This window comes from Phascolarctos cinereus, unplaced genomic scaffold, assembly GCF_003287225.1.
Source record: "Phascolarctos cinereus isolate Bilbo 61053 unplaced genomic scaffold, phaCin_HiC Scaffold_9;HRSCAF=440, whole genome shotgun sequence".
Taxonomy (NCBI): domain Eukaryota; kingdom Metazoa; phylum Chordata; class Mammalia; order Diprotodontia; family Phascolarctidae; genus Phascolarctos; species Phascolarctos cinereus.
Window position 1 is genome coordinate 196,613,199 of NW_027556402.1, and position 215,498 is coordinate 196,828,696.

Here is a 215,498-nt window from a genome sequence, read left to right on the forward strand (position 1 = left end):
TACAGAAAAACAATCATCTGGGACTTAATAACCAAATTGAATAAGGACTTGAATTATTAAACTGCTTCAGCTTTCCTCAAGGTATTTGTCAGAGTGTACTAAGCAGAAAGCATATGTAGGTTAAAGCATTTTCAATCACGTTAAATGTTTTTATATAGCACATTACATGGAACACTGAGATGTGTGTTGAGAGACATGTTTTCTGTAAAAGAAATTAGGAGCCTATGTCTACAACTCAAAAGTAAAAAAAAAATGTTTTTTCCCCCTAGTTTATTTTGTTTACCACCTTGTAAGGCACACACATTTAAGCTTTTTTTTTTTAAGTTATTGGAGACAATTTTGAGCTGCAATGGGGTAATTTTAGGATTTTGGTCTGAGTATTTCTATTAAATACTGTATTAAACAGAGTCCTTTATTTAGATCTTTCATAGTAATGGGATTTCCTTTTAGGTGTATTGCACTAAGTGACTTGTTAAATGAGTCTTCCATTAAAAAAACACACACATTATGAAGACATTCAAATGAGTAAGTGCATTTCATTTGTGAAGTATCCCATTCTGAAATAGTCTGGTGTCTATTTCCTGCTGCTTTCCTATGATGTTGCTCTTACTGTTACTTTGAGAATAGCTTTCAAATTTTATCAGGGGATCTGTTCAACCAGAGGAAGCCAGCTCTTGTCTCCTGGAGTCAAATCCACCTTTATTTCCCTGAATTATTTTGCTAGTTGCCTAAACGACCATTAAGAACTGGAATGGGGAGATTCTACTAAAGTAATTAGCTTTATCTATTTCTGCGCCAAACACACTATGTCATTTTAGTCATCGCTTAACTCAGTGATAATTCAATCATATGTCCCACAGGTGTAGCATTAGATAGATGTGCAGTTTTACTCAGTGCAAGGAAAATTGTAGATAGGAACACTGAGGCAGTGTTTTGTTTTATTTTTAATATGGAAAAAATCAAATTTTAAGTGGCTCCCCACTCCCTTTCGCTTTAAGCAATATATGCTACATACTAGGGAATTTTAAACAATTCACAATTAAGGTGAAGGGATAGATGAAAGATATCTTGCAGGTCAACTCAACTGGACTTGGCAATTAACTGAATGCTTATGAAAGGTAAGAGAGAAGAGTTAAGGAGTGAAAGTAAGTTAACCGCACAGGGTAGTTAGTGGGTTTCATGAGAAGTAATGTAGAAATCAGGAGGACTGGTTTTCAAGTATAGGGGGTGTGCCTTGGAGGAATTCCTGGACTCAGCTGGAGTCCACAAGCAGAAGTCGACAAGTATTTATTAAGTGTCCCAAATGTGCTGGGCAAAGAAAGGCAAAAAGCAGCTCACCATCTAAGGAGGAAGACAACATGGACCTCACAAGGAACAGTTGGGGAAAGAGCCATAATATGCAGAAGCAAGCCCAGAACTAGCAGAGATGAAAGAGGTACCAATTAAGACTGCGCTTTAGGTCTGGAGGACTATACCAGAGACTGTTAGTGAGAAAACTCCAAAGACTGAATCTAGCTGATATGAGCCCAGAGCTGCAGCTCTTGGCCACAGGTTTATGGGAGCAAAGGTGGTTTTGGGGACATAGTAGTTTTTACCTGGCACATAATAACCAATGTGTATTGACTTTTAGGACAAAGTCAATTTGCTTGGAAAGGTAACAGCTTAGAAAAGAGAGGACAAAAAGGTTTGGTTAAATTGCTTTTTAGACTCTTAAAATGCTGTTGATAGTTGCCTTACCATTTAGACAGTGCTTTGTTTTGCACTTCTTTAATGCATGTTATGTAATCTTAGACCAAACTTACCCTCCCAGGTGTAGGACAGAGCTCAGAACATAAAAGTATTTAATAAACGCTAGTAGAGCTGGGATAACGGAGGCTGAGATGTCAGGGATAATGCCTGGGCATGTGGGGCTGGCCAGAGGAAGGACTGGCAGTAGTAACTATAGCAGGGCATGGGGGGTAAGGGAGAAAAGGACTTGGTGGACTGTTCTATGAGCACAGCCTCAAGGACACTGAGTTCAAGAGCCTTCAAGGTCTGGTGCCCTTCAAGGATCCCAGGGATACAATTTATGGAAAGAATGGTTAGGAGTACGACCAGTGTCAGCTTCCTCCTGAGTTATCAAGAGGGAAGACTGGGACACCTTCAAGAACATCTGAATTTTAAGAACTCACCTCAGGCTTTCCTCCCTCAGGCAAGCTGATTTGAAGTATCACGTGGGAGAAATCAATCAATCAATAAACATTTATTAAATCCCTACTAGGTATCAGGCCCTGTACTAATACAAAGTAGGCTATATACAGTAATAATTAACAGAAGAAAGGCACTAGAATTAAGAAGGGCCCTAGGGAAGGCTTCCTGTAGAAGATAGGATTTTAGTTGGGACTTTAAGGATGTCAGAGCAGGAGGATTTGATTATGGTTTCAAAACGAGAAAGGCAGGAGAACAGCCTGAAACAGGATAGCTTATAGTGATCCATAAGAATCGCTCAGGGCATTACAGGCCCTAGGGTAGGAATTGCAGAGTCGAAAGGGCATAATCTTTGGTCCAGAGGGTGTCCCCTCAGAGCTCTATGAGAAAAGACAGACTGAGCTTATTTAGAGTGAAGCAAGGCTGCAGCCATCCTAGATACAGCTAGATTAGGAACTCTCCAATCGAGGGAGCTTGGGCCCTGGAGTTCCATAGCTGAAGGAGTTATTCAGCGAGCATTTTCTGCGTTTTTCCATTAGTTTAAGAGGGTTTAGACCTAGAACAGACATTAGGCAGTACTTCCTTCAGTCAGTATGATATTTAAAAAAATAATATACAGAGGCAAATATAATCTTAATCAAACAAATACCATGTCCAATTGGGCCCACTGCTAGACCTGCTCCGACCTTGGTTTAGGAAACATATGTGAAGTAACTTGCCCCAGGTCATGATAAATAAAGCCAAGTTTTGACTGCAGGTTTGATGACTCCAAATCCAGGGTTCTAATTTTTCACATTACAAATCACCAAAAAAAACCCAAATGTTGGGGATAACTCTGGCATCTGTACCCCAAGTTGCTTACCTTGGTCTAAAATTAAGCTTTTGGAAGATTTTGATAGAGTAATCAAATCTGAGATATCTCATTCCTTGTTCCTTTTAAAGTACATTCTTCCCAAACCTGGGCCTGGCCTCTAAGTCTTGAGAATCCAGTGAACATTTGTGGAGAATCTATTTCCGCTAAAGCAATGACGCACATTTTATTTCTAGAAGCACAGTTCAAAATCAACTTGATTTTAAAATAGAGCAACAAGAGCTGCTTGTTTAGTGAATTACTCATCCCTAAGAAGCCCAGAACGTGGAGAGTTTTAAAAACAAAGGGCTCTTGTAAATTATCCCAAGTCTATCAGGCCTTATTCATTTCTCTCCATTAAAAACAATCAACTATGGGCCATACATCACAAAGTTCTTCTGCTTTTTTCTGATATAACACATATGCAATCAGGACAGCTGAAAGATACAATACTCATTCTGACCATAAAAATTGGATTAATAAACACTCCTGTAGCCTTGCAAAATCTACCTATTCTTGACTGACGGGTCCAGAGTTGAAAGTGCCTGGTAGCTGTGCCTCCTAAAATTTCAATCTGACTTCATTTTTGGTCCCAAAAAATTAATTCTGGATATTTGGGAGTAGAATGGAGGGGCTCTCTTCTCTGATACCTTATCGTGATGTAAGGGTTGACCCTGGGCTCTTGAAAGTTATATCAGCACAGTATAAACTCTGGCCATTCCCTATGCCATGCTGAGAAAGGTTCTAGAAGGGTCTATGGCTGCATTGTTAAAGGTCAGTGGAGAATGAGAAGTGGAAAGGGCCATCCTCAGAAGCTTTGTTATCAAATGATGAATTCTTTGGGCCACCGCTGCTCATGTACCAACGAAAAAGGGGAGGGGTGAGGAAGAGACAGGGAGAATGCAGTCCTTATCAATGGAGAGAAATATCCCATTGAGAGATTAATGAACACTTTGAAAAATATGAGATAGATTAGACTACAGCCTAAAACCTTCCTGTCACATGGCAAATAGTAGAACAGCTTCTAGTATATTCAAGGGAGGACAGATTTAGGGAGAAAACAGTACTTCTTATTAATCAAGCACTTAACATTTGTTGAAATGAATTAAATAAAAACGAGTGAACTTGCTTGGATGGAGCTGGGCTAGGTAGAATCTATCCATTTGAATAGATCTTAGGCTGGGAAAAGTTTCAGTCAGATTTATGTAAAAATATTAGTAGCCAGAATGAAAAGAATTTGATTGGAAAACCAAAAACTAATTTACTATTCTTTGGGTTCCAACGGAGTTTTGGAAGCATTCAACTTGTTTTCTTTAACTACAGAAAAAAGAACTAGGATCAACGGCTGAAATTAAAGAAAGATATCACTTCAACGTAAGAAAAAAACTTCACGATCAGAGCTTTGCAAAGGAGGATAAGTTGCCTTCAGAAGCAGAGTCACCTATTGCTGGCATTCTTCAAGTAGAAATGGGCTGGCTACTCGTTGGGATTGTTGTAGCAGGGATTCAAGCTTTGGAAAGTGTAAACGAGAACATTTTTGAGTCCTTTTCAGAAAACTCTTAAGATCCTATGAGAGGAGGCAGAACCAAGATGGTAGAGAAAAGGCTGGGACTTATCTCCCAAATCCCCCTCCAAAAAACTTTAAATTAACAACTTAAAATTAATTCTGGAGCAGCAGAACCCATGAAAGGACAGGGTGAAATAATGTTTCAGCACGAGACAACTTAGATCAGCAAGAAAGGTCTGTTACATGGGAGTTCAGCACATGCAACCCCCCCAGCAAGTCAGCAGCAGGCCTTGGGGTCAACTGAATCTGCAGGAGTGGCTAATGGAGCTCTCAGCGTCCAGACTGTAAGAGGGTTTGGTACTGGTTAGAAGGGAATTACAGGGCTTTTTTTTGTTGTTGGCACTGTTGTAGAATTCTGTTGCGTTGCCCATATGTGGATCTGGGCTGCAGTCCTGGGGTGAAGAGGAGCACCGGCATACTAGAGTTGTAGGGAAGTGGGGCCCTGGTGACAGTTCCAGGGTGGAAAACAGTGCTTGTAGTTACTTACAGACCAGAGTGAAGGCTACAAGGGTAATAAACACACCTCTCCTTAGACCATACCACCTTAGAAAAACGGAAAACTTACAGACCCACATAACTAGCTCTGAAAACATTTGAACAAAAAACCTGAGTCTTGGAACAGTGCCCCCAGCACCCTGGGAGATGAGCCCACCTTTAACATAAAGTTAAAAGTCTAGGCTGGAAAAATGAGCAAACAACAAAAAAAGAACATGACCACAGAAAGATACTATGGTGACAAGGAAGACTAAAACACAAACTCAAAGACAATAGAATCCAAACTTCTACATCCAAAACCTCAAAGAAAATGTGAATTGGTCTCAGGCCCAAAAGAAGAGCACAAAAAGGATTTTTAAACATCAAATTAGAGAAGTAGAGGAAAAATTAAGAAAAGAAGTTAGATTGAAGCAAGAAAATCATGCAAAAAGAATCAACAGCTTGGTAAAGGAGGCACAGAAAAAAAAACCCCCAAACCATTGAACAATATAACACCTTAAAAAACACAATAGGTGAAATGGCAAAAGATGCACAAAAATCCACTGAAGAGAAGAACTCCTTAAAAAGCAGAATTGGCCAAATGGAAAAGGAAGTGCAAAAGCTTGCTGAAGAAAATAATTCCTTAAAAATTAGAATTGGGCAAGGGGAAGCTAATGACCCTACAAGACATACAACAAAACAGAATCAAAAGAATGAAAAAATAGAAGAAAATATGAACTATCTCATTGGAAAAACTGACCTGGAAACATACTGAGGTGAGATCATTTGAGAATTACTGGACTACCCGAAAGCCATAATCAAAAAAAGAGCCAAGACATCATATTTCTTTTCTTTCTTTCTTTCTTTTTTTTAAGGCAATTGGGGTTAAATGACTTGCCCAGGGTCACACAGCTAGGAAGTGCGAAGTGTTTTGGTTTGAGGCCGGATTTGAACTCAGGTCCTCCTTACTTCAGGGCCAGTGCTCTATCCACTGCATCACCTAGCTGCCCCTAAGACACCATATTTTCAAGAATTAGCAAGGAAAACTGCCCCAATATCTTAGATTCAGAGAATAAAAGAGAAATCAAAAGCATCCACCAAGCACTTCCTGAGATCCCAAAATGAAAACTCCCAGGCATATTATAGCCAAATTTCAGAGCTTAAGCTCCCAATAAGGAAATATTGCAAGCAGCTAGAAAGAAACAATTCAGATAATTGTGGAGCCACAGTGAGGATAACATAAGATTTAGTAGCTTCTACATTAAAGGATCAGAGGTCTTGGAAAATGATGTTAAGCTAGGATTACAACCAAGAAGCACCTACTCAGCATAACTGGGTAGTCAGTTTTCAGTGGGGAAAATGCCCATTTAATGACATAGGACTTTTAAGCATTCCCGATGGAAAGATCAAAGCTGAATAGAAAATTTGACTTTCAAATACAAGTCTCAAGAGAAGTATAAAAAGGTAAAAAGGAAAGAGAAATCATAAGGGATTCAGTAAGGTTAAACTGTTTACATTCCTACATGGGAAGACGATATTTGTAACTCCTCTAAGAACTTTCTCATTATTAGGGCAGTTAGAAGGAATATGCATAGACAGAGGGTACAGGTATGAGTTGAATATAATAGGAGATCAGGGGGAGGACTTGAACATTCCTCTCATTGGAATTCAACCAAAGAGGGAATACCATACACACTCAGTTGGATATAGAAATCTACCTTACCCTACAGGAAAGTAGTAGTGGAAAGGGATAAAAGAAGGGGTGAGGAGCTGATAGAAGAGAAGGAGGATTGGGGGAGGCAGCAGTAGGAAGCAAAACATTTTTGAGAATGGACAGGGTGAAAAGAGTAGGATAAACATGGGGGAAAATAAGATGGAGGAAAATACACAAGTAATTATAACTGAAAAAAATTTATATCAAGCTTCTCTGATAAAGGCCTTATTTCTCAAATATATTCTCAAAAATCTGAGTCAGATTTATAAGAATACAAGTCATTCCAATGGACAAATGGCCACAGGATATGAATAGGCAGTTTTCTTATGAAGTAATAAAAGCTATCCATAGTCATTTCAAAAGGAAAATGACCAACGTTGGAGGTAACTTGAAAAAATTGAAACACAATGTACTATTGGTCAAGGTGTAAACTGATTCAGACACTCAGGCCAGTAATTTGGAACTATGCCCAAGGGGCTATAAAACTGTGCAAACCCTTTGACCCAGCAATGCTACTGCTAGGTTTGTATTGCAAAGAGATAAAACCAAAAAGGGAAGGGATCTATTTGTACGAAAATATTTACAGCAGCTCTTTGTATGGTGGCAAAGAATTGGAAATTGATGGGATGCTCATCAATTGGGGAATGGCTGAACAAGTTGTTGTATATGATTATGATGGAATACTATTATGCTATAAGAAATAACAAGCAGAATGCTCTCAGAAAAATAAGGAAAGACTTACATGAACTGATACAAAGTGAAGTGAGCAGGACTAGGAGAACAGTGTACACAGTAACAGCAATATTATATGATGATCAACTGTGAATGACTTGGCTATTCTCAGCAATACAATGATCTAAGACAGCTCCAAAGGACTTATGATGAAAAATGCTATCCAAGTCCAAAGAAAGAACTGATGGAGTCTGAATGCAGGTTGAATCATACTTTTTAAAACTTTCTTTAATTTTTGATCTGTGTTTTCTTTCACAACTTAACTAATACAGAAAAATGTTTTGCATTACTGCACATCTATCACCTATATTATATTATACTTTTTGCCCTCTCAGTGAGGGAACAGGGGAAGGAGAAAAGGAGAGCATTTGAAAAAAGAATGCTAAAATTGTTTTTATGTGGAATTGTGAAAAAATAAAATATTAAAAAAAATTCTATGAGAAATCTTCCTGGCACAATAGTCTTTCAAGTTTTATCCCAATTATATCATTAATTTGGGTATCACATATCTTGCTGCAGTATTAATTTATGAAAAGCTGAGTTTCTTATTAGTAAAGTGAGTGTTGTAGCAAGCTGGAGCACCTTTACGTGACGTTTATTTTACGTTTACAGTGGTAGCCTTGGTTGCTATACAGGCTGCTATAACATACTTTTCAGAACTACTGTTTTGGGATTCTCTCCCCTGTCACTTGCCTCTTTTTTCCCCCTCCTTATGAAACATAAAAGCAAGTCTTTATTTACACTGTTAAGAACTTTATATCCAGCTGCAAACAGAGGAACCAAAATACCCAAAATGCTACTTTAATAAAACACATTTTTGAATAGTTCAGCACTTGGTTAGCACCCTCTTAATGGCTGCCAAGGATGCGACTCCAGAGTCACAGGAAACCACACAATCTTTCAATAAGTAGATAAATATAGTCTAGCAGAAAGCCATAACCAGCCACACAAATATCAACAGTATGAAGGTAAAATATATTCGTATAAGAAAGGCAATAGAGATACCAGATCTATCTGGGCAGATGTATATGTGAATTCACAACAGCACAGCTGAAGAAGGAATAAAAATAAACCTCTGAAAGAACTGTGCTACATTAATAAAAAAAAAAAGATACTGTACAACATTCATGGCTCCCCCTATAACTATAAAGTGATTTTATTTTTGTACTTTTGAATGCACCCTGAGAAGAGGAATAGTAAATCTTTTCCCCATGTCCTAGAAATCAGTACAAATCCAGGAAGTTAATGCCATTTCCTGCTATTGCATATAAGTTCAATAAAGATTCTGAGCAATCATAAATAATAACTTGTGATTTAAGTTGATCCTCCCACCAAATGCATATTTATACTCATTTCCCAACTCATTTCAGTCAACATACACATACCTCACATGTACTCAGACATGGCTATCTCTATATACGTCTTGGAATACATAACAATAAATGTATTACACCAAAATGGTATTTTATGGCTTTTTCTTCAATACAACTTTAGTGAAAATATACATCTGAACATAATTTAGGTACAAATGTACAAAATCTGTAAGCTCATACAGAATGTTTTAAAATTTATAATAAAATTTTTATTACAGTTCATAGATACAGTAAAATATTCAGAATTTACTCATTCTTTGCATTTGGCTTTTTGGCTGCTATACAGTGGTTTAAAGTCTTGTTGGCTCTTCTTCATCATCGCTGTAACCAGATTTAAAACAGACCTGCAAAAAAAAAGCAGATTGGCTGTTTTAATTAATGTTTCAATGCCAACTAACTAGAACTTAAATTCTAAGGCATATTGAGCAATTTTCCAATATGGCTTCAGGTTGAGACAATTTTCATCTTTACAATTTTAAGATGAAAAAGCTCATTTTCTCCTAGTTTACTTGAACTCGTCCATTATTCTCCTCACAATGAGCAGGTACATAAAATAAGCCATTCACAACAGAAAAGGCTCAGCTTCATTACATGTTTTTTTTAATTCCATTTACTTTTATAGGTTAGCCAAACTTACACATTTGATTGGTTAAAATAATATACAACAATTACATTTTGGTGTAGATTTTTTTTAACAATAGTAACATTTTTTTAAACATTCAGCTCTTTATGTATGAGATATGGAAATGCTATACTTATTAAAGTAGTCTAATTTAAACTTTGAAAAATATTTCATGTTAGGAGCACACCAGACCAAACAGCGGATTGTGAATGAGAATTTCTCCCGGTAAATATAATTTGGTATCCATGCATGTAGCAATTTTAATCATGGAAAAATACAGTTCCCAAAAATTCCTAGGACCAAGGACTTTGTTTTTATCCTTATAGTGACTGTAGTATTAATAATGACCTTTGGTTTCTTTCTACAATGAAGTTTGCGAGTCAAATTTAAATATAACAGATTATAAAAACAGCTTATCAGTTCTACAGTGGTATCCATAATATGTAATGAGGACCAGGCCTCTAACGCTTAGGATGGATTTTCAGGCTTACAGAAGGGCATGCTTAAAAATCACATTGTGAATAAAGTCTACACTGATGAAATGATGAATCCAAAGTTATTAAAAAAAATATTTTACATTGGTCCAAAGAGAAAAACCTTCACTTGGGAATTACAATTTCTAAATTCAATACAATAGAAATTCTCTTACACGTGACAATCAGTAATTTCTCGTTTTCAAAAAAATCTTTCTCGCAGAAGTGACTTAAAGGGTCCAATAATACAGCCATTCAGCAATTTTAAATGTTAGATAATTTACAAGCATTACAAAAATTGGTAATTAAAAAAACAATTTATTTTAAAAAATAATTGTATATTTAATGATTTCTGCTTTAGTTCTTCTTCTATAGGGTAAGAACATTTTAGGTAGGACGTCAGTAACCCTTAACTATTATGCAATGTCTAATTATAGTACAGTGTCAGTCTACAGTCTTTATGCAAATCATAACTGCAGACTTCAACTGGGCATAGCACTGATTATTTATTAAAACGATGTTTGAACTTTGATTTTCTTATAAAGGGTACATTTTTTTAAAAGTTCAAAGAAAAATAACTACTATTTCCAAATGCTTAGTAAGACACATTTTTGGTTTTAATACTTAAAGAAAACTATCCCAGGAGAAGATTTTTACCCCTCTTCTGAAGAGTCTATGGAAGAAGCCTCTCTTTGGTCTCGGAGTAAGCTTGTTAAGATCTAGATCTGATGTCAATTTGTCATTTTCATATACATTGATGTCTTTGAAACATTCTGTTTCAATCATCTGCATCCAAAAGAGAGGTAACAGAAAAAAAATGATCATGATAAACCGCAAAGCAAAAATGAGTTTTGTAGACATAAATCCCCAAGCCACTGAGTAAGATTCTGGCACTCTTAACTAAATATTGGGCGGGCCCACTCCTGTGAGACTCTTGTTACTCTCCACCTGAACAATCGCAATTGCTTCTTAACTGGTCTCTCTATCCCAATCCATCCTTTGTCTCATTACTTAATTAATTTTTATTAGGCCAGATGTAATCAGGTCACTCTGATCAACACTCTTCAATAATTTCTTAATGCATAATGAATAACATTCAAACTTCTTAGTTTAGCATTTAAGGTCCACTACCACCTGCCCTGATCAAACCTTTCCAGCTATTTCTATTAATACTCCCTTCCACTGGTTATACTCAACCAAAGGGTATGTAACCTATGGTTCTGTTATCCTAAATTATCAAATAAATCTGAATCTCTGTGCTGATCAATCTAGTTAATCTTCAAATGTCTTAAGAACTGAGTTGAAAAATAAACTAAGGCTTATTCTCAAGCCCTGCTCTCTCTCCACATACAACTAAGTGGAATAATCCAATTTATAACTTAGCATTAGTTTAAAATAAAGCACAGAACACTCCCATTCCCCACCCTCAAATTACAGTGCCTACTTCAGCCTCCTGTCTGTAGTGGTTGTCTCTATTCAGTAATTCCCATGATATTCTCTGGCTATGATTCCCTCCTTTCATTCTTGTCCCATCCTTATTCTCTTAGGCTGAAGTGTAAAACAAGTAGGCAACTCTGCAGTACAGCTGAACCAGATTAAAATGCAAATTGGGAAATCAAAATAAATACAAATACAATAAAAAGCAGATAACATTATACTTTAAAACTAACTCAATATGCTGCTTTGAGGGATCTTTATGTGTGGATTAGTGATCCTGGTTTCTATTTGAGTTTGACACGACTGCTCTTAGGGACAAGCTCTACCTTCTTTAATTGTAATTAATTGATGAGAAACATCATAATGATGTGTTAATGAAAGAAGGCTATAGCAGCTCTTAAGGGTTCTCTCACCACTTGTTCTTTCTAACACGGACCTTTCCAGAAACAAATCATTATGTCTTTCTAGACCTTTTTTTTTGGACCAAACCTATAACTTCATTGGTATTGGATACTCCTGGTGAGGAACCACTTTCTACCAATATAGATCTTCAACTGCTTTGCCGCTCATTCATAGTCCCAGAGAGAAGCTGGACCACCAAGACATTACATGACCTGCCACAGACTTCTTAAGTGTACTAATAGTACAATAACAATAGTACGTGTCAGAGGCAAGAATTAAACCCAAGTCTTCCAGACTTTGAGGCAGGTTCTCTATTCACTATGCATGCATGCCTCCTCTATTGTATTAATGTATTTACTGAAAAAAAAAAGTGTACCAGAAGTCTTAGTACAATTTAAAGCTATTAAAGCTCAGAACTTGTTCTCCCTTAAAAAAGACTGCTGATGCTTGCTCTAGTCAAAACAGATTTTTCACTGTCCCTTATATACATTCAACAATGTCACACTTTGGGGTCTCTGTTCAGAGTAGTCTCTATTCCTGAAATCCTCTTCCTTCATCTTGACAGCTAGCTGAACTCTTACCCCATCCTCAAAGACTACAACAAACGCTACCTCTTCCTGATTCTCCCAAATGGAAACAATCTTCACTAAAGAGTATCTCTCTTGTGGATTTATATTCCATTCTATTTTGTATTACAATTACTAGTGTATATGTAAGCATTCCCCTCTACTTGACTGAAAGCTCTGTAAGAATCACATAATCAAAGGCAGCTAGGTGGTACAGTGGACAGAGCCTTGGAGTCAGGAGGACCTGAGTTCAAATCTGACCTCAGACACTTGACACTTACTAGCTGTGTGACCTTGGGCAAGTCACTTAACCCTGGCTGCCTCACCAAAAAGCAAAAAAAGAATCATATGATCATATATTTCATCAAAGAAATGACAGGTCATCTAGTTTATACTCATTTTATACATATGGAAACTAAGGTCAGGGAACTTAAGTGATTTATCCAAAAGCACACAGCTACTAAGTATCAGAGCCAGATTTAAACCCTTGCTGCCTCCCAAAGCATAGCTGCTGTCTTATTTAATGATTGTATTTCCCATTAATGTTTCTCATTAATTAATTACAATTAAGAAAGGTATAGAGAGCTTGTCCCAAAGAACTTGGCATAGTTCTTTGCATATCCTTCATAAATATTTGTGGAATTGAAGTCCTTTAAATTTCTTCCTCTGTTATTTCCTATTTTCTATGGTTTCACAAAGAGCATTTCCTTAACTGTATAAATAAAATAAAAATGTATATACCAATATAGATAAGGTTGGTGTAAAATCTCTCTGGAATCATTTGAAAAACATTAATAAAAGATTATACTGTTTCCTCACAATTACACTAAATTATTTACCTAGATACAAATCGCTCTCTCTTTCTGTCTCATCAATAATGGTGCACTTTTGAACAGGGAACACATATACCCACGAGGAAGACAACGATATCACATGGACTCCTGGTCTTCACTGTAGAAATAAGCCTTAGAGAGCCTACAGGTTCTGTGGGCAATTCTCCATCATCCTGAGCTAAGCAAACAGATGGCCACCATCTGCTCCAATTTATACAAACTACAGTAAATGAAGCTTTCATGTTTCTAGTCAATTGCTAACTGTGGCACTCTCATGGTTACAGATTTGGTATACCTCCTGCCCCTACCCCTCTGGTGATATAAGTTGGATAAAAGAAATTTTAAGATAAATTAACATTTTCCCTTCATTTATAGTTATTAAAGTGACCTAAATTAAGGGTACAGTACCTCATTTTGCCAGGGGATGGAGACACAGCCTGTAACAAATTTGGAATAGAAATCATCATCTGTAGTATCCAGGTTCACTCCTTTTACTGTCGAGAACTGCTCAATATCCAAAACATCCTTACAATATACTGCACGTGGCTGTGTATAGAAAGAGAAGAAAGTCTTTAATATTTGCATAATTGCTTTGCTTATCTTGAACTAACATATTTTGAATATAAAATATATATGTATTTTTAAAAATAATTCACTTTCAAGCTGCAGCAAAATTTCACACAATTTACCTAATGCTCTTCTACGGTGATCTAAATGGTACAAAGAAATCAATTCTCTAATTAGAAACGCTGGTTTTTCTGCACATACCCTTTGTTCCAGCAATACTACTACTAGGTCTATATCCCAAAGAGATCATAAAAAATGGAAAAGGATCCACATTTACAAAAATATTTATAGTAGCTCTTTTTGGGGTGGCAAAGAATTAGAATTTGAGGGGATATCCATTAATTGGGGAATGGATAAACAAACTGTGGTATATGAATGTAATGGAATACTATTGCTATAAGAAATGATGAGCAGGCAGATTTCAGAAAAACCTGGAAAGACTTACACGAACTGATGCAGAGTGAAGTGAGAAGAACCAGGAGAACACTGTATATAGTAAAAGCAACACTGTGAGATGATCAAATTTGATAGACTTAGCTCTTCTCAGCAATACAATTATCTAAGACAATTACAAAAGGCTCATGACAGAAAATGCTCTCCACATCCAGAGAAAGAACTGTGGAGCCCGAATGCAGATTGATGCATACTGATTTTTTTCTTTCTCATAGTTTTCCCCTTTTGTTCTGGTTCTTCTTTCACAACATGACCAATATGGAAATATGTTTAATATGACTGTACATGTATAGCCTGTATCAGATTGCTTGCTGTCTTGAAGAGGGGGGAGGGGAGGGAGGAAAAAATTTGGAACTCAAAATCTTATAAAAGTGAATGTTGAAAACTATCTTTATATGTAATCAGAAAAAATAAAGTACTATTAAGTGGGGGGAAAAATGCCATTTTTTCCCCTCATTTCTAATTTTTAGTCTCTCTGAGACCTAGGATATTATCTCCCACTCACTTGCCACCGCATTTAAACCTCTTGTAGAGCATGGCCTCTGACTCTTGACTTTTTTTCCCTATAGATGGAAGAGAAGTAGGAAGGGTGGGTAAGGTTTAGAATCATTAAGTAAAACTTCAGAAGTCCACTTGTAGTATTAATTCCCTCTACAACATACCTATTTGATAATTATTTAGCTCTACTCTTAAGAATTCATCATCTGCCTATGTAGACCTTTGCATTTTTGGACAGCTCTCATAGTTAGCAGGACTATAGGCGGCAAAAGGTGTGATGTCCAATGTGGGGGAGAAGGGATCTCCATCATGCTCACTCCTGCTTTCTTTCTTGATATGCTATGGCTCACTCTTTATACAAACTGTGACCAGTGCTCTCAAGCTGTGTTTAATCTATGGCAAACAGTCTCCATTTTGACTGTTTCTCCTCGAACTAGCAGAGAACCCAGTGGCCCCACCAACACATTCTCCTCTGGCATGAAGCAGCACCTATGGAGCAAGAGCAGTCTGTAGACCACATCTTGAGGGTCCTGGTACTAATGTTTAAGAAAGTTAACTTGATGTTGTTTTGTTAAGAAACTGGCATATTTGTTAAGAAACTTCAGTATATTTCAGCACTAGTAAATAAGTGCATCTGGGGTAAAACTGAAGTCCCCCCTCTGGTAGTTTCTACCCATTAAGCAGAGGAGCTTTAGAATCATCCTCAGCAGCAAGCTGAGTCCTCTGATCTTCAGTAGGGAACTGATGAGTAGGCCTGTTCTTCAGACTGATATGCAACCTCAAGCTGAGTAGGAGGAAATTCTGGAGCTGGAAGGGTGAGGGAAGTCCATAATGTGCCACTAGCATGGCTCCCCACAGTAAGGAATTTGAGGACAAGTCATCTAGGGCTCTGAATACCATGAACTCTTCTCTTCAAAACTGCAAAGGAAACTGAGTAAACCCTGTATCGAGAAACCTAAGCTATTCATGAAGATGAATGACTGTTTAAAAAATATGTTTATATAGCTATAAATATACATAAGCATTACTTTCCATATTCAGATATATTGTTGCCATGTGTTTTTTTAGGTGGTCTAATCACCATCAACAAGACACTTATATGCTATTTATTTTTAAAATTTTATTGATGTCTTTTCATTTTTGCACCATAGTCCTTTCCCACAGTATTCCCCATATACTCATTAAATCCACCCTCGTAACAAAATAAAACAGCACAGCAAATCAAAATTATAAAGTGACCATGGATGAGAACAATGCCACATTATGCCCCTCTACTGAAAGGGACCAAAACTGGACGTTGAATTAATTGAATTTGACTTCTTTTTTTTGTGGTTTTAGTTTAAATCTTTCTATATGTTTATAAATTCCTCATATTCATCATTTCTTATAGCACGATAATATTTTATTATATTACTATAACACAATTTGTTTAGTCATTACCTAAATGTGGGCATCTGTGTTCCTTTTTTTTTTTTTTTGGATAAAGAGTACCTTTCCCTTTTCCCTCTTCTGGCTGAATGTTAAACACCCCCTTGCCCACCCAATGCCATTTCCACTGGGGTTGGAAGAGGTCTACTCTACTCGGATACTTGGGCCCATTTCCCAGTGGTCATAGGCAAGGCAGATATGGCATTTATATAATTTCAAGAGCAGGAAATCTATTACCAACACCATGAATACCTAGGCATTATGCTACTATGCTCTCTGAATTACCTAGTTTTACTATATGCTCTACCACTGAATACTCTGGGACTTGCCACGTGCCACACCTTAGGTGCTACTGTGTCTTCCATTAGCCTTTCATTAGCTGAACCTTCCTGGGTGGCATCCTTGTCCTCTCCCCTCTTGCCTCCCCAATTACTGTATGACCTTCTTAAGAGGACAGACTGTCTTGTTTCTCTAGCTGTATTCCTAGTGCTTAGCACAGCGTGGTGCTAGCACAGAGTAAGTGATTAGTAAAGGCTCTCCTCCCCATTCATTCATATGAGATTTCCCTTTCTATCAATGGTGCTATATGATCAAGGGATATAAAAAGTTGAGGGACTTCTCATTTAATTCCAAATTGCTTTCCAGAAAAGCTGAATGGATTCACAGATCCACCAAAAGAGTATCATTAATGCTCCTGACTTCCCACAGGCCTTTCAGCATTTATTCCTTCAGTCCTTAATGTCTTTACCGATTTGGTGGGTGTGAAGTAAAACTCAGAGTTGTTTAAATTTGTTTACATTTGTCTTATTACTATTAGTCTGAAACATTTTTATATGGGTATCAAACATTTGAATTTCTTCTTCCGAGAAGTTTGTTCAGACTCTTTTGCATGTATGCAAGAGGACTCCTCCTTTATATGAGGCCCTCAAGGACTCCTTGTTGCTTCGGTTACTGAAATAAATAGCTTTCTAAATCATTTCTGGACTTGTCTTCTCTCCTTTCCAATCCATCCTTCACAGAGTGACCCTAGTAATCTTTGTGCCACTCTGATACGTCATTCTTCCTCACAAAAACATTCAGTGAGTCCCTATAGCCTACTGAACAAAGTATAAATGGTTCTTCAAAGCTTCTACAACTAGTCCCTATCTACTCTTCCTTTCACCTAACAGATGTACTTGTCAAACGAGACTTTCATTCATCCAATAATCTTATTCTCTCCTTTCCTGCACCTTTTTACAGTGTCTAAAATGAGCTCCAACCTCCTCTAGCTCTCTGTTGTCCTCTCAGGGCTCAGCTCAGATTCTAACGACTCCAGGAAGCATGCCCAGCCTCCCCCATTTGAAAGTGATCTTTTTCTTCAAATTTCCCCCAAAACTTTATCTAGATCTTTCTTCTGCACTTATTTCACTCTCCTTTACAACAGCTATTTGTGTCCATTTCTTTGTCATATTAGGATAAAAGTGCCATGAGAGCTTTTGTGTTATATCTATTATTATATCCCCAGCAACTGGTAGAGTGCCTTTCATGTGTAGGGAAAGGAAGGAAAGGGAAGGAAACTAGCAAAGTTCCTACTCTATGTACCAGGCATCATGGTAAGCACTTTTATTTGATGCACACAACAACTGTGAAGTAGGTGCTATTATTGTCCCTATTTTACAGCAAAGGAAACTGAGATGAACAGAGGTCAAGTCACTTGCCCAGGGTCACAAAGCTACTGTCAGAGCCTGGATTTGAACTCAGGTCTTCCTGAGTCCAGGCCCAGTGCTCCATCCACTGCATCACCCTATGTTTATTGAATTGAATGAAACTGAAAGACTCTTTAAGAGATCTGACCTAATGCTCTCATTTTACATATAAAGAAACTGAGGCTCAGATTGGAGGAAAAGACATTGCCTTACTTTGTCTATGTTTCTGGGATTAGGTGGCATGGAAAATGAACCCGGAAATCAGAGTTGAGAACTATCCAGAGCCACTGAAACAGATGGCCTCCATGGCAGAAATACATCTCTTCCACCCACAAAAGAGCATGAATTCAGATGCAAGTTTAACAAATATTTGGAAGTTTTGGCTACATACTGTATTTTTAAAAAGAAAACTGTTAATAACGAAATGATGTTTTGAAGGAAAATTCCACTGATGCTCATGATCCATGAGAGGAGGCTGCGATTCTTTCAGCACAAGTAAAGCACGCTTTGGATGGAGAGATAAAAGTAAAGTTGCCCCTGCCCTGAAGGCTCCTTATAAGACAAATATAACACAAGACGGGGAGGAGGTGTTTGTGCAACTCAAAGATGGGTGTGGATGTCCGGCCTCAACGTTTGCACATCTGAAATTCATCGTTTACTACAGAGGACTCAGAACTTAGCCTAAACAACTTCTCTTGTTCCTAACTTCACTATTTCTGTGGAGGGCACCAGATCCTTCCACAAAACCAGAGTTTGTTAGCTCAAAGAGACCTCGGCATCATCCAGTCAGATCTAAACCCCATTACAACACCCTCCACCCCCAACCCCTGCCCAAGCCTCTGGAACCCAGCACACTTGAGGCAGCCCATTTCACTTCTGGGCAGCTCTGACTGTTCTGATCTCTAACTTATATTGGCCTCTTTGCAACTTCCACCTATTATTTTTGTTTTTGTTTAGGGGGCCAAACAGAACAAGTCAAACCCCTCCCTCTATAACCTTTGCCCCCTAAAATATGTGAACACAGCTACCAAGTTCCCTGAGACTGCTCTTCTTGAGGCTAAATACATCTAGTTACTTCACTTCGGAGCCTTCATGCCACCCTTAGCTCTTTCTCTTCCTCCACCAATCTGCCTCTACAACTCTAGCCTCTGGCCCCCATCAATAGGTCCCATGGCCACAACCCTAGTCCTGGCGTTCATCACTTCTCCCCTAGAACGCTGCAGGAGCCTCCTAACAGATCTGCGGACCTCAGTCTCTCCCCCTTCTAAACAATCCTCCTCACAGCTGCCAGCTGACATTCCTAAAACAAGGTCTGACCATGCCCCTCCCTGACACAGGAAGCTGCCTCTGACCTCTAGGACAAAACATAAACTCTTCTGTTTGGAATTTAAAGCTGCTCTCAGTCTGGCTCCAACTTCTCTTCCCAGGCTTACTGCACGCTATTCTTGCACACACTTCACTTTCCAGCCAAACTGATGTGTCATTTCTTCTCCCCCAGCTGTGCCTTAGGGCAGGCTGCTCTCTTTGTCTGAAATACCCTTTCTTCTCACCTCCACCTCACAGAGTCCACAACTTCCTTCCAAGCTCTGCTCAAGGGCCCCCTTCTACATAAGACACATCTCGATGTACCCTCTTCTCCTCAGTCCAGTTTCCGGGGCTGATATGCAAATATGTCATTCCCCCTCCCCCTCAATAAAAGCCCCTTGAAGGCAGGGATTTTTCGTGTTTTTCAAGGGAAGATGTACAAGTGGCAGTGGAGAGAAAGGAATATGCTTGTTTCTTCCTACTGGCTCAAGGGGGTAGGGGAAGACAAGGTACAGGAGGTGTGTATCCTTTGCACTGAAGGACAATCAGGGATGTTGGGGGAGCAAGATTTCTGGGATTGCAACAAATGGAAGGAGTGTGTGAGGAAGAGGGCTTATAAAGGAATCCTGAAAGACAAGATGAGTAGGTAGTGTATTGCAAGCACAGGGGGATGGCTTGTGAAAATGCACTTAAAGCAGAGAGATCAATTAGGAGGTTATTATAATTGTCAAAACAAGAGGTAAGGAAGGTCTCACTAGGATAGCAGATGTATACTTGGACAGAGAGGGGTAGACGTAAAGGATAGTGTGAAGGTAGATTAAGACTTGGCAACTGACGACATATGGTGGGTAGGGGCAACGGAAGGATCAAAGCTGACCCTAAGGTTATGAACACAGATGTCTAATGAGATGGGGGAACTGCCTCCACCCCCCAATAGAAATAGGGAAGCGTAGCGAGAGGATAGCTTGCGGAGGCAGGAAATGTCCAAAGGACATTTGACATACAGGACACATATATAGGTGGAAATGTTCCTCTTTTGATAATGAAGGGCTAGAATTCAAGAAACTAGGAAACTAGGAGAGTCATCAATATAGAGATAACTGATGTCATCAAGAGAAAGGCTGTGAACTTCAACCATAACAAGTTTTTATTAAGCATATATATGTGCCAGATATTGTACTAGGTGCTGGGAATACAAAAATAAAACGGAAACAGATGCTGTCCATGAGGAAATTGTACGCTACTGGGGGAAAACAGCACGTACACAAATAAGTAAATGCAAAACAAATACAACGTAAACAGTAATTCTTGGTGGGGTGTAGGAAGTACTTATAGACTTGGCAGGTATACTGCCTTGTATGTGGCATTGGCACGCACTGAGCTGTCAGGAGGGGAGCAATTCTAAAGGGGTGAAAGGAGGCAGAACATGGCAGGTACTGGGGAGGGCCTGTGCAGTGACTCAGGGAGAGAAGATGGAACCTTCACGCAGGGAAAGCAAACAAGATCCATGGTTGGAGTGCATGGCCTCCAAGGGGCAGCAACAGGGAATAAATCAGTGCTAGCCTGCGAAGGGCTTTTTCAATGTCCAGCAGAAGAGCTTGTATTTTATCCTAGAGGCAAGATGGAGGCACTGGTGTTTCTTACAAAAGGAATGATGCTGACAGACTTATCAGCCACCTAAGAAAGAAGCATCTGGGTTAGAAAGTGGTGCTTTTGTTCCATAGATTTGAACCCACGGACGCTAATGAAATCACTGACAGTGAGAACAGAACTCTGCAATACAAACAGACAAGGGACAGTACCTGGGTGATGATCCAGCAAAGGAAGACTGGGAAGGAACAGAACACTGAGCGAGGCAGGAGGCAAACCAGGAAAAAACACTATCAAGAACTGCAGGCAGGTGAGAGTGCCCATGAAGAGGGAATTGTCAGTAGTGTCAAAGGCCGTAAAGAGGTCAAGAAGGATGAGGGCTGAGAAGAGGCTGCTGGATTTAGCGACTAATAAATGATTAGTAACCCTGGAGAAAAGAGTTTCAGTTGAGAGGTGGAGATCTAAGGCAAAGGATGAGAAGCAAGGAGCAGTTGAGAAAGGGGTGGGGGGGGAGGGAGGGAGGGTAGCATTCAGGAGGAGGAATGCTGGTGGTTAGGGATCAGTGTAGCTTCTGATCCTTGGCAGCTGCTGCAGGTTGGGGATATCCAGAATTTGGGGGTGAGGAGGCTCAATACTGGCCCTCCCCTGCTTCCTGCTTTGTTAGGGGAGGAAGGGACAGAGGCGAGCATTATACTACAAGTATAGTAGGTGAGACCACCAATCCAGGGGGTCTGGGTCTTCCTGCTTTTATGTGCTGCTTAAGAATGAAAGGGAGAGGGGCAGGTAGGTGGCGCAGTGGATAGAGCACCGGCCCTGAAGTCAGGAGGACCTGAGTTCAAATCTAGCCTCAGACCAAACACCTGACATTTACTAGCTGTGTGACCCTGGGCAAGTCACTTAACCCCAATTGCCTCACCAAAAAAAAAAAAAGAATGAAAGGGAGATTACTGCCCTTGTTAGGGAGACTGACAACTGCTGCTGCCTTACCAAGCCACACATCAATTGCCCTGCCTTCTTCATCATGGCAATAAGAATGCTGTCCTCTTCAAATAAGTCACTTTGAAAGGTGACACATTTATTCATACGATTGTAGATTTGGAGTTGGAAGGGATTTTAGAGATCATTTAGTCCAATCTCCTCGTTTCACAAATGAGAAAATTAAGGGCCAGAAACTCACCTAAGGTCATATAATAAAGTAGCCCAGATGGTAAGTGAACTTCAGGCCTCAGACTTAACCTCTGTGCTCTCTCTCCTCCACTTTGCTAGCCAATGACATTACCTTTGTTGACATCAGTTTTAGAACTCTCTTTTGGGATTTAATACGAAAACAAATTTTTCTCTTCAAGGGAAATCACATCCTACAGTCAGCATTTAACCATTTAAGAAGCCTTCATTTTATCAAATAAAATAAGAGAAAAAAACTTAATCATTATAAAAGGACCAGAATTTAGCAATACCTAAAAGGACCAACCTGTGTCATTGATGCAACATGCTTTATTTCTTTTGCTATATGAGAAGTCTTTAGAATGCTAAGGGGAACACTGATAACAAAGATAAGAAAAAGTCATGAAGTATGAAGTAGAAATAGCTAAGCTTTATCTAGTTTAAAATGTCTAAAGATTGTTTTCACTTCAACTGATGCATGTGATCCCACTATTGCTTTTTTTCCCCCTACTACTGTTAAAAAGGATTAAATTCTATTATAGTAATAATGAATGTAAATACTTTCTACATTTTAAAGTACTATATGAATACTAGTTATTACTATTAATAGGGATAGGGCTTAGTCCAGTAGAGGGAAATTCCAGTTGAGGAAACCTCTCCCCCACAAATCAGGTCATCACTTTCTCTGCAACTTACAGTCTTAGGGAATTGCCCAGGGTCACACAGGTAAGGACATGAACCCATGTGTTTCTGGCTCAGGAGGAAAATAATGACAAAAGTAAGAAAGACAAGAAGCATGATAAGGATGAAGCAAATCTATCTGAATTGAAAAAAAAATTAAGCTTTCAAAGTAAATATATATGCATAGTTATTTTTTAATACGTCAATTTTGGGTATTTTTCAATGTATGCTTTTTTCTCCTTGGAAAGAACTCATTTTAGGGGAGCAGTCTACATAAGGGGAGAGGTCTATTTTCAATGCAGTGCTGTATTTGTGTTCATGGATGAATGATGGTTCTAAGCAAGGTTTTCAAGGTTTTATACTTACATCAGGGGAGAAAGGGGGTTCTAACATGTTTGCTTCCAGTCTCTTGAAGTTAATGTCCCTGAAAATAGGATGCAGTTTCACGCCAGCAGCTCCCTCTCCTTTGCAGCCCAATCGTTTTCTTGGATCTTTCTCAAGTAACTGCATAAAAGAGAAGTGAGGGGATCAATTTAATTCTTTAGGTTAAAATGAAAAGTATTTTGTCTTACAAAACTCCTCTAGAATAAATATAATAGAATTGAATGACGTTTACAAAAAGAAGAGGAAAATTTCTAAGTGTATCCAACATTAATTCAGACTTTACTGATTTGGAATTTGTGATATTGCAGATAATAGATGTTGAAGCATTACTTATAAAGTAAGGGTTTGCTAATTAAGTAACGGTGCTAAAATATGTGGGGGAATGTTAATATGACTAAAGAGAAATAACTAAGCACTTCTGAGATACCATTGTAAACAAATTATAAACAAATATGCTCGCTTATAGACCTATTCAAACAGATCCTCTAAATATAAAATACGGTTAAGTTTTAAAATTTAGACTTGTGAACAACTGAAAGGCCTCCTTGCCTTTACTATGAATTGGTTATGTTAGACTATATTTGAAGATAACATTTTAAAGAACTAGAATGCCAAAATGCAGCCTGAATTATGAGGCTAGACTAAAAAAAAAAGAAAAAAAGAACACAAACTATCACCCAAAAAGCTTCCTTCTTATTCTGTACCTAAAAGTGCTTCATATGTCAAGGACTGAGTCTGGATTAGAAGAATTTAGGTAAACTAAATTCACGAGTTTAACTCCTTGAATCCTAGGCAGCAACTTGGAGAGTACAGCCACAGAGACATCAGACTTCTGGAAACGGCCAAATAGATACTATCTCTGAGTTTATCAGTTTGGTGACAGGTTTTGAACTTGGTTTTGGGACTTGTGTCATTCTTGTACACATGCAGACTTAGGAGGGTGGTGGTCAGGGGTGAGTGTATCTTCTGATCTTTAGATGCTAGCAACCTCAGGTACAGGTTGCTACTCTGATAGACTCTGGTTATAGGAAGGTGGTAATCAGAACCTGTAGCATGTCTTTCTTGGCCCCAACCTGGTTTCCTTCTTGGTTAAAGGAAGAGATATAGGGTAAAATCAATCTCTCTCTCTCTCTAGTTAAAAGTAGCCAGTGTTTACTCATATTATTAATATCCTGAGTGTATCCCCTTGAATTCTATGTTGGCCCATGTATCTGATTAATACAAAAAAAAAAAAAGATGGGGAAACTGCCTACATCTTTGTATGACAATAATATCAAGGACAGAGATTTTGGGGCAGGTTTTTTTTTTACCTTTTTTACAGGGAAGGAAATATTAGCCCCTTTTCAAGTGTGATCTGAGAAATGGACCCAGAGTTTCTTTGGATTTCCCACTAGAGAGATGTATTAGAATCTAGAATCATACCCCTTGGGCAAATTGAAGTTTCCTATGAGGAGGTGAACATATAAGCATATGTAATAATTTATACATTGCTATACCCATGATAAATAAGTCCTTGAAGCCAACTGGAACCTGGGCAGAATTAATCTTGTGAGAGGAGCTGTCTGAGCCAGCCTCCTCTTGATAAGCTTCAGTTTGGGTGGGCATTAGTGAATCTTGGTACTCTCTACTGGGAGTTTTCTTCCTCCTATACCTCTATTACAAAAATTGCCCCTTACTTATTACATTGTCACTGCCACTCTTCCTAATATGACTCCTTCCTCATTTCTTTCCCACTTTGCTATGCCTAGAAATGATCTTGAATTTTTGCCTTGATTTTGAATATTCTTTGATTTCTTCATCTCAAACTGTTTCTCTCCCATTTGAGCTTCATTTTGTTTGATGAAACTTTGATTTCATATTTGGATCATGCCTTGGGACCATCATATTCACATGTCTACTTCTAGTCTGGAAAATGATGCCTTGAATTTGGACTGGTCTCTTTTGCCCTTTTAGAATGACGGTCCTCAAAAACACTGAGTTATAGAGACAATGCCCGGCCTACTTTGTGTTATAGGACAGGACAAAGAGCAAGTAATAAATATTACTCATTTCATTTATTACTCCTTGGGTATGCTCGTTGGGAGACAGAGAAAAATCATAGTATTGCCAGTCTCTGTTATATGTTTCACATTTAATTTCATGTGAATTATATTTTTTCTACAGGCAGTAACCAAAATTGTTACAAATTTACTAAGAGAGAATGGCCAAACAAATTATGGTATATGAATGTAATGGAATGTTATTACACGATAAGAGATGGGAAATGGATAGCTTTAGAAGAAATTGGGAAGATCTCTAGGAAATAATGTAGAATGAAGCAAGCAGAACAAGAAGAACAATTTATACAAATAAACAACTTTGAAAGACTTTAGGACACTGATCAATTCAATGATAAATCATGAGCTCTTAGGACTGAAGATGAAATATTCTACCCACCTCTTATCAGAGAAGTGATGGACTTAAGAATGAAAAAATGATACATATCTATTTGGACATGACTAATGTGAGAATCTGTTTTGCTGGACTGTGTATATTTGTTGAGGGTTTGCTCTTTTTTTTTTAATTGTTCAATAGAGAAGACATAGTAGTAAGTAGAGATAATAAATGCTTATAAAAATAAATTTATTTCCTTTAAAAAATAAAGTTTGCTTAGAGGATTATACTTCTATTGCTTCTTTTGTTAATATGTTGTATTAGGAAGAACCTTGGCAAATAATGTCATGAAAGTCTGGCTTCACGTTCCAGCTCTGTCAATTACTACACATGTGACCTGGAGCCAATATCTTACTTATGTTACCCTTAGTTTTCTCATCTATGTAAGACTCATTCCAGCTCTAACATTGTTATGACTGTGATGAAATCAGTTTTTGCTTATTCTTTAAAATGTTACAGAAAAGCAACGGAAAAAGTAAGATCTGGGTTTGAATTCTTGGGAAAGTCAAAGAATCTTAGAACATTACAACAGGAAGGAACATTAGAAATCATTGAGTCAAACCTCTTCATTTGATACTTTTTACTGTTTGAACTTCAGCTTACTTGGTTTTGACACTTGGCCTTTCTTCTAAAAGGTCAACTGTCTCAAGCATATTTTCCTTCCTCAATTGTGGAGCCCCACACAGAGCGAATATCTGAATGATTAGTTATTTATATTTAAGTATTTACCCTGAAAATATATGTTAATGAAAACTTCTATATAAATTATAAGTATTAGCTATTTAAAATCAAGGGCCAGCATTATCTGTAGTAGGGACAAGCTAGAAGCCTTTCCAGTAGAATAAGGAGTAAAGCAATAAAGTCCATTATTATTCCCACTATTCAATATTGAATTAGAAATGCTTATAGCAATAAGACAAGAACAAGAAACAAAAGGAAAAAGCATAGGCAGAGAGGAAGAAAAACCATCACTTTCTGCAGGTGACATAATAATTTACTTAGAGTATGCAAGACAGTCAAATAAAAAAATAATCACAACAATTGGGCACTTCAGCAAAGTTGCAAGATATAAAATAAACCCATACAAATCATCTACACTTCTGTATATTATGAAGAAAACACAGTAGGAAGAGACAGAAAGAGAAATTCCATTTAAAATAACTACAGATAGTATAAAATACATGGGTGTCTACCTGCCAAGACAAACACAGGAATTTTATGAATACAATTACAAAACAATATTTATACAAATAAAGACAGACTTAAGTAACTGGAGAAATATAATTGTTCACGGGTAGGCTAAGCCAATACACACACACACACACACACACACACACACACATCTATATCTATATCTATCCATCTATCTATCTATATATGGCAAAACTAAATTAATTTACTTATTCAGTGCCATATAAAACAAAGGACTACTTTACAGAGCTAGAAAACACAATCAAATTCATCTGGAGGAACCAAAAGTAAAAAAAATCAAGGGAATCAATGAAAAAAATGTGTAGGAAGGAGGTCTACTAGCACCTGATCTCAAACTACACTATAAAATTATAATTGTGAAAACAATTTGATACTGAGTACTGAGTAAGAAAGAGAGAAGTTTATCATTATAAGAGATTAGGTATTAGGTACACAGTATTTGGAGAAGCAAACGAGCATAGTAACCTAGTGTCTGATAAACCCAAAGAACCCAGCTGCTGGAGCAAGAACTCATTATTTGACAAAACCTGTTTCGGAAACAAGCATACAGTTAGGTAGAAACTAGGTGTACAGCAGTATCTCACACTGTATACCAGGATTAAGTTCCAAACGGATACATGATTTAGACATAAAGGATGACATAACAAGCAAATTAAAGGAAAATGAAAGAAATTACTTGTTGGCTCTATGGATAAGAGAAGAGTTTATGACCAAACAAAAAGACAGAAAGGCTCATAGGAGGTAAAACAGGTGATTTTAACTACAAAAAATTTTTAAAAGTTTCTGCACAAACAAAACCAATGCAGCAAAAATTAGAAGGGAAAAAGAAACTGAGGGGAAAAGTCTTTGTAGCAAGTTTCTCTGATAAAGGTTTCCTTTTTAAGATACAAAAATATGTTTGAGTCAAAATTATATGAAGAGCCATTCTCTGATAGATGGTAAAGAATAAGAACAGTCAGTTTTAAGAAAAAAATCCAAGCTATCAATAGTCAAATTAAAAAAGATGCTCTAAATCAGTAGTAATTAGAGAAATGCAAACTAAAACAACTCTGAGGTACCAACTCACACTCTTGAGATTGGCTAAGTTGATAAAAAAAGGGAAATGATGAATGCTAGAGGAGCTGTGGGAAAACAGATTCTAATGCATTGTTACTGGAGTTATGAACTGGTCCAACCATTCAGGAGGGCAATTTGGAACTACGGCCAAAAAATTATTAAACTGTACATACTCTCTGGCCCAGCAATATCATCACTGGATTGATACCCCAAAAGATCAAAGAAAGAGGAAAAGGACTCATTTGTACAAAAATATGTATACCAGCGGTTTTTGTGGTGGCAAAGAATTGGAAACTGAGGGAATGTTCCTCAAATGGAGAATGGCTGCACAAATTATAGTACATGACTGTGATGGAAAACTATTGTGTTATAAGAATGAAGGGGATGGTTTCAGAAAGACCTGGGAAGACTTGTATGAACTGATGCAGAATGAAGTAAGGAGAAGCAGGAAAGCACTTAGTACAATAATAACAATACTGTAAGGACAATTAATTCTAAAAGACTTTGAAACTCTGATGTACACAATGACCAACCACAGTTCCAAAGGACTCAGGATAAAACATACTACCCATACTCATAGAGAGAGGAACAGATCAGAGCACATTTTCTTTTCCTTCTTTCCATTTTTTTTTTGACATGGCTAATGCGGGAATTATTGTGCATGCCTATATATAATTGCAATGGGTTTTGTTTTTCTTGCCTTCTCAATGAGTGGAGAAGGCGGAGGGGGAGAGAATTTGGAACTGAAAAAATACAACTGAATTTTAAAAAAGAAAACTACTATAATTACAATGCTTTAAAATGTATTAGAAATTTATTTTCCAAACCTCTATATATCTTCACCCACCATCCTGCAGATAGACTGCGCCTCCTCTGAAAACTTCTCGGAGTACACTTCTTGGTCTTCCTTCACTCTGCGGTCTACCTCCTCACGTTTGACTTTCTCTTTGCGTTTTCTGAATGGTGATTGTCCCTGAATCATTTCATAAATTAGGCAGCCGAGTCCCCACCAATCAGGACTAAATGTATAGTTTTCATTATTGATAACTTCTGGAGCTGCATAAAAGAAACAGAAAAAAAGTTTTAATTAAAATAACACATAAGATTATCTTATAACTAATTCAAAATATTTCAATATTTAAAAGGATTTGTGTTTTCTTCTATGTGGATATTCCCTTCACCAAAGCAGGGGCAATCCCTTTACAATTTTGTGGACAGTTTTGGAAAGTTCCAGTGAATCTCAAATTCATTACTGTGCAGCTAACTTGGATAATGACCCTTTCTGGACTTAATTAAACTTGTCTTTAAATGACATCCATACAGTCTATTACTAGAACTGTTCTTGAAAACTTTCCAGATTGGTAGGATAAACATGCTAAAAGCTTACCCCCAAGCACCAAAGGTTATACCTCCAAGCCACAGTGAGGCATTATAGAATGTTATTCAAGGAATTCCAAATAAAAAAACCAGAACTTTATATTTTTAATATTCAAAGAACATGAAACCAACCTGGAATGACTAAACATCTGATACTAGGATGTTCCAGGCAAAATGTAGGATTGTGCATGTGTATCTCCTTCTCCGGTTCTGACTCTCAATAACGTCCCATTTTTTTTTACACTTAGCACAATGCTGGACACCCGAGTGTTTTATAAATGCTTGTTAAATGACTATCAGCTTGCTCACCATCATCTAGCCCAGTCAAAACTACTGATAGATAGCCAGAAGAAGCAGCAAAATGAGAAGTGTACTCTCCTGATGAGAATGGGACTTCTGGCCCTCGTTCACAGGGCTTTGTGACATTCAAATTTTCATGCACTGAAAACTCCTATTAATTAACTCTAGTCATCTAACATGTACTTAATACAGATATAAGGTAATTTTTACTTTCTGTTGGACTTAAAAGATTATCACTTCCAAATTCATGAAACTTTAAAGTGGTTAGAAGGCTGTATATAGTGAGGGGCTCTGGAGGACTTAAAAGTAATCTTTATTCTACTCTAACTGTAAATATCTCCATTTCCTTGTGTGAGGAATCAAAACTGTGGATCCTATATATCAAGGGAATGACAGGGATATAGTTCACCTAAATTTTAGAAAAGCTTCTGGAAAAAAAAAACCCAACAACCCCATCTCATTTGATTCTTCTGGAGAAGATGGAGAGATAGGGATTAGATGAGAACATAGTGAGATGGGTTCAGAACTAGTTGGACTCAAAGATGGGCTGCAAAACAGTTCAGTGTTGATGGGGCTAGGGGTCCCTAGTGGAACACCCGGGGGGAAACTGTTTTGACATTTTTTTTTTTTGGTGAGGCAATTGGGGTTAAGTGACTTGCCCAGGGTCACACAGCTAGTAAGTGTCAAGTGTCTGAGATTGGATTTGAACTCAGGTCCTCCTGACTCCAAGGCTGGAGCTCTATCTACTGCACCACCTAGTTGCCCCTGTTTTAACATTTTTATCAACTACTTGGAAAGAAGCACAGATAGCATGATCATCAAATCAGCAAATGACATCAAGTTGTGGGAGATGGCTAACACACTGGATAACACATTGAGGATCTAAAAGGACTAAATTTCATAAGATAACATTAAAAAGAGATACACGTAAACACAAAAAAATCAACTTCACAAACAGCAGAGACATGGCTAGATATAGTTGTAGTGAACTGTAAACTAAATCTTAGTCAGCTATGTGAGGGGCTAACTAAAAAAGCTAATGGGATCTTGGATTGCATTAAGAGAAAGTGTAATTTCCAGGAATAGTGAAGTGATAGTTGCACTATGTTGAATGCTGGCCCCATCAGACCACATCTGTGTTATTATGTTTAGTCTGGGAACCACAGTTTAAAAAGTCAACAAGTCAACAAGCGTTCATTAAGCACTTGCTACGTGCTAAGCACTGGGCACACAAATATCATCATAAAGAAAAACAGCCCTTACTCTCAAGGAGCTTATATTTAAAAGGGAGAAGGAACACAAAAGAAAGTTGAAGGCAGAGGGAGAATAAGCCATTTGGGGGGGACAGGAAAAGAAGTCCAGAGAGTCATGAGCAAGGCCTGGAAAAGAATGAAGTCATGGCTGGCTAGGACATCTTCCTAGCCAGAACGGAGGTTCTGGAAGGAATCAGACAACCAAAGGAAGAAGATGCAAGGTGGAAGACACTTCCAGTGTAAGAGATCTAGAGGGGCAGTGAACTTCCAGGAGAAAAGGATTCTCTGGCTGGACAGTATTCAAAGGACAATCAGGATGCAGAAACACATTGAGTCCATGTCATATAATAATCCATTGAATGAACTGGGCACATTTAGCCTGGAGAAGAGAAGACTTATGGCAGTGAGGAACATGACAGCTGACTTCATGTATTTGAAGGCCTGTCGCATAGAAGGATCAGAACTGTTCTCTGGGGTCCCAGAGGCAGAACCAAGAGCAATGGGCAGCAGCTCAAAGTGCCTCATTTAGGACAGAGGTCAGGAACAACGTCCTAACAATAAGAAGTGTACAAAAGTGAACTGGACTGCCTTGACTGGCGGTCGCTGCTTTCTCCTTTGAGGTCTTCAGGCAGGGTTTGGATGACCACTTGTTAGTATGCTAAAATGAAGATTCCTATCACATAGGGACCAGATGGCTGCTAAGGTCCCTTCCAATAGTCAAATCTGATAATTCTGCCTTTTGAAACTCTTCTGAAGCCATCAATGAATGAATGAATGAAAAAAGCATTTAACAGATACTCACTCTGTGCAAAACAATGTGCTAAACAGTGTGGATATAACAGAACATTAGGGTTAGCCCCTCCTTTCAGGGAGGTCACATTCACACATAGGAGGAGACTATACCTACAGGAAGCTTTGGCTGTATGTAAAATGGAAAGGTACCTTGGTGTTTAGTGTATGGTGTCAAAGCAGATAATAATTCATCTTCTTTAACATTATTTACATTGACAAAACTACATCCATTTCTGATGGTGAAATATTTGACAGGGCCAAGGCTTCTGGTCCGTCTAGAACTTTCCCTTCTGGGTCTTAAACCCCCGGGCGTGCTGAGGAGGTGGTCCCTGCCTGTTGGTGGCCGTTGTTCAGCAGGTGATTTTGGTGGGGGGGAGGACAGCAGGGCCCCTTCTTCAGAGGGCTTGCACCCCTCAGTGATGGCTGTGAGGCCTGGAAGCAGGGTTGCTGGTCTAGGCAATGCTATTCCTGGGGCTCTTAGACTCAAGGCCCTGTGGCTATCTACATCATAGTCTGAGAAGAAGTGATGGTCAAGGTGGTATCAGTGGTTTGAGTAGACTTGCACATGCTATTTACTGCCTCTCCGCCTACCCTGCCAATCAATCAATTAACAAGCATTTACTATGTGCTACGCACTGTGCTAATCTTTAGGGACACAAAGAAACAGTCTTTGTTCACAGAGAATGTTATGTGAAAGCAATTTAAAGAATTACAAACATATCACATACCCATATAGCCAACTGTTCCAACTCTTCCTCGGATTGTTTCTCCTTCTGGGATCTGCATAGCTAGCCCAAGATCTGAGATGCGGATATGTCCTATTCATGTTAAAAAAAAATGTAAAAGCAAATGAAACTAAAACATCAACACTGAAAATAAGAATCATGAATCAAAGCTTTGTCTTAAAACCATTGAAACTGATTCACATTCTGAAACATTTACTTTAAATGATCACATTACCATCTTGACATTTACCAAAAATATCATCAATTCATTTTCATCACCAACAAGAAATGAAATTATGGCTGGCCATTTATCCATCACGACCCAGGCATACAAACACTTCAAGAAACCAAAACACAGTATTTATTTTCTCACTGACAGAAGACGAGTAGGTTACAGGGGCGTAAAAAAGTGTTCAGCTTATTGGTAATATGGTTGATAAATTAACCCCTTTGGTAAATAAGTGCAAATGGATTACACACAATACAGAAATATGAAAGTAATTATGACAGAGGATTATCTTTTGAAGGATGAGTGAAAAGGGAATCTGGAATGGCATTTTATTTATTTATATTAAATATGACTAAGACTATACCAGTGGCTAATGTATGAAGCTGGAGTAAGAGATTTCTATGGTATAACTCTTTCTTATTATTGTCAGTTTCTAATTGGTAATAGGCTGCTGCATTTTGAAACTCTGTCAAATTTTCTTAAGTCCTTCTGTAGATATCCTAATTGATAGTTTAATATATTAGAGAGAATGTATTCTTGACTCTTAAGTAAACCTTTCTATATCACCAGCATGGTTCCTATGAAAGGAAATAAATTCTAGAATTTATTGGCATCTGCACATATAAAGTAAGAAGATTAACTCTTAAGCAAAGAAAATGAAGTGATCTGCCCAATGTTCCCTGTGTAGTTCAGCAGAGGTGGGATCTGAAATAACCAAAGGAAGAGATGGAATGCTTATCAATTGTGCAGATGATACACAGCCAGGAAGGAGAACTAAAGAACATAATGGAGGCTACAACACTGGGCAGAATCTAATAAGATGCCTTTACAGTCTTAGAAGTCTTACACGTGAGCTAAAATCACTTTCACAAGTACAAGGTAGGGGAGACACGGCCTGACAGAAATTAGCCTTAGAATGATCTGGGGTTTTTGGTGGATAGCAAGCTCAGTGAGACAAGAGTCTGCTATGGCAGCCAAGAAAGCGGAAGAGGAACTCACATTGCACTGAGAGAGGAATTAGCAGGTGACAATCCCATTATATTTTGTCCTGATCGGATACCTGCAATAGGAGCCCTGTATCACAGGAACACATCAGTCTAGAGCTGGAAGGGATCTCAGAGGCAGGCTATCTGTCTCGTCCAGCCTCCCTGTTTCACAGATGAGGAAGCTGGGGGCCAGAGAGCTCGAGTGCCTTGTCCAAAGACACAAAGATAGAAAGCACCAGAGTGCGGATTTTAAGATAGGTCCTCTGGCTCTGGAGTCAGTGCTTTTGTTCAGTTCTATGTGTCATGTTTTAGGAAGGACACTCCCTCAGGCCTCCACTGCACTCTGGCTGCATGGGTGACTATGAAGGACCCTCCACTCAAGTTGGGCTTATCCACCCAACATACAGGAGGGCCCACATTCTATTGAGGGTACACCCCCTAAGAGCTATCTGTACTGGTTGATGAACCATGCCCTATAGGCAAGGGCCCAGGCCAACATGGCAGTAGAAACATCGGGAAAGAGCCTTAACAACCCCACCTGTACAGCTCAGGCAAGCACAGATACTGGTCAGTGTTAGAAGGGTGGGGGACAAGGGAGGAGACAGGATATAACAAAGCAAGAGGCTTCAGAGCTACAAGATTGTGCAGCAACAGTTAATATTTCTCCTCTTCTCCAGTTGTGATCCTTAATTACTTCCCTTTTCTGTCCTTTTCATAGCGGGATGGGGAGGGGGTGTGTGATTAATTTTCGAATCACTGAAAGGATTTTGGCAAATGTTCTAATGTTCTAATTAGAAGTTACATCTAATCTTTGCCTTTCCCCCAACTTTCATACACAAAGATTTTCATATACAAAGAACAATAGAAAAAGAAATCGGTATATGAAACAAGGTTTCCTCTCAAAAAGTATATATTAAATTTAAGATGGTAATACTAACTGCCCTATTTGTATGTGTCTCTTTCTGATCTCTTTTGGGTTTCAGTTCATTTTTTTCCTTTTTCATCTGTATCACTAATCCCCATTCCCCCCATAACACTACATCTAAAAAATAAAAGTTCTTTCTTGCCACAGTTGGTGGTGTCTGAAAATGTATGTCTCATTCTACACCTCTAGTCCCCCATCTCTCTAAAGCATGCTTCATCACTACAGAGCTGGAGCAGTGACTGGACTACACTCACCACATCTATTACGTTTTAATAGTCTAAAAAGATGCAAATCAGGATCCTGTTAATGAATGTAATTGTTTATAGGTTGAAGGCATGCCATCACTTACCACGATCATCCAGGAGAATGTTTTCTGGCTTCAAATCCCTATAAATTAAATAACATAAACAAAAGCAAAATTGTAACCTCTAGTTGCAAAACAGTAATTATCATATTTGCTTCAAAGGCTCTAAGACAAGAAAAAAAGTATAAGTAAAAAGAAACTAACCAACTCACAACTACGTAATGTTGTTAGAGTATTCTAATTTTCACAATCTAAACTGAATAAAACAAGGATGACAATCTGAAGACTGGATGACACTGTAAAAGGAAAAAAAGTTAATTTATTTTAGCCCAAGGAAAGATATGTTACTCAAAAGGATTTCATCTAGTTTGAAATGTTAAATGTTTGACTTCAAATTTAGTAGATAAATCAGGCTAATATTCTCCTATCAGACATAATTAAATAGTTCTCAATGACATTTCTAAACCATAAATGAAAATTTATTTGAAGTGAGGGCCACTGAATTAATCAATCAACAAGTATTTATTAAGTGCCTACTATAGTCCAGATATTGTGCTAGGGACAGAAAAACAGAAACGAAAAGTCCCTCCTTCAAAAGCGTTTATATGACATGAAGTGAAAACAGGGTCGAAGTCACACCTCTGACATGATCTAACTACATGACTGTGCAAATCATTTGACCTCTCTGATCCTCATTTCATCATCTGTAAGAGAGGGTAATAATGCAAGCACTAATCTCACAGGGTTGTTGTGAGGTTCAAATGAGAAGATGCTGATAAAGCTCTCTGCCTTAAATGCTGGGTAATTATTGTTGTTGTTACAGAGACATGTATATAAGAGTATATACAAAACATACAAATACAGAGTAATTTTTATGGGGAGACTGATCAGGAGTGGAATTTAAATTGAGTTCTGCAGAAAACAGAGAATTCTCAGAGGAGAAGGTGAAATGGGAAGGCATCTCAGACATGGGAGTCAGCTTGTGTCAAGGCCCTAAAGTGCTGTAAGGACCAAGAAGGCCAGCTGGGCAGAACCAAAGCATGAATGAAGAAGAGAGTCCATATGGCACCAGCCTGCAAAGGTAGGCTGGTCCCAGATTGTGAAGGCCTTTCAATGCCAAACAAACGAGCTTGTATATCTGCTTCTAAAGGCAAAAGAGTATCACACTGCAATTTATTGAGCAGGAGAGTGACATCTCAGATCCGTGCTTGAAGAAAGTCATTTTGGCAAGTGTGTAGAAGATGGATTGTGACAGTCAGTCAATAAGCATTCACTAGGAGTCTACTTTGTTCCAGGCACTATGCTTAAGTGCTGGGAATGCAAAAAGAAGTCAAAGAGAGTTCCTACCCTCAAGGAACTTACAATCTAACAGGGAAGACAACTTGCAAATAAATATATACAGATCAAGTTATATAATTAAAAAAATAATCAAAAGAGGGAAGAATTAAGAGGGTTTGGGAAAGGTTTCCTGCAGAAGACAGGATTTAGTTGGGACTTAAAGAACACAGTAGGTAGAGATAAGGTGGGAGAGTGTATCAGGCATGGGGGACAGCCAGAACAATGTGGAGATCCACAAGATGGAGTGTCCTTTTTGCATAAGAGCAAGGAGGCCATTGTCACTGGATCAAAAACCATGTCACCACGGTGGTAAGGTTGAAGGAGGTTGGAAAAATGGGAGGGGCTCAGTTTTTAAAAGGCTTTGAATGCCAAACAGAAGGGTTTTATATTTGACTCTGGAGGCAATAAGAAGATGCTGGAGTTTATTGAGGAGTGGGAGGGGTGTGTGTGTGTGTGTGTGTGTGTGTGTGTGTGTGTGTGTGTGTGTGTGTGTATGTGTGTGTGTGTGTGTGTGTGTGTGTGTGTGACATAATGAGACCTGAACTTTAGGAAAATCACTTTACTGGATGAATGGAGAATGGACTGGAGTAGGGAGAGACTTGAGTCAGGCAGACCCCCCAGCCGGCTAGAGCTACTGCAGTGTCAGAAGTGAGAAGGGGGTATACTCAGAGATATTACAGAGATAAAAGGCCTTGGAAACAGACTGGATGTGGGAGTGGTGAGAGATACTACAGAATCTAGGACGACATTTAGATTGTGAACCTGAGGGACTGATGGATGGTGTTGGCCTCAACTGTAATAGGGAAGTTAGGATGCGGGGAAGGTTTAGGGGAAAAGATAATGAGTTCTGTTTGGGATATACTGAGTTTAATATGTCTACTGGACATATACTTCAAGATGTCTGAAAGGACCTGAGCTCAAATCCAGCCTCAGACACATAACACTTACTAGCTGTGTGACTCTGGGCAAGTCACTTAACCCCAACTGCCTCACCAAAAAAGAAAAAAAAAAGATGTCTAAAAGACAGCTGCAGATGTAAAGTTCAGATAAGAAAAACAACTTGTCTAAGACCACATGGCTAGTGGAAGGGGCAAAAATGAGATTTAAACTCAGGTCTCCCAACTCCAAATCCAGCTATTTCCACTATACTGCAGATGTCTCTGCTGCTCAACAAGCCACTGCTTCTTCTACAGTGAGAAAGATGTCACCTGTTTTTCATTCTACAATCCAACTCACCCAATAGATATAAGAGACCCAATGAATATTAATTTCTGGGTTAGATGGCAAAAATTAATATAAAATATTTCTCTTCAATCATCCCAAATGAAATCTGTCAGGCCTTTTCACGACAAACTACATTTCACCACACACAAGTATTAGGGTCTTTTTGAAAGACAAAAATACCACACTGCCACCAAGAGTTTATCATTTAGATTTATCATATCAATTTGACCAATTCTTAACAACAGTTTTAGTTACTTATCATAACAAGTAGCTTTCCTATGAACAGAACGACAAATGGAAACAGAGCTGTGCCACAAGTTTACATTTGTTAATTTTTATGAAATCAAACCCTAGCAAGAATCATCCAAAATCCACATGAGGTTCTTGAATCTAGCTGTTTAGTTTTAGGTTGCTGACATTGACAAATATTTGTATAAACACATGTTGGCAGATGCAATTTTCTCAGCATCAGAGAAAAAAGCTGAGGCTGGGTTTATCTGGCTCATGGTGAATTAATGACCATAGCAGCTATATGTTACAATTGCATTACTTGAACATGCAACTGAACATTCTCTTTTTGCCTCTTTATGCCATTATTTCCATTTTTTGTGGGGTTAAAGAATAAATAAAGGCAAGCAGATTTGAATTTAATAGTAGAGATTTTTATCCATTAGTCAACCTATTCTTTGGCTCAAAAAACTCAATGCAAACTACCATTTTTTTTAGGCAAAAAGTTGCTTGTCTCTCCTTTCCTCCCTACCCCTGATCCTTTCCTGCTTTCCTGATCCTTCAAAAGTCTCCTACTGTCTCATTCTTCCTTTCTTCATAATGTAAACACTATCAACAAATGTCCAAATAAATTATTAGTGATGGAAGATATATTTTGATGTATTTAGTTTCAAAAGTGATCAAGTTCATCACAGAAATATTCAAATGTCTTTCATATTTAATAAATCCATATAAGATCAACATGAATTTCTCAATTACTTCTAATCTTGAAATATTTGTGGAGGATCATGCAAATAAAGTGGGCTCTACATAGTTACGGGCCTCTTAAAGTTCTAGATAAAAACAAACTTTTTCAAGTAAAGCAGAAAAAAAGTGCTTGATTTAACGGATGTTAACTGGTTAGGATCAAAGAGATTTTAGAGGCAACCTGGTCTAATACCATTAGAAACTGATAATTGTAGAATTATAGGTTTTACTTTATTTTATTTTTTTCCTTAATAGTATTTAATTTTTTCCAATTACATGTAAAGATAGTTTTCAACATTCATTTTTGTAAAATTTTGAGTTCCAAATTTTTTCCCCTCCCTCTTTACCCCTTTCCCAAAGACAGCAATTTGATATAGGTTATACATGTACAATCATGTTAAACATATTAGTCATGTTGCAAAAGAAGAGTAAGAACAAAAGAGAAAAATCACGAGAAAGAAAAAACAAAAAAAGTGAAAACAGTATGCTTCAATCTGCATTCAGACTCCATAGTTCTTTTTTTGGATGTGGTTAGCATTTTCCATCACAAGCCTTTGGAATTGTCTCAGATCACTGTATTGCTGAGAAGAGCTAAGTCTATCACAGTTAATCTAGTTAAGCTGTTGCTGTTCACCTGGTTCTGCTCACTTCACTCAGCATCAGTTCATGTAAGTCTTTCCAGGTTTTTCTGAAATCTGCCTGCTCATCATTTCTTATAGCACAATAGTATTCCATTACATTGATACACCACAACTTGTTCAGCCATTTCCCAGCTGATGGGCATTCCCTCAATTTCCAATTCTTTGCCACCACAAAAAGAGCTGATATAAATATATTTTGTACATGTAGGTCCTTTCCCCTTTTTCATGATTTCTTTGGGAAATCTAGTAGTGGTATTGCTAGATCAAAGGGTATGCAGTTTGATAGTCCTTTGGACAGAGTTCCAAATTGCTCTCCAGAATGGTTTGATCAGCTCACAACTCCACCAACAATGCACTAGTGTTTCAATTTTCCCACATCTTCTCCAACATTTATTATTTTCCTGCTTTGTCATGTTAGCCAATCTGAAAGATGTGATGTCTTATCTCAGAGTGGTTTTAATTTGCATTTCTCTAATCAATACTGGTTTAGAGCATTTTTATCATATGACTATAGACAGCTTTAATTTCTTTATCAGAAAACTCCCTGTTCATATCCTTTGACCATTTATCAATTGAGGAATGACTTGTATTCTTATAAATTTGATTCAGTTCTCTATATATTTTAGAAATGAGGCCTTTATCAGAGACACTGGTTGTAAAAATTGTTTCTCAGCTTTTGGCTTTCCTTCTAATCTTGGTTGCATTGGTTCTGTGTGTGCAAAACCTTTTTAATTTAAAGTAATCAAAATTATCCATTTTACATTTCATAATGTTCTCTTATCTCTAACAGGTAAAATATTCCTTAGTCTCCTAATTTGTTTATGGTATCATCCCTTACGTCTAAATCATGTACCCATTTCAACCTTATCTTGGTATAGGATGTGAGATGTTGGTCTACGCCTAGGTTCTGCCATATTATTTTCCAATTTTCCCAGCAGTTTCTGTCAAATAGTGAGTTCTGATCCTAGAAGTCGGAATTTTTGGGTTTATCAAACAGTAGATTACTATAGTCATTTACTACTGTGATTTGTGTACCTAACCTATTCAACTGATCCACCACTCTATTTCTAAGCCAGTACCAAATTGTTTTGATGACTGCGGCTTTATAACACAGTTTTAGATCTGGTATGACTAGGCCACCTTCCTTTGCATTTTTTTCTCCCGTTAATTCCCTTGATATTCTTGACCTTTTTTTCTTCCAGATGAATTTTATTATTTTTTCTAGCTCTATAAAATAATTTTTGGTAGTTGGATTGGTGTGGCACTGAATAAGTAAATTGATTTAGGTAGAATTGTCATTTTTATTATATTAGGTAGGCCTACCCATGAGCAATTGATATTTTTCCAATTGTTTGGATCTGACTTTATTTGTGTGAAGAGTTTTGTAATTGTGTTCATATAGTTCCTAGATTTGTCTTGGCAGGTAGATTCCCAGATATTTTATATTGTCTACAGTTATTTTAAGTGCAATATCTCTTTCCATCTTTTGTGGCTGGGCTTTGTTGGTAATATATAGAAATGCTGATGATTTATGTGGATTTATTTATATATTGCAACTCTGCTAAAGTTAATTGTTTCAATTAGGTTTTTATTTATTTTTTTTTGGGGGGGGTGAGGCAATTGGGGTTAAATGACTTGCCCAGAGTCACACAGCTAGTATTATGTGTCTGAGGCCAGATTTGAACTCGGGTCCTCCTGACTCCAGGGCCAGTACCCTATCCACTGGGCCACCTAGTTGCCCCCAAGTAGTTTTTCAGTTGATTCTCTAGGATTCTTTAGGTATACCATCATATCATCTGCAAAGAATAGTACTTTTATTTCCTCTTTGCCTATTCTAATTCCTTCATTTTTTTTTCTTCTCTTATTGCTAAGGCTGACATTTCTAGTACAATACTGAATAAGAGTGGTGATAATGGGCATCCTTGTTTTACCCCTGATCTTTTTGGGAATGCTTCTAGCTTATTCCCATTACATATAATGCTTGCTGATGGTTTTAAATAGACACTGCTTATCATTTTAAGGAGAGTTCCATTTATTCCCATGCTCTCCAGTGCTTTTTAACAGGAATGAGTGCTATTTTTTTTTTTTTGCTTTTAGGCAATTGGGGTTAAGTGACTTGCCCAGGGTCACATAGCTAGTAAGTGTTAAGTGTTTGGCCTGAGGTCAGATTTGAACTCAGGTCCTCCTGACTCCAGGGCTGGTGCTCTATCCACTGTGCCACCTAGCTGCCCCCTGTGCTATATTTTTTTAAATTTTTTTTTCTGCATCTACTGTTAGTTTTGTTATTGATATGGTCAATTATGCAGACAGTTTTCCTAACACTGAACTAGTTCCTGCACTCCTGGTATAAATCCCACCTGGTCATAGAGTATTATCCTCATGATAAACTACTCTAATCTCTTTGCTAATATTTTATTAAGAAATTGTGCATCAATATTCATTAGGGAAATTGGTCTGTAATTTTCTTTGTTTTGGCTCTTCCTGCTTTAGGTATCAGTACCACGTTTGTGTCATAAAAAGAATTTGGTAGGACTCCTTCTTCACCTACTTTTCCAAATAGTTTATATAGCATTGGAATTAGTTGTTCTCTAAATGTCTGGTAGAATTCACTTGTAAATCCATCTAGCCCTAGAGATTTTTTCTTAGGAAGTTCACTGACGGCTTGTTCAATTTCTTTTTCTAAAATGGGATTAAGTATTTTATTTCCTCTTCTGTTAATCTGCTTAATTTATATTTTTTGTAAATATTCATCCATTTCACTTAGATTGTCAGATTTATTGGCATACAGTTACACAAAATTGCTCCACATTTTTGATTTAATTTCTTTTTTAAAAAAATTAACCAAAGGTTTATCTATTTTATTTTTTTCATAAAACCAGCTCTTAGTTTTATTTATTAGTTCAATGGTTTCTTACTTTCAATTTTATTAATCTTTTTTGATTTTCAGAATTTCTAATTTGGTATTTAATTGGGGATTTTTAATTTGTTCTTTTTCTAGCTTTTTTAGTTGCATGCCCAATTCATTGATCTCCTCTTTCTGTTTTATTCAGGTAAGCATTTAGAGATAGAAAATTTCCTCTAAGAACTGCTTTGGCTGCATCCCATAAGTTTTGGTATGTTGTCTCATTATTGTTATTCTCTTTGATGAAATTATTTATTGTTTCTATGATTTATTGTTTGATCCACCTGTTCTTTAGGATTAGATTATTTAGTTTCCAATTAGTTTTTAGTCTATCTTTCCTTGGCCCTTTATTACACGTAATTTTTATTGCATCATGATGTGAAAATGATGCATTTAATATTTCTGCCTTTCATTGTGAGGTTTTTATGAGGATTATAGATTTTAAGCTGAAAGGGCCTTCAGAAGGCACTTAATTCAGTCCTCTCATTTTATAGATGAGGTGACTGAAGTCCAGAAAAGTTACAGGACTTGCCCAAGTCACAAAGGATGTACAGGCAGAGGAGGGATTTGAACCCAAGTTGTCCAATTCAGAATCTGGAGGTATTCTCACTGTTGCACAGGTAGATTCTGCAAATTTTGCTACGGATCGTGATCTTATTGTGAAGAGAAGTTGTATAAAGTAGTAAAAAGCAGATGTAGCAGAGGTTAAACCAAAGTAGACCAATGGATTTATTTCTACTAATTGTATGAAATTAGCAGCTGATAGGAACTGTTTAAGGATAAGACAACAACAATCACCCTTACTCCTACTATTGATAATTTGGGACAATCCAATGATTCAATCATGGGTCCAATGGGCAGTTTACAGGTGGGCAAAGCTATATTCTATGATGTTCTACCCAGTTTGGTCTACTTATGCATATACATTTGGTTACATAAAATGGGACCTTCATTCATCCTTCTTACATGTTTCATGTCTATAAATTTTGATGATTAATACCTTTTACAAAGAAATACTACAGTAAAAAAATTTGCATGCTTGGAAACATCTGACATAAGGTAGGCCACAGGAACCTTAAAGTAACTGACATTAGTTGGTAAAGTTGATTTTAGTATGACTGGCAGATGATTATAACCATCCAATTTTTATCCTCTTTGAAGTATCAAAAGACTTCTTTCAATTATATCTAAGAATGTAAGAGAAACAAACAATTCAAAGTATACTCAGCAAATATATTCATTTTAGTCAGACTTTTAATATTATGCTTTAAATTTTTTTTCTTTTAAGTCAGCATGAATTTGGAGCTAAAGTTTAATTCATATGAGCCAGGGTATGCATAAAAAATTCACAAAATGAAACATCTTCTTCCTCTTTACTGGAGGGCAGAAACCAAATACATGTTTTTTGTTTGCCTATTAAAATCTGAAAATTCAGGGTGCTATTGGAAACATGTAAAGCTTTTGAATTCTGAGATATTAAATATGGCTTTTCTCTTTATATTTATAAATTTCTCCTAAGAAGTAGAATTGTTTATTATTTTGTGCTCCTTATGTGACTACATAAACTTTAAGGCTGTTTATAACCAAAATTATTTTTCCTTGGAATTACCCTTTGAATGCACTAAGAAATGTCAGTGCAGAACAGTGAGATCCAACTATTGATAGATACAACCCACATGGAGGACATTAGACTCTGTTACGGAATCTCTGGTTCCCAAATGCAATTAAAAGAGCTGACTTAAGTTACTGAAAGCATGATTTAGGAAATGATTGTCTTTTCCTATAAACACTTAAAGCTTCATCAGCTAATGGTTACAAAATCCACATTTCTGCGAACTGAAAACAGGAGATGGTCTGTTAATTGTTCTCATCCTTTTGACCTGCTTACACACTCTGGTATAGCATGGGCCAAGAAACAAAACCTGTTTCTTTAGATTTGAAAGTGGGGATAGGAATATATTTGATATATTTTTAATTCCTGTGTATACATACACACAGTGAGTTTCTGTGCTAAAATGTTAAAGCTAAAAATAGTTGTAATTTCTGTAATTCTTTACATTTATATAGTGCTTTAAGAGTTACACAGCACTTTATGTACAACTACTCAGTGATTATCTCCATTTGATCTTCTCACCCGGCTCTACTTCTGAGCTTTTCTATCACTGTCCTAACTGCTTTCCCACCCCAGGGACTTTTCTGCTCCTGTTGCTGGCTCTTTCCTCTCATCAGGGAGTTCTAGCCCAGAACTTCCATTTGAGGAAGAGCCTGGGGCCAACCACTGCTCACTTTCTGGAGTCAGCTCCTGAATCTCTAGAGATGGGCTCTTCTACCTTGCCTGGAGAGGATACCTTCTCTATCTCCCTTTCACCCTTGCACTTTTTAGTACCCTTTTATGTGTTGCCTCCCCAATTAGAATGTAAGCCCCTCAGGTTTGAAACCTAGGTATCATCCTTAACTACTGTCTCACCTATGCCTGCTGACTTCATCTTTGCAACATATCTAATATGTCTCCTTCTCTCCTCTGATATTGCCACCACTCTAGAGCAGGCCTGGACTACAGCAATGTTCTGCTAGTCAGTCTACAAGACCCAAGTTTCTCCTACTCTAGTCAATCCTCCAGTCAATCCCCAGTGATTTTCCTAAAGTGCAGGTCCTACCATATCAAGACCCTACCCAATAAACTCCTATGACTCCCTATCATCTCCAGGATCAAATACAAAATCCTCCAGCAATCAAAACTCTTTAAAACTTAACGCCCTCTTACTTATCCAGTTTTCTTACATCTTACACGGCCCCATTCCCAAACCCCTCGACAACCAAGTTCTCTTCAATCCAGCAACTTAGGCTTTCTGGCTGTTCCTTGAACAAGACACTCCATCTCTTGGCGCCAGGCACTATCACTGGCCCTCTCCCTTGCCTGGAATGCTACCTCTCCTCATCTCTGTCTCCTGGCTTCCTTCCTTCAAGTTCCCCTTCTAGTTTTAATTTGCTCTGCTGATTATTCCTCATTTATCGTGTCACACAGATTGTTTGTACACAGCTGTTTGCATGTTGTCTCTCCCTTTAGATTGTGAGCGCCTTGAGGACAGGACCTGTCTTTACAGGTCCTTGTATCTCCAGTGCTTAGTACAGTGCTTGGCATATAGAAGGTGCTTAATAAATGCTTGCTGACCATGGAATGACCATTCTTATCAATTCTCCTCCATCCCTATTTAGTTTTTCTTGGTTTCCTTCCCTTGTTCTTCTAATCCCCAAGTTTGAGGGTTACCACTCTGCTTCCTCTCCTCTGGGTATTTTTTCCTTCCTAGGTGACATTTTATCATTTGTAAATCTTCAAAGACTGTCTCTCATTAGATTTTTGAGCTCTGTGAAAATAGTCACTATTTTTGCCCTTTTTTTTTTTTGGTATTTCTAGTGCTTAGCAGAATGGCTGGCATATAGTAGGTGCTTAATAGTTTCTTGCTGATTGACCTCTACGCAGATAACTCCCAAATCTTCATCACCAGCCCCAACCTCTCTCTCTGAACATTAAGTATTTCTCATTGCCTATTTAAAATCTCCAAATAAATGTTCCTAGTACTCCAAAAACAACACCCTAAGTTGAATCCATCATTTCCCATTCAAAATTCAACTTACTGCCTAACTTACTTATTTCTCTTGATAGCATCACCATGCTTTCCTAGTGATACACTCTTGAAACTTGATGATTATTTTTGACCTTACCTTTTCTTAGTCAGCTGTCAAATGTGGTACTATCACAGCTATCATTTTTCTCCCCTTCCATTGTAAACATCCTACTTCAGATTCTTATCACCTCAGTTTTTGATTATTGTTAACAGCTTCCTAACTGGTTTCATGTCCTACATACTCAATGTCAATCCATCCTTTATACTGCAGTTAAACTAATATTCTTAATATACAGATGTGATTAAGTCATTCTCTTGCTTTGATGAATGGTTTCCTCATTGGTACATCAAGTAAAACACACACTTGACAGCCAAACATTCAAGGCCCCACACGGCCTGGTTCTAGCCTACCCTTCTAGACCTATTTCACATTACTTCCTTCATGTATTCTATGCTCCAAATCTGATGATTCACAATTCTCTGACCTCTTCATGCTCTCTTTTATCTCAATACAATCATCTGTACACACTCCACATATCCTAACCCTAGCTTCAAAGCCCAGTTCAAGTAATACCTCTCCTCCATTAAGCTTCCCCAACTAGAAGCAGTTCCTTCTTCTAAGAATCTCATAAAAGTATTTTGGGTTCAGGGTGTGTCCGGGGGAGACTAGTATCTCTGGTGCAAGGGCTGCTTTCTACCTTTGGTGTCCACCTGATCCACTTAACTCTCACCTGTGGCTCCAAGAAGCTGTAGCATGCACAGGGGGCCATATCTCAGCAAACCATTTAGGCAGATGGGCTAAACTGGTTGAGGTTAATCAATATGCCTCAAATCCATCAGTGAGTTGGGGGGGGTGTCTACCCCAAGCAAGTGAAGTCTTGCCCTGGTGGAATAGGCTGACAAGAACAATTTGTTCCAATGGCTATGAAGACAGCTGAAGTAGGCACTATGTTTGAAGCCTGGTTAAACAACAAAGACGCCAAGGTCATCCACTGCATCTTGGGCCATCACCAGTAGTCTTGACTCTGTCCTGCCAATGAACTGTGATGACTCTGGACAACAGTGAGGCCAACAATTCTGTGCAACTCTGCCTCTCTTAAATCCAATTTATGTACAAATCAAAAGACATCATCCACACTATTTTGCCATCTTTATCTATCTCAAAAGTCCTGTGATTACAGGCAAGTGACGAAGCAGCAGGTGCAGATACCCTGGGAGCCGTAGTCACAATCCTCAACACAGGTGGCCCAGACTACAGGGTCATCTTCCCCCTGGAAGCAGCAGTGGGATTTGGCAGCCCCTTGGGTGTCTGAACAGCCTGAATCGGGGGGGGGGGAGCGGTCCACTGCTCATACAAAAGCTGACTGAAATTTTCTAGGTTACCTGGCAAGAGGAGGTTATCCCCCAAGAGTTCAAGGACACCTCCACTGTCCACCTTTATAAAGGTAAAAGAAATAGATTGTGCCTTAACAATCACAAGGGAATCTCACTGTTAGTCACTGCTGGCAAAATTCTTTCCAGTCCTCCTTAATAGGCTGATCCTTCACCTGAAAGATGGTCATCTATCTGGGAGCCAGTGTGGCTTCAGAAAGGGCTGAGGAACAATCGATATGGTGTTTGCTGCCCAACAACTCCAGAAGAAATGCCAATAGCAGAACAGAGGTCCGTACAGAATGTTTGTCGATCTGACCAAGGCCTTTGATGCTATCAGTTGCGAGGGCTTATGAAAAATTATGTCAAAATTTGGTTGCCCAGAGAAGTTAATCAGTATGTACATCAGTCTCATGATAGCATACTTGCCATGGTTCTGGTTAATGGACGATGCTCTCATGCTTTCCTAGTCACCAATGGAGCGAAACAAGATATACTTGTTCCCATGCTTTTTAGCATGATGTTTTTAGCCATGTTATTAAATGCCTTCAATGAGGACAAACAGGAGATCAAAGTCAGCTACTGCACTGAAGGTAAGTTCTTCAACTTGAAAAGGCTACAAGCCAAGACCAAGGTGGAAGGAGTGTTGGTGCATGATTTTTTTGTTTGCAAATGATTGTACACTCAATGCAGCCTCTGAAGCTGAGATATAACAAAGGATGGATCAATTCTCTGTTGCTTGTGCTAATTTTGGCCTAACAATTAATACCAAGAAAACACAGGTGGCTCCATCAGTCAGCACCATACCATCCATATGTGGAACCATTGGTTACAGCAAATGGAGAAGTTTTGAATGCTGTGGATAAGTTCACTTACCTCGGTAGTATACTTTCCAGGGACGTACACATTGATAATGAGGTTGACGCATGCATTGCCAGAGCTAACTCAGTGTTTGGGAGCCTCCGAAGGAAAGTGCGGGAGAGAAGAGGTATTAGACTGACTACCAAACTGAAGGTCTACAGAGCTGCTGTGCTGACCTCGTTTTGTATGCTTGTGAAACCTGGATTACAGTATGCCAACACCATGCCAGGAAACAGGAATCGCTTCCACTTGAATTATCTTAGGAAGATTCTGAAGGTCACCTAGCAGGATAAGATACCAGACCCTGGGGTCCCTTCTTGAACTAAACTGCCAAGCATTCAAAGTCTGCTGCAGAGAGTAACTACAATGGATTGGCTATGTTGTTCGAATGTCAAATGGAGAAGTCACACAGGGCAAGAGCTCACGTGGTAGTCAGAAGAAGCGATACAAAGACACTTTCAAGGTCTCTCCTAGGAATTTTGGAACTGGAATTGAGACATTGGCACAGGACCTCCCAGAATGGTGTGTCCTCATCAGAAAGGTGCTGTGCTCTAAGAACAAAGCAGAACTGAAGTAGCTCAAAAGAAATCTGAGATGCACAAATTTAGGGAATCTACCTCAAATGTTCACACAGACTATTTGTGTCCGACCTGTGGTAGAGCATTCTGAGCTCGTATCGGTCTAATCAGCCACAGCTGGATGCGCTATAGCTTGACTCTAAGATAGTGATGTTATTTTTGGTCCTCTTCGAGAATGAAGCACAACAACCAACCGTGCATTTAATTATGTTCCAAATTGTAATACAGTAGCTGGTCACCATATGAGCTATAGGCTAATGAATATTTTGTCCATAGCAATTCTCAGAGATCAATTTTTAAATGACAGCATAGTTATAATATTCATCAGTACTGAGAGTATCTACTGATAAAATGACTGTTCCTTGAAATATCAAATATTAAAGTTCACAAAAACACAAAGGATTGTAGGATCACAGATTTGAAGTTGGAAGGAACCTCTGACACCATTTTGTTCAACACTCGTATTTTATAGATGAGGAAGCTGAAGCCCAGAAAGGTAGTAAGTGACAGAGCTGGGATATGAACACAGGTCCTCTGATTTCAAACCCAGTGCTCTTTCTCACAGCAAGTTATCTGTATGCCTGTCTTCTCCCTCCAAACAGCCATGACCCAAGGCTGTCAAGCTCCCAGAAGGTAAAGACTGCATTTCATGAGTGCACAAAGTAGGCCCTTATTGTTTTGGTTTTCTACCCAAAAAAAGTGCCCCCAAAAAGTGGGAGGAGGTAAAGGAAATCAATTTTGTTCCTTGGCAGTTGCATTGGGAAAACATTTGATAGGAAAGGAGGCTGGGATTATAGAAAACTGACTAATTTAAATTAAATTGGGGAAAGAAAATTTAAATTGGTAAAAGGCTTTAATTAGAATGTTTTGTATATATGGTAAACTATTAACAGTATACAAAAGTCTTAAGAATACTTATTTCCTAGCTGTGTGACCCTGGGCAAGTCACTTTACCCCAACTGCCTCACCAAATAAATAAACAGATAAATAAATAAATAAATGAATGGGCAAATAACTAAATAAATGTGCTTGTCTCACTAAAGAATTTGTTATTAGTTACTTAAGTGTTTTTTAATTTTAAAAAGTGTTTCTAAAATGCTTAACAGTGAGTTAAAATAGCATATTTCTTTTAATAATTTTATTATTTTACTAGCAATTATACTTTATGAACATTTTAATTAATTTAAATACTTGAAGCTAATATTACTAAATAAAGTTCATTTCTAATCTTTTAAAAATTATGTTCAGGTGAAAAAAAACACATCATATCACAAACTGTTGCTTTTTAGATTTTCCTTGGGTATTTTTTCTGTTGAGTCCATGCTAATTTATATAACAGAATTAAATGAATTATCTATAAGATTAGAAAGATGTTCTCTTTTCATATGTGTTCAAACACAAATTAATGTCAATTTCTAACCTAAAAACTTTAAGTTCACTTTTACTACTACATTCAGTAGAGATCATACAGACAGGTATATTATACAAATGAACCTCAATGAAAACTAAAAAGAAATGTGTTTATTTTTATAAACTAGATTTTAATAGCATAAGAGATCTCCCTAATATGACAAAGCTTTTCTAAAAGCATAGGATGGGCCTCCTGAACAGCTGGTTTCCTCCATCTAGAGCTCCCATGCTGAATGAGAAGGGACCTTTGTAGAGGACATGGCTGCCATTAACTCTTACCTGTAAACAATTCTTTCCCTTTGTAAATCTTCCAAGCCACAGCACAGCTCTGCAGCATAGAAAATAGCCCTCTCTTCATCCAAGCCAGGGTTTCCCATATTGTATATGTGGAACTTCAAATCTCCTCCATTCATGATCGTCAGCACCAAGCATAGGGCATCTTTTGTTTCATACGTATAGGATAAACTAACCTAAAAACAAAAAAGTCCTGTTGATACAGTTACCATTCATTCCCCCATTTTCTCTAATTCTGTCTAAAAACAAAACAAAATGGTAAGAGAGGATGAAATGCAAAGACTACAATTAAGCAAATACAATCAGGAAGATTTTATCAGGCAAGGAAGAACAAATGTAATACACGGACACATAAAATTAACATGACAACAATCTAAGAATCATCCAAGTTATAATTGTTTCGAGTTTTAACAGGTCCAACTTGATGTAGAAATAAAAATAGAGCCCTATGACTACTAAGACAAACAAGATCACACTCAGACCAAAATAATATCCTCCATCTCTGTGAAATTAGGGAAAATTCAATGGATACTTATTGCTTGAATTGTTTTACAGTACCTGAATTAAATATATTTTTCTTAAGTCCCCTGAAATTTATTACATATTTCATATATAATGATGGATGATTTATTGTTGTACTACTGGAAACATTTGATTTATGCTTAGTTATAAACAGCATTCAAATACTGTATTATAAAGGGGTGCTAAAAACAAACATTGGATCCTTTACCAGTTATTGGAGTGTTGTTTTTACTATTTTATGACTATTCCATGAAGAGACACAAGTATCTATATGATATTTTTGGAAAGAAAAATTAGGAGATACTCAATAGCTAAGATGTAATTAAGGCTTTTAATGAAGATGGAAGCCATAAGAGCAATAAGAAGAGGAAAGACATGTTGTAGAGGTAGAAGTGAGAAGACCTGGAAATTGGGGTGAAGGGAGAGGGAAAGAGAAAAGTCAAAGATGACTTCAAACTTGCAAACATGATGACTGGAAGACTGATAGTGCTCCTGAAAAAAACAGGCAAGTTGGAAGAATCGTGGGTTTTAGGGGAAAAGATTGTAAGTTCCATTTTCGATAGGATGAATTTGAGTTGCCTATGGGACATGCAAGTAGAGATGTCCAGACAAGCAGTAGGTAGTCTAAAACGAGTCAGGAGAGAGATGAGAGCTGGGCATAAAGATCTGCAGAGAGTCATCCAGGACAGAGTCCTAGGGTATACCTCTACAGAGGGGAAGGATCACGAATGATGCTCCTGGTGAGGGATACAGACAAGGAGAAGAACCACCAAGAGAGGAGTGTTATGAAGAGGGAAATAAATAGTCATAGATTTAGACTGAACTCCTTGAGAGCAGGGACGGGTTTGTTTGTTCTGCTAAGCACAGTGTCTAGCACATAGCAGGAATTTAATCAATATTAGTTAATTAACTGTCAGTGTTCTTTGAAAGACTCTGGAGAATGACAGAGGTACAGAAGCATTGAGAAAGTACAAATATCACCATTTCTAAAAAAGGAAAGGGAACAGAGACCACAAAACATAGACCAAAAATCTTCACTTTAATTCCTGGCAAAATTAGAAAACATATTAGCCATTAACCTATATTTTAGCACCACATTCAGCAAGATCTCTTTAGTTCACCTCATTCTCCACTCACTCAAAAAAGGGATCTCAAAGGCTATCTTGTCCAACTGCTTATTTGAAAAGGAATCTGCCATCTGACAAGTGGTCATCACCCTTTGTTCGAAGACCACAAACGAGGGGAAACAAGACTGAAGGGTTTCAGCATGAAACAGATGTGGTTTAAACTTTCCTAGCATCAGCCCTGAACCCCAGACACTTAAAAGGGACAAGCCAAAAAGTGTGGTAAATGACCACCCGCCTTTGAAGAGCATAACTATAACGACATCATATAGTGGTAGAAGTAGAAGAGACCTCAGATATCAAACCTCAGTATATATCAATAATATAATCAAACCCCCGCATTTACAGATAAGGAAACTGAGGCGCAAAGAGGGAAAGTGACTTGGATAGTCACAAAACAAGTTAGTTGTACACCTGACTTTGGAATATCTAGTCCTACTGACTCCTAATCTTCTCACTATTTCAGTTACATGGATTAGGGCACTGAAGTGGGAACTTAGGTAATGGATTTTGATTCTGACCTTGTTTGGGTGATCCTGGGAAAATTTTTCAACTTTTCTCTGTGTGTCTCAATTTTCTCATCTGTAAAACGTGAATAATTATACTGAACTATCTTAGGAGTTTTGTTATCAGGAAAAATCAAGTATAAACAAAAGGTTATTTAAGTATAAAATACTATACAGATATTAAATATATGGAATAACTGGAAAGAAAAAAATAGAATGAAACACAATGAAAAAGGACAATTGGAAATACAGCATTTCCTTTTGTGTAAATAAGCAAACCTGCAGATAATATTTCAATGTAATTATTTTCATAATTTAATTTCATCTGTGTGGGAACTCCTAATGCAGGTTGCAACCACTGCTCTCAGCCTTAGTGAACACTTTCATAAATTTCTATGGCCAAAAATACTTGTTATTTGGTTGCCAACCTTCTAGTTAAAAGTCTTTCTGAACTCAGCTGACATAGCCAATGGAAAAGAGACACACAGTCCACTGCCTGCCTTGTATCTGATACTTTCTAGTTAAAAATATCTACAATCTTGTGCCCTGGTGGCAGAGCCTTCAAGAATCAAACATCAGCTACACAACCCCAGATCAGAGAAGGGCTTTAAACAGAAAAATTTACTCCAAATCAGTTTTTCAAAAATTAAGAAATCCAGACATCTATGTATATCTAAGATACCAGAGATATAAATGCCCTACTGTTTTATTAAGTGACTGAATAAAAATAGTTATTAATAAAAATTTAAAATAGCCACACACAGCTAGGAAAGAGCAGCAACTTTTTTTTTTACTTGAGATTTCAAAAGTGATAAAAGAGTAAGATTCCTCTAACAACCAAAACCAATGAGATTTTTTCATGAATGACAAGCCATACATACATACATTTATCTACCTTTGCTAGAGAGGAGTAAGGGAAATATTCTAGTCAAAAGAAAAGTTAGATTAAAAATCAATAGTTTTTAAAATTCAGAAAGTTTTTTTTTGTTTCATTTTTGCTGAATCTTAATGTGAATAGCCAAGGACAGTTTAAGAATAAAAGAGATTACTTCCTAGTATTGTACACAACTAAATCTACTATCAGTTCCTTATCTTTAAGATTCAAAGGAATTAAACTTCAACTTTTTTAACTTAAAGTCAACTACAATTTATGTATTTTTAGGCTTTATTATCTAAAACGACATGGTGCCCAGAGAGACTCCTAGAGAGTGCTATTAGAATTCATATTTCCTTTCGATTCAATCTTTGTGGTTTACTAAGGTAATTCTTATTAGTTGCCTTTAACCTATAACCTCATCAGGGATATAATTCAATAACCAGGAAACTGGAACCTCCTTACAAAATAACTTTCAAGGATAATCTTAAAGACGAATATATTTTTGGTGCTCTTGAAATTCATTATTCAACATTTATCCATGCAATTGAGCCTAAAAAGCTAAAAGACAGAGCCAAAAAGATTAAGATGAACTGTCAAGGAAGCTACTCAATTAAAAAAGAAGACAATTCTAACTTTTCAAGAAGCATTACACGGAAGCATTTGAAGAAGAAAAAATGTACTTAGCATCCATAAGTCCTTTTAAGTACTCTTATCAATCGTTAACATGTACAGAGCACTGTGCAAAATAATTACCCAGACCTGCACCCTGTTCGAGTAATGACTGTATTTAAGTCTCAGGAACATGAAAATAGATGAGAAATAAAGACTTCAGAATGAAACCAATACATGAATAAATAGTAAGGTATTTACCAAACACACAGGTGAAAGGCATGTTTATTTCTAAGGCAAAAGACAAAAATAAATTTGGATGGATGTGACAGAGAATTAAAAGCTGTAGAAGTTTAACATCTGCAGCACAGACTCCAGCAGGTATCTAAAGAGGGTGAAGTTTCATGGAGTATCTGAGTGGAGGGCATGAAGAAGCCGGAGAAGAAAAAACAAAAGAGCATCCCAGGTATTGCTTCAGAGAAGATTCAGGCAGGAACACAATGAACATATGGAGGTGGCATTGGGCACTCACACACGAGATGTCAAATAGACTAGATAAATTGAGAGAGGAAAATAATTTGGGCACTTTGACGTGCACGCAGCACACAGCTGGCATTTATTTAGTACGTGACAATGATGCACGAGAACCTCTAATTTGAATGTGCAGGATAACAGGAAGTCACCATAACACAGAGGAAGGGGGCAACATGAAAAGCCAACATTGGTAGCAGTATAAGAAGAGATGCTACGGGGTAGTTCGGGAAGGAGAAAAATAAGGTGAGATGGCTCTAAGATAGCAGGGGAGAGAGGACCACAGCTCAAATCAAGGAAGAGATACATATAGATGATGCATGAAGGGACAGCAGGATTTGTCATCTGTTCCAAAGTCTGAAGGAAAGTTTAAAATAACCCTGAGGTTCCTGGCATTGGATACCTAGATGGGTAGTGCTAATGTCTACTATCAAAGAGGATTATGGAGTAAATATGATAACTTATCAGTTACAACTTATCAATTAATGGTTTCATATCTATTATATCCCATTTAATCCATGTAACAATTCACCTACATCTCAGTATGCTGGACATCTGGGAAGATATCTTGTTTAAAATGTCTCATAGGAAAGAATGCTGATATATAAGACTAAGCTAATTGATAAGATAAAAGAGACTTATCCACAGAGTTAATTAAATCCATGAAAGTTCTGTAAAATAAGAAGTCTAAGGGATCAAAGACCGTGCTCTGAGGGACTCTTACTATGAAAGTGAAGATGTTTGCGACAGAGCTGCTGAAAAGACATTGCACACAGAAACAATGAAAGGTAGGGCTCTATTACAGAAGCCCAGGCCAGGGGTGATGAACAGTGTTTACCTGAAAGTATCAAATACTTTAGAGAAATAAAATAAGTTAAGTCACTAAGTATCTATTGTATTTGTCAGGTAGGAGGTAGTTTTTAAGTGTAGATCTCTGCTTCGTTACTGAGTAAGCAACCAAATGTTAAAGGACTTAGGAGCTCAGACGAAGGAGAGAAATGGAAAAATAGAGAACAAAAAAAGGGTTTCAGTGTTGATTTCTTAAGGATGGACAGTATCTATAGGTTGAAAAGAAGACAATATAGATCACAAATGCTAAAAGGTGACTGAAAAGATAAATGAAGATGCATCCACTGATCAGTGCAATGGGGATATTCCTTTTAATGCTGTAAATAGATATTCATGCCTTCTCATCTAGTGTGATTCTTATCCATGTCCTGTAAATTATCCATTAATATCTTTTGGATCTTCTCCTAGGGCTTTCGGTATTACTTAACACAAACTGATGAAATGGGCTGTCTATTGGTAATTGCTTACTTTCACTATGTTGCAGACTTACCTTCATTTTCAGAAAGAGAGTCCCAGAAGTCCTAGTCCTGTTAAAGTTATTTAATCCATTAAAGCTTAAAACTATACTAAGGTTTTTGAGACCTCCGTACATCTCTTCGATCACATATTTCAGGCACCTTTTGACGTGCAATTCTTTGCCTATTCACAGTGACCACGCACGCACACCTCTGCTGACTTTTTGTTGTTGCTCAGCTGTTTTCAGTTATGTGACCCCATGTGGAGTTTTCTTGGCAAAGATACTAGAGCAGTTTGCCATTTCCTTCTCTAGCTCATTTTACAGATGAAGAAACTGAGGCAGATAGGGTTAAGTGACTTGCCCAGGGCCACACAGCTGAGGCCAGATTCGAACTCAGGAAGATGAGTCTTAGCTTAGTCTTTAAAGAAGCTAAATTCCTCCAACTGGTTCTAATTCTTACTTACAACATCACTTATGTGAAAATATGTTTAACAGGAATGTATATGTATAGCCTATTTTGTGCGCTGTCTTGGGGAAGGTGGTGGGGAGGCAGGGGGAAAAGATTTTAAACTCAAAAGCATATGGAAGTGACTGTTGAAAAATCAAAATAAATTAATTTTTAACAAAATAAAGAAGCTAAGAAAACTAACGAGTAGGCTGAGAATTCCAGGCTTGGGGCCAATAAGGGAAAAGGCATGGGGGTGGGAGATGGGGTATGGGAGAAATAGCAAATAGGCCAGCGTGGTACATGGCAGAGTGCATCGAGGGGAGTAAAGTGTATAAGAAGACTGGAAAAGCAGGAGGCTCTACAATGTTCTAAAGCAATACATTATCAGCATGTGGAAGATCTATCACCAAAAGGGAATTGTTCAAATACCTATTTTATGGACTGAATGATGTTAATAATCAGCTGTCGAACAAAGTTACATAGGTTGTTGCATCTTTCAGGGAACCTTCTATGATTTTAACATCTGCATGCAAGGGGAGCTTTTACAGCAGCATTTTGTTTTGATCTAAATACTTTCCATAGCCAACAAACAATAAGCATAGTGGGAGCTAGCGTTCTCCACACCTTCTAGGCAATAGCGTAACAATAAACCTGTGGTTTGCTATAGAATACCATTTGCAAAGAACTTTTCCTCTCAGTTCTTTATTAAGTATGCACTTAATATACATGTAATTCCTTCTCACAGATTTACAGAGATGAGAAACTAGGGATATGAGTCAGTAGTTAAAAACATTTTCATTGTTACTTTTCCTAATAATAATGTCCATAATTTTTTCTAAGCATCTGCTACCCTCCCTCTTTCAGATATGTCATATTTATATTCCTGTTTGACGTTTAAATCCCTTTAAAACCAGGCATCAACCTATCTTTCCAACCTTAATATCCATACTCCCCTACAAGGACTCCTTGGTCCAGCCAAACCAGTCTTCTTACAGTTCCCATAAGATTCCCATCTTGAGACAGCTAGGTGGCACAGTGGATAGAGCACCAGTTCTGGAGTCAGGAGGACCTGAGTTCAAATCTGACCTCAGGCCAAACACTTAACACTTACTAGCTGTGTGACCCTGGGCAAGTCACTTAACCCCAATTGCCTCACCAAAAAAAAACAAAACAAAAAAATAAGCCAAAGACTCTCATCTCTGTGAGTTTGTTCAGGCTGTCCCCAGTGCTTGGAATATGATCCCTTCTCACCTAGGTCTCTTACAATCCTTAATTTCCTTCAAAGCTCAGTTCATATATCAAGGATATGAGGCCTTTCTGAATTCCCTCAGCTGCTGGTACTTCTCCCCAACCAAGTCACATTGTACTTTTTCTGTACTTCCATGTCTCCTCCAATAAAAATTTAAGTTTCTTGAGGGCAGCCCCTGTTTCATTTTTATCTTCGTATTCAAAGACCTAGTCTAGTAACTAGCATATACAAGGTACCTAATAACTCCTTGACGGTTGTTATGTTGAGAACTGATTTCTCACCACCCTCAAAACTGTTTTGCTTCCAGGACGGATCTCCACTGAGTAGACATGGTCTGGTCTACTGCACCACCTGGTCTTGTTTCCTTTGGAATCATTTCTATTTCCCTGCAATGTATAACCAGGACTATGACGACGGGGATAAGTTTCTCACAAGGCAGATCTTTTACATTTCCCTCCCATTTGTTGGTTTTTTTCCTAGTTCCATCTTATAGAACATAATATTCTTTAGGAGAAAAACTATTGTACTTTGTGAATGTATCTTCAACATTTATCACAATGTCTTGCACAGTGTAGGCATTTAATAAATACTTAATAAACTGAGTCCTTAAAGACTCTAGGGATGGTCTGGCTTAAGCAATTTAATTAAGATTCCTATAAACCTGCTTTTCCCAACACTGCTTCTAACAATTTCATGAAGTGATACTGCTCACAGTCTTCCTCTGTCTTCCACAGTACAATTTCATAAACACAATCTAAGCCATTGTTGCCGTTGCTACGGAATTTCTTTGCGTGGCAAGTACATCCAATATTTTACAGCTGACGTGTTTCTAGGCTTCTTTGGCCTCCCTGTTATAGCCAATGACTAACTACAACTCCACTTCCTAAAGAAATGGCGATATTCTGCAGGAGTGCTCTTTGGTCATTTCTTATTTTTTGTGGTCAATATATATTTCTAACATTTAGGCTGGGATTGTTTTTAATTGCAAGTTATCTCGTTTCCACTTTTATTCTTTCTTATAATTTGGTAATGATTTTGATTTTGGCTTTAAACAAGCTGATGGCCTGAATGCATACAGTTAAATGATTCTGAAATTATTCCTAGATTGGTAACCAGTCTGTTTCTGGAAAGATAAAGTCTATATTTCATTTTACTTAGGATAGTTGGTACTCACCAAGTTCAGCACTTCAGGACTCTTCTTGAAGAAAGTATTAACACTATATAGGAATGATATTTTTGTGTAATCTAAGGCATATATTGCCTTAGGTCTCTTTATTAATCTAGAATCAAACCGCCCACCATTGCATTCTAATGACTGAAAATTAAATTACATGTCAACTTAATGTGGAGGGTCTTATAAAATTCTTCACAGACTTTCTCTACTTCTTTGTACATTTAAACAACTGTTGGGAATGTAATCTACAATATTTTCATGGTGGCTTTCTTGTAAACATTTATTAAGGTCCCTGCAACATGAAATGACCACGTGTCCCATGAAGTGATGTCTCTTGCTGCCTTCAGATACATAGGAAAACCAACTTCAATTCCAAGGAGAGCCTGCAAGGTAGCCTTTCCTTTAGTTACAACTTACTTTTATCTTCTGGTTTTATATGTGGTGAGAAATCAATACTGACACGGGTTAGTTCCTCTAGAAGTACACTGATTCAATAAATCTCACATTTTGAGAATACCAATAGCTACTAGTCAGTCAACAATATTCCCTAATGTACCTATTGCGTGCCAGGCACTGTGCAAGCCAGGGATACAAAGAAAGGCAGAAAACGGTCCCTGTCCTCCAGCAGCTCACATCTGATGGGGGAGACAACATGCAAACCTCGACATATAAACAAGCTATATACAGGAATAACTGGGGATAATTCACAGAAGGGAGGCACTGGGATGAAGGAAATACTTACTCCTTTAATTCTCAGTCCATCTTTTTGGGTCAACCTGCCACCCAAACTGCAGAAACTGAAGAGAACCTATGTAAGACTGATAGACATTTTATACTTTTTGAATTTTTTTGAAAGACAGAAGGAAAAAAAGGCGGAGAAAGCATACTAGTTTCTTATCAAAAGGAATTGGTTTTGTTGCAGAAACAAGAAGGAAAAGACAGGGAAGAATTACAAATAGTAATAGTCCTCACTTACTTTAATTTACGAACACTTTAAAGTTTGCAAAGCACTTTCTCTATATTATCCCATTTGAAGCTCAAAACAATTCTCTGAGGTAGGCAGCTATAATTATCCCCATTTAATAAGTGGGATCTTGTCCAGGGTCACATAGATACTAGGTGTCTGAGGCAGGATTTGAACTCACATGGTTTTGACTGCAAGTATAGCACTCTATCTACGGTGGTCTATAGACTTTTATAAGAATCCTTCCAATGTGGATGCTAATAATTTGTACCAAAAATCTTATCTAGCTTTGCCAGAAAGAAACCAGCCAACAACTCTCCTAAACTGGGTGACTGGGATTTCCAGCATAATTTACAAATAAGCTCTACAGTTTTTGCTATGCTGAATACTGAATGATAAATACCACTATTCTTATTAATACTGACAAGCATGATGAATTCAGTAGAAAGGAGAAATTTCCAGGCTCTATGGTAGTGGCAAGTACAAAGGAAATTAAGTCATCCGGCTTTAAGTAGAGAAAATAAATTTAATCAAACAAAATTACTTGTGCGTTGTAAAAAAAAAAATTCAACTTAGATTACAGACTCTTAGTTATTTAACAAGCTATATTTTCGATCAGCTAATTTCCATTAAAGCAATGGCTGCAGAAAAAGCAAATTAAGATATGTGAATGTTCAGAAAAATTTCTAAGAGAATATCTTATCACTAATAGCATAGTTACACAGCATTATAAGCTTGATAAGGCATTTTACATACAGTTAATCATCTCTATCACTCTATGTGGCAAAGTAATTCAGGTATAATATGAGTGTCCTCATTTTACAAACCTCTGATGCTCAGAGAGGTTAAGCAAATTTTTGCCTAAGGTCACAGGGCCATGTTTTGACCTAGGTCTTCTGACTTCAAGTATAGCATTTATAGCACCATGTTGACTCCAACAACTTAATTAAAAATAAGATAACTGCATAAGATTAGAATATTAAATCTTAAATGACATTTTAGGTCATTTATGTTTAGGTGATGTCTGAAAGAAAGAAAATCATATATATCCTGTGTTTCTGGATTCTCTCCAACCAACACTCCTCAACAAAATCTATGTTAAAATGAAAATGAGGTATATGGTTTTATTTTTAGGGAGCATTTTTAAGGTTCTAGAATCCATGTCATCTAGCTTTTACAGTGCCAAACCATTTCTTAATGGCAAGATTAGGCACAGTATTGAAAATATCTCAATGTGATTTTTTTTTTTGGCTAGGCAATGGGGTTAAGTGACTTGCCCAGTGTCACACAGTAAGTGTTATGTGTCCGAGGCCGGATTTGGACTCTGGACCTCCTCAATCCAGGGCCGGTGCTCTAACCACCGCGCTACCTAGCTGCCCCACAATGTGATATTTTTAACCACACATACAAATTCATAAATTACAAAAGCAACATCAATATAGTAATAGGGCATCAAGTAAAAAAACCTAGAGTAAAGGCTGTCCCTAAAAACCAAAATAATGATATTTAAAAAAACTGAAACATTCAACCCTATTATTCTAATGAAAAAGAACTATGATGACTATCTAACTTTACCCATATAAACATGTAGTAGATTCTAAATAAAAATTTCTAAATAGAATCTTTCACCTTGAAAAAAATGTATAATTATTAATGAATGATATTCCTAATTAGCATTAAAAATGATACATAAAGACCAAAAGATCAGTGCAGTTTTGTTTGTTAAAAGGAAATCTAAAGAAGTTTGAGCAAGTATAAAATGGATAAACTGTTTATAAAAATAAAAAATTAAACATAAAAGTATACCACTGTTATTGACATGTTGATAATACAAGATGCTAAAAATGAACATGAGCTCACAAAAATACTGTGATTTCCAAAAACGGGGCTATGACCGAAGAAACTGAACTAGTCAGTTCAGTAGTAGGTTTTTGATAGAAATAATGTAGAGTCATATATGTCAAAAATGCCGTATGCAGCCTGCAAGTGAGGCCCAAACCAGATAAAAATTTATCTAGGAGATAATTAACAAAGTAAATAAAAATACAATAAAATATGGGGCAAGTAGGTAGCACAGTGGATAGAGTGCCAGGCCTGGAGCCTGGAAGATACATCTTCCTGAGTTCAAATCTGGCCTCAGCCACTCACTACCTGTGTAACCCTGAGCAAGTCACTTAACCCTATTCTGCTTCAATTTCTTCATCTATAAAACAAGCTGGAGAAGGAAATGGCAAACTACTCCAGTATCTTTGTCAAGAAAAACCCAAATGGGGTCATGAAGAGTCAGGCACAACTGAAACAAATGAACAAAAACAATAAAACATAGATAACATTACATTTTAAAGCAAGGTAATTTGTGGCTTCTGGGGTTGTTTTCATATGGCTTAGTGGTTCCTGTTTTCTATTGGAATTTGACATCACTGCTGTAGATGAACCAAACAATTAACATTATTTATACTTTATAAGATCGAAAAAAGAGATACTTACTACAAACCTACTATGCACTTTTTCTAAAATTCTCTTTTCATTTAATGCCATAGATTCTCCTTTCCTCTTCTTAATTCTCTTTTTTTCCAGCTTTTTACAAGCATACATTTTTCCTGTTGCCCGTACTTGGCAGGCACATACCTAAGAGCGAAAAAAAAAAAGAGCTTCATATGCTTCTGATGTTTTCTAGTCTAAAATGATCTTTTATTCTGTTAATTTTATTTTTAAAATTTTATTTAAAAATTTCTTCTCTCTTCTGAATCCATCTAAAGCAATGAAGAACAGAAAAATCCAATCAAGATCATCAGAAATCTGCAAGCAGGCTACAAAGACATACTAAATTTTAAAATGGTATATTTTTTGAACTCATTATACTTTCCAAGACTCTAAGCTGGTGACTAGGTCTGAAGTCAGAAGACTAGCATTTGAGCCCCATCTCTGATACTGCTTAGAATATACCTGTAAGTAAATCACAACCTCCTTCAACCACAATTTTCTCACTAATAAAATGGGGATAAAATGTGAATTGTCTCCCTCAAAGGGTAACTGAAGGAATATGCTATATAAATGTGAATTATTATTTTAAATTTAAATTACATTAAGTGAAAAAGCAAAAATTGCCAAGATAAAAAAGTCAATACATTTTTACTTTAGTAATTGTCTACTGCCTCTAGGATTAAATACAAATTACTCATCGAAAGTCTTTCAGTCTGGCTAGCTCCTCTCCTGTTCCGGACATTTCACAGGATACTTCCTTCCCTCCATCCTGCCCATCATGCACTCTGTGCTTCAGTCAAATTGGTCTTTTTCTTTCACACTCCACCTCCATCCATATTGTCTTGGCACAGGCTGGCTTGAATACCAGGAATTCACTCTGTTTAACTCTGTGCCTTCAACGGCCAGTCAGTCCACCATCATACATAGCTCAGGTGCACTGAACAGAGAAAGCCTTTCCTGAGCCCCTAGTTATTTGTGCTTTCATCAAATTCTGTTTCTTTCTGTGCAAATGTGCCTGACTCTCTAACTCACAGAATGTAACCCTTTAGAACAAAGGTTGTGTTTTCTAGCCTTTATCCCTGGAGCCTTGCAGTGTAGTAGCTCCTAAATAAATGTTTATTGAATTTAATATTAAGGCAAAGAAAGAACTTCAATAATATTGGAAGAATTACTTGGAAATCTATTTTTCAGGAATTGATTCCATTTAAGTCTTATGACCTTTTAAAACCAGATAATTTAGATCTGTCTTTTGGAAGATAACAAGAATGAAGTAGAATCTATGAGGACAATAACATACTGGAAGGTTTCCAAGTTTGAAAACAGATTGTTAGGCATTATATATAGACAATCAATGCATATATTATAGCCTATATTCAGGACTCTGACCAGTTACGAGAAAAGTACTCATCTTTTGATGCTCAAATATAGACATTGATTTGGGGCCATTTAAATGCAAATATAAAATCATTCTGTTAGCCAATAACATAAAGTGCTTACTATGTGCTAGGCACTGTGCTAAGTGTGAAGGATACAAATAAGAAAAAAAGAGTTCCTGCCCTCCAGAAGCTTACAATCCAAAGGGCAAAGATAACAAACATAGAAAGCTAAAAGGGGAGAAGGGGGAAAAGGAAGGCACCCAGTGGAGGGGCATGGTTGTAGATGAGCCAAATTAGTCCAAAATGAGTACTGCTGAGTGGGAAATGAAGCGACGTCTAACTTATCCTTATTTCTTAAACAGAGTTTATGACTCTGTTCTCCAATTAGAGGGGTAGAAGGGGCAGATGAGGTTTAAGTAGCAAGGTTGATTGGCTCTTGTAAGATTATAAGACTTCCTAGTAACAAGTTTTTAAAGGGCATGGTGGACAAGTCAAATTTGTCAAAGATCTTTGAGAAGTAATCAATGAACTTATTTAATGGTATGTATGAGGCCTTGATAACTTTTCAGAGATAAGCTTGAAAGAAAAAAAAGGAAATTGATTCTCATTTGGGCAGGAGCTTATTTGTTCTGCTTAGCTCTAGTCAAATTTGACACCACTTTTATTAGCTCTCTTTCTAGTGTGAAGCATACTTGGGTCTTCAATGTCCTAAATATTTCTTTGCACTGGATGGGTTCCACATAATTTTTACAGGAATTCCTTGTTTCAAATAGATAAATTTCTATAACCATACTGATAACACAGCAAAAAAAGCAACGAGTTGAAAAATCACACTAAGCTAGAAGAGACTTCAGAAGTCACTTTTAATCTAATCTAACACCTATCTAATCATAATAGTTTATTTGTTTCAAGTAAAAACTGAATGTGTTCAATTTAATCTACAATTTAAGTCTTGACCCTGGTGTCTTTAAAAAGTGTCTCTTTTCCTCATAACAATTACAACTTGCTAAAATATTCATGTCAACCTCCAATACATTTAGTTTGGGAGAGGCAGGAAAAAGGAGTTTTGTTCCTAGAACATTTTTATTGGGATTCATAAAACTTACATTAAGTCCTAGAATCAGAGCTGTAATGAATCCCATAGAGATAATTTATTTAACACCTACCCTCATTTTATGAATAAAGAAACTGAAGTCCAGGGAGGCAAATAGGGGGAAAATGTGATTTCTTAAGCAAGAAACATAATAATTAATACTGCCTGGCATCCCAATTGCGGAGAATGGTTGTGTAAGAGAAAGCAGATACATACATACATACATATATATATATATATATATATATATATATGTATATATATATGTGTGTATGTATATAGTATATATGTATATAGTATATATGTATATATGTACGTGTGTATGTATGTGTATATGTACGTGTGTATGTATGTGTATATGTATGTGTGTATATGTGTATGTATGTATGTTTGTGTATATGTGTGTGTGTATGTATGTATGTATGTATGTATGTCAGGAGAAACCAGATTAGAGGTATGGTGGTAGGGCATAATATCTAACATCTGCCCTGAAAAGTCCTTTGCTCCATCTCTTTCTCTTTTGCCTTCAAACCGGTCCAGCAGCAGCCCCCAGCATCAGTGATGGATTTGTGATGCTACTGATGGTTGATCTGAGGGGAGAGTACCCACACCTATACATAGTTGCTCCCAATCTCGTGTTTCTGGCTGGTCAGATGGGAGTCTCCTTGAGGGCAGGGGTCTTCTTCTTCTGGGAACTCCAGCCACTACAGCCTCTCTAGCACAAGACCACTGAGAGTCAAAGAAATCTACCAGTTTCAAAAGTGTGCCAACCTCCTCAAACCAAAAATCCCCTTCAAAGCTCTCTTTCTAGTGAGAACAAGTGTGTCACACGTCTACCAGAGAACTGAACCATCTGTGGCAAGGTTATGGATGGAGACAACAGATATCTTTATGATCCATACATCAGACAATCCCTAGCTCCTCTTCCATAGCTATCCAAAAGAAGTGCATTAACTTCCTCATGTTAGAAAGTCCCCTTCACAAATTCCTGGCTTCCTTTCTCATCCTGAAACATATCTCAAGTATATCAAAGGAGGAGACTAGTAGAGTCAAAGGCAAAGATTTTACCTCCACTTTTGAGAGAAATGTACTTCAGGGATACCAAAGAACTAGATTGCTAATCGCAAGATCAGGACTGGAATGAATTGCTAAACAAAGGAGAAACACTTATATTTGAAAAAATTTCCCCCCCTCCTCCAACAATGCTAAAAAGGAAGCATTTCAAACTCTTCATCTGGAAAAGTGCCCTACGCAGCCCTCCCTTCCTGGAAAAAAAAAAAACCTCAAGGATGCCAGAGCAAGGGACTAATGGAAGCATAGTCAGGCCCTTTTTAAAAAGCTCCACCTTCCCTAGGGAGAAACGTGCCTCAGGTATAACAGATAGCTAGACCATCAATGGTACACATTAATACAAACTGTATGTAATCTGTCCATTAGAATATAGCTTCCTTGCGAGTAGGGACTGTTTTCATTTTCATCTTTATTTCCTTAATACCTAAGCTCAGTGTCTAGCACGTTCTTATCAAATTGAATAAGAGTCTTTTACCCATGAATAAGAAATCAGCGTTACCACAAGAAACGTGAGGTGAGGTTTCTGGACAAGATGGACGCCTAAACAGGAGGCCCACAAACAGAAAAATTCATCGAACCAAATAATGATCAAGAAATCCAAACGAATCATAAAACCAGCCAGAAGGCCACGGGCAACAGGAAACAGGCTAGTCGGCAAAGTTATTGCCAGCCTCGGCACGTAGATCTGGCGTCCCCACACTATTGGACCAGAGATACGTATAACCTGCAGCACTCTGTGTCTAGAGACAGAAAGTGCAGAAGGCTCCTCTTAGAAAATCCCACAGTGGTCAGAAAGCCCTGAAGATCTACCACTCTGAACCTCAAAGATTCAGGGGGTCCTAACCACAGAAGAGGTTAAGCAAGCATTCAGGGGACCCCGGATGAAAGCAATCAGGGCCAACAACCCCACCTAAAAGTGGCAGAGTCTGGCCCTGAGAGAAAGTGGGAGTTCTAACTCAGGAACTAAAGCTGGAGAGATGAGTAAATTAAAGAAAACATCAACCAGTATAAAAAAATTAGTCTCTGCAACAACTGCAAGCAAAGCCTCAAAGAAAACAATACATCTTCCACAAGGATGACATGAATACATAGAAGAAATGAAGTAAGAAATAAATGAGATAAAAGCTTGGGAGCAAAGAACCAAAAGGACAATAAATAGCTTAGAAGGGAAAGAGCCAAACGTTACCCAACAAATGGATAAAATCTGAATAGAATAGAAATCAATTGACTCCATGAGAGAGCAAGAAATACTAGAACAAAATTTAAAAATAGAAGAAAATGTAAGATATTTCACATAAATAAAGAAATGACCTGAAAAAAAGTCAGGGAGAGATAATTTAAGACTCAATGGATTCCCTGAAAACTACAACTAAAAAAACCAAAAAGCCTAGACATTATATTTTAAAAAATCACAAATGAAAACACTCAGACCTATTAGAATCAGAAAACAAAGATAGAAAGAATCTGTCGATCACCTCTTGAAATAAATCCCCAAAGGAAAAGTCCCAGTAATGTGTTATCCAAAATCCAGAGCTATCCCACCAAAGGAAATATGCTACAAGATTTCAAAAAGTTGTTCAAGTACCAAGGAACTACAGTCAGGATTCACACAGGACCATTTTACATAAAATAAAATCTTGGGGGAAAAAATTCCAAAAAGCAAAAGATACACAGGCTTAATGAAGATTAACTTACCCTGTAAAGATCAGTATTAGCCGAAAGGGAAAAAAACAGATCTTTAATGGGATGAAGGATGGTCAATTATTTCTGATGAAAAGACCAGAGGAAATTTAGAAACTCTGAAATGCAAAAACAAGAGTCCAAAGAAATTTTAAAACATAAATTTGAGTAACTAGAAGAAGCTATAGGATGAGACAGTATAAACATTCCAATGAGGAAGAGAAATGAGTGTCCCTTCAGAACCTTAATGTCTTCAAAGAGTATTGAGGGAGTTAAATAAGAAACACAGAGGTCCTAGATGATAGATTGGTTCTGTTTAGGGGTTTAAAAAGGGGAAAGAGAAGACAGGGAGGAATACATTAGTGTACAAAGGAGGAGAAAGAAGGAAGGTGTGTGTGGGATGAACTTGCTATTTCTCATAACCGGCTCTATGAGAAGACTACAAACATGGAGAAGTGACTAGAAAAGTGGGCAGAACTCCACTCATTTGGGATGGACAAAAAGAGGAGGGCTCAACACATTCTGTAGAAATACATCAAACCCAGGGCAGCTAGGTGGCGCAGTGGAGAGAACACCAGCCCTTAAGTCAGGAGTGCCTGAGTTCAAATCCGGCCTCAGACTAAACACTTGACGCTTAGCTGTGTGACCCTAGGCAAGTCACTTAACCCCAACTGCCTTTAAAAAACCCTAAAATACATTAAACCCAACAAAGAAACAAGTTGGGATGTGGGAGAGGTTTTAAAATGAAGGATCAAGCTGGGGAGGAAACCCACAAGCAAAACAAACTTCTTGAATCTGAAGGGGAAATTTAAAAAAGAAAAGGAAAAAGCAAAGAAATGCTTCTTAGGACAACTGGCTGAACAAACCACGACGCATGAATGAAACAGAATGTTACTGAACCATAAGAAATGACGAAAGAGTTTACAGAATCCTGGATTGCATAACTGACACTGAACCAGGACAACACTGTAAAGAAAAGCAACTTTGACTCTACGAAAACTCTGATGAAAGCAATGGCCAATCGTATTTTTTCTACAAGATGTATCATGAAGCATTTTACCCACCCCTGAGAAAAACTATGTTTATTTATTATAAGGATTTCCCCACCAATTCTTTTCTTTTCTTTTTTTGGCGAGGCAATGGGGTTAAGTGACTTGCCCAGGCTCACACAGCTAGTTAGTGTTATGTGTCTGAGGCCAAATTTGAACTCAGGTCCTCCTGAATCCAGGGCTGGTGCTCTATCCAGTGTGCCACCTAGCTGCCCCTCCCCCAATTCTTTCTCAAGGATAATTGGGGAGAGGGTGCTGGAGACAGTGGAATTAGTAATCATGATGACAATGAATGCACTAACAAGAAAAGAAGGACATTCAGAAAGAAACACAAATAAGCAGGACAGTTTGGGAAAAAGCAAGTAGTATGAAATTCATATGTAATCCTCTTAATGTTCTGCTTTGTCTATGGAAAGGATCTTCTGTTGTTTAACTTCAAAACAAAAAGTTTTAATAAAAAAAGAGCTAACTTTGGAAATACCACAGGAATAACAGGAAAATACTGCAAAGAAGACTACAGAAAAATAAGAGTCCTCTATGAGGGTGGAAATCTAGATGCTATACCTTATACTGATTAGGCTGCTTACACTTCTGTATTTAATGAGATGGTGTATACATTTAAGTATATGACTTCATAAAGTTTATCCATTTGAAAGATATCAAAGACAAATTTTTTGAAGACCAAAGAAATCAAGTCTAAGGAGATCTGCTGATGTACAGACACAGAACCACACAAATTAGCTTTGTACAGGTCCACGTATTTTTGAGACAGTAAGTCAAGACCACAAGAAATAAAGAGAGCAAGAATTTTAATAAAAAATGAATGGAATATACAAGCCACCGTACTGATTCAAGAAAATTTCAGGTTACAAGGCCTCATTTCACTAAGATAACAGTATCATCATTATACTACAGAAAGCAACAATGACAATTCAGTCAACTGGTGAAAACTTCTATACAGAATCTTTTTTCCCCCCCGCTTAGTCAGATGAGGTTAAGTGACTTGCCCAGGGTCACACAGCTAGTAAGCGTCAAGTGTTTGGTCTGAGGCTGGATTTGAACTCGGGTCTTCCTGACTTCAGGGTCAGTGCTCTATCCACTGTGCCACTTAGCTGCCCCTATAGAGAATCTTATTTCATATGCACTGTCTACATATTTAAAACTCTTGTGAAATATTCCCCATGAATCAATCCCACTAGCTTATATATCTCTTTTTCCTCCCAGAATTTGCTTTAATTTTTCTTAAAACGAGGTGAGGTCAGAATTTACATAGACTATTACATCATTTTTGAAAAGGAATATATAAGAAAAATTATTATTGCTATCTTACTTTTTTTTCTAACATGAGGGGGGACTAACCCATAAGGGCCCAGCCTCAGAAGTACACACAGGAGAGCGTGCCTGCCACCAACCCATACGGAGGTTTGGGGGAGCCTGCTTCTGGAAATCCCTGATGGCATGTAATGAATGAATGGCCTTTTTTTTGGGTTAAGAGTACATGCAGGTGTTATGTGACTGCTTCCTGTCACAGAAGTTTTCTTGTTTGTAGTCCAGTCATTTATATACAACTGTATTTTTCTATTCTTCTTTAGTATCACCACCATGAGTGGTACAAAGGGGCTGCTAGATCCTGGAAAGACATCCTTAAAACACCATTTCTTTGGGATAGTTTCTGGGGTCTTCCAATACAGATCTTCCTAGATCCTTCTGTGAATGGTAAAAAATTGGTGATCTAGATTCTGTGTATTGTGCCTTGAGCACATCTCACATATTCAGTAAGAACATACTTGTGCTCCTGTTACTCTTTCCTGGTTCTCCACCTACTTCTCAGAACACTCTCTCCATTTTCCTTTGCTGTCTCATTATCCATAACACACTTCCTGTTTCTACAAGGTTCTGTCCTAGGCCCTCTTCTCTTCTCCATTAATATTCTCTCAGTAATTTTATCAGTTCCCATGGGTTTAATTACCATCTCTATGCAGATAATTCCATCTCAACCAATCTTTCCATTCTTCTGGTAATGAGGAGTCATGCAAGTCAAATACTTCAGGATTCTGTGCAGAGATAAAAAAGTCAGTGCTCCACGAATATTCACTGACTCAGTCCTGCTTTATTTGTAGTACTGTGCTAAAATTTTGAGATGGCTGGAAATCTGTATCAATAAATGCTGACCTTACATAGTGACTCCATGTTTAAAGAATACAACTGTTTTTCTCTACTGCCCTCCCTTCCCCCTTCCCCATCCTCATCCTTCCTTACATCCTTTCTCTTTCTTCCCTTCCCTGGCCTAGACAATGCTGTGGTAGAGACCACAGAGCCTGCCAAGGCAGACGTCATGGAGCTGTGTCAGGATATGTTCTCCAAAATGGCCACGTACCTAACAGGCGAGCTGATAGCCACCAGTGAAGACTATAAACTGGAAAATATGAACAAACTGACTAGCTTGAAGTATCTAGAAATGAAAGATGTTGCAGTAAACCTAAGTGGAAACCTAAAGGACTTAAACCAGAGATATGCGGCCCTTCAGCCTTGTCTGGATCAGATCACTTTAAGTGAGGAGCAAGTAGCAGCTCTGGAGCAGCAGCTTACGCGTTGGATGGGTGTTCAAAGAAACTAGAAGCAGAGTACGAGAGGTTAGGGAGGCGATGAAAGGATTCTTGAGCACAAAGACTTTAACTACAAGAATGTTTCATAAGAGCTGAAATAAGTGGGATGGAACTCATCACTATGCTCCAGTTCCTACAAGGAAGTGGTGCTGCTGATCCAAGGAGAATCCCAGCCCCCACCCCCGGTTGGATGTGTAACTCTGGCCACCCCTCGATGTCTTCCTAAACCTGTAGTCCCTGGAACTCCAACCTATCCTGTGTTTCATTGTGTGCCCTGGACCAAGGCTCAGAAATCAGGATCAACCCTGTCTGGAGCAGACACAGAGGACAGGCCCTCCTCTCCTTGTCTCCTTCCTTCTTCCCTCTCCCTTAGGGCTCCACCTTGGACTTTGTTATGAATGTGCCCCCCACCCCCTTCATAATCTGTTCTTCAACTTAATAAATGCCAACTTATGACCCTCAAAAAAAAAAAAGAATAAACTATACTGTCCCATTTCTTAGCACGTCAAAACACATTCCTGACAAATTCAGCAAAGAATCATGAAATTATAGTGCCAGACAAGACCTTAAGCTGCTCATTTTATAAATGAGGAAACTGAGGCCTGAAGGGGTAAAGTTTCTTAGTCAAGGTGGAGCCACTATTGTCATCTGAGGTTCTCATGGAATGAGTGTTTTTCACTTGGATTACGGAGAGTATATCTGTGAAGTCCTCTGGGTCATATGAGAAACAAGATGGAAGACTAGATATTTCCTCTGATTCCCTTGACTTCTCAAATCTCTCCAAGACAGAAAGTATGTACCAAATATAAAGCAATTTCAGCTGTCCTCATGGTTTATGACACAAAGAATCCAAAAGAAGGTTAAATAAAAATAACATAAAAATTCATGAACTGACCCTCACTGACCATGAACTCATTCAGCACCCCTCCCCTACTTCCCACAGTACAGGCAGCCAAGGTTGCACTAGAAGAACCAAGAATCCAACAAAGGCTTACCAAACTAAATAAATAAATAAATAAAAAGATTAAAAAAAACTCAACCAAACAAAAAACAAAACAAAACAACCCAAACTGTAGTCTCCCTCCCTCTTTCTAATGCCATGGCAAAACTAGAAGAAATAAAAATAATAATCACAGCACATTATGTGCAGTTACAAGTTAACAAAAGAAATATGGGAATATTTTCAAAAATATAAACTATTAGAAGACCAGATAGAGATCTGAAATAATCTAATCTCAGAAAAGTTAATAGAGCTGGCCATAAAGGAACTTAGGCAGCAAAGTGGTACAGGGGATAGAGTGCCAGGGAAAGACTCATCTTCCTGAGTTCAAATCTGGCCTCAAACATTTACTTAGCTGTGTGACTGACGGCAAGTCACTTAATCCTGTTTGCCAAAGTTTCCTTATCTGTAAAAAGAGCTAGAGAAGGAAATGGCAAACCATTCCAGTATCTTTGTCAAGAAAACCCCAAATGGGGTCATGAAGTTAGATACAACGAAATGACTGAACAAGAACAACATAAAAGAACTACCAAAGTAAAAAACTCCTTGTCCTGATGGATTAAAACTTTTAAAGAACAATTAGTACCAATAATTTATGAATTATTCTCAAAAATCGAAAAAGAAATCATACTACCAGAATCCTGTTATGAGACAGATATATTCCTAATACCCTAAAACAGAGAAAGATAAACTCACAAAGAAAACTATAGGCCAATATATTAACATTGACTTTAAAATTTTAAACAAAATCCTCTCAGACGACAATGATTTATCAAAGAAATCATTCATTATGACCATGTGGGATTTATAACTGGGATGCAAGGATAAATCAACATTAGTAAAACAATTAATATAATTAACCATATTTAAAACCAAAACATCCCAAACCACATGAACATCTCAACAGATGCAGAAAAAGTCTTTGACAAACTACAACACTCTTTTATGCTAAAAAAAACCAAACCAAAACAAACCCTACAAAGCACAGGTAGGCATAGAAGGACTTTTTTTAATAGCATAAAAGAACATCTATCTAAATCCAAAAGTAAGCATGATATGTACTGAGGATAAACTAGAACCTTCTCCAACAAACAGGGGAGTGAAGTAAGGACGTTCACTCTCTCCACTAGTCTTTGATAGCTCTGGAAATGCAGGCAATAGCAACGAGATAAGAGAAAGGAATTGACAGAATAAAGACAGCAAAGAGGACATAAAACTGTCTTTATCTGCTTAGGATGTGATGTTTTACTTGGAAAATCCTAGGGAATCGGTAAAGATACTAACTGAGAAAATAGTGTCAACAAAGCTGCAGGCTACAAAATAAATTCTCAAAAATCACTAGCACTTCTATGCAACAATAACAAAACACAAGAAGTAATAATACCTAGTGATAGTTATTATTAATTACATGTATTATATTATTAATATCAACATCTACATTTTTAATAGCATTTACTACATGGCAGGTACTCTGTAGGTGCTTTTATGATTATCTCATTTGAATCTTACAACAATCCTTAAAGGTAGGTGCTATTATCATTATCCTCATTTTGATGAGGAAACTGAGACAAACAAAGGTTAAGAGACTGGCTCAGGTTCCAAAAGCTAGTAATTGTCTGAGGCTGATTTGAACTCAACTCTTCCTGACTCCAGGTCTTGTGCTCTATCTACTACCTAGCTGCCCCAACAGAAAGGGAAATCACGTTCTAAATAATTATAAAATGCATAAAACATCTGCGGATTGACCTACAAAAGCATACAAAATACCTGTACATATTCAATTAAAAAAGTGTTCCTTAAAGAAACAAGGGACAATTTAAAGAGCTTAGCAGAATAGTGGGTAGACCATGCTGATATAATAAAAATTACAATACTACCAAAACTAGTGTATGCTTTTAATGCATGTCAATCAAATTACCAAGGAGACACTATACAGAGCTTGACAAAATAATAACAAAATTCATTAGAAAAACAACAGAAAAAAATCAAGGTAAATAATGAAAAGAAGTAAGGATGAAAAGGAGAATATCACTTCCAGATCTCAAACTTGTATTATAAAGCAGAAGTCATCAAAACCATCTGGTATTGATTAAAAAATACAAAAGGTCAATGGAACATAATAGACAAGGTAGAATCAAAAACAACAGAACTCAATAACTCAGTATTTGATAAAGCAGAAACATATATTACCTAGGGAAAAACTCCTTATTTGATAAAACAACACCAGAGAACTGCTAAGAAAACTGGAAAGCAGTCTGGCAGAAATCTGGCTTAGACCAACATCTTAAGCCATATTCTACAACACATTCAAAATAGATATGTGACCTTAATATTTATCATCATACTGTGAAAAAAAAAATCAGAAAGATCATATACCTCTCACAGCTATAGGTAGGAGATATATTCTTAATTAAACAGGAGACAGAGGCAATTACAAAAGATAAAATCAATAAATTAGACTACATGAAACTGAAAACCTTCTGCACAGTCAATATTAATGCATCTAAGACAAGATGGGAAGTAGTCACATGTGAAAAAAAATCTTTGTACCACATTTCTCTGATAAGGGTTTGGTATCCAAGATATATCAACTATATGTGTGTGTATGACACACCTCTCTCTCTGCGTGTGTGTGTGTGTGTGTGTGTGTGTGTGTGTGTGTGTGTGTGTGTAAAACTAATAGCTTTTCCCCCAATAGATAAGTGGTCAAAGGATAGGAATAAACAATTCTCAAAAGAAGAATTGCAAAATATTCACAACTACATGAAAATATGCTCCAAATCATTAATAAAAATACAAATGCAAATAAATACAACATTGAGGATTTACCTCACAACCTGTAAATTGGCAAAAATGATAAAATGGCAATAGTCAATGTTAGAAGGGTTATGGAAAGACAGGCACACTAATACATTGTTGGTAGAGTGGTAAAATGGCACAACCATTTTAGAAAACAATTTGGAATTATGCAAATCCATATCTTTTGACCCAGAAGACTACATTATAGATTTAAATCCCAAGGAAGCTATCAATAAAAAAAAGTAAACCCCTATATGCCAAAGTACTTATAGCAGTACTTTTTGTAATAACTAAGAGTCAGAAATAAAGTAGCTGCCCATCAATTGGGGAACAGTTAAACAAACTGTGGTATATGAATGTAATGGAATATTACTGTGCTATAAGAAATGATGCATGTGATGAAAACCAATGACAGAAAGATCTATCTGAACTGATGCAGAAAAAAGTAAGCAGAGTCAAGAAAATAATATACATAGTAATACAACAATGTAAATGGAAAGAATTACAATACCAAAAAAATCAAAAGTAAATATAACAAAATTATAAAGACCAAGCAGGATTCTAATGAAGAGAGATGAAGGAACACTCTCAATCTACTCTTTTGTGGAGGTGGAAGGTCCACATGTATCATACACCATAATTGTTTTTGGATGCAATTAGGTATTATTTGTATTATAATTTGTCATCCAGCACAGTGTAATGAACATAACCCTGGTCTTGGAGTCAGAGGACGTAAGACTCAAGTCTCTGCTCTGATAACTTAATATGTATCAAATTCTGGGCCTCAGTTTTCTCAAATGTAAAATGACAACTGACCTACCAATGTTACAAAGTTGTTGTGAGAAAGCACTTTCCAAATCATAACATACACTGCTGTCAAGGTATATATTTCTAAATAGATCATAATTATTTGTTGTATATATGTTATTCTCCCTTGCTAGACTGTAATGTACTAGACTGTAAATTCTATGAGGGACGGGACCTTAAATTTTTTATTTCACCCAGCCACCTAGTATATTGGTCTTCTACAGATAGAAGGCATTTAACAATCAACAAATAAACGTATTTTAAATATGGTCACAAATATTTTGTAAAACAACTGGGAGATTACAGTGGCATTTCTTTCTCAATCAACTATGCTTAACAACCACAGTGACTACTATCTAAAAGATCTGAATATTTGTACTTGGTAAAGAGACTATATTTCGCAGATTTGGGGTAGGTCTCTTAAAAAGATTTTGCTATATTCACAATCTTTATAGTAATTACTGATTGCGGTGACAAATATGTATGTTCAAACTAATCTAGAATTACAATTGTAAGCAAAGCTGAATGACCGACTGTATATATGTTAAGTTTTTATTATACAACTATATTTTGTAGAAATGGAACAATCTTGAATCACGATGGATTAAACAGAGAATGAATGGGGGGGAGGGAATAACTCTTTTGAGACATGTGAGGAGAAATCACTCTGATATAAGGGAATGAGTCCTTTGCATGATGAAACCTATTTTTATATACTTATCAAATGCTTTTTTATTAATATCCAATGATGATTTTCACAAATGTCTTGGGATGCTCATCAAAAAATTAGCAGCAAAGAATATTTATTAGTTAAATCAATACTGGCATAATACTTTAATTCTAACTGATGCTTTGAGGTTCAATTTTCATTTTGTTCCAATCTCTCAAGAATTGTTGCTGACAATAGCTCCCCCATTACTCACCTCTCCAAATCCTCCTTTTCCTAGAACTCTGTAATGTCTAAATGTATTTTTTGTTACAGGTTGCCTAGTCCACAAAAACAAAAACAGAACATAGGTTAGATTCTCACATTACAAGTCTGCTTTAAAGTAAACAAACCAAATTGTTGCTTGATTCTAGTTGATTAAAGGATCAGTATCTTTCCTTTGGCTAAGTGATTATGTGGAAGAGGACATACAACTGACCAGATGAATGCTAATGAGCACAATGGGTACTCATGGTCAGGACCTAGAGAGCCCTATAGAGGAATAATCTAGAAGAAATAAAAATTGTTTCTAGTGGAATGGATCCATTTAATAAGCAATGACCCTTTCAAGCTTTCCAAGAGATTTTCAATAAGATACAGAGTTACCCATCAGTCCTTACTAATTCTGGGTACTAATGGCACCAAATGATACAGGGGAAAAGGGTCCTCACTTGCACAAGATGACCTTTCTACTCCCTGATTCTCCCACTCAGCAGAGATGCTGTAGGAAAGGTCTGCCATCTTTTCAGGGGAGGATCACACTTCATGCTACTCTACTTCATCAAAGAAGAGTGTGAGCTTCTGCTCTGCACTCCCTCTTTTCCCATTCATGGCAAGGAATGATTTTGCTTTTTCTCTTGGTATACTGAGCTCTTGGCACAATAACTGGCATATAGTGAAATGCTTCATAAAAGTCTGCTGATGGACTGGTATTACCATATTGAAGAAGGCCTTAAAACAAGCAATTGTTGTTTTGATTGGGAGTTATCTCAAATTCAAAAAGTCCAATATAGCACTCATCGTTCCCCTAGGTACTCTCCTTTTCTCAACTAACTCTGCTGAGAGTATTGCTGTCCTTCCAAGGAACCCAGGCTCCTAGCTTTAGCATATACCCTTTGACTCCTGGGGAGCATTTACAGAACAAACCATTCTCAAGCCTTACTTCCCCCTTGGCCACAGCTCTTTTCTGTCTTCCTTCTGACCATTCACATGCTGACCCCCGGTATAAGTTTGTGCCTCCTCACATGTCTAGACTATTTTCATCACCTTCTGGCCAGGCTTAAGTGGGCTTTACATCTCCCTCACTGCAAGCCATCATCTACATAATAGCCCAAGTGATCCTTCCCAAAGCACAGCTCTGACCTTATAACCTCCCTACCTAACAACACCTCTGGGTCCCATCACCTCCAGGATAAAAAAAAAACCCCAAACCAAAATGGCTTTGCAAGGCCTTTGCTTCTAGGCCCCATCCTGCCTCTCTTGTCTTCTCTGACGTGGCTCCCCTCCATTTATTCTACAGCTCCAGGCCTTTTCACTGGTTGTTCCCCATGACTGAAATGCTCTCCTTCTACCTCCAGGACTCATCACAGACTTGGCTCAAATCTGGCCTTCTGCAAAAGGCCTTTCCTGACCTTCTCCACTTCTTTGTATATGGTTGTTTGCAGTTTTCTCCCACATTAGAATGTGAGATCCTGGAGGGTAGGGGCTGTGTTTTTGCTTTTCTTTATCTCCCTAGGCTGTGCCTGGAACATAGTATGCACATCACAAAGACATGGTGACTGAGAGTCCATTAAAAAAGTGGGGAGACTAGAACTAAAGCTGTGGTATATACATGTATATTACTGTGTAATTAATAAGAAATGATGAGCACTCAGATTTCAGAAGAACCTGGAAAGACTCATATAACTGATACACAGTGAAATGAACAGACCCAGGAGAACATTGTACATAGTAACAGCAACACTGTGTGATGATCAACTATAAATGACTTAGCTCTTCTCAGCAATACAATGATTCAAAACAATTACAAGGGACTAATGATGGATAATGCTATCCACATCCAGAGAAAGAACTGATGAATTCTGAATGCAGATTGAAGTATGCTATTTTTATTTATTTATTTTTGGCATTTGGGGTTAAGTGACTTGCCCATGGTCACACACTAGTAAGTGTCAAGTGTTTGGTCTGAGGCTGGATTTGAACTCAGGTCCTCCTGACTTCAGGGCCACTGCTCTATCCACCGGACCACCTAGCTGCCCCTACTATTTTCACTTTAAAAATTTTTTTTCATGGTTCTTTCCTTTTGTTCTCTTTCTTCCACAACTATGACTAACATGGAAATATGTTTTACATGATTGCACATATATAACCTATATCACACTGCTCGCTATTTTAGGAAGAGAGGAGAGAAGGGAAAAAAATTTGGAACTAAAAGTTTTGTAGAAGTGAATGTTTAAAATTGTCTTTACATATAATTGGAAGAAATACTATTTTAAAAAAAGAGGAAAAAAAAGCAAATCTAAACAATACCTAAAAAATATGACTTCATATACAATGTTCCATATCCATAGACCCTGACTACTGCAAAAGAGTCATATCTTCTTATATCTCTTATTTGGGGCCAAGATATTTTTTTTAAATCCAGGATGTATGTGGTAGCTTTATTATAATTTTCACTAAATTTTATTAAACACAAAAAACAGAGGGGAAGAGGATACATGAAAAGGGGGGAAAAAAGCATTCAAAAGAATATTCCTGTCATTTTAGTCATGTTCTATAAGCAAAAACGTAATTGAAATGAATGATTTTCCAAAGGTCTTATAAATTCTAATCACTAAATGTCTTACCTAGAAGGCTAACATGAATAAAAAAATAAAATAAAATAACATATAGAGCTGAACCAAGAGAAATTTTATCACTTATTTCAATGATTTCAGCAACAAAGTCTTCTTACTAAATTTCAGGGATAAACATTGTAAATAATAATGAGTTTCCATGATAGAATTCTATAAAATTACAATGAAATTTACATAAAATATCAAAGGTTGCTATTTACATCATTAACATGAAAAAAAAAGATACAAACACACCATACCTTTCCAACCATTTCCACTGTAAAAATCGAGAGAAAAACATGCTTTCTTGGTACTCCTCAAATGGTCTTCCACTTAAATAATCATGGACAACCCTAGAAAAATATTTTAAATAATTATATCTTACTGTATTATAATATGACTTCATATTGATGGACCAACTGAGTGAAATGAGTTAATCTACCATAAAAGAACTGATTACATGAAATTTTGCATAATTCGGGGAACAAATTCCATATATAATGGGTTAAATTTGGACATTTGGAATCCTGACTCCCTAGTACTTGTGCTGCCACTGGCGTTATTACACTGCTACAGCAATACTCTACTGGAGATTGAGAACATATTTTTAATTAAACAGGAAAATGGCTATGGAACATAGAGTTTCACATGCAGATAATTATTGGGGAATATTTATTCCATGTATCCAGGTGTCTGAGAACATGCTAATAATAACAAGTGCCCATTAAAAATGCATTTCCTTAGATAGTTGAGGATGATAATGGATAACAGCATTATTATCTACAGTTGTATTTGTAGAGTCTGTTCCTTTTTACACTTTAGACTACTGTTCAATATACTTTGGTTCATGTTTCTTCTGTTTTTTTTTTAATATTCAGGTCTGTCACATAGTTGTTTTTAAAAATTAATTATAAATAATACAAAATATTACAATGGAATTATTTTGTATTTACATTTAAATCAATGAAAGTCAATTTGTAATTTCAAATTATGAAATTCAATTTATAAAATAAACTTTTCAATCACTCTCGTTAATTCTCAGTCAAGATTCTTTGACAAATCATTCTTTTCTTCTGATATAATCGCAGCAAGTTCTCCCTTCTTCTGGTTTTACTTCTTTTGCATTACTTTATAATGGTTTTCATTTTTTATATTCCTCATACTTGTCAATCTTAACTGAATTATAGTATTCTTTTATATTAACCTACTATTTATTTAATCATTGCCTCACTTTTTAATGCTGAGGCTACAATACAGATCAAGAAAATATAAAAAAGAAAAATAAACCCTAGTGACGATATTAACAGTAGCTATCATACATTTTGGAATTAAGTAGGAATGCACATAACCTGTACAAATACCTTCAGAAAAGCACAATGACTGAAGAGTGAAATAATATTCAAGGACATATCAAACTGACGGGGAAAAATGATAATAGTCCCAAAATTAATGTATGCAATTCCAATCAAAATGCCAACGGTGCTTCTTCATAGAATGCAATAAAAAGCTACAATGAAATTTATGTGGAAAAACAAGCAGGTAAAACCATAAAGAAGGATGCTGGGAGGAAAAAGAGCTAAAGAATGTGCTCTTATATTCCATGACTTTAAAACATACTACAAAGCTGTTAATTTCAAATCTATTTTGTATTGGGCAAAAAATAAAAATAATTTTTAAAAATGGATCATTGAATCACAGATTTGTAGATGCAAAGAACCTTAAAAGCAATGAACTACAGCACCTTCATTTTACAGATGAGGAGCAGATGCCCAAAGAAGAGAAGTGATGGGATTTAAAAGCAAGCCCCTCTTTGAGGATCAGTCTAGGGCTCTCCTGTGCTATGGAACAGACATCACAAAAAGCACACAAAAACTGGAGAACATACAAACTAGTGAAAGAATTAGTTATTTAACAAATGTACCCAAGAAAATGTGGATTTGTCTATCAATGTAAGATAGCATTAAACCTACATCTCCCACAATGTACCTCAGTGAACTACAATCTGATGAAAGGCTTAAATGTAAAAAAAAATCCCCCAAAATGAATATCCACAAACTATACAAAAAGGCAGAAGAAACTAATACAAAGTATTTAACTGTGATAGGGAGATGACTTAGTCTTTTTGTTGTTGTTGTTAGGCAATGGGGTGAAGTGACTTGCCCAGGGTCACACAGCTAGTAAGTGTTCCGTGTCTGAGGCTGGATTTGAACTTAGGTCCTCCTGAATCCAGGGCCAGTGCTCTATCCACTGCGCCACCTAGCTGTCCCGATGGCTTTGCTTTTCAATAAACAGGAATTATAAAGGGAGAAACAGTTGTTCTTGATTATATTAAAAAAACCTAAGCAACAAAAACAATATAATGAAAAGGAAGAAAAAATTTTGGTAAATGTAACAAAAATCCAAAATATTAAAAAAAGACCACAATGGTCAAATTCAATTCAACTCAACAAACAATGGAAAAAGGCTCCAACTCATTAATAATCATATGCCAATTAAAATAATATTGAAGTAACATCTTCTATTTGAAACTCAGTGTTGGTTGGGTTATGTAGAAAGAGGTACTCTCCTACAGTCCCCCAACCCTGTTTTTGCATAAATCATTTCCCTGGTTCTGCTCATTTCACTCTACACTGGTTCATATAAATCTCTCCAGACTTCTTTCCATCCATCCTTTCCATCATTTCTTATGGAATAATAATATTCCATTAAATTCCTACGCTATAATTTGCTAAGACATTTTCAAATTGATGGGCACCCACTTTTGTTTCTAGTTCTTATTTTCTTTTTCTAGTTCTTAACTATAACAAAATGGGCCACTATAAATATATTTGTACATATTAGTTTTCTCCCTCTCTCTGTGGGACTAGTCATTATATTGCTGGGTCAAAGAGTATAAACAATTTAGTGACTTTTGAGGTATAGTTATTAATTTTTTCTTCATTCTTCACATTAGTTTTAATCATCTTTCTTACTTACACACCTGATCTTGCAGGCCGTAATTTTTTTCCACATACCTAACATAACTGTGTTTTGTACTACACCTCTTCAGCTTCAATGTCCTCCTGTTTTAAGATGAGAGATTTGTCTCTGTTTAAGACCCTATACCTATCCCACTTAATCCTTAAATAATCTAGGCTGATGGGAAAAAGTGACTTAAATACTTCTAACCATAAAGGGCAATAGCAGTTGCTATAGTATCACGATGCCTGGTCTATTGAAGAACTGATATTTCAAACTTATTTCCCCACAAACACAATTGTCCAAAATCCTAGATACATAGAATGATCTATGATCTGATTGCCAAAGGAACTCAGTCTGTGGACACAGGTCACAACTCCTCAACATTTTCTCATTCTCTTATTCATATATGTGCCTTATTATAAAGCACCCACAGAAGACCAATACAATGCAAAGACCTCTAATTTCAGTTAGAGGTTAATAATAAAAAAAAAAAAAGATGCAATTTATTTTGTCATCCAAATTCATAGATCTTCTGAAATCTATTCATAAACTCTGCTGGGGTAGATCCCAGGTTATGAATATCATGACTAGGGGAACTTCTAGTGACCATTACTTATAGGTTCTAGTAATGGCTCATCACCAAATAGCTGTATGATTCTGCTCTAATATCCATCAGAGACATGAGGCTAATGTTATCCTTCCAATAACCACAGAAAGCTATTATGAAGATACTGAAGTATAGATGAGAAAGCATTTTACATTTTTAATGTAAAAGGATTACAGAAATATAACATGATAATGAACCAGAAGCATTAAAGGACTGTAAAACCTAGGAATACTTGAACTGCGACTAATACAAAACCTTATCCGTGGACAGGATCAGCAAGAGACCAGGCTACTGAAATCTGCATATTCCCTAACGCTTTTGTCTCCTAAGACAAATCAACAAATCCCTGAGCGATTTGAGCTTTGGCTACCTTAGTAGTCAGTCATCGTTTTTGCCATACATTCAAGGTTCCAGAAGAAGGATGTTTTCAGGGAAGTTTATGTTTAATTAGTAGCTTATTTTCAAGCCTAAGAATGAAATGCTGGGAGAAAGAGCAGGCAGAATCTTGAGGCAGCAGATAAATCACAGAGAATTTTAGTTCAATTCCTGATTCTTCAGTTCACTATTAACTTGCTCTTACTTTTGAACCTATTTGCTTTCACTTAAGAGTAAGCTGATTAGGAATTTTATCTTAATTTTGAAAATACTTTGATAATATTTGTAGAGTTTTCTTTTTTAATTGACAGCAGGAAAAAGTTACCTTAAACATCCGGTCTTGGCAATATAATATTTTACAATTTTTCTTAATAATTACAGTGCTGTGCATTCATTACTTACCTAGTGCAGTCTTTAAAAAGCTCTTTGCAAGGGCTCTGCTCCAGCCTCTCTTTACATTCTTTCACTATATCCTGAGGTATTTCCGGTAAATGGGCAGCAGACTTCACATAATACAAACCAAATATATAAGCACAATTAATAATCTTAAAATAAATCCTTTATTAGCAAAGCTTTTCAAGGAAGGAAGAGGAAAAGGTTAATCAAATTAATTGACTGATTATAGAGACTTTAGTTTAATTTTGGCAAAATTTGAATTTGTACGTAACTGAAACTAGAAACATAAAAAGAGTTCCAATTAAATATTTTATAATATCTTCTGATTTCTTAAGATTGTGAAATTAAGCTGACAAACAGTTGGGTTTTTATACCTGGAGGCAGAATTTTTAAACTGCAAAGTCAAAAACAGGTTAAAAAAATAGCATAACTAATGAGAAGAAAAAATTCATAACACTCAATAAATGTGAACAGTGAACACTCAATAAATGTGAAACAGTTCAATATATGTTAACTATTATTGTGTTCTGGGGATTGACTGTTTACATAATTCTAAAAATTATTCACTAATGTATATGTGTATATATATGTGTGTATGTACATATTTATAGAACTTTTAGAATTTCTCTTGATATACTTCACTAGTTCTACTCATTAGTGCTATTCTCTTAAAAGCTGTATGTTTTTTGAAAGTACAAGTTGCATGCTACTTAAGTCTGACCAAAAAACACTCAACTGCAAAAGATAATCTAATGTTAACATTGAAAAAAAAAACCTTACAGAAATTTATTCATGGAGAAAATGACAACAAGGGTTAAAAACTTCCACAAATATACATTTGCTTCAGAAACAAAAAAGAGAGATATTGCTAGCTCCCAGATAAATAAGAAGAGGGGTCAAAATAAAGATGCATAGATTTGTTTTTAAATAATACCCTGAAGTACAAGGGATGCTAAGAGATGGAGGTGAGGGGTAAGTATACTCTAGGTATGAGGGAGAGCCAGTAGTATAAAGGTAAGGAAATGGGAGGTAGAGTGATGAATATCACTAAAGCCAATCTGGATGGACCACAGAGCATCAGAAGCCTAGTAAAAGGTTAATAAGGCTGAAAAGGCAGTTTGGGCTGCAAGATTGTGAAGGACTTTACATGTTCAACAGAATTTGTGGTCTGTCCTAGAAGGATATCAAAGACCTGCAGGTGACTGGACATGTACCAAATCGTCTTATCGCTGGAGAAAGAGGCAGTTGAACAACAACAGCCAAAACAAGTTGGCCCCTGGATGGTCCCTTGACAGTACAGGCTAAGGCTTCACAGGCTATTACTGGTGTGGCACCAGTGGCTCATGACTAAAGCAATCATTTTCTTGAACCTTTAGCACACGGTCCATTTTCTACTTTTATCATCTCAGCAACCTAATTTTAAAATGAACTTTTTGACCACTTAATACCTAAGAATCTTTTCACAATGGCCCTACACTAATGTCTTCATTGAGTCATGGAGGGCCACTGCTGTGAGTCTTTGAAGTTTATGTCTACACAATAAAAGCTCAGGTAGGTCCTCTAAAGCAGGGAAAGCTTTAAGAATAGGCTTGACGATGGATTGTGTCTGCGGTCAGACAACCAGCTTACCTAAATATAGACTGGCTCATTACCAGAAGGTCGGTCTTCATTCAGCTAATGAATTTCACTGGCTAAAGCAATTAATGAAGACTGGTGTAAAGAGGTTGTAATCTGTAACGGTGTGAATGGAAGCTTTACATTGACAAAAATACAGACCTTTTTAAGTATTGAAGTATCCATAAGAAAAAAATATCCAAAGTAATATAATGAAATCTGACTACAGAATAGAATTTAGGATAAAGTCAGTCAGCAACAAATGTTGCAAGATAAGTAACAAATTGCCAGACTGGTGGCACTTTCGAAACTAGTTAATCCAACCCATATCCAAAGAAGAAGGCCCACCACAAATTAACACAGTAAGTGGTCATCTAGACTTTCGGGACATTTCCAATGGGACATGACCCGAGATAGCCTGAAGCAACCTATTCTACTTTTGGATGGCTCTCATGATTGGGGACTTCTTACAGAAAAGCTAATCTTGTCTTTTTTAGTTCTAACATTGCTTCTGGTTCTGCTTTATGGGGATGAACAGTACAAGAACAGCCTCTTTTCCACCCTAAAATCCTTCCCATACATGAAGATAGTTCTCACGTTCCCTCTGAATCTTCTCTTCTCCAAGCTAAATACAGCTCCAGTCCTTTCAACTAATTATCACATGGCATGGACTCAAGATACTTTCTTATCCTGGCTGCTCTCTTCTCAAAACCCTTGCTAAACTGTGACATTCAGAAGTGAACTCCAGATATGGCTCACCATGGCAGAATAATTTGGGACTCTCACCTCCTGATTTCTAGGGGCTATGCTACTCAGTGCAGTGCTTGGTAGTATTAGCTTATTTGGCTGATATCATACCACTGACATGTTGATTTGATAATGCACTAAAATAGCCAGATCTTTTTAAGACTAAGAATTAGGGGTGGTTTTTTTGCTTTTTAGTGAGGCAATCAGGGTTAAGTGACTTGCCCAGGGTTACACAGCTAGTAAGTGTCAAGTGTCTACAGCCAGATTTAAACTCAGGTCCTCCTGACTCCAAGGCCAGAGCTCTATCCACTGCACCACCTAGCTCCCCTTATTCTTGTATTTCTGACTCCAATACCAATACCTCCACTTGTGAAGACGATTTTTTTTTAACTGAAGTGTTGGATTTTACATTTACCTCTATTACATTTATCTTATTGTAGTTCTGGCTTGTCAAAATCTTTTTCGTTTTTAACTATTATGCAAGATATTAGCTATCTTTTTTGGCTTTGTCTTCTGCAAACTTTATATATGTCATATATATCTTTTTCTAAGTTATTAATATAAATGGCACAGGCCCATACCTCTAACCCTGTGGCTTTCTAAGGGATCCCTCCTTTCAAGGTGACATCAAGCTATTAACAGCTATTCTCTGAGTCCAGCTGTTCAAACTGCTCTGGATTCATCTAAACTTGTATTATTAGGTGGCCCAAATCTCTCCATTATTTCCACAAGAACAGCACAATATGCTTCCTCAAATGGTTTGCTAAAATCTAGGTAAACTATATACATCACTCCCAGGTTAGCAGCCCTGTCAGAAAGGGAAAGATAGTTACTCTGCCATGATCTGTTCTTATATCTCAATGGGGTTTCATTTCTGAAATACCAAAAGAATTTAATCATCATATGGCTATTTTACCTGTAAGTAGGTTCTGTGACAAGACCCCTAATGACAGCATTGTAATAAGGTTTCAGTTTTTTCTCTATGAATAGCAAAATTATTTCAAATACTATTTTAAGATAAATTGGAAGAGTCAAATAACGAGGAAGATAAGATATATTACATTGTTTTATCTTCAATATAGTTAAAAAACAGTCTTCAGATTAATTTCAAATAAGAGAAGTATAAAGTGAAACAAGGAAAAAGGGTAAACTTCTATTCCTTCATCATTCCTATTATACCCTGACACGGAGATAAGTAACTTCTCTGAATATATGCATGATTTTAAAAATAATATTTAAATAGTTAATATTTAAAATTTTAATCAGCTTGTGTTAATTATAATTCATCAATGCAACATAGATGCTCTTCTACTTCCTTGCTATTTCTCAAATTTATCTTTTCCTCTTCAATTTCATTGCTCTCATTATCTCTTGTGACTATTTTAACAGCTTCTTGATTGGATGAATTAGGTTTGTTGCATCACCATCTATCCTGTTAACCAATTTTATAATTCGGATCATGCTCATCTCATTTTCCCTCACCACAGATATACAATTAGTGGCCAAATCTTGTCATTTTTACTTCTGTGTCATCCTCTGCATCTGTCCCCTTCTTTCTACACCCTCAGCCAACAATCTCCCTCATCCTTTCTTGCCTAGACCATCACAATGGCTACCTAAAAGTGTCCCTGCTTCACAACTCTCCGAACTTGAATCTTTCACCCAGCTCCTAAAGCAAAAGCACAGACTTACTCACATCACTTTCTACCCAATAAAATCCAATGGTTTCCTACTGACTCTAGAATCTAATCTTATTTCACCTTTATTTCACTCTTTTCTCATCTCAATTTTTGTAAGTTTTATAATGTATATGATTATTAGGAGAGAAGCATGCATATATTGTTTACAAATAAGTACATATATTAGTGAACTCAAAATTTTTATTAGTTGAAGTAAGCAATCAAAAAGGTTTGAAGACTACTGCCCTAAACCATAAATAGCCCTCCCAACTGGTCTCTGTCTCTGGTGTTTCCCCTCTCCCCCCAATCTATTCCACACATAAAATGAGATTAATCTTTCTACAAGACTTAATTGTTCACATTACCAAACTGCTTAAAAACCTAAACTTCTTAGCCTGGCATTCAAGTACCTTCACAATCAGGACCCAACCTGCCCTGTGAACCTGATCACTAGGCACCTTCCAGAGGTGAATCTCGCCATCTTCTCTGTTCCTGTGCTTTTGCTCTCGTACCTTCTCCCTTCCTAAGGTCCCCCTCCCCACTTTTCTCCAGCTCCGCACTTCTCACTTCCCAACTCAAGCGCTGCCACCTCTAAGAAGCCTTCCCAAAGCACAACACTCTACCCTGCTATTAACTCCTAAAGCCCTTGTCCCCACTTACTTAGTCGTTAATCACGCACCCCCTTGTGACAATGGTCACTCACTGTGTAGCAGGAAAGAACAATGAATGGAGAGTCAGAAGACACACAAGAGTTTCCAGTCCTCCCACTGTTTGACCTTGGACAAGTCACTGAATCTCTCTAAGACTTGATTTTCTCACTTTTAGGATAACAACCATAACTCCATAGGAAGGCAACACAATCTGGCCAAGCTATAGGACTTGGGGTAAGAAGCCCTTGGTTTGAGCCTTGGCTCCAACACTTACTATAGTATGACTTTGCCTCTGAGCTTCAGCTTCCTCATTTGTGAAATGGGTATAAGAATACGTATACTACCTCCTTCAAAGGATCATTCCAATAAAAGTACTTTGGAAACCCCAAAGCATTATGGGAACTACTATTTTGATTTACCTAATTATAAGCTCCTTGAGGGCAAGGCACTGACACTATTTCTTTCAATTATCGGCAGGAACTATTATTAGATGCTAAACTTATATACTTGGTAGCTATGGTACAGTGGAGAGACAGCCAGGCCTGGAGTCAAAAAGACTCATTTTCGTGAGTTCAAATCTGGCCTCAAATACTTACTAGCTGTGTGACCCTGGGCAAATCACTTAACCCTATTTGCCAAAGTTTCCTCATCTGTAAAATGAGCTGGAAATGGCAAACCACTCCAGTATCTTTGCCAAGAAAACACCAAATGGGTTCACAAAAAGTTGGACATGACTGAAATAAATTTACATATATAACTAAACAAATAATTGTGGTTTTTATATTAGGTAGTACTTTTTTAGCTTAAGAAAGTCACACTAAGGGAACTATGCCATAGACATAGGAAAAGAAAAGCTAGATAGAACACGATAAAGCAATGCATAAAACATAAAACCATCCACCAATAATGACTCAGTAAAAGCTATTTTTAGCCTTAGCTAATTTCTAGTCAAACTAAATTAGAACAGGAGAACATCTTAAAAATTAACAATCTGTTCAGTTTTGGGGAAAACTTTCTTCTGACATTTTCCTTTAATTGAAGGAAAACGCAAATTAATAATATTGACATAATATTAACTTAAAACATCTTGCATTTTAATATGTTTCCTTGGAATCTAAGGAGTTGTAAGTTTGAATTTGAAGAATAACAAGTTACAAACAATTATCAGCTAGAGAATAAAACATACCCCATTGTTGAAGTATGTGTTTAAAACCGTCAGAGCAGTCTCTCTTCGATTTTCATCTGAAGCCACCTCATATTCTGCCTAGGAAAGAAAAGTGGGGGGGAAAGTCCATGCTTTATACCTTAAAAAATAAAACAAAACAAAACCAAATATAAACCCACATATAGAATAAATCATTCAAACCTAAATTGTGTGCTTATTGGGTTTAGGGAAGCCTTCTTTGATCCCTTTACTTGATGACTTCTCTTAACCATCTCTTCTTTTCAAAATTTCCTAATTCAGTCTGGTTCTTTCCTTTAGCCCTATCTCACAAACTTATCATCCCCCTATCAGACAGTTAACTCCTGAACTAGAGATGCTTTTTTCATCCTTGCAGTTCCCAGTCCCTACCATAGTGAATTGCCCACTTGTTTGATAAAATAATTCAGAAAACCTCCACTTTTTTCACTAATGGAATCTACTTAATAAGCTTATACTCATGTAACTTGAGATTTGGGAGGGATCTTAAGAGATCAACTAGTCCAACCTCATTTTACAGTGAAGGAAGCTGACTTAAGGACATACTGTCATTTACTAAGGGGGTTAGGAAACTAAGAAGTTAGCTGCCCCATTGTTTTCCTAAATTCTCTCTATGCTATACTTTGATTTGGGAGCACTAAACAAAACAAAACAAAAATGAATAGCTTGGGCATACAAGCTGTTATAATGAATTAGGTTTTAGATATCACATAAAAAGATTTTGATTTTATCTTTGTTCAGTTTTCAAGACATATATGAATAAATATTTTTCAAGAGTTAAGACTAAATCTCTATTTCTCAACCAACAATCTGTAGATTACCATCAGTCTTTGGGAAAGGAGGTGTCATTTTATGTAAATAAAGGTGACTAAAGGGAAGAAGTTTTTTTCTGTTTTTGTTTTTAGGCAATTGGGGTTCAGTGACTTGCCCAGGGTCACATAGCTAGAGAGTGTCAAGTGTTTGGCCTGAGGTCGGATTTCAACTCAGGTCCTCCGGACTTCAGGGCTGGTGCTCTATTCACTGCGGCCACCTAGCTGCCCCGCAAAGGGAAGAAGTCTTGCCTGATTCTTTTCCCTGTAATTATTCCTACTGTGGAAGCAAAGCAACCTTTGGCTGCCTCCTGCCCCAGGGCCTATGCCCCTGGATTACGGGCTACTTAACGCTGTACCAAATTTTAGTTTACCAGGTTTGGATACACTAGCCTATAGCTTGTCTCTTCATTTCCACTCTGTAATTTTCCCTTATAAGGGCAATTTGATCAGTCTTCTAATTAGAAGATCCAAAGAACCAAGGATCCAAGTGAAGGATCCGAGTCTGTTTGGCAAGAAAATTAAAGACGTGCAGTGGAGGTGGGCAACGCGGGGGGAGGAGAAACAACGGTTTTCTTAAACTTTTTGGAAAGCTATAATTTGGGACAGGGATTAGGACTACTCTATTTAGATCCAGAAAGTACAATGGAATAAGAGGCATATGTTACAAAAAGTCAGATTTTACCTCAATAAAAGGAAAACCTTCCTAATAATTAGAGCTGTCCAAAAACATAATAGGCAAAGGGATTGAGTTTCTTCTATGAATAGAAGTATTCAAGGAGGGATGTGATGATGCCTTGTCGGGGATCTGGTAGACAGGATTCACGCATTAGACTAGATGACTGCTGATGCCCCCTTTTTAATTCTAGCATTCAATAATTATATTTAGATTTACTACCTTAAATCATTAAGCATTATTTTAGTCATAAAGTAGGACAGAAAGGTTAAAAGATCTATAGATTTATATCTATGCATCAAAACAAATTTCGTCACCTTTGGCAAATTACGTTCTTTTTTTTACTTGAGTGCTAGATATGTTTGGTTTCCTAATATGTACAAGTTATGACATGAATGGATACTGTCAAATTTTGAATGTTTAAAATTTAATTTCTGGAGTACAATCAGTAATAGTGCTAAACTGGATCTGGTCTGAAAGTTATTCAACTCTTCAAAAAAGTGATAAGGAAAGAAAATGAATTATCTATTCAAAATAGAAACTTTTTACTCATAAACTTTTCCACATTATAAGGCTCAGGAACGGAATAGGGATTAAGGGGAATGAGCAATAATGCAACTCTAAGGTCACCCCTTCCATATGTTACCAGAGTAGTACCTTTTCCTTTTTCTTACATTCCTTAAAACTATTTTAAGAGAACATGCATTCCCTAAATTAGCATCCACATAAATACACTGAGAGACATTTAGCAAGAGAAGAAAAAGTACGGTAGCTGGATGTAGTAAGAATGAAAGCTACTCCAAGGCATGAGAGGAATCAAGAAAAGAGGAGAACACATCTTTTAAAAAAAATTCTCACCCATATTCTTTGTCACTCAAAAGATGATTTTTAAGCTATCATTTAAACTTTCTGCTGAGATGGTAAATGATAATCCATTATAGTCTACCCTAGATAACAATTTTAGAGACCTCAGGTTACAGGCAAATAATTTCTATTTCTCCTAAAATAATTATCTTTGCCACATTATCATTATCAGGGCAACTGAATTACCTATGTTCATATTAAAAATGTGACGTTCACTAGCTTTGTCACACTGGGTACTTCACTTAATTTCTCCAAGCCTCCCAAGGCTCTTCAGTCCCCGGCCCTCACCATAATTGCCATCCCAAGGGCTAAATAATCTTTATTCAAGACCGAATAAAAATGTGCCTAAAACAAACCACCTTACCTTAAAGTTTTTAAAATACAAAATTTAAGACAGAAATAAAGATCTAAACTCTGAGAAGTTGCTGAAACAATAAAGGATCAGAACTTTCTATCTTGCAGTTGGATATAGAAACTAAGTAATAATATTTACTTAAAATAAAAAGAGAACTATTTGAGGGCTCAACAAGCCTCAATAATTAGGATATTTCTGAAGTATACAACTTTGCCTCTGATATAATGTGCCTACGTGTGTGTGTGTGTGTGTATAAGTATGTACATGAACACAAACACACAAACACACACACACACACAAAATGGTTGGGCTACATTTTGCTTCCTTACTGACTGGCGGGTGTGTGCATGCGTATGTGCACTCACGTAGACACACACACACCCCAAAGCATAATTTAGCTCAACCACCATTTTGGCAGAATCCTCTGATACAACCTAGTCCAATGTGCTAGGTAAATGAATCAAAATGCTCTCTGCCTTAATCCAGTAACTCTAAGAGCTGACAATCATTTTAGGTGTAAGCTCTTCAGAATGAGGATACTGCTTCAGAAAGAATTCTGCAAAGTCCACAAAATGGATTTTTGTCATTATCTTAGATATGATAGACTCTAGGATGCATCTTAATGGAAGTGACTTAACATCTGACTTTGCTAAGATTATAGATCAAGAGCTGGAAGGGACCTCAAAATCCACCTAGCACAGCCCCCTCATGTCACAGATGAGGAAACTGAACCATAGGGAGGTTAAGGGACTTACCCAAGGTCAGAGAGGTTATAAGCATCAAAGGTAGGATTTGAACCCAGATGCTCTGATTCAAGAGCTTTCTATTTCTACTATACCATATCGCCTCTCTCAAGGGCTACTCATTATTACCATATGACTTCATAAAAGTCAGCTCAAATCACTAGAGCCTGAAGTCCACTCATCCTTGGAGCAGAAGTCACTGCCACAAAAATGCCTTCTAGGTTTCTTACATAAATTTGTAGTCCTAGGGTGGTTCAAAAAAAAGCTTCTGTAAGTTTTCTTTGCATCACATTTATCTGAAGTCTGCTTCGGTGGTGGCTTACTTTCCCCAAAGAGACTTTTTTAAACTGAATCACGTCACAGGTTATCAACCTAAGCAACCAGCTCGATTTCCTGCACACTACAGACATTCAACAAATGCTACTTGTACCTCTGGTCAAAGGCTTCAATTACTACTAAAGTGACTTTGAGGCAGGGGACCACAAGTTTGAACGAGATCTAGATCAAACAAGGATCCACTCTTAATCTGACTCGACTAACCAATTAGGGGTTTAAAATGGAGAACTAGAGCTATTCAAATTAGAAGGGAGCCACTGAAATCATAAGTAATTTATCCCTGTGTTGTTCAAAAAAAACTTTGACAAACACATCCCTCCCCTAGGTGGGGAAAGCATCCACAACCATCTCCCTGTGTTGCAACTCAACTTACGTAATAGATATATTCCTTTACAAAGTTTGTAGCAAATTGAAGTTTTATTGAACAAATCATCTTCCCACAGGCTTGCATTTCAGAAATGTCTTCCCAAACAAAAATATTTAATCACAGATTACAATTAAATCTGTAGAAAATGCTTTTAAAGGACATAAAAGAACAACATCAAAAAAACCGATAGCAATACTTAAAAATGGATTTAATTGTGAATGCAACCCCTGCTATAAAAGTAAGGAGGTAACAATTTGAAAAAACTCAAGGAAAAATACTTGGCTAAGTAGGAGTAAAAGGGTATTTTTCAAGGAAAACCTGAGAGTTATGACTACACAACAGCCCATGGTTTCCAAAGGTTAATAGTCACTTCTCTGCCCAGCAGACTACACCAGAAGACTTTGCCCTTAAACATGACAGGTGTACAACACTAAATGTATTTAATCAGTCCTATCTGAGCTGTTGTTATGTTCCTATCTGAGTGGTAACCCTTTGGTGGAGTTTTTTTTTTTTAGTTAGTTGATGAAAATCCCCATAAAAAAAGGAACTATGCCTTATTTACCTTTATACCCCACCCCTTAGGACACAAGGCCTCTCATAAGGTACTCAATGAATGAAGGAATACACAAATTAGATCTAAAATGTAATTGTAGGGATCAAATTACCTACTGCAAAACTTTTAATGATTTGCAAACAAACCATTAAAGTTGTCCTAATGGTCTTTAAACAAAGCCTATAGCTCATCTGTCCACCTATTGAGCAAAGAGTAAATTAAAGGACCACCTAGCCCCATCCTTTAGAATCACTCCCTAAGTTAATCAGCTTCTCTGTATATGGTAGTCTTAAAGAGCACAGTGGCTGCCAGGTCAACAGTGTGTCCCTAATGCTCCAAGAAAGAAGTAAAATGTGAACTATTACCTCACTGATCATTAGTAATACATCCTGATTGCTACTGAATTATTTGCTATTCAAAGACTCCAAATCCTAGAGTTGGAAAGGACCTTAACAAGAATAAAAACTATGAAGAATAAAAACCTCCCCCCTCCCACTCCAAGGTGGAAGAAATTCCATCTACCACTGCAGATCAGCAACTCCAAAACTTAGAGTCTTTGAGAGTAGCCTAGAGCACCGGAGGCCAAGTGACTTGCTCAAGGTCATACAAATCAAGCATTATCAGAGGTGGAACTTGAAGCCAGGTCTTCCTGGCCTATGGATAGCTCCTTATCCATTCCTTCAGGCATGATGATTCAAAACCTTTTGAAATAGGGAGTTTCCTGTCACAAGAGTTGTGAAAGCAAAGGATGAAAGATCACTTTTGTAGGGATTTATGGGTATAATTCATGCTTTTTGAGAGGCAGGGGGGCAGGGGAAGGAATTGAACCAAATAAACATGAGGTACCTTCCAACTGTAGTTTTCTATGATTCTATGTTAGGTTAATCTCTCTACTCAAGTAGATCAGTTCCATAACTCTGAAGGGACAGCAGGTGGTGTAAGGGAAAGAATATTCTCTCTGGCATCAAAGGACCTACCACTGCTATTCACTATCTGTGTGACCTCAGGACAAGTCACTCCTTCACTTTTCTAGGCCTCAGTTTCCTTCACCATAAAAGGAGAGGGCTGACCTAGGTCATCTGCAGCTCTAAATCTATGATCCCGTAAACAAAGAAATAAATAGATAGACAGGCAAAAAAATAGGTTAGTCCCTTGCCTGAGGGAGCCCATCTACAACATCCCCAATAAACTATCCCCCAGCCTCTACGTGAACACTTTTGGTGCCCTAAGAACTCACCACTCTCCAAGGCAGCTCATTCTACTTTCACACAGCTTTGATTTTTAGGAAATTCCTTCTTAAATTAAACTGAAATCTGCTCCCCTGTAATTTTTGGAAACAGTGTGGTATGGTAGAAAGAGTTCTAGACTTAGAGTTAAGAAGACCTGAGTTGGAATCCTAGCTCTTACTCTTCCTAGCTATAGCTGTGGGCTATAGCAAGGAATTTACATTGAGCCTTAGTTCGCTCACCTGTAAAATGGAGACAGTAATACCTTCAGCACTTACCTCACAGGGCTGATACCAGTACCAAGTGAGATAATGTATGTCAAGTACTTTATAGGCCCTGAAGCACAGATAAAGCCTATGAGTATCATTTCCCTCACTGACCAATTTTTCCTCTCTGGAGCCAAGCAGAAAAAGTCTAATCCCTCTTCCAATATTTGAGTGATTTATAATTGCTATTATATCTTACCTAACTCTCCTCCAGGACAAACACTCATTTTCTTCAACTAATCCTTACATGTCTATTTTGAGGTTTCCTCATCATCCTACTGGACCTTCCCTAGATATAATAAAGTTACATTGTTCCTCCGAATTCAACACAATCTATATGTAGTCTGACCAATACTATGAGACAATCATCGTCCTTGATGTGGACACTTTATGTTTGTTGATATTATCTAAGATCTAATTAGCTTTTGGGAGGCCGCCACGAAAAATGTTTATTCATTTTGAGTTTTCAGTCAACTTAAAATAGGTTCTTTTTATATCTAGTCGCCTCTCTTTTACTGTGTTCAGTTTCATATTTGTTAGTCCTCTCTAGATTGTGACCTTCAAGGCACTAATTAAGTCTTATATTTCTTCTTATCCTCCACAAGACCTACCAAGGAGCTAGGCAGTCCTATCTTAATCTTCTTGAAGTTAACTGGACAAGTTCTATTTTGATCACAGTATCTAGTGCTTTTCCCCTACTACTTGGTTTGAAATTTCTGACAAAACTTGACAGGCTCTCTGGTAGACACCCGATGGGATGAAAAGTGCTCTAATGAGAAAATATGGCTGAGTGAGAGCACCCAGTTACAGTCAAAAGAAAAACACTAGCACAGTAGTTTACTGTTACTCCAAAGGCGTAATAATTTTAAATCAATGTAAAGCTAAGCTAAAGAATCTAGCTCTAAGGAAGACCACCACATTTCAATGCATACAGTAGGACTTCAATAAACATTTGTTAACTGATTGGTACAGTCTGCAAAAGAAGCTAAATAATAGGTCACACAAAGAAAACTTTGCATCCACTGCACAAACTGAAGAAAGTACTCTAGGCAACTGCTCCTAGAGGAGCGACCACAAACCCCCTGTTCTTAGTCCCATCTAAGTAAGTTTCATGGTTCTGAAATCTTATGCTTCTACTTAAACAAGAGCAGAAAATAGAATTTCTTTAGATATATAAGGCACACTACCTACTACTAAAACAGTTGGGTCAAGTAAAGTTAGAGTTAGGCCATGTTCCAAACTAGAAATTTGTTACGCTTGGTTTGAGAAGACTGGAAGATCTCTTCAACAAAGGATGGTTTTCCCCTAGAAAGGCAATGAAATTAGCTTTGAAAGTTAATTAGTCAAAAGAACTAAGACTTCAATGGTTCACTTAACTTCATAATCACCTAAGACATAAAATCCTATATGCTAGCAGTCAGCATTCCTTAGGTTTAATAAATTTCCCAATGCAGAGTCAGTACACTGACTATACTGTAAAATGCGGAGGAAATATGCCCCACTGAACCAATTCTCTATTTTTGCTGAAGACCCTGTCCATATGATTGTTCAGTAAGCTTTCTTTTGGTAAATGTTATATTATTTACCACTCTCATTTCATTCTGATCCCGAGCCTGAACCACAGGAGCACATGAGCCAGAATTTGTCTACAACAAAATGACAACCACAGAAATTGTAAAACAAGGCATAGGAGTACAAAGACATCTCTTAACAAGTGGCCAATTCTGTTCAGCCTCATTGTGACTCTCATAACAGTATGTCTTCCATATCCTTTTGACTCAGCATATAAGAGTATTACGAATGTTTGCCATCTGGGAAATGAAAAGATACTTTTCAGACACTCAAAAGAGCACTTCTTGGAATTTTAATTTCTCTCCAAATCAAAACAGCAAAACAAAAACCAAAACCAACAGGCCACTTCCGAGTTATCTAGGATCTAACATGGGATATAGTAAAACACAGCTTTAATACTATATGGATTACAATTTTACACCAAAGAAATTTCTTTACCATGATAATTTGACTCTAAGAAAACTGGTTCATTCACTCTTACATCATTGCTCAAGTGTAATTAAGAATAATGTGAAGTGATTTACTCTCTTTTATAGTATGTTCCTATTTATTATCTTTTAAAAAACGTGACTAAGCAGTCAAAATAAATTGAGATAAGTTGCTTACCACTGCATCCAGAAATTCAATGCATTTCTTTAGATCAAGCTTTGTATCACAGAACTGCCTGAAAAGTAGTCTTCCAATGGGCTGTTTGTCACAGAGACTGTTATAGTCCTTTTCTGAGTATAAGAAGAAAAAGTAAACAACCATGACTATTAAAAACTGCAAAGTGATTTTCTAAATTTTAGTTTACACTTGACATAATGAAAATCAAAACATTATTTGCAACTTTAATAGCAGTATACTCATCATTTTTAATAGAAAATAAAAGATTCACTCTTATGAATAAACATCTCAAATGATGGCAAAGGGGAGAGCAAAGATAATTCAGAAGAAGTAGCACATGGCACATTTGCTTTGTTCCCAAGTCAACTCATTTTACCACCGAAAGAAAGCGGTATTTGAAAGCAGAGCTGGAGATGTGGCTGGGGGTGGTAGGGAGAAGGTTGGGGGGAAGTGGAAAAGAAGACCGGAAGTTAAAAAAAAAAGTTTTGCTCAATAAAGTAACTTCTAGCATTTATTTAATGTTTTCAAATTGGCAACACTTGTCATATACACTATTTCATTTCAAAGAAATCAAGCAACTTGATTACTGTCAACCAGTTGGTGTCAGAGGTGGGATTTGAACAGGTCTTCCTGAATTCAAGTCCAGAGCTCTATACACTATGTCATGGTACCTCAAACACTATACTCATCACAGAAATTGTACTGTATATACCTCCATTCCCTTAGAACTGAGTAATCCAAATCATGACAAATGACTGAGCTAGGAGTAAGAAAGCAGAACTGAGTTTCTCTTGTCTTCCAACTCAGTCTCTCTGCACATGATTTATACTTTCTACTGCTTACCTATGTGAAATAAGAAAATATTATACGCCTATATCTACTTAGTAATTGTATTATGTTTATGTATCTTATGAATCCTATGTAACTGGTTGATATTTTTGCACTTTACTAATCCCCAGAAATAATCTGTTTGAGAATATATGAAAGTTAATTTTTGCTCTGGATCAAGAAGAATTAAAAACAACAAATGCTTAAAGTGATTAACGTATGAATTTAATTTTAGCAATCAGATAAGTCAATCTAATAGGGAGAGTTTCCACCTTTATTATAAATACACAAAATAGAAGTACATATTTTCAAAATTGTGCTTACGAAATGTTAACTTAAAGAAATGCCTTACTGTAAGTGATCAGTAATTAATTTGCTCTTCATTACAAGAACTCAAACTTTGTTCTCTTCTACAGTAAAAGAAAAAAAATTCCATTGCATTATCAAATGGAAAATCAAAGTTCAAGTAATATGAAAAATTACTTAACAGAAGTTAGGAGGGAAACAAACTCATTTTTAACATCATTATTTGTTATAATTGCTGTTTAAATGACATACACTAGTAGTTTGATTACTGCACAAATCACCTAAAATAAATTTGTCAATAAATTGTGGAGTATGGGAATTCCATGAGCTACATTTTTAAAGTAGAGTCACACCCCAAACAAAAGTGGTCATTTAAGTTGGGAACTTTTTTTAATGTGAATCTCCTAGGCACTAAAGAGAGTGAAAAAGTATTACATAAAAAGCAACAAATACAGCTGCTGATATAGTACACGGCTATCACCCTAGTTCAGGCCCCTCACCTCAACTTACATTGGTCTCCTTGCCTCAAATTTCTCCCTAACATCTACCAAAATGATTTTCCTCAAGTAGATGTCTGACCATGTCACCTCCTTACTCAATAAACTCCTATTATCTATTAAGACCTTTGTTAATGCAATATAAGCTCTTCATAATCTGACCCCTTCCTATGTTTCCAGTTTTCTCATACTTTGTTTCCTTCCACGCGCTCTCCAATCCAGTTTATACTTACCTACTTGAGGTTTCTATCTAACACTCTGTCTTCTATCTCCATGTCTTAGAAATGGTGATCCCTCATGCCTAGAAGCCTTAATGCTCTTCTTCCTCATCTTTGCCTCTTAAAGTTCCTTTTTGTTGTTATTCAGTCATTTCAGTCATGTCTGACTTTTCATGACCCCATTTGGAGTTTTTCTTGTTAAAGATACTAAATCGATTTGCCATTTCCTTCTCCAATTCATTTTACATTTGAGAAAATGGAGGCAAACAGGGTTGAGTGATTTGCCCTGGGTCTTCCTGACTCCAGGCCTGGTGTTCTATCCACTACACCACCTAGCTGCCCTTTAGAATGCCTGGCTTCCTTCAAATCTCAGTTCAAATCCGCCTTTTTCAGGAAGCCTATCCTAGTACCCTGTGAAATGCTAGTACCTTCTCCTCTGATAAAAATTCCCACCTACTCAGTATGTTTCTTGTGTAAACCTAGTTGTTTACATGACATCTCCCCCATTACAATGTGAGTTTATTGTGGGCGGGGACTATTCTTTTCCCTTTCTTTGCATCCCCAGTGCTTGTTACCATGACTGACACCTAAGTGCTGAATAAATGCTTTTTGACTGATTGATACTTTTTGTTTTTTTACTGAAGTCGAGAAGACAAGATCTACTCCAGAATATCTTCAAATGAAATCTTACTAAAGTTATGCCTCAATTAATGAATCACCTGAGAAGGCTACTCCTACATACATGAAATTAGCTGTGTAAAAAAAAAAGTCTATAAAATCTTGAGTAGAGCTGCTTGATGTAGGAGGCAACAAATGACAAAAATATGTGGTGCCTGGCACACGCATACAGTCCCTAATATTAAGGAGGCTGAAGCTGGTGCATTTGCTTGAGTTCAAATTATAGCATTAATATAGTGATCCTTCTAGGAATGGGAAGAGGGGCAAAATTGCCATGGAAATGGAAGTCAGAGCTTCTGTTAAGAGCAGTCCAAGACTACACTTCTACACTGGATGAGACTGCCTCAGAAAAGAAAAGAAAACCCACACAAGGGTCCTTATCCACTTAAGACTGCATGATTTAGAGCTGAAAGGGACTTTAGAAATAAAGTCCTCCTCCAAATGAAAGCAAAAAGGGCCTACTCAAGGCAAAGCTGTTAAATGATCTACACTGTCATCTGAAAATGATGACGTCCTGAATGCCAAGTTCTAAAATTTCTTCTCTAATCATCATCTCCTGCCCTTTATTTTCTTCTGCTGCCTCCCTCCTCATGAGCTTGCACTTAGTAACTCCCATGACCAGAAATTTCTCAGTTCTTTGCTATTTGCCCAGCTCCTCATCTGTTTCCGCTCTCTGTTTTCTTCTCTTCTCAGTCTTAACTCTAGTTCAATAGGTCACTGTCACCCATCTTTGAAGCCTATTCCCTTGGCTACTGGTCTTGCCTTGTCTCTCCTTCTCCTTTACTGCTCAACTTCTAGAAAGAATGAATGTTTGATGCCTCCACTTCACCTCTGCTTACTTCTCAATCCCTTGCAATGTGCCTTCCAACTTTACCACTCTACTGAAATCATCCCCTCCAAGTTCAGCAGTGATCTTTTAATCAACAACTCCAACAACCTCCTTAGTTCTTTCTCCTCCCTGATCTTGCCCAAGTACCTTACACTTCTCTACCCTACATACTGCGTCCTTTTTGCTCCAGTAAAATCTTCCTCAGTTCTACCTGTCTGATTGGTCCTGAATCTCTAGAGATTCAGTCTTTCTTCTACCCCCTTATTTGGGATATCCCCTGACACTACACTGAGTCTTCTCTTTTCTCTAAACTCACTCCATTAAAGAAGTGAAGCCAAGATGGCAGAAAAAGGGCAGGCACTCACCTGAGCTCTCCCCTAAACCCTCCAAATACCTTTAAATAATGCCTCAAAACAAATTTTATAGTGGCAGAACCCACAAAAGGACAAAGTGCAACAATTTTCCAGCCCAAGACAACTTAGAAAGTTGGCAGGAAAGTTCTGTTGCACCAAGGTGAGAGGGAAGCTAAATCCAGCCCACAGAAGGGCCTCTAGCAAACCAGAAGCAGGCCCGTGGAGGCAACTCAATCAGTGGTGGCACTGGAGGTTTCCAGACCTCTCAGCCTATAGATATTAAGGGGACCAGACAAGTGGTCAGATAAAGATTATCAGGGTCCCTTTGCTGGCACCAGGGGCAGTACTCTGTTACACCGTCCAAACTTGGATCAGGGCCACAGTCCTGGGTCTCAGTCCCAGGACAAAGAAGAGCACTAGCACACCAGAGCTTGTGGCCACAGGGAAGCAAGAACCCTGGTCACAGTTCCAGGGTGGAAAAGAGTGCTTATGATCAAAAGAATGAAAAAAGAGAAGACAGTGTGAAATATCTCACTGGAAAAACAACTGACCCGGAAAATAGATCCAGGAGAGAGAATCTGAAAATTACTGGATTATCTGAAATCCATGATCAAAAAAAGAGCCTAACATCATCTTTCAAGAAATTATCAAGGAAAACTGCCCTGATATTCTAGAACTAGAGGGTAAAATAAAAACTGAAAGAATCTACCAACAACCTCCTGAAAGAGATCCCAAAATGAAAACTCCTAAGAATATAACAGTCAAATTCCAGAGCTCCCAGGTCAAGGAGAAAATATTGCAAGCAGCCAAAAAGAAGCAATTCAAATATTGTGGAGCCACAGTCAGGATAACACAAGATTTAGCAGTTTCTACGTTAAAGGATCAGAGAGCTTGGAATATATTTCGGAGGGCAAAAGAGCTAGGACTACAACCAAGAAGGTCCCAACTATGATACACCACTGGATATAGAGTCAATCCATTGTGCTACTCTGTCTGAACATATCTACTGGGATGCTTGATCATCTTTTATTGCAACACACATGATGAAAATGAATGAAAAGACCAATTGTAGCTCATATGTCAACATTTATTACAAAAGATGAATTAAAGAAATTCTATGCACAACTGATCCTCTGAATCAGATAGACATACATTTTGATGCTTGGTGACTTTAAAGCAAAGAGAGGCACAAGGAAAAGATGATAAAAAGTATTCTGGAAAACATGATTCAGGTCTGAGTGAAAGAATCCCACGCCTTGTAGAATTTAAGTCAGAAGCCTCACATCAAAACAATATAAACACTTCCATCCAGCTGGAAGGTACTAGACAAAATACCGAAAGAATACATCATCATAAAAAAATTATACTGTATCTGAAAAGCAGGAAAGATTACATAGGAGTCATACCAGAATCAACTATTTATACAATCAGACCATCCACAAATTAAAGGTCAAATGTTATTAACAAATTAGAAGGAATAGAGAAAAGATGGAACTATAATCAACTACAACAGTTTCAACTTGAAATATTCAAATGGGCCATCACTGACAAAAATTAAGGTAAAAAAAGCAAAGATTAATTTTCCCACAGATATTGAATTTTAAAAGTAACTATAACAATGGAAAGACAAAAACATTCCAGAAACTGCCTTTACCAGCAAAGACTTATTCTCCTTTCCCAGAAGAGATGCACGGCAGCCAGTTCAGAATAAAAAACACATTTAAAAAAAAAACACAACAATAGAGGATGGTAAAAGATTATGAGCAGTATCACTTCATAAAATAGTAAAAAGTAATGGAAGCAAAAACAAGTTTACAGAAAGCATGACATGAGGTTTAAATAAGTCATATCATCCTGAGAACATTCAGAAATGATGTGGGCAGGAGGACACACAGACGGAAAATGGAGCAAATTTGTCTGCACTATTAAGGTATTTTATTTTCATCATAGTACAAGAATGGTGAGAATTAGATCCTAATACCTTAGACTGTCACGTACCCTATAAGGAAGTATGACATAGCACTTCAGAAGACAAAGTTGAGAAGATCGGGTAAACCTGAAAAATATATGTCAAGGAAATTGCACAATACCAAGGCAATTCATTCTAGAGATAACAATCATGAAAGCAGTAAAGGTCAGGTTTTTTTTTTCTAAAATAATCTATCTCAGGGAGGGGAAGATAACAAAAAATGGAACAAATTATGGGTAGTGATATTTCCCCAAAAAAGGTAACCAAGAGAATAATCACTACTGACCAAAATGCCCACTTTCTTATTTTCATGGTATCTTTGATGAAAACATGATAAAGGAACAGTATTTGCCAAAGGATTTTCCATAGGAAATTACATCCTCTACAGGTAAACAGTTCACTCAAAGACACAGAGCATATATGCTCTTTCTTAATGTAAAACAGACACACACAGAGCTTTGCCATCTGTAGAGAAAATGCTGCCCCTAAATTCTCTCTTCTCTCCCCAAATAAAGTCATATATGTGAGGATCACATAAGATTTATTTCTTGATAAATGTTACCACAGTGAAAGCTTTGTTCAGTGGCTGATTACTAATAGCAAGTAATGCATAATCCAGGGAAATATGTTTAATTAAAATGATAATACTACAGAAATTTATAAATTTAGTGCTACCAATCAACCTACCAAGGGGATACTTTTCAGAGTTAGACAAAATAATAAAGAAATTCATTTGCAGTAACAAAAGTTCTAGAATATTGAGGGAAATAAGAAAGAAGGAATAAAGTAAGAGTAATGCCAGCCCTCACATAATATTACAAAGTAATAATCATAAAAACTTGGTTACTAGTTTAAAAAAAATTTTTTAATGGATCAAAAGAACAACTTAGACAAGGATGAACTGGGAACAACTGTACTCAGTAATTGACTGTTTGACAAACCAGAAAACATACATGAGTCACCTTGGAAAGATCCTCCTATTTGACAAGAATTACTGAGAAAACTGGAAAGAAATTTGGCAGAAATTTGGTTTAGAGTCCAGGGGTGGGGAACCTGTGGCCTCAAAGCCATTTGTGGCCTTGAAGACACAGGTTTTTCCACCCCTAGTTTAGACCAATATTTTATATCATATTCAAATGGACTTGTAATCTTAATCAATTGGAAGTTCTCTCCCAAGTATAAAGCCATCTGTGCCTGCCTAATTTGTGAGAGTCTCATCCCCATCTTTTCAAAAGTTTCCCAGAATGAGTTCAACCAAACTGTTAGAGACCTTCTTCACTTTTTTCCATCATGGTGAGGGAAGCTAGTGGAATATTCTAGCTATCCAACTGTTAGACACTGCTTTCACCATGCGACAAGCCCATCTTCTTTTTCCTGTTATACAGACTTTCGATGATATCTTTGAATCTCATTCCCCTTTGGAATAGCTTATTGATTATACATTATAGCCTCTTCACACCCACCATTTGCCTTTCCATTATCCTCTCTACAATGATCAGCACCTTCGGAAAAGATGTAAAATCGCTCAAAGGAGTTTGGTCAGTCTATCCACAAAGAAAAGGCCAAATGAATGAAGGAGGGAAAAAAGTATTTAGTAAGTGCTGATGATTTGTCAGGAACTATACTAGGAGCTAGAGCTACTTCTATAAGCAAAAAGACAGTCCCTGCACTCAAGGAGCTTACATTTTAAAGGGGGAAGACAACACATAAAAGGGAAATAAAAAGAGGAGGGAAAGAGGGAAATGAAGGTACTCCGCATGAGGAAATGATTTTGAAGTCTATTAAGTCAAGGAACAGGGTCAGGAAAGGAATGAAGGCAGGCTAGTCTCGGCACCCTTCACAAAATAGAGAAAGGGGGAAAGGGGCAGTAGTCTTAGCTGAGGGATATAACGTGGTGAGCAGGGCACAGGGGTAGAAGGATTCCAGGGTGAGGAGGCCCCAGATGCTGAGGGAAGTGCCAGGATGAGACACCAATAAGGGTAGGAGTCTAAAGTCCAGAAAGTCAGAAATAGGAGTATAAGGGGAATTAAGAATTCTATTGCAAAGACTTCAATATGCATCCAAATGGATACCCTAAATAAAAGGGGTTCTTAACCCAAGGTCTGTGAACTTATTTTTTAAATGTTTTGAAAATGCATTTCAATATAAATGGTCTCCTTTACAATCCTATGAGTTTTATTTTACATATTTCAAGTACACTGTTCTGGGAAGAGGTCCATAGGCTTCATCAGCCTACAACATATATCAAAGACCTTCAAAGGTACAACAAAAGCTAAGAACCTCTGCTATAGAACTTGCCAGTAGTATGTATAAGGTATGTATATCTGGGACAAATAATACAGATCTTAAACCAGAAACCATAATGCAATCAAACTGTACATGTGGCTGGATCAAATGAGATAATATTTGTAAAGCGCTTAGCACAGTATCTAGAACATAGTAGGTATTGTATAAAATGCTTATTCCCTTCTCTCCCCACCCATAATCTTAAAGATCATACTATAAAGCAATTAAAACATAAGTAGAACAGGAAGCTTTCACAAAGAAGATGAGGGGGTAAATTTTAAACCAAAACAAGGGATAAAAGCAATTACAAAAGATAAAAATCTACTTAATTATATAAAATTGAAAAGCTTTTGCAAAAACAAAATTAATTCAACCAGGATAAGGAAGGAAGTGACGGAGAAAAAAATCTTTCCATTATATATCACCAGTAAGAGTCAGATTTCCAAGTTAAACAGTCAACTAAAAGAAACACATGACCAAGTAATTTGCCAATATGCACATGTTCAAGGGACATGAACAAACATCTCTCAAAAAAAATGCAAACTATTGGCAACTATATGACAGAATGTCAAACATTATTAGTAAGAGAAATGACCCCAAGGTTTCACCTCATATTTAGCAAATTGGTAAAAATAACAGAAGATGAAAACCATGGATACTCTTCAGTGCTACAATAGTTGGGGGAAGACAAGCATACTAATGAATTGCTGGTAGAGCTATAAATTGTTCTAACTATTCTGGAAAACAAGTTGAAATTATGTGAACAAATTTACTAAAATGTCATACCTTCTGACCCAGAGGCTTCAGCAGCATACAGATACCCCAAGGAGGTCAGTGACAAAAAAGAAAGTCTCCTGCCCCCACATAAAACATAATATTTATAGCACCATTTTTTTTTACAGTAGCAAAGTACTAGAAACAAAGTAGATGCCCCATCAGCAAGAAAAACAACTAAAGAAACTTGTGGTACATTAATGTAATAGGAAGTTATTATGCTAAAAGAAACAATAAATAGAATGAATACAGAGAAGCATGGTGAGACACACAAACTCACTGAGTAAGAAGAGTCAAGAAAATAACAATATACATAACTACAATAAAAATAACAGCAGCATTTATGTAGTATTTTGAGGTCTGCAAAGCACTTTATATGATCTCATTTGATTCTCACAGAAATCCTATAAAGTAGGTGCTATTAGTGTCCCCATTTCACAGATAAGGAAACTGAGGCTGAGAGAAGTTAAGTGACTTGCCCAGGTCACACAGCTAATAAGTCCTAAGAAAGGATGTGAACTCAGGTCTTCCTGACTCCAAATCCAGTATTCTATTTACTATACCACCTAACTGTTTACAATGTAAACTGAAAGAACAATACTCAATGACTTCAATTCTGGGGAGACTATAGGGGAAGATGGCTAACAAATATATTGGAAAACATGGTTCAGAAATAAGAAATAAAAGAACAAATTCTTATAAACTACTAAGGAATATTTTCTTCAAGAAAACACCCAGTAGCTACTGAACATGAATACCAAATAATAGTACACACAAACACACACACACACACACACACACACACAGAAATTCATTCTAAATGAAACTGGGAACAACTGGTTATTCTTATGGGAGTCATTCTTGAATCAACTGTGTACAGTAAGATAATTAACTTACTACAGCAAAGATCAAAATCAATACTAAACTAGGCATGGAAATGGAACAATTCAACTTGACCTATTTAAATTAGCTGTTGATGCCAAAAAAGAGGAAATAGGAAAAGCTTACCATGAGTCAACAATGGAGCAACATGACAGCAAATAAAATAAAATAATATATAAACATAAGAGTAGTATCCTGATAGAAAGTTATAAACTATCAAATCTGTCCTAGTCAGATCATATCTGGAGTACCATATTCACTTCTAAGTATCACGTCTTAGGAAAGGCATGGACAAACTTTAGAGTGTTCAAAGGATGCCCAGACTGGGAAAATAAATGGAAAATATGCCACATGGAGATTGGTGGAAAGAATTCATAAAGTTTAGCCTAGAGAAGAGAGGACTTTCTAGAGGGGCCAAGGGAAAGACCACACTATTAGTATCAAAGTACAGTACTGTATTTGAAGGGCTGTCATTTGGAAGAGAGATTATAATTACCTGCAAGGCTCCAGAGGACAGATAGGAGCAAGGCCCATGACCCATGCAATAAAAACCCAAATCTCATCTTGATATAGCAAAAACTTTCCTTACAATCAGAGCTAGCAGGAGGATGGACTATCAAAGGAAGCAGTGAATTACCCATCATCGGGAACGTTACAGAAAAGGCTGGATGGATCAGTTGTCAGAAGGGTTGTAAAAGGTATTTCTGTTTAGGAATAGCTAAACTGGATGACTCAGGTTCCTTTGAACTATGTGATTCAAATAACTGGCGATTATTTATAGAGAGTGTCTCAAAGGTCTTAGTGCAGTTTAAACTTTAATGCACTTCAATAAAAATAATAAGATTTTATAAGCTTACGTTGCACTAAGATTTTTGGGACACTCTATATAATGACCTCATTGGATTCCTTTAAAACAAAATCCTCTTCAATACATTTAAAATATTGTTGATATACAAAGATATGATTTACATAAAACTTTTAAGGCAAGGTCTGTAAATTAGATAAGGGTATATATATATATATGTATACATATATATGTGTGTGTGTATATATAATACACACACACACACATATATTTACTATTAAGAATAAGGGGTCAGAAGGATTAAGAATGTCCAACAAAAATATGTCAGGTTCAGGGTGGAGCCAAGATGGTGGAGTCAAAGCAGAGATTTGCTTGAGCTCTCCCCCAAACCCCTTCAAATACCTGTAAAAAATGGCTTTAAACAAATTCTAGAGCAGCAGAACCCACAAAAAGACAAAGTGAAACAAATTTCCAGCCCAAGACAACCTGGATGGTTGATTGAAAAGGTCTATTGCTCCAGGCTGGGAAAGGAGCACAGTTCAGCATGGGCTACACAGGGAAAGACTGGGCCTTAGCGAACCTGCAGCAGGCCTCAGGGGATTGAATCAAAGGGAGCTGTGGCAGTTTCCAGACTTCTCAACCCACAAACACCAAAGACAACTTAGAAGGTCAGTAGGAAAAATATGTCTGACCATGGTGAGAGAGAAGCTTGGTCAGGCCCCAGTCCCGGTGCAGCCCTGGGGCAGCTGCTTCCAGAGCTCTCGGCCCACAGATGGAGGGGGAATCGAGTGGTTGATCAGAGGGGGATTGCAGGGATCTCTTTGCTGGTGCTGAGGCAGGATTCTCTTGCTTTGCCCGTGCTTGGATCTGGGTCGCAGTTCTGGGTGGTGGTCTTGGGGCAAGGAGGAATGCTGGCATGGTGAAACTTGTAGTGATGCAGAGAGAATCCTCCTCACAGTTCCAAGGCAGAAAAGAGTGCTTGTGGTCACTCACAGACCAGAGCCCAGGCCAGAAAAGGAATAAATACCTTGCCTTTGATCATACCACCTTGGAAGAACTGAAAATTTACAGGTCCCTAGAAGTAGCTCTGAAAACAGCTGCAGAAAACCCCCATAGTTTTGGACAGTACATTTTCCACACTGGAAGCAGATCCCTACCTTAACAAAGAGTTTAAAACTCAAGTAACTGGCTGGGATCATGAGCAAACAGTGCAAAAAAAAAGCCAGACCATAGAATCTGACATACAACCAGAAGAAAAATATGTCAGGTTCAATATCTAACCAACTAATCATTAGGGTAATACAGGGAAAATGTTATTGCTAATATATTTCCACTATAAGCCAACAGCTAAAAAGCTTAAGGTTATCAGGATAACTTCTTTGTTTCAAACTACTAATAGCTGAATGAACTAGGAAATTGTCATTCATAATTTTCCAAAACAAAAGCAAAGGGAATCTACTTAAGAGTAATACTTTCAAGTAAAGTCATACACAAAACTAAGAAGGAAGCCCCAAAAGATAGAAAAAAGAAAGATCAAATATCCTCTCTACTACATTACTTCAAATAGACATAATTTTCCTTTCATAAGAGGTCAAATAAACCACCTATAATTAGGAACAGCTGTTTAGTTTCATTCACTGTGACATCTGTTTAGAGAACATCCTTTCCACTTGCATGGATTAAATAAAATGGATAGATGCTCAAAAAGCCAATATTGACTACTTTATTTTTCTAAATGACTAGCAGATGAACTGGAAGTACACACCAAAATGACTCTATGCTCCAAATGAATGCAAGTTTGTAATTCTATGAATTTATAAAAGGATTGGAGAGATTAAAGAAAGTACAAATAGTAGTGACCACTGTAATACAACTCATTATGCTAGGGAATGGCGACACAAAAATGAAAAACAACATAGACTACCGCAAAGATATGACACTGATACATGTAAATATAATACAAGGAAGAGTAAAGCATGGTAAAGGAGCAATCCAGAGAAAGCACTCTAGGAACATAAAGGAATAATAGAAATCTTCCAGTGCAATAGGGAAAAAGGAACTGAAGGGAGAATCAGGAAAATACTGAACTCTTAATAAATACAAACCATGAAGTAGAGATGCTTTTATGTTACCATTTGCTATGTTAACATATATATAAATAAAAAGTACTTGTGTACTATGGTATTTCCCAGATTTCCAGAAGCCAAGATGGTAAACAGGAAATTTCCTGAACTCTCCCACATGTACCTCCAAACAACTATAAAATGGCACCCCAAAATGAATTCTGGAAAGGCAGAACCAACAAAAAAGACAGGGTGAAACAACTTTCTAACCCAAGACAACTTGGAAGGTTATCAGGAAAGGTCTGTCTCACTCAAGTAAAAGAGCAGTGCTACCAGGCAAGGCATTGCCTCTGCATGCCAGAGAGAGGCCCCAATGCAAGTTAGTGACTAAGGCTCCAGAACCCCATTGCAGTAGCAGGCAAGCAGCTAGCCCCCCTCCCATGCAGCTCCTGTGCAGAATCACCCTCATGGTCTTCAGTGCAGAAGCACCCCCCCCCCAGGTGCCTCATCACAGTACCAGGTGTACTATCAGCACCAGACATCCCCCACCTCATCACAGCATCAGAACCCCAGTACAGCACAAGGGGCCCCCATGTACCTCAATGTAGCACCAGGTGAACAACCAGACACCAGCACCAGGCCCCTCCCATATGCCTCAGCACAGCACCAAGCTAACAGTAAATGTTAACACTACTCCTCCCAGACCCCACCCCTGCCCCAGGCCTCAAGGCAACACCAGATGAGCTGCCAGACACCCGCTGCTCTGGGCAGCACCAGCCACCTCCCACATCCCCCACTTCCCTCACCACAGCACTCACCCCCACCCCAGAGCAGCACCAAGTGAGTCACCAGACCTTCCCCTGCCCCCAACACAGCACAAGGGGCCCCAGAGCAGCACCAAACAATCAGCCAGGGCCCATAGCTCCAGTCACAAGGAGCCTGGGACAGTACCCCTTCCACCCCAGGAGCAGAGTTCAGCTTTAAAAGTAACAAAATAGGCTGGAAAAGATGAGCAAAAACCAAAAAAAGAACCTGACCATAAAAAGTTATTATGGTGACAGGAAAAATCAAGACACAAACTCAGAAGAGGATGGCAATGTTAACATGTCAACAAAACCTGAAAGAAAAATGTGAATTGGTCTCAAACCCAAAAAGAACTCCTAGAAGAGCTCAAAAAGGAGTTTAAAAATAAAATAAGAGAGAGAGAAGAAAAACTTGGAAAAGAGAAATGATTGTGATGCAAGAGAATCATGAAAAAAGTCAACAGCTTGATAAAGGAAGCATAAAAAAATGGAAAAAGAGGCAAAAAATTTACTGGAAAAAAACCCAACTCTCTAAAAAGTAAAACTGGCCAATGGAGAAGGAAGTTTTAAAAAAAAAACTAACTGGTGAAAATAACTCCTTATTTTCAAGTGGAAGCTAGTCACCCCATGAGACATCAAAAATCAATCAAACAAAATCAAAAGATGAAAAAAAAAGAAGAAAATGCAAAATATCTCATTGGAAGAACAACTAAACTGGAGAACAGATCAAGGAGAAATAATTTAAGAATTATTAGACTACCTGAAAGCCATGATCAAAAAAAAGAACCTGGACATCATACATCAAGAAAGTATCAAAGAAAATTGCCTTAATATCCTAGAACCAGAGGGTAAAATGGACATAAGAATCCATCAATCACCTCTGGAAAGAAATTCCAAAATTAAAACTCCCAGGAAGATTACAGCCAAATTCCAGAACTTCCAGGCCAAGGAGAAAATATTACAATATTACAGCCAGAAAAAAAGATAATTCAAATATTGGAGAGCCACAATTAGGATTACACAGGATTTGGCAGCTTCAACATTAAAGGATTAGAGGGCATGGAATGTAATATTCTGAAAGGCAAAGGAGCTGAGATTACAACCAAGAATTTCCTATCCAACAAAACTGAGCATAATCCTTCAAGGGAAAAAATGTTCATTCAATGAAATTGAAGGCTTTCAAATTAGTCTGATGAAAAGACCAGAACTAAATATGGAATTTCACATCTTATTAACTTCCAGTAATAGCAACAGTAGATAAGATACAGCTAAATTGAGCACTGAAATCACATTTCTTTGAAAACCAATATAACAATTCTAACAGAAGTAGAGCCCAAGTTACAAAACTTTAATCTTCATTAGTCACAATCAACCAGCTGTTAAATATGGTTTTATGGCACATATCGTTAATACTAACAAACTAAAGGTTGACATTTGGTTAGCCAAACTTTTTGGCATACAGACCTGCCTGATTCACTTGTAAACACTAACACTTGTTGTTTTAAGAAAAAAATTTTAATTTCCAATCTGTTAAAGTTTTTCTTTGAACATTAGGAGCTTAGTTTGATCCACAACTTTTAGTTACTTCATCTTTTTCTTAAAAGACTTTACCATATAAAATATTGCCCAGTACATGACCATGTTTGTTTTTGGGTTCATGGTTCTAGGGTTAGTTGCATTTTCATCATAAATAAAATGCCTTGGGAACAAGAAGGGCAATGATTACTATGACTAGTTTAAAAGGAAGGAGATGAAGGAATCTTCCTTCAAATTCTTTACAAATGATAAAGAATGTATTAGCCTAGTGTTTGTTTAAATTTGCACATTAAGGCTGTCATTATTTAAGCTATATGGTCAAAAGTCCCTGTGATAGATTTTTTGATCCACAACTCTCACTGATTTGTAACCATAGTATATGCCAATGCTGCACTTACTTCAATATATTTTGTCCAAGATGACAATATCAAAAGTATAGCAAAATAACTTCCAGTGCTCACCAATTTTTAAGCAAAAGATAATTCAAAGAACTTTACACTTCATAGATGCATAATTTCCAAAAATAAAGCTACTCATTACAACCATAGATTCAGAACTGGAAGTAAACTTGAAGGTCACTTAGTCACATACCTTCACCTTGGAGAAAAGGCACAGAAACAGAGTGGTTAAGAGATGTAAATGGCAGAGCCAGGACTGAACCAACGTCCTCTGCCTCCAAATCTGGGGCTTTTTACACCAAACCACTACCTCTTCAACAAGAGAAAAACATATACAAACCACTATTTTTAGAGCTCACATTTAGTTATTACTGAAACAGAAAGTTAAGGGACAGGGTAACAGGAATGATTCCTGTTTGGCTTATGGCTGCCAATTTTTAAAAAAAGTTTATTTGGGTGATTATATTCTTAATATTGCCATTCAAAGTTGGTAATAACATGCTATAACACTAATAATTTTTTTCAGGTTAAGCAGTTTTTTAGTGCAGACATTTACATTTTGCTTTCATACTCCATTTATTCAGCAAGCATTCATTACTTAATTTTAAAAAGGCTTTAAATCTGTAAACGAGAAATGTAATCAATTTTATGAAGTCATCCTTATAAAATAATCCTAAATTGTTGATTCAAAAAGCATTTATGCTCTTCAAGCAAAGTGGAACTCAAGCACTGTAGAACATTGCGGACTAATTCATTAAGAGATAAAAATGTGAAAATACTGAAAATATTTTTGGAGTTTCTTTTTTTAAGTCAACTAGCATACACTTTCTAACTACAGGTTAAGAAACCTACAGTATTTCTCACTGAAAAGAGATATGAGAAGAAAAGGAGAATTTGTCTTACAAATGTGAATTTGATACCCAAGGAAAAAAAATGCATTGAAAACCTTACACAGTAACATCTAACAAGGTCTATTTAAACAATTGGCAACATATTAAGCTTTAAACACACAAAATGCATTATTAGCTCACCAATGGTATATCTGAGTTCATTACAATGGCTGATGTGGGGTAACTTTAACATCTCCTTCCATTTCTTACTTCGACCATGTCGTTTACCACCTCCTCCTAAGGGAAACAAAAAAAAGATGATAAATGAGAATACAAAGGCCTACAAATGTCCAATATGACTTCAGTGGCATGTATCTTCAACAACAAGAAAAATTATTTCTAACAATCCTAGCCTTCACATATGTGGCTATTACATGTGTGGTAATGGAGGCTAAACAGAATCAAAGAATCACAGAATTTTAAAACTGGAAGTACTTCAGTGGTCATATAGGCTAACCCACATTAAAAAAAATAGAAATTCCCATTATTAACAAACCCAAATAAATGGTCATCCAGACACTGCTTGAAAACCTCCAATAAGAAGGAACACTCTGGGAGCCTCTGAAGGCAGCCCAGTACATGTCTGAATAACTCTAAATGTTTGCAAGTTTTCCTGACATCCTTTGTAATTTCTACCCATTGCTCCTGGAGTCAAACAGAACAAATTTAATAAAACTCTCTGGCTCTTGATTAGGACCCCTTATTTCATATTCACATTTTAGTAAGGACAGTAATAAGCAAGGAAGCCTCCAAAAGAAGGCAACCAGAATAATGAAGAATCTTGCGTTCTTGCCATATGAGGATTGGTAGAAGGAGCTGGGATGTTTTTCTTGAAGAAAAGTCTTCCAATAGGAAACCTTTGCAGCAGAGTAGAACCTGCCAGAACTTGCACACTGTTTCTAAGGGCAAATAAGGAAAATAAATAGACACTTACTTATCCATGATTTTCAACATATAAAAAAGAGATAACTTTTAACCAATTATAAAATTCTCTATACTGCAACATAACTTTAGATCTAAGATTTTACATGACATATAGTAAAGTAATCTAGATATAATATTATAGAATTATCCGTATAAAGACTTTTTGTATTACTACAACTTGTAAATTGAAGAATTAATTCAACACATGTTACACTAGGTCTCTTTTATAGAACTTTTACTATTTTCCTGGCTCCTGCAGCTGCAGCACCAATCTAACCCCACCCTGCTCTTTCCCCTTCATTTTGTCAGTCGTGCAAATAGCTAGAGTCCACCGTGTTCCAAGTCAGAATTAAATGGTATGAGGGAGACAAACACTAAAAAGGGAAAATTGGTGATTTTTTCTATATGTAAAATAATAAAAAAAAAGAAGCCAGCAAAGCATGCTATAAATAGCAGCCAACTAGATGACTGATACAAATGAAGGCACTTTTGGATAACATTTACAAAGCTTGCATTCACACTTTTTTGAACATGTAAGGAAAGCCAAAGTTTATTCAAGTTCTTCATACCTGATACTACTTCATTTCTTTTAGATCAGAGGTTCTCAGACTTATTTGGACTTACTGCCCCCTTTAAAAAAAATTACTTAGCCCCCCTCCCTGGAACTCTTTAACCCTTTAGTGTTTTTCTTAAATTTGCATCATTTCAAAACAATATAAAATATATTTTTTAAATGATACATATTAAATTTAATAATTTATTGTATATCTGTGGGTTTTTTCCTGCACCGAAATTTTGATGACGCAGCATTGTGTCACATAACCAAATGGTTTTCAAAATGTTCTTATTTTCTCTTCTTTCCTTATGCTTCCACTGCCCTCTTATTTTTATTTAACACCCCTCCAACAGCACCCGAGGCCACTACTGCCCCCTGGATCTGTCCAGTGCTCCCCAGGGAGCAGTATTGTCCACTTTGGGAACCCCTATTTAGATTTTAGCACATTGATTTTAAAAATTCTCATTCTCAGTCTTATATAGATGCATATGAATGTATATTACTATATGAGTAGGATTATAGATATAAGTATATGTATGTGTAAGTAAGCATATATGTGTACAGGTACATTTATGAATATGTATATCTTTGTGTGCATATGCTTATATATGTATGTATATGTGTATATACATGTATATGTGTATGTATCTCTCTCTCTCTATATATATATATATAAAATATAAATATATCCACATTTAATTGTAGCCTTGGGGTGTAAGCTTTGGAGGGTAGGGGGGAAAAGAACAAAGTAAAAAGTGCACAGCAGAGAACAAAAGAAAGTTTAAAAGGAAGCAAAGAAAAGATGGATGGCTCTCAACACAACACATAGTATTTATAATATAGGCTTTCTTGAAATGTAAATTTATTGCTGTATATTTTGAATCCTCTTTCACGTTCTGCTATGCACATAGCAATGCTTTTCTTTCATATTTTGTATTATTTCAGTTTGTTTCTTTTTTCTTTTCTTATTTTGTATTTAAGTTTAAAATTTAAAAATTTACCCAAAAAAATTCTCATCTGGCTCTACTGTTACTGAGTACTATCTGAGCTCAAATTCATGAACCTTAGCATTTATAGATTATCAATCCTATGTGTTCAGTTTCTATCCCTGAACAAATGACAAGACCACTGGTTCTTCCTACTTGGCTAGTCACGACTTCATAATGCAGAGTGAAACGAGAAGAACCAGGAGAACAATTTATACAATGACAACAATATTTAAAAGACAACTTTTGGTAACTATGACCATCACAATGATCAACCATGATTCTAGAGGAGTAATTAAGAGGTGAAAGAGTACAGAATGAGATATACATATGTAAATATATGCATGTTTACATATACATGCAAGTGTAAGTGTATGGATGCATGCAAGCGTTTATGTTTTTGGACCTGGCTATGGCCAATGAGGACATCTATCTCGACACCACATGTTTGTAACAGATTTGGATTTCCTTTCATTCTCAATTGGAGGGGGATGGGAAAGCAGATTCTACAAAGTTCGAACAGCTTTTTAAACATGGGTCCTACTAATGGACTACATGCCTATGATCCCAATTCAAAAGAAATTCAAGATAAGGTTGGCAATAGGGTGATGAAATTTTTAACCAACACAAAATCTCTAAGGATAGTTACTAATTAAAGAGAGATTGCAATCTGCATTAGTAAAGGGACTATCTAGATCAATGAAATTACAATTCCTTAAAGTGTATAAAAAATGAATATACACACATATATTTCCATATCAAGTCTGTGATACAATAACTAGTCACTTAAAAAGGAATACTATCATTCTGCCAAGTCTCAGCTATATGTATTAAACATGTATATTATTATTAAAAATATATTACAAGACTATAAGTATGGTTGGCATATCTAGAAAACAAGCTTATCTCCTACTTCCTTTTCAATAGCATCAATTTTGATAGTATTTTAAATAGTTTAATCTAGTATTTACTCATTGAAAGAAATCAAAATCCTTAAAGGAGCTTCATTCCTTTAGCTAGTTTTACCACACTGATACTTAAAACTTTTACATTAAATATAAACAGAGGGGATGAAATACTCCTAGAGAAAGCAAAAGAGTTGTATACCTGGAGAAGAAGTAAAGACAGATCTCAGGTAGAGTCCCAATTATAAACTGGAACTATAATGCAATATGAACTATGATAGCTATAATACTTTGGTCAGGCTTTATCTTCAATATTCCATTCTGGATACCACAGAGGATATCAAGAAGATGAGAAGTAAGACTGCAAAGGACCTATTAATCATATTATAAAAGCTCCAGTGAAAGAACTGGAGAAGCAGTTAAAAAATTGGAGAAGCTGGAGTAGGTATGATAGTTGTCTTTAAGCATCTAAAAGATTTTCACATGTAAGAGAGTTTAAAATTGCTTATTTATTCCTTGGTCAGCTCCCTAGAGCCAATTAATAGAAGCTAAAGAAAATCAAAATTTGGTACAATATAACCTAAAGGAGAGAGAGCCCTCTCAGGTCCTACTTACACATTTCACAGATGAGTTTAAATATCTCATATCCAAGCCCACAACAGGTTAAAAAGAACAAAATCAGGAAAGCAGAACTGCTATAGGTAAACATACCAATAAGACGATAGGAAAGAAGATAAGAAAACTATCAGAAGCAAGCATAACTAAAAAGCACATCAGCCTGATAAAGTTTAACATAGGAACAGTATTACATACTTTCAAAAGCCCTGAAGGAATTACTGTAATAGTACAGAACATCAACTGATCATGGGGAATCAGGAAAAGGTTAAATGACATTCAGTAACCTCTGTTTAAGAAAGAAGCAGGTAAATTGTGTAATATATTTTTGAAGATTTCCATTCAAAAGGGTCAAAAATATTTAAAAGCTTGGCTTTAAAATCCTTGGTCATCTGAAAAACTAGCCTATCCAGAATCACTCATTCTGCAAGGTTTCCTGAAGCTAAGGTTTTGCTATATTTAATGATAAACAACCTAGCTGAATAAAGTTTGAAATTACTCTACATTTTTAGATAGATCATTAAGGTTAAAACTGTGTACTTAAAATGAATGAAATGCAACCTAACCCACCTAAAAATCCTTCAAAGTAATTTCTCTCCAAATCTAAGAACCGAGTCTTACATTCTAGGGATATCAGCAGACTAATAATTTATATGTTTATAATATATTTCATGAAGATAGACTTATCAGATGTGCTTCATTAAAGATTAATAATCTGCATTCTAAAGAAAAAATATAATTTAATTAATGTACATTCTAGAGAAAAAATCTAACAATTATCTTAGACCATCAGCAATATAATTTCTAATTTCTAACCCCTTTCATTTTGATTAAACTATCATATACAATTTCTACTTTATAATTCTGCAAGATAAGAGGTCTCTTCTATAACAGTCTGGAACAAGTCGTCAAAAATATTCAGTATTATTTGCTCTTTTTTTTCTTCTGTTTTGTTTCTTCTTTCTCATGGTTCCTCCTATTGGTTCTAATTCTTCTTTACAACATGACTAATGTGAAAATATGTTTTAATAGGAATGTATAATGTTAAGCCTATATCAGATTGCATGCCGTCTTGGTGAGGAAGAGGGGAGGGAGAAGGGAGAAAATTTAAAACCCAAAAACTTATGGAAGTGATTACTGAAAACTAAAAATAAATTAATTAATTAAAAATATTTAGTATTAGCTAACATTTACACATTATTATATATTTAATGTGATTAGAATCAAAAGCTAGACTAACTCATGCTGAACAGGTTTTGCCTCAAACTTAACTTTACAAATAATATAGACAGGTTGTAACAAGACCGAACAGCTTAAGACATGGAAAAAAAAATCTAAAAATATGTAATGCTTACCACAAGATACTGTTGCCACACTGGGTGGGGGAGAGAGGAAGGGTGTCACCAAAGAGAAAAGGAAGTGGCAAGCAATAAACAAAAGAATCTACTATGAAAATTACCTTTCTGAAGGCAAATAAGCTTAAATTAGAAAGAACAAAATTCTCATGTTCAATCCGAGCTCTTCTATGAAGACTTTAGTATATGTCGAGTACAACTCAGTACAAAAAATAGAAAATTCAAACCCATAAATGACTAAATTTTTATTCATAATATATAAAAATGTCCAAGTAACATAAGAAACAAACCCTCAAAACATAGTGTAGTACCAAAAAGATTACACACCAGTAACATGCTTGAAAGTTGGGCAATTCTTCCACCTACCTAATGTAGGTCTTCAAGATAATTAGCAGTAACTGGTTTTGGCCTTGCTTCACCTGGGTCATTCTTAACCTCACTAATACTGATGGTTCTATCACTATCATAAAGGAACAAATCCCTTTGTCTTAAGAGAGTTGGTCCAAAGCTGTATGACAAGCTTTCTAGTTTATCTTCACTATTCAGGAGCACCAAATAGATCTACAAACACAAAAGCTTCAATATGGGTGAGGAAATTTCTTGGCAATTTGATGACTCACTCCAGAAAGAAAGAACTCTCACCATTTATTAGCTCTAATTCAAACCAGAACACCACAATGGAATTTAAATAATCAATGTCTGTAACTAACTCTTCAGCTTAACTTTAGATCTTCTGCTATTCTTCCTTTAGTGGCTCAAACTTCAACATTTATCTAAAATCATAAAAAGTAAGAGACAAGGTTGTGGAGGCAAGAAATCAGCCAAGCCTTTCAGGCCCTACTTACACCACAGAAGTTAGTCAATAAGTATCTAGTAACTATCCACTATATGTCAGGCATTGTGCTAAGCACTAAGGATACAAAGAAAGCTCCTTGTTCTCAAGGAGCTTACAATCTAATACGGGAGATAACATGAAAATAACTATATACAAACAGGATAAATAGGAAATAATCAACAGAGGGAAGCACTAGAAAAAGAGACACTGGAAAAGGCTTTTTGTATAAGGTGGGATTTTAGCTAGCACATGAAACTAAAAGGCAGAGGGAGAGCATTCTATACATGGGGATCAGCCAGTGAAAATGCCTAGAGCTGGGAGACAGAGTATCTTGTTTGAGAAACAACAAGGAGGCCAATGTCAGTGAATTGGGGAGAACTTAGGGCAGTGCAAAGTGTAAGAAGACTGGAAAGATGAGGGGTGCGGGGTGGGATGAAGGTCAGGTTATAAAAGAACTTTGAATGTCAAACAGAGGATTTTCTATTTGATCTAGGAGGTGATATGAAGCCACCAGAGTTTACTGAGGGTGACATGGCCAGGCCAGTCCTTTAGGAAGATCAATTTGGCAGCTCATAAACTGCAGTGGGCAGACTTGTGGCATGCAGACCCACCAGCAGGTTACTGCAATAGTAGAGGTGTTAAGTCATGAGAGGCCTGCACCAGGGTGGTAACAATATCAAAGGGGAGAAGGAGGCACGTGTAAGAGAAGTTACAAAGATAAAATTGACAGGCCTTGGCAACAGATTGGATATGAGGAGTAAGAGAGTGAAGAGTCCAGGATGGCACCTGGGTTAAAAGTCTGGATGACTGGGATGATGTATCACTGACAGTAGTGGCAAGTTTGGAAGTGGGGAGGATTTAGAGAAAAAGATGAGTTCAGTTTTGGACATGTTGAATTTAAGTGGTATAAGGGACATCCAATTCGAGATGTCAAATACACAGTTGGAGAGGTGAGACTGGAGGTCAGCAGAGAGGTTATGGCTGGATATGTAGATTTGGGAATTCATCAGCCATAAAGATAATTAAATCCATGCAAGCCAAGGACAGGATCACCAACAGAAATAGTATAGAAGTAGAAAAGGACCAGGACATGGCCCTGTGGGACACCCAAAATTTGGATGTACGACCTGGTTGAAGATCCAGCAAAGAAGTTTTGGTTGAATGATGAGGTTGGAAGCCAGACTGCAGAGACTTAAGAAGAAAGTGAGAGGAAAGCGAATGGAGGTCTTCTCAAGGAGATTAGCTACAAAAGGTAGGAGAGCTATGACTTTAAAGTGTGCTAAAGCCCAGTGCCATGAGTATCTCACTTGAGATGCTACAAGAGCTCTATAAAGAACTGCTACTTCAGGTATATCTCTCCTTTAAAAGTGTGAAAATTAAGGCTTAGAGAGGTTGAGTTGCTTGTAAGCATCAGAAGTAGGATTTAGAGTCAGAATTCCTGGCCTGCAAGTTCAGTAGTCTATCCACTCTGCCAATATTCTCTCTTGGATGACCAGAGGGGAAGAGAGCAAGAGGGCTGATGTAGAAGTTTGAGGTACCTTTGACAAAAATTGGGAATTCTGGATGGGGAGGAAAATTTTGAGGAGAAAAATAAGTTCTGTTTTGGACACACTGAGTTTAAGATGTTTCCACAGAAAGTACATTATCCACACATTCCACATTATTTAATACAGGAGATGGTAGGAGCAAATAAACTAATCCCTGCCCCATCATAAATTAGGCTAGTTTTTTCCATGAGAGGCATCAAGACTTTGTTGGCTTAAAGGACTAGAGGCCCAGGATTCTGACATCACCTCTTGGCTGCCTGAGTACAAAACTCGCAGGAGGAGCTCCAGAGGAACTTTCTCTGATCTTGCTTAGCTGGCATATGACGATGCACAACTTGGGCAACTTTACTCAGCTGAATCAACTCAAGTGGTCCAAGATGCCTGCACTTATTGAACAGCCTTCTGTCATTTACTTATGGCTAAGGAAATTTCTTTTTGTTGACTACTGAACGAATCTTATTTTGTTCCAATACCAAATTTAAATAACTAGGGGGCTGGTCTCAGATAGGCTAAGATCAGAACACAGGCAATGAAAACTGGTTTGACTGTTCTAGACTATATACTAGGAGACACTGCATATTTAAAAAAAAGTTTACTATGTATTATACTAATGCTATAGGAGACCAAACAATAAAGTTCTAGACACTTTCTTCAAATAACCCCTTGAGGTGGGCAGTGCAAGTCTTCACTCCATTTCACAGAAAAAGAAAAACGAAGCACAAAGAATTTAAGTCACTGTTTGAGGTGACGCATCTAGTAAGATGTGGGGACAAAACCTAAAACTATGGTGCTCTGAGGTTTGCAAAGCACTCTACAAATTGGATTCTCACAACAACCTGAGGAGGTAGGTGCTATCTTATCCCCATTTTACAGCTGAGGAAACTGAAGCAAACAGAGGTGAAGTGATTTGCCCAGGGTCACATAGCTAGTAAATGTCTGAGGCTGGATTTGAATTCAGTTCTTCCTAATTGCACACCCTCTATGGTGTCCCCTACGTGCTCTTAAAAAACTAAGCTTTTTTAACTCCTAATTCAGGACTGTTTTCATTATACCATGCTATCTCACCGAATACAAGAAAGTTACCAACTTTCAAAGAAATTATGTAATAGAAGCTTGTAGTTGGGGAGACAGAAAACATGTGAGAAACAAATGGAAACATTATCTTTAGGGAAGTATCATTAAGTGTAAAATAATTCTACAATACACCAATACTACAGTGATTCAACAAAAAGAATAATCAAGTGGAATACAGTTTTGAAATGCTCCTGAAAGTGAGACTTGACCTGGGTTTGAAGAAGGTAAAGGAGAGGAACTGGCAGAGAAGTGAGCAGGCATCTGGCACAGAAGGAATGGAACATCAAAAGGTATGAATATGGGAATCAGCTGACTAATCTTGTGGTCATAGAGGGTCCAAGAGTAACCAGGAAATCTAAGACAAAGAAAGCATTTAATAGTATATTCATCACACAACAGCAATATTTGGATACCAGCTGCTCCTCTTGGCTCTTTTACATGCAATCTATATCTATCTAAGATTCATAATGTCTTTGTCATAACATTCTATAATGCTAGACTCAGTAGCACCTATCTCAACATAATAAAAGTGGTTCAAAGGTTTCCTCTAGTCATAATGGATCCAGATCGTGGGCTAAGAGACATCTGGCTTCTGCAAGGCATTTGGAAGCCACCCTAGACCCATCAGTCAGAACCTTTAAGATTTTTCTGGTGGCTCACAGGAAAATCAGATAAGCTCAACTGTAAACGCTGTTGCCCTAGCTCCTCCAGACCTGCAAACACACTTCAGTTTTCCCCCAAGTTGATCCCCGTTTCCTAGCTGCTACCACTATGGACCCACGAATAGTAATATAGCTTCACCTTTTCATTCCTGTAAATCCAGAAATAACCATAAACTCAAGGTAATCTCAGTATTTTAAGAACACAGATGACAGGAGGATAATTGAAAGGGGAAGTCAAAGAGCAAATAGTCAAACTGTAAAGACAAAGAAAATAAAGGCAATCTGAAAAACTATGCAAATGAACTTGATGTCAAAACTTTTCTATTTCTAAATACACTTTGGGGTTATTATTTAATGGAGCAATTTAATTTGCATAATATCTTATGATACTTATAAAGAATCTAACAATACTTCCAAAATGCCTCTCTGGACACTACACATATGTTCCTTACAATTATACATTTACATATCCACACACATATTTCATGTGTTTTTGACCAAGAACAGACTAAGCATAGTTTTTATGTATTTACTTTTGTTTGTTTGCTTATTTTGGTGAGGCAATTGGGGTTAAGTGACTTGCCCAGAGTCACACAGCTAGTAGTGTTATGTGTCTGAGGCTAAATTTGAACTCAGGTCCACCTGACTCCAGGGCCAGTGCTCTATCCACTGCGCCTCCTAACTTCCCCTAAGCATGGAGCTTTTAGTCAAAATTCCCATTGTCTTTCCAAGATCTCCAAAAAAAGTCTAAATTTTGTATACTGTCGTTTTTTTCCTTGGTCAACAAAGGCCTAATTTGGGTTATAATTAGAGAAAAGTAAAGGCAAACTACACTCAATTTTTCAATAGTCTCAACATTACTTATTCTGAGAGCTTTCATTTTACAAATTTATGAAAAGTTGTGTGTTCCCAGGCACAGTATTTGGCTTATTAATTAAATAAAAAAAGTTTATAGTCATAATAATCAAGGTTCACTGAGCAGAAAAATATTTTGTTAAGAAAACCAAAACCAAGATAGTGGATACAACTTGGCTGTTAGCAATACTGTAGCAGTAATGATGAAACCTATACATTATCATTAGTGAAGAAATGACGGATTTCTTTGTGGAGGAGATTGAGAAGAGGATAATTAGCTTACTGGTCCAAAACTGAAGACTACGTGGCTCCCATTTCTGAATCATCTTAAAATGGATTATGTCTTAAAGAACGTCCAAAATGCTAAGAATGACAAGTAATATTTCACTGTCTTCTCTTAATTGAGTTTGTCACTAAGTACCCTAGCAATCAAATCTTTACATCAAATAACACATTGAAAATGCTGTCTATGAAATTCCTAAATCTGTCATGTTTTCTTTCCAAGATTCATCATTTCTTATTAATAAGTAATAAAATGTATCACTGGTTAGTGAAAGGTGATTTGGCATATAACATCTCCACTGTAGCAATAATAGACATCGATAGAATTTACTTTGACCTTTAAAAAAAAAACTCCATTATAACCGCCACAGCTTCTTTGTCAACTAGAGGGAATTACCAGTTAAGGAGTCAGTGCTCACCTGGACTTTAGTCCAAGGTAGAAGGAGAATATTTCACCCAGCAGAAGTAGAAGGAACCTCAGATGACCTCTGATTACAGCTCACCACCCAAATTATTTTGCCCCTTCCAGAAAGTCTTCCTGGATATAGATCTTTCCTTTCCTCTTTAGCCCTCACCAAAATACTTCCTCTGTAACTCTCTAACGCACTGATCATGTAATATTACATATTATAGTTATTTCTGTTTGTATCTTGTTCCAATAATAGGCCATAAGCTCTACAGGGGCAAGGCTTATGTCATATGTAAACTATATACCTCCTCTATTCACCTGGCATAATGAACTACACATAGTAGGCACTTCATAAATGTTCAGTGAATGCCTCTCCTTGTAGAAATGGGGAAACTAAGGCCGAAAGAGGCTGACTTGACAAAAGGATAAGGAGTGTCCGGAATAGTGGTGTGTGCCTGTGTTCTCTGCTGTTGAAGAGGCTCTAAGAGTTCAGGAGTTCTGAGCTGCTATAGGGCTACAGTTGACTGGGTGACTACATTAAGTCCAACATCAATATGGTGAGCACTTGGGAGTGGAGGGCCACCAGGCTACTTAAGGAGGGGAGAACTGGCCTAGGTCACAAAAAAAAATGCAGCAGGTTAAAACTTCCATATTAATTAGTACTGAGATTGGCCCATGAACAGCCATTGTACTCCCATCCTGGATGAGACAGAGACCACTGAGTTCTTCCCTACCCCCTCCTACCCCCCCTAAAAAAAAAGAAAAAGAAAAAAAGAAAAGACTCAGTGGCAGGTAATAAATAACAAAATAGCAAATTCTGAGAAGACTGGTATGAAACTGACGAAAAGTGAACTGGGAAGAATCAAGGCAAGGATTTATACAATCACTACAATACTATAAATAAAAACAACTTTGAAAGACTTAAGAACTCTGACCAATACAATAAACAATAACAACTCCATAAGACCAACACATCTCCACAGAGAGGTGGTGGGCTAGAGGTATAGAATGACATACACGCTTTTAGACATGGCCAATACGTGAATCTATTTTCCTCAACTATACATATTTGTTAAAAGAAAGAACTTGCATTTTTTGGGAGGGAACAGAATTATGAGGGAGAATAGGAGATAAAGGGATAATGACAGTAGTGTCAAAAAAAAGAAGGAAAAAATGTTAATAAAACATTTTTAAAAAGAGAGCAGGTGTGCAGAAGGGGACATGAATAAGCAAAGTACTGGAGTGTCAAATTAAATGTATACTTTTTAAAAAGCTATACAAAAATAGAGATTCACTGTTTTCTAAGCAATCCTCTTTTTCTGTTATTTGCATATAAAAATATTCATGTTTGCTAAAATCAGAACAAAAAAATTTAATTAAAAAGAAAAAAGGAAGTATGAAAATATGAATGGTGAACTCATATTGGTCAAATCTCTATGCCACATAGGATACAAAAAAGAGCTCTCATTCATCATGAGAATTTTTCATTCATTTCTGAAGATAACCAGAAGTTTTCTTTTACAAATATGTGCAGTTCTTCATCTGCCTCCATCAATAAATAAACACCTGATTAAGTGTATTTATTAAGCCCCAATTATTATTCTAGGCACAGCATTAGTCAGCAGGGACTACAAATACAAAAATGAAATAGTCCCTTGACCTTGAGAAACCTACATTCTCACACCCATTGTCTTATTAAAGCTCAATTAACTGACATTCTTAAAAAGAAATATTTGGTTATGTGGTTATATGGAATAAAATATATCCTACTGATTTTTATTAATTCAATATTTGCTAACCATGTTCATTCATTCCATAGCAGCCTTGCAAATTTCTGGATGTGTTAAAGCTTATCTGGGATGATTTAGAGGTGGAGAGGGACCATAGGCTTACAGAATTCAAGCTATAAAGGACCTTAAGGTCATATAGTCCAACCCTCTCAGTTTGCAGATGAGGAAAGTGAGGCACAAAGAGATTTAAGTATGGTCCAAAGCCACACAAATAATAAGCGAAAGGCAGAATCTGAACTTAAAGGAAGTAGAGGTGGACAACACTATGCCCATGAAGAAAAAGTTTTTGGAGACACAGAATGATGTAGACTTATGAAAATAATGTATTTGTCCTAACAATTTAAGGAGCTATCACAAAGGAGAAGGGGGAAAGTGTTAATGAGATAAGATTACAGAGTTTTCTACCATACAGAAAAGTTCCACATAGAGTTCTGACTCAAAGCATGGAAGGGAAGATCTGTATTAAAGGAAAATGTTTTGGAATGGGGAAGAAAAAGGATAAAAATGGCCCTCGTTGGCAATATTTACACTAAGGAGGATAGGCCACTTCATTCTAAAGACCTTACCTGGGCTTAAAAAAAATGTCATAGTGTATATAGAAACTAGAAGACAGCACAGTGTTAACTCATCTTTTAATTATGACATTTCACAGGTGTTAAAATTTAAAAAAACATGTCCAATAGAACCCAATAGTGTAAGAAGACAGTCAAAACAGCTTATGCAATTTCGAGCTGTAATATTAAGCTAATATATACAAAAAACCCACCACTATATAAACAATTGCTATGATGATGGTGGTCATGATTAACAGAAAGAAGCACAAGGTCCACAAAGTCCCATTATATTGTCCTGGTTAGACATATATGGAGAATCCTACTCAGTATAACATTTTAGAAAGGACAACAACAAACTGGAACATGTCCAAAGGAAGACAATTTAGGATGGCAAAGGAATGAGAAACTACGCTATATGAGGAATGGTTCAAGGAACTGGAGATCTTTAACCTGTACAAGAGATGACTTAGGGAGGAGGATAGGATAGCTGTCATCAAAAAATATAATGGGCCATCATACAGAAGAAGTATTAGACTTGGTTGGCACAAGAGTCAGAATAAAGAACAACAGGTCAAAGTTTCAGAGAAAAAGATTTTGGTTCTACGTGAAGAATTACTTCCTTACAATTAGAACTGTTCAAAAGTAAAAAGAGCCACCTCATAAGGTGACAAGTTCCCCATCTCTAGAAGAGTTCAAAAGGAAGCTGGATGACTGTTTGTTAGAGATACTGTTAGACTCAATGACCTCTGAGATCTCTTCCAACTCTGAGGCACTATCATTCTACAAACTACGAGGACAGGTTTAAAAAACTAAAAAGCAAATAAAAATTTCTACCTTTGAGTAATGTCTCTGAAGCAGAAACATTCACAGCACTAATGAGGCTAAGCCTAAAGAAGCTAAAGTGATAGTAAGTTCACATTAATTTTTCCCTTTCTATTTAGCACTATACCATTTCAATAGCTCTCAGGGATATGTCAAAATCCTGAGGCTGCACTTCCAGGAAATCAATTACTTTTCTTAAAATTACAATGCAAAGAGAAGTAATCCTTGGAGGATATCAAGATGATAGTTTCCAAATCACTCAACAAAAACCACAATCCCCAATTTTCCTCACATTCATCCCCTTCTCTGCACATCATCTTTCTGTTAAAAGTGATTCTAAGACTTTCTATTGCTTAATAACTACTAGTTAGCATTCATAGAAGCCTTTAACATTTACAAAGTGATTTACATATATCTCATTTGATCCTCACAACAATCCCGTGAAGTAGGTGCTATTGTAATCCTCATTTTACAGATAAGGCCACTGAGGCATAGTCAACAAGGCACAGAGAAGCTAAGCGAATTGTCCAGGTTCACATAGCTAAAGAATCTGAGGCAGGATTTGAACACAGGTCTTCGAAGTATAGTTTTCTAAACTCTGCATGTCTATTTGGCATTTAAAACCCTTTACAATGATTCCAAATTACCTCTCCATATTGATTTCACATTATTCCCCCTCATACAACCTCCTTCAAGGCTCAGAAAAAAGCCAAGTCCTATGCCAGGCCCTGTTTCCTGTCCCTCCCAATTACTCTGGGTTTACTTGGTATAGATTTTGCATAGACTTCTCTAGGCACATGTTTTCCCCAGTAGAATGTAAGCTCCTTGAGGCAGAAACTGCTTCATTTTGGGTCTTTATCTACCCTGAATGCAGCCCAGGGCCCAGCACATAAGGCCAGGGACTGAACCTCTCATGTCATCAACAGGGGAAACTCCCAGATAAGGAAAATCCCAGATAAGGAAACTTAGTGAATACACACTGGCTCCTTAGGGTCTCAGAACATGGTCCCAGGTACCACCTTAAGCGACTGGCCCCAGGTTTCAGAAGTAGGACCTGAACCAAAGTCTTCCTAGCTCCAAGGCCAGCTCTCTGTCCAGACTGCAGGACATATAATGGGATCTTTAAAAAGGCTGACTGAGCTGAATTGGAAATGAATGAGAATCATGGCAAAATTATCACATACCTAATACTATGAAGGATGGGGATAGTGATGGTGGTAGATTTTTTTAAGGAATAAAAGGAAGAGTGTTAGCTTTCAGGGAATTTATAATCTACCTAGAAAGACAAAACTAGTATGCACAAAACAATTAGAATATGAGTGCTTTATCTTCCCAGCATCCAGCACTGTGTTTGACACATAGGGTTAAAGACCAGAATGGTGATTTCATTTGTATGTGGAAATCCTGGAAAAGGAAACTCCCTCTATTAATGCAGGTCAGCATATTCTCTGCAATTTATAATCTTCAAGACTTGCCTAAAGCACTGAGAGATTAGTGACGTGCCCAGAATTACACAGCTAGTAAGGACAAAGGTGGGACTTAAACAGAGGTATACTAGACTCAAAGGCCAGCTCCCTATCACTCCACCACACGGTGACGTACTTCTAAACACTGAAGTGAGTGTCAGTCGTGTTCCTATTATGTGCCTAACACTGAGTTAGGGGAAAGGAGGAAAGAGAATTTTTTAAAGGAAAAGTAAACCACACAGTCTTGTCTTTCAGGGACTTAAAACAATCTACCTGGAGAGATAAATGTAATTTTCATGAAACCACCAGAAAACAAGTAAACAGTATGGTCTAGTCTCTTCTTGTGGACTGCAGTTAGCAAAGACCTGTCTGCAGAGGCACAACCTGAATTGCACCCTGGAGGATGACTAAGATCTGCATAAGCAGAGGAACAACATTCTAGGAAGAGATATTATGCACACACAACAAACGGGTCAGTGCAAGTAGACACATTTCTTATCACATGTGCTTGCATATTTTAACATATGTGACTGACTATACGGATGTATATATGAATATAAATGGGTGAATTCAGGAGACGTTTATTAAGCATCTTCTGTGTGAACAACATTTAAGTAGATCTAAAAATGAAACTATATCCCCTGCCCTCAAGGAGCTTACATTCCATTAAGAGAGAAATACCTAACAATCTGCTACAATACAAATAACATAGTAAGTACATAAGATGGAAAGTGCTGAAGTCCAAGAAAGGAAAGGTTAATTCAAACATCTGTTAAGGGTTGCTGTGTGTTCATTAGCACATTAGGAGCTGTGAAGGTTACAAAACAAGAAGACAAGATCTCTGCTATCATGGACTTTATCATTTACTGTACTTCTGGAGTCAGTAAACAATTATCACACATAAGTAGTATTCATGATTATTCCATTTTTAAAGGCTAAACAGCCTTTTCATTCCCTTTATCAACTCTATTCAATGTCTCCAAGTCCTGTCTTTTCTTACTTTCTGTTGTTTTTTAATTTTACTTTTTCAATTAACAAGCCATTTTCTCTCCCTCCCACTGAAGAAAAAAAAAAGACAAAAAAAACCCCCCAACAATCCTTATAATAAAAATATGAACTGTCAAGCAAAGCAAATTCCCACACAGGTCATTATACAGCTAGGTCTTGATTAGTGGAAATAAGGAAACCCCTTACATAGTGGCATTATTCAAATTCACACTGCATATTTCCATTGGGCTGGAACCAATAATTATGTTTTGCTATATTTTATAACTCTACATACATGCAACCACTTTAATGAATTCATTATTTATACTAATCAGGACCTAGCTATATCTCATTCTGCATCTTAAGTCTGTCATTTCTGTCAGGGGAAAAAGGGAGTCTGTGTTATCACTGTCATCATCATCATGATCAGTCTCCTGGAATGATGTCGGGCATTGCGGTGATCAGAGCATTCCAGTCTTGCAAAGTCATCTTTACAATGTTGTTGTTATTGTATAAATCATTCTCCTAGTTATGATCGCTTCACTCTGCATCACTTCATATGGTTTTTCTTCAAAGGGAAGGAGAGAAAATGGTGGCTTGTTCATTTCAACAGTAAAGTAAAATTTAAAAAGAAAGAAAAGACAGGACTTGGCAACGTTAGATATAGATGATAAAATCTTCCTAGATTTTTCCAAACTGTCTCATGTGTCACAACACAATAGTGTCCCATTGCACTCATACATCATAATTCAGCTGCTCCCCAACTGATGGATACCTCCTTAGTTTCCAGTTCTTTGCCTCCTCAAAAAGAACTATCATATTTCTGTACCTTCCTTTGTTTCTTCAAAATGTTTCTCAGTTTTCCTTTTTTTCCCCATTCCCACTGCCAGCATTTGAACATAAGTTTACTGTCATTTCTATTTAACACATTTTAAACATATACATGACTTCTTGCTACATTATGGACACTGTGAACATTCAGTAAGTAGATGATGAAAGTAATGAATGCCTTTCAGAATGGTTTCACAAGATGTCAAAACACTGGAAAGAGAAAATTAGATAAATTAACAAGCAACAATCAGCCATACTACATGAAGAAACAACTTTATAGATAAGATATTATTAGTCATTTGAATGTTACAATGTAGTATGACAGGAAAAATTCTGAGGCTAAAACAAAATGGCATATGATGCCTTGGTCTTCCTGTACCGAATGCCTGGATTCAAGTTCCACTTCTGACACTTAACTAACCATCAGCAAGTCAGTAAGCCTCTGTGAACCTCAAGTAACTCTTAATCTAAGATTTAGACATGGCATAATCCATCTCAGTTTAGGGAATACCCACATCACGAAATAAAATCACAAGCATTTGCTGTATTCACACCGACTTAAGAATATACTTTACTTAAGTTGTGACATGGTTTAACAAATTCTTCCAAGTTTAAGAGTTATTATTTTGTTAGCTTGTTTCAGCAGTAAATTTAATCTTATAATAAAAATTAGTTTTGCCCAAAATAAAATGATTAAAGTAAAAATAATTCATTCTTATCACAAAAACCAAATATTAGTACATAAGAGATATGCAAGAGGCATGTTTTTTTAGCTTTGTACATAACTATGTGGCTGTCGAGAAATAGATGAGAAAGTATAGCATTTAAGTGAAATAATAATAATAATGATGATAATTAGTGGTAGCCCTCACAAGGTGCCAGGCACTGTGCTAAGTGCTTCACAATTATTATCTCATTTGATCCTCAGAACAACCCTGGGAGATAGGTGCTATTATTATCCCCATTTCATACATGAGGAAACTATACATACATATGTATGTCCTTGTACATTTTACCTTTGTAGTGTGTTTGTATATCTTTGTTGATGTTGTTCAGCTGTTTGAGTCCTGTCCACCTCTTTGTAATCCCATTTGGGGTTCTCTTGGCAAACATAATGGAGTGGTTTGCCATTTCCTTTTTCAGCTTATTTTACAGATGAGGAAACTAAGGCAAACAGGGTTAAGTGACTTGCCCAGCATCACACTGCTACTAAGTTTCTGAGGCTACATTTGAACCCAAGTCTTCCTGATTCCAGGCCTGCTGCTCGAAACACTGTGCCACCTACCTCTCCCCTAATTATATATTTATGTACAAACTGTTAGATAGTATTCTACCTGAAAACTATTAAGTAACCACCCTCCAAAATGCTACTTCTTTAAATCAGTGTCTTACTTCCTTTTTTTTTCTAACAACATAATAATAGGACGTCCAAAAAAAAAACTAATTGAATTGATAAACAAGGCCAAAAGCCACATTAACGTGCATATAACCCATTCATATCTCTATATTTATGCTTGCAATTTCCCAGAGATAAAAAGGGTTGAAGTTCCTGTCTTAGGAGTGAGATAGGCAACAATCCAAAGTTATTATTTAGAAAGTGACTAAAGGTCTATAAATTGGACATTCATGCCAGAAAAAAGTTCCAGTTTTTAGTCGAGCTTAAACTACATTACGAGAATAAGTGATTTTTGGCCTTCACTATCTTAATGATAATAGTCACTTCACACTTCCTTTGGCTTAAAGGTGCCTGTTATACTAAGAAATAAACAACTGTTGTAAAGCACTATTAATTGCCAACATTTTTTGGCTATTCCTAAAAAAAAGGAAGGACTTTCCAAGTATCTGGCTGTTTAAGACAAAAACTTAAGTTTTATTTGAAGTAAATCCAGGAATCTCCTACTAGCCTGACTAATATTAAGCCAACAATGTATTTTCCAGTGCCAACAGGTCAGACTATAGTCGTTGTATTACACACACACTCTGTGGAAGTTAATTTCCTAATACACAGAGCCAGATAAACCAAATGCATGTCATCATTACCAGGAAGGTCCTTACTGGGAACATGCTTCAAAAAAGGTGCCAATAACAAAACTTCAAAAGGTCTGTTTTTACTTAAATAATACTAATGCTAATAAATGTATCTCCTGAGTAAGACCAGTATCTCTGAAAAAAGAAATTTACATTTTCTAGTGTTTCTTCTTTGAAAACACTACAGATGTTGATTACAAGAGGAATTCTTAAAGCATGCCACAGTGCTTACATAAAATAAAAACAAAAGAGTGGAGAAAGATTAACTCTTCAAGCTTAGTCTCACTTTCTGTACTGTGAATCTATTATGATTTCAGGATTTCAGCACAGCATCTCTCTTATTTTTGCACTATCTGAGCCCCGTTTTTGTTTTTGCTGTTAATACGAAAGAAGATTTTTATGATATTCAATACATCCATACATATACAGATATACAGCCTTATATGTTAACGAGTATGTAGTGATCGACAATAGTGTATAACTCAAAAAAATATAAGTTCTTCACGGTCACAGGGGTACAAGGAGTATTGTTACTAGAAATAATAAAAATGGTCACACAGGAATGGAGGGACCGAGTTTGGTGTAAGTATAAGCCTTCAGTAATGGTTACTAATTCCAACCTAATTAAGGTCATTAGAGCTTCCCTTTCCTCTTTAAAAAAAAAAAAGTAATAAGTGTCACCTTAGAAAAATTCTTGGGGGCTTGAATAATAACTTAAGAAATTATCTCTCCATGAAGTGACCAAATTTTATAACGACAATCTCTCCTAACAAAGAAATCTGAGGCTCATTGCTCACAGTGAAGCAACTGATTAACAATCTAAACAACATGGAGTTTGCAGCATTACTTCATTGATAAATTGAAATTTTATATTTTAAAACCACTAAAGTCATAATCTTTTATAGCAAAATAAAATGTCAGTCTTGTACAATTTAACATCTGAATAACTGGAATCTTTCTAGTTATTCTTTCTAAAATACAAGGACTAGTCCAGTTTTAATATTTTTACTTTGCAAACTATTCGTAAATGGAGAAATTCGTTTTATAAAGGCTATAAACAACTTTGTGGAAAAGCAATAATTAGCACTCTCCTTCACATTCCTAGTCATTTGCTTATTCAACTGAACTAAATTTTATTTAAAACTGGAATCACTGAGGCATGGGAGAAGGAGTTCCTGTCTCCCCAGCTGTATGACCTTGGGCAAGTCACTAAACCTGAGCCTTTGTCTCCTTATCAGTAGTAAAATGGGGTTAAACAATCCTTGTATTTTAACCTGACTCTTAGGGGGATTGTGAGGATCAAATGAAAGGAGAGGCACAAGACCTTTGTGACCATAAAGTACCATATTAAAAATATTGTGATTCTCAGACAACACAAAATCTCAGACAAAATATAATTTCTTGCTGGGTATTATTAATTTTAGTCAGACATATCAGTATTAAAACTAGTATCTTATCCTTTAAGTCCTCTCTTCTATCAGTAGGAAGTATAATAATATCTTATATTCATACAGCTCTTTATGGTTTGCAAAAGTGTTTTCCTCACAACCCTGTGAAATAGCTGAGCCTCCTAAGGCCAGTGCCCCTTCCCCAACACTAGTCTAACACCTCCATTTATACAGAATATCCAAGGTGCTTGAGTGATCCAAGAGAATCTATACAGGCTTCACGAACACCAAGTAGGAAGAGATAAAAGAGAGGAGCAATAATAATGAAATTAACTCTATAAAACCCAACATATAGCAGGGATTCTTAACCTTTTTTTTGCGTGTCAAGAGCTCCTATGGCAATCTGGTGAAGTCTACAGACCTCTTTCCCAGAACAATGCTTTTCTGCATAAAATAAAATAGGCTGAATTATAAGAGAAACCAATTACATCGAAAAAACAATTATCAAAATATTTTTAAAAGTTCAATAACCTCAAATTAAAAACTTTGATCTATACAGATCCAGTGTTGAATACTATTTGACTTGAAATTCTTTAATAGAACCCATAAACGCTGGTCTTGGGAAGCTGGGATAAAGGGTAAATGAGGGAAATTTTAGAGCAAACTAGAAAAAATTAAGTCATCAACTGGATGATCCTGTGGCTATCTTAACCTCAACATATCCAGATCTGAAATCATTAACTTTTCCTACAAACCCCATCTGTTCTTCCTTTATTTCCCTGTTACTGTCAAGGATACCCCCAACTTCCCAGTCACCCAAGCTTGCAACTTAGGTGTCAAGTCTCTCCTCCACTCTGGTCCAAAACCACCATCTAGTTATCAAAGTGGTCTTTCTCATTATCTAATTCTCTAACTTCCTAAGTCTCTGATCATGTCATTACCCATCAACATAAGATTCATTGAGTCTCTATGGACTCAAGGATCAAACACAAGGTCCTCTGTTTGGCTTTTAAAGCCCTTCACAACCTGGCCCCTTCCTGCCTTTCCAGTTTTCTCATACCTCATTCCTGTCTACCTCCTGTCTACCTACTCCTCCATGCAGTGATACTGGCCTCCTTGCCATTCCTCCCAATCCAGGGAAGGCGGGTGGGGTTCACAGGCTCTCCCCTATTCCTGGAGTTCACTAACTTCTCCTCTCTGCTTTCTGGCTTCCTTCCAGGCTCAGCTAGAATCCAGTTTTCTTCAAGAAGCCTTCCCCTTAATACCGGTGCCTTCCTTCTGAGATTATCTCCAATTTACTCTGGTATATACCTTATTTGTACACAGTTGTTAATAAATTGTTCCCCTCGTTAGATTGAGAGCCTTTCTTTGTGCCCCCTGTGCTTAGACACTTAAATTCTTGCTGACTTCACTATTTCAATCTGTAGTTATGAGTAAGAAATATTTAATACACAACTGTATTTAATACTGAATTTTTTTGCTAATTCAATTAACATGTATTAAGCACCCTAAACATGCTCTCCCTAAAGTTACCACTTACCTCCAAATTGCCAAATTCTGTGGGCCTTTTCTTATTTCCTCAACCTTTCTGCATCATTTAATGCTGTTGACCACCCTCTACTCCTAGATATTCTGTCTTCTCCAGGTTTCCATGACACTGTTTCCCAACTTCCCAACTATGCAAACACTCCTCAAAATTCTTTGCTAATCATCACCAATATCTCATGCTCTAAAAGTAGGCATACCTCAACTCTCTGACTGGGGATCTTTTCTCTTCTTCCTCTCCACTCTTTCTCTTGGTGACCTTGCACTCGTGTGGGTTCATTTACCATCTCCATGCAAACGACTCCCAGACCTTACTTACAAAGCTAGCTCTTAATCAACTACAGGCATCATCAAATTTCTTGTGGAAATCTCAAACTGGATGCCTTATACACATTTCAAACTCCATATGTCCAAAAGAAATTGAGCTCAATATTTTTCACTTCCAAACTTTCTTATTTCTGTTAAGTGTACCTGTCAGTCAATAACCATTAAATGCTTAATATGTACTAGGCACCATCCTTTTTTCCAGTCACCCAAGTCTGCAACCTCAGTCACCCTTAACTTTTCATTGTCCCTCACCCCACATATCCAGTCAGTTGCCAGTCAACTTTAACCCCATATCAGCTCCTGCATCTGTCTACTTCTTTCCACTTACCCAGCCATCACTGATTCAGAGTGCTCATCACCTCTCACCTTGACTACTGCAGCAGCCTCCTAATTGCTGTCCTTGCCTCCAGTCTCCCTTCTCCAGTCCATCCTCCAAAGAGCTATCAAAGTGATTTTCCTAAAACTAGGACTAGCTATGTTACTCCTCTGCTCAATAAGCTCCAGCAGCTCTGGCACCAGGATCAAATATAAATGGCACTATTTAGCAAGAAGACACGAAGAGCCTTTTACAACCAGGCTCCAGCTGATCTTTCCAGGCTTTCTAAACATTATTAGCCCACTTTCTACAATCCAGCCAAACTGCCTTTTTTCCCCCCATTCCTCATACAAGACATTGCCTTTCTTCCATATCCATTCCTTCACTTCCATCTCTAGCTTCCTTCACAGCTTAGCTGAAGTTCCAGTTCCTCCATAAGACCCTTCCTGATCCCCCTCATCTGCCTAGGAAACTTAGACCCTCCACATTATCTTGTATTTACACGCATACAAGCTGTAGTAAGCTCACTGATAGGCAGAAGTATCTTCAATACCCAGCACGGTGCCTGGCACACAGTATGTGTTTAATAAATGTTGCCTGACTGACCGAAGGCACTAAGCTATGTTCTAGGGGTACAGAGGCCAAAAAATAAGAAACAAAAAGTACCAATTCTGAAAAAAACTTACCATCTAAAGGTGTTCCAGGGGATTCCCTAGCCCTCATATCAGGTGAAACATTTAAGTTCTCTGGCAAGTGAGATGTAGATTATGGTTTGATAAATGCTTTTATAAAAAACTATGCATTTTAAACATAAACAACTGAGATCAGGTTCTCTACCCATTTTTATAGCTGTTATTAGAGCTTTCAGTCTCAAATCAGTTTTCCTATTTAAAAATCAAGAATAACTTTTTTCATCTATTTTCCTCACAAATGTTTTGAAGACTCCACTTTTTGAGAGAGCCAGCAGGTCAAGAAGACCTGGATTCAAATCCAGTCACATCCTTACTAGATTAACCCTGGACAAGTCACTAATTCTACACCTCTCTGGTACAGGTCCTCATCACCTCACGCCTAGACTGTTCCAGGAGCCTGCTTGGTTGGTCTTCCTGCCACAAGCCTCTCTCCATTCCTGTTCATCCTGCTCCATTCAGCTGCCAAAGTGGTTTTCCTAAAGTGCAGGCCTATGTCACCCCCACACTCAATAAACTCCTGTGGCTTCCTATCATCTCCAGGATCAAATACAAAATCCTCTGTTAGGTGTTCAAAGCCCTTCATAACCTGGCCCCGCTTATCTTTATTTTCTTACATGTTATACAGTCTCTACCACCACACACTAGTCAACTCAGTGGCTTCCTTTCTGCTCATGAACAAAACACTCAGTCTCCTAGCTCTGGGCATTTTCTCTGGCTATCTCTCTTTGCTGGAAATGTTCTCTCCTCATCTCTGCCTCTTGGCTTCCTTCAAGTCCCAGCTAAAATGACAGCCTTTTCCAATCCCTCTTAATTCTAGTGCCTTCCCTCCAGCGACAGTTTACTCCTGATCCTATAGGTAACTTGTTTATATATAGTCGTTTGTATGTTGACCCTCCATTATTGTAAACTCCTCCAATGCAGAGACCTTTTTGGCCTTTCTTTGTATGACCAGCACTTAGTCCAGAGCCAGGTGCATAGCAGGCACTTAATAAATGCTTACTGATGGATCTAACTCTCTGTACCCCGAGGCAACTTGTAAAGACTTAAATTGTAGAGCCAGTAACTACCTGCAAAGGTAAAAGAACTTTCCTCAAGGAAATTCCCCTAAACCAATGAAGTCAGGATCCCTCTCCACTACTCTTCCCAACAAGCACCAAGGAACAGTTAAAACCAAAGTGATTTTCCGAAAGTACAGATCTGACCACATCATTCACCTATTCAATCAACCTCTAAAAAAAACTTAACTCTGTTCATCATTTAAAACTCTTTACAACCTGACTCCAATTTTGGAATCTGGTTTCCTTCAAGTCTTAGTTCAAGCCCAGCCTTCTACATGAAGCCTTTCCTACTTCCCCATCCCCTACGCGTACCCCCATAGCTAATGGTTTCCCCAACAAGTCACCTGATCAATTTGTATCTATTCTGTTTCTATTTCATATACATGTCACCCAGGCTAGACCCTAAGCTTGAGGTCAAGGATGGTTTCACCTTTGCCTTTGTATCCCTAGTACCTAGCATAGTGCCTGGCACTTTGTAGGTGCTTAAATAATGCTTACAGACTGATTATATTGTTTTTAGTAATCAGTGACTTTTCAATTTAAAACTTGCACAATGCCTATGGATTAATGTTATTCCAGGAGTCCCTGTACATTTTCAGTCCAACATTCAGTCCTTTTATCAAGGTCTCTGAATGAAAAATGTATTGATGCAGTTGATAACTGATGCTCTTCCCAAAAGCCTCTCAGGAGATAAAAGGAAAAAAAAGCATTAAACTTTCATAAAGAAGAAAAAAGGATGAAAAATGAGATTTAAGATATGTGTGCTCCAAATGAACATCTTCAACACAACTTAATGCAATTTTCTATTTGATGGGATGAATTATTGATGCTGTCTAGTATGACATCAACAGAAACAGCACATTCCTGACCTCGACAGTTTTGGCTAATGAACCAAAAGCCCAAATAGATTATACAATTCAACTATCCTTTCAGGTTCTCTGAAAGCATGCACAATTGGTAATGAATCCACAGTTTATTTACATTTGTTAAGGAAAACAAAAGTAAAGCAGCAATATTATTCCAAGGAAATGAATAGAAATTGCTAACTTGGGGCAAGTAAAGAGCTCTGGGAAATAAATGTGGCAGAGACTAGAACTCTATGCCTGATTATAAGGAGAGGGAGACAACCTACTTTATTTAGTGCTAGGACTACTACAGTAGGCTCCCAAACCAGATAGTTTGACCAAGTGCTGGTTTAGTATTGATCCACAGTGAATTATTTGAACACGAATATGAATTAAACTAACTTGTTTGTCTGTTGCCACATCATAACAACAACAACAACAACAACAACATGGTTTTAGCAGAATCACTGCCCAAAAAAAAGCTATTAAAATTTAAAAACTAATTTTAAAATACCAGGCTGTCCCCCATGCCTGGAATGCACTCCCCCTTTGCCTCCCTTTCTCAGAATCCCTAATTTTCTTCAAGCCTAATAAATTCAAGTGCCATCTTCCACACTATGCCTTTCCTGATCCCCGAAGTGATTAGTGCCTTCTCCCCAAAATCACCTTCTTTTTTGCATATACCTATAAGTACACGTATATGTATGTCTTCCTCATCTAGACCGAAAGCTCCTGTTTTCACTTTTATCTTTGTAATCCCAAAGCCTATGTGCCTGACTCACTGCAGGCACTGAATAAATGCTTGTGAATTTAACACAGATCTAGTGCAATCGCCCAGGGTAGTTTCCAATGTCATTTTCTCAGACCTTTAAAGGCCACCACATATTAAACAAATGACTGATTAGACTCGAGAGCTTAAGTAGATCCGACTTCCCTTCCTTCCCAACAGGTTATTATGTACAATCCAAACAGGCTCACTTGAGCTACGCTGGTGAGACTAGATAAAACAGAGGAAGAGCAGAACTAGGAATGCAATTCCAGTGATCAGAGTTCTAAGAAACACTCTGCTTGTATTTGCCATTAGATTTTAAGCAGAGTAAGGAACAGGATAAGAAGGCAAGAGATAGTAAGTCCTTCCTTACACAATGGTTAAAACAAACACTCCGCGGCTAGTCAGAAGTTCCGGGAGAATTTAGTCCAGCATTTGTAGTTTCTATAAAGGCCTGAAAGAATGGGTGGTGAGGCGCCCGGAGAAGGAGGGGATAGCGAGGAGGGAGAGCTGGGGGAGCGGAGAGGGTCGGGGGAGAGCGGAGAGGGTGGGGGGGAGGAGAGAGAGAAGGAGGAGGAGGAGAGAGAACAGTGGGAGAGGGGAGCTATAAGTGGGGGAAGGGGAGGGGAGAGGAGCAGACGGAGAGCCGAGGAAGAAGGTGGAGATAGAAGGGGAGGGTGTGGAGAGATAAGAGAGGGAGAGGAGGTAGAGAGAGAAGAGCAGAATAAGGCAATAGAGAGGGGAGAGTAAAAGCGGGAAGAGAGAATGGAAAGGGGGAGAAGGTGGAAAAGAATTGGAGAAAAGGTGGGGATCGAGGAGAGAAGGAGAAGTAGGAAGAGAAGAGGTGCCGGAGGAGAGAAGATGGGAAGCAGGGAAAACAGAAGGCAAAGGAGAGAGAACAGGGAGAAAAGAAGGGGAGAGAAAAAAAAGAGAAAAGAGGGAGAGCGGAGAGAAATGAGGGGGAAAAGGAGGGGAGAGGGCAAGGAACTAGGGGAGAAGAGGGGGACACGGGAAGAGGAGGGGGAGAGAGAAGGGAACAGGAGGAGAGGGGTGAGAAAGTCAGGGGAGAGCAGGGAAGGAGAGCGCATGTCTCGCAGCCCACCGGGCGCACCTGGGCGCCCCGCCCGCAGCCGCCCTCACCTTCCCGGGCTTTGAGAAGCACCGTGTTGGCCACGATGTTCTCAATCTCCATGATCAGCCTCTGCCGCCGCCGCCGCCGCCGCTGGGGAGGAGCCGCAGCCTCCGAGGCGCATCTCTCTCCCGGTGCCGGCGCCAGTCCCGGAGCGAGGCACTCCCACCGCGACCCCGGGGAGACGCGTCTCCGCCACCGCCCCCGGCCCGCCCCCGGCGCTAGAGGGTGTAGGGGGAAGCCGGTGCCTGCCGCTGCCGCCCGCGGGCAGGAGAGGGGGAACCGCCGCCGCCGCCGGCCGGCCGGCCGAGGGGCCGGGGCCGAAGGAAGGGAGGAGCTCGGCGGGTGCGGGTCACGGCTTCCTCGCCTTCGCGGCTGCAAACGCCGTCGCCGCTGCCGCCTCCCCGGCTCTCCTCAGCCCCATAGTCCAAGCGGGCCCGTTCCCGGGCCCCGTCAAGTTCCAAATGCCTGACCCATCGTGGCCGCCTCCTTCTCTCCCCCCCGGGGGAGGAGCCCAGGAGGCTGAGGCACCGCCTACTCCGCCCCCGCGGCCTCGTAGGCCCTCCCCGGCTCTGTTCCTCCTCCACCGCTCCTCCTCCGCGAGCGTCCAAAGGCTTCCCTCCGCTAGGGGGACCCCAAGCGCTGGGTCCGCCCACCCTGCGGCCTGTAGACTCGCCAGCATGCGCGCGCTGGAGACTACAACTACCCGAGGGCTACACGGTAGCTGGAATAGGGAGATTCACGGGGAGTGTCCCGGAAGTAAATTGCTGAGCCTTCTGGGAATTGTGGTCCCGTAGAGGGACCGCAGTTGACCCCAACTGGACTCAAGGGAGGATTGCATGCTGGGATTTGTAGGTTCCTAATAGACCTTCGCGAGATCTGGGAAGGAGGAAGGTTCAGTTGTCGCGAGAGTTAGTCGTCAGTCGTCAGGTGGCGTGGCTGCGCACGTTGTTGCCTCGGTGCCGGGTCTGTCTCAGCTTCCCTCCTTTGTTGCCGGGATATCGCCGAGTCCGCTGGCTCTGTGGGAAGCCTGTGCGTGCACTATGGGCAAAGCCAGGGGCAAGGCCCTGGGGAGTCGGGCCGGAGGCCGGAAGGCCAAGCCCCCCGCCAACCCCAACCCCTTCGAGGTCAAGATCAACCGGCAGAAGTTCCAGATCCTGGGAAGGAAAACGCGCCACGACGTGGGCCTGCCGGGGATATCCAGAGCCAAGGCCATCAAGAAGGTGAGGGCCCTGTCCGGGAAGCCCAGGGATGGGGCCGGGATCAAGCTCCGTGGAATTGCGAGTTGGGAGGGAGGGGCCTTGGCCGCCCATCTTCGTGTTGAAAATTCCCGGGGTCCCTCCAGGCCCACGAAGCTTAATAGCATCGCTGATAACCAGGGTGCCTCCCGTCCCAAGGACACCTGGGTGGGCTCTCGGCAGGACACCGGGTCAGGCCTTTCTGATCTCATTTTCCAGCCTGTTCTCACTGTTACCCTTTGACTTGACACTAGTCTGTGCACTGGTTCCCGTCCTTGCCCTGCTCTCCTTCATTTACCTACCTACCCCCCGTGCCTGGAATGAACAGCCCGCCCCCCACGTCCAAATAGATCTCCCGACTCAGATTTCTCTTTGAACTTTAGCCGCCCGTTTCCTTTGGACTGATCTCATTTTCCTCATTGTTGTTGGATTTTAAGTTATTTGAAAGCAGCTTCAGTGCCATCGAATAATAGTAATAATATTAACTAGCATCTACATAGTTCTTGCAGTGTGCCAGGCAGGTGCCAGGTGTTATTATTATCTCTTTTTTTTTAGTTGTGTAAACTGAGGCGTTTGCCCAACAGTGAGCCGTCTAGCTGCCTCTGTATTCTAGCATGCTTTATGTTCTTAGTGCTTAAGTTAGGTGCTAAATAGGATGAGACTGGGTATGTAATTTTATTGGTGAAGAGAACTGAACTCCTAGGTGATGAAACTCCCTCCCTCCAATGCAGGTTTGCATCTTTTTTGCTACAGTCTTAAAAGAGTTGTTTATAGCACTGAAGTTACATAACTTGCCCAGGGTCACACAGATCTGAGGCCCAAGAGGGTCATTCTTGAGATTATACAGAAAGGCCTGACACCTTAGAGAGCCCTTTTCCCTCTGGACATATTTTATCCAGAGTTGTTGCCTAACCTATTCATCACAGCTCAGCAAACATTTATTCTGGGGTCTGCTGTGTGTGGGGATTATGGTGCTAAGGTTATATATAAGAAAAAGATCCCCCCTGGGAGCTAACTTTGATAAAATGGAAATAGCTCTGAGATGGAGTCCTGACTACCTAAACGATGTGACTTAAGGTGAGTCGCTACTCTCAGCCCTAGATGCCAGTACCTACATTAGCTATCTCATGGGCTTAAGGCTCAAGTAAGATAGTAGCTATAAAACCTTGTGTAGGCTGTTGTTATTGGGAGGGGAGAATGAAGATGGGTAAACAGCTGACTAGAATGTATCTCAAAATTTTTAAGGGGATAGGAGAACACAGTGACCTGAGAGATTCAAGGAGGGACAGGGATTACTTCTAGTTGGTGGAATCAAGGAAAGGATGCTAACTTTAACTCTTATTCCTTTGGACGGTGTTCTTAATTCTTCAAAAGCCATTTCTTATGATGACAATGATAATAATAATTAGTAACTACTAATATTCACATAGAGCTTACTGTGTGCCGCTCTTTGCTAGGTGTTTTACAGTCATCTCATTTGATCCTCACAACAACCCTGAGAGGTAGGTGCTATTCTTATCCCCATTTTAGAGATGAGGAAGCTGAGGCAAACGGGTTGACTTGCCCAGGGTCACATAGCTAGTAAACTTTTGAGGTGATATTTGAACTTAGATCTTCTTGACTCCAGGACCAGTGCACTATGCAGTGTCCCCTAGTTAGCCCTTCACTGCTACTCAACAGACTTTTATATTTATCTCTTTTTGATTCTTTAACTCATTCCCCACAATTACTATTTCAAATCTTGCCCTCTTTCTTCAGGCCCCCAATTCTAGTCTTATCCTCTAAATTCCTGGAACACTTCACTTCCTATTTACTAAAATTTCACTTTAGACTGTGAGTTCCTTGAGAGCAGGAACTAATCTCTTGCCTTTCTTTGTATCCACAGCTATTACAGTGCCTGGCACATTGTAGATGCTTAATAAACGTTTTTTAACTGAGATTGATCCAAGGTATCTTCAGTCTGATAAACAACTGATTTGTAAGCTCCTTCTACTGGTACGGTAGAAAAGGTTCTGGCTTTGGAATTAAGAAGACAAGAGTCCTAGTCTGCCTCTGTCACTGTAATCTGTGTGACCTTGGGCAAGTCACTAAACCATTGTAGGTCTCAGTTTCCTCATCTGTAAAATGAAGAGGGTGGACCAGATGGCCTCTAAGGTCTCTTCCAGCTCTAAATCTATGATCCCGTGTCAGAGCTTTTTATTGACTATACTCATCATTTTCTCTTTGCTTCCAGTTTCAGAGAAATTCCATAATTAACTCTGCTACTTCTGTGGTGTCATTTCTTCAGTTTTTCCTTTTCCATATGGGTGGGATGTCATAGATTTAGGGTTGCAAAGGACCTTTGAAATCATTTGATAAACCACTTCATATTATGCTTATTCATTTCAATTTATCCTCCTCTACCAGCTCCTTTTCCTCTATCTACAAACATGGCCAAGTTTCTCCATCCTAAAACAAAAGAAAAAACTTCCTTCAACCTTTTTAATCCTCAAAATACTGTCCTTTCTTCTGTTCCTTCAGAAATTTGTAAATTCAATGCCTCACCCTTATTACCCATTCACACTTTAGCTCCTTGTAGTCTTGCTTCTGTCCTTGCCACTTCTAAAGTTACTCTTTCATTGGTCACTGTTGATCTCCTGATCAGCAGATTAGTATGAATCTTCCTCAAGCATAGAACTAATGATGCAAAAACCCTGCTCAAAATCCTTCAAAGCTTATTATAGACCAAAAAATACTAAGACTTCATAGCTACCGTGTATGGGTAGAATTTGTACCTGAGTTTGGGTTAAGTTCAACACACTTCATAGACCATTTAGCTTCTTTAAATAAAAGACTACCTTTTCTTCAATGTTTAATTAACTTGGACTTGAATCCAGGTCTTTTGACTACAGGCCAAGTGTCTTTTCAATACATAACTATTTGTTTTCTCCTTTTAAAAATAAAGTAGAAGATCTTTGGAGAAGGGTAGAATTTACGACCAAATGGGAGATAGAGAACATTATGAAATAAAAAATGAACAATTTTGATGACATTAAACTGAAAAGTTTTTGCACAAATAAAGCCAATGCATCCAAGATCAGGAGGGAAGCAGAAAACTGGGAAAGAATTTTTACAACCAGTGTCTGATAAAGGCCTCATTTCTAAAATGTATAGAGAACTAAGTCAAATTTATAAGAATACAAGTCATTCCCCAATTGAGAAATGGTCAAAGGATATGAACAGGCAGTTCTCAGAGGAAGAAACTAAAGCTATCTATAGTCCTATGAAAAAATGTTCTAAATCACTATTGATTAGAGAAGTGCAAATCCAAACGACTCTGAGGTACCACATCACACCTATCAGATTGGTTAACATGACAAAACAGGACAATGATAAATGTTGGAGAAGATGTGGGAAAATTGGAACACTGATACATTGTTGGTGGAGTTGTGAAATGATCCCACCATTTTGGAGAGCAGTTTGGGGCTATGCCCAGAGGGCTATAAAATTGTGCATACCCTTTAACCCAGCAATACCACTTATAGATCTGTATCTCAAAGAGATTATGAAAATGGAGAAAGGACCCACATGTACAAAAATATTTGTACCAGCTCATTTTCTGGTGGAAAGAATTGGAAATTGAGGGGATGCTCATCAATTGGGTAATGGCTGAATAAGTTGTAGTATATGAATGTAATGGAATACTGTTGTGCTATAAGAAATGATAAGAGGGGGTGGACTTCAGAAAAACCTGGAAAGACTTACATGAACTGATGCAGAGTGAAATGAGCAGAATTAGGAAAACATTGTACATGGTAACAGCCACATTATAGGATGACTGACTTTGATAGACTTGGCTCTTCACAGCAATGAAAGAATCTAAGACAACTCCAAAAGATGGGAATTGCTGTCCATACCCAGAGAAAGAAATATGGAGTCTGAAGGCAAATGGAAGCTTACTATTTGCTCTCCTTTTTCTTTGTTGTTTTGTTTTATTGCTTTATTCTCATGGTTTTTCCCATTAGTTCTAATTGTTCTTTACATCATGACTAATGGGAAAATATGGTTAACATGAATGTATATGTAGAGCCTGTATCAGATTGTATGCTGTCTGAGGGTGGGGGTGCGGGTGGAGTTGAGAAATGGGAGGAGAAAATTTAAAACTCAAAAGCTTATGGAAGTGAATGTTGAAAACTAAAAATAAATTAGTTAATTAAAAAATCGCAATAAAAAATTAAAATAAAGTAGGTGTCCTAGAGACAAGGAACTGATCCAGTCCGGCTTGGAGGTCCCTTTCATTCCCAGGCAGAAGAACAGATATAAGTGCAGAGACCTTACTTACAGTATCAGTGGGAGGGCAGAACAATAATACACATTTAAATGTAGTAATGTGGTCCCAGAAATCTGAGGCTTTCAAACAATCTCCCTATTAGATGATAATTCTGTGGGTAATTAGGCTCAATTAAGTGGGCAACTATTAGACATAAATCTCCACGGTTTTTTTGCTTGGCTTTCTCTTGTTTTCCCACTCTCTGGTTAACTGTAATTGAATACATATTTGAACTGATTGTTATATTTTTATCATCAGCAGCTAGCTACTCACACCCTTATATGTGGTATACTTTCCCCTATTCATACTGTTTTGTACCTGAAATACCCTCCCTTCCAAGTGTTGAAATACTGCTTATTCTTAAAGACTCAGGTCAAATGATAGCTTCTCCATAAAGTCTTCCTTGTGGTTAGAACAAGTCTTTGCCTCATCAGATTTCACACAGTACTTTGTACTACTTTTGCATGTATATGATATAGTAATTGTATGTGTAGTTGTATATGCTTTCTTTTCCTGCCAGATTGTAAGCTTGGTAAGGGTGGAGAAATGGCTTACTTCACATTACTCTGCCCCTAGAAGGTGCTTCACAAACATTGGATTGAGTTGTTGAAAATGATCTCATAGAAAGTACTGCAGACAGAGCTGATTTCTTTAAAGGAAACAGAACTAACAGTTGGAAGGAATGGTACATTGTGGCCTGTATAGCTGTATTTTGTTGTCAGCAGTGCCTTATTCAACTTTATTTAGGTACAAACTAAGATTTGTTGTTGACCCTGTTTGGGGTTTTCTTGGCAAAGCTACTGGATTGGTTTGCCATTTCCTTCTCCAGCAAACAGGGTTAAGTGACTTGCATGACTTACGCAAGGTCACACAGCTGCTAAGTATCTGAGGCCGGATTTGAACTCATAAAGATGAGTCTTCCTGTTTCTAAGCCTAGCGCTCTAATCACTGTGCCACCTAGCTGCCCTCAAATTAAGGTACCACATGCAGAATATAGTATGTACTTAACGTAGCACCAAGGCTGACTTATTTCTTTTCTTCTTTAATTAACCTCTACCTTTCTCAGTCTTAATGTCATGAACAAATTTAGAAAAGACCTACTTTGATAGGTAAGAACCAGAACGTGATTTTGTTTACACATTCACAGTAAGATATTTGAAACATCAATATTTGGATGTGTGTGTGTGTGCGCATACACATGCACACATGTGTATATATCTTCTTAATTAAATGGATATGTATATCTTTAACTTGCCTGTCTCACTAGATTATAAACCATTTAAGAGCAGAGATTCTGTTCAGTGTTCATTATGGTCCTTGTAAAATCCAATCTAGTATTTGAACTCAGTGGACTCTTGGTAAATATGGAAAATGCTTGTGTGCTTTTAGAATGAGAATGGGAGTGTGAATAGTGTTTTGTTGTTGATTTCCATAGGCAGGATGGTCAAATTAGAATCTTATGAAGATGGAGTTTTCTGTATCCACAGAATATACAAAGAAAACTTTTTCTTTGAATCTGAAAAATCTACTCAGTGGGATACATATATCAAGGAATGAGCTGGGTTTTTTCAGGTGTGGGGAGCAAAAAGGTCAAGAAAGATGAAGAGTGGTTTTTCTCCTAGGTTTTGGAGTTTAAAGTGTAACAGATTGCTTTCATTTGTAACCTACTGCAGTTAGACCTTTCTTTGCCTTTTGGGGTGCCAACAGCAAATAAGATTAATAAAGACCAGATGGTTTGAGAACTTCATAATGGTTTGCAAAGATCAGTTACATAAGTTACCATTTTTTGTTCTTAGAAGGCTCAGAATTAAATTGAAATTGAATTATGTTTTCTAGGTGCTTCTTTAAGACTAAATAGGTAGGGGCCAGCTAGGTGGCGCAGTGGATAGAGCACTGGCCCTGGAGTCAGGAAGATCTGAGTTCAAATCCAGCCTCAGACATATAACACTTACTACCTGTGTGACTCTGAGCAAATTACTTAATCTCAATTGCCTCACCCCCCCCAAAAAAAGACTAAATAGGTAATAACACATCCATATCCAGTATATACAGTGTAAGCGTAAAGTAAGTGTGTACCAACTAGTATGAATGCTAGGGCAATATGTTGTTGCAGTGATGAAATATAAAACAGTGCAAGCTAAGGAGTTCAGAATTAAATTGTATTAGAAATTAGATGCTTCATGGAATTAGTTGAATGGGACAGGAACAGAGAACATAGAGAACATTTAAAATGTATAAAGATGAAGATTCAAGGCTAGAATAAACCATAGCGGAATAACCACTAGCTAAACAGAGCCTAACAGTCAGTCAGACTGTGCTATTGAGACTTTTGAAGCTGAATTGGTTAACCTCACTGGTGATTTGATGAAATCAGACCATAAACTAAATTACAAAGTATAATAAGTTTTCATAGGTCATATTCAACTTTGACTCAGAGTCAGAGAAGAGGAAGAAATCTCAGCAGTTATCTAGTTATTCTCCTTTCTGCCTGTCTGACTTACCCTTTGGTACCGTTGCAGACTGGAAAGGGCCTCATCGCCTTCCAGTATTCTGGCTTTGGAATTTGTCTCATCTCACCTTTATTTCACTAGACTTTCAGCTCAGACGTTCTTGATTTTACTACATTCCTGTATGACACAGAGACATTTAAAGCTAACTTGACCTTTCCCACCAGCATTCAGTTCCATTTAGTCAGCAGTCAGTAAGCATTTATTAAGCACCTACCGTCTACTGTGCTGTTATATTCAAGTACAAAAAAATTAAATCATCCGTACTCATAGGAGTTTCTATTCTGATGGGGGAGACAAGTAAATACATATAGCATAAGTAAATATAAACATATACAAAGTAGTTAAATACAAAGTAGTTTAGAAGGGAGAGTACTAGTAGTTGGGATCAAGAAAAACTTCCTTCAGAAGATGATGCTTAAGGTGCTTTTTTTTTCCCTTTGGAAAAATAGAATGTTTATTTACATAAGTCATCCTCAATCATATCCATATTTTCTTTTGATTCAAAAGTGCTTTAAAAAAAAGTATCAGGTACTTCTTCCCACCCTCCACCCTTTTCACTAGTGTTTTCACCAAATCATATCAAAAATGTCAAGGTCATCTGCTGCATACCAGGCCATCACCAGTAGTCCTGACTTCTGTCTTGCCCTTAGCCTTCAGTGACTCAGGAGGGGGGGGAGGGGCTGATCATGTTGCACAACTCTTCCTCACTTAAATGCAATTTATGTGCAAGTCAAGACATCATCCCACGATGTCACTGGTCCTCTTTGAAAACAAAAGACAGACTGCAAAAAACTCTCTTGAACTACACGTGATGTTCTAAGCTATGTGGTCCCTGTAATGAGATTCCCTCAATCACTATTAATATGTGCAAAGATATCATTTGTGTTATAGAAAAATTATGATATATGCCTTGTACTTACGTGCGCAAGTACAGGTTGTCAGCAGCAATGGCTGTGCTGTTACTCATCAGCTTCCTGACTTCTTTGTGAGACTGGAAAACAGTCATTTTGAGTAGTTTTTCTGTTGGTATGATAAGCTGCTTAAAGGAAGAGAGGGACTTTGTGAAGCCAAGGGAAGGCATGTGGGACAGCCATTGCAAAGGCATGGAAACAGGGGATGGAGTGTTATGGGTGAGAAACCGAGAGCAGGCCAATTTGACTCTATTGCAAAGTGTGGTAGGTAGGTAATAATATCCAGTGAGACTACAAAGAAGTTGGGACCTAGTGAAGCAGTTTGGAACTCTGCCCAAGAAGCTGCTAAACTGTGTGCACCTTTTGATCCAGTAATATCACTATGAGGGTCAGTACCCTCAAAAAAGTCAAAGAAAGAAGAAAAGGATCTATATGTATAGAATATTTATAGCAAGTCTTTTGTGATGGCAAAAAACTAGGAACTGAGAGGGCTGCTGTCACTTTGCTGAGCAAATTGTGGTATATGAATGTGATAGAGTACTCTTGTGTTATAAGAAATAATGAAAGGAATGGCTTCAGAGAAACCTGGGAAAACATGTATAAACTTATACTGAGTGAACAGAACTGAACCAGAGGACTTTATGCCATTACAACTTGGAAATCCCTAAGAACTCTAAGGTTCCAGAGGACTCGTTATAAAACGTGATACCTATCTTCCTGTCTGAGGTCCTGGACTCAGAGCACATAGTGAGACACATCATTTTTGGACACAGCAATGGAGTCATTTGTTTTACTTGACTGTGTATATGTTACAAGGGTTTTGTTTGTTTTCGTCTTCTGTGGATTGGGAGAGTCAGGAGGGAAAGAAAACAGATTTGTTCATTGAAAAAAATAAATTTTTAAAAATGGAAGACAAAAGATAGTTTGGGGCAAGGTTGTGAAGGGCTTTAAAGACTAAGCATAGAAGTTTATATTTTACCCTAGAGGTATTAGTGGGTTGATTTGAGTAGGAAAAGCATATAGTCAGATGCCTGAGGAAAGTAGGTGTTCCAGACATTAAATGCCTGCCTTGTACAAAGTACTATGCTTATTCTTTACACTTTGAATCAATTATTTGACTTTAGAAATGTGGTTTACTGTGGAATATACAATGAGAAAGGCTACCTGTTCCCTAATCATTATGCCAAGCCCTGAAAGTACAAAGACGAAAAGCAACACAGTCCCAGCCCCCAAGGACTTCATGTGTGTTAAGTAAAATGTCTTGTTCCACTTCGGCATTGTTTGTACAGTTCCTCTGTAAATCTCCCCCTGCCTTCCTTGGTGGCACAGGAAAGGAACTTAAAAGTACCAACAAAGTCCCTGAAGGAAACTGTTAGAAGATCTCCAGTTAAGATGGCTGAATGAATGGTGTCAGAAGAGACCACCTCTCATACTTGTTTTCCAGCAGAGATCCAGTAATAGCCCCTAACCAAATAATGATCAAGAAATCCAAAGAGAAACTACAGTGACTTCATCTATACCAGAAGTACACAAAAAGACAAAACAGAAAACTAAAAAACACCAAGAAAAAGGCCTTGCCAAAAAAACCTCCTTAAATACAGGCAAACAAGACAAAAACCTGGCAGCATGAACCGGAGGTAGGTACTCCCGGGACACCTAAAGCCTATATAATCAGTGCCAGAGGGCAGGAGACTGAAGAGCTTTGAGGATGCTTCAGGGTAGTCAGAAACATACAATGCTACAGCTAAAAACTAGCACTGGAGCCATAAGTACAGATTGAGATGCCCAAGTGGCTCCAGAAATCCGTAGGCTTCTGGCTAGAAATGAGCCAAAGGGATGATACCTAACGCTCTGACCTTTAACAATCTAAGGGATCTAAAAATTACTAGCGCTCTGAAGGCAAACACTAGGAGAAGATGAAAACCAGCCACAGGAGGGGAGGTGATTATCATCAGAGCCAATCAAGACCCAGTCTCCCTACCTAAGAGAGAGAGAGACTGGGAGAGCATTGGCCCTGGCCCTGGTGCTGAGCCCCAATTTGGAAACAAGACTAGGGAAATAAGAGTAAACAGAGGAAGATACTGGTCACAGTAAAGAAATCCAGTGGATCAAGAGATGCCCAAGTTGCCAATCCAGGGGAACAAAATAACACTACAACAACTTTAAACAGAACCTCAATGAAAATTGTCTTGGCCACAAGTATTACAATAGTATCTGAAAGAACAAGGAAAAAAAATTATGAATGAAATAGCACTTAGTACAGTGACAAGCACTTGTCCGTTGCTTAGTAAATACATGTTGACTTAATTTGAAGTGAGAGCTTTAGAGGAAAGCATTGTAAAGAGAATCAGTAATTGAGAATGGGGGTCAGCAAACTATGTTCCACAGACCAAATCCAGCCAGCTGCCTGTATACAGCCCATGAGCTAAGAGTGGGTTTTTTAAAAAACATTTGGGGGGGCAGAGCCAAGATGGAGGAGGGAAAGCAGCAACTTGCTTGAGCTGTCCCCCCAACACCTCCAAATACCTGTGAAAAATGTCTCTAAACAAATTCTAAAGCAGCAGAACCCACAAAAAGACAGAGTGGAACGAATTTCTAGCCCAAGACAACCTGGATGATCGATCAGAAAGGTATATCGCACTTGGCTGAGAGCACAGCGCAGCGTGGTGTGGGCGCGCAGGCCACAGGGAACCTGGAGTAGGCCTCAGAGGACTGAATCGCAGGCAGCTGTGGCAGTTTCCAGACTCTTCAATCCACAAATGCCAAAGACAACTTAGAAGGTCAGTGGGAAAAGTTTGTTTCTATGGTGCTGAGAGAGGAAGGTGGGGTCTCAGCTCCAGTTCCCTAAGAACTGGGGGGGGGAGCAGCTGCCTCCTGAGCTTCCGACCCACAGACTGAGGGGGGATCAAGTGGCTGGTCAGAGGGGATTGCAGGGATCTCTCTGCTGGTGCTGAGGCAGGAATCTCTTGCTTTGCCCGTGCTTGGATCTGGGTCACAGTTCTGGGCGGCGGTCCTGGGTTGAGGAGGAGCGCTGGCGTGGTGGAACTTGTAGTGGCTGTGGACAGGAAACCTTCCTCTCAGTTCAGGGCAGAAAGGAGTGCTTGTGGTCACTAATAGACCACAGCACAGGTCAGGAAAGGAGTAAACACCTCACCCCTTATCATACCACCTTGCAAGAACTGAAAATTTATGGGTCCCTACAAGTATCTCTGAAAACAGCTATATAAACTTGGGACAGTACATTCTCCACATTGGAAGCAGACTCTTACCTTAACAAAGAGTTTAAAACTCAGGTAATTGGCTGAGACTATATTATCTTACTTTGGTGACAAAGAAGATCAAAATATACAACCAGTAGAAGACAACAAAGTCAGAGCTCCTACATCCAAAGCCTCCAAGAAAAATATGAATCAGTCCCAGGCCTTGAAAGAGCTCAAAAGGGATTTTGAGAAGCAAGTAAGAGAAGTAGAGGAAAAACTGGGAAGAGAAATGAGAGTGATGCAAAAAATCATGAAAAACAAGTCAACAGCTTGCTAAAGGAGGCCCAAAAAAATACTAAAGAAAATAACACCTTAAAAAATAGCCTAACCAAAATGGCAAAAGAGGTCCAAAAAGCCAATGAGGAGAAGAATGCCCGAAAAAGCAAAATTGGCCAAATGGAAAAGGAAGTCCAAAAGCTTACTGAAGAAAATACTTCCTTAAAAATTAGCATAGAGCAATTGGAAGCCACTAGTGACTTTATGAGAAACCAAGACACTGTAAAACAAATCCAAAAATGAAAAATAGAAAAATGTGAAATATCTCACTGGAAAAACAGCTGACCTGGAAAATAGATCCAGGAGAGAGAATTTAAAAATTATTGGACTGTCTGAAAGCCATGATCAAAAAAAGAGCCTAGACATCATCTTTCAAGGAATTATCAAGGAAAACTGCCCTGATATAGAACCAGAGGCAAAATAGAAATGAAAGAATCCACCGATCTCCTCCTGAAAGAGATCCCCAAAGGAAAACTCGGAGGAACACTTTAGCCAAATTCCAGAGTTCCCAGGTCAAGGAGAAAATATTACAAGCTGCCAGAAAGAAGCAATTCAAGTACTGTGGAAACACAGTCAGGATAACACAAGATTTAGCATTAAAGGACCGCAGGGCATGGAATATAATATTCCAGAGTGCAAAGGAAACAGGATTACAACCAAGAATTGCCTACCCAGCAAAACTGAGTATAATCCTTCAGGGGAAAAAATGGTCATTCAGTGAAATAGAGGACTTTCAAGCATTCTTATGAAAAGACCAGAGCTGAATAGAAAATTTGACTTTCAAATACAAGACTCAAGTGGAACATGAAGAGGTAAACAGGAAAGAGAAATCATAAGAGACTTATTAAGGTTGAACTGTTTACATTCCTGCATGGAAAGATGATATTTGTAACTCATGAGACCTTTGTCAGTATTAGGGTGGTTGAAGGAAAAAAATTATATATATGTATATATATATATAGATAGATAGATAGAGGGCACAGGGTAAGTTGAAGATTAAGGGGTCATATCTGGAGACTAAAATTAAGGGATGAGAGAAGATTATGTTCAGAGAAGAAAGGGAGAGGTAGAATGGGGTAAATTATCTCACAAAAAAAAAAGAAAAGTCTTACAGTGGAGGGGAAATGGGGAAGGTAGAGGGAATGAGTGAATCTTATTCTCATAGGATTTGGCTTAAGGAGGGAATAACATACACATTCAATTGGGTAGGAAATCTGTCTTACCTACAGGAAAATAGGGGAGAAGGGGACAAGAGAGCAGGGGATGATAGAGAGGAGGGCAGATTGGGAAAGGGGTAATCAGAAGCAAATACTTCTGAGGAGGACAGGGTCAAAAGAAAGAATAGAATAAATGGGAGGGCAGGGTAAGATTAAGGGAAATAGAGTTAGTTTTTCACAACATGTCTACTATGGAAGTGTTTTGCATAACGGCACATATATAACCTATGTTGAGTTGCTTGCCTTTTCAATGAGTGGTGGGGAGGGGGAAGGGAAATTTGAAACCTAAAGTTTTAAAAACATGTGTTTAAAAAAAATGTTTTCACATGCTACTGGGAAATAAGAAATACAGGAAATGGGGTACAGAAGTCTGTCCTGCCCTACAGGAAAATAGAAGGGGAAGGGGATAAGAGAAGTGGGGGAGAGATAGAAGAGAGGACAGACTAGGGGAACGGATATTCAGAATGCATGCCATCTTGGGGTGGGGGGAAGGGGGAGATGGGGTGAAAATTTGGAACTCAAAATCTTGTGGAAGTAAATATTGAAAACTAAAAATAAATAAATTTATATTAAAAATAAATAAATAAATAAAGTAAAAAGCATTCTGTACAGCCAGAGTTGTCATTCGTCGTTTAGAACAGAATGCAGTAAAAACTAACCCATGAGCAACTCTCTGAAAAGGAGAAGAGACCAGATAGAAATCGGGGGCTTCATGAGACAGAAAGAAATATGGGACCAAAATCTAAGATTTTTAAAAAATGGGAAATGTAAAGTATCTACTACTTTCAAAAAAAAAACTGACTTGAAAAACAAGTCAGGGAAAGAGAATCTAAAAATCGTTAGATTCCCTCAACACTTTCACCCTCCCCCCACCAAAAAAACCCTAACTGAATATCATATCATAAGTAATCATAAATGAAACTACTTGTATCTGTTAGAACCAGAAGGCAAACTGGAAATAGAATTTGCCAGTCACCTACTGGAAGAAACTCAAAAATGAAAACTTCCAAGAACATCTTAGCCACAATCCAAACTTCTAGGTCAAAGAAAAAGTACTAGAAACAGCCAGAAAGAAAGAGTTCAAGTTCCAAGGATCCACAAGATTTGTGGTTAGCACTATAGAGGTGAGGAAACTTTGAAATACTCTTACCAAAAGAAAACTAAAAAAATTTACAACCTAGAATAATTCAATCTGCAAGTGTTAAGTATAATGCTACAGTGGGAAAAAGTGGACTTTGAGTGGGATTACGAACTTTCAGACATTCCTGTTGAAAATTCCAGAGCTTAATAGAAATTCTGTATTGAAAATATAGGAATCAAAAGAAACATTTACATTTGAACAAATTGAAAAGGCTAAATTATGGTCACATGTTTGCGTTGTAATAATTTGGAAAGAAGAAATAAGGGTGCTTTAAGTGTCTTCAAGAGTCATTGAGGGAGACAGTAGGACTGGTAGGAAAATTTGTTTTGTTTTTTATGTTCTTAAGAAAAGAAAGGGGAAGGGAAAAGCAGAAAGACGGTTAAGATTCACGATTTCTCATAATCGGAGTAGGTGAGAAAACTACAAAATTAGAAGAAGAAGGGATAGGGGAAGCAGGCACCATAAGCTTAATGCTTACTTGGACCGGACAAAGGAGAGTTTAACACTCTCAAACAAAATTTAGTGTAGAAACACAGTAAGCTCAACAGGGGAACAGGTAGGGAAAGGAAAAGGGGATGTTTTAAGAGACAAAATAATACCTAGAAGAGAATAGACACAAATCAAAATTCTACTTTGGAGGGTGCATAGGATAGGGAAGGAGAGATTGAAAGGAAGAAAAAAAGGGTAAGAACCAGTGATGGAAGAAGAAAGGAAGAGTACTAGAGTGGGAGCAGATCATTTCTATTCTATTTTCACTTGTCTTGATCACATCCTCTTTAACTACTTTTATCCTTGGGGGAGTAAGGGAGGAGAAGTGAAGAAAAAATATAAGAGGATATAATAGAAGAAAATGCACAATTAACAGTTGTAACCATGAGTATGAATGAGAGCAGCTGACCCATAAAACAGAAGAAAATAGTAGAAAACAAAATCCAGCAATAATTTGTTTATAAAAAGTACACGTAAAGATTCATACAGAATTGAGAGAGAGTACTAGAGAAGAATTTGTTGTGTGTTAGGTGAATTTTAAAAAGCTAGGATAGCAATCAATATCTCAGACTGAAAAAAAAAGGTAAAACTTGGGCAGCTAGGTGGTGCAGTAGATAGAGCTCTGACACTTGACACTTACTAGCTGTGTGACTCTGGGCAAGTCACTTGACCCCCATTGCCTCACCAAAAAGAAAAAAGAAAACAAACAAAACAGTAAAAATAGTCATGGTTAAAAGAAACAGGGAAAATTATACTTAAAAGAATCATTGAGAGTGAAATGATGTCAGTATGTTATATATGTGCACTAAATGGCATCTAAATACTTAAAGGAAAAAAAAGTTGGTTAAAATACAAGAGGAGGTACATAGCAAAACTATAATAGTTGAGGTTCTTTCTGATGTAGACAAAGCCAACAAAAAGCGAAACAAGAAATAAGTTAAGGACTTGAGAAAGTTTCTGAAAGTTAGATGTGATAGATCTCTGACAATTACTGAATGGCAATTGACAGAGCACTTTTACAAAAATTGACCATGTTAAAGCACAAAAATCTCATAAATGCTGAAAAACAAAAATATTAAATATCTTTCACTGATCATAACTCAAAAATTATATTCAATAAAGGGACTTTGGGAAAAAATAGTTTATCTTTTAAATGGAGGCTAAATAATTTAGTCCTAGAGCAGACCTGTACAACCTCAGCCTCCAGGTTGGCCTGCGAGCATGCCAAAGGATTTCAGTGGCCAGTGAAAATGATGAATGAAACATCAGATATACAAGATCTAGAAATAGTTGAACATTAATAGCATTGTGTTTGATAAACTGAAAAACACTATTGTAGTAAAGATTCAGTGTTAAGCAACTATGGATAGAGAAAATATATTTGATCAAGAAGCATGGACAATAAAATGAACAGTTTTGATTATAGGAAATTGGAAAGGGGCACAAATAAAATCAATGCAATTAAAAGGGAAGCAGTTACCTTGGGAAAAAATATTTGCAGCATATTTCTCTAATAAATTAAAGTCTGGTACCCAAGATATAAAAGGAATTGATTAAACTATGTTTAGGACAAAAGACATTCCTTAGTAGGTAAGAGGTTAAAGGATATGGATAGGCAGTAGTCAAAAAGAAATGCAGGTTGTCAAAAAATTTTTTTAAATGTTCCAAGTCATTAACCAATAATAAGAGAAATAAAAATTAGAACAACTTTGAGCTTCCACCTCACACCCTTCAAATCAATAAAGATGATAAAAAGGGAAATGGCAATTTAGGGGGAGCTATGGAAGAGCAGGCACATTAATGCACCATTGCTGGAGCTGTAAACTGGTCTAGCCATTCTGGGGAGCAATTTGGAACTATGCCCAAAAAGTCACTAACCTGTCCCTAGCCGTTGACCCGGTAATATCTGTATTAAGCACAAAGCCCCCAAAGAGATCAGAGAAAGGAGGAAAGGACATATTTGTACAAAAACACTAATAGTCATTTTTGCAAAGAATTGTAAACTGACAGGGTGTTCATCCATCAGAAAATGACTGAACCGGTAATGGTATTTGCATTTGAATGCTAGAGTGCTATACAAAATGATGAAGGAGATGGTTTTAGAAGAACTTAAGAAGACTTGTATGCAAACTAAAGTGAACAGAACCAAGAAAACAGTTTTTACAGTAAAAGCAATATTGTAAAGATAATCAGCATTGAAAGACTTAGTAACCAATCAGCTTCATGAGCAGCCACAATTCCAAAGGACTCATAACGAAATGTGCTGTCCACCTCCACATAGAGATCTGATGGACTCAGAGTGCAGATTTAAGCACTTTCTTCTATTTCTTGCTTTGTGTGTATGGGGAGTGAGGGGGAGGGGGGTATAGCTAATGTGAAATTTTGTTTTGCATGTCTATGCATATTTGTAATGAGTTTTATTTTTCTTGCCTTCTTAGTGGGTAGGAGAAGGGGGGAGGAAAGGGAGAGAATTTGGAGGTGAAAATAAAATAAAATTGAATTTAAACATTGAATGCCTGGGAGTCTATCCCATTTAAAAATTTTGACAGACTTTTCTCACAGTAGTTTATATCGTTCTGCTTGTTTGGCAAAGGGTGCAAGGAAGAGGTCACAGCAAAGAGACTAGATCTGTGATTTTATTGGTACAGGGAGCTTGGTGAGGAATGCTGCTAGTGAAGGTCAGCGCTTTTTTCTCCAGTTTATGGTCTTTGAGAGTTGCCTGAGTCACTTAGAGGTCAAGAGATTTGGGCAAAGGCACATAGCCAGTATGTATGAGAGGCAGGATTGAATTCTAGTCTTTGGGACTTTAAAGCCAGCTCTGTATCCACTATGGGCAGCTAGGTGGTGCAATGGATAGAGCACTGGACCTGGAGGCAGGAAGTACTCTTCTTCCTGACAGCCTCGGGCACACCAGCTATGTGACCCTGGGCAAGTCATTTAACCCTGTTCGCCTCAGTTTCCTCAAGTGTAAAATGAACTGGAGAAGAAAATGGCAAACCACTCCAGTATCTCTGCCAAGAAAATCCCAAATAGGTCACAGAGTGGGACACAACTGAACAACTGCCTATTCTATCCACTGTGTCTGTGCCATGCTGGCCCTCATTTGTTGAGCTGAAACAAAATCTGTGATGCTTGAGGGGACTCCCTCAGAGATCCAGGCATTACCCCTTCATGAGTATGTCAGACCACCCCACTCAGCCTGTTAAAGTGTTTCATTTTTATAAACTTTGTCTAGCGTTCAGTCATGTACTTTAATCTTGAGTAAGGGATCTAGTATTATGAATGTGCAGAACTTTGTTTCAGGAAGAAACATCCATGGCTAAAGAAGGAATCTTTCATATTATTGCTTCTTTTCAAATATTCTGTAACCATGAACCACAATTATAGGCTCCTGAATATTCTCAAAATTGGAAATCTTATGTGCTACGGGTCATTTGTATTACTTTATTCATGTTGTATTTGTAGGAAACTCAAAACAAGCTCCTACTTTTTTGACCTTGTGAAAATCGCTGGGCCTCCTGCTCCCTCATCTGTAAAATGAAAGGGTTGGGCTAGGCTAGGTAATCTCTCAAGTCCCTTCCTTGTCTAAATCCTGTACTCCCACTTGAGAGTAGAAAGGATCTACTTTCAGTAGAAAGAAGAAGAATATAAGATGATCAAGGTCACTTTATATGTAATGAAATAAACACATAGTGAAGAGGACCTGACATTGTTGTAGCATTGCCTTAGCATTGTGAATGTCTCCAAGGAGAATCTGTGTGACTCAAGAACGTGTAAAACTTATCATGATGCATGTTTCCCACAAACAGCTATAGTGCCTATTTTAGAATTCTATTCTAAGTGTTACTGGGTGGTCCATAACTTGGATTTATTAGTCCCGTCAAAATTTTGAGCTGTATTTTTGTGGGAAAGAGTGCTTGAAAACATAACCATTTGAAATTATGCTAGCTTTTATGAGGGTCAGGCTTGCTTGCTGTTTAATATTTCTAGCCATTTGTTCACAAGGATTACTCTTCTCTTTTTCTTCTCTGTTTGATCAGACATAGCCACACCGTTGGTATAAGTCCACCGCTTAAATTTCCCAAGCCATGCCCACGTATGTTAAACAGTTAAGACTCCAAGTTTGATCCTGCATCATCAAATTGAGCTTTTAGTGTTACTGCACAGTAAACTCTCAGTTTTCTTCGCCTTAATTCCCTCTCAAACACCTACTGTTATTGACCTGAATACTTAGAAGAGTAATATGTAAAAAAATGGAGGAGAAACGCAGAACCAAAAGAAAAATGTGGAAGTAGGGGAGGGCTCCTTGAAATCTTTGTCAAGCCATTCATTGCCAGCAGGCCAGGCTCTGGAACACAATAGCAGAGCTGTTGCTGTGTGAAGAGCTTGTGTTCTAAGAAGTTATGCTTTAACTCTTATCCTTTACAAAGGCATTGACCGATTTCTGAAGTTCTATTCAAAGTGCTAAAATTGTATTGCAGGAGTAGTTATTGAATTATTTCCATCCTCCTTGGATGGTGAAGAGAGTGGATTGTCTGGCTTTATTAAAGTATGGTAGCCAAAGTACCATTTTCATGTACAGAGATATTTTGGGAAGAAATCAAGAAAAATGTTTTCCTCGCGTAATTCCTCCCTGGATAGATTTGTTTGTTCTGCTTTGAAACGTCAACCACTGCTGGCACTACAGCCTTCGCTAAGTAGGCTTTGTCCTTGCCAGGGCAGACAGACTGCTAAATTAAAGGAGCCGCCGACTTTCTGCCGACATCAGATACAGAGCGGGAGAGGAAATCAGAACCCATTTGATACGTCTCGACCTCCTGGAGCTGCATCTCAATCCACCTGTCCATGTCTGTTTTCTTCTTACTTGCTCCTGCTCTTGTGTTGTTGCTGGAGTGTGTGTCTGTCTGTCCCCTTTTAGATCTCCCACTTCAGAAAGGAAATGGGGCAAAGACCTTGTTTGGTCTTCTTTTGGACCAAAGATAGTTAATCCAGAAATTTGAACGGAGGGAGAACTATCTCTTAAGGCCACATGTGGCCTCGAAGCCCGAGATTCCCCCCCCCCAGTCTAGACTGTTCTCACAAATTCACTTGTAATCTCCCTGCTGCTAACCATTTTTCAAGAATAAGAGAACGTGAAGAAGGAAGAGGGAAATGTTAGAGGATCTGAAGTCTGAATGACTTTGCCGTGGATTGCTTTGTAACTGTGGTTGAGTCACTGTTCTTTACTAAATAGGAGTGAGATCTCAAATAATTATCCATTCCCACCTCCAAACACTTCTTTTTAGAGTGAAAGAAAGATTGCAAGGGAAGAGTTATTCATGTGCAGTGTACCATATTCGTCTTTAGGTGTGATTGAATTAACTTATGAGTTATCTGTTCCTAAAATAACAGATTACTTATAGTATGTTATCATTTGTAAAGCTGTGTTTTTAACCAGTTGCTTTCTGTAGGTTTTCTACAACCTAATCCTTAAATAATGGAGCCACTTCTGGGCCTGGAGTCAGGAAAACCTGAATTCAGATGCAGCCTCAGACACTTATTAGTTGTGTGTGTTCCTGGGCAAGTCACTTAACTTATGTTTGCCTCAGTTTTTTCAAGTGTAAAATAAGAATAATAATAGCATCTAATTCTCAGGGTTGTTATGAGGAGCAAACATGATAGTATTTGTAAAGCAAAGTTCTACTTATAATTTAATATAATTATTATAGGTATAATTGTAAATATAATAAATATTATTTTAGTTTTGAGAATCTGTTATTTTTTTCTGTGTTGGTAGTCCCTCACTCTTTGCAGATCAGAACCCCTCTGTGCCTTAGGAGACTGTCTTCATGAGTTGCCTTGGCCAAAAAATTCATTCCCATTAACCATTATTCTTTTTCTGATTCTTTCCAGACTTGGAAAGATTGGGCCCGTATGAGAAACTTTTCTAGATTGGTGTTGGACCTACCAGAGCATAAATTACTTTGGTATATCATTCAAAAACACCTGATCCTCTCTTAAACCTATATGAGGCTTTGAAAACAGGCATTTTGGAGAGAAAAAAAATCTCTTGAAAAATGTTGCCTTGGTCTGAGACTCTAAGACTTAAGAGAATAATCATATTACTTCTTAGGATCCTATATTTAGAGTCAGAAGTCTCATTAGAGGCCTTCATGTCGACCACCTCACCTCATTTATAACAGATGAGGAAATCTCAGAATCCTAGATTTGAAAGGGACTTCAGAGGCTGTATAGCACATCTTATACCTGAAAAATATCCCATTCTACAGCATACCCAGCAAAAGGTCAAATCTTTTATTGAAGACTTCCAGTGAGCAGGAACCCACAACCTCCTAATGCAACCCATTTATTTTTGGATAGTTTTTGTTAAGAGACTTTTCTTTATATCAGGTTTAAATTTAAGCTATTCCCCAATTGATAAATGGTCAAAGGATATGAACAGGCAGTTTTCAGATGAAGAAATTAAAGGTATCTGTAGTCATATGAACAAATGCTCTAAATCATTCTCGATTAGAGAAATGCAAATTTAACTCTGAGGTACCGCCTCCCACCTATCAGATTGGCTAATATGACAGAAAAGGAAAATAATAAATGTTGGAGAAGATGTGGGGAAATTGGGACACTAATGCATTATTGGCAGAGTTGTGAACTGATCCAACTATTCTGGAGAGCAATTTGGAACTCTACCCAAAGGGCACTCAAACTGTGTATACCTTTTGATACAGTAATACCACTACTAGGTCTGTATCCCAAAGAGATCATAAAAATGGGAAAAGGACCTACACGTACAAAAATATTTATAGTAGCTTTTTTGTGGTGGCAAAGAAATGGAAATTGAGGGAATGCTCATCAGTTGAAGAATGGCTGAACAAGTTGTGGTATATGAATGTAATGGAATACTATTGTGCTGTAAGAAATGATGAGCAGGTGGATTTCAAGAAAAACCTAGAAAGACTAACATGAACTGATGCTGAGTGAAGTGAGCAGAACCAGGAGACCATTGTACACAGTAACAGCCACATTGTGCAGTGATCAGCTGTGATAGACTTAGCTCTTCTCAGCATTACAATGATCCAAAACAATTAATTTGAAAAAACTCCTGATGGAAAATGTCCTCTACATCCAGAGGAATAACTATGGAGTCTGAATGCAGCCCAAAGCATATACTATTTTCACTTTTCTTGTTGTTTTTTTTTTCTTTGTAGTTTTTCTCTTTTGATCTGTTTCTTCTTTCACAACATGACTAATGTGAAAATATGTTTAACATGATTGCGCGTATATAGCCTATATCAGATTGCTTGCCATCTGGGGGAGAGGAGAGAGGGAGGGAGGAAAATTTGGAACTCAGAATCTTATAAAAAATGAATGTTGAAAATTGTCTTTACATGTAATTGGGGAAAAAAATTCTAATTTTAAAAAAAAGTTTAAATTTACCTCTTTTTAACTAGCCCTTTGTTCTGAAGTCTGCCCTTGGGAGCCAAGCAGAAAAAAATCTAATTCCTATTCCATGTATCAGCTCTTCAAATACTTGAATGCTGTTATCCTGCCCCCAAAGTCTTCTTTTCTCTAGGCTAAACATACCCAATTTCTTCAACTTATCCTTATATTTACAATTACAAAACACTTTTCACACAAAGTTAGATCCAAGCAATTGGAAAAATATTAATTGCTCATGGTTAGTCCAAGCCAATATAATAAAAATGACACTTCTACCTAAATTAATCAATCTGCCGTACCAAACTACCAAAAAATTATTTTATAGAGCTAGAAAAAAATTAATGTTTAATAAATGCTTTATTCATTCATCTGCAAATTTGATGAGCGTCCCAACTATATCTTTATCTGACTGATTGATAAAAATATCAAATAACACAGAACCAAGCATAATCCATCTATCCATTCCCAGCACATATAAAAGCCAAGTGTAACCTGTGATAAGTATTATTTTTCTGTTTTTTCTTGTCAAAAAAAAAATCTCCTTTTAGTTTTAACAGACCGTATTTGAGAGCAGCCTATATTTGGACCAATACGGTAAATTTTCTCTCCCTTTATCATCCAAGGGATCTAAACTTATTCCATTTTTTTCCAAATAAAGCAAGCCTAATGTAAACACATTACTAGTTTTAGCTGCCACAGCTGAAAAAGCAGTTCAGTATATTTGGCTTGTCTACTTTATGGACCCTTTAGCACTGTGAGCATCCCACTGACAAAACTAGCTGATTTGCTGATTTCTTTTCCTATCTAAAAATGGAGTACTAGTGGTTCAGTTTCCCCCATTTAAAAAATGCTGATAGTGATCTTGAGAAACAGATTAACATACTAAAAGAATCATTGGATTTGGAGACAGAAAACCTGGGTTTCAGCTCCAAGCTGGTATTGCTCAATCAATTAGCTCTGTGATTATACACGTCATTTAATTGCTTAAATCCTACGCTGCTGATTCTGTAGAATGGGAATAATAACACTATGTACCTTAAAGAGTTGTTATAGAACAAATGAAATTATATATACGTATATAATTCACTAAACAATCATCTGTTATTAGGAGGAGGAGGAGAAGCCTTGTCTGAGTTCTTATTGTGTGAACCATGGTACTATATGGAAGAAAACCTAAATTCTGAGAGTCAGATTTCATCTTGCCGCACACGTTGTTTTTACTTGCCCTTTGGTCTTTGAAAGTTGTTTGTTAATTTGTTTTGTGTTTTGTTTTTCAGCGTACACAAACCCTACTGAAAGAGTACAAAGAAAGGGACAAGTCAAATGTATTTACAGATAAACGCTTTGGGGAATACAATACTAAAATAAGTCCAGAGGAAAAGATGATGAAGAGGTTTGCTCTGGAACGACAGGTATGGAAAATATGTGTTGTAGGGGAAGGTTGGGTTTGGCGTTTGAGGGTTTATTTTTTGGTTTTGGTTTTTTATTTCTGAGCTGTCACTTTATATAACCAGTGAAGACAGTCAGCCTGTTTTGTTCATTAAATATGCTTACCATTTAAGCATTTAATTATCCCTGGCCTCAGAACTGGCTACCTCACACTTGATACCTCTTATACATACTAAACCCCTCATAGAAAGAAGCTTAGTAAATATTAATTGAGTGGATAAACATCCTATCCAAAACAGATGTTATCTTGGCCTCCTGGCTGTTCTGGATCCCCTGCCACCTTTAGCATTTAAGCTATGGTTTATGGTGGCATGCCTAAAACTATTTAGTGTGCTTGTTTCTTAGAATGGACCTGGTGTGTGAAAATGGTTACTGATTGTCCGTTAAAATAAAAATTCCTCTTCTCTGGGTAATACTATATTCCTGTAGAATTTATTGAACAAAATTAAACTAATCCACCGATTAGAGAGTGAAGGACATGGAACAGAATAAAATTTGCAAAACAAAACAAAAAAAACCCAAATATGTAATTATGAAAAGTGTTTGTTACTATTTAGTTGAATGAACTTTGGCAGACTACCCCAAACTATTGTGAGAAATGTTAGGTAACTAATTAATGCTGGTTTCTGTTCTTCCAGCGTAACAATGAAAAGAAAAGCATTTATAATCTCAATGAAGATGAAGAATTAACTCATTATGGCCAATCTTTGGCAGATATTGAAAAATTTAATGACATTGTTGATAGTGACAGTGATACTGAAGAAAGAGGAATGTTATCTGGTAAGAATAATAGCAATATTATCACCTTATGCTAAGTTTCCTTCCTATTGATATGCTATTGTCCTTTTTCCTTTTGTTTCTAAAAGTAAATTGAGACCTGCAAAAGAAACACTGATGAACAAAAAAGATAAATTGACAAGTAATAACAGCCATAGACTTGGAAGGGACCTTTTAGATACCTGGTCTCATGTGTTTTATAAATGAAGCAAAGTGATAAACCCCAGAGAGAGAGTAACTTGCCCAAAGGCAATGCCAGACCTGCCACTGGAACTGGAATACTCTTTCTGTTCTACTTTCTGTGCTTGACCCTGTGCTGTTTAACATTTGTATAATTAACTTCGATAATAAAGGCATAAGTACAAATCAACCATAGGCATAGATCACCAATTTGTAAATGTCACAAAGCTTCAAGGAAGAGCTGACACACTGAGTCAAGATCCAGAAAGGTCTTGCCAGTTGAGAATGCTTGGCCAACCTGAACAAGATAAAATTAGAGAAAGTTCTACACTTAAGGGGAAAAAAGCAATTCCTCAACTTCAGAACAGGGGAGGTAAATATGTTACTCTTCAAGCCTATAATTTGTGATTTTGCTGTAAATCACACCATCATCATCATTATAATTATAATAGTAACCTGTAGCAGTTCCATTCTCCATTGAAATATTTCTCTGCTACGGCGTTATGGTATAGAAGTGACTCAGGGTTGGCATTACTGTGGCTCAGTAGCCAGATCTAACCCTACCACCTGTTTTGTATGGTCTACCAGCCCAGAATGGTTTTTACATTTTAAACAGGAAGTGGAATGGATTTGGCCATTAGACCATAATTTGCAGACCCTCGTCAGAGACTATTCCGTAGAAAGCTTGAAGAATAGGCCTATTGATATATATCGTGCCTGTCTTCTGAGAATTGGGATATGTGACTTCAGAAAGCTAATCAAAAAATTGTTCACTAAAGGATACATCTTTTTAGCCATAATGGCTAATGAAGGACATCTACCAATGTGGGGGAGGTGCTGTAGTCTATATCAGTACAAGGGACTACCTATACCCTGCAAAATAACCATTCCTTTGAAGTAATAGCCATCACATAGTATGTTTTATCTTTGTATACTTTTTTTACTAACAAAAGCAAATTTCTTTGAGAAGTGATGCCAATCTCTCTTTTTTTTTTTAAAGGGATGAACCCTAAGAAATTAAATGTTTTGCTTTCCTTTGTAAAAAGAAGTTAGAAATCAGGTCTTTCTACATCCTCTGCTTGTGAAATTACAGTAATGTAATTACGAATTGGGTTTTAGTTTTCGTTGACTTCAGGTCAGAATTTGTCAGCTTTTGCAAAATCTTGAGAACAATACAACACAAAGCTAAAAGATGTAATTTGGGCGGGGGAATTGTCATTTTTTTCCTTAAGCATATGGAAACCCAAGGAATATAAAGCATGTAACTGCCCTTTGATATTTGGATAAACCATTGGAAAAAAAAAAGGAATTGAAGCAACACATAGTTTAAAACCAGCTGTTCTGTGTAAGAACACTGGGAGGTAAAAAGCATGACTCTTAGGCAACATTGTTGTCAAATTATTCTGCCAGATGCTGGGTGATTTTTAAAGAGAAATGGTCACCATTTTATTTTTCCTTTCTCTTTTCAACTTTACATTGTTTCAGATCATTTTGTGGCTGTTCAACAATAAACTTCATGACTTTTGTCCTCCATTTGGCCTTTATGATTTACTGGATAGTGCTGAAGAGAGCACCTTCCTCTCCCAGATAAGTTCTGTTTTAACTTTTTTAGTAATAGATTGACCTCCACGATTTCTATAGTTGAAGTTATACACAAAACAATTGGTCTTGCATTTTCCAAAACTGAAGCCGTGGTTTCTAACATTGACCTGAACTCCAAGCTAGATGTTTTGGGATATTTTTGAGGGAAGTTTATTATAGCAGCCATCTAATTATGTGAGAGTGAGAAGGGAGGCATGTAATTTTTTCAGAATGATTTTAAAATGATATTTTGGGACATGGATGAATAAAAAATGGCAAAGCTTTTGAAATTGAATCTTTCCATACTCTTCTATCTCAATTAAAAAACAATTTAGTTGATAAGAGGGAGAGGAAACAAATGGAGGTGTAAATGACAGACATAATTTTTTTTATATCAATTGCAGAATTTTGTAGACATCTGAAATTTTGACTAGAATAATTTCCTTGTGGATTATGTGTTGCCTTTTGTAGAACTAGGAAGTTTTGGCAACACACAGTTTGTATTGTATGTGTTCATCTGTGTTTTGTCAATTTAGTGTCTTGGAATGTTTGACCTTGCCTAATTTTCCGCATCTGGTGTCTTGAAGGGTTGTGTAACATCCAAATGCCCTCTAGACAAAATCAGACCATCTTAGCATCTGCCAACAGAGCTACAGACCAGAACATTCCTACATCTTGTACCCCAGAATCCCCTAGTGACTCTAAATCAGTTGGTTCCAGACCCCTCTAAAAACCCCTTAACCAGTTAGTGCCTTCAAGGCAGCTTCTGACAATCTGGCTGTGCCAAACTTGAAATCACGAGAGCCCTTGACATTTAGCATGAACATGTCTCTTAAACTCAGTGAGATTCATTTTCCTCTTCTGTAAGATGGTGGTAAATACCTGCTGTAGTGTCTACCTCACAGGATTAGTATGAGGATCCAAACCTTCAGGCACTTTGTAAGTGTCAGTCCTTATCGTGAGGAGGATGTATCTGGGTCAGGAATATTTCATTCTCACGGCCATTGCTGTACCATCTTGGGGGTCCTGTGGGGGGTTATCTTCTCTTCCCCCCCCCGCCAAATCATTTGGGAACTTTCTACGAGAAAAACAGCAGTATTTTCTAAGACAGAGAACTGAGAAAACTAATTGTGACTGTATTCGTTTGAGAAAAAAAAAGTCCAAAGAACATTAGATTTAGTGTTAGAAGACCTGATTTTGAATCCCAGCTCTGCTTCTTACTGTTTTTGTGACCTTAAGAAAATAAATTCCCCTTTCTGGGCCTCAGTTTACTCCTCTGTAGAAAAGAGATTAGACTAAATAATTTCTTAAGAACCCTTCCAGGTCTAAATTCTGTAACCCTACTAACTTGAAAAAATCTGGAAATCTTTCAGAATCATTATATCTTCTTTATTTCAAGAGTATTTGGGAAGGTGTTTTTTTCTTAAGAAAATAAATTAATAGCCATTTAATGAGTACCTTTACTTGGAAGTACAGATGAAAATGAGTTACAGTTTAACTCTGAGTGTAAGGATGGGAAGAGTACTAGAACACCTACCAATAAGAACTAAAGCCAAATGTTAACCCTACCATTTACTAGCTGTGTGATCTTGAGCAAATTGCTTCACCTCTCTAAGACTCAGTTTCCTTCCCTGTAAAATAGGAACAATACTTCTGTGATCAACCCCATAGCTTCTTCATGAGAGAAGTGTTAAGAAAAGTGCTTTGTAATTAAAGTGCTTTTTAAAAAAGTTACCTAATGGGGGCAGCTAGGTGGCGCAGTGGAGAGAGCACTGGCCCTGGGTTCAGGAGGACCTGAGTTCAAATCCAGCCTCAGACACATAACACTAGCTGTGTGACCCTGGGCAAGTCACTTAACCCCATTGCCTAACCCCCCCCCCAAAAAAAAGTCACCTACTAAATATGAAGTAAAACCTTATTAAGTAACATATTGGTCTCTCCAAAATAACTTGTCATTTGGAATCTAGCTCCCCTGATGACTGGATATTTATTTTAAAAATCATTTCTTTGAAGCTGTTTATATTATTGAATCTTCACTAAGAAGTATTTATAAAATCAGCCGTTGGCAAAAATAGAGAAATTCAACTTTGTCCATGAATGAAGAGCATTTATTAAGTGCTTACCCTGTGCTAAGTGCTGTCCAGACAACCAGAAAAGTCAGACAGTCCTTGTTCTTTAGTAACTAATGTTCTAACTGAGTGAGAATACATCCCTAAGAGGGTTCAGTTTCGAGACTGGTGAGAAAGCCTCATGGTCCTTAAGATTGAACTGCAGGGTAGATAGTAAGGCCTGATGGTCTGGCACAAGAGCAGGGCAGATGATAAGGCCCAGTGATCCACCATTTTACTCGATGGATTATAGCTGAGGACTCCCTGCTCTTTGAAGTGCTGTGAGTGGCCACATGTGCCCTGAAAGCAAGAGGAAGACCTCTGAGAGGCCTGGTCTACTCCGTACTCTTCAGTGCCCAATGGGATCCTTTCATCTCTCCTTCATGTTAAAAAAAGAAAACACCCTAATTTTAAAAAATACCTTAAATACAATATGTATGTGTATGGTGTGTGTATCTATTTTAATTTGTATAACACATGTTTCTGAAAGGTCAAGTATAATTCAAATCATAGCTGAAATGCACCAAAGGAAACTGTTTTAAAAGACCCTTCTGATGAATCCTGTAATATGTAATCCCTGAATATAGAGTTTATTGAACATGAATATTTATATGATTTCAGGTAATCATTTTCTAGGTATAGAACAGGAAGATATAAGACACTAAACTAAATGTAATCCTAGAGCACAACTGGAAGCTGATTTCTTTTTAAAACTTCTATCTCATCTAGCCTTCCTTTTTCCAATAAATCCCTGATTTCATTTCATTTCCTTGCGTTTTGCTCCTTTCTCCTCAAAAGTTGATTTCAGGGGGGAAATAATCCTGATAATCAAAGGTTCTAATGGTAGGGTTAAGTTTCAGTACATTGGATTTGCCTGAAGACTCAGATGTAATATTTGATAAGTGCCATTATGTATATGTTGTGTTCAAGATGGTCTGTATGAATTTTTTGCTTGAATGTGGAATTATTCAGTCCTTCTTATGACTAGTCTAGGAGAAATGTTGGCAGAGTACTGTAATAGTACACTCCCAAACCGTGAATCTGTGTGTGGTTCATGTTAGTTCTCATCACTATTTTTCTGCAGCTGAGTTAACTGCTTCCCATTTTGGAGGAGGTGGCGGTCTCCTTCGAAAGAAAGCCTCTGAACCGGGAGAGGAGGAAGAGAAACCAAAATCACGCAAAGAACTTATTGAAGAACTCATTGCAAAATCAAAACAAGAAAAGGTGGGTTTATGTTCTTAGCATGGAACAATTTAGTAATCATGAAAGTAAATGCCACATCATGGAAAGACATACAGAAAGATTTTGTGTGTGTATGATTTTATCATATTTAGACTATGTTTAAATGCTTTAAAATGTGATTAAAAATAATTACTTTTAAATATAAATATTTTGTAAAAGAAATAAAGTCCTATTCCACTGTGACATGACAGTGGGGGGAGTAAGCTCTGGCAAATTTTGCCATGCTGGGAAAGCTCCGACTATGCCCCTGATAAGAGACCAAGTTTTTGGGGGTTTTTTTTCCATCACATCTGCTAAGCTGATTACAGAGTTGTATGTGACCAGTAGGTTGGCCTCCTGGAGATAAATCAGTTTTATTTGTTTCACCTCTCCAAGACTCAGTTTCCCTCCCTGTAAAACAGGAGTAGTACTTATGTGATCTACCTCACAGCATTTTCATGAGACAGTAATGAGAGAAGTGTTGAAACAAAAGAAAATGAACCATGATCTTCTGTTCTGTGCCTTCTCCCTCCTGCTTCGGCAGTGATGGTGGCAGAGAGGCAGGAAAGGAGGCAGAGAGCAGCAAGAATCATGTATGGACTTTAGACCATCAATATATTTCCATTTACCTTTTGGTATTCTAAATGTGAGATGCTTCACCAGTAACCAACAAATAGACATGTCACCAGAGGGGCTTAAAATCATATTATTCTTGACATGCCTTGCTATAAGCAAAACCAGAAAGAAAAAGAAGGAAGCTACAGTTAATTGGAAGACTGGTTCGTGGGTACTCCTTGGACAGGCAAAGAAAGAAGCTGGCTGAATGGATTTTATCAGACACCCAGAGGCAACCAGAAACATTTTTTCATGGGATATTTGGTTATTATGTGTTATGATACTAGTAAATAAGGACAGAAAGTCCATCATGAGAATAATGGCAGCCTGGACACATCCATCAGTTGGTGAGGATGAAATGTACAGAAATTTTGTAAAGATTGCATGCCTGCAGTCCTGTCCATACCCAGGTTCTGTGAGAATCCTCCATGCTTGAATCAAGTGCATCGTCAGTGACGGCCTTAGTGAGGAGCAAGCAGGCTTTCACAAATGATATTCCATAATGGACCACTCTTGACCACCTCACAGTTGTGAAAAAGACATGGTGAGTTATTCAGATCCCATTGTACATGTTGCTGACAGTGAAAAAATTTTTAATTAATTTGCTAGAATAAAATGCTACAAGCTTTTTTACAGCAAAAGTATTTTAAGATCATTCAGGATTCCTTAGAATATGTCAAAACAAGTAATGCTATTCCATGACCCCTCTGATTGCAAACATTAGAGGAGCCATTAAACAGGGAAATGTATACCTATCAAAGTTATTTGTCACTGTGAAGGAGGAAATCCAGCCTAAGAAGGGATTCTCTGTTGATATTAAGGTCCTTCAAATACTGCTGTTTGCACATGGCATGCTGATTACATCAGACCCCCAGGACATTGCTGAGCCTCCTAGAAGAAATCTTTAATAACTCTACTGTGTAGACCTGCCCATCTACACAGATGCTTCATTCACATCTACATGTGAATGAAGAATGTCCATTGCTCTTATTTCAATTTGTATTTGGATGGAAAAACTGCCCCCAGGATTGAACAGAAAGAAGATAGCAGGCTGTAATTGCAAATAGCAAATTATGAAATGAAAGCAAAGACCTATCTTTTCAATACTAACATTTTACTGGTCTTGTGTATGGCAGCATGATGCCACTAAAGAACTAAAAATGAGTATCAACCAGAAGGCAGTGGAGCGCATCCAGCAACATAGAACCAAGGAGGCACTCCCCAGAGAAACAGGAGTAATGGATGTCAGCAAGGAAGAAGAGAAGCTGCCCTGCTCATCGTGTCTCAAGAGCAGGGTCACAGTGTTGTGCTGGTCCCCTCAGAAAGTCAGGAGAAAGCAGGGAAAGCTTCCAGTGTGGAGGTTGAACACCCAGTACTGAAATTTTGGAAGAACGTGGAGGAGGGTCTTAGGCCTGGAGGGGCTGCAATGTGCTTCATTGGAGGAAACTCCCAGATTGATGAGATCCCAGATCCATTTCAGTATAGATTATGTTAACTCTTACCTAGTACATACTAATAGTTTCAGTGATGAGACACTTGCATAAAATATATTATTAAGAGTGTAATTTAGATTCTACTTATGATTAATTTTTTTTCTCTTTCAAACATTCATTTGATAAGCATCATGCTTCCTCTGCTGTGTACATGACTTTTATAGTCATTGGGATAAAGAATATGTTGTTGAGGTGAAGAACTATATTCACAGGTAGAGAAGACATTGTCTCTGATTCTCAGAAACTTTCTGTCTTGAAAGGAAGATAAAATAGGCACATTAGCAAACTGTGTGATACAAAATAAAACATAATGCATGCATGAATAAGGTACTAGCACAATGCTCTATTCGTAGGTAGGAGAGGTCAGTTAGATTGATAGGAAATCGTATCCCTTTCATTTTACAAATGAAGAAAATTAAGTTCCAGGGAGATTAGAATGACTTCTGTAAGGTCATACAAATCTGGGAATTTGAATCCAAGTCCTGTGACTCCAGATTTGGTGCTCTTTCTCTATTGTAGGGGCTAGGGGAAAGAGATAATGGGAAATTTAACAGCAGAGGAGGGGGTGTGTTGAAGGGACCTTACTGGAAGTGTATCATTTTCATAAGCAAAGGTGTAGCATTTTAGATAATTTTGTTAACGAATCATAGGTAGTAAGATAATGGATTTTTAAAAATCTATTAATTTTTATCTTTTAGAAATAAACATCAACTTGTGCTGTTTCTGTTTGTATTGTCATATGTTGGCTTTGGACTATGTGGTTGCTTCTTTTTTTGCTAAAAACTAGAATATTTAGTCTGAAGAGAATACTAATGATTTAAGGAGATTTGTTTTTTTTTTCCCTAGCGTGAGAGACAGACTCAACGAGAAAATGCCCTTGAACTCACTGAGAAATTGGACAGTGATTGGAAGGAAATCCAGTTTCTGCTATCTCACAAAACCTCCAAATTGGAAAAAAAGAATAAAGAAGAGAAACCTAAGGTAAGAGCCAAACCATTTAACTAAATACTGAACTGAATGTCTTCTAATTATTTCAGCCAGGGCAGAGTCTTTAAGGCCATCAAGTCTGTGCTGGCCCTTTTTCTTTTATTCAATAGTCATTCATTCCACCACCAATTATTAAGGACCTCCTATGTACAAAGTAGGACGTGGTCCTTGCCCTCGAGGAACTTAGAGACTTACAGGGCCCGTGAGATATGCACAAACATGAGGTTGCTGACACAGAATGGAATGTGGTAAGAGTGTAGAAAATCTACAATGGGCTGTGTAAGATCTAAGGTGGAATGCGCATTTCCAACTTGAGGGGTAGGAGAGGATTCATGGAGACAGCAACATTTGAACTGGGGCTTGAAGAATCATAGGATTTCAATAGGCAGAGTGAGGAAGCCATTCCATGCCTAAGGAATGGCAGAAACCAAGGCACCAATGTGAGAAAGAGCCCTGGAAATGTAGAGGGGACAAGGAATGGTCCATTCTGACTAGAACTTAACATACCTGAAAGGAAGAAGTATGAAATAAGATGGGAAAGGCACCAGGGCATCCACATATAGTTCCTTTTGGCTTTAATCTTTTGTCTTGGGTTCTAGATTGTCCATTTAAAAAAATTACCCTATTGACGTCTTGCCAGTGTGAGGGGAATCTAAATTACTTTCAATATTAACAGACCTTTCAGATGGGTATATTTTACCCTTCCCCCAAATGGCCTAGTTTCTAGACTTAGGAGAAGTTTCAGTGTTAATTTTTTTTTTCAAATAGTCTTCTGTCCTTTCTAATAGACAAATAAATTCTTTCTCAAATACATTTATTTTATTATTTATCCAGTTGATTCCTAAGTACTCTTTTTTTTTTTCACTCCCAGTTAGTTAAAAACACTCTCTTAAATTGAGTAGCTACTCTTTGGAAAACAGCTCTCATTTGCCCAGACTTTTTGATTTCATCTGACTCTCCGTAATTCTTTCTCAGCAAGTTAGGTGTTTTGAGCCAACCTTATCATTCCTGACATTTTAACAGATTTCCCATACAGTAAACATACAATAGCATGAAAGGTCCCCTCCAGCCCTAGAAAAATTCTGTTTTTATTAATTTAATGCGTAAATATTTTTATTTTTGAGTGAACACTATTTTTGCTAATCCACATGTTTTGAGAGAGATTTTCTAATCTTCCAAGACCTTCTTTTTCATTGATCTCTTTAATCTGTAAGTAGTATTACGATAGTTTTTCTTCTGGCAGAAGAGAGTTAGATGTGGCTTGGCTGTTTCCAGACCTAGCCATTGCTAACTGTTGCCAGACCTCTGTTGGCAGAGGTCTCTGAAAGACAAAGCACTTCTAACTGAAAGGACTTGTTTTCCCTTAGCCTGATGCATATGACATAATGGTCCGGGAGCTGGGATTTGAAATGAAGGCGCAGCCCTCAGACAGGATGAAAACTGAGGAGGAGCTGGCTGAAGAGGAGCAAGCACGACTCAAGAAGCTAGAGGTACCTCAAACCCAGTTGCTTCTTTCCTGTTGTAGCCTTAGAACTAATGGTGCTGGTCTTCTTGAGTCAAAAAAGGCTGAACAGCAGCAAGAAGTGATGGAAGTGCTTCAGTTTATCGTGTAAGACTGTTTCCATTTCCCTTTCATACCCAAAAGAGGTGTTTAAAGAAAATGCTACAGCCTGAAAATTCAGCCTCCAGATATCTTCTGTTATCCAGTAATTTCATCTTGGCCTAGTATTATTAAGTGGTATTAATTCACAGACTGAAAATATACATTGTATCCTATCAGTGGCATCATTTAGCATATTTAGAAGAGTTCTTTTTGAGAGATTTTATTTCATGCACTTGTTACTTTGTGTACAAAGAGTAACTGGTGAAATATCTCTGTCCCTAGGATGTGTGTGTATGTATATATACATACATACGTGTATATATCTCCAATAAGAAATGGCTTTATTTGACTGGAAAGACTGTAAGAATAAATATTGGGGGGGTTTTGTGACTATAAAAATGTTTCTGCTATGACTAAAGATGTAAGGCCTTCAACTGCAAAGAAAACCATTTTCTTTGGTAAATAGGATATGCTCTAAAATCATATAAGACTTGTAATGTATTTGTTAGTTTTATTGAAGAAACCTAAGTAGAAAACATTTATAAAGCATTCAAAATCTGACATGAATCCACAGAACAAGGAAATTCAGATTGGGGAGTGCACAGTGTAAATGCTCCAGTGTCTTTTACCACCTCTGGTAGTACAGTGAGTCACCCAGAACATAGCAAAACATTCTTAATCATTAACTCAGCAAGTTAGTGTTGACAGCAAGGTGCCGAAGTTTTGTGTCTTGTCTTACCTGCCAACATGGAAACATTTTTTATTGTTATCGTTCTTGTTCGGGACAGGCTGATAGACTTCGCCGGATGCTTGGAAAGGAAGAAGATGAAAATGTTAAGAAACCAAAGCACATGTCAGCAGATGATTTAAATGATGGCTTTGTTCTAGATAAAGATGATCGGCGTCTACTTTCTTACAAAGTAAGAACTTAGGGTTTTCAGTGTCCCAAGTTATTTAAAAATCACTTTTCAAGTAATAGTGTTGTCTAGTGAATTTATCTTAATGGTGTACTCTTTTGAAGGAAGCTATTCATTTTTTCTTTAAAAAGGCAGGTTCTACATAGTGCTATGTCTAGATGTTTACTGATATAATCAAATGTCAGAACATTATTGAGAAGATGGTAATAATACCTATCTGCCTCACCTCCCTGGAGAAGGTTCACAGATAGTAAAATCAGTGAGATCAGCATTATTTACTGTTCATTTGTTCACTTCAGCTGTTCCTTATCACAGGTGAGTGGTTTATCTGTAAACCTGTTTTAATACAGTAGTACTCATAGTTTAGGTAGCTAGCATGGCTTGAGTTTTAAATGTCAAGTTGAATAGCTATAATTCACTTCATCGATTATTAATTGCCTGATCCCCCTTAAGCACTGGAGTTTAAAGTAAAGTTACTTCCTGCAAGGCCCTTATAGTCTAACATTTGCCACAATTCTGAAATGTGTTCACCTTGAAACAGCCAGGAAGGGGCCTTTGAATCATAGACTTTTAGTATTAGAAGAAATGTCCAAGATCATGGATTCCCGCTTTTTCCCAAAGCATAAATTCCCTCTCCAACATGCCTCACAAACAATCACGCTCCGCCCAAACATCTCCAGAGATGAATTCTTCCTGCTCACAGTTTGATTTTTATTTTTTAACCCCATCTGTTAAAAGCAAGTTTGTCCTTCTAGTGAATTGAAATTTATCCCCTTGTTCTGTCTACTCCTTGGTCTTAGTTCTCTCATCAGGGGCAAAGCAGGTTAAATTTCATCATCTTCCATATGACAACCCTTAAAATATTTTAAAAGAGGGATCATGTTCCCCCTAAGACCTTTCTTCCCAAGGCTAAACATTCCCACCAGTCCTCATCGAATGTTTTCAGATCCCCTTTCCATCCTGGCTGCTGGGCTCTTGTCACATTGCTGCTTGTCAGCATTCCTATGAAGTGGGGCCCTCAGAACTGAACACCATATTCCACATGTGGTCTGACCAGGGTGGAGAACAGAAAGACCGTAAACTCCCTTGTTGTAGACATCATGCCTCTGCTCACGCAGCCTTAGAGCAGGGAAGCTGATGAACTTGGCACATAGCTGACTGCCAGCTCCTTCCCTCTGCCTTGATCATCCATGTCTCCCTCACAACCTAGCACATGAGGTCAAGTCAAGTCAGCAAGCCCTTTTTAAGCACTTACTATGTGCTTGACACCGTGCTAAGCACTAGGGATGCAAAGAAAGGCAGAGTTTGGGGGATGTGGAGGGTAGTGAGGTGACTTGTGCAAGAATCAGCCCAGAGGCCAGTGTTACCTCTTGGAGCATTGGAGTAGAGAGAGATGTAAGGAGACTAGAGAGATCGGGAGAGGCCAGGTTACAAAAGACTTTAAAGACCAAACCAGATTTCTGTACTGGATCGTGTGGACAAAAGAAAAGGCTGTAAAGGAGAGTCTGGAAGCAAAGCTAGTATTGTTCTGCCTGACTCTTGGTAGTAGCTGCAGATAGTCCTTAGACCCTGCTTTAATTGTGCCCTGGTGAGGTTACATTATGCTCACTTCCATCTTTACTCTTTTATCTCAAACATTTTGTCTTAACTATTGTGCCTACTGGTTATCCTATAAATGACTGATTTTTTTTTTCTGTTATAAGGATGGGAAGATAAATCAAGAAATGGATGACCCTAATGAGGAGGAACAAGCCCAGGAAGGCAGTGAAGAAGACAGTGAAAGGGAGGGAGATAAAGAGTCAGATACTGGGGATTCAGAAGAAAGTGATGCCCCAGACAGTCACTCCGATCTTGAATCTGATGTGGACAGTGAGGAAGAAGACATTGTGCGTGAGAATCAGAAGAAAAAGCAACTCCAGGCACCTGAAAAAAAACCAAGTGATGCTAACCAAAAAGCAAGGATGGAAGCTGCTAGATCTGAACTCCCGTACACGTTTGCTGGTAGGCAAACACCTGGGTTTTTCTAGTATCTTAGATGACTCAAAAAAGCTCTCTACACTTCACCTTCTATATCTGTAAGGGAAAAAAAATCAAATCACAAAGGAAATCACATAGTTTTTCCTTTGGTTTTTATGTCAGTACCCTCGTACCTCTTCTGGGTACCTCTTGGGAGAATTTAGCTAGGTTAGCATTTACCCAATTAATCAACCCTGTTATATTGGTGATCAGTGTCTCTGGGTGAGAACATGGAGTAATTCCTACCATCATAGGGGCTTTGGGCTATTGGGGTGTAGTCAGTGGTACAGAAATCCTGGAATTTAAGTCGTTTTCCTGTATGACTGTAGGGCACTATGAATAGGCCAAGTTGCTAAGCCAGTGCAAATCAGCCTCTTCTTGTATGAGACCTTCCACAGTCATTTCCTAATTAATGTTGTTAAGCAGAAACAGTTTTTGTGGTATGTGGAATAAGTTTGTTAGTAAAGAGGCTTTGTCCAAGCAAACTACCACTTTATCTCAGTGAACAGCCTTGGAAAATGGATCCTACTTGATGGGCTTTTCCATGGAAAAGGCTTCTCCTTTTAGACCTGTGCTGTAAATGTGCAGATAAAAAGTGCCTCTTAGGTGGTACATGACTCAGTCACTGTTTGTACTGCCTCCTTGTCTCACCTCACAGAACTCCCTGGTGATGTCACCTACATGTTTTTTTGCTAATCCACACTGTGCTTTGGCCCAGTAAAACAGGGACTCTCTGTCTCTGATCATGCTGTCTGTCCTTCACTGCTTCCATGTGATGGCTCATCTACAATAAATAGCATTTATTGTGGTTGAGGAATGGAAAACGGGAATCAGTGAAATACAAGAGGCCAGCGTTGAGAGAAACAAGATGTAGAGGAGATTGAAGCAATACTGTCTTAGGAAGGTTTTCAGAGAGAGGCAACGTGGCGTGATGGTTAGAGATGTGGCCTTATAGTCGAAAAGTCCAGTCCTGCCTCTGCCATAAATTGACCGTGTAACCCTGGGCAAGTCAGCTAACTTTTCAGTGACCCAGGCATTAAGTTGGAGAGCAGCTTCCAGTCTGCTTTGGTAAAGGGAGATTGCTCACTGGTAGCTACCTGTGTCAGTGATATCCTAAGTCCAGACCAAAAGGTTTTCAGAAGTAAGGACTTTTACATGCACTTTGGGTTAGGGCCTTTCCTCTGTCATGATGATATCTGTCATCATTCAGAAACTTGGTGGTGCCTCCCCATTCCCTATGGGATCAAACCCAAACTCCTCAGTTTGACATTTGGCACCATCCACATTCTGGCTCCTCCTCTGCATCCAGCCTGAGAGCTGACCACGTCCTGTTTTGTACCTTCTGCTCCATCAAGACTTGGGTCCTCACTAATTACAATGCATTTCCAATTCTACTCTAAACTAAACTGGTCCTCTCAGTCAGTATTGGGGTTCAGGGCACAGGGATGGAATGGTGTGGTGGGAAGAGAACTTTGTTGGGTGTCATCAGACAGCCTAGTTCTGAATCTGTCTTCTTACCACCTTTGTGTATCCGGTGCCTTCTATGTCCTCATCTGTAAAATCAGGGAGCTGAATTAGGCAATCTCTAAAGTTCCTTCCATTTCTCAGTACCGTGGTCCTCTGAACTTTAGCTCAGCCTCCTTTTTGAACTTTTAAGATGATTCTCCATGGAAAAATATTGTGGGGTTATTCCTTTAATGAGATTTTGGGTAATCATTCCTTTGATAAGATTTTTGAGCCTATAAAATTCAGTATGAAATTAAAATAAGCTTCAGGATTTCCTCAGTATAAACAAGCAGCAAACATTAAATATATTTATCCTTTTATATTTAGGATCTGCCAAAGGAAATAACTTCTTAGAATCACAAATCTAGAGCTAGAAGGGGCCTCAGGTGCTAAGACTAAGCCCCTCATTTTATAGATGAGGACACCAAGTCTCAGGAAGAGTAAGTGACTTCTTGCTGTCATACGCACAGGTAGTAAGAATCAGAAGCCATATTTGAACAGCTGAGTTTCTTAATTCCAGAGCCAGTATGTTCTCTACTGTACCACACTGTTTTTAAAGGAAATTAAATTTTCACTGTAATGGGCATGATTATTCTTCAGGAACAAAGTGTTTTCATTTGCTTTTTGGATATACTGTTTATGAAATATTTTTGGTTATTTTTTTATAGCTCCTGATTCCTATGAGGAGCTTAAGTCTTTACTCTCAGGAAAAACAACAGAACAGCAGCTTGTGGTGGTCGAGAGAATTCAGAAATGCAACCATCCAAGTCTTGCTGTGGGAAACAAAGCAAAATTAGAGGTATGTCTACGTGTTTGGAGTTGGAGGACTCTGAAGGGCTGTGTTCCTAGCTTAAGTCTGTTTACAGGACTGCTGTTGTCTAGAGTGCTGCTGTAACACAAAGTGGGCAGACATTTCCACACTGCCAGGATCACTGTCAGTAAAGACTGGTTAAGTGCTGAGCGCATGCACAACTCAGAGCTGGGGGACATGCTGATCGTGTTTTAATTCCCATATGGGCTCAGATTCTACAGTTTACTCAAGCACTGCTCGTTTTTGACTCTTTCTTCTTCTGTATCCAGTTAATCACTAAGGTCCTGTTTATTCTCCCTTCTAGTTCTTTCTCACACTCGTCCTCTTCTTGTCCTTTCAAGTTCCACAGCCCTTATTTCTGAATTATTAAATGGTCTTCTGGTCTCTAGACTCTCTCTCTCTAAGGTAGCATATGCACAGTTGCATTTCTAAATTGCTTCTAGCATGTTAGCTCTTGCTCAGGATTCTTCATTGTCATCAGATCAAATCCAAATTTCTCAGCCCAGTTTTTAGGACCCTCCACAGTCTGGCCCTGTCCAGTTTTCCTTTCACTCTTTCTCACAGTATACCCTCTGCTCCAGCCGTGCTGATCTAACCAGCTAATGAACTTCAGAATTTCACTTAAAATTAACTCAGAATGATAGAATGGATTTGGAGTTAGAGGATCTTGGTTCAAATACTTGGTTCTATGACTTATTAACCTGGGTGACCTTGGGTAAGTCACTTAACTTTGTTGGGCCTCAGTTTCCTTTTTTGCCAAATGATGTGGTGACTTTTAAGGTCCCTTTGAATTCTAATCTAAATTCTGTGAACTGGAACCTATACAGTTTGAACCCATCACTTTGTCCTCACTGTCATCACTTTGACTCTGAGTCTAATGAGAGCTAGGTTCAGTTCTCAACTCCAGACCTGAGGCAAATCACTCAGCCTCTTAGCCTTGATGTTTTTTTATCTTATAAAATGGAGATAATCATACCTGTTGTCCCTGCATCTCAGGGTTGTCATGAGGCTCAAGTCCTCCAGTTATAAATATTAAACCACCATGTAAATGTCTCATTTTGTTATTATTATGTCATAGTCCGTGTTCTACTCAAACCACTCATGGCAACCAGCTATAAAATGTGCGTTCATTGTGTGTAGGACACTGAGCTAAATGCTGCAGGCAATATACAGGTACAATTCCTGCCCTTGAGTTAATTACGGTACAGTGGGTTTAAGATAAGTACACCAACACTTATAAAAGACAGAGTATGGTTAGTGACACCAGATACATACACATCAGAGACATGGTGATTCAGAAGGAAAAAAGGAAATCACCTCCATATTGGGGCTGGGGAGAATTGGGTTAGGCAGCATCTAAGGTGGGCCTTAGAGGAGGAGCAGGGTTTTGGCAGGCATTGTACGGGAAAGAACCTTTCTGGTGGGTGGACAGCATGAGCAAAGACAGAGAGGTAGGAAATTATGAGACTTGTTAGAGAGCCAGACGTGGTCCAGCATGTTTTTTTTCCAAACTGCTTTCACATTAGTTTTGTCATTTATATCTTCAATGACTACCCTGTGAGTTAGGACAGGTGGTATCATTATTATCTCCATCCTATAGAGGAGGAAACTGAAGATGACACCTTGCCCAGCATGAAACAGCTAATTCCATGACAGAATCCAGACTGAAATAGATGTCATCAAAGATGTGACTCTTACCAAAAAGAGTTTTCACTTTAGTGATCAGAAGCATGTAAGGCCAGACAAGAAAAATCCTCCAGCAGCAACAATCTAAAGCAGCCAGTTGTGATTTATGGACAGGTCTCCCTCAATCTGCTGCAGATTCCTGTATCGCTTGTTCTGTACCACAAAATTTAGCACTTACGCATACTGTCGTGCATTGTTCAAAACTGTTTTATTTGTGTTGGTCTCATCTTCTTAGATTGTTAGTTTCTGAAGGGCAGAGCCTTTGTCTAATCTTCATTCTTTATATCTGTGTGTCTGTATTTCTGTATCTTGACAACCTAATGTGAGGCAAGGGTGCTCGATAAATACGTGGTGACCATTCTGTTGTTTAAGCCTTGCTTTCAGTACCGTCTGTTGGGTAGGCAGAAGGGGAGAATTCGATCAAAGCAGTAGAAAGTGTCCCAGGCAGGGCCCCAGGCTACCAGAACCATATCTCTGCTACCAGTTGGCTCTGCAACCTTGAGCAAGCCCTTCCCCTCTCTGACCTCATCTGTCAGCTCTGTAAAATGGGGTGGTTAGACTAAATGATGTCTGTCTTTAGGATACTGATTATATTCTCTGACTTGGTGACTTTAAGGGAAGAGTAAATAAGAGAAAGGGAAGAGAGAGCAACAGAGATGAAATGGGGAGGAGGGAAGAGAAGGTATTGTTGACAGGTGACAGTCTAGTCTGGCTTTTTTTTCCATCCTTGGTGGTCCTCAGTTCTTTTGCTACATATTCCATCCTGCCTGCAGCTCCTCTTGTATTCCCTCTTCCATTACTTTGATACATTCCGGCAACTACTCCCAGGAGTGAGGAAATCTGGGATGTATGACATTGGTCAAGTCACTTTCCCTCTGAGGATTTTGATTTCCCTAAATATACCGCTGTTAATTTCATCAGTGAACCTTGAAATTGCAAATGATCTAGTCCCTTGATGTCTTTCCACATGTTTTTAGGTAGAAATCCTGGGTACTGATAGTATTCAAACTGGATGAGAATTATTTTCCTTTTAATATCAGTATATCATTTTCTTGTTGGTGTCCTTACAGAAATTATTTGGCTTCCTCTTGGAGTACATTGGGGATTTGGCCACTAAGGCTCCACCAGATCTGAAAACTATTGACAAGTTAGTTGTGTAAGTAAAACATGGTATTACATTGACTAAGATAGACTCTGAGAATTTTTGTCATCTTTAGAATCATCAAAAATGCATCCTGGATTTTATAAAAGGACGAGCACAGGCGTAGCCCTCTAGGCCCTCAAGTACAGCCCTTTGACTGAATCCAAACTTCACAGAACAAATCCCTTTAATAAAAGGATTTGTTCTGTAAAACTTGGACTCAGTCAAAAGGCCACACCCAAGGACCTAGAAGGCCACATGTGGCCTTAAGGCCACAGGTTTCCCACCCCTGGACTAAGGTTTTGTGTGGCCACAGATGTAAAGGGCTGTCTGTGCCCCTTAAATGTTTAAAGTCTGTTAGACCAAGAAAGGGACCTTAGGGAGCATCTGATCCAACCTTTTTATTTTATAAAGGAAGAAGCCACTGTCCAGAGAGGGAAAATAATTTACCCACAAGTCATATAGTGAAATTAGTGGCCAAGTCTAAACTAGAGCACAGGTCTACTAGAAAAGCTATGGTCTTGATCACCCAGAAACCTAGCAGAATATGATTTTGGCCAAGATCTTCCAGTTCTAACTATTAACAAGAGTCCAGTGTTGAATCCAGTCAGTGAGAACTTACAGGTAGCTCTCTGTATTGGTGTCGCAATGAGGTGGTTTTCTGGTTGGGTTATTTTTTTTCTTCTCTTGGTTTTACTATCTGGTGTAGTCGAATGATGACTTGTATTTCTGGTTAACAGGCAGTTGTACAATCTTTGCCAGATGTTTCCTGAATTTGCAAGCAGCTCTGTTAAATTTGTCCTCAGAGATGTTGTACATGAGATGGAAGAAATGATTGAAATAAAAGGCCGTGCAGCATTTCCGGGATTGGACGTGGTAAGTAACATGTTCTGTTGGCTAAAAATTGGTTACTTTTCCCACAATGTACAACAGTTTAGACATTAAGTTCTATTCTACATTTCATGAAAAGGCTAATTATTAGAATACAATACAGCATTACTTCTAAGGTTTGTGTAGTCCCCAGGGCTTCTTGAATAATCTGAAAAATGGAGTAGAATAAGACCTGGAAGACTTTTTCATGTACAAACAATTAACTAAAATGTTTTTAATAAAAAAGAAGCTTCAATTTGATTCAAAATCAGTAGAACCTTGTTTTAATTTTGATGCCAAATAGAATTAAAACAACTCATTATGATAATGATCATTTAATTCTGTAGCACCATCAGGGAGATCCCCATACTAGTGGAATCCAAGACCCTGACCAAAATCAAAGTTTGTCAAGTGCTTTCCTTCAGCAGCTCTGGGGGAGCCTCATCTTTGTGGCCATGTCTTCCACTAGGCCTATTCTCTGACCCATCCCAGCTTAGGATATTCTCTTCCAAGGTCACCACTACACGCTGACGGGGCATCAGAGTAGGGTAATAAGCAGGAGGAGAAGTTAAGCAGCATGCATTAATATCTCCATGTTACTAAGGAGGTTTAGAGAGACTTGTTACTTAGTGTTGTTGATGCCTGCACTCAAAACTCCCAAATTTTCTTACTCCAAGTTCAGTGTTTTTCCTTTGAGACCACATCATCTCCCTTAAGCCCAAATTAACTTATTTTACTAATGGTCAAAAACATATATTGGTCTCTTTTTCTCAGTAGTAGCACTATCAGGAATATCTGAACCACTTTTAATGACTATCCTCTTGATATAGTTGTATACAGTGCACCTTAGACTCACATGGCTTTTATGGATAAAAAGCTCTTGTGTTTAATGGCCACTCGAACGCATATTGGTACTAGCTTGTTCCCTGACAAATTGGAGGGGGAAAACACATGCTTTTGTTAGGTAGGTCAGACCAGTTAGTAATTATTGATCATATTGATCACTTCCTATACTGTTAGGAGGTCATTCTAATCCTGTGGTTCCCCACCTTCTTGGGGGTTGAAGCCTTATCTTTGACATAATTTTACAGTGCCCCTATCTCGGTCCTCAATATTTCAGTATGTTGTATAGCATGTATTTATTTTGTAAGTTAAATAAAATGTAAGCTATGGTGGAGTTTTTTTTTTAAAGGATTTCATGAGATTTCTTGGAGTACTACAAAGGTAAGGTCAGAAATTAGGTTTTATAGCTTGTTCGCACCTGAAGCCAAATAACCATATGTGTGTGTGTGTGTGTGTGTGTGTGTGTGTGTGTGTGTGTGTGTGTGTGTGTGTATACATATACATATATATATATATATATATATATATATATATATATGTATGTATATATAAATTGTCTCAGGAAAACAACATACTAGAATATAATACATATTAAAATCATTACCTACCCTAAGCCCCACTAACCTTGAGGATTTATGTAAAATTAAGCCATTGTCCAAGCATTTGGCCACAGAATCGCAGAATATAAGGACTTTAGAAGTCACCTAGTTGGATTTTCCTTCCTTTTATAGAGGAGGTAACTTGACAAGAACTTGCCCTAGGTCATCCATCTAAGAAGTAGCTTGGCAAGATGTAGCCCCTGTCTTCTGGCTTCAGTTTCAGGCCTTGTTCCATGAGGCCGCTCTGCTCAGGGAAGACCAAACACTAGAGGTACTTAGTGAACAGACTCAATAAACACAGGTAGAGAGCCAGAAGAAGAATGTTAAGGTTACAGTGAGGCACAGCCACAGCAGTGTGGCACTTCCATAACTGTTGGGGATCACAAGCAAGGGATGAGTCTGACATGCCGCAGGTAGGAGTGGAGGCGCTTTTATTCCATTTTAAAGTCTGGGCCTGTTTATCAGGCTCTTTAGGTATCTGATTTACTAATCACAAGCCCATGGAGATGCTCCTCAAGAACCAGTTGTTTTGGATAAATTGTTAACCCTAGCCTTTGCTAAAAGGTGACAATGATCAATAACAATTCTCCTTACTTCAATCTTAAGTAAAGGGGGAAATCATCCTACTTCTAGATTCTTTTTAAAAGTAGAGAGATAAGGGGCAGCTAGGTGGCACAGAGGATAGAGCTCTGGCCTTGGAGTCAGGAGGAACTGAGTTCAAATGCAGCCTCAGACACATAACACTTACTAGCTTGTGTGTCAAGTCACTTAACCCCATTGCCGAACCAAAAAAAAAAAGTAGAGAGATGAGTATACAAAAAAAGGTGTTAGAAGAAAAGGAAGGGAGTGGAAGTGTCCTTCTGCAGATCTAGCCCTTAGGTAGAGAGAATTAAAGAATTGGAGAGCTGGAAAATAATTCAGTGGTCAGGTAGTCCAGCTGTTAATACCCATATAATCCTGCCTCCCTACCTACATCCTAACCAGAAAGTGACTACCCAGCTGGCCCTGAACACTTCCGGGTCAGGGGTGACACTAGCCCCAGTTGGTAAGAAGTTTTCCCAGAGCTTGAACCAATATTGGTTTCCCTGTAATGTTATCGTTTGATCCTAGTTCTGTTCTTTTAGGCTAAGCAGAGCAAGTCTAATTTGGGGTATTCAGGAGTGCCTTTTGACTGCTCTTGGAACTGTGTAATATAGTATGCAATTCTGGAATTTTAAAAATGGGATCTCTAGGCCAGGCGATGTCATTGCAAACGGTGGAAAAAGAGCAGTGCCTAGCAGTCTGCAGGAGACCTCAGGGTGTCAGCAGCAGCAGCCATCGGCTAGGACATGCCATCTTGGCCACCAGCTTGTTGCTGCAGTCATCAGAAATATATTCTCTGCCATATTGAAGCAGGGAAAAGAGGCTTCTTTTTCCATTGAATGTTGTTAGTATCTCTTACAATGCTAATGATAGATACACTGTCCCTGGAAAAGACAAAAAGAATTTTTTGATAATTGACCAGCATGTCTGCTGAACTTACCAGATTTCTGTAGCCCTTTCCTTTCAACAGCCCTGTGAGGGAGGCAGCAGAAGTATTATTAGCGGGGGCAGTTAGGTGGCGCAGTGGATAGAGCACCGGCCTTGGAGTCAGGAGGACCTGAGTTCAAATGCGTTCTCAGACACATAGCACTCACTAGCTATGTGACCCTGGGCAAGTCACTTAAACCCATTGCCTCATTAAAAAAAAAAAAACCGGATGTGTTACTGGCCCAATTTTAGGGAGGAGGAAACTCAAGTTCACGATGAGGTGATTTGCCCAGGCTGTTTCCAGGCTGGCCATCAGACTCTCAGTTTTGTGACTCCACATCCATTTAATCCAATGGAACAATTAACTGGTCTTATGTCAGCTTTGGCCCTTCTGATTTCATACCCCACCCTGCACATAGGAATTAGTCAGTGATTTCCTGGGTTATGAATCTTCCAGATTAATGATTGCATCTTTTAAAATAACTGGCCATCGGGAGGGACCCAGGGGGACGGGGGTAAGGGCAAAGGAACGCTTAGGAACTGGACTCCTGTGTTTTTTCTGAGTTAACAAGAAGTGTATCTAAATGTATTATAAAACCTTTGTAGAAAGTCACACTAGACCTATAGGTGTATGTTAGCCAGCTTTATGCCAGTTTTTTCTATATATTTATAATCAGCATTTCCAATTCTGAGTCCTTTTTAAAAACTATTCTGCTACTTTTCTGATCTTTTGTTAATAATAAACTTTTTCAGCTCATTTATTTGAAAATTACTGGAATATTATTTCCAACTTCTGACTTCTGGCATCCAGTAGTAACACCTGCACTGGTGTGTATGAGTCAGATCCTCACTAAGGTATGTCACGAAATGTTTCACTTTTATCTAAGACTTTTGCCGTATATCTTTTTTTAAAAAAGGCAGCCCAAGCTGATCAAAGCATCATAGTTCATATTCTGATAAACAAGGTTTTACTGCCCAGTCCTCATCACGATTAACTGTTAAGAATCCTTCCTACCTGCTATGAGCAGTCACCTGTAACAGGAGTTAGCCTGTGAAAGCCTGAAGAGACCACAGCCATTATATTAGGTCACGTAACTGACGTCAGGATAATAAATGCTTTCAGGCTGAGTCCTTGAAACTCTGTATTCCAAACAGTGCTGTGACGCAAATTAGAAAAGATAAATTTAGCAGCTAGAGATTAAAGGCCAGGACAAAGGGTAATCTTCAAAAAAAAGTCATTTCAAGTTGATAATAACTGGGTTATCTTGTTTTGTTTTGCTTCCCTCTGTTGGCTTTGGTAGTTAAAACAAGGCTTATGTTTTTCATTGCAAACTTAAGTACCCTGGTGGCACATGTTAATATGTACTGAGGATCTGCAGTTGTAAGCTTTCTCTGTAATTTTACAAAGGTGGTTCATAAATGACCTGTACGCTGACTGTATAAGTTAATCAAACTGCTGACAGTTTGTAGATCTAAAATAGTGGCTCAGACCTTCTTAATATACTCTTTTATTAGTGCCCTGTCACGTCGCTCCAGGATGTTGTTAAAGGACTGTTTGTGTGCTGCTTATTCCTGGAATATGTATCTTTGTCCCAGAGGTTTGTACCTGAACTTATTAACTTCCTTGCTGGGGTGCTTCACATAGCAACTCCCAACAAAGGTACTCCAGGTAAGTTTCTTTGAGGCAATAAGTAAAATTCTGAGTCCTCATTAGGTTAAAAACTAAAGTTATTATTTTGAAATTTCTAGGTTGGCATTTCAGTTTTATTTTCTAAATTATACTTTGAATTTATATAATTTCTACAGCCATCACAACAGGTGATTTGTTCTTTAAAACTTGGACTCAGAAGGCCACACCTAAGGACCTAAAAGGCCACATGTGGCCTTGAGGCCATCGGTTCCCCAACCCTGATTTATATGGGTCATTTTCCTCTCTCTTTGATATCTTTGGGGTATAGACATAGTCATGGTACAGCTGAGTCAAAGAGTATGAACAGTTTTGTAACTTTGGGCCATAATTTCTAATTGCTCTCCAAGAATGACCGCACCAATTAACAGCTCTAATAACAGTGCATTAAGGTGCCTGTTTTCCCACCGCCTGACCAATATTAGTCATTTTCCTCTTTGTTCATCTTTTCCATCTTTGATGGGTGGGAGGTAGAGCCTCAGAGTTGCTTGATTTGCCACCTAGCTGTCTCAGAAGACATGAGCAGGCAATTATCAAATGAAGAAATCCAAGCTAGCACCAACCATATGAAAAAAGACATTCCAAATCTCTGATAATTGGAGAAATGCAAATTAAAGCATCTCTCATGAGTCATGAAGTCAGGAAGACCCATGTTCAAATCTGGTTTCAGATACTTACTAGCTTTGTGACCCTGGGCAAGTCACTTAACCTCTGTTTGCCTCCGTTTCTTCAACTGTAAAATGGTGGTAGTAATAGTACATACCTTGCAGGGGTTTTGTGAGGATTGAATGAGATAGTATTTGGAAAGTGCTTAGCACATTGCCTGTCACATAGTGGGGACAATGTTATTTCCTTCTTTCTGCAATTTCTTTGATAGGGGAGCGACTCTTAGTCTTCTGCATTTGAACTGGCTCTGTAGTATATAATATCTTGAAAATGAAACTTTTCAGAGAAACTCGCTGCAAAGATCTTTCCCAGTTAAGTTTCCCTTCTGATTTTAACTTGTTAGATTTGTTTGTGTAAAAACTTTTCAATTGTACATAATCAGAATTGTCTGTTTTACCTTCTGTGATCTTCTTTGACATCTTTGGTCATGAACTCTTCCCCTCGCATAGCTCTGAAAGGAAATTTCTTCCTTGCTTCTCTCATTTGCTTATGACATCACTTTTTATGTCCATATCACATATTCATTTGGCATCCAGTGTAAGGTGTTGGTCTATACCTAAATTCTGCCAAACTTCTTTGCAGTTTTTGGCAAATAGTGAGTTCTTACCCTCTAGCTGAGGTTTTTGTGTTTATTGAACTCTTACCGTGTTCTTTGCTTCTGTATATTGTGTACCTAATCTGTTCCACTAATTGAACTGTTTTTAAAACAGCACCAGTTTATCTTAATGATTACAACTTTGTTGTATAGTTGGAGATTTGGTACTGCTAGGCCACCTGCTATTCTACTTTTTTTTCATTATTACACTTGAGATTCTTATCCTTTTGGTCCTTAACATGAATTTCTTTATTATTTTTCTAGCTTTATAAAAAAAATCCTTTGGTAGCTGGGTGTGGCACTGAATAAATAAATTAATTTAGATACTATTGTAATTTTCATTATATTGACTTAACCAACCCATGATGGTTCTCCTTTTATTTAGCTCTGTCTTTATTTCTGCAAATAGTGTTTTATAATTTGATTCATATAGTTCTTGGATATATCTTGGTAGATATACTCCCAAGTATTTTATAGCTTCATCCTTATTTGGAAGGGAGTTTTTCTTTCTAGCTCTTCCCGCTGGAATTTGTAAGTAATATCCATGAATGCTGATCATTTACGCAGATGTATTTTATTTTATATCCTGAAACTGATGAAGTTATTAATTTTTTTAGTTGACTCTTTAGGATCTTCTAAGCAAATCATCTCATCATCTGCAAAAAGGAATATTTTTGTTTCCTTTTTTCCTATGCTTAGTTCCATCAATTTCTTTTTCTTCTATAGCTAGAATATATTTGATGAGATTTTCATTTGTTTACATAATTTGTATTTTGACCTACCATAATTTTACTTAATAGTGATTTCATCCACTTTCCCCTCCTTTCTTGACTAAGACAATGCCTCTCCCTTTCATTTTGCCTTCTGCTAAGATCATCTAAATAGAATAAAACCATCCACAGGATCTCTCATTTTTACTTTTTCTCTAGAACCCTTAAAAATATTTCAGTTTTGAGAAGACATTTGTTTTTTACTGTTCTATTAGTATGTAAACAATTCATCCCCACGTATTCTTTTTGAATTGAATAAATGTGTGTATATCTTTCTGTGTGTCTCTCGACTCTCAGTTCTGTCTTTTTCATGAGGAATGTTCGGAAATCCTCTATGTAATTAAAAGTCCATTTTTTTTCCCCTGTAAGATTCTATTTGGTTTTACCAGATGCATGATGCTTGGCTCTAAGCCTTTATCTTTTGCAATATCAGCTTCCAAATTCTCCTTCCTTTATAATAGCCATTGTCAAAACTGATATGATCCTAACCATGGTTCCTTGGTACTTGAACTCTTTAGTTTTGGCTCCTTGTAGTATTTTTTTTTAAATTTTCTATTTTCACTTTGCCTTCCAGTTCTAAGAGTTCTGGGCAGTTTTTATTTGTAATTTCTTAAAATATGATATCCTGGCATTTTTTGGTCATGATTGTCAGATTATCCAAATTCTTAGATTTTTCTCTCCTTGACTTGTTTTCTAGGTTAGTTTTTTTTTAATAATTCTTGCATTTCTGTATATACTTTTTCTTTTAACATTCAGTTCTTTTTTTATAGTTAAATATTCAGTTCGTTGTTTAATCAGTTCAGAGAATTCAGTTCTTGGTTAAGGTTTCTAACCGTCTGTTCTGAGATAGCAATTTTCTTTGACATTAGCTAATGTCATCCTTAGCTGTTCCATTTTCAGTCTCTTGTTTCACCTCTTACAGGTACTCTTGTAAGCATTGCATCCAGTACACTTCTTATTTTTCTCTTCCAGGCTTTACTTGGGTTTGTGGAGTTGCTCTCTTCCTCGGCCCCTATGCACCTCTCAGTCCAAAGAATTTACTCATAGTATTTAGTGTTTTCCTTGGCTTGCTTATCTCAGCCACCTCAGTGTCTAGATTGAGGGTGGAACAGGGGAGAAGGAACCTGTTCTCAGGTCTTAAGTTAGGAATTGTTTGGCTTCATTTCCTTCTGTGATTTGGTGCGAGGTTGCCTGAATGCTGAGTTGGTTTGGGGTTGCCTGCTTTTCTCCAGGGCCTTTTTCTGCAATTGTTGTGGTAACTCCCAGGATACCCCCCCCCCACTGGCCTCTGTTCAGGGCCCTTCTGTTATTACCATGGGGCTTGCACTCAGGACTGTACCCCTTCCTGAATTCCACAAGGCCCTTCTCTCCCTTTCTCTTCCTTCAGGGTTCAGCTCTTACCATGGGTTCTGGGACTACCCCCAGGCTGATCTCTGCCTCTCATTGCCCTTCTCATGTCTCCAAGCTTGGGACTACCCTTTTCTGGGCTCCAAGAAAATACCATCCTCCAAATGCTTTGGGATTGCTTTGTACTATACTTGCCACCTACCCTGGCTTGCCCATTTCTGGATTTTTGCAGGATTCCAGCTGTCTTCTGTATACCTCAGCTAGGTTGGGGGAGTCTTCATGTCATTCTCATTCCTTTTTTAATTGGCGCACTTTAAAGCTTTATTGAGTTGTTTGGGCTCCTCTAGTTCTACCATTTCCCCTACTAATCTGTTTTTAGTACACTCTTCACAAAAACTCAGTGAACTAGAGAGTATTATTATGTGTCTTACAGATGAGGCTACAATACTGAAGTTCAGAGCTGAAGTAGCATAGCTAGGAAGCATCTGCCTGCTTTTGAACCCATTGTCTTCTGACTTAATCAAATTGTTTCTCAGAAGAGCAGTTGTACTGAATGCTCTCAAAGATCCCTTGTAGCTCTGAATACTGTGAATCATGTGGCCAAGTCCAGGTCATTCCCATTATCTCACGCTGCTTCCCTTTGTTTTATCTAGTGCGAAGAAAGAAGGCGGGATGCTAGGAGAGTCAGATACTCTATTCTAGTAACAGCTCTTAATCCCCCCATTCTTTCAGTCTCCATCTATCCCAACAGCCCCTCTCTTGTGCGTGCCCATGTGCCCTCAGCTCGTAGACCTTTTGTTTCTGAAAAACAATGCAGGGTTGGAGCCTCCGGTGCATCTGGTGTTCTTATTTCACAAGGTCTTCAGCTTTCCAGATCCATGATCCATCATGACCCCTAGTTGTGTTCCTTTGAAATTATCATGTGTCCTATACTTAGAACTTAGAGTTCAGACTCTTTGGTTTGACCTTTTATATCCAATGATGTTCACACGGTTCTTCTTTGTGTCACTGTTTCACCTTGATATTTAGGTTATACCCTGGTGCATCCTTTCAAACCTCTAGGAAGGAATTCAGAATTGCTCCTTGTTTCTGATAAGGAAGATATGGACACTTGGCCCAAGAAAGGCCTCCCCCTGAGTAAAGTGAATGGCCTAAAGGACTGCAGTGAAACAGAAACAAATCACATCAGGTATGTGGAACAGTCTGAAAACACTTTGTGGAATTGTGGGGAGGAACTAGCTGCAAAGCCAGGGCTACAGTTGTGAGCTGGAGTCAGTATCTCTGTTTTGTTCAGAATTTTTCTAGATAGTGATAACACTTCCTATTTTGAAAGCACTTTGTATTCACAGAGTGCTTTCTTTACAACAGTGCTCTGGGAGAGGTAGTTCAATTCAAGTCATTAAACTTTAATTAAGCACCTACCCGGTGCCTGGCACTGTGCTAAGGCTGGGGATACAAATAAGACACACACCCCCCTCCAAAAAAAAAAAAAGGGCAGTCCCTGCCCTCAAGTAGTTTGAAGTCTAATGGGGAGGACAGCACACAAAAGGAAGCTGAGAAGCTTGGAGTGAAAACCAAGCAAAGCTTCTGATGGAAAGGAAGGTAACTCAAGTATTACTCTTCCCATTTTACCGATTAGGAAACTGAGGCCCAGAAAAGTTAAGTGACTTGCCCCTGGTCATATAGCTAATGAGTGGTGGTGCCCATCCCCCGGGCTCTCCAACTACAGGTCCAGGTCTTTGGCCTCCTTCCTCAGGTTCCTGTGGTGCTTGGGGTGTCTGGCTCCTTCTTCACCTCTTGTAGTGCGGACATTTACTTGGCTCTCACTCCTAGCTTGATTTGGGACCCCAGGCTTAGCCTCAGAGACAACCAGCTGTGAGCAAATATTGGCTTGACTGAAAATGGGCATGTGCCCACAGAACCTTAGAGCAGTGTGTCTTCCAGCCCGCTGCCCTCCAGGGTGTCACTGAGTGTGGGAAAAGCCAGCAGATATGTCAGCAGAGGCTGTTGGCAAGGCTGCTCTGATGAACCTGGTGGATTTTAAGTAGCTTGCCATAATGGCCTTGCTGCTAACACACACACACACACACACACACACACACACACACACACACACACACACACACACACACACACGCTTACTCTCTCTCTCTCTCTCTCCCTGATATTTTAAACCCTTCCTAAATTTCTCAGGAATAGTATCACTTATTTCTCCAAAAAAAAAAGAGACTTCCTCCCTAAGATACTTGGTTTAGACCTGAAGCATATCCATTTGACTATGGAGTGAAACTAGTTACATTTTTCAGGTTGTGTTTTCCCACATCTTTTCCTTCTTATTCAGGAGTATATGTATAATTTTCCAGATACTGTCTATTCTTAACTTCTAGGCATGTCTGCCTAGTAGTGCATGTCTCAGTATTAATTCCATCTGTTTGATAGGGCGGGCTACTGCTGATTCCATGTAAAAGGCATAGAAATTTTAATAGTGACTCACTAAAATTAGCTGGGCTTTCTTTAGTTATATTGACTGTTCTCGAGATTGTCACTAAAGCTCATTTCTCACTAGGGCCACCAATTTTTCTTAAGATAGTTAAGCTAAGTTTGTCAAAATTGTTAAACCTGAATGTATGATTCTCTTGCAGATTATCATGTGTATCTGTATGTTTAAATCTCATTAAACGGTGTTTAGCTATGTATGGCACACTACCATCTCTTCCTGAAATAATGAAGCCTGTCAAAGTACTCCTTAAAGAGCACATTCCAGAGTGTGGACATCCCAGAGAGCTGCAAGTGAGTACAATCCTAGGTCATAGAATTGAAAGGGTCCTCAGACGTTCTCTAGTCCAACTCTTTCTTTTTACAGAGGGGGAAACTGAGGTTTAACCTCAGTTCACTTCATAGAGGTTAAATGACTTGCCCAAAAGTCACACAGTAAGTATTGGAGGTAGGATTTGAAGCTGGGTCATCTGTCTCTAGAGCTGATGCTCTTTCCCCTGTACCACTCACTTGTGTTCCCTAGGGGCTTAGCGCAGGGGTAGGGAACCTGCTGCCTCAAAGCCACACGTGGCCTTCTAGGTCCTCGGTGTGGCCTTTTGACTGAGTCCAGGTTTTACAGAACAAATCCTTTTATTAAGGGGATTTGTTCTGTGAAGTTTGGACTCAGTCAAAAGGCCACCCTTGAGGACCTAGAAGGCCGCATGTGGCCTCGAGGCCACAGATTCTCCACCCCTGGCTTAGAGGGTTACACTGGGATTCATCTGGGAAATGGGAACAAGTGGATTTTTCAGCCACAGAATCACAGAATGTGAGTGTTGCAAGGGCCCTCAGTAACCATCCAGGATGACCCATAGGTTATAACATCTGAAAGCCAGTGTTTTTCTTTGATTGAATTTAAACTTACAAATGTCAAGGAAGCTTTCTTCTAGAAGATGTAAAAATGCATGACAGAATAGTAGTGAGCTTCAGTTTATCTTCCTGGAAGTTCTTTATATCATTGTTTAATTATAGATTTTGCTCAGATGAATTTTTTAAAAATTTGTTTATTTAGTTTTCAACATTCATTTGCACAAGACTTTGAGTTTCAAATTTTCCACCCACCTTTCCCCACCCCCCCATCCCAAGATGGCGTGTATTCTGATTACCCCTTCCCCCAATCTGCCCTTCCTCCTATCATCCCCACTCCCTACCCCCCTAGCCTTGTCTTATCCCCTTCCCCTTCTATTTTCTTGTAGGGTAAGATAGATTTCTGTATCCCTTTGCCTGTGTATTTTATTTCCCAGTTGCATGTAAAAACAATTTCCAACATTCATTTCTAAAACTTTAAGTTCCAAATACTCTCCTCTCCTCCCTCCCCACCCACCTTCATTGAGAAGGCAAGCAACTCAATATAGGTTATGCATGTGTAGTCATGCAAAACACTGTCATAATAGTCATATTGTGAAAGACTAACTATATTTCCCTCCATCCTATCCCTTCCACATTTATTCTATTCTCTCCTTTGACCCTGTCCCTTCTCAAAAGTGTTTGCTTTGGATTACCCCTTCCTCCAATCTGCCTTCCTTTCTATCACCCCTCCCTCTCTTATCCCCTTCCTCCCTACTTTCCTGTAGGTTAAGATAGATTTCCATACACAATTGAGTGTGTATGTTATTCCCTCCTTAAGCCAAATCCGATGAGAGTACAGTTCACTCGTTCCTTCTCACCTCCCCCCTCTTCCCCTCCACTGTAAAAGTTTTTCTTTCCTCTTTTATGTGAGATAATTTACCCCATTCTACCTCTCCCTTTCTCCTTCCCCCCAGGACATTCCTCTCTCACCCCTTAATTTTCTTTTTTAGATATCATCACTTCATGTTTAACTCACCCTGTATCCTCTGTCTATATATATATTCCCTCCAGCTACCCTAATAATGAGAAAGGTCTCATGAGTTACAAATATCATCTTTCTATGTAGGAATGTAAGCAGTTTAACTTTAATAAGTCCCTTATGATTTCTCTTTCCTGTTTACCTTTTCATGTTTCTTTTGAGTCTTGTATTTGAAAGTCAGTTTTTCTATTTAGCTCTGGCTTCTCCAGAATGCATTAAATTTCTCTATGTCATTGAATGTCAGTTTTGCCCCCTCATTGATTACACTTTTCCACCCCTAGCCACAAATGATCTTCTTTCCACCATCCTTTGTACTGCCTCAAAGGCCATGGCCAGTGGGTTCCTCTTTTACTTAGTCCTGTCAAGGGAGTGCATACCAAAGCCTTCAAGTAGCCCAAATTTCTCCTCAGAATTTCCTATGAAAATCTACCTTGAGAAACTCTTTTGAATTCTGTGACCCCAAGAAAACTTTACCTTTATAGACCTTAAAGCATACAGGAATGAGAATTATGATTATGAGGAAGCCCATGCACCAGGCTGGAACAGAGGGATTAAGTTTTTCAGTCACAGAGAACTCCCAAAAGCGATCGACTGAGTCAGGGAAACTTCGCAATTGGTGTCAGTGGGAGGAATACCTCCAACAGAAGGATTGCTGTGGCTGAAGCAGTAAGGTCCTGCCTTAATGGGAGGTAACAGAGTCACCCAAAGCAGAAAAAGAAATCAACAGAAATTAGTTGACCTTGTGAAACAAGCTTCTTTGTTTTTTTAGGAGCTGTGCCAAAGCATATTACAAGAAATGGAAAACCAAGGCAAAAATTATCAGCCTTTAGTATGTGAAAAGAGCAAGCCAGTGCCACTGAAGTTATTCACACCCAAACTGGTGAAAGTGTAAGTGTGGAAACATCTCCTGTATGTTAGTCTGAGCCTCTGGACCACAAAAGAGGGTTTTCTTCATTGATTCATCTGCTGATTCAGTAAACATTGATTGATTAAGTGAGTGCTAAATGCTGTTGGAGGGTGGCAACAGTAGAAATATTTAGTAAAACAGCTTCTTTGTCCTGAAGCCTAGGATGCATACTTGCTGTAAAAGAAGCTCATCCCATCAAACACTTTTCTGTTCTGAGAATTCTTTGACACTCAGATACTGACCTGGGGTCTTGAAGGGGATGTGTTGTGTTCTGAGCTTAACTCTGGGGAAGAATCAGCTGCTGCTGCTTCTGACCCAGGACAAAGGTCTAGAGCTAGACTCCAGGAAGCTTGTCCTTCACTTACCTAATACCAGATTTTCCAATTCTAGCCTCGAGTTTGGAAGAAAACAAGGGAGCAGTAAAGAGGAGCAGGAAAGGAAAAGATTAATTCACAAGCATAAACGTGAATTTAAAGGAGCTGTCCGTGAAATTCGCAAAGATAATCAGTTCCTGGCTAGGATGCAGCTCACAGAAATCATGGAAAGGTAATCTATGTTTGTTTTGGTATCACTGTTACTTGTTCTGTGCACTGCTTGGCATTCTCCCACGATCTTGAGCCAGATGGAACAATTGAACAGCTGAGCCCTGAGATCATATTGTTTGCTTGCCCTCCTGGGAGGTGGAGGCATGCAAACGTGGTCCGCCCGTAACATCTGAACTCGGAGCTCCGGGTTGGGCAGCCATGAGAGATGAAGGTAAAGCTGCTTGGGCCTGTGACTTTTTTTCTTGCCTCTTTCACTCATCCAACACATTTCCAAACTGGCTAGTAAGAAGACTTGAAGCCATGTGGCTCTGAGACCAAGTTAAATGAATGGAGAGGGGTATTTAACCTGGAAAGGAGACGGTATCGCTCTCTTCAAATGTTCGAAGGATTGTCACAGAAGAATGATTAGATTTATTCTTTTTTACTTCAGGGGGCCAGAAATAGCAGTTGAGTTAAGCAGACATTTTTTTAAGGACCTACTTTGCAAAAGGTGCTATGCTGAGCACTGAAGATACAAAGAAAGACCTAAAACAGTCTGTGTCTGAAGAACTTAAATCTCACCCCCGAGGATCAGAGGAGGCTTTGCATCGGGCCTTCAAAGGAACTCAGGAGTCTAAGAGTTGGAGGTCCCAGGCATGGGGGAGTGGAGGCAGCTGATGGTATCTCTTACTGAGTTTGGGGAACACCCAGTAGCTCAGTTTACCTGAAAGTTGAATTTACAAGAAAAGTAATATGAAATAAGCCTAGAAATACAGGCTGGTGGTTCCCTAGTTGTGAAGGAGTTTATATTCACACAAAAAGAGGTCATATTTTATCCTAGAGGCCATAGGGAGCTGCTGAAGGTTTTTGTGTTGGGGGGGTGACATGCCTGCACTTTAGGAAAATTAATTTGGCAGCTATGTGAAGGATGGGTTAAAGAGGTGAAAGACTAGAAGCTGGCACCCCAAGTCAGAGACTTTTCAGTCAGGCAAAGAAGAGGTGAGGAGGCCCAAACCTCCATGGGTAGAGAGAAGAGATGCTGTAGAGAGTGGATCTACAAGACTCAGCCTCTGCTTTTCTGTGGGGGTGAGAGGAGCAGCAGAGATGACACAGACTGAGCCTGTTTAACCAGAGGGATGGGGTGAAGTTTTGGGGGAAAAGCAAGTTATTTTGGACATGTTAAAATATGAGATGACAAAGGGACATCCAGGTAGAGGTATTGCAAGCCACCGATTGGCATTGGGAGCTGGAGTTAAAGAGAAGGATTATAGGCGGTGGATGTGTAGATTTGAGAGTCATCTCCATAAAGATAATCAATGAACTCTTGAGATATCAAGAGAGGGAAAATGATAGAGAGAAGGCAAGGCAAGAACAAAGCCAGAAGGGAGGGGAGGGGAGGAGGTGGACAGTTATCTAGCAAAGACACTTAGTAATTACTGTCAAACTGGTAGTGGGAGAGTATTCAAGATGGCATCCTGGTCAACTTTGTCTAAAGCCAAAGAGAAGTCAGGAAGATGAGTAATGAGAAGGCCATTAATTAAAACAACTAATAAATTTTTGATAACCTTGGAGAGAATAGTTCAGTCATGTAATGAGATTGGAAGCTAAATTTAGAGATGAGTAAGTGATGAGGGATTGGAGACAGCACATATTGCTAATCCCTTCTGGGAGTTTGACTTTGGAAGGGAGAAGAGATATATAAGACATTAGGATATGGAGTTGACAGTCTGCGAAAGTTTAGGGGGGTTTGTTTTATTTTAAAGGATGGGGGTGTTTGTGGGCAGACAGGAGAGCCTGTGGATAGGAAAGACTGAAGAAGAGCCAGAGGAGAGATGATTGAGGGTAATCTCCTGGGCTTAAGGGCATCAATACAGAGGAAGGTGATGGCACAAATGGCCACCTCCCCCCTCAGACCAGAAGAAAGACTAAAGGAACAGTGTCAGAGAGCTTTGAGGTGTGGGGCAGAAAAAAGGGAGCTCACGGCAGGCAGCCTCTGTAAAAGAAGGTAGTCCTGCTGAAGGGGAGCGATGTGGGACAGAGATGCTCACAACGCTTTCACGTGCAGCCTGAACCAGATGGAGATGGAGTTATTGGGGAATATTTAACAAAATAAAAATACAAGAAAAAGTAGATAATGTTACATGTTTAAACTTCAGTCACTGTGCTGCCTGCAGGGATCCTTACCCTGTTTCTATTTGAGTTTTACACCCCTAGTGTCAAAGACTTGGGAAATCTGGGGTAGCTATTACAGAAAATGTAATGGAAGGGTCTGTCAGGGTTTTAAAAAAAAAAAACCATGCCATGCAGTAGTGAGAGCCCAGGGGAGCTTAGAGAAGGTCAATAGGTAGCAGTTTCTGGGCAAGTAAGAAACAATGGTTAGAAGGTGTCAGGGGACAGATTTTAGGAATTTCCTAATCTTTGAAGCCGTCTGCCAGTGAAATTGGTTGGTGATGTTGTAGAAGGACATTCATGCTTCAGCTAAGACTTCTGAGGTCCCTTCCTACTTCAGAGGATTCTAAAGTCCTATACTATTGATAATTTTGTTGTGTAAACATTTATTGACTACCTCCTGTATGCAAGCTTAGATTAAACTGTTACTGAGGTAGAACTACATAAATAAAATCAAAATCACTTGATGTATTCTGTCTTACAGGTTCTGTCTCTTGGTCTTATTTGTACATTAATCCTGTTTTATATTTTTATTTTGTAGGGATTCTGAACGAAAACGAAAAGTAAAACAACTTTTCAGTAGCCTGGCTACCCAGGAAGGTGAATGGAAAGCCCTGAAGAGGAAAAAGTTCAAAAAATAAGTTGTTTGAGTAGAAAATAATTTATTTTATGTTTGTATGTAAGCCAAGACTATTTTGAATTCACAGTGAATTTTTTTATCAAAGTTCCATGGACAGAACTATGCATCTCCACCCATTGTGCAAATATAAGCTCTAATATACACGCTGGGGCATTGCTGTAGTCAAGTCAGCTCCTTAACTGTTAAAATATAAATGATTTTTGGTGTATTTTTGTAGTTTAATAAAACCTCTAATTAGAAGGAAACAGGTTAATTTCTAACTTTGAATCAGTGGAGAGGCTCAGTGAAGGTTAACCAGCCGGCACATTTCACTTCAGCCTCCGTCTCAAGTGCACTCAGACCCTTGAGTCCTTAGAATGTCCAGAATGAGGAGTGCAGACCTTCCTGACCCATTCATGACCTTGCAGGGCCTCCGAGTTATAATGTAAAACAGCAGTTCACAGCATAGAGCACTTTCAGTTTGAAAGGCGTAGGAATTTGGATTGAGGTGGGCTGAACCTAGGACCACATAAAAGTTGTTTTTGAAAGTAAACTGCTGATATTGGCCTTTTGTTGTTGTTATTTGTTTCTTCCATATTGTAGTAGAATATTGATTCAGTGATTGTGGATTGTTACTTGGATTCTCTGTATATTACACATAACTGTAGAAGAAAAGGACAAGAATTCAGAGCTTACACTCAGGCTTCAAGTGTTTGGATTTAAAGAACAGGCAAAACTTGCTTACAGAGAATCAGCCTAGTTATAAGCCAACAAGCATGTATTGAGGGCTTACTTACTATGTGCCAGGCAGAAGGACATGTGCCAGCCATGACACAGCTACATAGGTCCCCTGTGGCCTTATTCACACAATGTGCCATCTCTTATAATTGTCAGCTTTTCTGGAACTGTAGGCTGGCCCAAGTAGACCTCAAACATGGGGGTTTACAAAACTTTACAGCCCTTTACAAATGCTTCTAAATAAACCTATTGAATATACAAATCAAGAATTAAGCCAGGTGAAGATACACACACTTTGGTAGATACAATTCCTTTGAGGCATAAGTGTTTCATTTATGGGTTCATCAGCCAGTCTTCCTGTTTCTCTCTACATTTACCCTTCTCTGTGGGAGAAAGGGCACAGTCTAACCAAGCTGCCTCAAAAAGATCTCTTTGGGCTCTTCAGTGCTTATAAAGAAGGAATGGCTAAGCAGTTCTTGGTGTTGACACAGGTCCAGAGAAGTTACGCTTTTAAAAAAATTGTTATTAAAATGTAAATACATAATAAGAAAAAAAGAAACATCAAAAACATATATTAAAACTTAAATATAAAATAGGAAAAGAAAAAAACATGTCGTGTGTACAGCAGAACGTAAGAGGATTCAAAGTATTACATAGCAATAAATTTCCATTTCAAGAAAGCCTGTATGTTGAATACTATGTGTTGTGTTGAGAGCCGTCCGTCTTTTTGCTTCTTTGTAGATTTTCTTTTGTTCTCTGCTGTACACTTTTTACTTTGTTCTTTTTTCCCCTTTTCCACCCCCTCTCCTCCCAAGCTACAATTATGTGTGGTTGTATTTATTTATAGATATATACATATATAAACATATGCTTTCCCTAACAGATTGAACTCCTAATCATTGTTTTTGCGTTTGTGCGTATGTCTTATTTCCTATCCCTCCTGACTCCTGTTACTTCTGCTCCCTATCTTGCCCTCCTGTTACTTAACCTACCCCCCCAACAATCCCTTCCTTATCCTCCCATTCTCATTAATCTAAACACCCTTCTGTATCCCCCTTTGACCTGTTCCCTTACTCTCCCCTCTAAAGATCCCTCCCTTATCCTCTCCCCTCTCCCTATCGCCTCACTAGTTTATTTAGAAGACTTTTATGCTCTTCTGGATGTGTATGTATTGTTCCCCTCTTAAACCTATTCCCAATGAAAGTAGGTCTCCAGAACTAACAGCCCTCCTTCCCCACCTAATTCCTCTGCCTCTGTTTTTCCTCCTGCCCCTCATTTGTACAAGATAATTACTCATTTTAGCTGTTCTTGAACAGTTTTGCTTTTTGAATTTGTATCATGCTCAGGTCTACCCCACTCTTTCTTATGAACTACCCAGTTACTAATAACAATCATAGACAGGACATTTTACATTTTTCATACATAGAAAGTAAGCCATCTGTCCTTATTGAGTCCCTTGTAATTGGTCTTGGGTATGTGCCTTATGTTTCTCTTGGCTCTTGTATGTCAAATCTTCTATGAGGTTCAGGTTTGTTTTGGTTTGGTTTTTTAACAGTCTTGAAAGTCTGACAGTTCATTAAATGTCCTTTTTTTTTTCCTTCACTCACTTTTCCTTACATACACTTAACTTTGCTGGGTGTGGTGTTTTCATCCAGAAGCCCAGTATTCTGCTCTTTCCAAGAACTGCAGTCTTGTAGTGTTGCCACTGCTAGGTCTTGTGTGATTCTACTTGTGAATTAGAATGTATTGTTTTTTTCTTGTTGCTCATAATATTTTATCCTTGAGCTGGGGGTTTCAGAATTTAACTATAATATTCCTGTGGGTTTTCCTCATAGGATCTCTTTGAGGTGATCAGTGAATTTTTTTTCTATTTCTACTTTCCCCTCTTGTTTTAATGCTTCAGGACAATTTTCTTTAATTATTTCTTGTATTAATGTATCAAGATTCTTTTTTTGATCATAGCTTTCAGGTAGTCCAATTCTTATGTTTCTCTTCTTGATCTGTTCTCTAGTTCAGTTTTTCTTATGAGGTGTTTCCCATTCTCTTCTATATTTTCATTCTTTATATTTTGTTTAATTATTTCTTGATCTCTCATAATGTCACTGGCTTCCCCTTGCCCAGTTCTAATTTTCAAGGAGTCATTTTCTTCCTTAAGATTCTAGATCTCCGGGGCAGCTAGGTGGCACAGTGGGTAGAGCTCTGGCCTTGGAGTCAGTAGGACGTGAGTTCAAATTTGGCCTCAGACACTTGACACTTACTAGCTGTGTGACTGGGCAAGTCACTGAACCCCGATTGCTAGATCTAGATCTGCTTTTCTAATTGGTTGACTTTCTTTTCATAATCTTGGTGTTTTTTAGATTGTTTTTTTTTCCTTAGTTTTTCCTCAGATCTCTGTCTTTTGATTTTTAAAGTCCTTTTTAAGTTCTTCTATGAATTCCTTTTGTGCAGGTGACCTTTTGACATTACTGTTTGGGGTAGAAGAAGGTTTGTTTGCTTCACTATCCACCTCTGAAGATGAAACCTGGTCTTCTCTATTCCCATAGTAACTTTCTATGGTTGAATTCTTTCTCCTTTGCCTGTGCATTTTTTTTTTTAGTGATGGTGTTGTTTTTTGGCTTTTTTTTCACAATTTATCTATTTATTTTTAGTTTGCAACATTCACTTTAACAAGATTTTGAGTTCCAAATTTTCTCCCCGTTTGTCCCCTCCCCCACCCATGACAGCCTGCATTCTGATTTCCCCTTTCACCCAATCTGTTCTCCCTTCTATTCCCCACCCCCTCTTTTTTTTTTTTTATCATGACTTTCAGGTAGTCCAATAATTTTTAAACTATCTCTCCTGGATCTATTTTCCAGATCAGTTGTTTTTCAAGTGAGATATTTCACATTGTCTTCTATTTTTTTCATTCTTTTAGTTTTTTATAATTTCTTGATTACTCAGAGTCATTAGCTTCCATTTGCTCCATTTTTATTTTTAAAGAATTGTTTTAAAAAAAGAATTATTTTCCTCAGTGAGCTTTTGGACTTCCTTTTCCATTTGGCCAATTCTGCTTTTTAAGATATTCTTCTCCTCATTGGCTTTTTGGACCTTTTTTACCATTTGGTCTAATCTGTTTTTTAAGGTATTATTTTCTTTACATTTTGGGGGGGTCTCCTTTACCAAGCTGTTGTCTATTTTTTCATGATTTTCTTGCATCGTTCTCATTTCTCTTCCCAATTTTTCCTCTACTTCTCTTGCTTGATTTTCAAAATCCTTTTTGAGCTCTTCCATGGCCTAAGACCAATTCATATTTTTCTTGGAGGCTTTGGATGTAGGAGCTTTGACTTTGTTGTCTTCTTCTGGTTATATGCTTTGATCTTCCTTTTCACCAAAGTAAAATTCTGTAGTCTGACTTTTTTCCTCTATTTGCTTATCTTCCCAGCCAGTTCCTTGACTTTTTAACTCTTTGTTAAGGTAGGCTCTGCTTCCAGTACGGAGGGTGTACTGTCCCCAACTTCGGGATTTCTGTGCAGCTATTTTCAGAGGTACTACTAGAGACCTATAAATTTTCAGTTCTTCTAAGGTGGTATGATCAAAGGTGAGGCATTTACTCTTTTCTTGCCCTGTGCTCTGGTCTATGAGTGACCACAAGCACTCTTTTCTGCCTTGGAACTGTGAGGAGGATGTCCCTCTTCACCAGCAAAAGCTCGAGCTTCACCACACCAGTGCTTCTCCTCGCCCCAGGACCACCATGACTCAGATCCAAGCACGGGCAAAGCAAGAGAATCCTGCCTCAGTGCCAGTGAAGAGATCCCTGTAATCCCCCCTTTCATCAGGTCCTTGATACCCCCACCATGGATAGGCTGGGGCTGCACTAGGGCTAGGGCTGGACCTCTCGCTCTTTTCTCACCAGGTCCGACAGACCTTTCCCACTGACCTTCTAAGTTGTGTTTGGCGTTTGTGGGTTGAGAAATCTGGAAACCGCCACAGCTTCTCTTGATTCAGTCCCCTGAAGCACGCTCCAGCTTCACTAAGTCCTGGTCTTTGCCTGCGGGGCCCACACCGAACTGTGTTCCTCTCCCAGCCTGGTGCAGTAGACTTTTTCTATCAACCATCCAGGTTGTCTTGGGCTGGAAGTTTGTTTTACTCGGTCTTTTTGTGGGTTCTGCTACTCTAGAATTTGTTTAGAGTCATTTTTTACAAGTATTTGGAGGGGTTTTAGGGAGAGCTCAGGTGAGTCCCTGCTTTTACTCTGCCATCCGCCCCCCTGCATTTTTTTTACTAGCTTAATTTTTGTAATCACCTGTAGCCCTGGGGTATGGGGGATAGTGTCTCTGGGCTCAGATCCTCTTCAGTTCTCGTCTCTGACCTTGAACCCAAACCAAGACCTCCAGTTTCCTGTAATTACCCACAGTCAGTGGCGTCCTCACCTCACTGCATCTGCACTCACAGAGTGTGTTATGGTTCCCTCTGGGCTCCGCCCACCCCTAGCAGCACAGCTGGGTCTGGCATTCCTTGTCAGTAGAGGTCCTGGATCTTCCACCACTGAGGTGCCCAACTCCCCTCATCCCAGAGGTAAAAGTTCCTGTATCTGGGGCCAAGGCAGCCTCCTAACCCAGCTAACCCCAGGGTTGGTTGGTTTGAGCAGTCCCTAGCCTGGAGATGTTTACTCTTCACAGGGACTAAATCTCATCCTGAGATTTTTCTTCAGATCTTCTCAGATTATCCCAGAAGGACCCCTGTTCTGCCTCTTCTCTTATTTATATTTACTGCTCTGTGTTTACTCTGAGGGCTGTATTATCTCTTTTGTGGAAGAGAATCTTGACAGCTTGGAATTTTTCTGACCTACTCCTCCATCTTCCCAGAATCCTCCTCAAGTTATACTTTTATTGTAGCAAGACATATTTAGGATCTCTGGATTCATGGAGATTTCATTTTATGAGATAATTTGTCTCTTACACAATTTTGGTGAAGGTTCACAAATTTTCAAGCTATTCATCATCTGTTACTTGCTACAAAAAATTGGGGGAGACCATTTTATTTTTCATTTCTCAGCCTTTAGCCAGTACCTACTGCTACAGGATTATAAAGTCAGAGCCTCCCTGGACCTCAGTTTCATCATCCGCAAAATGGGGTTAAATTAGATGGCCTCTGAAGTCTCCTCTAACTCACGGCTCTATGATCCTATAACTAGATGACTCTAAACCTATGAGGAGTAGGTGGAAAGTCATAGGCAAAAGCACAGGGACTCGAGTGTGCATGGTATGTGTGGAGAAGAGGGAATAGACCAGCTTGGCAGATCTGGAGGGAGGAAGAGCTTGGGGTCTGACTGTAGAGGGCCTTGAATGCCAAAACTCAGGAGTCATCCTTGAGTACCAGGCAGCAACTCCCTAGCCCAGTACTGAGTACAAATCAACCTGGGAACTTCTGGGGCTCTGTTCATGGTCTCAGCTTTAACTTTTCTGAGTGGAGGTGCTTCTACTTGCTGTCTTCACTCACAGCTCACAGAAATCCTCCCCTGGCCAAAATGTCAGATGCGTCAGGGAACCAGAAGGAAAAAACAATCAGAATCAAACACAGAGGTTCACGATCCCTCTACCACCGGCACTGCCCCGCCATGGCCAACATTAGCCAGAGGACTCGAACTCCATTCTAACGGTGCGGGACTCAGGTTTCTCTTGCATTTGGGAGGGGGGGCCCAACCCAGCACTCCCGCATCCTGAACATACCATAAACAACCCAAAGGAAGAGGAGAGAAATGAATGAAAAATCAGAATCAGGAAAGCAAGCAACAAGTCTAAGTCCCCGTCACGTAAGGAAGTGCCGTAGATTGTCTCAGACTGAGAATGACTGAACAAACTGGTATGTTTATGTAACGGAATGTTCTTACGCCATAAGAAATTATGAAAGCAACAACTTCACAGAATCCTTGAGTCATAAAAACCAACCCAGGGAGCCAAGACCAAAAGAGGAATTGTAAAGAAAAACGATTTTGAAAGACTTCAGAAGTCTGATCAGGGCAGTGATCAGCCATGTGTCCGAAGGGCCAGGGGTGAAGCAGGTTACCCACCTCCTGACGGCTGAGGGACACGAGGTGCTGTAAGAAACACACATTTTTGGATATCCTCACTCTGGACTCATTTTCCTCGACTACACTCATTTCTTACAAAGAGTTTTTTTTCCTCTTTATTTCTCTCCGTTTTTAATTGGAGAGGCTATTGTGAGAAGAGGGTAGCAATAGTGATTGAAAAGGGGAGGGGCATTGTAACACTTCTTTTAGTGCACAAGAGAGAAAAGAAGTTCAGAAAAAAGATCAAACAGGACAGTTTTGAAAATAACATAGAGAACATAGACTTTTTAAAAAATTGACTAGTATGTAATGGAGATTAAAAGTTTCATATAGAAAGAGTCCTTTTTGTGTTCTGTTGTGTGTATGAGAATGTTCTTTTTTATATTTAAGTTCAAAATGTAATTTTTTTTATGAGAGCCAACTGTACTGGGGATACAGATGAAAAATGATACACAACTCCTGTTTATAATCAGGACCTTAAACTTAACCAGAGGGATGTGATGTACATAGCTAATTATGATGTAACATGAACAAGAAACTAAACCAATTCCAATAAGAAATATGAGAAGGGAGAGAGGCAGCTGATGGATACAGTGCTGGAGAGGAACAGATAGAGTGCTGGGAAGGCTCAAGTTCAAATCCAGCCTCACACACTTATTAGGTGTGTGACCCTGGGCAAGCCGCTTCCATTTGCTTCAGTTTTCTCAACTGAAAAAAAAAAATCATAGCACCTGCCTCATAAGGTTGTTGTGAGATATTTGTAAAAAGCACTTAGCACAATTTATTAAGCAGTAGGTACTTAATAAATGCTTATCTCCTTCCTTCCAATTTGGGAGACATGGAAGAAAGCTTCAGGGAGGAAATGAGCCTTGATGAAAAACGATGTCAGACTAACTTTGATAGACTTAGCTCTTCTCAGCAATGCAAGGATCTAAGACATCTCCAAAGGCTTCATGATGGGAAATGCTATCCACATCCAGAGAAAGAACTATGGAGTTTGAATGCAGATGGAAGCATATTATTTGCTTTCTTTTTTTCTGCTGTTTTGTTTCTTCTTTCTTGTGGTTCCTTCTGTTGGTTCTAATTCTTCCTTACAACATGACTAATGTGGAAATATGTTTAATAGGAATGTATATGTAGAGCCTGTATCAGATTGCACACCATCTTGGGGAGGGCAGTGGGGAGGGAAGAGGAGAAAAACATAAAACTCAAAAGCTTATGGAAGTGATTGTTGAAAACTAAAAATAATTAATTAAAAAAAAAAAAGAAAAGAAAAAGGATGTCAAACAGGAAAAGATACATAGAGGAGAGGCAATGTTATATAATGGTTAGCAACCATGCCTCAAAGCCAGGAGGACATAGGTAAAAGTCCCACTTCTGAGGTCTGTGGGTCATGTACCCAGAGTGATTCACTTAATCTCTCAGCATTCCAAGTAACTTTTTAAGCCTGTAGAGTGGTAGAGGAAATGCCAAGCTGGGGATTTCCTTATCTGGCAGCTCCCTATGTCAGTGAGATTCCAGGCCACACTCTACCCCTAAAAATGTGGAGAGACTACGTTCCCGGAATGAGTGATGATAGATCATGTGAATCCACAAGAGGGCAGGACGAGATCAGGAAACTGCTGTGAATCCGGGCACCCCATTACCCACTTCCCCAAGCTACCTCCTCTGTCACATTAGCAGACCCTGCAGAAAGGTCACTTAATGCCAGGTGTTTAAAATCCGCACTGAGCAGCAATGTCTCTACCTGGCTTCTCTTTGGGGTGGCAGCTTGGGGGTGCTCTGACCAAAGCTACCAGGAGCCAGCTTTCTCAGATTTGTGGTAGCATCAGAAGCAATTTCCCCATGCCACCCCCCACCCCTAACCCACACACAAACACTGACTGAGGACCAGAGGGCTAATGGTGATGGTATGGGGAGGTGGGTAGGGGTGGTGAGCATCAAGGTGCAGACGTGATGCCAGACGCTCAAGGCACAGCTTCCACGTTCCTCTCTCCCATTTTTCTGATATTTCTCTTTCCTGGCTCAATGTAGATGTTTCCCATTCATCCCAAGCTTCTCACTAACTAACTGACTAAATTGTGTGGTCAAAAGTACAACTGTTATATTGGAGTATATTTTTTTCTGCTTTATTTTCCCTGTTTTTGAGGAAGGCAATAGTCTAATACAGACATATGTTTTGTATGACTTCTGTAGAAAATGGGTATTATATTGCTTACCTTCTCAATGGGTGGGGGAAGGGCTGGAGGGAGAGAGAATTGGGAACTGAAAATAAAAATGAATATCAAACCTTTAAAAAAATTTTTTTAAGTGTACAATTGCAGTAGATAGAGCTCTGGCTTTGGACTCAGGAGGACCTGAATTCAAATCCAGCTTCAGACACTTGACACTCACTAGCTATGTGACCTTGGGTGAGTCACTTAACCCTGAATGCCTCACCAAAAAGCAAAAAAAAAAAGTACAATTGCTAGACAAATTCAGAGCAAGGAGCCTTCAGTATAAACTGGAGTCTTTGAAAAGGCTTCACGAAGGTGAGATTGAGACTAGCCTTAAAATGTCTTTACAACACAACATAATAAACATGTATTAAGCACCTACTGTGTGCCAAGCGCTGTGCTCACACGGGATATAAAGACAAAAACCGAGCTCTTCCCTTAAGGTGCTTACATTCTATTGGGAGAAAAAATAACACATGTATGTGGTGGGGGCTGGGGAAGTAAATTCAACATATATGCAAATTAAATGTGGAGTAATTTAAGAGAAATCAGGAAAAGCCTTTTGTAGAAAATGGTAGCTAGTGGTGCAGTGGATAAAGAAATGGGCCCTGGAGTCAGGAAGACTTGGTTTCCAGAGTTCAAACCTGGCCTCAAATGCTTATTAGCTGTGTGACCCTGGGCAAGTCATTTAACAGTGCTTGCCTTAGTTTCCTCATCTGTAAAATGAGCTGGAAAAGGAAATGGCAAACCACTCTAGTACCTTTGCCAAGAAAACCCCAAATGGGGTCACAGAGTCGAACACAACTGAATAACAACAAAAGAAGATGCCATGTGATCTAACCATAAAAACATAAGTTGACATGAGTTTTGCAGAGGTAAGGTGAGAAAGTATTCCAGGTATGGGGGGGATAACGTATGCAAAGGAATGGAAAAGGCAGATGGCATTTATGGGGAACAAGTTGGCCAGTTTGGCTGAAAAAAAAAGAAGGGAAGGAAGGTGTAATCCACCTGGAAGGCTTTGTTTCTTCCTTTCAGTTGAGATGCTTCTGGGACTCCCTTCCATCTCTCCAACTTGGGGTCCTAGAACCTTGTAAAAATGGAGGGGATCATCCCCATGTCCATTCCTTTACCCTCTTCTCCATGTTTGTAGACTTTTCTTCTCACCCACCCCAATTATGAGAAACACCAAGTTTTAACCCGTTCTTCCTCTTTCTACAGTATCGTATTCCTTTGACCCTCCTTTTCCCTTTTTAAGCCCTCAGAAACCTTCCACCCTGGGAAAGAACCAACCCTGATTGCATCCCGCCTAAGACACAGATAAAGAAAATGGTATAGGCATTGGAAGAGCATTGGGTTTAGAGTCAAGAGACCTGGGGTTGCAATTAAAGCGAATTTAACAGCTAGGTGGTATAGTGGATAGAGTTTGGGACTAGAGTCAGGAAGGTTCATCTTGAGTTCAAATGTGGCCTCAGACACTAGCTGTGTGACCCTGTTTGCCTCAGTTTCCTCATCTGTAAAATGAGCTAGAGAAGGAAATGGCAAACCACTCTAGCATCTCTGCCGAGGTAACCCCAAGTGGAATCATGAAGAGTTGGACGTGACCAAACAACAACAGCTTCCTCACCTCAGACTTCCCCTCTCCAGGCCTCAGTTTCCTCATCTGCAAAATGAGATTTGACAAAATGATCTCTAGAGTCCTTTCCAGCTCCAAACCTGATGGCCCTATAATCCTAGGTCCTCCACAAAGGACTCTGGTTTTCTGAAGGTTAAGGCTAGAATCCAGACCACCTTGTGTCTAGGGAATGGGTTTTATTCTCATAGCTTTCTGAGAACTGCCGAGGGAGGGGTAGGGATTGGGGAGAGGAGAAGAGAACTAGAGGGCCGTGGGGATTTAGTAGAGCTCTAGCAGGGAGGTGGCAAGACTTCACAACGTGCTGTATTATTATTACCTGGAAGGAGTAAATCCCTTTCCCAGTTCTCAATGCTAGACTTGTCCCACACATAACCTTTCTCCCATAGCTGAATCAGGGCTTATTTAGGAAGCAAAGGAAACGTGAGAAGGTGTTAGTTACTTGCCTGTGTGTGGCCATAGTAATCCCATTTGAACTGATTAATATGCTCTAGGGAATGCGTTCCCTCAGCCCAGCCTGTGTTTAATTCTGGGCAATTCTAGATAGAATCTAGAGGGCAGGGAAGGGTGTTTGATTTAAGGCAGGGCAAAGACCCCCTTCTGAACATGGGGTCTGTGATCTTTTGTTTTGTTTTGTTGTTAACATTCTGATAACTTTGAATATAAGTGGTTTGCTTCGTAATCCTATATATTTTATATTATGCATTTAATACCATTATTCTAAGAGGGTAAACTCACAGACACACACACTCACACACACACACATACACAGACAGACACACAGACACACACACATAGACACACACACACAGAGACACATACACATACACAGACACACACTCACACATACACAGACACACACATACACAGACACACACATACACAGACACACGCACACAGACACACACACACAGACACAGAAACACTCACACACACACATACACACAATCTAACTCTCTCATTTGCAGTTAGCTCTTCCACATGTACAACAAGGGGGCGCAGACGACCAAAGTTCTGTGCCAGATATGACCAGGCCATGTGTACTACACTGATCAGGGAGGAATTCTTGCCTGAGCTATAAGGAGGCCCATTGGCCTCCATGGGTTGGGCATTGAACCTACATTTAAAACCATAATCTCTCAGCTCAGCACACATCCCCATAAACAAATGCTAGCTCTAGAGTCAGAAACTGGGTACAAATCCTGGTTCATTTACTTCCTTACTATGTGACCTTGGGCAAGTCACTTAACTTCTATGTGCTCCTCCCCCCCCCAAAAAAAAGCAGCAGCAAAGTATAGTTTAAACTATCCCTACAACATCTCTTCTCTCTCTCTCCCTTTCTTATTCTCTTTCCCTCCTTCTCTCTCTTTCTCTTCTTCCCTCCCTTTCTTCCCCTCTTCCCCTCCCCTTCTCCTTCTTTCTCTCCCCCTCTCCCCATACACAATCAAAAACCCTGGATGAGGGGCATCTAGGTGGCGAAGTGGATAGAGCACCGGCCCTGGAGTCAGGAGGACCTGAGTTCAATTCTGGTCTCAGACACATAACATTCACTAGCTATGTGACTCTGGGCAAGTCACTTAACCCCGATTGCCTAAAACAAACAAACAAACAAAAAAACCCTGGATAATTTCTCCCCCAGACTATTACAATACCCTGCTATTTGGTTTCCCTGACTTTTCCCTTTCTAATCTATTCTCCATACAACTGCCAAAGTAATATTCCTAAAGTATATCTGATCATGTCATTCCCACGCCATCCCAGCAGCTCTCCATTATATCTAGAATAAACTACAAGTGCCTCAGATTGGCATTGAAAGCCCTTCACAAGCTGATTCTGGTCTCTTCACTCAGCCCACATCCCCATTAACAAATGCTATCTCTGTTTCTTCCACTCCCTTACTATGTGATCTTGGGCAAGTCACAACTTCTATGTGCCCCCAAAAAAACAGCAGCAAAGCTTAACAGTACTGCTGCATCAAACACATATTAAATTTATAATTCAACTATATCTGTTCACCCGGAGTGACGGCTCCCTTAGGCCAATGGCCTTCCAGCTCCACAACTACTTAGTTTTCTATATTCTAAGGGATCTCTCAGCTCTGATGTTCCATATTCTAAGGCAGAGATGGGGAAGCTGCCACCTGAAGGTGGCCTCCTAAATCCTTAAGTGTGGCCTTTTGACTGAATCCAAATTTTACAGAACAATATCCTCTGATTGGGTGTTCAAAACCCGAACAAGATATCTACAGGATAAATTGGAGACCGTCAACGGGGGGAAAGATGCTAGTATTAAGAAGCTGAGGAAAGGCTTCTTGCAGAAGTTGAGACTTTAGCAGAAACTGCCAGGAAGCCAGGACAGCCAGGAAATGAAGACGAGGAGGGGGAGAATTCCAGACATGGGGAACTTTCCAATGAAAATGCCCAGATTTGGGAAATGAAGTCCCTAGTAAGAGGAACAGCAAGGAGGACAGTGTCACCAGGGAACAGTGTGGAAGGGGGAAGGGGCAGGAGGGTGGCTATTGTTTATCCTTCATTTTCAAAGAGAAGCAATGATATCACAGGAGTTTAAAGAGCAAGAAGACTGGAAAGGTGAGAAGCGTTCAGGTCCTGGAGGGTTTTAAAAACCAAACAGAAGGTGGTACAGTGGATAGAGCACTGGCCCTGCGGTCAGGAGGACCAGAGTTCAAATCTAGCCTCAGACACTAGCTGTGTGACCCCGGGCAAGTTGCTTAACGCTGAATGCCTTAAAACAACAACAACACACACACACACACACAAAGAAAACAGAGAAATTTATATTTGATCCTGGAGGCAAAAGGGTGCCACTGGAATTGATTGAATGGTGAGGGGTGGGGGAGTGATATGGTCAGACTTATGTTTTAGGAAGATCAGTTTGCTTCCCGAGTAGAGGATGTACCAGGGCAGGGAGAGACATGTTCAGTGATTTCACCCAACAGATGGACACCCCCTTAGCTTCTAGCTCTTTGCTGTAACAAAGAAAGCCATTCTAATTATTCTTCTACGTCTAAGTTCTTTCCCTCTTTCTTTGATCTCTTTGGGGGCCCCATCCAGTTTTAACATTTTATCTTCTGTGTTCCAAGGGGCCTTTGAACTACCTAACATTCTATACGTCTTAGTGAACACCAGGCTCCTCGCTATGGGAGGGAAGTTCATTCGATTATTGGCACAATCCCTGATTGTCATGAGCTGATTCAGGGTTCTCAACACAGATGCTGAAATAAGTCGATTATACTTCAAAGTAATCCCTGAACCAAACATCACTGAAACTCGGACAGTCGGAGCTCAGATCAACTTCCCAGGCCTGAAACGGCCCAACCTTGCCAAAACCAACAAGCAGTGGATGGTTGGTGGAAGAGGCTGTGAGCAGTTCATCCATTCTGCTGTCCTGCACATTCCTAGTTTCTAGGCAAAATGCCCTCAGTAGCGTCATCCAAACAATCTGTCTCCTTTCTTTCAGTTACACAGAAGTTTCCACGTCTTGTTTTCCTGGACACTCTTTTTTTTCCTATTTGGAATAATATGAGTGAGCCTGAAACTTGAGGAGCTATCATGTATTTTGTGGGATAGAGGAGACCTGGGTTTGACCTCTAACTTCTAATAACTCCCCTCTGAGGCT

At 38.3% G+C, this 215,498-nt stretch overlaps 2 protein-coding genes across 9 annotated transcripts; one reads left to right on the plus strand and one right to left on the minus strand.

Annotated features, from left to right (window-relative positions):
- Nucleotides 1-8,664: 8,664 nt before the first annotated feature.
- GRK4 (G protein-coupled receptor kinase 4) lies at nucleotides 8,665-141,051 on the minus strand. 8 transcript variants are annotated; one of them, XM_020992167.2, is made up of 16 exons: nucleotides 140,894-141,050; nucleotides 113,472-113,567; nucleotides 97,216-97,328; nucleotides 88,828-88,905; nucleotides 82,958-83,058; nucleotides 78,873-78,965; nucleotides 75,996-76,059; nucleotides 61,595-61,735; nucleotides 49,783-49,973; nucleotides 34,623-34,660; nucleotides 32,137-32,226; nucleotides 28,534-28,742; nucleotides 22,968-23,105; nucleotides 13,639-13,776; nucleotides 10,650-10,778; nucleotides 8,665-9,241 (listed from the first exon to the last, which is right to left on the minus strand). In XM_020992167.2, exons 1-16 carry the CDS (start codon nucleotides 140,943-140,945, stop codon nucleotides 9,188-9,190), a joined length of 1,725 nt encoding a protein of 574 aa, XP_020847826.1. In that variant the 5' UTR covers nucleotides 140,946-141,050; the 3' UTR covers nucleotides 8,665-9,187. The 8 variants fall into 8 exon arrangements, with proteins under 8 accessions (XP_020847826.1, XP_020847827.1, XP_078004896.1 ...); XM_020992168.2 differs by lacking the exon at nucleotides 140,894-141,050 and adding an exon at nucleotides 118,672-118,691; XM_078148770.1 differs by lacking the exon at nucleotides 140,894-141,050 and adding an exon at nucleotides 114,124-114,227.
- A 783-nt stretch (nucleotides 141,052-141,834) lies between these two features.
- On the plus strand, nucleotides 141,835-202,647 carry NOP14 (NOP14 nucleolar protein). The gene is made up of 18 exons (XM_020992166.1): nucleotides 141,835-142,105; nucleotides 164,948-165,082; nucleotides 165,758-165,899; nucleotides 170,850-170,989; nucleotides 173,941-174,075; nucleotides 175,449-175,571; nucleotides 176,473-176,604; nucleotides 178,305-178,602; nucleotides 180,792-180,922; nucleotides 183,691-183,776; nucleotides 184,502-184,637; nucleotides 188,336-188,437; nucleotides 189,098-189,251; nucleotides 193,677-193,836; nucleotides 195,290-195,437; nucleotides 197,780-197,898; nucleotides 198,308-198,463; nucleotides 201,152-202,647. Exons 1-18 carry the CDS (start codon nucleotides 141,926-141,928, stop codon nucleotides 201,249-201,251), a joined length of 2,577 nt encoding a protein of 858 aa, XP_020847825.1. The 5' UTR covers nucleotides 141,835-141,925; the 3' UTR covers nucleotides 201,252-202,647.
- Nucleotides 202,648-215,498: the final 12,851 nt, after the last annotated feature.

What these genes read in the sequence shown, in the direction of transcription:
- GRK4 (XM_020992167.2), bottom strand. Translation starts at nt 140,945, where the DNA reads ATGGAGATTGAGAACATCGTGGCCAACACGGTGCTTCTCAAAGCCCGG. An exon ending in ACACATACTTCAACAATGGG is followed by an intron (nt 83,059 to 88,827) that starts GTATGTTTTATT and finishes TATTATGTGAAG; the next exon opens with TCTGCTGCCCATTTACCGGA. An exon ending in CAGTGGAAATGGTTGGAAAG is followed by an intron (nt 76,060 to 78,872) that starts GTATGGTGTGTT and finishes TTTGTGGACTAG; the next exon opens with GCAACCTGTAACAAAAAATA.
- NOP14 (XM_020992166.1), top strand. Translation starts at nt 141,926, where the DNA reads ATGGGCAAAGCCAGGGGCAAGGCCCTGGGGAGTCGGGCCGGAGGCCGG. An exon ending in GAAACAAAGCAAAATTAGAG is followed by an intron (nt 180,923 to 183,690) that starts GTATGTCTACGT and finishes GTGTCCTTACAG; the next exon opens with AAATTATTTGGCTTCCTCTT. An exon ending in ACAGAAACAAATCACATCAG is followed by an intron (nt 193,837 to 195,289) that starts GTATGTGGAACA and finishes ATTCTCTTGCAG; the next exon opens with ATTATCATGTGTATCTGTAT.